At 43.1% G+C, this 221,651-nt stretch overlaps 5 protein-coding genes, 1 long non-coding RNA gene and 1 pseudogene across 10 annotated transcripts; 5 read left to right on the forward strand and 2 right to left on the reverse strand.

The window, feature by feature from the left end:
* Positions 1–583: 583 nt before the first annotated feature.
* On the forward strand, positions 584–1,307 carry LOC121584959. The gene is made up of 2 exons (XR_006003778.2): positions 584–1,065; positions 1,110–1,307. It is a non-coding gene; the product is annotated as an uncharacterized LOC121584959 (long non-coding RNA).
* A 15,785-nt stretch (positions 1,308–17,092) lies between these two features.
* iqgap2 (IQ motif containing GTPase activating protein 2) lies at positions 17,093–103,345 on the forward strand. 2 transcript variants are annotated; one of them, XM_041901239.2, is made up of 38 exons: positions 17,093–17,391; positions 29,629–29,728; positions 58,658–58,814; positions 59,356–59,433; positions 60,359–60,435; positions 64,412–64,479; positions 65,324–65,437; positions 65,702–65,880; positions 66,572–66,659; positions 67,004–67,167; positions 67,404–67,491; positions 67,633–67,796; positions 68,030–68,190; positions 81,555–81,679; positions 82,114–82,277; positions 88,547–88,637; positions 88,816–88,983; positions 89,495–89,640; positions 89,861–90,031; positions 90,175–90,258; positions 90,422–90,493; positions 90,725–90,794; positions 90,954–91,162; positions 91,484–91,624; positions 91,711–91,874; positions 92,209–92,433; positions 95,293–95,433; positions 96,349–96,433; positions 96,671–96,903; positions 97,529–97,661; positions 98,929–99,031; positions 99,265–99,406; positions 99,742–99,829; positions 100,042–100,254; positions 100,379–100,539; positions 100,804–100,947; positions 102,475–102,583; positions 102,851–103,345. In XM_041901239.2, the coding sequence occupies exons 1-38, from the start codon at positions 17,346–17,348 to the stop codon at positions 102,962–102,964; spliced, it is 4,980 nt and encodes a 1,659-aa protein (XP_041757173.2). In that variant the 5' UTR covers positions 17,093–17,345; the 3' UTR covers positions 102,965–103,345. The 2 variants fall into 2 exon arrangements, with proteins under 2 accessions (XP_041757173.2, XP_041757174.2); XM_041901240.2 differs by having other exon boundaries at positions 89,498–89,640.
* Positions 103,346–111,001: 7,656 nt separating this feature from the next.
* LOC121584962 lies at positions 111,002–112,300 on the forward strand (annotated as a pseudogene).
* Positions 112,301–112,378: 78 nt separating this feature from the next.
* LOC121584963 lies at positions 112,379–118,762 on the reverse strand. Its single transcript, XM_041901241.2, has 6 exons — positions 118,562–118,762; positions 116,593–116,735; positions 116,322–116,386; positions 115,636–115,746; positions 115,041–115,142; positions 112,379–112,976 (listed from the first exon to the last, which is right to left on the reverse strand). Exons 1-6 carry the CDS (start codon positions 118,670–118,672, stop codon positions 112,708–112,710), a joined length of 801 nt encoding a protein of 266 aa, XP_041757175.2. The 5' UTR covers positions 118,673–118,762; the 3' UTR covers positions 112,379–112,707.
* A 16,043-nt stretch (positions 118,763–134,805) lies between these two features.
* Positions 134,806–143,208, reverse strand: LOC121584964 (endoplasmic reticulum-Golgi intermediate compartment protein 2). The gene is made up of 14 exons (XM_041901243.2): positions 143,049–143,208; positions 142,562–142,713; positions 142,137–142,245; positions 141,811–141,857; positions 141,518–141,585; positions 141,277–141,317; positions 140,855–140,956; positions 140,598–140,693; positions 140,305–140,360; positions 140,033–140,131; positions 139,517–139,614; positions 139,207–139,369; positions 138,169–138,248; positions 134,806–135,314 (listed from the first exon to the last, which is right to left on the reverse strand). The coding sequence occupies exons 2-14, from the start codon at positions 142,668–142,670 to the stop codon at positions 135,237–135,239; spliced, it is 1,146 nt and encodes a 381-aa protein (XP_041757177.1). The 5' UTR covers positions 142,671–142,713; positions 143,049–143,208; the 3' UTR covers positions 134,806–135,236.
* A 2,316-nt stretch (positions 143,209–145,524) lies between these two features.
* nsd3 (nuclear receptor binding SET domain protein 3) lies at positions 145,525–194,590 on the forward strand. Of its 4 annotated transcripts, none has more exons than XM_041901244.2 (24): positions 145,525–145,814; positions 148,225–149,285; positions 149,522–149,681; positions 149,789–149,943; positions 152,176–152,787; positions 152,902–153,052; positions 153,174–153,274; positions 153,408–153,453; positions 153,592–153,722; positions 153,865–153,990; positions 155,301–155,427; positions 155,948–156,151; positions 156,287–156,466; positions 158,904–159,050; positions 161,182–161,338; positions 161,774–161,976; positions 162,121–162,233; positions 162,699–162,845; positions 162,923–163,045; positions 166,685–166,801; positions 167,504–167,645; positions 167,761–167,867; positions 193,246–193,450; positions 193,555–194,590. In XM_041901244.2, the coding sequence occupies exons 2-24, from the start codon at positions 148,269–148,271 to the stop codon at positions 193,812–193,814; spliced, it is 4,731 nt and encodes a 1,576-aa protein (XP_041757178.2). In that variant the 5' UTR covers positions 145,525–145,814; positions 148,225–148,268; the 3' UTR covers positions 193,815–194,590. The 4 variants fall into 4 exon arrangements, with proteins under 4 accessions (XP_041757178.2, XP_045081671.1, XP_045081670.1 ...); XM_045225736.1 differs by having other exon boundaries at positions 159,027–159,050; XM_045225735.1 differs by having other exon boundaries at positions 152,905–153,052.
* An 8,126-nt stretch (positions 194,591–202,716) lies between these two features.
* LOC121584966 (phospholipid phosphatase 5) lies at positions 202,717–206,437 on the forward strand. The gene is made up of 8 exons (XM_041901245.2): positions 202,717–203,071; positions 203,535–203,668; positions 203,781–203,889; positions 204,138–204,228; positions 204,348–204,411; positions 204,523–204,647; positions 204,956–205,126; positions 205,272–206,437. Exons 2-8 carry the CDS (start codon positions 203,598–203,600, stop codon positions 205,439–205,441), a joined length of 801 nt encoding a protein of 266 aa, XP_041757179.2. The 5' UTR covers positions 202,717–203,071; positions 203,535–203,597; the 3' UTR covers positions 205,442–206,437.
* Positions 206,438–221,651: the final 15,214 nt, after the last annotated feature.

Consider the following 221,651-nt stretch of genomic DNA (forward strand, 5'->3'; position numbering starts at 1 on the left):
ATGTGTTGGTGTTACTGTAAGCAGTATGATCACCAGACCTCATTCACAGGTCTACATCTCTACACGGCTCTTTAGTATTTTCTGTGGCTTACTGCCAGTGTAGCTCTCCTGTTCCTGTATGTGTTGTATCTGTGAGTATATTGTAGTGTTAGTAGCCCACTGGATCAAAACTGCTGTCTGCTTGCCCCCTCCTCATTTATAAAGAAAAAGACAGGCTTCCAATAATGGGTGGTGTTAGCTTTACATCATCTTGGATATGTTAAAGTCTGTTTGCTGATTGTTTGTTTCTTGGTATGCACTACAAATGAACAACAGCTGACTTATTATTAACAGTTATTATGTATGTATGTTATGTGTGTGTGTGGGTGTGGGTGGGTGGTTTGGTTTCACTATCATTGTGGGGACCAGAAGTCCTCACAAGGATAGTAAAACAAGGAAAATTCGGACAGGTGGGGACATTTTGCCGGTCCCCACAAGGAAAGTTGCTATTTTAGGTTTAGGGATTAGGTTTAAGGATAGGAGTTAGGTTTAGGCTTAGTTTTAGGGTTAGGGGTTTGGGGTTAAGGTTAGCGTTAGGTTAAGGGTTAGGGAACATAGGATTTTGAATGGGAATAAATTGTTTGGTCCCCACAAGGATAGTAAAACAAACGTGTGTGTGTAAATATTGTATATCAACGCTGTAGTTGGTGGACTTCTGAGTTAAATCTGTATGCTTTTTGATTGACTGATGCATCTCCAGCTTTGTTCAAGCGCTAAATCCATCTATCCATGTTGGACATCTGTGTGTCCTCGGCTTAAAGCCACATGTCCTCTGCTACTGTGTGTATGTACAAACTTGCATGTGTGTATGAAACTTCTCTTTTTTTGTGCTCAACTTTGTGTTCTTAATGTATTCTTCTACTAGAAGAAGAGAAAATATAGATTTTTGGAAGAAAGAAAAAAAGTGAATGTATCTCTCTTGTCAGTTTTTGTTTGGCCATTTTTTAAAAGTGAACAATGGTGTGGGCTCAGATTAACAAAGGTGTTGGCTCAGATTAACACAGGTGTGGGCTCAGATTAACAAAGGTGTTGGCTCAGATTAACACAGGTGTGGGCTCAGATTAACAAAGATGTGTACATTATTGTGAAGGGCATGCCAATCGTGGGATGACTGTATGTACAGAGGTCTATAAATATGAAGCTGTATAGAGAAATATTTGCCAAATGATGCCCTGTGAATATTGTTTTAATTAAAGGGGAATGGCTGGAATTGCAAATAGTGCTGCTTATGAGCGTCAAGTATATGAAATAAAGATTTATGTTCTCTAGCAAATTCAATCATGTGTTTATTAAACTCCTGAGGATATAAAGCTTGAGTGCATTGCATCTTATATAGGTCTGCTGCAGGTAATTTTGGAGACAATATTATATCAGATAGAGTGCATGCAGACTGCAGAGCATTGGGCCAAAAACCTTATTACACTTCAATAATAATAGCTTTTGTTTAGCCCTGCACTCTCACAATCAGACCTCTAAGAATTGTATGAGTTACCTTGCCTTCAAGTCAGAATATATTATCAATTGTTGTCAGGAATGAAAAATGCAGATTTTCAATTAGTATAGACTACTATAATTCCAGTCCTATAAAGTTGGAAAAGATGATGCGGCTGAACTAAAGTGAGGGCTTGTGGTATTAGTTTTAAAACAACAACACAAACAGCGACAATAAAGACATCAAAATGCTAATCCACATTTCTATATTCATTGCCTTATTGTCGTAACTATTGGGCATTATGCAAGCCAAGTAAAGTAATTACATCTACCCCGGGCTTTTCCCTTTTAATAAAAAAAACTAACATTCCAACAAAACTAACAGATAAAATGTAAAGTGACATTTTACGTGGAATTTGGAGTTCTAGCCTTCTCTCACACACACCCTGCAACGCCAGGAACCGCTGGGACAGGATTGCTCTCACCGCAACGTCTGAAGCATCCACCTCCACAATGAATGGCAGGGACGGATCAGGATGCCCGAGGACCGGGGCCGATGTAAAGCGGCGGTTCAGCGCATCAAATGCATTCCCCGCTTCCGGGGTCCAGGCGAAGGAGCGCACGCTCGTCTGGGTGAGGGCTGTCAGGGGAGCTGCCAGGGAGCTAAAATTGCGAACCCTAAAAACCGCTGTAGTTGCTTGAGGGATGAGGGCTGGGGCCAATCCAGTACCGCGCTGACCTTGGCTGGGTCCATCTGTAGGTCCCCCTGGGTGACGATGAACCCCAGGAAGGAGACTGTCTCTGTATGGAACATGCACTTCTCCGCCTTGATGTAGAGCTGGTGACGGAGAAGGCGTTGGAGGACCTGCCGAACATGCTGCTGGTGTTCACTCATGTCCTTTGAGAATATTAGGATGTTATCCAAATACACGAAGACGCTGTAGTCGAGGAGGTCCCGGAGCACGTCATTGACCAACGCCTGGAACACCGCAGGCGCGTTGGCTAGACCGAATGGCATGACTTGGTACTCGTAATGCCCACTGGGTGTGTTAAAAGCCGCCTTCCACTCGTCCCCCTCCTGAATCCTCACCAGGTTGTAGGCATTGCGTAATCCAGCTTGGTGAAGACCCGGGCTCCATGCAACGACTCGAATGCCGTCGTTATCAGGGGGAGTGGATAGCGGTTCTTAATCGCAATCGCAACAAATAATCTGCTCAGACCCCAACCAAGGAGCATCAAAAGTCGTGCTATAAATTCTCAGACAACACAAAAATTCCTTGATGCCCTTCCAGACTCCTTCTGCCTACCCAAGGACGTCAGAGGACAAAAATCAGTTAACCACTTAACTGAGGAACTCAATTTAACCTTGCGCAATACCCTAGATGCAGTTGCACCCCTAAAAACGAAAAACATTTGTCATAAGAAACTAGCTCCCTGGTATACAGAAAATACCCAAGCTTTGAAGCAAGCTTCCAGGAAATTGGAACGAAATGGCGCCACACCAAACTGGAAGTCTTCCGACTAGCTTGGAAAGACAGTACCGTGCAGTACCGAAGAGCCCTCACTGCTGCTCGATCATCCTACTTTTCCAACTTAATCGAGGAAAATAAGAACAATCCAAAATTTCTTTTTGATACTGTTGCAAAGCTAACTAAAAAGCAGCATTCCCCAAGAGAGGATGGCTTTCACTTCAGCAGTAATAAATTCATGAACTTCTTTGAGGAAAAGATCATGACCATTAGAAAGCAAATTACGGACTCCTCTTTGAATCTGCGTATTCCTCCAGGGCTTAGCTGTCCTGGATCTGCACAGCTCTGCGAGGGCCTGGGATCGGGAGAGACACTTAAGTGTTTTAGTACTATATCTCTTGACACAATGATGAAAATAATCATGGCCTCTAAACCTTCAAGCTGCATACTGGATCCTATTCCTACTAAACTGCTGAAGGAGCTGCTTCCTGTGCTTGGCCCTCCTATGTTGAACATAATAAACAGCTCTCTATCCACCGGATGTGTACCAAACTCACTAAAAGTGGCAGTGATAAAGCCTCTCTTGAAAAAGCCAAACCTTGACCCGGAAAATATAAAAAACTATCGGCCTATATCGAATCTTCCATTCCTCTCAAAAATTTTAGAAAAAGCTGTTGCGCAGCAACTCACTGCCTTTCTGAAGACAAACAAAGTATACGAAATGCTTCAGTCTGGTTTTAGACCCCATCATAGCACTGAGACTGCACTTGTGAAGGTGGTAAATGACCTTTTAATGGCGTCAGACCGAGGCTCTGCATCTGTCCTCGTGCTACTAGACCTTAGTGCTGCCTTTGACACCATCGATCACCACATTCTTTTGGAGAGACTGGAAACCCAAATTGGTCTACACGGACAAGTTCTGGCCTGGTTTAGATCTTACCTGTCGGAAAGATATCAGTTTGTCTCTGTGAATGGTCTGTCCTCCGACAAATCAACTGTACATTTCGGTGTTCCTCAAGGTTCCGTTTTAGGACCACTATTGTTTTCACTATATATTTTACCTCTTGGGGATGTTATTCGAAAACATAATGTTAACTTTCACTGCTATGCGGATGACACACAGCTGTACATTTCAATGAAACATGGTGAAGCCCCAAAATTGCCCTCGCTAGAAGCCTGTGTTTCAGACATAAGGAAGTGGATGGCTGAAAACTTTCTACTTTTAAACTCGGACAAAACAGAGATGCTTGTTCTAGGTCCCAAGAAACAAAGAGATCTTCTGTTAAATCTGACAATTCATCTTGATGGTTGTAAAGTCGTCTCAAATAAAACTGTGAAGGACCTCGAGCGTTACTCTTGACCCTGATCTCTCTTTTGACGAACATATCAAGACTGTTTCAAGGACAGCTTTTTTCCATCTACGTAACATTGCAAAAATCAGAAATTTTCTGTCCAAAAATGATGCAGAAAAATTAATCCATGCATTTGTTACTTCTAGGTTAGACTACTGCAATGCTCTACTTTCCGGCTACCCGGATAAAGCACTAAATAAACTTCAGTTAGTGCTAAATACGGCTGCTAGAATCCTGACTAGAACCAAGAAATTTGATCATATTACTCCAGTGCTAGCTTCCCTACACTGGCTTCCTGTTAAGGCAAGGGCTGATTTCAAGGTTTTACTGTTAACCTATAAAGCGTTACATGGGCTTGCTCCTACCTATCTTTCCGAGTTGGTCCTGCCGTACATACCAATACGTACGCTACGGTCACAAGACGCAGGCCTCCTAATTGTCCCTAGAATTTCTAAGCAAACAGCGGGAGGCAGGGCTTTCTCCTATAGATCTCCATTTTTATGGAACAGTCTGCCTACCCATGTGAGAGACGCAGACTCGGTCTCAACCTTTAAGTCTTTACTGAAGACTTATCTCTTCAGTAGGTCATATGATTGAGTGTAGTCTGGCCCAGGAGTGTGAAGGTGAACGGAAAGGCTCTGGAGCAACGAACAGCCCTTGCTGTCTCTGCCGGGCCGGTTCCCCTCTCTCCACTGGGGTTCTCTGCCTCTAACCCTGTTACAGGGGCTGAGTCACTGGCTTGCTGGTGCTCTTTCATGCCGTCCCTAGGAGGGGTGCGTCACTTGAGTGGGTTGAGTTACTGACGTGATCTTCCTGTCTGGGTTGGCGCCCCCCTTGGTTTGTGCTGTGGTGGAGACCTCTGTGGGCTATACTCGGCCTTGTCTCAGGATTGTAAGTTGGTGGTTGAGGATATCCCTCTAGTGGTGCGGGGCTGTGCTTTGGCAGAGTGGGTGGGGTTATATCCTTCCTGTTTGGCCCTGTCCGGGGTTTCTTCGGATGGGGCCACAGTGTCTCCGGACCGCTCCTGTCTCAGCCTCCAGTATTTATGCTGCAGTAGTTTATGTGTCGGGGGCTGGGGTTAGTTGGTTATACCTGGAGTACTTCTCCTGTCTTATCCAGTGTCCTGTGTGAATTTAAGTATGCTCTCTCTAATTCTCTCGTTCTCTCTTCTCTCTGAGAACCTGAGCCCTAGGACCATACGTCAGGACTACCGGGCATGCTGACACCTTGCTGTCCCCAGTCCGCCTGGCCTTGCTGCTATTCCAGTTTCAACTGTTCTGCCTGCGGTTACGAAACCCCTACCTGTCCCAGACCTGCTGTTTTCAACTCTTAATGATCGGCTATGAAAAGCCAACTGAGAGACCTGAGCCCTAGGACCATACGTCGGGACTACCGGCCGTGGTGACTCCTTGCTGTCCCCAGTCCGCCTGGCCTTGCTGCTATTCCAGTTTCAACTGTTCTGCCTGCGGTTATGGAACCCCTACCTGTCCCAGACCTGCTGTTTTCAACTCTTAATGATCGGCTATGAAAAGCCAACTGAGATTTATTCCTGATTATTATTTGAGCATGCTTGTCACTTATGAACATTTTTGAACATCTTGGTATGGTTCTGTTATAATCTCCACCCGGCACAGCCAGAAGAGGACTGGCCACCCCTCATAGCCTGGTTCCTCTCTAGGTTTCTTCCTAGGTTTTGGCCTTTCTAGGGAGTTTTTCCTAGCCACCGTGCTTCTACACCTGCATTACTAGCTGTTTGGGGTTTTAGGCTGGGTTTCTGTACAGCACTTCGAGATATTAGCTGATGTACGAAGGGCTATATAAAATAAAATTGATTGATTGATTGATGTCGTTGAGCGCCCGGTAATCAATGCACGGCCGCTGCCCACCGTCCTTTTTCCCCACGAAGAAGAAGCCCGCGCCCGCAGGTGAGATAGAGGGACAGATGTGACCCTCGATGAGTGCCTCGTCGATATACTCCCTCATGGCCAGCGTCTCCGGCCAGGACAAGGAAAACAATCGCCCTCGTGTGGGCATGGCGCCCGGCAGGAGATTGATAGCGCAGTCGTATGGCCTGTGAGGAGGTAGGCCCTTGGCATGCCTCTTACTAAACACCTCCCCAGATCCCAATACTCCCAGGGAATGCCTGCCAGGTCTGGGCCGGTGACGGAGTCTGTAGCTGCCGTCCTCCCGGTGGCAACCGCCGCTAGCGCGGTAGGTGGTTCGGAGTGGGGGACCTTGGGAAGAGGTGAGGACTGGTAGGTGGTCTGGGACGGTGGTTTGGGCTGATAAGTGGTCGGTGGAGACCGGAACAGGATGGGGCGGAGCCTCCCTCCAGGATGAGCAGCCCCGTGGACCAGTCTATCTGGGGTTTGTGGGTGACCAGCCAGGGGTGCCCGAGGACGAGGGGACACTCCGGAGAGTCCACAATGAAAAACTGGATATCCTCACATAGCCCCCCCCGCCACCCGGACACGAACGGGGACAGAGCGCCGGGTGATGAAGCCCGACCCCAACGGCCGGCCGTCCAGGCCCATGATCGGAACTGGCTCGGAGAGGGAGAGTAACGGAATCCTCCACCCTTGGGCCAGACCCGCATCCATCAGGTTTCCCGCGGCCCCAGAATCCACCAGTGCATGCGCCCGACGCGCAGCGCGGGCCCACTGAACCCTGAGAAAAGTCTGGGAGTCTCTGGAGTTTCCGGCTCGCTAGCACCCCTCCCAATACTAGCGAGCCCTCCCGTTTCCCGACTTCTCCGGGCATGAGTCGCAGTGGTGACCTGCCTGGCCGCAGTACAGGCAACGTCCCTGGCGCAGACGCCTCTGCCTCTCCATCCTGGACAAGTGCACCGCCCCCAGCTGCATAGTGTCCTCCTGAGGCATCTCCTCCCTGAATCGGCGGAAAGCCTCCTGGTTGATAGGGGACGTGGAGGCGTCTACCCGCACCGAGAGTTTTACGAGGCCGTCCAGTCGCTCAGGCAGCTCCCTGAAGGAGAGTTTGTCCTTCATCCCCTCCGATAGCCCCTGCGCGTCGGGAAGGAGGAGGGTTGTAGGCTGAATACCAGGGAACACTGGGTGATGAATTCCCTGCAGCTCTCTGGACGTCCGTCATACCTCTCCGGAGGTGGTAGGCGGGGTTCCCGCGATGTCGCAGGCGAATCTGGAGATGCCGCTGCCACGGCTTCCTCTCCGCCGGCTGCCGGGGCTGGTCTGGTGTCCACTCGGCTCTGTACGGCGATCGTCAGCTGGCGGAGATTCTCGATGATCTGCTGCAGGCTGCGGTTGTGTTGGTTCAGCATAGCTCCCTGTGTTGCCAATGCGCTCCGATACTGTGCTGCCTCCGCTGGGTCCATATTGGCTCAGTTTTCTGTAAGGGTTGGTGTGAGGTGTGAACCAGGTGCGGTGCAGGATATACAGTAGGCAGTAGGCAGAGATAGTAAAACAAGGATCTTTACTGGTGGTCCCAAAGCCAAAATACAAAATAACGGACTTATCGCGATAAAAGAAAGGCGGAGCAAAAAAGTATCCAAAAACCGTCTGACAGCCAAAATACGAAATACTACCTACGACTGAAACAAATAACGAAACAGGGAGAACACTTTGTCAAGTACCTGTACATAGGTCTCCGATCAGACACTGAGTAGTACTGCTGGACATAGAGAAACTAACAGAGAAAACTGAGCAAGGGAACACATGGACGTGAGGGCATAAATACACAGGTGAACAGGTAGACACAGGTGACACCAATAGGATACAGATTAGTCCAGACTGTGAGTGAGGAGGAGCCTAAGGTTGTCAGAGGATGACACCTAGTCGGTCGCTCCAGAACTGTGACCCCCTCCTGTAACACATCAGCACAGCAGAGACAAGAAAAAACTTGGACAACACAATAAATTGCTACAGGCAGGTATGCCAAGCTGCACTGCACTGGCCTGGTTACATGTCATGGCGGCAGGTGGCCTAGCGTTAAGGGTGTTGGGCCATTAACCGAACGGTCGCTAGTTTGAATCCCTGAGCAAGGTGAAAAATCTGCCGAGGTGCCCTTGAGCAAGGCACGTAACCCTTATTGCTTGTGGGTCACCATTGATAATGGCATTTCTAATTCACATATGCATATTAATACACACTTGTACATGTGTGAAACAGGACATTTATGTAATCCACCATTGCTGGGACAGTGCTTGAATGGAAAATAAAATATCTGAAGAAGTACAGTTCAGGTTGGCATGATAGTGTGTAGCCAGCATGAATTTCTCATCCCTGTCCATAAACCCATTCTATCAGGAACTGAAAAGCATGGCTGTCAGCATTAGGCTTCAGAGGTGGTCAGACTAGCACGAAGTGAGCTATAGGAACTTGAGTTATCAGAAGGGCCCTCTTTCCCCTTTATACAGTAGTGCACTACTTTTGACCAGAGCCCTATGGGCCCTTATTAGGACTAGGCGATTTGGCCAAAATATCATACCACAATATGTTGTCAAATTTTTTATGGTATGGTGACCATAGTACTTGTTTTATACTCAAACAAACTAGGACAAAACTGACAGTGAAGTAGCCCAATTTGTAGAACTTTTAATTTATTTAGCACTGTATCAACATATTGTCGATACCGGTATACCTTAAGATACAATATATCGCCCAGGCGTAGCCCTTATAGTGCACTACTTTTGACCAGAGCTTTATTGGTCATGGTCCAAAGTAGTGCACTCTAGGGGATAGGGAGCCACATGGGACTCAGAACCTCTTCCACCTGGCTGACTTCAAGCTTAGTGTGTAAAGTGAACCTCTGTGATGTCCAGAGGTGGGACCAAGTCACTATGATTCGAGTCACAAGTAAGTCTCAAGTCAAAAGATCCTAGTCTCAAGTCGAGTCCTAAGTTGACTCGAGTCAAGTCCAAGTCGTGCATTCTAAGAGCAAGTCAAGTTGAGTCCAGTAGCGACCCGTCATTCAGGGTGGGTGGGGCAGAGCCCCACCTGTTTTGAGCCCCATCTGTTTAGCTAAAACAATGTATATATACACTACCGTTCAAAAGTTTGGGGTCACTTAGACATTTACTTCTTTTTGAAAGAAAAGCAATTTTTTTGTCCATTAAAATAACATCAAATTGATCAGAAATACAGTGTAGACATTGTTAATGTTGTAAATGGCTATTGTAGCTGGAAATGGCTGATCTTTAATGGAATATTGTCACGCCCTGGCTCTGGGGACACTGTTATGTTGAGCCAGGGTGTGTAATTCTATGTTTGTATTTCTATGTTGGCCTGAGTGACTCCCAATCAGAGGCAACGAGTGTCAGCTGGTTGTCTCTGATTGGGAGCCATATTTAACTGTCTGTCTTTCACTTTGTGTTTGTGGTTTCTTGTTCTGATTTGGTTTGTGTTATACCGTAGACGTCACGTTATCGTTTTGATCGTGTGATCATTCTAAATAAATAATATGTTCACCTTCAACGCTGCGCCTTGGTCCTCCTCCTTAGACGAGCGTGACAAATATCTACATAGGCGTACAGAGGCCCATTATCAGCAACCATCAGTCCTGTGTTCCAATGGCACGTTGTGTTTGCTAATCCAAGTTTATCATTTTAAAAGGCTAATTGATCATTAGAAAACCCTTTTGCAATTATGTTAGCACAGCTGAAAACTGTTATGCTGATTAAAGAAGCAATAAAACTGGCCTTCTTGAGACTAGTTGAGTATCTGGAGCATCAGCAATTGTGGGTTCGATTACAGGCTCAAAATGGCCAGAAACAAATAACTTTCTTCTGAAAGTCGTCAGTCTATTCTTGTTCTGAGAAATGAAGGATATTCCATGCGAGAAATTGCCAAGAAACTGAAGATCTCGTACAACGCTGAGTAGTACTCCCTTCACAGAACAGCGCAAACTGGCTCTAACCAGAATATAAAGAGGAGTGGGAGGACCCGGTGCACAACTGAGCAAGAGGACAAATACATTAGAATGTCTAGTTTGAGAAACAAGCGCCTCACAGATCCTCAACAGACAGCTTCATTAAATAGTACACGCAAAAGACAAGTCTCAACGTCAACAGTGAAGAGGCGACTCCGGGATGCTGACCTTCTAGGCAGAGTTGCAAAGAAAAAGCCATATCTCAGACTGCCCATCTTAATCTTTTATTTTTATTGGCCAGTCTGAGATATGGCTTTTTCTTTGCAACTCTGCCTAGAAGGTCAGCATCCCGGAGTCGCCTCTTCACTGTTGACGTTGAGACTGGTGTTTTGCGGGTACTATTTAATGAAGCTGCCATAATTGCAAAAGGGTTTTCTAATGATCAATTAGCCATTTAAAATGATAAACTTGGATTAGCAAACACAACGTGCCATTGGAACACAGGACTGATGGTTGCTGATAATGGGCCTCTGTACGCCTATGTAGATATTCCATTAAAAATCAGCAGTTTCCAGCTACAATAGCTATTTACAACATTAACAATGTCTACACTGTATTTCTGATCAATTTGATGTTATTTTAATAGACAAAAACATTGCTTTTCTTTCGAAAACAAGGACATTTCTAAGTGACCCCAAACTTTTGAACAGTAGTGTACAGTTGAAGTCGGAAGTTTATATACATCTTAGCCAAATACATTTAAACTCAGTTTTTCACAATTCCTGACATTTAATCCTAGTAAAAATTCCCTGTTTTAGGTCAGTTAGGATTACCACTTTATTTTAAGAATGTGAAATGTCAGAATAATAGTAGAGAGAATGATTTATTTCAGCTTTTATTTCTTTCATCACATTCCCAGTGGGTCAGAAGTTTACATACACTCAATTAGTATTTGGTAGCATTGCCTTTAAATTGTTTAACTTGGGTCAAACGTTTCGGGTAGCCTTCCAAAAGCTTCCGACAATAAGTTGGGTGAATTTTGGCCCATTCCTCCTGACAGAGTCAGGTTTGTAGGCCTCCTTGCTCGAACACGCTTTTTCAGTTCTGCCCACAGATTTTCTATAGGATTGAGGTCAGGGCTTTGGGATGGCCACTCCAATACCTTGACTTTGTTGTCCTTAAGCCATTTTGCCACAACTTTGGAAGTATGCTTGGGGTCATTGTCCATTTGGAAGACCCATTTGCGGCCAAGCTTTAACTTCCTGACTGATGTCTTGAGATGTTGTGCACCAGTCCCTCCTGCTGCAAAGCACCCCCACAGCATGATGCTGCCACCCCTGTACTTTATGGTTAGGATGGTGTTCTTTGGCTTGCAAGCGTCCCCCGTTTTCCTCCAAACACAACGATGGTCATTATGGCCAAACAGTTATATTTTTGTTTCCTCAGACCAGAGGACATTTCTCCAAAAAGTATGATCTTTGTCTCCATGTGCAGTTGCAAACCGTAGTCTGGCTTTTTTATGGCAGTTTTGGAGCAGTGGCTTCTTCCTTGCTGAGCGACCTTTCAGGCTTTGTCGATATAGGACTCATTTTACTGTGGATATAGATACTTGTGTACCTGTTTCCTCCAGCATCTTCACAAGGTGCTTTGCTGTTGTTCTGGGACTGATTTGCACTTTTCGCACCAAAGTACGTTCATCTCTAGGAGACAGAACGTGTCTCCTTCCTGAGTGGTATGATGGCTGCGTGGTCCCATGGTGTTATACTTGCGTACTATTGTTTGTACAGATGAACGTGGTACCTTCAGGCATTTGGAAATCACTTCCAAGGATGAACTAGACTTGGCTGATTTCTTTTGATTTTCCCATGATGTCAAGCAAAGAGGCACTGAGTTTGAAGGTAGGCCTTGAAATACATCCACAGGTACACCTCCAATTGACTCAAATGATGTAAATTAGCCTGTCAGAAGCTTCTAAAGCCATGACATCATTTTCTGTAATTTTCCAAGCTGTTTAAAGGCACAGTCAACTTAGTGTATGTAAACTTCTGACCCACTGGAATTGTGATACAGTGAATTATAAGTGAAATAATCTGTCTGTAAACAATTGTTGGAAAAATTACTTGTCACGCACAAAGTAGATCTCCTAACCGACTTGCCAAAACTATAGTTTGTTAACAAGAAATGTGTGGAGTGGTTGAAAAACAAGTTTTAATGACTCCAACCTAAGTGTATGTAAACTTCCGACTTCAACTGTATATACACTACCGGTAAAAAGTTTTAGAACATCTACTCATTCAAGGGTTTTTCTTTATTTTTTCTATATTTTACATTGTAGAATAATAGTGAAGATATCACAACTATGAAATAGCACAAATGGAATCATGTAGTAACCAAAAAAGTGTTAAACAAATCAAAATATATTTTATATTTGAGATTCTTCAAAGTAGCCACCCTTTGCCTTGATGACAGCTTTGCACACTCTTGGCATTCTCTCAACCAGCTTCACCTGGAATGCTTTTCCAACAGTCTTGAAGGAGTTCCCACATATGCTGAGCACTTGTTGGCTGCTTTTCCTTCACTCTGCGGTCCGACTCATCCCAAACCATCTCAATTTGGTTGAGGTCGGGGGATTGCGGAGGCCAGGTCATCTGATGCAGCACTCCATCACTCTCCTTCTTGGTAAAATAGCCCTTACACAGCCTGGAGGTGTGTTAGGTCATTGTCCTGTTGAAAAACAAATGGGATGGCGTATCGCTGCAGAATGCTGTGGTAGCCATGCTGGTTAAGTGTACCTTGAATTCTAAATAAATCACAGACAGTGTCACCAGCAAAGCACCCCCACACCATAACACCTCCTCCTCCATGCTTTACGGTGGGAAATTCACATGCAGAGATCATCCGTTCACCCACACCGCGTCTCACAAAGACACGGCGGTTCGTACCAAAAATCTCAAATTTGGACTCCAGACCAAAGGACAAATTTCCACCGGTCTAATGTCCATTGCTCGTCTTTCTTGGCCCAAGCAAGTCTCTTCTTCTTACTGGTGGCCTTTAGTAGTGGTTTCTTTGCAGCAATTCGACCATGAAGGCCTGATTCACAGTCTCAGTCTCCTCTGAACAGTTGATGTTGAGATGTGTCTGTTACTTGAATTCTGTGAAGCATTTATTTGGGCTGCAATTTCTGAGGCTGGTAACTCTATTAAACGTATCCTCTGCAGCAGAGGTAACTCTGGGTCTTCCATTCCTGTGGCGGTCCTCATGAGAGCCAGTTTCATCATAGCACTTGATGGTTTTTGCAACTGCACTTGAAGAAACTTTCAAAGTTCTTGAAATGTTCCATATTGACTGACCTTCATGTCTTAAAGTAATGATGGAGTGTCATTTCTCTTTACTTATTTGAGCTGTTCTTGGCATAATATGGACTTGGTCTTTTACCAAATATTGCTGTCTTCTGTATATCCCCCGTACCTTGTCACAACACAACTGATTGGCTCAAACGCATGAAGAGGAAAGAAATTCCACAAATTAACTTTTAAGAAGGCACACCTGTTAATTGAAATGCATTCCAGGTGACTACCTCGAAGCTGGTTGAGAGAATGCCAAGAGTGTGCAAAGCTGTCATCAAGGCAAAGGGTGGCTATTTGAGGAATCTCACATATAAAATATATTGCTTGGAGTCAATGCTTGGAGTTTGTCAGAATTTGTGGGTTTGACCACAAGTTCTCAATGGGATTAAGGTCTGGGGAGTTTCCTGGCCATGGACCCAAAATGTCAATGTTTTGTTCCCCGAGCCACTTAGTTATGACTTTTGCCTTATGGCAAGGTGCTCCATCATGCTGGAAAAGGCATTGTTCGTCACCAAACTGTTCTTGGATGGTTGGGAGAAGTTGCTCTCGGAGGATGTGTTGGTACCAATCTTTATTCATGGCTGTGTTCTTAGGCAAAATTGTGAGTGAGCCCACTCCCTTGGCTGAGAAGCAACCCCACACATGAATGGTCTCAGGATGCTTTACTGTTGGCATGGCACAGGAATGATGGTAGCGCTCACCTTGTCTTCTCTGGACAAGCTTTTTTCTGGATGCCCCAAACAATCGGAAAGGGGATTCATCAGAGAAAATGACTTTACCCCAGTCCTGAGCAGTCCAATCCCTGTACCTTTTGCAGAATATCAGTCTGTCCCTGATGTTTTTCCTGGAGAGAAGTGTCTTCTTTGCTGCCCTTCTTGACACCAGGCCATCCTCCAAAAGTCTTCGCCTCACTGTGCGTGCAGATGCACTCACACCTGCCTGCTGCCATTCCTGAGCAAGCTCTGCACTGGTGGTGCCCCGATCCCGTAGCTGAATCAACTTTAGGAGACGGTCCTGGCGCTTGCTGGACTTTCTTGGGCGCCCTGAAGCCTTCTTCACAACAATTGAACCTCTCTCCTTGAAGTTCTTGATGATCCGATAAATGGTTGATTTAGGTGCAATCTTACTAGCAGCAATATCATTGCCTGTGAAGCCCTTTTTGTGCAAAGCAATGATGACGGCACGTGTTTCCTTGCAGGTAACCATGGTGAACAGAGGAAGAACAATGATTTCAAGCACCACCCTCCTTTTAAAGCTTACAGTCTGTTATTCTAACTCAATTAGCATGACAGAGTGATCTCCTGCCTTGTCCTCGTCAACACTCTCACCTGTGTTAATGAGAGAATCACTGACATGATGTCAGCTGGTCCTTTCGTGGCAGGGCTGAAATGCAGTGGAAATGTTTTGGGGGATTAAGTTCATTTTCATGGCAAATAGGGATTTTGCAATGAATTGCAATTCATCTGATCACTCTTCATAACATTCTGGAGTATATGCAAATTGCCATCATAAAAACTGAGGCAGCAGACTTTGTGAAAATTAATATTTGTGTCATTCTCAAAACTTTTGACCATGACTGTATGTTGTGTAGTAACCTGTTAGTAGCCCATGTGCCTCACCCTAATAATATGACCCTAATAATATGGTCCTTTTCCCCTCATAACTTAGCCTATTGTTCTGACTTGGTGGTGCACATGTAGCCTATAGCCTGTTTTAGAGAAATGTAATCATCAAATATTGTAAGAGCTTTCATTGTCTGCTTATATGCCCCCTTTATTTATCCTACGGTTCTGACTTGGTGTACAGGGAGAATACTGTAAGAACGCTCCATGTTCTGAATTCTGTCGCTGTACATTTCAAAAGTGCTGAACAAATAGTTATATTGACTACGTCCGTCCTAGCTTGCTCATGAATGTCTTAATCTAAATTACGGATTGCCTCTTATCCGCTCGTCGTCCCCTTATGACATAGTTTGTACATCTCAAATGTCAGTAGAAACCACATTTGTTTAAATAAGTCAGCCATATCAGCTATGTTTTTTTTAAAGGCAGTAAATGAGGCTGAATGAACTGTTTCGCTGCCAGACAAGGTTCTGCTGATAGCCAGGTGTAGCAGTGGTAAGGTGTTGGGACTCTGCTGTTGGCACAGCTTTATGTAGGCCCTAACAGTTTGTGGGCACCGTTTGTCCCGTTATAGTGCAATTAATGTATTGTTTAGTGTGATGTTGTGTACTGGCTTTGCTGGCATGCATCAACAACAAAAAATGGCGGAATTTGCCCCACCAAGATTTACATTTAAAAAATCTATACATGCAACAACTTTTTCAACTACAAATCTTTGTCTATTATTGAGCCTACCAGACAGCCCATTTCATTATTTTGTCTACCATATCATACAAAATATACAAGTAGATTTACCAAATATACACGGGTAATAGCCCAAAAGAAATAGCCTCTGTATCAGACTTAACCTGTCCTATCTGAACGGACACAGGTAGAGGGCAAGACTGTATAGCCTCCCCTTAAGAAACCAAATCGAATCTGTCTAACAGGAGCTCAAACAGGTAGGCCTACCTGCCTCAACAAGAGAAAAAAAGCACTCTCCACTGGTGGGAGTTTGGAGAGCGCAAGTAAAGAGCCGCGCCTATGGTGCGTCTTCGCCACAGTAATAATTCATTTTAAACAAATTCCAAATGCAAGCTTCATAAGTAAATGATCAATTTCAAGAAATTGTTACATACCAAAATACCAGTAGGCCTATGCTAGTAATTGTTGCCCCATTGCTGATGAGCTTGCAAAGTAAACAGTTAGTATTCTTAATCAGCAAACCATTTTTGGAGCTGCACATTTATTTATTATGGCAATCCTCTCTTCCTATAATTTGATGTTTGCGCTGCACACGATCATATATCTCACAGCAAATCAACAATCTGTTCGCTAGCTCGCCCCCGACCTGTATTGATTGACAGTTTTCTAGTCCAATCAGAGTGTCGAGTGTGCGTTTCACTAGCCAATCTGTTGCAGTTTTTTTTGCAAATTCAGTGCTGCGGCGACTGTCTCTGGCTCCGTGTAGTCATCCACAAAATGAGTGACAAAACATTACAAAACCTGGCCAGATAAATTGAAGCCATCAGTCTTCAATCAAAGTCGAATGCCGAGTCTTGAGGCTCCAAGTCCAAGTCAAGTCTCAAGTTATTTTATTTTCTATCAAGTCGAGTCTCAAATCATAACATTTGTGACTGGAGTCAGACTCGAGTCCATGTCATGTGACTCGAGTCCACAACTCTTCTGATGTCTGCAAGTCAAGCGTAATGTCATCCCAAACTATCCATGCATTTCTTCATATACCAACTACATCAACTTTAAAAAACGACCCTTTTATTCTAATGATTCCATAGACAATATAGCCACCACATCTTCACCCATTCATTTGCCATCTTGAAGCTATTTTGTCGCCCCTATTCTACCAGCAAGAGATGGACAACTGTCATGATAAATTGGCCACCAGGTGGTGCTAGAGACAGCTAAATAATTAGTGCGGTCTTATCAGTTCAGAGCGCGCCCACTGAACACTTACACCCGACCAGAGGAAAATTGAATGACAAGCACTTTCTGACATGATTCCAGCAAAGGTGAACGCAATGGGAGTTCTGTTGAGCGAGTGACAAGAGGCATGCGGTGCATTTCGGCGGAAAGGAACTTTAGAAAACGGTTTAGCCGCTGCTATTGATAGTGTCACTACTACAAATTAGCTTATTTTTTTTATTGAACTTAAAACTCAAGGCGCGGTTTATGGTTTGCTGCTAGCTAGCGTTGGTTTGACTGGGCTACATTCATACAGTTTATAACCGAAGGAACCGAGGCAGGATGAACTATGAAGAAAAAGCAAATTCACACAAGCCACGTTATGGAAGTAAGTAAAAGTGACATAATCCACCATTTTGCAAATCAATTCACTAGACATTTTTTGTTGTTGTAGCCTACATGTTTGTTAAATGAAACAAGTGGTTTTGTAAAGGCTGTTTTGGTAAGGCGAACCTCACGCGCTTATGTACCGCGGAATGTTCGATGATGAGCAGTGCACGGTAGAAAATAGATGAAATAGAATATGGTTTTAAAACAAATCGAATTAACTTTTCACTCTGAATTTGATTCTGCATTTCTGAAAGCTATCAAACTTTGATGTTATCGAACTTGGAGTTTAAATAAATGCAATCTGACTATTGTCAGACAATTTGTGTGTCCTGCCCCTCATCCCCATGTCCCTCAGACAGACACATTGCCCATCATAAACAACTAAACTTTGCCATTCAGTCCATACAGCTGTAAAATATAACCTTACAGTAATAGGACTAGTCCTAGTACACAATGAATGTAGTCGACAGTCCAAGGCCTCCGACAGAAGGCATTTCCCCAGTGGTTAAATATTAACTTTTTTCTATTACTGTTAAGAAATACACACCTGACTTCTACATGGTATTACAGCAATTTAACAAAGTCAATAAATCTCCTAAGGTTTCAAACTACAATAACATGTTTACCTGTTTGTCACTTTAGGCCTGTGTGTTATTGACAAGCTTTCAGCCTATGCTCACACAGATCTGAGAGCAATGGCAAAGTGCAATGGTGAGAGATATTCAATCAGTCAATCAAGCAATAAGGTCAATAGTCAGTGTATAGCTTAGCTGCATTGTCAGCCATAGTGGAATTGCCTCAACCTGTTTGTTGGCCTGACATTGTTGTTTTCTGGTTTAACATTAACTCTGACTCCATAGGTCCAAACAGGAAATGTATTGTTTGCAGTGTATGTGTCATTAACACAAAATGAGGAGTTTATTATTGGAAGGGCAGAGGTGGTCCTTACTCCTTAGAGGCCTTCACGGGTCCAGAAAGTTGGACCCGTTCCGAAATGGACCTGGAGCTTTCCCATCCGAACCCAATATGCATAAATTAATTTTTCAAATATAGAGACCCGTTCGGAAAGGACCCGAGGACAACTACACCCGTTCCGTATAGACCTGGTCAGACCCGATCCGAGTGAGAGAAGCAGCAGAAAAGTCAATTTAAGCTACTTTATTAACCGGAGCTGATGAAGCACGAGGTAGAGCGCTGATGCTGTAGCAGGGGCCTTGCTGTGTGTAAGCTACGGTGAGCGAGTGACACGGGGAGGAGAGAGCCCCACACCGAGGCTCTATGACTGTAGCCTATTGCCGCTTTGATGACTTATGTTTGGCCAACAACAAGCTACACGCGCCACTCTTGTGAAAAACAAAGAACAGCAGCATAAATTATACAATTTCTCTCTCTACTGCAGCAGTCGCGTTCGGATCTGTATGGGTCCTTCCGGACAAGTCAGTTAAGATTACACATACCCAAGACCCGTGACAAACAAATCAGATCAGACCCATTACATTATTTAGAATTCTGGATCCGGATCCGCTCGAGTCCCAGATCGAGTCTCGGGTATTCGGGTACAGGTGGATCCGTGAAGACCTCTACATTACCTTAGGTCCAGGGCCAGCTCTGTATTGTTTCCTTTGGGTCAGAGAGCCCAAGCGGATTATTATGTTCAGATGGTGATTGAAACAAATATACAAAAAGGAAAACTATTAACAGGCATGCCTAAACTAAAGATTCAAAATCAAAATGAAAGGCCTCATTGCCACCAAACAAACCAACAGCCTCACGGTTTGCAAGCTGACTGGCGATCCCATTAATCTTCTTCGATGAGGTTTAATGGTGGTTGGCATCCAATGAATGTTGCATTACCGCCACCTATTAGACTGAAGTGTCACTCCCTTATACTTTGCTAGAATAGTTTTTATTTATTTATCAACAAATACCCTACCATCTAACCCTACACTCACTCGTCTCGTACACCCAAATACCTCTCTGCAGCTGCCACCACAACCTCAATTTTCTGCGACTTACGTTCCATCCCTGCAGTACAGTTGATAACCATTACTATAAATGCAAAAAATCCAATCTTACTGAAGCATATATCACTTGTTGGTATATCCCTCTGTACAGGTACAGATCTACTACTCACACTACTCAGGATCCTTCCCCCTTGACCCATTTTCCTCTACTTTCTTCACCTACATTAATTTCACATTTCCACAAACTTCGAAGTGTTTCCTTTCAAATGGTATCAAGAATATGCATATCCTTGCTTCAGGTCCTGAGCTACAGGCAGTTAGATTTGGGTATGTCATTTTAGGTGGAATGGGAAAAAAGGGTCTGATCCTTAAGAGATTTTAAAAAACCATCTCTTTTTCCCACCATTTTTAACTGATTCCAGTTCCTCCCTCTCTCTTTGACCTCCTATCTCTCTTTGACCTTATCTCTTTGACCTCCTATGCCTCCTCTCTCTTTGACCTCCATTCCTCCTCCGTATTCCAAGAATACGTCTCCTTATGAAAATACTGCACTTCTCCTGACATACATCTTGTTCTCGCCCTCTAAAGGGACGGCATTTTCCTTTGACGATCCCCTTAATTGCCATCACCTGTCCTTATCATGGCTTTGCAGCACAGCACTTGGACATGATTGCTGCTGCCCCCTGGGGGAATGGAGTTTGGTAGTGAGATGTAGTGTGCTGTCTAAACTACCAAACCTATTCCATAACAATAGGCTTAGGCTACATAATCAATCTGATTAGTGATGCACACCTCTGGTCTTGGAGGGCCACACTGTAAGCAGTTTTTTTTGTCAAGGCCTTTTAATCAGAGACTGATTTAAGACCTTGTTAAGCAGGTGTATGTGTTCTCTAGCCAATCAATAAACTGTAATTGATCTATTAAGGAGCAGGGAGAAACTAACGCTAGCAGGACTGTGGCCCTCTGTGACTGGACTTACACACCCCAGAGCAAAGTGGTACTGTGTCTCTAGGTTACACCTGGAGCCCTTTCTCCATATTTGTAATACTATGGCATGGGCTCTTAACTATCAACTCAATGATTTGATAGGCAGAGCAGTTTAGTCTGTGGATTCACATGATTTGTCACTCCCTCAGGATAGAAAAACATTACCTTAACAAAGGAATGAGTCATCAAGTCTATAAATCATGTCCAGTGGTGTTTAGGGCTGGGAATTGCCAGGGACGTCACAATATGACGTTATCGTGATACTTCGGTGCCGATACGATATGTATTGCGATTCTCAATGTATTGCGATTAGATACTGTGATTTTATTGCAATTCGATGTTCCTAACATATTACTCACCATATGTCTGCTGCAGAGGGACAAGAGGGAGCCATGATAAAATGAATAAAAGTGCTGAAAACAAATTGTCTCCCTATTTAAAAAGAAGATGGAGAACAAGCTATGAAGGAAAAATACTGTTTTGGTGCAGGTACAGCCAACTAGTGCAACATTTTTTTTTCGATATTGTCAAAGCACTACGATATATCGTCAGAAATAATATCTCGATATTTAACTGTATAGATTTTTCCCCCCCCCCATCACTAGTGGTGTTTTGAAGGATGAAGGAAGCGACAAATTAAATATAGCCCAGCTCAGCCAACAGGCAGGCCTTCCATGAAGTGAGTGTGTAACGGATGTGCTGGGGATCCCACGCCTCTGGGGTGAGAGTATACCAACAATCTGGTCCTCCAATAACACAGCTGGCCCAGTGGCCTTCAGACTGACGGATCCTATGGTCATAGATCTCACCCTGGGCCTTCTGTAAACATTGCCTTGTGCGTTGAAATTTCATTACCAAAAACCCCATATCTTTAAGATATTTTCAAATTTCTCTCCCTCATGAGGATGGAGGATAATGAAAGTTCACAGAAGTAACAAGGAAAGGTGGACCTATCAAATAGTTAGTTTTTTTTACTGATATACTTAAAAAAAAAAATGAATTAAGTGATTAAAACTTGAAATTCCGTAAAACTAAATTGGTAACGGAGTTTCCGAAAATCAGTGAAGGAATTTCTGCAGTTGAATTGGCTACAATGGGAAATCATAGTAGTCACAAACCACAGTTGGATTCACAAGTTTGGACATCACAGTGGAGTACAGTTCAATAAAGAAAAGTAGAGTATAGTTCAGTACACGGTATAATAGCCAGTGTGTAGAATAATACCCATAAATGCAAAGGAGGATATTGTATATTTATTTGTGTACCTATTCAGGATATATCACCAGGAAGAGAATGACATTTTATATCCATAACTATGCATTAATGTGTAGTACAGATCAGGGACCCGAGATGAAATTATATTACCACAATTCCGTTACCGGATGTAAACCCACTTCATTTACTGTAGTTCAATAACCAAAATATATATTTTTCAAAGTCAATGTGTCATGTCATAGTTGACACCCCATTTGTTCTGCAGACATCGTTGAAGCTTAATTCGGAGCAGATATTTTAGTTTTTGGAAAACGTGGACATAAAATACTGAGGGAGATTGTACTGAAATTCGAAAATCTGACTCAGCTAGGGCTGTTGCGGTGACCATATTTCTGCCACACTGAGTCATGACTGCAGTAAAATTCCACGTGACCGTTGAGTCTCTGTAATCTTCTCTTATGCACTCTGGACATGCGTTGGTAGTACCCAACTTGCTAATGACCATCAGGTCCTAATGGCCTGGTACTCAGGGCTCTATTGTCCCTCTAACCACTCTGATATCAATGCAAATGAAATCACACCAAACACTTGTCATGAAAACAGTATGTGCTTTCAAAATTCACCTCACTGTGATTGATCATTTTGAAGAAAGAAGTTCAACAGCAGGTTGAAACTGAGTGGAAAACATGGTCGTTGTGGATGTTGTTTCAAAGCCTAACACAACAAAATGGACAGCGCTTTCTAAGGTGATGATTCATTCTAAACACCCATACACGTTAGAGCTTATGCATACGTATAGGCTTATGAGGCCAAGCCCCCCCCCCCCCAAAAAAAACTGAATTAAAATTATAATATGCCTACCGCATATTACCCATAGCAGAAAAACATAAAACAAAACAGTGCATTCGGAAAATATTCAGACCCCTTGACTTTTTCCACATTTTGTTACGTTACAGGCTTATTCTAAAATTGATTAAATAGTTAGTTTTTTCTCATCAACAGTAAAGCATCCTGAGACCATTCATGTGTGGGGTTGCTTCTCAGCCAAGGGAGTGGGCTCACTCACAATTTTGCCTAAGAACACAGCCATGAATAAAGAATGGTACCAACACATCCTCCGAGAGCAACTTCTCCTAACCATCCAAGAACAGTTTGGTGACGAACAATCAAAAAGTCATAACTAAGTGGCTTGGGGAACAAAACATCGACATTTTGGGTCCATGGCCAGGAAACTCCCCAGACCTTAATCCCAGTGGTGGTCAAAGGTTTTGAGAATGACACAAGTATTGGTCTTCACAAAGTTTGCTGCTTCAATGTTTTTATATATTTTTGTCAGATGTTTCTATGGTATACTGAAGTATAATTACAAGCATTCCATAAGTGTCAAAGGCTTTTATTGACAATTCCATTAAGTTTATGCAAAGAGTCAATATTTGCAGTGTTGACCCTTCTTTTTCAAGAACTCTGCAATCCGTCCTGGCATGCTGTCAATTAACTTCTGGGCCACATCCTGACTGATGGCAGCCCATTCTTGCATAATCAATGCTTGGAGTTTGTCAGAATTTGTGGGTTTTTGTTTGTCCACCTGCCTCTTGAGGATTGACCACAAGTTCTCAATGGGATTAAGGTCTGGGGAGTTTCCTGGCCATGGACCCAAAATGTCGATGTTTTGTTCCCCAAGCCACTTAGTTATGACTTTTTGATTGTTCGTCACCAAACTGTTCTTGGATGGTTAGGAGAAGTTGCTCTCGGAGGATGTGTTGGTACCATACTTTATTCATGGCTGTATTCTTAGGCAAAATTGTGAGTGAGCCCACTCCCTTGGCTGAGAAGCAACCCCACACATGAATGGTCTCAGGATGCTTTACTGTTGGCATGACACAGGACTGATGGTAGTGCTCACCTTGTCTTCTCCGGACAAGCTTTTTTCCAGATGCCCCAAACAATCGGAAAGGGGATTCATCAGAGAAAATGACTTTACCCCAGTCCTCAGCAGTCCAATCCCTGTACCTTTTGCAGAATATCAGTCTGTCCCTGATGTTTTTCCTGGAGAGAAGTGGCTTCCTCGCTGCCCTTCTTGACACCAGGCCATCCTCCAAAAGTATTCGCCTCACTGTGCGTGCAGATGCACTCACACCTGCCTGCTGCCATTCCTGAGCAAGCTCTGTACTGGTGGTGCCCCGATCCCGCAGCTGAATCAAGTTTAGGAGACGGTCCTGGCACTTGCTGGACTTTCTTGGGTGCCCTGAAGCCTTCTTCACAACAATTGAACCTCTCTCCTTGAAGTTCTTGATGATCCAATAAATGGTTGATTTAGGTGCAATCTTACTAGCAGCAATATCCTTGCCTGTGAAGCCCTATTTGTGCAAAGCAATGATGACGGCACGTGTTTCCTTGCAAGTAACCATGGTTAACAGAGGAAGAACAATGATTTCAAGCACCACCCTCCTTTTAAAGCTTCCAGTCTGTTATTCTAACTCAATCAGCATGACTGAGTGATCTCCAGCCTTGTCCTCGTCAACACTCTCACCTGTGTTAACGAGAGAATCACTGACATGATGTCAGCTGGTCCTTTTGTGGCAGGGCTGAAATGCAGTGGAAATATTGTTTGGGGAGTTCATTTTCATGGCAAAAGGGGACTTTGCAATTAATTGCAATTCATCTGATCACTCTTCATAACATTCTGAAGTATATGCAAATTGACATCATAATGGTGCCAGGTTTCCTCCAGACGTGACGCTTGGCATTCAGGCCAAAGAGTTCAATCTTGGTTTCATCAGACCAGAGAATCTTGTTTCTCATGGTCTGAGAGTCCTTTATGTGCCTTTTGGCAAACTCCAAGCGGGCTGTCATGTGGCTTTTACTGAGGAGTGGCTTCCGTCTGGCCACTCTACAATAAAGGCCTGATTGGTGGAGTGCTTCGGAGATGGTTGTCCTTCTGGAAGGTTCTCCCATCTCCACAGAGGAACTGTGGCGCTCTGTCAGTGACCATCAGGTTCTTGGTCACCTCCCTGACCAAGGCCCATCTCCCCCGATTGCTCAGTTTGGCCGTGCGGCCAGCTCTAGGAAGAGTATTGGTGGTTCCAAACTTTTTCCATTTAAGAATGATGCAGGCCACTGTGTTCTTGGGGACCTTCAATGCTGCAGACATGTTTTGGGACCCTTCCCCAGATCTGTGCCTGGACACAATCCTGTCTCGGAGCTCTACGGACAATTCCTTTGACCTCATGGCTTGGTTTTTGCTCTGACATGCACTGTCAACTGTGGAACCTTTTTATATAGACATTTTTTTAAATCCATTTTAGAATAAGGCTGTAACGAAACAAAATGTGGAAAAAGTCAAGGGATCTGAATACATTCCGGTTGCACTGTATACTCCATAATTTGAGTGTGGAATGTATTATTATGCATACTGGATGGACTGGTTACCTAATGCTATTCTCCAAAATATGTTTAGTTGCGAAAACATGTTACTATCGATGCTCCTGAACAGATTTCCCAAATTAAGCACTGGGTAGCTGCAGGAACAGGGTTGGAGAGTCCATGGCATACAGAGTTTGGCCGGAATATCACCTGTCGTGCAGTGAGAGCATGCTTCTCAAACAGTGGTTCATGCGTGGAGTGAAATAAGTGTTCTTATATTTATTTCTCAGTTGCTCATATTAAGCACAGCTCCGCTATTAAACTGAAGTAGCCTACCGGGCATCATTGAAAAACGGACCGGCGGGTAAGTGTGCGGCCTCCATTCGCGTTTCGAATGCATACAGATGACATTAGATCATGGGCCATTCTAAATCAAAACTAATTTGACATATTAGTAAAGACTAGATTAAATTGTGAATAGTCTGATGGGTGAAAATATGATCACTTGATGAGAGAACAGCTGTGCAGCCTGAGGCAAGGAACAGAGCGCAAGCTGTTTTTGCGACTTTCTCAAATCATCAATAGCCTATAGTCGCATCATGCAGCTCATATATATTTAGATTTCTAAGACATTCTAAGGTTTGTATCATTCACAACTAAAGTTGCCAAATAACTCTACATCTAGCATATAGGACATCTTTCAAATGGTCACTTTTACTCTCAGCATAGCCACTTCAAATGTGCACTCGCTCCGGAATGGTAAAAATGGCCATTCTATTTTTTCAGCTAAGTTCAATTATATTTTTCTTACTATAAAAGCATATAATATAAAATAATGGCACGGGATTTATAAGCATATCTTGTCAGCTAAATGAACAAGCCTATAGCTTGGAGCGTAGCCAGATAACATAGATTAGGCCAGCTCATTCTGTTCTTCTGAAATACATTTTCTTCATATCATAATGTTTCTTTAGACCTGACTAAAATAAATAATGGATTTATTGTGATGGTGTATATTAAATTGATTTATTATACTTTTTTAAATGTAGATGTTCCAAAGGCACACATCAGCAGGTTGAATGCAGCTTGTATGCTTGGAGGCCTGGAGAGGCTAAACTTGTTTATGTTAATTAACAGTCAATTACCGTGAGACCAGTAGGCTTTTGCATGACAATAACCGGCTGAAAAAATGTCATGACAGCCCTAGTCTCATCGCAATTCCGTTACCGTGGAATTCCTCTGTACTGTCCTGTGTCACAATCCTCTCTTGTCTCTCCGTTGCCCCCCACCCCACCTCACATATTTTGGTTTTTTTAGCATAATAATTTCAGGTTAAACAGACCCTTTTATTAATTGACCCCTAAACTAGAAGTTAAATTGCTTGTCCAATTAAGTTATGTTTCAAGCAGACCCTTGCATCACGATTTGCCCCTCAGTGAGACTGAAGAGGTGAGTGTTGCAGTTTTTGGGTGAGCTCATCTTTGTCACCTGCCTCAGTGAGAGTAGGTTACAAGAGCTACAGGGCTATATGTCAATGATAAGGCCCAATAAAGGTGCACAAATTAGGCCTGATATCTGCTGGGATTTGTTAACAAGATTTCTAGGCCTGACTTGCAATGCTCACCAAGGTGTGTGTAGTGTCAGCAGTATACTCCGTTATTCTGAATGAATGGGCTTTGCAGAAATGTAGCCTAGCCTACTCAGTCAGCTGAATGGGCTTGTCTCTGAGCCTGCCAGGGCCCGCTACTCCACTTTGGGTCTTGAGGGTACTTTCAGTCAGTCGCCCCAGTAACTTAGTGGTCTGCAGATTTAACCAGCTATGCCCTTTAATAATGGTCCATCTACTACATACTCACCCACTACACGCATACTACTGGCTGAGTTGCAGCATAGACATGCACTCATCAGATGTAGAATACATGTGTGTATATACTCACACTCTCCATGTACTATACTCCCTCAGTAACTGCCGCTTGGGCCAACTAGTTCAATCCTCCCCGTTATGAGGCCCGATTTCAGGGGCTGGACGGTATTTGGTATTTTATTAGGATCCCCATTAGCTGTTGCGAAAGCAGCAGCTACTCTTCCTGGGGTCCACACAAAACATGACATACAGAACATTAATAGACAAGAACAGCTCAAGGACATGACTACATACATATCGGTACATATCTAGGCGTTGTGCTGTGAGGTGTTGCTTTATCTGTTTTTAAACCAGGTTTGCTGTTAATTTGGAAGGGAGATGGGAGTTCCATGCAATCATGGCTCTATATAATACTGTACGTTTTCTGGAATTTATTCTGGATAACCAAAATGTTGGTTAATTTTCGGTTTAAAAAAAACTAATTGACCAACTTTGGTTCAGTTATTTGAATTGCATTTCGTTCTGTTTTTTACTGTGAGCTCAATGCTGCGCTGCAGTTTCTCTAGAGATAAATCCGATCATGCCCGAACTGTGCGATTGTATTAGGGAGTTGTAGTTTCCAACAGGCCAATGTTGCAGAAAATGTGTTAACTACAATGACCATAATCCTTTGCGTGGCTACTTGTCCGGTCTGTTTCCTTTACGCCTGCTACGTAAGATACAGAAGAATGCGTGATCAAGAGGGGATACACAGAGAGCAGTTGCTTTGCAAGGTATTGGTATTCAACAGTCATAAAAGTATGCCTTACTTACTTTGAAGAACTAGTAAAATAGTGATTTTGTCAGACAGCATAGGCAGCAGCTCTATAGAGATGAGGTGATGACTTGGAGTGAAATAATAAAGTCAAATAAAACAAATGTAATAAACACAACAACTGAAATATTTTATTAAAGTAATGTGAATAACTGATGGTTAATATGTGATAAGCAGTCATAGGCAATCACTACCATCATGGGACTTTCATTTTTTAAATTTTTTTTTATTAATTGTTTTATTCTGTGTTACAGCATTCAACCCACATAATGCATAGTGCATTTTGTGTTTTTAAAAAATTACCGAAATCGAAAACCGTGATAAAAAAAAAAAAAACTTCATCCGAAACCGAACCGACCTCAAAAAGCAATAATCGCTCAGCACTAGGATTTGAGGACTTTGAAAAGACCCCCAGTGGCATGTCTAGTGGGGTAAGTGTGTGTGTCAGAGCTGTGTGTAAGTTGACTGCAAACAATTTTGAATTTTCAACACATTAAAGTTTCTTATAAAAAGAAGTGATGCTTTTAGCCAAGAGATATTAGCCCTCTGATTACAGTGAAGAGCAAGACGTGTCGCTCTGTTCTGGGCCAGCTGCAGTTTTTCTAGGTCCTCTTTGCAGCACCTGACCATATGACTGGGAAATAATAAAGATGAAACTAGAGACAATGTTCCAATCAGTGTGTTCCAATCAGCCAGAAATAAAGGGATTTCATTGGATTAAGCAGTGTTTTGGAGTGTCAGGGGGAGGGGATCTCATTAGTGGGCAGGTAAAGGTCAACTCTCAGCTCAATCAATCAATCAATTTTATTTTATATAGCCCTTCGTACATCAGCTAATATCTCGAAGTGCTGTACAGAAACCCAGCCTAAAACCCCAAACAGCTAGTAATGCAGGTGTAGAAGCACGGTGGCTAGGAAAAACTCCCTAGAAAGGCCAAAACCTAGGAAGAAACCTAGAGAGGAACCAGGCTATGAGGGGTGGCCAGTCCTCTTCTGGCTGTGCCGGGTGGAGATTATAACAGAACCATACCAAGATGTTCAAAAATGTTCATAAGTGACAAGCATGGTCAAATAATAATCAGGAATAAATCTCAGTTGGCTTTTCATAGCCGATCATTAAGAGTTGAAAACAGCAGGTCTGGGACAGGTAGGGGTTCCATAACCGCAGGCAGAACAGTTGAAACTGGAATAGCAGCAAGGCCAGGCGGACTGGGGACAGCAAGGAGTCACCACGGCCGGTAGTCCCGACGTATGGTCCTAGGGCTCAGGTCTCTCAGTTGGCTTTTCATAGCCGATCATTAAGAGTTGAAAACAGCAGGTCTGGGACAGGTAGGGGTTTCGTAACCGCAGGCAGAACAGTTGAAACTGGAATAGCAGCAAGGCCAGGCGGACTGGGGACAGCAAGGTGTCAGCATGCCCGGTAGTCCTGACGTATGGTCCTAGGGCTCAGGTTCTCAGAGAGAAGAGAGAACGAGAGAATTAGAGAGAGCATACTTAAATTCACACAGGACACTGGATAAGACAGGAGAAGTACTCCAGGTATAACCAACTAACCCCAGCCCCCCGACACATAAACTACTGCAGCATAAATCACTCAGCTGAATCACTTGCTCCTCTGACTTCCTCCGACTGCCTGTTTAAGTGGCTCACAGGCTGCCTGCTAACTCCTCTGTTCACATGCAGCTCTCAGAGAGACCCAGTAGACCATGTGATTTAATGTAAGCTCTGTCTGAATACTGAGGTAGTAGTAGGAGGAGACAGTTAAGTAATGCAGACCTCTCTTTGGAATATTACAGTGTATTATAAAGTAAGGTAATACTGTCCCAAGTATTATACTACTAGGCAGGTTTTTGATTCTTTGGGTTTTTTAAGAAAGGATCATATGTTGTCGAGGATTTTTGTTTATGTCAAACCCAACAATTAATTAGTTAAAACACCAGATAATCCCCTCCATCTCCCCACTGGCCCGTGTGCATCATGCTGTAACTGTACATTGTTTGTTTAATGTTTGTTTTGTTTCTGTCTGCAGCCATTCAGGACGATGAGAGGATCTCGGCGGAGGAGATGGACGAGAGGAGACGACAGAACATCGCCTACGAGTACCTCTGTCACCTGGAGGAGGCCAAACAGTAAGAGAGGAGGAGGAGAGTCATGAGGCATGACATGAGAAGGGGCAGTAGATTGTGATATATTGAGTGCCTTTTTGGTGCGCATGTGTGCTCTCATCAGATGACAGCAGACTGTAATGCGGCTCATTGAAGTGTGTGAGAAATGTAGTGTGTGTGATAAGCAGTTGAGTATATTACTCAAAAGACAGACTAGCGCTCCTGCTGACAGCTACTGATTCTGCTGGGGATTCAGGTAAACTAATTGACATCTAAGAGAGCTTGGTTCCCATTGGACTAAAGGAAGAATGAAACTCATGCTTGAGATGCATGAGAGGACAGCTATTGTAATCACATTCACACTTTAGAGCCCACAATGTCTACATGGGGCCACCAATGTAGTATATATATTTTTTTAAAGATTAGTGTGAAGGATTCTTAATACAGTTGGTTGATGAAATACAGTAATAAAATATTTATTTATTTAAAAAATATATGTGATTGGTTGTGATAAAACAAGGTAGACTTTTCCTGAGAGCTCTGAGCATACCTGATACTGAACCACTTCCTGTCCTTTGTGTGAAGGCACCTAACAGGAAGCGTCCCCTCTCGTGTTCTGGCGTGCTGTTTTTAGGACTTCCCCACCACACCTCTGTAAGCAACCCAGAATAATCATACCCAAATTCAACCTGCTATATCTGTACCATGGTTACATCACCAATCAGTGGGTGGTTTGAACACTTCTAGCCTATATGTGTTGAGGTCTGAGTTTGCTGTGCGCTGGTATGACTGCATTGGCTCCCTGGTGAGATTTTGGATTAGAGTTTGACTGCAGATTATGGACTTTGCTTTGGTAGAGAACAGAGAATTTGTGCAGATGTAGGATCTTAATTTGATGCAATGCAGGAAATGTAAAACTTGTAGTGTATTTGAGGTTTAAAAAGGCTTCTGAAGTTTTGAAATTCCACTTTTTTCCTTACGAAAAATGTATCAGCCCCTACAAAAATGTCAATTCATTATAACCCACATAATAATTCACATTTTCTTTTGTGCAGGATTATTTTTCTGCTGTAGAAAACTGGCTCAAATTAAGATCCTACATCTGTAGTGGTATCATTTGTGACTTTATTGGTGTCATGGATCTGTGTCTGTCTGTCAAAATGTAATATGGAGTCTGGTGACAAACTACTCTGCCCTGTTAACCTGAAACAGACCGCCCTCTCACCTCCCACCTAGGCAGTAGGAGGAAGGGTTGGATAGGTTACTTTCTAAACGTAATCAGTTACAGTTGTTACTGGTTACCTTTCCAAAATTGAAATCAGTAACGTAACTTTTGGATAACCCAAACTCAGTACTTTTAGATTACTTTCCCCTTAAAGGGCAATTCCGCCACTTTTCAATCTCATATTCATTATCTCCAGCACAATACCAGTGTTTACATATGTGAAAACGGCGCGTTTCTATGATCTGTGGTTAAAAAGATATGAAAAGGTCCTAAAAAATGCTTCTCTGTGACATCACAGGGTAGGATTAAAAGTAAGAAAAACAGTGGTTTTCAAAACCTGCGATGAGTTTCTAGCCAGAGGGAGGGCATTTTCTTGCTCCCCACGTCACCGAGAATCTCATAGTGTTTGAAAATCACTATTTTTCAAATGTTTAAATGTTTTGATGATGTCATCGGGTAGAACTTTTTAACTTCTACAAAATGTAGAAATGCCCCAATTTCACATATGTAGACACTGATATTGTGCTGGGGATGTTGAAAAGTGGTGGGACTTGCCCTTTTAAGAGGCATTTGAAGAAGACACAAATGAATATTACCAATTGAACAACATCTATTGCAGGATAAATCAATATTAAGAGTTTACATAGCTGGCCATAAATGGATGTTGCATTTTACTTTATGGGTTGGTTATGTAGGCTTCTTCTAACTCATTGCTTTCTACTAAAGATACTAATACGATTAGGCTATATTTTTATATTAAAAACCAAAGTCTCAAATTTTCAGTCATTCTAGGCTTGGGCAATATCCAGGTTGCCATACTTTTATACCGACCTTGTACCATACTGGAATATTCGGTTATACCAGCACTGAACACAAGGGGAGCTATTTTCAAATCCCACTGAGCCTTTGTAATCCGAAGGTTAACAATGCTAACAGGTAAATGTAAAATCCCATAGAGAATGCTAACTAAATGCTAACGAGCTCATTGCAAACGTTTTATACAGTCTCTGACCTAAACTATTTTCAGGACAGACATCCCAGTTCATAAAGTTATACAAGTAACTTCAAAATGCTACTCACAGTTTGCTGTATGCACAAAACAAATATTAGACAGCAAGGCTCTTGATCCAGGAGGGGGTTGTCTGCTGTTACTGGCAAGCGAAGCTTGATTTTGGAAGAAGCTAACATTTACATTTTAGTCATTTAGCAGACGCTCTTATCCAGAGCGACTTACAGTTAGCTAACTAGCTACTAAATTAGCAAACCAAATGCACAACTGCAGAGCTTTTAACACATTTTAGACAGTTAACTTAATAGTTATGAGATACTGTGGGGGGAAAAAAGTATTTAGTCAGCCACCAATTGTGCAAGTTCTCTTCACTTAAAAAGATGAGAGAGGCCTGTCATTTTCATCATAGGTACACGTCAACTATGACAGACAAAATGAGGAAAAAAAATCCAGAAAATCACATTGTAGGATTTTTAATGAATTTATTTTCAAATTATGGTGGAAAATAAGTATTTGGTCAATAACAAAAGTTTCTCAATACTTTGTTATTTACCCTTTGTTGGCAATGGGTATATAACTAGAGCAGTGATGTTTTGGGGCTGTCGCTGGGCAAGACGGACTTTCAACTCCCTCCAAAGATTTTCTATGGGGTTGAGATCTGGAGACTGGCTAGGCCACTCCAGGACCTTAATGCTTCTTACGAAGCCACTCCTTCGTTGCCCGGGCGGTGTGTTTGGGATCATTGTCATGCTGAAAGACCCAGCCATGTGTCATCTTCAATGCCCTTGCTGATGGAAGGAGGTTTTCACTCAAAATCTCACGATACATGGCCCCATTCATTCTTTCCTTTACACGGATCAGTCGTCCTGGTCCCTTTGCAGAAAAACAGCCCCAAAAGCATGATGTTTCCACCCCCATGCTTCACAGTAGGTATGGTGTTCTTTGGATGCAACTCAGCATTCTTTGTCCTCCAAACACGACGAGTTGAGTTTTTACCAAAAAGTTATATTTTGGTTTCATCTGACCATATGACATTCTCCCAATCCTCTTCTGGATCATCCAAATGCACTCTAGCAAACTTCAGACGGGCCTGGACATGTACTGGCTTAAGCAGGGGGACACGTCTGGCACTGCAGGATTTGAGTCCCTGGCGGCGTAGTGTGTTACTGATGGTAGGCTTTGTTACTTTGGTCCCAGCTCTCTGCAGGTCATTCACTAGGTCCCCCCGTGTGGTTCTGGGATTTTTGCTCACCGTTCTTTTGATCTTGCGTGGAGCCCCAGATCGAGGGAGATTATCAGTGGTCTTGTATGTCTTCCATTTCCTAATAATTGCTCGAACAGTTGATTTCTTCAAACCAAGCTGCTTACCTATTGCAGATTCAGTCTTCCCAGCCTGGTGCAGGTCTACAATTTTGTTTCTGGTGTCCTTTGACAGCTCTTTGGTCTTGGCCATAGTGGAGTTTGGAGTGTGACTGTTTGAGGTTGTGGACAGGTGTCTTTTATACTGATAACAAGTTCAAACAGGTGCCATTAATACAGGTAACGAGTGGAGGACAGAGGAGCCTCTTAAAGAAGTTGTTACAGGTCTGTGAGAGCCAGAAATCTTGCTTGTTTGTAAGTGACCAAATACTTATTTTCCACCATAATTTGCAAATAAATTCATTACAAATCCTACAATGTGATTTTCTGCATTTTTTTCTCCTCAATTTGTCTGTCATAGTTGACGTGTACCTATGATGAAAATTACAGGCCTCTCTCATCTTTTTAAGTGGGAGAACTTGCACAATTGGTGGCTGACTAAATACTTTTTTTCCCCACTGTATCTAGCTGGCAAACATTTAGTTGTGAATTCCATACTGTAACTAGATCACTTGGCGCGTGCTGCACAACAGTGAGTGACTCACAAGGCTCCGGGTCTCTTGTCGTTGTGTGCTGGTAAACAAACACCATGTGACTGACTACTACCGGTAAGCTTCATAATGAAAAATGATGACAGGTGAAATGAAGAACGCTATCTTCTTTATCTTCTAACATATTGCACAAGTTGACTGCAGGTATTTACTTAAAAAGTAACAAAATATTCAATTTTTAAAAATAACTTCAAATAAATAGTTAAAACTATTGACTGTATTGAAAAACCATCCCTTGGCTATTTCCAAATACCCCAAGCCTAAGTCATTCCAATTAATTTAATACCCATTGATCTTCAAGAATATGACTTGGAAATATAGATTAGCTCAATTGTTTTACCTGAGCATAACCCATAAACTAAGGACTTATTAGCCTATAGTATACTCTGTTTATGATTGTGTTGTCATGGATGACTGATTGGGCTCATTGCTTCGAGTTGAAAAAGAGATGCTGCTCTCATGGAATGGCATGCTTTGAGCACTACTGGAAAGTGCTAATTGCATGTGAAAAATGAATGCCATATGCTGCGTTTGGTATAGGCCTATTGTTTATGTTTTTGTTGGTGACACTTTGATATCTTGATAATTTGCAGCTGTTTAAGTAAGCACCCGTGCGTCAATCTAAGTAACATAATAAAAAATTCCCCTTCAAAATCCGTCAGTTTAAGGCAGAGATATCCGTTTTTTTTTGCATGGGCTGCGTCTCAATCCACCACATCCGCCTATGTCGGCCTTCCGCATCTGCGGTGGAAGGTGGCCGAGCTACAGCGGTGTTTGTCAGACCATGAGACATCCCGAAAATCTGTCTTCTCACGAAAACGTCTGTAGCGTCTGAATGGTTTTGACCGCTCTATGGAAAGGGCAGACTCTCACAAACATGATGGTGTTCTCCGTTTTCCTCTATAACCCCCACAAGTGTCACGGGACTCGTCTGAAGGTATCCCATTACAAATGAATGGAAGTATGGAGGTAGTTTTGTGCCAACAAAAATAAGGGGTTAAATATGTGTCCCAAAAATGTCCTGCGCTTTCTTATCTTCTAGATATAGAACAGACACTATTCCTTAAGATGTATTTTTGGACTGTCTTTTTTTTAGCCATTTATGAATGTGTTACTCAATGCGTTTCTATGGGCTGTAGTAGTAAAGGCCAAATTCAATATTTTATCAAATCATTAAGTATAAAACATGTTTATTTTATTTTTAAGGGGTCCTAAATCAAATAGCTAAATGATTAATGGTATGACCATATTAAAACAACCATATGTTAGCTTAGTACCTATTGGGTTAAAATACACACATACAGTGCATTCAGAAAGTATTCAGACCCCTTCCCTTTTTCCACATTTTGTTACGTTACAGCCTTATTCTAAAATGGATTAAATACAAAATGTTCCTCATCAATCTACACACAATACCCCATAATGACAAAGCGAAAACAAGTTTTTATAAATGTTTGCAAAAAAACACCAAAAAAAACGTATTTACATAAGTATTCATAAGTATTGCGATGAGACTCGAAATTGAGCTCCGGTGCATTCTGTTTCCATTGATCATCCTTGAGATGTTTCTACAACTTGATTGGAGTCCACCTGTGGTAAATTCAATTGATTGGATGTGATTTGGAAAGGCACACACCTGTCTATATAAGGTCCCACAGTTGACAGTGCATGTCAGAGCAAAAACCAAGCTATGAGGTCAAAGGAATTGTCCGTAGAGCTCCGAGACAGGATTGTATCCAGGCACAGATCTGGGGAAGGGTACCAAAAAATGTCTGCAGCATTGAAGGTCCCCAAGAACACAGTGGCCTCCATCATTCTTAAATGGAAGAAGTTTGGAACCACCAAGACTCTTCCTAGAGCTGTCCGCCTGGCCAAACTGAGCAATCGGGGGAGAAGGGCCTTGGTCAGGGAAGTGACCAAGAGCCCGATGGTCACTTTGACCGAGTTCTAGAGTTCAACCATCTCTGCAGCACTCCACCAATCAGGCCAATATGGTAGAGTGGCCAGACGGAAGCCACTCCTCAGTAAAAGCCACATGACAGCCCGCTTGGAGTTTGCCAAAAGTCACCTAAAGGACTCAGACCATGAGAAACAAGATTCTCTGGTCTGATGAAACCAAGATTGAACTCTTTGGCCTGAATGCCAAGCGTCACGTTTTCAGCGGCAGGGACTGGGAGACTAGTCAGGATCGAGGGAAAGATGAACAGAGGAAAGTACAGTGAGATCCTTGATGAAAACCTGCTCCAGAGTGCTCAGAACCTCAGACTGGGGCGATGGTTCACCTTCCAACAGGACAACGACCCTAAGCACACAGCCAAGACAATGCAGGAGTGGCTTTGGGACAAGTCTCTGAATGTCCTTGAGTGGCCCAGTCAGAGCCCAGACTTGAACCCGATCTAACATCTCTGGAGAGACCTGAAAATAGCTGTGCAGCGACGCTCCCCATCCAACCTGACAGCGCTTGAGAGGATCTGCAAAGAAGAATGGGAGAAACTCCCCAAATACAGGTGTGCCAAGCTTGTAGCGTCATACCCAAGAGGACTCGAGGCTGTAATCGTTGCCAAAGGTGCTTCAACAAAGTAAAGGGTCTGAATACTTATGTAAATGTGATATTTCAGTTTTTTTTATTTATACATTTGCAAAAAAATCTAAAAACCTGTTTTTGCTTTGTCATTATGGGGTATTGTGTGTAGATTGATGAGAAAAAACAAACTATTTAATCAATTTTAGAATAAGGCTGTAACGTAACAAAATGTGGAAAAAGTCAAGGGGTCTGAATACTTTCCAAATGCACTGTACATTTGTGAACAGCCATCCACAACGACCACAATTCGTAAGGCACAAATAGCTAAATGAGAGAGCAGCAGTATGATTCACATCAATGCGCTATGTAGATTCTCCAGGCCTGTTGTCCTTACCGCCAAGCGTTTATTCAAGTTTGATATTCTTTGGATGCCGACAGTAGTCGCACCTTTGGAAGACATAGCTTGGACTGTAGCCTACAAAAGCCTATTCCTGCTCTTTTCCCACAATCCATCAAACACATTTGGTGTGTTAGTGGTCTCTGACTTGTGGTCGGACTCAACTTAACCCAACTTAAATGTGCGCTTTTTTTCAGTACTGGTTTGAATCATTGAGAAAACAGAAAGGTGTCAAATATTGTTTTCGAAATCTGATTACAATATTTTTGCTGGTAACGGATTACAGTTAGTTTTTTTGGGTAATCCGTTACTCCTCAACCTGGTAGCAGGACATACACCTCCTCACCCTCACCCCACCACACACACCTTACTTCCTGTGGCGTTTCGTTTGGCAGCACGGCTGATGTCCCATCTCTCTCCTTCATCGCTGGCAAAGCCTCTATTCTGGGAAGCCTGTCATCTAGGATTAGGGTTCTGCCTGCTAATCAGGCTATTAGTGGCTATTAGTGACTGAGTCAGGCAGCGGGATTAGGGCCTGTCTAACCATGCTCTGTCTAACCATGCTCTGCTCTGCCTCCATTCTGAGGTCAGGAGTCACAGGCACAGGGCAGGCATGCAGCCCTGGCCCATCAACCTCACCCATGAGAATGTCTTGATTATAACAACTAAACAATGGTGCTTTTGTCTTCTCTGTTAAATGAGGTTAATGTGGCTTACAGGTATGATAACTAAGATCATACAGTGGTAGCTCACACGTTACAATCATAACAGCCTTGCAAAAGGACTTACTAACAAAGACCAGACGTTAGACATTCATTTACAGAATGTATGCCTACCTCAGTCTGTTTAACCAAAACTGTAGTGCAGTGACAGCACTGCACTGATACCAGCCTTGTAGAGCACATAGCTGCTGATATAGGCTAGGCATAAGCCTAGACATTCTTTTACAGACTCATAGGCTGTCAGCTGAGAGACACACCCACTCTCTCTCTCTTTATTTCTCTCACACATAAACCCCACACACACACACCCCTGTGGTAAAGGGGGACTTTGTACCTGTAGTGCTGAGTAAACAATCTGTCAGTTTGCACATGATGTGGGTTTTTTGATAGGGAGTCTTTTTTTACCCTTAGTACCCTTCACTTCATCAATTACATTTTAGTTACATTTTTACAAGTGGGGCAAGAAATGGGCCTATCAACTATAGAACTTCTAAGAAAAATTGTAATCTACCATTTGTCTGATCTTTGATAATTTATTTAGTCAAAACATAATTTAGGCCTAACTTAGCTAAAGTAGCATGGAGCTGTCTAATCAGACATGCAAAAATACCCTCCGTGCCACTAGTATCACACATAAAATAACAACATGAGAGGGGAGGCTTACGGCGCATAGTACAGTAGCACATATTGTACACATACAATTGCTGTAGTAGCGCTTGGCTAAACAGTTTAGGCTAATGTGGACTGGTGTGGGATGTCTCCTTTTGTCCAAGAGAGCAGTAGGCAATATGTTATTTAGCCTGGCCACAGGTCTGACAGTAACAATGACAGGAAAGAGTGGCTGGGGAGTTGTAAACACTGCTGTTGGACCTGTGCTCCATGCAGCTGTATACAACCAACCAACCACATTGTTTCACTCCAGGAAGTGTAGCTTCAGAGGCTGGAGGGCTTTGTTACTGACTGAGCCAGGATGCTCCTCTCTTTCACTTCAACTTACCCTGTTTCTCTTTTTCTTGCTCTGTTGTCCCCAACGATTAAATCGGGGAGGGGACTGTGGATCTGTCTCCGTCTGGCCGTTCGTACGTTAGTCACGCGCGATATCTCAGACAGCGCTGGCCCGATTTCTATGAAACTTGAATTAATTTTGCGTCTTGTCATAGAGATCCGGCATTTAGAAAATTACACTTATTAGCCAGATGGTGGTGCTATAACAAGATTGAAGATGCAAACTTTGAAAGGTCACGCCCCTCACCCTGTTTGACCTAAAGTCATCAAATTCAGTACATAGGTCCCTCTCCTGACAAGGAACAAATTTGCATCAGGGATCCGTAAGGTCCGCCATGATGGATCTTCCACCATTTAGAATTTTGTGAAAAACACTTAAAACGCTACTCTTCTGGCACCGAATGACCGATCTGCACGAAACTTGATATGTTGCAGCTGTGGACAAAGGTCTCTGAATGCAATATTTTCCAGACTAATACCTAAAACAATATGGCCGCTATTGACCAATAAACATTCACGTGGGCTTGGTCTCACACACAAATGCATAGAAATCTGTCAATGATATTCGTATTGTAACAATTTACTACACATGTTGCAAACACTTTCAAGACTCAACATATGCAAGAACAATCATATCGAATACACGGTGGCACTATAACGGGCACATGTTTATATCTTTTGATCTATTTGACTCAGTGCTTAAATTTGGCACACATGCTCAGCGATATGAGTCTAGCTAACCCACGTGATATTCAGACACCACTGGCCCGATTTTGACAACTTATGTGAATGATGCGTCTTGCCATAGAGATCCATCATTTACAAAATTACACTGATTGGCCCATTGGCATCATTCATGGGAGACGACATGTTTACTGTTGCCTTGTTTATCTCTTTCTTTCCATCTCGCTCTCTTCTTATTCATTATGCATTAATACACTCTTCCTGACCTTTACATCTGTGAACTAAAACACCCACATGTGTCACTATAACCTTCCCAGCGTTGTATATGTATCTATAACCTCTTAAATTTCCCCTCTCCTCCACTACATCAGCTCTAGCCAGTGCACAGTACAGTAGGCCGGCCCGCTTTCCAACCAGCCACGCAACCAACTCTCATCAAGTGTTCACTGTCATCAGACGGACATAGTATGGTGTGCTGCTATCTCTTTCAGCCACCCACACAAAGCCCTCTGTGCCTCCAGTCATGCCTCCTCTATTCCTGATGAGGATTTGTTATTGTGGTTCTTTTGGCGAGGGCCGACCTGGTTGTGTTTTTCCTTTAGTCCCCTGGGCCAGTTCTGTAGCCACCGTACTGCAGTGTGTGGAAAGTGGCCGTGGCCTCGGCCCCGTTCCAATATGCTAGATTTACATTGGGTAGCGTTAGTGTGGAAGTGTGCCGATCTAACACAGCGCATAACTCACAGACCAGACACTGTGTGTGTGTTACCCATTCCACAACAAATGTGGTAGAAACAGGCTACAATATGCTGTAAGTGAAGAGTAAGTTATCTTGTTAGTTTATCAGTAACAGTGTAACTCTTGTTACTGATTGAAAATGACTTGCTTCATGGGATGCATGAGGCACCAGTCATTCTCCAGGGCTGTTGTCCTAATTCCCCACTTTCCCAGGCCATTATGGCTCAGCATGGACCAACTAATATCTGGGCCTGTATTCACAGTGTCTCAGAATAGCAGTGCTGATCTAGGATTATGTTCCCCCTGTCCATATAATATTATCCATTATGGTTTTAAAGGCTAATCTGATCTTCGATCAGCACTGCTACTCTGAGACGCTTTAAGAATACAGGCCCAGGTTTCACTGAATGGTACTGGACTTAACTGGTGTTGGTTACTGTACCCTCAAAGGTGTTGATGTTCCTGTTATTTTAGCCCAGGCCAAGAGGCAAGCCTATCCTTGTCACCTACATGTTCTGTTTTGCTGATCGTTTTCTCATTCTATTTAGGAAGAGTTGCTTTTTCTGTGTCCGTCACCATCCTCTCACGTTTCCTTTCATATCAGAAAGCCATTGAATTGCCATAATACAATTTGCTGTAATAATAGGTCCCCATGAACTCCATTTTGGCATTCGCCAGCAGGGTTTTGGTGAAGAATCACAGAATATTATCACTTTAGCAAATCCCCTTTAGCAAGATTGTAGGACTAACAAAGGACTTTACAATGATAGGCAGATACAATGAACCTTTCATTCTGCAATGAAACTCTACAATGCACAATGAAGTTAAATGTATAAATCAATCAACATGATAGGGTACCATTGCACGGAATGGGCTAACTCGCTATAATAACATCATCTCTCCCCAACTGTTTGTTGTGGTTGTCCATTAAGAACCACACGCTCAGATGAGTTAGTGCTGACAGAGGAGCGGGGATGGTGTGTTGCTTGTGTTCAGTGTGCTGACGCGTTTTTGGGCAGAGTGTTGTCTTTGCTGTGGTGGTTTAGCCTACACGCACACACCTTTAATTAAAGGAGGCTAAGGAGGGATGTTCTCATAAAAGGTTGGATGGAGGAGGGCAGGCCTGATGGAGTGAGCAGGATGGAGGGGGGTAGGCCTGATGGAGTGAGCAGGATGGAGGGGGGTAGGCCTGATGGAGTGAGCAGGATGGAGGGGGGTAGGCCTGATGGAGTGAGGAGGATGGAGGGGGGTAGGCCTGATGGAGTGAGCAGGATGGAGGGGGGTAGGCTGGATTAGGGATGGGCATTTGAAATTTTTTGACTGTTCGAGTACTCAAAAGAAATATGTGCACATTTATCTTTAGGCCTATGCCAACAATGCGCAACAATGCCTAATTTATGATAACCATTACAGATAACAAATCCTGATTGCTAAATTGCCCCATATATATTCAGTTAATAAAAAGCAAGTGTCATTTAAGATTAATTTATTGAAGCCGTAATATAAACTGATTATATTATATCGTGGAACACAATCTTTAAAAAGGCAGTAACTTCAGCAGTAGCGCTTGCTTGTAGAAGTCTATGGTTTTGCAATGGCATAGACAAGACACTCTTATTTCCTGAGCCCTTATCACAGTCAAGACACCCGTTTTATAGTTTAAAAAAACATGTAATATAACAGAATAAAATATAATATTTTTCCAAATGAAAAAAGTTGCCAGTGCGAAGTAATGCGTATCTCACGTCTGAAACAGTAATTCTCAAAGCGTGATCATTGGAAATGGGGCTCAATTTGGCGAGTTGAAAGACAATTTTCAATTCCACATTGAACACTGCATGGTGATGAATTACGGCCACGACATCTGTTTGGTGAGTAGGCCTATGCTTAACGATTCTGATAAATATGCTCTTTGTCTTTATCAAGCTAATGTTTTGGGGTATTTTCAGTGTGGAACCTGTCTATGTTTAGGGGGGTTATAGCCTAGGCTAACCAATTCTAAATGGCACTAGCAGTTCGCAAAGTAGCCTAAGCGGGAAACAGACTGGATGCAATTATTACAAAACTGAATTTTGAATTTGTCATAAAACTGTCATCATTTGGCAAGGAATGTAGCTTTTATCTTTTTTGTTGTGCCCCGCAAATGCACATGTACAAATGGAACACTATAATTTATTAATATTTTTATGTGGGACAAAATGTCACTTGCCTGTTCGGGCAGCCACAAAGCACATTCCACCAAATAGTTTTACAGTATTTTATATTTTTTGTTATCTCTGGTTAAAGGTTGAGTTTTGACGTTTGTTCGAGTACTCAATTACTCATGCCCATCCCTAGGGCTGATGCAGTGAGCATGATGGAGAAGGGTAGGCCTGATGGAGTGAGCAGCTGTGGACTTTGATGTGGCAGGGCTTCAGACTAACATTTTCCCCTGGTGCCACTTACTTTTTCAGTTGATGGCACCAGCCCATGATTTGGTGGCACCCCCCCCACAAATTGTTTTGCAGCGTCACACAATAGAATACATTTGAGTCATCATCTTAAAGTCATAAAGTAATTCACAATGCTTTATTAAGAAGTTTAATATACTACTGAGATAATAAGGATATATTATTATATATGTAAAGTGCTTTTCATTATACAGAATACTCTCAAAGTGCATAAAATAAAAACCAAATAAGAAAAAAATAAATGACACAACCTCACAGGGCAACTGACACAAAGAACACAGCTGACGCTACAAGGGACAAGGACACCAAGGAGCACATCTATCAACAGAAAGCCTTTCTAAAGTGTACAGTCTTTAGGCCTGTTTTAATGAAATGTTATTCATAATAAGATGTTACATCTTACATGTCCAAGCAGGAATGCATGATTCAAAATATTTTGATATGCAGCCTTATCCAGTGATTGTCATGAATTTTGGGTTGACTTCGTTTTTTGTTATATTTTACTGTCAAAATAGGGCTCCAGAATGTTCCGATTTTTTTGTTCAATTGAGAGGAATTTGTCTTCATCTTTATGTGGAATAATATTATGCACTGAGTATACAAAACATTAAGGACACCTGCTCTTTCCATGACAGACTGACCAGGTGAAAGCTATGATCCCTTATTGATGTCACTTGTTAAATCCACATCAATCAGTGTAGATGAAGGGGAGGAGACAGGTTAAAGAAGGATTTTTAAGCCTTGAGACAATTGAGACATGGATTGTGTATGTGTGCCATTCAGAGGGTGAATGGACAAGACAAAAGATTTACAGAAAGTGCCTTTGAACGGTGTATGATGGTAGGTGCCAGGCGCACCAGTTTGTATCAAGAACTGCAACGCTGCTGTTTTTTTAATGCTCAACAGTTTCCTGTTTGTATCAAGAATGGTCCACCACCCAAAGGACATCCAGCCAACTTGACACAACTGTGGGAAGCATTGGCGTCAACATGGGCCTGTGGAATGCTTTCGACACCTTAGAGTCCATGCCCTGACGAATTGAAGCTGTTCTGAGGGCAAAATGGGGGGGGGGGGGCAACTCAATATTAGGAAAGTGTTCCAAATGTTTGGTATACTCAGCCTAACTTAGTTGGTGCGAATTCACCACCTGAGGAAGTGGAAACTCAAAACACATTAGCTAGATCGCTAACTCTAAATATAACACCTACTGCTAGTAGCCATGTATTAATCTAACAGTAAATGTAATGTCCCCCCAAAAATGTTGTTTTGCGCGCTCTGTATTTCAAAGCCATATCAGATATCTTGATAGTAGAACAGTGTGCTTTGAACTCAATGAGCCTACAGAAAGCTCAGACCCTCCTCTCTTCTAATATGGTCAACTACAGTAGTTGCTTCTAAATTTTATTTATTTCCCCAATTGCATTTTGAAATGTTATACAATCACGAGGGGCACACAAGGGGGGTGAGAGCGTGTGGGAGGCTCGCTCGTTACAGCAGCCGTCCCCAGCGAAACGGGCAGGCACAGCAGAAGGGCAGACACTTTTATTACAGGAGTCATGAGGATAATGCACTTTACTGTTTAACCAATTTATGGTTTGATCCGCCCCAAAATTAGGACGTTTTGATTGAGGTGACCAGGTAAAATGTGCAGCTCGCAACAGTGCGACCAATTACAAATGTTACTCTCACAGCCAAGTCAAAGGGTCACAAGATGCAACTAAATGGTCGCAGTCTGGAGCCATGTGTGGCTTTGGTAATAATAACCTCTAATCCCCTGTGTGTTAAACATACACCCCCCATATATTACAAGGAAATTAGTTTGTGAAACAAATCTTACCTTTACATTTTACAGGGAACTTAACATTGTTCTGAACTGAAACACTTGCTACAAGGTTCAACATCTAAATTGGCGGTTTCAGTCCAGCTTTCAAGGGGTTTGTGCAATGATTTATATATAGTGCATTCGGAAAGTATTCAGACGCCTTGACTTTTTCCACATTTTGTTAAAATTGATTAAATCGTTTTTTCCCCTCATCAATCTACACACAATACCTCATAATGACGAAGCAAAAACAGGTTTTTAGACATTTTTGCAAATGTTTTACAAATAAAAAAACAAGTCTGGGCTTTGGCTGGGCCACTCAAGGACATTCAGAGACTTGTCCCGAAGGCACTCCTGCATTGTCTTGGCTGTGTGCTTAGGGTCGTTGTGCTGTTGGAAGGTGAACCTTCGCCCCCAGTCAGAGGTCCTGAGCCTCTGGAGCAGGTTTTCATCAAGGATCTCTCTGTACTTTGCTCCGTTCATGTTTCCCTCGATCCTGACTAGTCTCCCAGTCCCTGCCGCTGAAAAACATCCCCACAGCATGATGCTGCCACCACCATGCTTCACCGTAGGCATGGTGCCAGGTTTCCTCCAGACGTGATGCTTGGCATTCAGGCCAAAGAGTTCAATCTTGGTTTCATCAGACCAGAGAATCTAGTTTCTCATGGTCTGAGAGTCTTTAGGTGCCTTTTGGCAAACTCCAAGCAGGCTGTCATTTTGCCTTTTACTGAGGAGTGGCTTCCGTCTGACCACTCTACCATAAAGGCCTGATTGGTGGAGTGCTGCAGAGATGGTTGTCCTTCTGGAATGTTCTCCCATCTCTACAGAGGAACTCTGGAGCTCTGTCAGAGTGACCATCGGGTTCTTGGTGACCATGTTTTGGTACCCTTTCCCAGATCTGTGCCTTCAACACAATCCTGTCTCGGCGCTCTACGGACAATTCCTTCGACCTCATGGCTTGGTTTTTGCTCTGACATGCACTGTCAATTGTCCAATCAATTGAATTTACCACAGGGGGACTCCAAGTTGTAGAAACATCTCAAGGATGATCAATGGAAACAGGATGCACCTGAGCTCAATTTCGAGTGTCATAGCAAAGGGTCTAGCAAAGGTATAGAAATGCATTTTTTGTCTGTGTATTTTTTATTATTATTTAAAACATTTACCTCCTTTTTCTCCCCAATTTCGTGATATCCAATTGCGATCCAAGTAAGATCTTGTCTCATCGCTGCAACTCCCCAACGGGCTCAGGAGAGGTGAAGGTCGAGTCATGTGTCCGCTTCTTAACACCCGCCCGCTTATAATATAATAATAATAATAATAATAATATGCCATTTAGCAGACGCTTTTATCCAAAGCGACTTACAGTCATGTGCGCATACATTTTTACGTATGGGTGGTCCCGGGGATCGAACCCACTACCCTGACGTTACAAGCGCCATGCTCTACCAATTGAGCTACAGAGGACCACGAAACGAAAGCCAGCTGCACCAATGTATCGGAGGAAACACTGTTCAACTGACAACCGAAGTCAGCCTGCAGGCGCCCGGCCTGCCACAAGGAGTCGCTATTGTGCGGTGAGCCAAGTAAATCCCACCACGGCCAAACCCTCCCCTAACCCGGACAACGCTGGGCCAATTGTGCGATGCCCTATGGGACTCCCGGTCATGGCCGTTTGTGACAGCCTGGGATCAAACCCGGGTTTGTTTTTGCCACGTTTATTCTATTACAGACACCTTAATGCATACTTTTAAATTATATGTGAGCTAAACATAAAAAAATGACTTTTTCTCTAGCCCTTTACACTTGTACCCATATACGGGTTGAAAATGGCAGATTTGGGCACTAATAAGCGCCTAAATTGGAATGTAGTGGCTGTACAGTAACATACTATACATGATGTCAGAGCTCTGGCTCTGCGCTTCACAGTGATGTATGGGTTTTTTGACGGACAGCCGTTCTGAACTTGAGCACCTCACGCGACAAGAAGTTGCCCCCATCCCTCCCGGTAATTGGGCAACTTTTGGAGTGAGGGAAATGCTGAAAATGTATGACTCTATGTATTTTGAAAGATGAGATGTTTTGAGGATTGTAATAAATACCGCTTTGATGTCATACTAGCATAAAACTCATTTCATATACAGTGTCAACATTTATGATCACTATGTTTGATGTACAGTTACAAGATGACGTGGCGTCATACCCTGGGTTGTTCTGAACAGAATGAGCCTAGTGAGTGTTTGTTTATTGTGAAGAACATTTGCAGCAGAACACGCACCTGAATGCACTCATGACTCCTTTCAATGCACACAAAAATTACGATCTGTTTCTCTGAATTGCCTTTTGAAAGCCTAACACTGTAAGATCGTATTTTATATCTTAGCTAGTCATGTTGGCAATAGAACAAGCTTTCAAATCATGCCCACCAGACCCAGATTGCGATTTAAAATGGACCGTTTTTGGATTGCGTAAACAACAACAGTAATTGTGTGATGGCGGGGATGCAGGGGTGTGTTCGAAACGACTACAAGTGTGCTTGCTTTAGTTCCTCAACGGCACAGCTAGGAGAGCTTAAAAAAAGTACCTTATAGTTAGACTCTTCTTTGAGTCATAAAAGTGCATTGAAATTGCTTAGGAACTGTGCACACACCATTTTCCAGGAATAGTCTTATCATGTTACTGAATGTATCCAGAGTATTTTCAGATTTCATTATCAACAAATGCGGCGAAAAGTACAGTAAATGTAAAATGCATATAAAATTAACAGTGTAATGTTTGGATTCAGTCTTGTCAGGTGAACTGTTGTGTACTCCCTTTTGGTCTAATAATTTCCCCATAATCTCCAAACTGTTCCATTTCAATTGCTACCATGATTATGCATATTATTTTCATATTTATTCTGTAAGAAACATTTCAATTTAGCCCTGTCCGTATAGGCCAATTCTCAAGGGTTAAAGGGTTAAAGAATAAATATATTTTTGAAAGTTTTAATGTCTAAGTGATTTTAAAAATAAATATTGACGCCACTGAGTCAATACATGTTAGAAACACCTTTGGCAGCAATTACAGCTGTGAGTCTTCTTGGGTAAGTCTCATAAGAGCTTTGCACACCTGTATTGTGCAATATTTGCCCATTATTCTTTTCAAAATTCTTCAAACTCTGTGAAGGTGTTGGATCATGGCTAGACAGCAATTTTCAAGTCTTGCCATAGCTATTTAAGCAGATGCAAGTTAAAACTGTAACTTGGCCACTCGGGAACATTCACTCTCTTCTTGGTAAGCAACTCCAGTGTAGATTTGGCTTTGTGTTGTAGGTTATTGTCCTGCTGAAATGTGAATTCCCCTCCCAATGTCTGGTGTAAAGCAGACTGTAGCAGGTTTTCCTGTAGGATTTTGCCTGTGCTTGGCTCCATCCCATTTATTTTCATCCTGAAATACTCCCCATTCTAATGTGTTGCCTAAGGTGTTGGTTCCAAAAAGCCTTGTCTTTCCACCCCCCCTCCTTACACGGGAATGCTGGACAGTGAGTGTGGGAGCTGGAACAATAGCCTCTTCTCTCTGGTTCCACTGGGTCAGTACCAGTCTATTAATGCCACAGACAGAGAGGGTTTATCATCACCAAGCATGTCAGTCCATTTATAGACACACTGACATGTGATGTGTTATGTCAATGTATGTAAGTAGCTGGTGGTATACAGTGCTGTGAAAAAGTATTTACCCCTTTCTAATTTTGCATATTTTTTTATATTGAATGTTATCAGATCTTCAACCAAAACCTAAGATTAGTTAAAAGGAACCTGAGTGAACAAATAACACAACAATTACATGCTTATTTTATAAATAAAGTTATGCAACACCCAATGCCCCTGTGTGAAAAAATGTAATTGCCCCCTTACACTCAATAACTGGTTGTGCAACCTTTTAGCTGCATTGACTCCAACTAAATGCTTCCTGTAGTTGTTGATCAGTCTCTCAAGTCGCTGTGGAGGAATTTTGGCCCACTCTTCCATTCAGAACTGTTGTAACTCAGCGACATTTGTGGGTTTTTAAGTATGAACTGCTAGTTTCAAGTCCTGCCACAATATCTCAATTGGGATTAGGGATGGACTTTGACAAGGCCATTCCAAAACTTCAAATTTGTTGCTTTTTAGCCATTTTCATGTAGACTTGATTGTGTGTTTTGGATCATTGTCTTGCTGCGGTTCAGCTTCAGTTCACAGACAGATGGCCTGACATTCTCCTGTAGAATTCTCTGATACAGAGCAGAATTCATGGTTCCTTCTATTAAGGCAAGTCGTCCAGGTCCTGAGGCAGCAAAGCATCCCCAAACCGTCACACTACCACCACCATGCTTGACCGTTGGTATGAGGTTCTTACTGTGGCTGCAGTATTTGGTTTTCGCCAGGCATAATGGGACTCATGTTGTCCAAAAAGTTGTACTTTTGAATCATCTGTCCATAGAACATTCTTCCAAGAGTCTTGATGATCATCCAGGTGCTTTTTGGCAAACTTGATTCAACTTTTTAGATGACATTGTTCTTGGACCGTGGCATCCCCGCGGCCTCAGACCAGTGTCTCGTGTGCCATGAAAATGATATGTGTGTGTGTGTGACTGCTCGACAAAATAAATTATTGGTTGACCAACAGCTTATCGACCAAACAATCGACCAGTCAACTAAATGGGGTCAGCCCTAGTAAAAAGACAGGTGCTGCTGATAATACTGCCATCGTCGTCGAGGCAGAGGATGTGTAGGCCATGTATATGATGCTGTCTGGCTAAGAATATTATGGCAGCATCAGATACATGGGCTACATATAGTAAGACAGGGGCGCTGTTTTACTAGCTCGGATGCTTTGTCCGATGAGGTAGTTTCAGCCACTTGCAAATTGATGTAAAGTTGACGGGTGCACGGTGGACTGTTCTGATGCTGGAATTATTTTGGATGAATGTGTGAACTACTGTTTGAAGTGATTTGTTTGACAATCAGATGAAAACATCAATGCTGGTTGTGTTCATTGCACATTAAAAGGTAATACATTTTTACAGTTTAATGACATGTCTTTAAGTCTGCCCCTGACTGTAGGTACAGGGAAAGCCAATATTGACTCACGTGGCACTAGTGTAGGTGGCCATTCAGCCAGTCAGGTAATGGCTCACATGCTCTTAGATCTCATATCAACACAGGGGCAAGGTGAGGGACAGACCAAGGTTCTGTTTGTTTATATCGGCTTGTATCCATGACGACAGCTTTCATATTGAGAGAAGTTAACTTGAAGCCAAAGAACAAGCGTGCAATTCATAGGTTGCACCTCCGTCACTCGGTCATGTCATGCCATTGTTATGAATGTTCTCAAGCCACCCTCTGCCGGCAGCGCCATTGAGGTGCCCAAAAGTTGTGATAAGCCCAGTCATTCTGGATGAAGGCTCACATTTACATTTTAGTCATTTAGCAGACGCTCTTATCCAGAGCAACTTACAGTTAGTGAGTGCATACATATATTTTTTTAAATGTTTTTATTATTATTATTATTTTTATTTTTTCATACTGGCCCCCCGTGGGAAACAAACCCACAACCCTGGCGTTGCAAACGCCATGCTCTACCAACTGAGCTACATCCCTGCCGGCCATTCCCTCCCCTACCCTGGACGACGCAGGGCCAATTGTGCGCCGCCCCATGGGTCTCCCGGTCGCGGCCGGCTACGACAGAGCCTGGATACGAACCAGGATATCTAGTGGCACAGCTAGCACTGCGATGCAGTGCCTTAGACCACTGCGCCACTCGGGAGACTGTATCATCTAAATTACACTATAGTGTCCTGGAAAAACGATGTCATTGCTAAATTAGGCAAATATTTAGTAGGAAACAACTTTGCAATCATTATCCTGTTGTCAAATTCCTACTTTAGACAGATGGCAATGTTGTCATTAGCTAGCAAAGTTTGTCATAAATAGCTAGCAATGCTAACGTTAGCTTGCAAAAATCTGGTGGTCTCCCCTCAATCTTAGCTAGCTAACGTTATACTGCATCTAAAGTCAACATCAAAATGATGACAAAAGCTTTTCCTACTAATTATTTGCCCCGTTTTGAAATGTCATTGTATTTCCAAGACACTGTAATGCACTTTTGATGAAGTCTTCATCAGCGCTCATTGACAATGCATTGAGTAGAATGCTCAGTCGGTCATCAGTCCAAAACGAATGTTCAAAAAAATATTGTGACAAAACTTGCCATCCATGAATAGTTTCAAATAGTCTGGCTTTGGTCCAAACATTGTATTTTGTTATGGGAAATTCCACGGTAACGAACTTACGCTGAGACTAGGGCTGTAATGGTAATTGAATAACCGTGTAACTGATGGTTATGGATGAAGACTGTTGAAGACCGGCATGAAAATAAAACAAAATAACTGTAAAAAATGTTTAAATAGGCCTACATTCATTTTTGTAGATAAACTACATAAATTGTTTGTGTGGACTTTGTTATACAATGCACGTTTTCATTGCTTGCTAGTAAATAAATAAATCAGTCTTTTAAAAATTGTTAGATGTGTCTGACTATTCATTAATCATTCAACAGCAGTCGAAAAGGTTGTTCTGGGTCTGAGGCCTATAATGCACTAATGTTGTGTCAAATGGACAACGCGCCAATCCTCTCCAACCTGGCATGGTACAGTACCTTGCAAAAATGTTCAGACCCCTTGGATTTCTTCACATTTGATTGTATTACAAAGTGGGATTAAAATGGATTTAATTGTCTCTTTTAGTCAACAATCTACAGAAAATACTCGAATGTCAAAGTGGAATATTTGTATATATATATTTTTTTAGCTAAATAAAGAATGTATTACTAAAATATAGGGAGGGGCATTTGACGTTTTCTGACTGTCTGAGTACTCCCATTATAATTATTTTGTACTCGAATGACTTCCAGTCATTGCACTAACGCTAGTTAGCTTTGGCTCGCGAAATTACTTCTAACTTCATACCGGACACCGAGACTTAAAAATGGTATCCACAAGTTCATCTGACTCTGGCGGAGTAGATAAAGGGCCTCATTGTCAAAAGCCCAAAGTATCCCTTTAATTTGTAGATTATTATTTATGAGTAATAACCTGAATAAGAATAATTAAATGCCATGATGATAATGAATTGTGATGGCTTGTTTCAAATTGGTTTTTATTAAGAAACATATCCATGTAAACAAGTGTACAAACAGAATTGTGACCACCCCTTTTTACCATGGCCTTATAGAGTCATAATACCCATAAAACCTAGCGGTCAAACAAGGAAATAGTTTGAATCGTTTTTCCACCATTCATGTTTCCCGTAGGGGATTTTAGAAACACTTAAAATAAGGCTGTGTTTTGTGTAGGCTTACCCTGGCGTGACGTTTCAATAACTGTGTAAATCTCTCTCTCTGGGACAAGGTGACTTATATCAATATATTTGCCTGTATTTACCCCCCAAAATGAAATGCTATTTAGCTGCTAATGTGGCTAACATAAAGAACTACAAATGCCATGATGATCTAAACGAGACTGCCGAATCAAGGCAAAAGTACGAATCTGTGGATTAACTATCTAATGTTAGCTAAATGTAGTAATGAATAAATTGGCTACATTTCTTTAAATTGACAATTCTGTGAACTGTCTTGTGCAAGTTTTAAATTGACACAATACTTGTTAGCAAAGGTGCCAGCTAGAGATGACTTGCAGGGATTAGCATTTTAGAATCTGAGAGTAAATAGAGCCAAAATTTATTGATAAAAGTCACCTTGTCTCGATTTACACAATTATCAAAACATCACGCCAGGGTAAGCCTACACGAAACACAGCCCTTATTTTAAGTGTTTCTAAATTTCCCTATGGGGAAAAACAATTGGAACCATTTCCCTGTTTGACCTCTAGGGTTTATGGGTATTATGACACCTCCACTGTGTGGCTCTATAGGCCTAAGACAACAGTAATATACATTTTAAACAAATTGGACAAATATGAAAAATAAATGAAAAGGGAAAGAAAAGCCTTAAAGAAGTGTAATGCAGTAGTGAAATTACAAGTTTCTTTTGAGTCTGATAGCCTATATGTTAAGTCAATATCAAAATGTGACAATCCTCTCCAATCTGACATTTCTTCATTGGTATAATAGACTAATATTTAGAGGTAATAACTTGAATAATAATAATTAAATGCTACTAATAATAATGAAGTGTAATGCTAATAGTGAAGTTGCAGAGAAAAGCCATGTGTATCATTTGATTCTAATATATGCCAATCCTCCCTTTATGCGACCAAGTCTTCCCAAAATGCAGAAAGAATGGGGTGTCAGCTATGACATGACACCTTGAGTTTGAAAAAAAGCTATTTTGGTTATTGAACTACAGTAAGTGAAGTGGATTTATACCTGGTAACAGAATTACATCTCGGGTCCCTGATCTGTACTACACATAAATGCATAATTATGGATATTAATGTCATTCTCTTCATGGTGATAAATCCTGAATAGGTACGAAAAAGTAAAAATACACAATATCATCCTTTACATATACAGTGCATTCGGAAAGTATTCAGACCCCTTCCCCTTTTCCACATTTTGTTACGTTACAGCCTTATTCTAAAATGGATTAAATAAATGTTTTTCCTCATCAATCTACACACAATACCCCATAATGACGAAGCAAAAACATTTTTAAAATATTTATATATTCCTTATTTACGTAACTATTTAGACCCTTTGCATTGAGACTCGAAATTGAGCTCAGGTGCATCCTGTTTCCATTGATCATCCTTGATGTTTCTACAACTTGGAGTCCACCTGTGGTAAATTAAATTGATTGGACATGATTTGGCACACCGGTCTATATAAGGTCCCACAGTTGACAGTGCATGTCAGAGCAAAAACCAAGCCATGAGGTTGAAGGAATTGTCCATAGAGCTCCGAGACAGGATTGTGTCGAGGCACAGATCTGGGGAAGGGTACCAAAATATTTCTACAGCGTTGAAGGTCCCCAAGAACACAGTGCCCTGCATTATTCTTAAATGGAAAATGTTTGGCCGCCCAGCCAAACTGAGCAATCGGGGGAGAAGGGCCTTGGTCAGGAAGGTGACCAAGAACCCAATGGTCACTCTAACAGAGCTCCAGAGTTCCTCCGTGGAGATGGGAGAACCTTCCAGAAGGACAACCATCTCTGCAGCACTCCACCAATCAGGCCTATATGGTAGAGTGGTCAGACGGAAGGTACTTCACAGTAAAAGGCACATGGCAGCCTGCTTGGATTTTGTAGAGATTTTTTTTTTGAGGGGTAGATCAGATTTAATATTGCAGATAGATTGTAGCTTCAATCAATGTAATTGTCTGCATCATTTCCAATCCCCCATATATTTTTATTGTAATTATACAGTTGAAGTCGGAAGTTTACATACACCTTAGCCAAATACATTTAAACTCAGTTTTTCACAATTCCTGACATTTAATCCTAGTAAAAATTCCCTGTATTAGGTCAGTTAGGATTACTACTTTATTTTAAGAATGTGAAATGTCAGAATAATAGTAGAGATTTATTTCAGCTTTTATTTCTTTCATCACATTCCCAGTGGGTCAGAAGTTTACATACACTCAATTAGTATTTGGTAGCATTGCCTTTAAATTGTTTAACTTGGGTCAAACGTTTCGGGTAGCCTTCCACAAGCTTCTCACAATAAATTGGGTGAATTTTGGCCCATTCCTCCTGACAGAGCCGGTGTAACGGAGTCAGGTTTGTAGGCCTCCTTGCTCGTACACGCTTTTTCAGTTCTGCCCTCAAATTTTCTATAGGATTGAGGTCAGGGCTTTGTGATGGTCACTCCAATACCTTGACTTTGTTGTCCTTAAGCCATTTTGCCACAACTTTGGAAGTATGCTTGGGGTCATTGTCCATTTGGAAGACCCATTTGCGACCAAGCTTTAACTTCCTGACTGATGTCTTGAGATGTTGCTTCAATATAGCCACATCATTTTCCTTCCTCATGATGCCATCTATTTTGTGAAGTGCACCAGGCCCTCCTTCAGCAAAGCACCCCCACAGCATGATGCTGTCACCCCTGTGCTTCACGGTTGGGATGGTGTTCTTCGGCTTGCAAGCTACCACCTTTTTCCTCCAAACATAACGATGGTCATTATGGCCAAACTGTTCTATTTTTGTTTCATCAGACCAGAGGACATTTCTCCAAAAAGTATGATATTTGTCCCCATGTGCAGTTGCAAACCGTAGTCTGGCTTTTTTATGGTGGTTTTGGAGCAGTGGCTTCTTCCTTGCTGAGCGGCCTTTCAGGTTATGTCGATATAGGACTCGTTTTTGGAATATAATGACCACTGGCTTCCAGTTGAGGCTCGCATCTACTACAAGACCATGGTGCTTGCCTACGGAGCTGTGAGGGGAACGGCACCTCCTTACCTTCAGGCTCTGATCAGACCCTACACCCAAACGAGGGCAGTACGTTCATCCACCTCTGGCCTGCTAGCTCCCCTACCTCTACAGAAGCACAGTTCCCGCTCAGCCCAGTCAAAGCTATTTGCTGCTCTTGCACCCCAATGGTGGAACAAGCTCCCCCACGATGCCAGGACAGCGGAGTCACTGACCACCTTCCGGAGACACTTGAAACCCTACCTCTTTAAGGAATACCTGGAATAGTATAAAGTAATCCTTCTGATTGACCATCATCTTGAACTTCTTCCATTTTCTAATAATTGCGCCAACAGTTGTTGCCTTCTCACCAAGCTGCTTGCCTATTGTCCTGTAGCCCATCCCAGCCTTGTGCAGGTCTACAATTTTATCCCTGATGTCCTTACACAGCTCTCTGGTCTTGGCCATTGTGGAGAGGTTGGAGTCTGTTTGATTGAGTGTGTGGACAGGTGTCTTTTATACAGGTAACGAGTTCAATCAGGTGCAGTTAATACAGGTAATGAGTGGAGAACAGGAGGGCTTCTTAAAGAAAAACTAACAGGTCTGTGAGAGCCAGAATTCTTACTGGTTGGTAGGTGATCAAATACTTGTGTCATGCAATAAAATGCAAATTAATTACTTAAAGATCATACAATGTGATTTTCTGGATTTTTGTTTTAGATTCCGTCTCTCACAGTTGAAGTGTACATATGATAAAAATTACAGACCTCTACATGCTTTGTAAGTAGGAAAACCTGCAAAATTGGCGGTGTATCAAATACTTGTTCTCCCCACTGTAGATACTTTTGTACCTGTTTCCTCCAGCATCTTCGTAAGGTCCTTTGCTGTTGTTCTGGGATTGATTTGCACTTTTCGCACCAAAGTACGTTCATCTCTAGGAGACAGAACGCATCTCCTTCCTGAGCGGTATGACGGCTGCGTGGTCCCATGGTGTTTATACTTGCGTACTGTTGTTTGTACAGATGAACGTGGTACCTTCAGGCGTTTGGAAATTGCTCCCAAGGTTGAACCAGACTTGTGGAGGTCTAAAAAAAAATTCTGAAGTCTTGGCTGATTTCTTTTCATTTTCCCATGATGTCAAGCAAAGAGGCTCTGAGTTTGAAGGTATGCCTTGAAATACATCCACAGGTACACCTCCAATTGACTCAAATGATGTCAATTAGCCTGTCAGAAGCTTCTAAAGCAATAACATCATTTTCTGGAATTTCCCAAGCTGTTTAAAGGCACAGTCAACTTAGTGTATGTAAACTTCTGACCCACTGGAATTGTGATACAGTGAAATAATCTGTCTGTAAACAATTTTTGGAAAATTGACTTGTGTCATGCACAAAGTAGATGTCCTAACCGACTTGCCAAAACTATAGTTTGTTAAAAAGAAATTTGTGGAGTGGTTGAAAAACGAGTTTTAATGACTCCAACCTAAGTGTATGTAAACATCCGACTTCAACTGTGGATACACTACCAGTCAAAGTTTTGGACACACCTACTCATTCAAGGGTTTTTCTTTATTTTTACTATTTTTTACATTGTATAATAATAGTGAAGACATCAAAACTATGAAATAACACATGGAGTCATGTAGTAACCAAAAAAGTGTTAAATAAATAAAAATATATGTTTATATTTGACATTCTTCAAATAGCCACCCTTTGCCTTGATGACAGCTTTGCACACTCTTGGCATTCTCTCAACCAGCTTCACCTCGAATGCTTTTCCAACAGTCTTCAATGAGTTCCCACATATGCTGAGCACTTGTTGGCTGCTTTTCCTTCACTCTGCGGTCATCCCAAACCATCTCAATAAAAAATAAAAAAATTAACTTATGAAGCTGGTTGAGAGAATGCCAAGACTGTGCAAAGCTGTCATCAATTTAAAGAGTGGCTATTTTTATATACACTACTGGTCAAAAGTTTTAGAACACCTACTCATTCCAGGGTTTTTCTTTATTTTTACTATTTTCTACATTGTAGAATAATAGTGAAAACATCAAAGCTATGAAATAACACATATGGAATCATGTAGTAACCTAAAAAGTGTTAAACAAATCAAAATATATTTTATATTTGAGATTCTTCAAATAGCCACCCTTTGCTCCCCATCCAACCTGACAGAGCTTGAGAGGATCTGCAGAGAAGAATGGGAGAAACTCCCCAAAAACAGGTGTGCCAAACTTGTAGCGTCATACCCAAGTAGACTCGAGGCTGTAATCGCTGCCAAAGGTGCTTCAACAAAGTACTGCGTAAAGGATCTGAATACTTATGTAAATGTGATATTTCAGTTTTTTTATATACATTTGCACAAATTTCTACAAACCTGTTTTTGCTTTGTCATTCTGGGGTATTGTGTGTAGATTAATGAGGAAAAAACCCAATTTAATCTATTTTAGAATAAGGCTATAACGTAAAATGTGGATATAGTCAAGGGGTCTGAATACTTTCCGAATGCACTATACGAGTATTATTCTACACACTGGCTATTATTCTAATGAGCTTCGCCCCTAAACAAGACCAAAACTGACCCAATCATGGACGTCTATGTTTCACAAGTTTGGACTTCACAGGACAGTAGAGTACAGTACATCACAGTAGAGTACAGTACTGTACGGTAGAGTACATTATACTGTACTCTACTCTAGTGTGCTGTACTGTACTGCACTCTACTATAGGCCTACTGTACTGAACTGTACTCTACTTTTCTTTACTGTACTCTACTGTGCTGTGCTTCACTGTGCTGTAATGTGCTGTCTAAACCTGTGAAACATGGACATCTATGACTGGTTCAGATGTCAGATCATGGATGTCTATGTTTGGGCCAAATCAAGGCCTTTCCGGACCGGCCCAAAAACAACGTCTATGGACATTGAAATCAAGGCCAGTGCGGACTGACCGACCTTCAACTACTTTTCAACGTCCATGAACGTCCGGTGTCTGTCGGTGTTCAGTGAGTGCAGATGCTGGTTTACACTAAATGAAAAGAGAGGGGGCTCATGGGTAGGTGTCATTAAGAGCCGGGAGAGGTAACATTAACTGGAGAGATAGAGTAGAGCGAGGCAGAGTCAGAGAGCGAGGGAGAGTGTTTTTACACTCTTGCTTTTACCACCAGATGACAGAAAGAGAAAGAAAACAGTTATGAGCTGAACAACAGTATGCCAGTGGAAGGGAGGACAGTAGCAGGTGACCAACTGTGTTTTGTGACTACAATGATTTCCTATTGTAGCCAATTAAATCGCATTAATTCCAATTTGGAAACAGAATTATGAGTTATAATCATTTATATCAGTAAAAACACAAACTAATTGGTAGGCCTGTGTGTGGGTTTTTGGTAACGGAATTACAAGGCACAAGGCAATGATTCTTAAACTTACAGAAATAATTGATCCAAAACTAAATATAAGTGTTGATATTAGTGTGTTTTGTAAATGTCTAATTCCTTTTAAGGCTTTTTCTAGTAGATGTTTTCTAAGTCCTCTTTTCCATATGTTTGACCAGAAATCAAAGCCATTACTTGGGCCTTATTTTTAGGATGGAAAATGTATCTTTGCTTTCATTTCCCAAAAATATAGATTCTTAGCCTTCATTTGACACCCAATTTGATATGCACCTATGAACTTCACATGTTGGTGCTCATGGGTCCTTTTACATGGAAATGACCTTATCCATAAGCTCCTCAAAGCTGTGATAGTTAAATGAACCTATGCCGTTCTTAGGCCCGTGTTTCTAGAAAAATAACAGTATTATTCTGTTGTGATATCAGTGTCTCTTCCCTATTGCTCCATATGAATGACTCGAGAGATGTGGCCATTTTGTTGTGGGATCCCTCAGTTTTTGTTCCAATCGTCTCCATATAAATGACTGAACAGATGATGCCGTCATAGAATTAGTAGAACGGGCATCCCCAGGTCAATTATGCCATAATGGTTGGACTGGCAGCCATTATGAGTGCCCCCAAAGGAGCAAAGCAGGAAGTATTATTTTTATTTCCATGGTTGCCATTCTGTTCTGAGATCAGTGTTTGTGCGTATCCCCAGGTGGATGGAGGCGTGCGTAGAGGAGGAGCTGCCCCCCACCACAGAGCTAGAGGAAGGTCTGAGGAACGGAGTCTACCTTGGAAAACTGGCCAAGTTCTTCGCCCCCAAGATGGTGTCTGAGAAGAAGATCTACGACAGGGACCAGGCCCGCTACAAGGTGACCTTTGTCCTCATACCATGGGATACTCTTACACTTCAGAGATTACTAGGATACTGAATAAAACTGTCACACACACACAGGTCCACAAATCTGGGCAGCAGTGGGCGCCATCTAGTTCCTACCCTCTCCCCACACCTCCTCCCCTCTATCTAGCTCCTCTCTTGCCCCACACCTCGTCTCATCTAGTTCCTCCCCGCTCCCCCACACCTCCTACCCTCTATCTAGTTCCTCCCCTCTCCCCCATACCTACTCCCCTCTATCTAGTCCCCCCCCCCCCCACCTCCATGGAGTAAGACAGGAAGTGTCTAATCCCAGATCCATCGCAGACATTTCCACTTCCTGTCAACCATCTCCCATGGGACAGAGAGATAGCAACCCCCCCTACAGCCAGCAGCTGTGCTGACACAACACACTCACACACTCTCCCTCATCTTTTCGTGCGCGTGCGTTTCCAACCAAAAACATGCTATTTGTGATATACACAACAGACTCCGTTGCTGGTATCTAATGTTTCTCTTTTGTCTGATTTTGTCTCCAGCACACAGGACTTCACTTCAGACACACAGACAACACGGTGCAGTGGCTACGGGCCATGGAATCTGTAGGGCTGCCCAAGGTAAGACTAACACACACTGCCCAAGTCCCTCCTACCAGTGGCATACAGTATCATAACCTGGTAGTAACTGGTGATATCACAAGGTTGATTTGCCTGTTTTATGACAGAGTTTACTAAGTCAAATGACACACACACATACACATACACCTTTATGAGACTTTCACTGGGCCAGGTAAATAAAGCACGCAACTCTACTGCTTTCTTATGAGAGGCCTGAGACCCACGCTAGGAGGGTGTAGCTATGGTGGCTGTACTACTATTGCTACCACTAATAGTGTTATCAGCACCAATGTATCTTTTATGAGTAGGGACAAAAGGTGTTTCCTCTGGAGATGATATGGAGAATGCTAACACCTTATTGTCATGCCATGTGATGGTAACACTGGAACCGCTCTGGAGATACTTGTTTGATGATCAATTCCTCTGTTTTGGGGGAAGCAGAATCTTTAGGAGTAGACAGACAACTAATGAATATGAGACATTGTTTATTCATATGGTTATTATGGGCTCTTGTCATTATTGATGGATTAAAATGTTTCTCTAATCATTTTAATTCACAAGAATGATCAGGGCAGGGGAATAGGTTGCTTCACTGTTGTTCCCTTCACTGTTGTTCAGCAGTGCTGTTCCCTTTTGAGAAAACACATGCACATACACAGCAGCCAGATGTACTGAATGTATAGTGAGAAAGGAAGCACACACTGTAATACACCCAAAGGCAAGTATTACACCAACTAAAGGTGTGTGGCAGTGGCCAGGAGGAAACAGAGGAATCGTGTCAGACTGCCACAGCTTGAAAATGAAACTGACAGCCTGAAAGATGTAGTGTGCTCACTATGCCTCCTTGGCTGCTGCACTAAACAAGGTATCAGAAGACACTAATGAAAGATCCATGACTAATGCCTCCTATGGTTTCTACTTTCAGATATTCTATCCCGAAACGACAGATGTGTACGATCGCAAAAACATGCCCAAGGTAGTGTACTGCATACACGCATTAAGGTAAGACAGAGAATTCCAACACAAGGTGTTTTTTGTCTCTGACTGACCATCCCCCCCCTCTCCCCCTTTAGGCTTACTGCTTACATCATGTGTCTTACTCTTTGTATCTACCACACAATAGTCTATTTCTTGTTTCTGTTTCTTGACTGCACTTTATATTGTGGCGATCTACAGTGCATTCAGAAAGTATTCAGACCCCTTGACTTTTTCCACATTTTGTTACGTTACAGCCTTATTCTAAAATTGATTAAATAAATAAAAATTCCTCATCAATCTACACACAATACCCCATAATGACAGTGAAACAGGTTTTAGAAATATCTTATTTACAAAAATTACAAAGAGATCCTTGATGAAAACATGCTCCAGAGCGCTCAGGACCTCCGACTGGGGCGAAGGTTCACCTTCCAACAGGACAATGACCCTAAGCACCCAGCCAAGACAACGCAAGAGTTGCTTCGGGACAAGTCTCTGAATGTCCTTGAGTGGCCCAGTCAGAGCCCAGACTTGAACCCGATCTAACATCTCTGGAGAGACCTGAAAATAGCTGTGTAGCGACGCTCCCCAACCAACCTGACAGAGCTTGAGAAGATCTACAGAGAAGAATGGGAGAAACTACCCAAATACAGGTGTGCCAAGCTTGTAGTGTCATACGCAAAAGACTCGAGGCTGTAATCTGGTGCTTCAACAAAGTACTGAGTAAAGGGTCTGAATACTTATGTAAAAGTGGTATTTGTTTTTATTTTTATTTGCAAACATTTCTAAAAACGTGTTTTTGCTTTGTCATTATGGGGTATTGTGTGTAGATTAATGAGGAACATAATTAAAAAATAAAAATAATTAGAATAAGGCTGTAACGTAACAAAATTTGGAAAAAGTCAAGGGGTCTGAATACTTTCCGAATGCACTGTACGTTTTTATCTCATCTTCTGAGGTTTGAAGAGTCCTAAAAGCAGATCACATGATATCACTGTCTATAGGGGACTTCAGGATCATTTGAAAAAGATTGTGTGAACCAAGAGACGTGAAAAAGGCTGGATGAAAATTGTAAAACTTGACCTGAAACTATTCTAGGCTGTGGTGCTTTTGGTTTCAGTTTGTGGTTAAAACGTGCCATCTTCAACATTTTAGTAACAAAGGTGTGGCAATATGCAGTCATTTCACACACGTACTGTTGTTTTTGTATGTTAGCATGGATATGCGTGTGCAACGCTAGATACACCCTCGGAACTGATGAGGTGACTTCCTGTACACATTGAGTAATTTCCTGTCTACAGACAGTTTCAATATATAGGCCTAGGCTGTCTCAAGCCATTTAGTGTCTCCTTTGATAATATTGTCCAGGTCTACAAGTGATGGCAATGATGTCATTCTCACACATGATATCATTAGGCTCTAGAAGGAAAGCCTGATGTTGTTTTGGAAGCTGGGGTAGAAGGGCATGTCTCTCACTCAGCTTTTTAGTTTTTTAATTAATAGGCCTAGTGCCATCTTTATCTGAAGCCTAATTTCTTTTCATGTGCAATCCTAACTTGCAAAGAGAACAAGTGAATATTACTTGTTAGATATTACTGCACTGTCGGAGCTAGAAGCACAAGCATTTCGCTACACCCGCAATAACATCTGCTAAACACGTGTATGTGACCAATACAATTTGATTTGATTATATAAAAGAGGAACTGGAAATGGTCATCCTGATCAGAGGGATTTAACTCCACGTCCTCCAGATTTCTTCTCTATATGCATCACACACACATTATATAGCATAATGTTATATAACGTAATGTTGTTATGGCAACATAATGTTGTTATTGCAGGTTCACACCTGTTTGACACTCACTGGCCTTGGATTATTATACTAAGAGGCATAACTGTTGAAAAACTTAATTCATGGTATAAAAGTGTGTTGAAGGTCATGATTGATTCATGTCCTGATTATTGACTGTGCGATCATAAACATCACACAGGCTTGACAGAGGGCTAAGGTCCAGCAATGTACTGTAACTAACGGCTGTCTGTCCCGTGCTTTTGAACACTGAATAACTGATATCCCTGCATACTGTGGTAGACACACCCTGTTAACATCTTCAGAAAATAAACAGGCAAGCCTACACTCAGGGTGCATCCCAAATGGAAACCTTTTCCCTATTTAGTGCACTACTTTTGATCAGGGCCCATAGGGCCCTGGTCTGAAATAGTGCACTATATAGGGTGCCATTTGAGACCACCGCAGTCTCCAGTCTGCTGTCATAGTGTGGTGGTGGTAGTAGTAGAAAGTAACAGCTCTGTAGTGACATTTTGTCATTGTGTGATGTCAATGGTGTCACTATTAGTAGGTGGTTTTGTACTGACAGTTTTCTTTAACCGGGCTCTGCTTTCTGTGCCCACACTGACTGTCATGTATACAGCTATGTCATGTACACTGTCATGTGTACAGAAAAGGGTGGCTCGTATATGCATCTGAATGTGACAGAGAATTGGAGTGAATGTGTTAGCTAGTTGGCTTGTTTTTGGTCAGGGCCCATGAGGATCAGCTTCCTTCCCTGCCTGTGCGCACACACACACACACACACACACACACACACACACACACACGTGATCTTCCTTCCTGGCAGGCCGGTCTAACCCCCACTGGGAGCCAGGGAATACACTAGCTCTGAGGAGAAGTAGACACACTGGGCTAGTGGGTCTTTTGTCTTTGTTGAGAATTCAATACAGTGGAAAAATTGAAAGGCACCACAATAGAATGGAAACTGAACATAAATATTCACTCTGGATCTGATGGGATTGGTTGGGCATGCATGGGTACCCGTGTGTATGTTGGTGATGGTGTCACATTTTGTGTATGCGTGTGTGTGAAGAGAGGGGGAGTGTGTGTTTGTGTGGAGGGAAAGGAAGGAGGATGTTGTTGTTCCTTGTCTTTCCTACCTGCCTTATCGGCCAAGTCAGCAGGATGATCTAATAAAGTCTCCATCATTAGCCTCAGTCTCAATCAGCTGTTTATCTCACTGCAGGGCTGAGTTAGCCAGCCAGCCAGTCAGCCAGTCATGGTTAACAACGTATTAAGCCCTAAGGAAGAGACCTGTGTCCCTGTTTACACACACACAAACTCAGAGTTTAGAGGCTAGCATAGCACTATCATAGCCTCCTCATACACACAGTTACAGGCACTAGCCCAATATAATGAATGCCAACTTATCAGGAACCTGCTGGCAGATAAAAGATGCAGTTTCCAGCCACCTGTTTGTTTCAGGCCAACCTTAGTTAGTGGCGTTGGCAGAAAGCGGATATTTCTGGTTTTCAGGGATACAGTATTTTCAACCGAACTTCCATTTCAAATGGGAACTCCGCTCAGGTGTCTTTCTACGCCTGCTACGTTAGGTTAGTTTCAGGCTGACTGGGCTCAGGACAGTGCAGTTTGCATGTCATGATTCTGGCAGCTGCTTTCTCTGAGCACGCAATGCCTCCCTGTGGGGAGAAGGGGACATTGCAGTTTATTTGGCCGATGCTCTCCTAGTTCGGTCTGGAGCAGATGGCTGTTTCAAGTTCATTTTGGGATTCATCCTTCCTTCCTCATTTCCTTGAAGTCATCACTGATCAGATTGACATGCTTTCAACAATATGATGGATTCCTTGCTAACCCAAGGCAAGAGGAAGGATGCATTTCCAAAGTATTCAAGCTCGGCAGAAGTGTAGATGGATGCAGATGTATAGATGTTTGTAAATTATGTTTCCCCTGCCTCTGTGAGTTATTGAATATACATAGCCACATCTTAGCTTCAGCTTGCTACCCTTTCTTCCTAACCATTTAAATCTAGATCAGTTAATTCATTGAAGTTTGGAGCTTCATACCTTTCCTTCCCTAAACCCCCAGGCAGATATTCTCCAGGATACTTGAAGCATAACCTGAATAGAACTAGCTCTGCTGAATGTCCAAAATGTCATTTAAATGTAACATAACCTCCCCCCCCCTCAGCTTATACCTGTTCAAACTGGGCATTGCACCACAGATCCAGGACCTGCTGGGGAAAGTGGCCTTCACAGGTAAGACCAGGCTACACCACCTCTACTAGTCTATCATGATAGTTAGAGGGATCATAAGAGCCATAGCTGGAGTTCATCCTGTACTCTAAAGTCAACCCATGGTGTTCTTCCCTGCCTGGCACCAGCCAGGTTTGAACTGGAGGCTGGGTCCTTGAACCTGTAGGAACATGTTGCTGTATAGTGGTATTATAGTATAATGAGCATGTTGCATTTAGCTAACTGCTCCAGAATGAACACTAACATAACATACAGCGTTGTAGTGAAGGAGGAACCGCTCTAGTGATTACTACCTCCCTTTTTGAAACTAAAGGAAAACATGAGCCTCAGGGCTTTTCTGAAGACTCATTTAAATTGGCTTGGCTTGCACGTGTGGGTGGTAATGACACATAATTGGTGCTCATGTTTGGTTTTTATTGAAACAGATTGTCATCACTCACACCCAGCTGCGTGTTCAATTCAATAAGCACTGTGGAGATCAGTATGATTGTACCGTGGTTGATATGAGTGAAGTGTGAAGGACCAAACATCTCTTTACCATTCTGTTTTACAATCTCCAGTGTGTCTTGATGTTATATAGGTTGCTAGTGAATGAGCAGTCCCTCTCCTGGGCACAGGAGGCTGCTAACGGCTCATAATAATGGCCGGAATGGAGCAAATGGGATGGAATCAAACACCATGTGTTTGATGTATTTGAGACCATTGCACCTATTCCGCTCCAGCCATTACCACGAGCCTGTTCTCCCAAGTTAAGGTGCCACCAACCTCCTGTGCTCCTAGGGTATAGAGGTTTCCTGCTGTGCCAGTTTGGCTGACCTGTTGTAATGTGTTCCTGTCTGTCCCACAGAGGAGGAGATCAGTAACATGCGGAGTGAGCTGGAGAAGTACGGCATCCAGATGCCAACCTTCAGTAAGATAGGAGGCATCCTGGCCAACGAGCTCTCAGTGGACGAGGCAGCCTGTGAGTAGTACAGTACACTGTTCCATCCACTGGATTACCTCTGGAGACCACTGGTCTTCTATTCTGCTCCTGAATAGACCCATAGGGTGTGCAGGGTTTGGTTCCAGCCCAGCATTAAAATACCTGATTTGAGCTAATCCAGGCCTTGATGATTAGTTGAATATGTTGTGTTAGTGCTGGGCTTCAACAAAAGTATGATAGACAGACATAGATAGACAGACATGTTTGATGCTGAGTGGGACTTATTCTTGCCTCTGTCCCCAGTGCATGCTGCTGTGTTTGCCATCAACGAGGCGGTGGATAAGGGTGAGGCGTCAGTGACCATGGGGGCTTTGAAGAACCCCAACGCCATGCTGAGGAACACTGGGGAAGAGCTGGCCCAGGACTACCAGGTTACACTGAGCCGGGCCAAGGCCAGCAAGGAGGACCAGGCCTCAGGCAGGGTGAGGAACTCTCAGACAAGGTTGTGTCCCAAATGGCATCCTATTCCCTTTCAAGATCACTGCTTTTGAACAGAGACCTATGGGCCCTGATTCCGGGTAGAATTTTCTAAACTGACCTTGGATCAGCAACTTGATCCTGTTCTGAACAGAAACCTCTTAGACCAGGCAGAGAGGTAGTGAGAATTGGTAGTATATGAGTCTTGTATGCAGTGACTACCACCTGAAACACTTGCCATGACATTCCAGTGGCTGCAGCGTCAGCGGAACTCCCACTACAACACTCGTCTTCCCACACAAACTGGCATCTCTCCTCCCATCCTCCTCACTAACTCTGTTAATTTACAATTTTTTTCAGCAAAGTCATGAAATCTAAAGTTAATATGATGGCCAGATGATCAACAATTTTAGCATTACAGATTTAGTTTCAATATGCACAACATTTTTAAAAAACGTAAAGGGATAGTGCGATATGAACTCATGGATAACATCTTTATGTCTTTCCATGCAGTGTGAAGGAAGTAACTAGCATTAGAGCAATGACTGGAAGTCTACCGATATAGCTAGCATGCAAAAAAATGGTATCCATGAGATCATCTGACTCTGGTTAAGTAGAAAAACGGCTTGATTGCCAGAATCTCGCATTATCCTTAGTCCGTCTAACACAATGCTTTTCTCTTGTCTCCCTGCTCAGCGCTCATCTGTAGCCACAGAGGAGAGAGATGTTTATGAGGAGCTGCTGACCCAGCAGGAGATCCAGAGCTGCATTGACCTCGTTAACAGTAACAACAGTTCCTGTCTTATGACCTCAGTTCTATTCTGAACATCTCTAGGATAGGCCTTCAGAATGTCTAGAGCAGGGGTGTCAAACTCAATTCCTGTAGGGCCATGTGCTTTTTGTTATTTTTTCTCAATTTGTGTCCAATTTAAGACCTAGACAACCAGGTGAGAGGAGTTCCTAACTAATCAATGACCTTAATCAATCAAGTACAAGGGAGGAGTGAAAATCCGCAGACTCTCGGCCCTCCACCCATGGTCAAGAGGTAGTGGCCGGGGGGGGGTAATTTATTTGGGATGTGGCCAGTGTCTCCATCCAACCCCTGCTCCCTCCTGTCTGTCTCTCCAGCCCAGGTGGCGGTGCGGCAGGTGAACCAGGCCATCTCTGCCCAGGACGAGGCTGCTCTGCTGGCTGGGCTCAGGGTGCCCGCTCTGGGGATGCTGGGGGTCCAGGAGGCCAACTCCCACTGGTACCTGGAGCACTTAACCTCCTACTGCCAAGTCAAGGCTCGGGTCAGTAAGGCCAGTGGTCAAAGTAGGGGACGCATGTCTAGTAGGTTTTACAGGTGTCGGGTATAGAAGGTATCCTGTCAAAAGAAAGGAGAATACTAACACACTGTGTAGATGTGTTTTTGCCTTCAACAGTGTATGATGGCAGACTTTATTCGTTGATTAAAGTTACATTAGTGTTACAGAACCAGGATTTTTCTATTGAATTGTCACCCAAACACTTTCTCCTTGGACCTCAGGATGCTGGAGGTGCAGTGATGCTGCAGAGGGAGGAGATTCAGAGGGTGGTCAGCTCCAGTAACGACTTTGCTGAGGCAGAGAAACGAAGTAAGCACCCCTCACCTCCCATTCCAGTAATTTATATGAATTACATCAGAATAAATGTGTTTGTTGGGTATTTGTAGGTTGCTAATCCTTTGCAATCTGCATTATAAAAAGATTGATGAGTATGATGGTTTTCCTGTTCAGAACTGGAGGCCATTGCATTGATCAACGCGGCCATTCGTCATGGCGTAGCAGCAGAGACGGTGGAGGTGCTGATGAACCCAGAGGCCCAGCTTCCTATTGTCTACCAGACAGCTGCCAACCTCTACCAGACCGAACTATTCAGCCTGCAGATACAGGGGGCAAAGGTGACGCACGCAGGCATACACACACTAACACACACACATTTGAGTTCAAATTACACTTTCCTATTTTAAGCTATGATATAATGCTGTATTGTTGTGAGCGGGTGCTGATTGACACAACAAAGTAGTAATAGATTTCCCTATCTTGGTTGGCCGGTGTGCAGACAGTTGTGTGTCTGTCCAGGTGTGTATGCCGTATATGGTCACTGAGCCTTCTGTCTGATTATATTGAGTAGGCAGGACTGGGGCATGAGGAGCTGTGTGTGGCAGTAGAGATGCTGTCTGCGGTGGCCGTGCTCAACGAGGTCCTGGACACAAAGGACCCCCAGGCTGTCACTGAACAGCTGACTGACTCTCCTCTGGGCTTCAGCAACATGGATCAGGACAACCTTCACAGGTAGCTTACACCACAACCATCTCAACCTACACAGGTAGCCAACACCACAACTATCCCAACCTGCACAGGTATCCAACACCACAACCATCACAACATGCACAGGTAGCTAACACCACAACTATCACAACCTGCACAGGTATCCAACACCACAACTATCACAACCTGCACAGGTAGCTAACACCACAACCTGCACAGGTAGCCAACACCACAACTATCACAACCTGCACAGGTAGCCAACACCACAACTATCACAACCTGCACAGGTATCCAACACCACAACCATCACAACATGCACAGGTAGCTAACACCACAACTATCACAACCTGCACAGGTATCCAACACCACAACTATCACAACCTGCACAGGTAGCTAACACCACAACCTGCACAGGTAGCCAACACCACAACTAGCACAACCTGCACAGGTAGCCAACACCACAACCTGCACAGGTAGCCAACACCACAACCTGCACAGGTAGCCAACACTACAGTTGAGGAACAATGGGAAAGTAATTCTGCTTTGAAAGTTGATAAACTTGTAACCTCACTTTTGAGAAAATGGCTTTTGAATGTTTTGGTACACCTACTGGAGACCTCTTCTTTGTCTACTCCCATTCAGCATCGTTCACACCCTCTTAAGCTTTAGCCCCACCCATCTCATTTTAAGGGTTGATCCGAGCGTTCTGTCCTAACAACAGCAGTCAAGCACCCAAGCTAATTGGCTAATGTTGGCTAGCTTGCTAGTTACTTCCAGACACAAATGAGAGAACAGCTCACTCTGACCATTTGCTGTTTTTATGTTATCCAGAGTGTTGGTGACTGCAACTGTGCTGCTGGCAACAATTTACGCTTTTTTGCCAACGTTTACTGACACCGGCCATATTCAACAGGTGTTGAGGTCGGGTGAATGTGGAGGCCAGGTCATCTAATGCAGCACTCTATCACTCTCCTTGGTCAAATAGCCCTTACACAGCCTGGAGCTGTGTTTTGGGTCATTGTCCTGTTGAAAAACAAATGATAGCCCCACTTAGCGCAAACCAGATGGGATGGCGTATCAATGCAGAATGCTGTGGTAGCCATGCTGGTTAAGTGTGCCTTGAATTCTAAATAAATCACCGACAGTGTCACCAGCAAAGCACCATCATACCTCCTCCTCCATGCTTCACTGTGGGAACCACACATGCAGAGATCATCTGTTCACCTACTCTGCGTCTCACAAAGACACGGCGGTTGGAACCAAAAATCTCACATTTGGACTCATCAGACCAAAGGACAGATTTCCACCAGTCTAATGTCCATTGCTTGTGTTTCTTGGCCCAAGCAAGTCTCTTCTTCTTAGTGGTGTCCTTTAGTAATGGTTTATTTGCAGCAATTCGACCATGAAGGCCTGATTCACACAGTCTCCTCTGAACAGTTGATGTTGAGATGTGTCTGTTACTTGAACTTTGAAGCAGTTATTTGGGCTGCAATCTGAGGTGCAGTTAACTCTAATGAACTTATCCTCTGCAGCAGAGGTAACTCTGGGTCTTCCATTCCTGTGGCGGTCCTAATGAGAGCCAGTTTCATCATAGCGCTTGATGGTTTTTGCGACTGCACTTTAAGAAATGTTCCGGATTCACTGACCTTCATGTCTTAAAGTAATGATGGACTGTCATTTCTCTTTGCTTATTTGAGCTGTTCTTGCCATAATATTGACTTGGTCTTTTACCAAATAGGGCTATCTTCTGTATAACACCCCTACCTTGTCACAACACAACTGATTGGCCAAACACATTAAGAAGGAAAGAAATTCCACAAATGAACTTTTAAGAAGGCACACCTGTTAATTGAAATGCATTCCAGGCGACTACCTCATGAAGCTGGTTGAGAGAATGCCAAGAGTTTGCAAAGCTGTCATCAAGGCAAAGGGTGGCTACGTTGAAGATCTCAAATATAAAATATATTTTGATTTGTTTAACACTTGTTTGGTTACTACATGATTCCATATGTGTTATTTCATCGTTTTGATGTCTTCACTATTATTCTACAATGTAGAAAATAGTAAAAATAAAGAAAAACCTTGGAATGATTAGGTGTGTCCAAACTTTTGACTGGTACTGTAGCTAGCTAGCTAAACAATTAACCATAATCCCAACTCATGACGTTACTACCCTGCATGAATCTGCAGGTAGCTAACCAACCAGGTTCAATGTTAGCTAGGCTATAACTAGAAAGCAAATGGTTCTGAGATACGAATAATATTACTACACAGATCATAGCAACACTTATGCAGTTCTACTACGAGATACAGTTGAAGTCGGAGGTTTACATAGACCAGGAGTGTCAAACGTACGGCCCGCGGGCCGGATCAGGTCCGCAAACGGGTTTAATCCGGCCCGCGAGATGATTTAAAAAAAACAAAAACTAAAAACAATTGTAAAGTATAAAAATGCGCTGCAATTTTTCAATAAAATAAACTGCTGTTCCAATTGCGTCCACTGGATGGCGCAATAGCAATTGTGTTACATTTACATTACATTTACGTCATTTAGCAGACGCTCTTATCCAGAGCGACTTACATGAGCAATTAGGGTTAAGTGCCTTGCTCAAGGGCACATCGGCAGATTTTTCACCTAGTCGGCTCGGGGATTAGAACCAGCGACCTTTCGATTACTGGCACAACGCTCTTAACCACTAAGCTACCTGCCGCCCCGTTAAGCAAGCAAACTGTTTATACCGGGGCAGAGCAAGTAGGTCAAGCACGTGCAGCCAATGAGCTACTTTGTTTTGCCCGCGATATTTATTACGGCTTCTACTTTTAACATTATGTGCTTTGGCACCCTCATTGCCCCAATATGTCTCTGTCAAAAAAGAGAAAAGTGGACGCAGAGTGCAGAGTGTTCCAAGAAAAATGGTCATCCTATGGGAAAGCTGTATGTTTGGTGTGTTCAGAGCATGTTGCAGTGCTGAAAGAATATAACCTTCGTCGCCGACAAATATGCCGACAAATATGACAACTTTCAAGGACAGCGGAGATGAGAGAAGGTGAATGAACTGTTGGTGGGTCTGAAGAAACAGCAGTCTGTGTTTACTCACAGCCGAGACATCAGTGACGCTGCAGTGAAAGCTAGCTACCTCATTGCTAATGAAATCGCAGTGGCTTCAAAACCATTTAGTGAGGGTGAATTTGTAAAAACATGCATGATGAAGGTAGCGGCGATTGTGTGCCCTGAAAAGCAGCAGGCTTTTGCTAATATCAGCCTGACAAGAAACACAGTTGCAGACAGGATTTCCGATCTTTCAGTGGATTTGGACAGCCAGTTGAAGCAAAAAGTAAAGTCATTTATTGCGTTTTCGGTGTCAATTGATGAAAGCACGGACATTACAGATGTTGCACAACTGGCCATTTTTTCATCCGCGGAGTTGATGACACATTGACCGTCACCGAGGAGTTCGTGGAGTTGGTGCCGATGACAGATACAACGACAGCAGCTGATATTTTTACCGCACTCGTCGGCGCGCTGGACAGGGTCGGAGTGGACTGGTCCCGCGCTGTCAGCCTGGCTACAGATGGTGCGCCCTCAATGATCGGGAAAAAAGCAGGCGTTGTGACAAAGTTCAGAGAGAAAGTGCAATCTGCAAATGGAGGACGTGATTTTTTGACTTTTCACTGTATTTTGCACCAGGAGGCTTTGTGTTGCAAGTCATTAAAGATGGATAACGTCATGAAGGTGGTCATCCAAACTGTTAATTTCATCCGATCCAGAAGCCTGAATCACCGTCAGTTTGACAGCCTTCTCAGAGAGAAAGACCACATCTATGGCCTGCCATACCACACTGAGGTAAGATGGTTAAGCCGAGGTGCTGCGCTGAGGCGTTTCTTTGATTTACGAGAAGAAATTGAACAGTTCATGGAAGAAAAGGGCAAACCAGTGTTAGAATTTCATTCCGCAGAATGGATGCCGGACCTTGCATTTATGGTGGATGTTACAGAGCACCTGAATAACTTGAACAAACAGCTGCAAGGGCGCAACAAAGTTGTCACGCAGTATTATGACAGCATACGTTCTTTCAAGTTGAAGCTGTCATTGTGGGAGACGCAACTTGCCGGTGGTGATGCAGCTCACTTCCCCTGTCTGAAAAATTTGTGCGCGACCCAACATGTGGCAGACATGAAGCGGTTCAAAGATAAAATAAATGGACTGTTACGGGAGTTTGAGCAACGCTTTCAGATTTATGTTTTTATGTTGATGTGCTATTGTTTTTAATTGATTTTATTTTATTTGTATATTTAACCTATTCTTGACTCTGTGGTTCTTGCACTTGTTTGGGGAACAGGATTTCATTATTTTTATCTACATTTCTGCCTGAGAAATGACACACTGATATAGTTCTGTGATCTGTGAAACAGTTCTGTTAATCACTGAGGCATTGTGTGTTTGTGTGTTCTTTTTCTTTAGAATTTTCAAATAAACTTGACGTGTTTTATGATTAATAGTGATGTTGTGCTTGTACTATTTTGGACACGCTGTCCTCAGGCTCCAGCTTTATGTTGTATGTTGATCGTATTAAAACAAAGAAAACAATCTGAAGTTGTTGTTTTTAAGTTATATATATATACCATGATTTTTCCGGTCCGGCCCACTTGGGAATAGATTTTCCTCCATGTGGCCTCTGAGCTAAAATGAGTTTGACACCCCTGACATAGACCTTAGCCAAATACATTTAAACTCACTTTTTCACAATTCCTGACATTTAATCCTAGTAAAAATTCATTGTCTTAGGTCAGTTAGGATCACCACTTTATTTTAAGAATGTGAAATGTCAGAATAATAGTAGAGATTTATTTCAGCTTTTATTTCTTTCATCACATTCCCAGTGGGTCAGAAGTTTACATACACTCAATTAGTATTTGGTAGCATTGCCTTTAAATTGTTTAACTTGGGTCAAACGTTTCGGGTAGCCTTCCACAAACTTCCCACAAGAAGTTGGATGAATTTTGGCCCATTCCTCCTGACAGAGCTGGTGTAACTGAGTCAGGTTTGTAGGCCTCCTTGCTCGCACACGATTTTTCAGTTCTGCCCACACATTTTCTATAGGATTGAGGTCAGGGCTTTGTGAAAGCCACTCCAATACCTTGACTTTGTTGTCCTTAAGCCATTTTGCCACAACTTTGGAAGTATGCTTGGGGTCATTGTCCATTTGGAAGACCCATTTGTGACCAAGCTTTAACTTCCTGACTGATGTCTTGAGATGTTGCTTCAATATATCCACATACATTTCCTTCCTCATGATGCCATCTATTTTGTTAAGTGCACCAGGCCCTCCTGCAGCAAAGCACCCCCACAGCATGATGCTGCCACCCCCGTGCTTCACGGTTGGGATGGTGTTCTTCAGCTTGCAAGCCAGCCCCCTTTTCCTCCAAACATAACAATGGTCATTATGGCCAAACAGTTCTATTTTTGTTTCATCAGACCAGAGGACATTTCTCTAAAAAGTAGGATCTTTGTCCCCTTGTGCAGTTGCAAACCATAGTCTGGCCTTTTATTGGCGGTTTTGGAGCAGTGGCTTCTTCCTTGCTGAGTGGCCTTTCAGGTTATGTCGATATAGGACTCGTTTTACTGTGGGATATAGATACTTTTGTACCCGTTTCCTCCAGCATCTTCACATTTACATTTACATTTAAGTGATTTAGCAGATGCTCTTATCCAGAGCGACTTACAAATTGGTGCATTCAACTTAGGATAGCCAGTGGGACAAGGAAACGTATGATCTCTGTAATTGCAAACAAAGGTTTCTGTACCAAATATTAAGTTCTGCTTTTCTGATGTATCAAATACTTATGTCATGCAGTAAAATGCAAATTAATTACTTAAAAATCATACAATGTGATTTTCTGGATTTTTGTTTTAGATTACGTCTCTCACAGTTGGTGTACCTATGATAAAAAATTACAGACCTCTACATGCTTTGTAAGTAGGAAAACCTGCAAAATCGGCAGTGTATCAAATACTTGTTCTCCCCACTGTATATCCACAGTAAAACATTTACATTTACAGCATTTAGCAGACGCTCTTATCCAGAGCGACTTACAAATTGGTGCATTCAACTTATGATAGCAAGTAGGACAACCACTTTGTCATTTTTTTATTTTTTAGGGGGGTTAGAAGGATTACTGTTATACTATTCCAGGTATTCCTTAAAGAGGTAGGGTTTCAAGTGTCTCCGGAAGGTGGTCAGTGACTCCGCTGTCCTGGCGTCGTGGGGGAGCTTGTTCCACCATTGGGGTGCCATAGCAGCGAATAGCTTTGACTGGGCTGAGCGGGAACTGTGCTTCCGTAGAGGTAGGGGGGCTAGCAGGCCAGAGGTGGATGAACGTAGTGCCCTTGTTTGGGTGTAGGGTCAGATCAGAGCCTGAAGGTAAGGAGGTGCCGTTCCCCTCATAGCTCTGTAGGCAAGCACCATGGTTTTGTAGTAGATGCGAGCTTCAACTGGAAGCCAGTGGAGTGTGCGGAGGAGCGGGGTGACATGAGAGAACTTGGGAAGGTTGAACACCAGACGGGCTGCAGCATTCTGGATAAGTTGTAGGGGTTTAATGGCACAGGCAGGGAGCCCAGCCAACTGCGAGTTGCAGTAGTCCAGACGGGAGATGACAAGTGCCTGGATTCACAAGGTCCTTTGCTGCTGTTCTGGGATTGATTTGAACTTTTCGCACAAAAGTACGTTCATCTCTAGGAGACAGAACGCGTCTCCTTCCTGAGCAGTATGACGGCTGCGTGGTCCCATGGTGTTTATACTTGCATACTATTGTTTTTTTTGTACAGATGAACGTGGTACCTTCAGGCATTTGGAAATTTCTCCAAGGATGAACCAGACTTGTGGAGGTCTACAATCTTTTTTCTGAGGTCTTGGCTTATTTCTTTTCATTTTCCCATGATGTCAATCAAAGAGGCACTGAGTTTGAAGGTAGGCCTTGACATACATCCACAGGTACACCTCCAATTGACTCAAATTATGTCAATTAGCCTATCAGAAGATTCTAAAGCCATGATATCATTTTCTGGAATTTTCCAAGCTGTTTAAAGGCACAGTCAACTTAGTGTATGTAAACTTCTGACCCACTGGAACTGTGATACAGTGAAATAATCTGTCTGTAAACAATTTTTTGAAAAATTACTTGTGTCATGCACAAAGTAGATCTCCTAACCGACTTGCCAAAACTATAGTTTGTTAACAAGAAATTTGTGGAGTGGTTGAAAAACGAGTTTTAATGACTCCAACCTAAGTGTATGTAAACTTCCGACTTCAACTGTGTATATATATATATATACACACATATAAATACATATAGATAAATATAAATAAATAAATACATAAATATATACATAAATATATATACATATACATATCCTTTAAAAATATATATTTTTTACTTTAAATATATTATAAATATATTTATTACTTTCCAACCCCACCACCCCTTCCCTAATTGGAGTAAACTAGTCAACAACAATGCTTAGGCCTCTACTTCCAGCTTATACATACTATATACATTTTATGGACACAGTCAATTTTACAATAATTCTATTTTTATTGTTTTTACTCCTGAACGTCCTCTACCCTCAACCTCTCCGATCATTTTCATGATGTCCATCCGGTTTGCTTCTATATGCCTTATCTTTCTAACTGTGCTCTTTCACAAAAGCTCTCAACCTATAACCTATATACTTATTATGGACACAGTATGCTTTACATTAGTTATCTTGTTGTTGTTAGTTGTTATTAGTCCCATCCTTCAGCTCCATTCAACACCTCCCATCTATCTCTTAACACCATCCATATTGGATTTCTATTTGCCATATATTTTTCGACTGTACTGTGATGTTTCACAAAAGTTCTGAACCCTTCTATTCTCATTGTTTCTTCAGATTGTAAATTGAAAATAAACGTTTTTGCTAAAAGTATTATTATATTATTGATCGATTGACTATGACTTTTCAGATCACCCAGTAGTGCTATCTGCAGGGTTAGCTCCAGGTAAATATTGCAATCCTTCAGCCATTCCTGGACCTGTGACCAAAAACAAGCTACAAATGGACAGTACCAAAACAAATGATCTAATGATTCTGTCTCTTCACAGCAAAATCTGCAGAGCTGGGAAGATTGTATCCCCCATATTAATAACATTATATTGGTAGCAAGAATTTTGTATAATAATTTAAATTGAAAAGTTTTGAATCCGGTGTCATTTTGCGTGTCAGTTCATAAACACTATGCCATGGAATCGGTACGTCTAAAATCTCTTCCCAACTATTTTGCAATCTATATGGGACGGCTGTCAATCCTTTGGTCCTTAAATGAAACTGGTATACTTTTTTTATATTTATCACTATTTCCTTTGACCAATTATGTTCTTTAATGCAGGGCCGACAGACAAGTTCCTTACTTTTTCCCCCTTCCACTTTCCTCTTCCATTTTTGCGGTAATGCTGCAATTATTTGGTTGTAATTTTGGGTAGAGCAGACATGCGGTGTCTGATACTTGTGAGATTTGTTTATGAAAGTTTGCGGCGGAACACATGAAAAAAGCATGTACTTTCAGAAATGTTTGGCGAACTACTGGTAGCTCGCGATCGTCCTGTTGGAGACCCCTGCTCCAGAGAAAACTCTCTCCACAGCTCACCAGTTACTCATACACACAGGTAACACCTAGAAGAAGAACCGTCTGTCTGCCTGATTTCTAACCTTCCTGGCCCTGCCCCTCTCCCCACTCTAAGATGGCGTAGCAGTGCGGTCGCTTTTATTCATTGTCCCTGTGTAAATATCCCGTTTCTTGTTTTTTTGTCTATTTTGTATATATTTCTCAATTTTTACTTTTCATTCTTTAACTAAATATACTTTCCTGCAACCCGCCTCACCCAACGTGGAAAGGATTCTATTATTTCTTTATAACTTTCATCAAGAACCGTAAGCTGAAAATAGTCTAGCTCCAACTGAATGGCTACTTGTTATTAGTCACCGTTAGCGTCTTCACCACTGTCCGTGGCCTACACTATCCACCAGCCAGCTCTAGCTCTAGCCTGGACAATTCGTCGGCCAGTCTGCACAGCGTGCTATCGACCCAGCGTGCTATCGACCCAGAGCTTATTGGACTTTCTGCCGGAATCACTGGACCCTAGCGCCGGATCATCGCAACCAGCTAGCTAGCTGCAACCTGTTGTTGGCTGATTACCATTGCCCAATAGCAAGCACCAGTTAGCCTTGAGCTAGCCTCAGGCCCATCTCCCGGCTATCTACCTCTCTGTCAACCGGACGGGACCTCCTAGTGTTGACACTGAGCCCCGCCGATCCAACACGACTGGTCTGCCGACTAAATAGTCTGATGTGGTTTCAACAGGCTTCCCGTTGCGACGACCACGAAGATCCATCTGCCAGCCCCGGCCCGCTAGCACACGCAAACTACAACTGTGCTCCCTGCTAGCTGTGCTGAAGCACCAATTTGAACTGCTCTCGGACTCACATATTGCTGTTCACTGGACCTTATGATCACTCAGCTGCACAGCTGATGCCTGCTGGACTGTTCCTTTACACGGTACCCTGTCCTGTTTATTCTGTTTAGCCTTAGCCCAAACGTTATCGCTATTTCCAGTTGTTGTTTTAGCTCTCTCTAATAACACCTGTGACTGCTTTATGCCTCTCTCCCATGTCAATTATGCCTTGCCTATTGCTGTTTGGGTTAGTTCTTATTATACAATTTCACTGTAGAACCACTAGTCCCTCTCAAACTGCCTCAAATAGTTCCTTTGTTCCACCTCCCATACACGCCGAGACCGGCTCAATCGGTGGCTCCAGTGACGCTATCTCTTTCATTGTTACCCAACGCTTAGGGTTACCTGAACTGTACTCATATCCTTCCATATCCTTTTCTGTACATAATGCCCTGAATCTTTTCTACAACGCCCGGAGAACTGCCCCCTTTATTCTATGTACCCAACGCACTAGAAGACCAGTTCTTAAAGCCTTTAGTCGTATCCTTATTCTAGTCCTCCTCTGTTCCTCTGGTGATGTAGAGGCTAACCCAGGCCCTGCAGCCCCCAGTATCACTCCTACTCCCCAGGAGCTATCATTTGTTGACTTCTGTAACCGTAAAAGTCTTGGTTTTCTGCACGTAAATATCAGAAGCCTCCTTCCTAAGTTTGAGTTATTCACTGCGTTAGCACACTCCGCCAACCCTGATGTTCTAGCAGTGTCTGAATCCTGGCTTAGGAAGGCCACCAAAAATTCTGAAATGTCCATCCCCAACTATAACATTTTCCGTCTAGATAGAACTGCCAAAGGGGGTGGAGTTGCAATCTACTGTAGAGATAGCCTGCAGAGCTCTATCATACTATCCAGGTCTGTGCCCAAACAGTTTGAGCTTCTACTTCTAAAAATCCACCTTTCCAGAAATAAGTCTCTCACTGTTGCCGCTTGCTACAGACCCCCCTCAGCCCCCAGCTGTGCCCTGGACACCATATGTGAATTGATTGCCCCCCATCTATCCTCAGAGTTCATACTGCTTGGTGACCTAAATTGGGATATGCTTAACACCCCGGCCATCCTACAATCTAAACTAGATGCCCTCAATCTCACACAAATGATCAACGAACCTACCAGGTACAACCCTAAATCCGTAAACATGGGTACCCTCATAGATATCATCCTGACTAACTTACCCTCTAAATACACCTCCGCTGTCTTCAACCAGGATCTCAGCGATCACTGCCTTATTGCCTGCGTCCGTAACGGGTCCGCGGTCAACGACCACCCCTCATCACTGTCAAACGCTCCCAAAAACACTTCAGCGAGCAGGCCTTTCCCTAATTGACCTGGCCCAGGTATCCTGGATGGATATAGATCTCATTCCGTCAGTAGAGGATGCCTGGTTGTTCTTTAAAAGTAATTTCCTCTCAATCTTAAATAAACATGCCCCATTCAAAAAATACAGAACTAAGAACAGATATAGCCCCTGGTTCTCCTCAGACTTGACTGCCCTTGACCAGCACAAAAACATCCTGTGGCGTACTGCATTAGCATCAAATAGCCCCCGCGATATGCAACTTTTCAGGGAAGTTAGGAACCAATATACACAAGCAGTTAGGAAAGCAAAGGCTAACTTTTTCAAACAGAAATTTGCATCCTGTAGCACTAACTCCAAAAAGTTTTGGGACACTGTAAAGTCCATGGAAAATAAGAGCACTTCCTCCCAGCTGCCCACTGCACTGAGGCTAGGAAACACTATCACCACCGATAAATCTACAATAATCGAGAATTTCAACAAGCATTTTGCTACGGCTGGCCATGCTTTCCACCTGGCTACCACTACCCTGGCCACCAGCTCTGCACCCTCCGCTGCAACTTGCCCATGCCCCCCCCGCTTCTCCTTCACACAAATCCAGACAGCTGATGTTCTGAAAGAGCTGCAAAATCTGGACCCCTACAAATCATCTGGGCTAGACAATCTGGACCCTTTCTTTCTAAAACTAGCCGCCGAAATTGTCGCAACCCCTATTACTAGCCTGTTCAACCTCTCTTTCGTAACGTCTGAGATCCCCAGAGATTGGAAAGCTGCCGCGGTCATCCCCCTCTTCAAAGGGGGTGACACTCTAGATCCAAACGGTTACAGACCCATATCCATCCTGCCCTGCCTTTCAAAAGTTTTTGAAAGCCAAGTCAACAAACAGATCACCGACCATTTCGAATCCCACCGTACCTTCTCCGCTATGCAATCCGGTTTCCGAGCTGGTCATGGGTGCACTTCAGCCACGCTCAAGGTCCTAAACGATATTATAACCGCGATCGATAATAGACAGTACTGTGCAGCCGTTTTCATTGACCTGGCCAAGGCTTTCGACTCTGTCAACCACCGCATTCTTATTGGCAGACTAAATAGCCTTGGTTTCTCAAATGACTGCCTCGCCTGGTTCACCAACTACTTCTCAGATAGAGTTCAATGTGTCAAATCGGAGGGCCTGTTGTCTGGACCTATGGCAGTCTCTATGGGGGTGCCACAGGGTTCAATTCTTGGGCCGACTCTTTTCTCTGTGTATATCAATGACGTCGCTCTTGCTGCTGGTGACTCTCAGATCCACCTCTACGCAGACGACACCATTTTGTATACATCTGGCCCTTCATTGGACACTGTGTTAACAAACCTCCAAACGAGCTTCAATGCCATAAAACACTCCTTCAGTAGCCTCCAACTGCTCTTAAACACTAGTAAAACTAAATGCATGCTCTTCAACCGAACGCTGCTTGCACCCGCCCACCCGACTAGAATCACTACTCTCGACGGGTCTGACCTAGAGTATGTGGACAACTACAAATATCTAGGTGTCTGGTTAGACTGTAAACTCTCCTTCCAGACTCACATTAAGAATCTCCAATCCAAAGTTAAATCTAGAATCGGTTTCCTATTTCGCAACAAAGCCTCCTTCACTCATGCTGCCAAACATGCCCTCGTAAAACTGACTATCCTACCGATCCTTGACTTCGGCGATGTCATTTACAAAATAGCCTCCAACACTCTACTCAGCAAATTGGATGTAGTCTATCACAGTGCCATCCGTTTTGTCTCCAAAGCCCCATATAATACCCACCACTGTGACCTGTACGCTCTTGTTGGCTGGTCCTCACTACATATTCGTCGCCAAACCCACTGGCTCCAGGCCATCTATAAATCACTGCTAGGCAAATCCCCGCCTTATCTTAGCTCATTGGTCACCATAGCAACACCCACCCGTAGTCTGCGCTCCAGCAGGTATATCTCACTGGTCATCCCCAAAGCCAACACCTCCTTTGGCCGCAATTCCTTCCAGTTCTCTGCTGCCAATGACTGGAACAAATTGCAAAAATCTCTGAAGCTGGAGACACTTATCTCCCTCACTAACTTTAAGCATCAGTTGTCAGAGCACCTTACCGATCACTGCACCTGTACACAGCCCATCTGAAATTAGCCCGCCCAACTACCTCATCCCTATATTGTTATTTATTTTGCTCATTTGTACCCCAGTATCTCTATTTGCACATCATCTCTTGCACATCTATCATTCCAGTGTTAATACTAATTGTAATTATTTTGCACTATAGCCTATTTATTGCCTTACCTCCATAACTTGCTACATTTGCACACACTGTATATATATATGTATTTCTGTTGTATTTTTGACTTTGTTTTGTTTTACCCCATATGTAACTCTGTGTTGTTTTTATCGCACTGCTTTGCTTTATCTTGGCCAGGTCGCAGTTGTAAATGAGAACTTGTTCTCAACTGGTTTACCTGGTTAAATAAAGGTGAAATAAATAAAAATAAAAAAACTCTCTGTCCCTCTCTCCCTCTGTCTCTCAGGTATGCAGACACTCTAATCAGTCTCCGAGCCGAGAGCCTGTCCCAAGGCCTGGAGTTCCTCACCTGGAATGATGTTCAGAAGACCATCGACGCTGTCAACCTGCAGGTCCATGAAGAACACGAGCGTAAGTCAAGTCCTCTAACGGTCTCAACACTGACTACATCCCAAATGCCACCCTATTCCCTATTTAATGCACTACTTTTGATCAGGGCCCATAGGGCTCTGGTCAAAGTAGTGCACTATATAGTCAGCAGTGTCTTGAATAATCAGCAGTGTCTTGACAAAATAAATACACACATTATTAATAATAATACAATGTTTTATTGTCACATACACCGGATAGGTGCAGAGGATGTTGTTTTACAGGGTTAGCCATACAGTAGTAGTACGGCACCCCTGGAGCCAATTAGGATTAAGTGCCTTGCTCAAGGGCACATCGATGATAAAGTAGCCCTGAGGTCAGTGTCATTAGGGCTGTTTCCCTGCTGCTTGGTGCAGTTCAACTCCCCCTGACTGTCAGTGTCATTACACATGCTGTCTGTCTCAACTCCCCTCCAGGTATTATCGCTATAGCTGAGATCAATGAGGCGCTGAGCTCTGGTGAGCCTGAACAGACCCTCTCTGCTCTGCTCCTGCCCACGGCCAAACTGCAGGGGGTCAACCCAGCCACAGCCAAACACTACCATGACGTCCTGCAGAACACCAAGCTACTCCTCTGTAAGGTACTGGACTGTCAGCTATTATGAGATCCTATATGTCTTCCCTCAAGAGCAGAGAAGCCTCCATCTTTATAAATCTCATGTACAGAAAAGGCATTAGTACCCAGAGGCTGGGGATCACAGCTGTTGATCAGATCTAGGTTACAGATCCAGGCTACAGATCTAGGTTGCCATATGTCCTATATAGTGCATTACTTTTGACTAGCGCCCAGTGCTCTGGTCAAAAGTAGTGCACTATATAGGGAATAGGGTGCCATTTGGAAAGACTCTAGATCTGTAACCTAGACCTAATAAGGCATTTAGTTGAGAAGGATAGGGACAGTGACTGAAAGATGAATGAGATGTTCCGTGATTAATGGGAGCATGTTAAAACAGGTCTGTCTGGAGCCAAGAACATCATCGGTATGAACCTGCCCTCACATTTATTTATACCTCTGCTCCTTCTATGACATGTATTGTATCCACCACAATGGTGGAATCAGCTTCTCCCTGAAGCTAGGACAGCAGTCCCTGCCCATCTTCCCAAAACATCTGAAACCCTACCTCTTCAAAGAATATCTTAAATAATCCCACAGCACCCCCCCGTAATAAATAAAAAAAAAATATATATATATATATACTGTAATCCCACAGCACCTGTTGTATTCGGCGCATGTGGCAAATAACATTTGATTTGATATTTTAAAAAAATGCCTTTCGTGAACTAACACTCGCACTTGACTTTTTTTTCCCGCTTACTAGCACTGACTTTGCTGCTACTAAAATTGAGGAAAGTGTACTTACTATGACTAAGATATGTGGTTTCCCACCTAGCTATTGTAAGATGAATGCGCTTAACTGTAAGTCACTCTGGATAAGAGCGTCTGCTAAATGACTAAAATGAAAGACGTGTGCGGTCTACACCGATCGATGTGGAAAATAGAAAATACTTAGTAAAATGGGAATGAACATTATAAATGAATGTATGGTAATACATGAATATACGTCATTTGTATTGCAAGGGTTTTATATTTACAAACTGTCCTTGTGAACAAGTCAAAACAGTACATAATGATAACTTTGAAGTAAGCATGTCCTTCCTTGGCACTTCCAACACAGTCTGGTTTCTCAACATCCTCTCTGGGAGAATTGTTTTTGTCGTCGGCTGGTTTTTCAGGACATCCTTGCTGATACTGTACACAAATTAAACCATTTGAGAAACTGGCAACTTAGTAGCTCTGACAGTGTCCCACGGGGGAGAACGCATAACATAACATTTTGTTCAGATTACAAGCAGAACTGTACCCTGTTCACTTGTTTACAGCATATAGTAGTTTGCTTGTTCACTCTCTGGGTTCCCCCACTGCGCTCTGACAGTGGGAGATCTACGGGAAGGTACGGTGGGCGCACACACACACACAGTCTCTACACCAGAACAGCAGATATCTGCTGCCTCCTCCTGAGCGAGGCGAAGCGTAGTTTGGAGGCGGTTGTCATGGACATGAGAATACACAGGAAGGGGTCCAGACAGCTGTGGAAGCAGCACAGACACACTGTAGTGCTGGAGTACACATACAGCTGTCCTCTCCACTGGTTGACAGCCTCACGTAATGGGCAATATGGAGGACGCCGCTGGGAGCGAAATACACAGTGAAGATGAGGAAGACCAGTGTACTGACCCTGATGAAGGGAGTCCAGTCAAGGCCCGAGCGACCCAGATGCAGCACCACCGCCACATGGGTCCAGGCACAGACCACAAAGGGCACGCAGAACCCTAAACAGGCCAGCCTTTAGGGCACCAGCAGGGCGTGGGAGTCCTCCTCCAGGGGCAGTATGTCGTGGCAAGTGGTGAAGCCCAGACTAGGCAGCAGGAAGCTCTCTCTCACAAGGAGCTCTGGCACCACAGCCACCCCAAACAGGCCCCACACCCCCAGGCTTGCCTCTACCGCCCAGGCTGTCTTGGGCAGCCACCTGTACAGGAAGGGCCTCACCACGGCCAGGTAGAGCTTGAGGCTGACACACACGATGGTGTGGGCAGAGCAGTAGATGTTGCTTTAGAAACAGGCGGTGACGACACGGCAGGCAGCTTCGCCAAACACCCAGTTGTTTCCGTTGAGGTGGTAGTGGACGCGGAGGACCAGGGAGAGCAGGAGGAGCAGGTCAGAGAGGGCCAGGCTCAGGTAGAGGACAGCCGTGGAGAAGGACCTGGCCCGGAGCCTCAGGAAGGCCAGGATATAAGCGTTGGAAGGGACGCCCACTGCCGTGGCCAGGAGGTAGGCTGAGGGGATGAGCCGGGTGCTGAGGAGCCCTGTGGTGTAGGCTACTGCAGGGTCCTCCAGCCTCACGTCCAGCCCAGGGGCCCCAGGGGACAGGTGGACCAAGCTGGGGGGCCCAGCCTCAGCCGTACAGTTGGTCTGGACTCTCCTGCCGTTGAACGTCCTTGGGTCCAACACAGCTAAGACGGTTGTTTTTGTCTTGTTGACTTTCTCCTCTGTGGTGAAATGGGGGGAAGAACATAGATTTTAATTCCGATGTGAGGTTTTCTACTTTGAATGCAGCTATTCACCTTTGACACACAGTATTGAATATAAATGTCATTATAATAATATATATATATATAGATATTTTTAAAGTTAGTTGGCATGAAATGCTGTTTAAAACATGCATGATGTTTTACACAACTTATACAAGATGTGTGACAACCTTATACTAGCTATTGTGTAGCTGATTTACTGGCAAACATTTAGGCATAACAAGCATGTTGTTGATGGAGGGGAAACAGAACTGGTGAAGCCCTACCAATAGGCAAAGTGGATACAAAGTCCCAATTGTAATATGAAATCCCAAGGCTTAAGAATTTTGTACTCTCTAAAATCCTATGGAGAAATGTAAAAAGAAAGTGACTTACCATTGTCCTGGAGAGACAGTCCTACCATCAGACAGAAGAGAATCCCAGACAGTATATTGGTCATGTCTCTCTCCTGTCTCCTCCACATTGTTGTTATTATTATCCCTGTATTATTCCAACTCAAAGTCCTCTAGTGTTTCTATAGACTTGCTATAGGCTAGTTGTCCAATATCAGGATCAACTAGCCGAAACTAGCCATCCAGACCGCTGGTTCACATGGTCAGGCAGGCTACTGTACTGGAAGTCCTTGCTGCACTGGTGTTGGCGCTGGACCGTGAGGCTGTGTGCATAGTGTGTGTGTATGCTGTGTGTGTATACTGAGTGGCGCAGTGGTCTAAGGCACTGCATCGCAGTGCTAACTGTGCCACTAGAGATCCTGGTTCGAATCCAGGCTCTGTCGCAGCCGGCCGCGACCGGGAGACTCATGGGCGGCGCACAATTGGCCCAGCGTCGTCCAGGGTAGGGGAGGGAATGGCCGGCAGGGATGTAGCTCAGTTGATAGAGCATGGCGTTTGCAACGCCAGGGTTGCGGGTTCGATTCCCACGGGGGGCAAGTATAAAAAAAAATATGTATTCACTAACTGTAAGTCGCTCTGGATAAGAGCGTCTGCTAAATGACTAAAATGTAAATGTAATGTAAATGTGTTTCCTGTCCAGGCTTGAAACTGAATTCCTACTCTCTACGTCTGACGCTATCTACTGATTCAGCCGAGTGGGAGGAGATGGTCCTAATAGTTTACTTTTTACAGTTTGTTGTCATTCCTCAAATGTTTTTTTTTGTGCAGGTTTCTGAAGTCTTTCAGTTTTCTGTGACTGAAAATGTGGCTTGTCTAATGCAAAATTACTAATGTTAGAGTAAAAAGATTGTCAGCTTGAGTAACATCAAACATACAGTTGTAGCAGTATGATGATTTCAAAACCCAAGCTTCCTGGAACAGTTTCCATTAACCTACTTTGACCTTCAGTATTCCACTTGAGTCACACACATTTTGATTACACATAATCAGAACTAAACTCAGCAAAAAAATAAACGTACTCTCACTGTCAACTGCGTTTATTTTCAGCAAATTTAACATGTGTAAATATTTGTATGAACATAACAAGATTTAACAACTGAGACATAAACTGAACAAGTTCCACAGACATGTGACTAACAGAAATTGAATAATGTGTCCCTGAACAAAGGGGGGGGGGTCAAAATCAAAAGTAACAGTCAGTATCTGGTGTGGCCACCAGCTGCATTAAGTACTACAGTGCATCTCCTCCTCATGGACTGCACCAGATTTGCCAGTTCTTGCTGTGAGATGTTACCCCACTCTTCCACCAAGGCACCTACAAGTTCCCAGACATTTCTAGGGGGAATGGCCCTAGCCCTCACCCTCCGATCCAACAGGTCCCAGACGTGCTCAATGGGATTGAGATCCGGGCTCTTCGCTGGCCATGGCAGAACACTGACATTCCTGTCTTGCAGGAAATCACGCACAGAACGAGCAGTATGGCTGGTGGCTTTGTCATGTCAGGATGAGCCTGCAGGAAGGGACCACATGAGGGAGGAGGATGTCTTCCCTGTAACGCACAGCGTTGAGATTGCCTGCAATGACAACAAGCTCAGTCTGATGATGCTGTGACACACCGCCCCAGACCATGACGGACCCTCCACCTCCAAATCGATCCCACTCCAGAGTACAGGTCTCCGTGTAACGCTCATTCCTTTGACGATAAACGCGAATCCGACCATCATCCCTGGAGAGACAAAACCGCAACTCGTCAGTGAAGAGCACTTTTTGCCAGTCCTGTCTGGTCCAGCGACGGTGGGTTTGTGCCCATAGGCGACGTTGTTGCCGGTTGTGTCTGGTGAGGACCTGCCTTATAACAGGCCTACAAGCCCTCAGTCCAGCCTCTCTCAGCCTATTGCGGACAGTCTGAGCACTGATGGAGGGATTGTGCATTCCTGGTGTAACTCGGGCAGTTGTTGTTGCCATCCTGTACCTGTCCCGCCATCCTGTACCTGTCCCGCAGGTGTGATGTTCGGATGTACCGATCCTGTGCAGGTGTTGTTACACGTGGTCTGCCACTGCGAGGACGATCAGCTGTCCATCCTGTCTCCCTGTAGCGCTGTCTTAGGCGTCTCACAGTACGGACATTGCAATTTATTGCCCTTCCACATCAGCAGTCCTTATGCCTCCTTGCAGCATGCCTAAGGCACGTTCATGCAGATGAGCAGGGACCCTGGGCATCTTTCTTTTGGTGTTTTTCAGAGTCAGTAGAAAGGCCTCTTTTAGTGTCCTAAGTTTTCATAACTGTGACCTTAATTGCCTACCGCCTGTAAGCTGTTAGTGTCTTTAACGACCGTTCCACAGGTGCATGTTCATGAATTGTTTATGGTTCATTGAACAAGCATGGGAAACAGTGTTTAAACCCTTTACAATGAAGATCTGTGAAGTTATTTGGATTTTTACGAATTACCTTTGAAAGAAAAAGGGATGTTTCTTTTTTTGCTGAGTTTACAATTTTCAAGTTAAAAGTATGGTAACAGAAGTTCCTATTTAGCGTTGGTCTGTATGTTATGTTTGTGCTTGTACAAGTTCTTGCTTGTCTTATGCATGTCTTAAAAGTATTTAAATACTGTATGGTCAGTGGGGAATTCACTGGTCAAAAGCAGATCCACTTCCTGACAGAAACCAAGGGGGCCTGTTTTCTCTTGACTTCCTTCCTGCCTTTTGTGTCATTTGGGAGACAACCTCTCTGCTCCCAAAGGTCTCCATAATTAGTCTGTGAAGGAAAGAGTTGGTCAGGCAGGCTGAATACATGTTCAGTGTGGTTTCTCTCCTGTTTTTGGTGGTATTTGTGTTTGAGCCATGGACCCATGACCAATGGTGTGGACTGAGCTGAGGATGTTTTGGCCATTAACTAACAATCAGTGTTTTTACATTTTCCCTCAGGTCTTACCTCTGGACACAGATGAAATGGTAGAGCTTCTTGTTCATGCTGGCGCTGTCTTTGTAGCTGTTTAAGTGCTTCATACCTGGGTTTCAAAAACTTACAATCTTTACAAAAACATTATCTGTGCCTGTTTGAGCTTGCCTGTCTTAATAAATCAATAGAAAATATCCCAAAATGCGAAGTATTTGAACCCAGGCATTTTTTGTTGTTTTTGTTTTTAAATGTGCTGTCTTGGTTAGTGCTTGGAAGAAGAGCATTCAGTTAGGGCTCAATCCTGACTTGAGATCTGTGGTCGTAGCTCAAATGCTTGATTTACCAGAAAGTTCAAATTCTGTGTGTACATCTCAAGCTGCCAATGTATTTGTCTCTGTGGTCTACCACTCTGAAAAGTAGAGGTTGACTCTGTGTGTCTGTCTGTGTTTGTGTTTGTCTGTGACTCCAGAGCTCGGGGGATGAGTCTGCTGTGCTGTGGCTCGACCAGATTCAAGAAGGGATACACACAGCCAACCAAGATGAAGAGGAGGCTCTCACATGTAGGCACACCATGCTCACTCCCAACCATTCACTCAAAGCCAAGAACAAATAATGTATTAGTAGTTCTTCACATCACCATTCAAATGTCATAACTTCAACCACTGGATAAGCGCGACTGCTAAATGACCAAAATGTAAAATGTCATAACTGTTCCTGTGTGTGTTTCGTCTGTGGCAGTGGCTGGAGCAGTGGCGGACATCAACAGGGAGGTGGCGGAGGGGGACTCCCAGACCACCCTACAGGCCCTCCAGTCTCCCCTGGCAGGGCTGAGAGGGGTTCTGTCTGAGTGTGCAGACACCTACCAAACACAGCTGGCCCAGTGCCAGGACCTCAACACTACCACTGGTAACCTGGCATACAATCAGTTTATTTATGGATATTTGTTCTCTTGTCAACACACCCCCTCTCACACAAATCAATACATTACCCTCCCAACTTCTAATGTGTAACTTACATTTTAGTCATTTAGCAGACGCTCTTATCCAGAGCGACTTACAGTTAGTGCTTTCATCTTAAGATAGCTAGGTGGGACAACCACGTATTACAGTCAACTTATCACAGTCATATATCACAGTCAACTTTTGTGTAAATCATGCATTTGGCGGTTAGTGAATGATGTTCAGGTGTTTCCTCTAGCAGGCAGCAGTGAGAGTGTGATGTTCAGGTGTTGTTTCCTCTAGCAGGCAGCAGTGAGAGTGTGATGTTCAGGTGTTGTTTCCTCTAGCAGGCAGCAGTGAGAGTGTGATGTTCAGGTGTTGTTTCCTCTAGCAGGCAGCAGTGAGAGTGTGATGTTCAGGTGTTGTTTCCTCTAGCAGGCAGCAGTGAGAGTGTGATGTTCAGGTGTTGTTTCCTCTAGCAGGCAGCAGTGAGAGTGTGTGGGTGAAACACCGTATCAAGGACAGTTATGACTACTACTACAACCTGGAGAGCAGAGAGGGGACCTGGGAGGAGCCAGAGGACTTCAAACACAACAGCACACAGCTCAACAGAGAGGAGATACAGGTTCCTATCATATATATGTTGGATACATTAATATTATTATTTCTATATAAAAATATATGTATTATTCTTGGTGCATGGCACAGACAACAAAATATGTAAGACAGAAGTTGGCAGAATAACATTCTCCATCCATAGCACAAAGAACACTTCACCATTAAAATAAATGTATAATGCATTACAACAATAGATTAGTTTTAATGTGTATGTGTCTTCTGGTCAGAGTGTGGTTGGAGGTGTGACAGCGGAGTATAACAGGGAACAGTTATGGTTGGCCAACGAGGCCCTGGTAACCCAGCTACAGGCCAGGATCAGAGGTTACCTGGTGAGGAGAGCTCACGCCCAGAGACTGGACTACTTACTACAACAAGAACCACACGTGGTCCGACTACAGGTACTATACTTACTCATATGTTCTACACCAACTGGTTTATTAAGTCAAACAAGAATTTCATATCTACAGTTAAGATTCACATACTGTTTTTGTAGTTTACTCACACACATGGATGATTTTAATTTCCTCATGTTTGTGTCTAGGCCTCCTGGAAGGGCTACAAACAGAGGAAGGTATACAAAGACAGACTCAACGTGCTGCAAAGCAACGTGGGGACTGTCGTCAAGGTAACAAGTTAGACTTGGAACTGTGAGCCTTATTTGAAAAGAGAACATTAGTTTGAAACGGTGAGAAATAATGTCAATAATTAGGAGAGAAGTCACATAGTTTCACCTCAACAGAAACACACAGCTACGAGTTGCTAACATTGTTTTATTCCTCCCGGTCCAGCTTCAGTCATTTGTTAAGATGTGGAGAGCTAAAAGTAAATACTCTCAAAGACTGCAGTATTTCAAAGACCATGTGAGTAACACAACACCTACATTAAAAATGAGGGTTTATGTCATTGAGATGTAGTCATATAATGACTCCTATTATTCCTCAGTGATATTTACTGAAGATTGATTCCTTTCTGTCTTCTTTGTATGTTTTACATTTTAGTAATTTAGCAGACGCTCTTATCCAGAGCGACTTACAGTTAGTGAGTGCATACATTTTTATTTATTTTTGTTTCATACTGTTCATTATGTTCAGGAAAAAGAAATAGTGAAGATCCAGGCTTTCCTCAAGGCTAACAAAGCCAGAGACGACTACAGAACACTCAGTGAGTTTAGACAACATTTAATACGTCACACAGTTTCAAAGTTACGATTTTAAAGAGAGATGGAACTACTTGAACTTCTCTGATGCAATGCTAAACCAATGTGTGTGTGTGTCTGTCTACCTGTCTACCTGTGTCTGTCTGTCTCTCTCTGCCCTGTAGCCGGGGCCCAGGACCCTCCTCTTTCGGTGGTGCGTAAGTTCGTCCACCTACTGGAACAGAGCAGCCTGGACCTGCTGGAGGAACAGGAAGTGACACGGCTCAGGGAGGAAGTGGTCACGAAGATCCGCTCCAATCAGCAGATGGAGAAAGACCTCAACCTGATGGACATTAAGATCGGCTTACTGGTCAAGAACAGGATCACCCTACAGGTGACATTTATAGTTTTACACACCGAGGGAACACAACTGACAAACAGTGCTTTTCAACTCAACTGAGAAACGATGCTTTTAAACAACAGACCTGCTACAGTTTCCCAAACCATTTGCCTTATGTTGCTGATAACAACTGCTTCTGGAGACAGCACTTTATTGTCTACAATAGTCATAGGCCTGCTGCTCAGATACTTTGATAATGCATCCCCCTTCCTGTCTTCCTTAAAGCTATCACTGATCAAACACAACTGGATAGGTGAGAAGGGCCTTTTCCATGCTGCTGCTTCTGTTTAACATGGGTACTGTCCGTCTTCCCAGGATGTGGTGTCTCACAGTAAGAAGCTGAAGAAGAAGAGTAAAGAGGAGCTGGCTGCAGGGAACAGTCAGGGCATCAAGGGCCTGAGCAAAGGCAAAAGGAAGAAACTAGAGGCCTACCAGCATCTCTTCTACCTGCTGCAGGTGAGTTCTAAACACACACACTTAGACATGCGCACACACACATACACACAAACTCTTTTACCCCTATGTCCTCTCCTGCTCTACAGACCAACCCTTCATACTTGGCCAAGCTGATCTTCCAGATGCCACAGAACAAGTCCACTAAGTTCATGGACACAGTGATCTTCACCCTGTATAACTATGCCTCCAACCAGAGAGAGGAGTACCTGCTTCTCAAACTCTTCAAGACCGCTCTGGAGGAGGAGATCAAGTGAGTGGAACTCTCCACCTGTCCCAAATCGTACACATCCCTTATACAGTTACTATAGATGGTCTCGCCTGGGTGCCTTTGTTTCTCTATGCTAATTTTTGCTAGCTCATTTGGTCAGATAAGGCAACGATGTACAGTAGCACTGTTTAATGCAACAGTCAACCAGGCTACTAGGGAATCCACTGTCCCCCTTGTTCATAACTCAAGGACCCTCTCCAATCATATACAGTATTATATATAATTTGTTCTTAAATTGGTGTCTGATGTTTGCTGATTGAATATGAATATAAAGGAATAATAAAGTTGTATGATAAAAAGTATCTCTCCCCCTCAGGTCCAAGGTGGACCAGATCCAGGACATCGTGACCGGGAACCCCACGGTCATCAAGATGGTGGTGAGCTTCAACCGCGGAGCCCGCGGTCACAACACACTGAGGCAGCTGCTGGCGCCTGTCATCAAGGAGATCATCGAGGACAAGGGCCTGGGCATCAACACCAACCCAGTGGATGTGTACAAGGCCTGGGTCAACCAGCTGGAGACCAACACTGGAGAGGCCAGGTGGGGGGCACACACACACTAGTGCTGAGTGATTAACCAACATTTCGGTTTATTTTCGGTTTTTAAATAACTAAACTCAGCAAAAAAAGAAACGTCCTCTCACTGTCAACTGCGTTTATTTTCAGCAAGCCTAACGTGTAAATATTTGTATGAACATAACAAGATTCAACAACTGAGACATAAACTGAACAAGTTCCACAGACATGTGACTAACAGAAATGGAATAATGTGTCCCTGAACAAAGGGGGGGTCAAAATCTAAAGTAACAGTCAGTATCTGGTGTGGCCACCAGCTGCATTAAGTACTGCAGTGCATCTACTCCTCATGGACTGCACCAGATTTGCCAGTTCTTGCTGTGAGATGTTACCCCACTCTTCCACCAAGGCACCTGCAAGTTCCCGGACATTACTGGGGAGAATGGCCCTAGCCCTCACCCTCCGATCCAACAGGTCCCAGACGTGCTCAATGGGATTGAGATCCAGGCTCTTCGCTGGCCATGGCAGAACACTGACATTCCTGTCTTGCAGGAAATCACGCACAGAACGAGCATTATGGCTGGTGGCATTGTCATGCTGGAGGGTCATGTCAGGATGAGCCTGCAGGAAGGGTACCACATGAGGGAGGAGGATGTCTTCCCTGTAACGCACAGCGTTGAGATTGCCTGCAATGACAACAAGCTCAGTCCGATGATGCTGTGACACACCGCCCCAAACCATGACGGACCCTCCACCTCCAAATCGATCCTGCTCCTGAGTACAGGCCTCCGTGTAACGCTCATTCCTTCGACGATAAACGCGAATCCGACCATCACCCCTGGTGAGATAAAACCGCGACTCGTCATTGAAGAGCACTTTTTGCCAGTCCTGTCTGGTCCAGCGACGGTGGGTTTGTGCCCATAGGCGACGTTGTTGCCGGTGATGTCTGGTGAGGACCTGTCTTACAACAGGCCTACAAGCCCTCAGTCCAGCCTTTCTCAGCCTATTGCGGACAGTCTGAGCACTGATGGAGGGATTGTGCGTTCCTGGTGTAACTCGGGCAGTTGTTGCCATCCTGTACCTGTCCCGCAGGTGTGATGTTCGGATGTACCGATCCTGTGCAGCTGTTGTTACACATGGTCTGCCACTGCGAGGACAATCAACTGTCCGTCCTGTCTCCCTGTAGCGCTGTCTGAGGCGTCTCACAGTACGGACATTGCAATTTATTGCTCTGGCCACATCTGCAGTCCTCATGCCTCCTTGCAGCATGCCTAAGGCACGTTCAAGCAGATGAGCAGGGACCCTGGGCATCTTTCTTTTGGTGTTTTTCAGAGTCAGTAGAAAGGCCGCTTTAGTGTCCTAAGTTTTCATAACTGTGACCTTAATTGCCTACCATCTGTAAGCTGTTAGTGTCTTAACGCCCGTTCCACAGGTGCATGTTCATGAATTGTTTAGGGTTCATTGAACAAGCATGGGAAACAGTGTTTAAACCCTTTACAATGAAGATCTGTGAAGTAATTTGGATTTTCACGAATTACCTTTGAAAGACAGTGTCCTGAAAAAGGGACGTTTCTTTTTTTGCTGAGTTTAGTTGACTGACGTCGGTTCAATTGTTATTTTTCTGTGCGCTCAACGCGCCGTGTGCCATTTCTCTAGAGAGATTTCGCTCTGGGACATGTTGTCCAACTCATCATAGTTAAGTGCAGAAAATGTGGCAATTAACTACAATGACCAGAATCCATTGGGGGCCGGCAGATGTGTTCTTATTATACCTCAGTGCCGCAGACAGACACGGAGAGGAAGAGCGATGGACACGAGAGGGATAGAGAGCGGTTGCTTAGGTGTTTCTCTACCCGAAAATACATCTAATTGATTGATAGTTGTTGTTTGGCAGTCTTAAAAGTATGCCTTATCTACTTTGAAGAACTACTGAAATAGAGATTTCGTAAGGCAGCTAGCCAGCTAGGCTAGCCTACCAGCCTGAAGGATGACTCTTTGGGGAGCACAGAGATAGATAGATGGCTGGCTGCTACTGCCTGAGCAGAGATGAGATGATGACTAGGAATAAAATAATAAGTCATCAAATAAAAAATTTAATATACACAAGAACTGAAATATTTTACCAAAGTAATGTATAGCTCAATTGGTAGAGCATGGCGCTTGTAACGCCAGGGTAGTGGGTTCGATCCCCGGGACCACCCATACCTAAACATTTATGCCCCATACCTAAACATTTATGCGCACATGACTGTAAGTCGCTTTGGATAAAAGCGTCTGCTAAATGGCATATTATTATATTATTATTAACAAGTGATATGCAGTAATGGGCAGTCACTACCATCATTGTGGTTTTATAAATAAAATAATAAAGTCGTCGTCATACTAAAAACATATGTAATATACACAACTAAAATATTTTCATTTGGTAAAGCAATGTGAATAAATTAGGCCTAATAAGTGATAGTAATGGGAAGTCACTACCATCAATTGTTTTACAGCATTGAACCCACATAGTGCATTTATTGTTAGCCCTGGGTTCAAATACTATTTAGGGTATTTCAATAACTTTCAAAGACATTTGGAAGTAAGTATTTAGATATGTTTTATTTGAAAATACACTTACTCAAATACACTCCCATGCATTTAACCCAGGCATTTGAAAATAGTATTTGAAAATACTTCAAATAGTAGGCTATTTATAGGAAATTATTTGAAAATACTTCCAATAGTCGGGCCACGTTATTTGAAAGTACTCAAATACACAGAAAATAAGTATTTTAAATAATCAAATACAATTAAGTACTGTATTTGAACCCAGGTCTGACACACACATGCACACACACACATACACACATTGACCTCACTGTTGTCCTGCCTCTCTCAGTAAACTGCCCTACGAGGTGACCCCGGACCAGGCCATGTCACACAAGGAAGTGCGCGCCAGGCTGGAGTCCTCCAGTCAGGCGCTGCGGACGGCCACAGACAAAGTGCTCAACTCCATCGTGTCATCACTGGATAACATCCCGTAAGTCTCAGGCCTTTTTGGAATTCTTTAAAAATACACACGTCTTTCTTTCCTTCCTTTTCTCTCTTGATGCAATCACTGATCTGACATCAGTAGTTCTGTAAAAGCTATGTAGCAGAACTCCAATAGTGATAGATCAGTGATCACTCCAAGGGAGGATGGAAGGATGCATTTTGAAGGTGAAGCTGTATGGGAACAGGACTAGACAACATCCTGTCAGTCTGGGCCAGGGCAGAAACCCAAACTGTCAGTGTGCGCCCCAAATGGCACCCTATGCACTATAAAGGGGACAGGGTGCCATTTGGTCTAAGGGGCAGTGGTCTAAGGCACTGCATCGCAGTGCTAGCTGTGCCACTAGAGATCCTGGTTCGAATCCAGGCTCTGTCGTAGCCGGCCGCGACCGGGAGATCCATGGGGCGGCGCACAATTGGCCCAGCGTCGTCCAGGGTAGGGGAGGGAATGGCCGGCAGGGATGTAGCTCAGTTGGTAGAGCATGACGTTTGCAACGGCCAGTATGAAAAAATAAAAAAATAATGTATGCACTCACTAACTGTAAGTCGCTCAGGATAAAAGCGTCTGCTAAAATGACTAAAATGTAAATTTGGGAGGCAACCATGTGGTGTGTTTATGGAAGGGTAAACAAAACCATGCTTATAGAGGGTTAGAAACCATCCATGTTGCTGGTTTAGACAACTGTTGACTCCACACTCTGCAGTGCTCAATTTACTCCATAGTGGGTCAACCATGGTATTATGTTATACAACAGACCAAACTACACCCCTCATTCTGAAATGGTCATGGTCCCCTGCATTTTATGTTATTGCTTCCTATCATTTGTGCATCAATTCACTGTGTTGTGTATCTATGTAATGCCTGTCAATTTTACATCATTTCCATGTTTTGTTTTGCATGTAGCTATGGCATGAGATACATTGCAAAGGTCCTGAAGCATTCCCTTCATGAAAAGTTCCCTGATGCTACAGAGGATGAGTTGTTGAAGGTATAAGACCTGAGTGTTACATGTTACATTAGATCTTTCCTTTGCTGTTCATATACCTTCCATGCATATTGCTGATATTGTTGTGGATATTGTTATGGTTCCTCTAGTGTTCACTGACACAATCGTCCCCATGCATATCATCCAGCTCCAGTTTGCACTGGTTAATACAGGTCCTTAGATATAACAGCCCTTTGGGAATCTATACAGCCACGTTTAACGGAGTGTGTCGGCTGTCAGATTGTAGGGAACCTGCTCTACTACCGCTACATGAACCCAGCCATAGTGGCTCCGGACGGCTTCGACATCATCGACATGTCAGCCGGAGGTCAGCTCCACTCTGACCAGCGTCGAAACCTGGGCTCCGTGGCCAAGATGCTGCAGCATGCCGCCGCCAACAAGCTGTTCGAGGGAGAGAATGCCCACATGACCTCCATGAATAACTACATCTCCCAGACCTACCAGAAGTTCAGGTGATAGTAAAGAACTACAACTCCCAAGCCTATTGGCTAACGTTCACTTTCACTCCGGATAGAACTGCTCATAGAGAGAAATGTTCCATCTAATAAAGCAGAAGGGAATCAGATAAGAAAAAGAGAGGGCTGTAGCAGTAAATGCTTGGGAGGTCACAGAAAGGTCAGAACAGGGTTAAGTTGACATGTGAGCGGAGGTGAGCCAGAGGTGAGCCAGGAGAAAGAGTCTGTGTGATAGTGCAGTGTCGGCAAGGAAAATGGGGTAGTGTGTCTTCACTCAAACTCAACATTAGAGACACACACACACACACACACAGAGAGAAAGGGACACAGGGTTGCGTTCCCAGAGTTCTCTGCCCCTCCCTCCAATCAGAATTGACTCATCTTTACTTGAAATCAGTTAGAACTCCAGTCACTGAAAACCACAACTGTCAATTTTCTTGAAGAAACCCTGATTCAACAGGATATGTTTAGTCTTTAAGCCGTTATGTTGATTTCAATATTATTTGTTGTTTTGGGCTAGATATCAGAAATATCTGGTTCCTTGTAAACTGATGATATTACTATTACCCATGTGTCCAGTTATCTTCGGAAATAACCTGAATGCTTTGATCCTGTCTTGCAGGGTGTTTTTCCAGGCTGCGTGTGACGTCCCCGAGCCAGAGGAGAAGTTTAACGTGGATGAGTACTCTGATATGGTGACTCTGAGCAAGCCTGTCATCTACATCTCTATAGATGAGATCATCAACACACACTCGGTACGCCCAGGCTATGGCTGCATCCCAAATGGCACCCCATTTCCTATATAGTGCACTAACTTTGACCAGAGCTCTATGGGCCCTGGTCAAAGGTAGTGCACTATATATGGAATAAGGTGCCATTTGGGATGTGACCTAGGACTCTACTGCCCCTCTCTGGAACCAAAGGAACTCTCTCCCTCCTTTTTTCTCCTTGTCTCCTTCATCTTCCCCTCTTTCTCCCCTTCTCTTATCTCCATATCCTGGGTAAGGGAGTGGTAATGGTGACAGATCTCTCGTGTAGAACGGAGGACATCAGAGGTTCTAGACGCCTCAGATGAGAGGTCTTTATCTGTCTACCGATAAAGAGAGGGATGGAGGGCTGAGCGTGATCTAGAAAAACAGGGCTGACCTCATAAACTGTTATCTCACACTGAGCTTACATACATCTTGAGCTGGAGAGGCCTAGGGTTGGAGAAGAGCGTGTCTAGTAGATAACACAAAAGTGTTGTGTGTGTGTCCTAGCTAGTGTTAACCATGTGTGTGTCCTAGCTAGTGTTAACCATGTTGTGTGTGTGTCCTAGCTAGTGTTAACCATGTTGTGTGTGTCCTAGCTAGTGTTAACCATGTTGTGTGTCCTAGCTAGTGTTAATGATGTTGTGTGTGTCCTAGCTAGTGTTAACCGTGTTGTGTGTGTGTGTCCTAGCTAGTGTTAACCGTGTTGTGTGTGTGTGTCCTAGCTAGTGTTAACCGTGTTGTGTGTGTGTCCTAGCTAGTGTTAACCATGTTGTGTGTGTGTCCTAGCTAGTGTTAACCATGTTGTGTGTGTGTGTCCTAGCTAGTGTTAACCGTGTTGTGTGTGTGTGTGTGTCCTAGCTAGTGTTAACCATGTTGTGTGTGTGTGTCCTAGCTAGTGTTAACCATGTTGTGTGTGTGTCCTAGCTAGTGTTAACCATGTTGTGTGTGTGTCCTAGCTAGTGTTAACCATGTTGTGTGTGTGTGTGTCCTAGCTAGTGTTAACCATGTTGTGTGTGTGTGTGTCCTAGCTAGTGTTAACCATGTTGTGTGTGTGTGTGTGTGTGTCCTAGCTAGTGTTAACCATGTTGTGTGTGTCCTAGCTAGTGTTAACCATGTTGTGTGTGTGTGTGTGTGTGTGTGTGTCCTAGCTAGTGTTAACCATGTTGTGTGTGTCCTAGCTAGTGTTAACCATGTTGTGTGTGTGTCCTAGCTAGTGTTAACCATGTTGTGTGTGTGTCCTAGCTAGTGTTAACCATGTTGTGTGTCCTAGCTGGTGTTGGAGCACCTGGAGGCCATCTCCCCCGACCACAATGACCTGCTGCATGAGCTGCTGGAGGACCTGGGGGACGCGCCTGATGTGGAGGCACTGCTGGGTACCACAGACACCACCACACTATACCTCTTGCACTCCACAGTTCCTCCCAAACATTAAGAAACACCCGGCATTATAAGTTACAAGATCCATTTACAGGGCAGAATCCTAATTTGTGATACGCATGTTTTACAAAAACGTCTGTATAAATCATGTAAGGTTTCTACAAACAGTCTCAGAATGAGTCCGGAAGCTGCCTGCAGGGAGAGCTAAGCATGTTTGTCTTTTCTCAAGGTGAAGGAGCCGTGGATCCTAACAATCCCAACAAGGAGAGCACCCTGAGTCAGCTGGCTAAGACGGAGATCTCCCTCACACTCACCAACAAGTTTGAGCTGCTGGAGGGAGATGACAAGGACACGAAAGGCCTGATGATGAAGTAAGACATTGGATGAGTCCCAAATGGTCCACAATGCACTGGGGCAGAAAACAGGAAGTGTGTTTGAGTGGTGTCATGCCCTACTGCAGGGTCAGGGAATGGGACAACGGGACAGTGGCATGTCCATTGTGTGTGTGTTAACATAGCAAGATGTTTGCTCTCCCCCTGAGCCCAGTGCAAAGCAGAGGCCAGAGCTCAACACTGCCATTTTATTTTCAAACCAAATCAACAACACTTAAATGTTTGAGGAGAGCTACGCTGTTTAGTTGAAATTTCATTAAAATCCTGTTTAGTTGAAATTACATTATAATCCTCTCTCTCTCGCTCTCTCTCAGGACTAAGAAGCTGATAGTAGATGTGATCAGGATGCAGCCAGGAGACACTCTCCCAGAGACCCTGGAGACCCCAGCCTCTGCCCTCCAGGTGATGTCATCATCATGACCCCTATACCAGCCCAGCCAACCACACACCTCAAATAGCCTACTTCTCTATCAAAGTGGTTTTATTTTCATGCTTTTCCCTTTGTGCCGTGCCGGGGTGGGAAAGACTAGTCATGCTAACTTTCCTTTCTGTTTTTGTGTGTCTGCCTCTCTTCCTACCTGTGCTGTCCTGTGCTGTCCTGTGCTGTGGTGCAGGAGTGTGAGCATGCTAAGTTGGTGGCACTGCGTGCGGTGCAGGACGCCCAGACCCCAGAGGGGCTGAAGAGCAGCCAGGCGGTGCTGGAGGACAGACAGCTGCCTCTAGAGCAGAAGAAGAGGAAGATCCTCCGCAACCTCCGAACCCTGGAGCAGGCTGGCCTCGTCACCGCTAGCAACAAGTACCAGGACCTCATCAATGACATCTCCAAGGTACGAACACACACGCGCGCAAACACACACAAGCACAGAGACACATGCACACTGATGCCCTTCAGAGTTTGTGTCGTAGATAACCAATTTAACCAATCATGTCCCTTCTGTGTGTGATTGACAGGACATTCGTTACCAGAGACGCTACAGACAGAGGAGGAAGGCGGAGCTGGTGAAGCTCCAGCAGACACTGAGTGCGCTCAACTCCAAGACAGCATTCTATCAGGACCAGACCAACTACTACGATACTTACATCAAGACCTGCCTCGACAACCTCAACAGGAAGTGAGTGTTCCCTACAAAACCCATCCCTCGCCGCTAATCATAAGTCGAAGTTCATCTGAACTTCAAGTCAACAAGGATCTAGAGATAGAAAGGAGGGATTGGTTTGGAATTGGGCCATATAGGCTAGTTTTGAAATACATTGTCATTGCTGTTGTCATTGAAGTTTGATCATGGCCCCATTCAAGACATGATGTGTGAGGTATGTATGTTTGTGTGACTTCCATGGGTGTGTCTTATCTGGTGTGTGTGTGTGTGTGTCCATAGGAACGCGCGGCGGTCCATCAAGCTAGACAGGAAAGTGGAGGAGAAGGGCAGTAAGAAGTGGAAGCATCAGTCTCTGAAGTACACGGCGGCCCGACTGCACGAGAAGGGAGTGATCCTGGAGATAGAGGGGCTGCAGACCAACCAGTGAGTGGCTGGTCCTAGCTAGCTTAGCATTGTGCAGTGACATCAGCTTTCCGAAACCGGAGTAGTATTCATTTGTACACACTATTTCAAACCGTAGCAAAATGTTATGCAACGGGGAAACTTTTTACAACAAACAGCTATGGTTTTGTGATTTGAGGTAGTGTGTGGTTGACTTGGAGTATAGACGGGTGTGTTGTTTAGCAACAAAACTGATGCGTGCACATCTTCGGGGCGAAACAGAGGAGGTTGCCTTAGAATCATAGGACTATATTGTAAACTATATTTCGTATGCAAATGTTTATTGAAAACATACTGTAAATACATTTGCACAATAAGCATTTGTTGTCTCTCAAATATATTGTTACAGTTGTTAGTTAGCTAGCTAGCAAATTCTTGCCATATTATCATAGACATGACATCAGTCAAAACACCTCAAAACAAGACATGGTATCAAGAACAAGATACAACTGAAACAAGCGACCTACGATTCCCCACATGGCAGCTTCTTGTCATTGTTGCTAGCGATCTGACCGTTTAGAATCATAACAGCAGATGTCCTTCCTGAAGTGAGTTGGTACCATACTAGGTCTCGGGTATTGTGGTAGTCAAGGGAACATTCTCCAATACTTACACAAAGGCATGAGTCTTTCATAGCTTTCACCAATCAGATCAGTGATATCTGGAAATAAAGGGAGGAAGGAAGGATGCATTGGTAAAGAATTGGGATGGGGACAAGGGCAGGTGTTTGATGTGAGGAGTGAGCTGTGTCAGCTCTGTGTGAGATAGGGAGGAAGGAACAACCTCATTAAGGGACATTGTCCATACAGACGCCCACCGTGTTCTGTCTCTCTCTCTGTCTTTTTTGCTCTATTCCCCACTCTCTTCTTCACTTTCTCTCTCCCTCTCTCTCTCCATCTCTCTGAACACTTGCTCCTGTCCTTCCTGTTTTGGCCAGGCTGTTCAAGCTAGAGTGGCGCTGAGGAGAGCCAAAGTCAGCTCCTGTGGCTCATCACTGCTCTGGGAGTTCCAGGCCATGTCAAAGAGGAAACCGAGAGCTAGTATCTAGAAGACATCGCTATGTCCTCTTTAAAGCCAGTTAAACACACAACACTATGGCCCAATATCGTCAAAGCATTTCAGAAAATAAACAAGGTGGAAACTTTTTGAGAAAATTGGATATCTAAGCTTTATATTTCTGATCAAAAATCAAGTCTGTCTGACATTGTGACCTGCAGACAATAGCAGGACTAGAGTTGATCATTATTTTACATTTACATTTTACATTTTAGTCATTTAGCAGACGCTCTTATCCAGAGCGATTTACAGGAGCAATTAGGGTTAAGTGCCTTGCTCAAGGGCACATTGACAGATTTTTCACCTAGTCGGCTCGGGGATTAGAACCAGCGACCTTTCGGTTACTGGCACTACGCTCTTAACGACTAAGCTACGCCCTCCGCCCATCTGTCTGTATCCTGTCTTTTCATTTGACTCATTAATTCAATCCCATGTTTTTGTCTTTTCTCTCAGGTTAAAAAATGTCATGTTTGACATCTCTCCCAGTGAGGAAGTTGGGGACTTTGAGGTGAAGGCCAAGTTTATGGGAGTTGAGATGGAAAAGGTCCAACTCCATTTCCAGGTGATGCTTTTCCCCAAAATTATGACGACTCATGGTTTTCAAGGCTCCTCACTCAGTCATGCTGACAGACTGATAGTTCCCTGTCCCTGTCTGTTGACTGTTTGTGTCTCTGTCTGTTGTCTCTGTCCCCGTCTAGGACCTCCTCCAGCCATAGTTCCATAATTATTTAAAAATATATATATTTTATCTATGACCGTAGTACCATAGTTGACTGTCTGATGTCTCTGTCCCTGTCTGTTGACTATCTGTGTCACTGTCCCTGTCTAGGACCTGCTCCAGCTGCAGTACGAGGGAGTGGCGGTGATGAAGATGTTTGACAAGGCCAAAGTCAACGTCAACCTGCTCATCTTCCTCCTCAACAAGAAGTTCTATGGAAAATGAGGGATTATTAAACCAAAGATGGAGGGGGAAAGATGGTGGGCATACGTGTGAAAGGATTGTGTGCCTTGTGACAAAGCAACAATTGGGATAGGACGTTTGAATGGTGCGTAACGTGTTCTGTATGTCTGACTGACCATCCTCAGGCTGGTGAGCCACACACACTGATTTGATTAATCACTTTATACCAAAATGAAGGTCACATTGAAATGTTACATCTGTTGCTTAATTATTTTTTATTTTTTTATGTTCAGTTTTCCACTGGGTAATTAATTGTACATGGAATATATTTTTCAAAAGTATATTATAATGACATTTACATTTGATATGTAGAAGTTATATACAGTGCATTCAGAAAGTATTCAGACCCTTGACTTTTTCCACATTTTGTTACTTTACAGCCTTATTCTAAAATTAATTAAATTGTTTTTTCCCCCCTCATCAATCTACACACAACAGCCCGTAATGACAAAGCAAAAACAGGTTTTTAGAAATGTTTGCTAATTTATAAAAAATGTTTTAACTGAAATAAACATTTACATAAGTATTCAGACTCTTTACTCAGTACTTTGTTGAAGCACCTTTGGCAGCGATTACAGCCTTGAGTCTTCTTGGGTATGTATACACCTGTATTTGGCCACTCAAGGACATTGAGACTTGTCCTGAAGCAACTCCTGTGTTGCCTTGGCTGTGTGCTTAGGGTCGTTGACCTGTTGGAAGGTGACCCTTCGCCCTAGTCTGAGGTCCTGAGAACTCTTGAGCAGGTTTTTTTTTTAGTCATTTAGCAGACACTCTTATCCAGATCGACTTACAGGAGCAATTAGGGTTAAGTGCCTTGCTCAAGGGCACATCGTCAGATATTTCACCTAGTCGGCTCGGGGATTAGAAGCACCGACCTTTCGGTTACTGGCACAACGCTCTTAACCACTAAGCTACCTGCCGCCCCTTTTCATCAAGGATCTCTCTGTACTTTGCTCTGTTCATCTTTCCCTCGATCCTGACTAGTCTCCCAGTCCCTTCCGCTGAAAAACATCCCCACAGCACAATGCTGCCACCACCATGCTTCACCGTAGGGATGGTGCCAGGTTTCCTCCAGACGTGACACTTAGCATTCAGGCCAAAGAGTTCAATTGTTGATTTCATTAGACCAGAAAATCTTGTTTCTCATGGTCTGAGAGTCTTTAGGTGCCTTTTGGCAAACTCCAAGCGGGCTGTCATGTTTCTTTTCCTGAGGAAGTGGCTTCCGTCTGGCCACTTTACCACTAAGCCCTGATTGGTGGAGTGCTGCAGAGATGGTTGTCCTTCTGGAAGGTTCTCCCATCTCCACTGAGGAGCTCTGTCAGAGTCACCATCGGGTTCATGGTCACCTCCCTGACCAAGGCCCTTCTCCCCAGATTGCCCAGTTTGGCCGGGCGGCCAGCTCTAGGAAGAGTCTTGGTGGTTCCAAACTTCTTCCATTTAAGAATGATGGAGGCCACTGTGTTCTTCGGTACCTTCAATGCTGCAGGCATTTTTTGGTACCCTTCCCCAGATCTGTGCCTCAACACAATCCTGTCTCTGAGTTCTATGGACAATTTTGCTCTGACATGCACTGTCAACTGTGGGACCTTGTATAGACAGGTGTGTGCCTTTCCAAATCATGTCCAATCAATTGAATTTACCACAGGTGGACTCCAATCAAATTGTAGAAACATCAAGGATGATCAATGGAAACAGAATGCACCTGAGCGCAATTTCGAGTCTCATAGCAAAGGGTCTGAAAACGTATGCAAGTAAGGTATTTCTGTTTTCTAAAAACCTGTTTTCGTTTTATCATTATGGGGTACTGTGTGTAGATTGATGAGGAAAACATAACATTTTAGGCTGTAAAGTAACAAAATGTGGAAAAAGACAAGGGGTCTGAATACTTTACGAATGCACTGTAAGGAAACACCACATTGTTATTGTCAAAAAAAGAAAGTATGTTTTTTTGTTTAAAAAAAGTATGTTTGGACAATGCACTACTGCCTAATGGTCAGAATGGGAGTTTAGACCGCAACATTCCATGTCCAGCTATAGCCAGCATGGATTTAAGTAGTTAACCAGTGCCTTTTTAATCCACATACAGTACATTGGGAAGCTGTGCCTCTTTTAAAGACTATTAATTAACAGTTATTCGTCCTAGTTTCACTGCTTTTTAAACAGATTGTACTGTCAAGTATAAATTAAAATAATTTCAAATGTTTTAATGAGGTTAAATCAAAATATCTGTATATGATTTGCTTGTTTGTTATAACAACTAACACTCAGTACTATAAGAAAATTATTTAAAAAGATAATTGTTTGGTCATTATAAATAATAAAGAATGATTCGTTTTTTAACTGTCAAACCCAACATGTATTTTAATTGGTTCTAAACGCTGACCATTAAGAAGGCCGACTGGAGTTTCCCCTCACACTTTTGCCTGCATAGTCAATTTAGGAGAACAGTAAATTACAGCCATGGTTTATTGGTTGTTAGACGTTTTGCTCTCCAAACTTCAGCCTATGCCACACAATGATATGTAAAATGTCTTTAGTTGTTTTGCTTCAGTGTTTATTTTCATAGAACAGTTAAACATTGAAGTTATGATACAAAAAAATTACATGAGGAAAATATTGACCCTTATGCTGATGCATTTAAACTGTTTTACGCAGCACTTTGGGTTTTGAAATGTGACATGGAATTTGCATTATGCATTGTCTGGAAAATAACACTTCACAGATAATGTGTTTTATGCGCAAACCAAAACAGATTTTCTGTTCCGAGTTGTCAACATGAACAACGCTGTTTCATACGTTGTCGCATCGATGTACAGAATTTAGAAAAAAAAAGTTTGTATATTGTCAACATATGAACTAATCCTCGGACTCAAACTGCTACTTGCAGGCTATATCCACGGGTTTTCCAATGCCGTTTTCCCGCAGAGGGCGCATAGACAGCAGCGGCAATGAGTTATGACCAGTGGTGTAAAGTATTTGAAGTGTTTTTACTTAAAGTACTACTTAAGTAGTTTTGGGTGGTATCTGTACTTTACTATTGATATTTTTGACAACTTTTACTTCACTACATTCCTATAGAAAATGTACATTTTACTCGATACATTTTCCCTGAGACCCGAAAGTACTCAATACATTAGGAACTAGCAGGACAGGAAACTGGTCCAATTAAAGCACTCCTCAAGAGATGATCCCTGTTCACTCTACTGCCTCTGATCTGGCGGATCAACTCGCTAAACACATACTCATTTGTAAATGATGTCTGTGTTGGAGTGTGCCCCTGGCTATCCATAAATTAAAATAACAAGGAAATTGTGCTGTCATTTTGCTTAATATAAGGAATGTGAAATGATTTATATTTTTATACTACAGTATATTTTAGCAATTACATTTTATTTTGATACATACAATACCGGTCAAGTTTTAGAACACCTACTCATTCAAGGGTTTTTCTTTATTTTTACTATTTTCTATATTGTAGAATAATAGTGAAGACATCAAAACTATGAAATAACACATATGGAATCATGCAGTAACCAAAAAAAGTGTTAAACAAATATATTTTATATTTGAGATTCTTCAAATAGCCACCCTTTGCCTTGATGACAGCTTTGCACACTCTTGGCATTCTCTCAACCAGCTTCACCTGGAATGTTTTTCTAACAGTCTTGAATGAGTTTCCACATATGCTTAGCACTTGTTGGCTGCTTTTCCTTCACTCTGTGGTCCGACTCATCCCAAACCATCTCAATTTGGTTGAGGTCGGGGGATTGTGGAGGCCAGGTCATCTGATGCAGCACTCCATCACTCTCCTTCTTGGTAAAATAGAATGTGTTGGGTCATTGTCCTGTTGAAAAACAAGTGATAGTCCCGCTAAGCCCAAACCAGATGGGATGGCGTATCGCTGCAGAATGCTGTGGTAGCCATGCTGGTTAAGTGTACCTTGAATTCTAAATAAATCAGACAGTGTCATCAGCAAAGCACCCCCACACCATAACACCTCCTCCTCCATGCTTTACGGTGGGAAATACACATGCGGAGATCAGCTGTTCACCCACATCGCGTCTCACAAGGACAATGGCGGTTGGAACCAGAAATCTCCAATTTGGACTCCAGACCAAAGGACAGATTTCCACCAGTCTAATGTCCATTGCTTGTGTTTCTTGGCCCAAGCAAGTCTCTTCTTCTTATTGGTGTCCTTTAGTAGTGGTTTCTTTGCGGCAATTCAACCATGAAGGCCTGATTCACACAGTCCCCTCTGAACAGTTGATGTTGAGATGTGTCTGTTACTTGAACTCTGTGAAGCATTTATTTGGGCTGCAATTTCTGAGGCTGGTAACTAATGAACTTATCCTCTGCAGCAGAGGTAACTGTGTCTTCCATTCCTGTGGCGGTCCTCATGAGAGCCAGTTTCATCATAGTGCTTGATGGTTTTTGTGACTGCACTTGAAGAAACTTTCAAAGTTCTTGAAATGTTCTGTATTGACTGACCTTCATGTCTTAAAGTAATGATGGACTGTCGTTTCTCTTTGCTTATTTGAGCTGTTCTTGCCATAATATGGACTTGGTCTTTTACCAAATAGCATACAGCCATGCAATCTCCATAGACAAACATTGGCAGTAGAATGGCCCGTACTGAAGAGGTCAGTGACTTTCAATGTGGCACCGTCATAGAATGCCACCTTTCCAACAAGTCAGTTCATCACATTTCTGCCCTGCTAGAGCTGCCCTGGTCAACGCGAAGTGGTAGGCCACAGAAGCTCACAGAACGGGACCGCCGAGTGCTGAAGCGCGTAAAAATCTTCTTCTGTCCTCGGTTGCAACACTCACTACAGAGTTACAAACTGCATTTGGATATAGCAGCAAAGTTGGGACCAACTCCATATTAATGCCCATGATTTTGGAATGAAATGTTTGATGAGCAGGTGTTTTGAAAACATAACGTCCAAAAAAAGTGGTCTCTTGGACCAGCACAATCACCACAGGACACCATTATATACTTTGCGCATAGGGACAGGGTAAGTTGTGCTGCCTTGGGGTAAGTGGGTAATGGTGCTGGTAGGTTTAATTAATGGAATGGGGGTGTGGTATATTGTATATCTTAAATGCATGCTTACATTCAAATATAGACTGTTCAATATCACTTACCCTTCCAATTGTCTGGGACCGGGATGTTGTTTGGATGTGCAAATTCATAGGCAAGTTCTCTGCATTTGAAGCCCATGAAACTGTTCCTCTAACTTCTTGATATGTTTAGCAAGCTCAGATTCCATGTCATCAGATAAGACCTTGTGTGCCTCTCCTACTCTAAGCCTCTCTTTCACACAGTTACATGTTCGTTAGATTTTTTTGGTCAATGAAGAGTGTCAAAAAAAAAATCATCCCTTGCTTCTGCGCAAATGGACTTCTTCCCTTCTCACACTTCCTTGGCTGCTCTCTCAAGAACCTTAAGGGGGGCTAGAGACCCCTGCTTGTTTTACATTTGTATACACGGGACATGAGGATGTATTCTCAGTAACAATACAAATGAACAAAATTGGGTTCATATGCATGACACATAGCAAAAATACTATGAATATTAGGCATAAAACAGACTAAATGTGATCATCCATTGTACAGTGAGGGAAAAAAGTATTTGATCCCCTGCTGATTTTGTACGTTTTCCCACTGACAAAGAAATGATCAGTCTATAATTTTAATGGTAGGTTTATTTGAACTGTGAGAGACAGAATAACAACACAAAAATCCAGAAAAACGCATGTCAAAAATGTTATAAATTGATTTGCATTTTAATGAGGGAAATAAGTATTTGACCCCCTCTCAATCAGAAAGATGTCTGGCTCCCAGTTGTCTTTTATACAGGTAACGAGCTGAGATTAGGAGCACACTCTTAAAGGGAGTGCTCCTAATCTCAACGTGTTACCTGTATAAAATACACCTGTCCACAGAAGCAATCAATCAATCAGATTCCAAACTCTCCACCATGGCCAATACCAAAGAGCTCTCCAAGGATGTCAGGGACAAGATTGTAGACCTACACAAGGCTGGAATGGGCTACAAGACCCTCGCCAAGCAGCTTGGTGAGAAGGTGACAACAGTTGGTGCGATTATTCGCAAATGGAAGAAACACAAAATAACTGTCAATCATCCTCGGCCTGGGGCTCCATGCAAGATCTCACCTCGTGGAGTTGCAATGATCATGAGAACGGTGAGGAATCAGCCCAGAACTATACGGGAGGATCTTGTCAATGATCTCAAGGCAGCTGGGACCATAGTCACCAAGAAAACAATTGGTAACACACTACACCGCGAAGGACTGAAATCCTGCAGCGCCCGCAAGGTCCCCCTGCTCAAGAAAGCACATATACAGGCCCGTCTGAAGTTTGCCAATGAACATCTGAATGATTCAGAGGAGAACTGGGTGAAAGTGTTGTGGTCAGATGAGACCAAAATCGAGCTCTTTGGCATCAACTCAACTTACCGTGTTTGGAGGAGGAGGAATGCTGCCTATGACCCCAAGAACACCATCCCCACCGTCAAACATGGAGGTGGAAACATTATGCTTTGGGGGTGTTTTTCTGCTAAGGGGACAGGACAACTTCACCGCATCAAAGGGACGATGGACGGGGCCATGTCCCGTCAAATCTTGGGTGTGAACCTCCTTCCCTCAGCCAGGGCATTGAAAATGGGTCGTGGATGGGTATTCCAGCATGACAATGACCCAAAACACACGGCCAAGGCAACAAAGGAGTGGCTCAAGAAGAAGCACATTAAGGTCCTGGAGTGGCCTAGCCAGTCTCCAGACCTTAATCCCATAGAAAATCTGTGGAGGGAGCTGAAGGTTCGAGTTGCCAAACGTCAGCCTCAAAACCTTAATGACTTGGAGAAGATCTGCAAAGAGGAGTGGGACAAAATCTCTCCCGAGATGTGTGCAAACCTGGTGGCCAACTACATTTACATTTAAGTCATTTAGCAGACGCTCTTATCCAGAGCGACTTACAGTTAGTGCATACATTTTTATACTGGCCCCCCGTGGGAATCGAACCCACAACCCTGGTGTTGCAAGCGCCATGCTCTACCAACTGAGCTACAGGAGGCCTACTACAAGAAACGTCTGCCAACAAGGGTTTTCCCACCAAGTACTAAGTCATGTTTTGCAGAGGGGTCAAATACTTATTTCCCTCATTAAAATGCAAATCAATTTATAACAACATTTTTTATGTGTTTTTCTGGATTTTTTTGTTGTTATTCTGTCTCTCACTGTTCAAATAAACCTACCATTAAAATTATAGACTGATCATGTCTTTGTCAGTGGGCAAACGTACAAAATCAGCAGGGGATCAAATACTTTTTTCCCTCACTGTATGGTGGCCATTGGCTCAACTTACATTTTTACATTTTAGTCATTTAGCAGATGCTCTTATCCAGAGCGTCCATACATTATTTTTATTTTTAATGTTATTTTTTATTTTTTCATACCCCCCGTGGGAATCGAACCCACAACCCTGGCGTTGCAAACGCCATGCTCTACGAACTGAGCTACATCCCCTGCCAGCCATTCCCTCCCCTACCCTAGACGACGCTGTGCCAATTGTGCGCCGCCCCATGGGTCTCCCGGTCGCGGCCGGCTACAACAGAGCCTGGATTCGAACCAGGATCTCTAGTGGCACAGCTAGCACTGCGATGCAGTGGCTTAGACCACTACGCCACTCACCCCACGCCACTCACAACTGCGCCACTTACCCCATGGCAAACATTTTGACTATGTTACCCAACACAGCTTGGATGCACTTTGCTAAGTTTAGGATGCACTTTGCTAGGTTTAGGACCTCATGTTGTAGCTTATAGAACAATCTTAAAAGTATCTACTTTGGTTTAGATACAAGCATCATGAAACCTATAACACATTCATTTCACTTTGTACAAATATTTTTTTGGGGACCTAACTTTACAAACTCCATGAAATGATGACCGCTTCTTAAATATTTGGTCACATGATTCATTTTGTGTATGGTTTCCTAGAAACAAGGGGTGGCTAAACTAACGCTTTGGCTCAACTTACCCCACTCTACCCCTACACTTAATTGTCTGCTGTGGCTTGCTTGCTATATCACTACCAGCTTTAAATGTTTACAGTGAGGCGTGTGTTGCACACCATGAAGTTACGGTTTCTCATCCAGCCATTAATTAGGCACTTTGTACACATGTTTACGTAATGTAATATGTTACTCAGCTCCCATTGTCTGTCTCCTCAGACTCAACCTGAGGCCGTTTGCAGCGTTCTTCCTTTCGGTGGCTGACAACCCCATCGACTACCCAGGGCTGAACTTACAGGAGGGCAGTGGCTCAGGGATGGGCCAGGAGCCTATGAGGAAGCAAGAGCACGGCCCTCGCCACTCCACGAAGATCATCATCTCCCCGAGGAGACCCGCAGCTTCCTCCAGGAAGCCGGCGGTGATCTACATCCTGAACCTGGCCAGTGCCAACCTGCTCTTCGCCCTGCTGCTCCCATTCAGGATCTCCTACCATTTCCATGGCAACGACTGGCTCTACGCTGCCTTCATGTGTCGTCTGGTGACGGCAGCCTTATACTGCAACATGTACTGCTCCGTCCTACTCATGATGTGCATCAGCATCAACCGCTTCCCGGCCGTGGTCTACCCCATGGACTCTCTTACCTGGCATAGTCCTCAGACGGCCGTTGTGATCTGTGGGGTCATGCGGCTATTGGCAATGGGAGGAGTGACCCCCACCTCCTCTCCAGACAGACCATCCACCTCCCGGACATGGGCATCACCACCTGCCACGACATGCAGGACTAAGACAAGCTCCGTGCCTACTACCTCTACTTCGTCCCCATCTACTCCTCCATCTTCTTCTTCATCCCTCTGGTGTTCACCGCCGTGTGCTACGTCCGCATCATGCAGGCCCTGACCGTGGCCAACATGGAGAACCACTCCAGGAAGACGCGGGCGGTGGTGATGGCAGTGACGGTGCTGGTGGTGTTTGGCCTGCTTCACCCCCACCAATGTCCCTCTCCTGGTGCACTACCTCAAGCTGGCCCATGGACACAGCGGCAGCTCCTACCAGGCCTACCTGTCCGTGTGTGGGCAGCCTCAGCTGCTGCCTGGACCCCTCATCTACTACTCTGGTTCATGCCAGAGACAGGCGGCAGCCCCTATTTTGAAAGTTCTATATCTTGAAAACTTGATTGCTGACATGCAAAACATTTTGGGACCGTATCAACGGTGGACTAATGAAACACATTTTTTAGTGGAATTTTCCTTTAACTCACTTCTCAATATAGCCCAAGTAACCTAGATGTGTACAGGAAGTTTTCCATTGTACAGCCAGTGTTACATTTTATTCAGATCTTATAACTTCAAAGGAAAAAAGTTACAAGGTTGAATGTCTTTATTTAAATGTATTTGTTTGAACAGTCATATTTTGTTATATAAGATACCTTGAACTGTTATCAAATAAACAGTAAAAAGACATGAAAACAGTTCATTGGTTAAAACATTAGCATTTTTTAACATTACATGGTAATATCACAGCACATAGAACTTGTCATGTGTATGTAAGACATTATTTAAAGACGCATATACAGTATATGTAAGACATAATTTAAAGTGCATGGAAGTACGAGTGGTATTTGGTTAGTGGTTATGGGATCAAAGTTCCACTAAAGGGAGGTTTCGTTGGGCAACACAGTGAGGTTCTCTTGTTCACTTCGTCGTCTTCTCTTCCTCTGTAGTCTTCTCTTCCTCTGTAGCCTTCTCTTCCTCCGTAGTCTTCTCTTCCTCTGTAGTCTTCTCTTCCTCTGTAGTCTTCTCTTCCTCTGTAGTCTTCTCTTCCTCTGTAGTCTTCTCTTCCTCTGTAGTCTTCTCTTCCTCTGTAGCCTTCTCTTCCTCTGTAGTCTTCGCCTCCTCCGTAGCCTGCTTCTCCTCCATAATCTCCTCCTCCACCACCTTCTCCTTGTCATCAGGGCACAGCTCTGAAATACAGAGAGAAAGTGTGAGGATATTCAGTGGCGACCCATCATTCAGGGCAAAAAAAGTAAAATTGCATGTTATTTGGCCATTAATACATGTCACACATCAGTTTGCAAACAATGTAAAAAAAAAAATATATATATGTCATTGAATTAATAAAGCCGCATACAAACATGGTCTCTTTTTTGCTTTCTCATGTAAGGCAGCTCTTGTTGGCTGGTCCTCACTACATATTCGTCGCCAAACCCACTGGCTCCAGGTCATCTATAAATCACTGCTAGGCAAATCCCCGCCTTATTTTAGCTCATTGGTCACCATAGCAACACCCACTCATAGTATGCGCTCCAGCAGGTATATCTCACTGGTCATCCCCAAAGCCAACACCTCCTTTGGCCGCCATTCCTTCCAGTTCTCTGCTGCCAATGACTGGAACGAACTGCAAACATCTCTGAAGCTGGAGATTCTTATCTCCCTCACTATCTTTAAGCATCAGTTGTCAGAGCAGCTTACCAATCACTGCACCTGTACACAGCCCATCTGTAATTAGCCCACCCAACTACCTCATCCCCATATTGTTATTTATTTTGCTAATTTGCACCCCAGTATCTCTATTTGCACATCTATCATTCCAGTGTTAATACTAAAACTTACTACATTTGCACACACTATATATAGATTTTCTATTGTGTTATTGACTATACGTTTCGTTTACCCCATATGTAACTCTGTGTTGTTTTTATCGCACTGCTTTGCTTTATCTTGGCCAGGTCGCAGTTGTAAATGAGAACTTGTTCTCAACTGGCTTACCTGGTTAAATAAATAATAAATTAATTAACATTAAAATAGTGCAATTAATGTATTGTTTAGTGTTGTGTTGTGTAGTGGCTTTGCTGGCATGCATCTACATGTTTTGGGATAAAACTGAGGATATTATGGATGTACCACTTCTCAGTGTCACAGGGATGCTGGCCTGTGTTTACTTCAATGCTTCCCACAGTTGTGTCAAGTTGGCTGGATGTCCTTTGGGTGGTGGACCATTCTTGATACACACGGGAAACTGTTGAGCATGAAAAACCCAGCAGCGTTGCAGTTCTTGACACAAACCGGTATGCCTGGCCTGGCACCTAATGCCATACCTTGTTCAAAGGCACTTACATTTTTTGTCTTGCCCATTCACCCTCTGAATGGCACACATACACAATCCATGTCTCAGTTGTCTCAAGGCTTACAAATCCTTCTTTAACCTGTCTCCTCCCCTTCATCTACACTGATTTGAAGTGGATTTAACAAGTGACATCAATAAGGGATCATAGCTTTCACCTGGATTCACCTGGCCAATCTATGTCATGGAAGTGATTTATATGCTCAGTGTATATTATGCTAGTGATGTCTCCCCCTTGTGGTTTTGCATGATTCTGTCACAGTGAAGCAGTAGTCCATGGTTGGCCTGTGATAACGGCCATTGTCATTGGTCTTTGCAGTAGGCCTAATTGCAACTCAGCTCTTAAAGGCCCAATGCAGCCATCGTTATCTCAATATTAAAATAATTTCTGGGTAACAATTAAGAACCTTGCTGTAATAGTGCTGTAATAGTGTATGTAATCTGAAAACTAGCTGTTATTGGCAGAGAGGTTTGGAACTCTTTGTTATTGGTTTATATTAACAAAACTCCACCCATGCAAAACCTGCTGATAAGAAAGCCCTTTGTAAATTGTATTTTCAACCAGCAACTATCAGGAAATAACACTGTTCAAATTTCTTCACACTTTTACAGTGTTAGTTTCATCAGCTGTTGTACAATATTATACAAAACACAGAAAGAACTGAATTTTGACTGCATTGGGCCTTTAAAGATGCTGAAAACAATATGAGCCTGTATTTCTATGGAACTAGATCCTGACAATGGAATGGCCATCGTTTTCTCTGTCTGCACAAGATACATTTAAATAGGAACTTGTGACTGCTCATATGATTTAACTTCCCTCAAACACACAAGTTTCACCTTTTGTAGATTTTTCAGCATCTATAAAAGATGAGGAGGAGGAGGAGCAAAGAGAACCCCTGACCTGTTTTTCCATCGTAGGTCTGATGTTTCTCTGGGAAGTTCAGACACTCTGCCTGTTTCTTATAGGTGTCCAGGTATGTGGGATCCATTTTCCCTGTCCTTGCTGAGAGTCGAGCGAGAGAGAGAGAGAGAGAGAGAGAGAGGCTGATGAGCTGACCTACAGTATCTTGCTTGTGTAATATTTTAGGGCTGGTAACAGACAACAGATGGCTCATCTTCCATTAAGTCTTCCAAAGCAATGCATATATCTCACTGGTTCTGAAATAGTGACTGATCCCTTTGACAGAAAGATACTGTTTCAACACCTTATTGATGTAGGGTCAACTCCAGGCTTTCACAATGCTTTGTCTGTAGTATAGCATGCCTAAACTGCTACTATTTATCAACGTCAATAAGTGGGGGGTAGCCTGATCCCAGATCTGTATGTGCTTAAGCCAACTCCTCTGACTATCGTTGTCATGCCATACATTTTGCACATGACACTGAACCAAACCAGCAGTTAGGAGTTGGTTAAAGCACATCCAGATGGGTCCAGACAATTTTGGGGATGGACTTACTCAAATCAATTGATTGATTGATTGATTGATTGGACTTACTGAACAGGAGCAGGTATCTGCCAGTGATGTCTCCATTACGAGATGTGTCTGACCATAGCAGGCAGTTAGGGCAGGTCTCCAGGTACTGGCCTTTGTGTTCAGACAAATGAACTGTGGGAGCCACAAAATAAAATAGAATGCCTTATTATCCATTATGATTAGGACATTTGGTAACGCTTTTTTTTTGTCCTGCTTCAACTGTTACAGTACATGCATACTACCATGAATTCAACACACTTGGTAAGTACCTTCTACCAAATGGCAGGTTACTTTTTGGTGCTTGTTTCAGTGACTACCAAATAAATTATTAGGCAATTATAATGTTGCTACATGTTTACCATGTCATTTCCAAGTACCAGAAAAATTTCGGACTGTAAAATAAAGTAACAGTACATTTTATTTGTATCTTTACAGGCACATGATGACATACAGGGAAGACATAACATGGCATAATGACAAGGCAATACACACAATAAATAGGAAAGTGGATAAAGCCCCTCTCTTATTGAGCAGCTAATGTTTTCATCACTTAGATGTAGAGCACTAGCCAGGTTGCCAGATTGTTTCTGCTTCAGCCAACTTGCTCCTTTGTCGATGTCCTATTTTGCATAACAACGCCAGAGGAGGGTGTTGGCTAAAGCACAGACAAATATGGCAACCAGGCTAGTAGAGCACAAGTCACTTACTGTGAACTGTGGAAGTGGTGCCGGAGATGGTAGCATGTGTTTTACCCACGACGCATTTGCCATCACTGATGGATATTTAGGAAAACGTGTTAGCATATAGTATGATTAATTGCTTAGGTGCCAATTTGAAACATTGTCTTTGCTTTCAGAGAAAGGTGAAATTAAATGTCTACCATTGCACATACTTTCCTGATATTTACTAAAGCCAATTCCAAATTACTATGACATTCATTAAAGTCTGCATTCATATCCACAACATAGCCAGACTTACATGCGGTCTCCCCATCTTAGGGTGACTACTTTATGGTCAGATGTAGCCGACAGGTCTATCCAGGAGCTTTTCAGAGTCCCCAAAGCATTTTGGAAGAATAAATGATCTGCAGACCCCATCACATACACCCATTTGCCATAGAGCTGCCAGTCACAGACAAGGAAAAACACATGAGTTTCATACCATCTAATTGCAGCATCCTTAACCCAATTTGGACCATTTGAAGTTGGAAGAAACACATGGGTAGTATAGTAAAAAACAAAACAAAAAAACATAGGTGTTATGGATTAACATCCTCTGCCTTATCATGGATGTACAGTTACCTATACAACAGAACACACAGGGTTTTCTTTAATGGAAGCCTCTTTAATACAAATTTGGTTGATCGTGGAGTACCACAGGGCAGCCGGCTTGGACCATTATTATTTTCGGTGTTTACTAATGACCTTCCACTGACCTTGAATAAAGCCTGTGTGTCTATGTACGCTGATGACTCAACAGTATACACGTCGGTTGCAACAGTAAAATAAATAACTGACACCGTTAACATAGCGCTCCAGTCAGTTTTAGAATGGGTAACTAGCAATAAGCTGGTGCTAAATATCTTAAAAACTAAAAGCATACTTTTTGGGATAAATCACTCACACAACCCTAGTCCTCATCTGGATCTATTATTGAATAATGTGGCTATTGAGGAAGTTGAAGAGACTAAACTGCTGGGTGTCACCCTAGATGACAAGCTATCATGGTCAAAACATATCGACTCAACGGTTACTAAAATGGGATGAGGTCTGTCTATGATAAGGCGTTGCTCTGCTTTCTTTATCTCTCGAGTGGCGCAGCGGTCTAAGGCACTGCATCTCAGTGCTTGAGGCGTCATTACAGACCCCCTGGTTCGATTCCAGGCTGTATCACATCCGGCCGTGATTGGGAGTCCCAAAGGGTGGCGCACAATTGGCCCAGCGTCGTCCGGGTTTGGCCGGTGTAGGCCGTCATTGTAAATTAGAATTTGTTCTTAACTGACTTGCCTAGTTAAATAAAGGTTAAAAATAAAATAAAAAATGATCTCAGTCAACCAGACCCTAGTTTTGTCACACCTGGACTACTGTCCAGTTGTGTAGTCAGGTGCGGCAAAGACGGAAATAGGCAAATTGCAGTTGGTCCAAAACAGAGGAGCACGTATTGCACTTAGATGTACACGGAGGACGAATGACATGCATGTCAATCTCTCCTGGCTCAAAGTTGAGGAGAGATCGACTGCATCACTATTGGTCTTTGTGCGAGGTGTTGAAGGTACCGAACTGTTTGTTCAAGCAGTTGGCACACAGTTCAGACACTCATCGGTATCACACAAGACATGCAACCAGAGGTCTCTTCACAGTCCCCAGGTCCAGAACAGAGGCTGGGAAACACACAGTATTAATAGAGCCGTGACTACATGGAACTCTCTGCCACCCCAGGTAACTCAAGCTAGCAATAAAACCTGATTCAAAGAACAGATAAAATAGCACTTTACGGCACGACGAGAACTGTGAAGAGACACAGACATTATTATGCATTTTGTACTGTATTTTGCATTGCATTATGTATGTGATACGTGGTTGGGATATGACTGTGATATGTGGTTGTCTCGCCTGGCTATCTTAAGATGAATGCACTAACTGTGGGTCGCTCTGGATGGGAGCGTCTGCTGAATGGTTAAATTGAAATGTAAATGTAGTGCTATGTATGTTCTTTATTTTATTTGTTGCGTTTCCTGTTTTGGACCCCAGGAAGAGTAATTGGGGATCCTAATAAATACAAAAATACTGTCCAAAACAGTGAAAAATAAATGGCTGTGTCTTAGGCACCCTATTCCCCAGTCTTTGGCTCCGGCCAAAGTAGTTTTGCCGGATAGGGAGTAGGGTGTCATCTGAGAAAAATTGATTAGGTTCAAAATATAATATTTAGTATTATGATCACAACTTACCTCGGTATGGTCCTCCAGTACCAGGGGTTTGACCAGTTCTTTACAGTCCGGTGCAGATGCCGCACTTAGAGAGGCTAGAGCCAGGAGAGCTACAACCAGCTGAACAGCCATCGAGAGAGATGGAGCAGAGACACTGAGGACGATCGTACAGTACAACCAGAGCAGAACACCTCTACTGCTGGGGCATATGCCTCCCAGAGGCTTAGACAAAAACACTGTTGCATAAGGGGCAATGTGGAGGAGGAGGAGGAGGAGGAGGAAGAGGGGAGGTTTTAAACATGCTTCAATGGGTAAATGGAGGGCTAAATCAGCATTCATATCCAGACTTGTCTTATATAACTCTGAATAGATGTCCCCTCCCTGACTGAGTAGGCACCATCTATTAGCTAGGGACCAGAGCACTCTAAATAGAAGCTTCTGTTTGGGACTATTGTCCTTGAATGAATTCAAAGCCTGGATACCAGCTAAATGATAACATCCACAGTATGGTGAAAAGGGCCTCTCTCACTTGCTTTTGTTTGAAGTAACTTTTGTTACAACAAGTAGGAACAAGCTAAATAATTAATTAAATTATCAATAGCATGTACATTGTGTCTGGTTTGGAATAGGACTACAGTAAAAACAACATAGCAGGATGAAGAGGGAGGCAGCCCTTGGTTTGGTGTATGTGCACATGGATTCTGTGCATATGAGGTCTTACACTTTCTCATGAGTTACCTGGCAACCAACTGCCTTAATCCCAAAACAAAAGAGCTTCTCTTTGAAATGTTTTGTTGTGCCCTAGCTTTTGTCTCATTTGGCATAAAGATGTAACAATATGCTGACCACTAGGAACCAATAAATAAATGCAGGGTGAGGGCTACATGGAAACTTTGAATGAAATACTGAAACAGGTAGCAAGTAAACAAATATATATTTCCTCCAGTTCCAATTTATTTTCCAATTTTCCATTTCAATGAAAGAGGCCCCAGATTATGACATACAGAGCCTTCGGAAATTATTCAGACCCCTTGACTTTTTCCGCATTTTTTTACGTTTCAGACTTATTCCTGGTCCTCTGTAGCTCAGCTGGTAGAGCACGGCGCTTGTAACGCCAAGGTAGTGGGTTCGATCCCCGGGACCACCCATACACAAAAATGTATGCCGGCATGACTGTAAGTTGCTTTGGATAAAAGCGTCTGCTAAGTGGCATATTATGTTATTATTATTATGTTATTCTAAAATGGATTAAATAAAACAATTTCCTCAGCAATCTACACACAATACCCCATAATGACAAAGCAAAAACAGGTTTGTAGAAATGTTTGCAAATGTATTAAAAATAAAAAACAGATACCTTATTTACATAAGTATTCAGACCCTTTGCTTTGAGACTCAACATTTTCTGGGGAGGGGTACCAAAGAATTTCTGCAGTATTAAAGGTCCCCAAGAACACAGTGGCCTCCATCATTCTTAAATAGAAAATGTTTGGAACCACCAAGACTCTTCCTAGAGCTGGCCGCCCGGCCAAACTGAGCAATCAGGTGAGAAGGGCCTTGATCAGGGAGGTGACCAAGAACCCGATGGTCACTCTGACAGAGCTCCAGAGTTCATATATGGAGATGGGTGAACCTTCCAGAAGGACAACCATCTCTGCAGCACTCCACCAATCAGGCCTTTATGGTAGAGTGGCCAGACGGAAGCCACACGCTTAGAATTAGCCAAAAGGCACCTAAAGGACTCAAAACAAGATAAACAAGATTCTCTGGTCTGATGAAACCAAGATTGAACTCTTTGGCCTGAATGCCAAGCGTCACATCTGGAGGAAACCTGGCACCATCCCTACGGTGAAGCATGGTGGTGGCAGCATCATGCTGTGGGGATGGTTTTCAGCGGCAGGGACTGGGAGACTAGTCAGGATCGAGGGAAAGATGAACGGAGCAAAGTACAGAGAGATCCTTGATGAAAACCTGCTCCAGAGCGCTCAGGACCTCAGACAGGGACGAAGGTTCACCTTCCAACAGGACAACAACCCTAAGCACACAGCCAAGACAACGCAGGTGTGGCTTCGGGACTCTGAATGTCCTTGAGTCGCCCAGCCAGAGCCCGGACTTGAACCCGATCGAACATCTCTGGAGACACCTGAAAATAGCTGTGCAGCGACGCTCCCCATCCAACCTGACAGAGCTTGAGAGGATCTGCAGAGAAGAATGGGAGAAACTCCCCAAATACAGGTGTGCCAAGCTTGTAGTGTCCTACCCAAGTAGACTCTAGACTGTAATCGCTGCCAAAGGTGCTTCAACAAAGTACTGAGGAAAGGCTCTGAATACTTATGTAAATGTCAAATTTCCGTTTTTTATATTTAATAAACCTATTTTTGCTTTGTCATTATGGGTTATTGTGTGTAGATTGATGAGTAATAAAAACAATTTAATCCATCTTAGAATAAGGCTGTAATGTAACAAAATGTGGAAAAAGTCAAGGGATCTGAATACTTTCCGAATGCAGTATATGTGAGAATGCTGTTCATCGACTATAGCTCAGCTTTTAACACCATAGTGCTCTCCAAGCTCATCACTAAATTCAGGGCCTTGGATCTGAACTCTTCCCTGTGCAACTGGGTCCTAGATTTACTGACGAGACGACCCCAGGTGGTGAGGGAAGGCAACAACACATCTGCCATGCAAATCCTCAACACGGGAGCCCCCCAGGGGTGTGTGCTCAGCCCCCTCCTGTACTCCCTGTTCACCCATGACTGCTTGGCCACGCACGACTCCAACTCAATCATCAAGTTTGTTGGTGACACGAAAGTGGTAGGCCTGATTACCAACAACGACGAAACAGCCTACAAGAAGGCATAAGTGTCAAAGGCTTTTATTGACAATTACATTAAGTTTATGCAAAGAGTCAATATTTGCAGTGTTGACCCTTCTTTTTCAAGACCTCTGCAATCCGCCCTGGTATGCTGTCAATTAACTTCTGGTCCACATCCTGACTGATGGCAGCCCATTCTTGCATAATCAATGCTTGGAGTTTGTCAGAATTTGTGTGTTTTTGTTTGTCCACCCGCCTCTTGAGGATCGACCACAAGTTCTCAATGGGATTAAGGTCTTGGGAGTTTCCTGGCCATGGACCCAAAAATGCAATGTTTTGTTCCCTGAGCTAAGTTCCCCACTTAGTTATGACTTTTGCCTCATGGCAAGGTGCTCCATCATGCTGGAAAAGGCATTGGTCGTCACCAAACTGTTCTAGCATGGTTGGGAGAAATTGCTCTCGGAGGATGTGTTAGTACCATTCTTTATTCATGGCTGTGTTCTTAGGCAAACATTGTGAGTGAGCCCACTCCCTTGGCTGAGAAGCAACCCCACACATGAATGGTCTCAGGATGCTTTACTATTGGCATGACACAGGACTGATGGTAGCACTCACCTTGTCTTCTCCGGACAAGGTGTTTTCCAGATGCCCCGAACAATCGGAAAGGGGATTCATCAGAGAAAATGACTTTACCCCAGTCCTCAGCAGTCCAATCCCTGTACCTTTTGCAGAATATCAGTCTGTCCCTGATGTTTTTCCTGGAGAGAAGTGGCTTCTTTGCTGCCCTTCTTGACACCAGGCCATCATCCAAAAGTCTTCGCCTCACTGTGCGTGCAGATGCACTCACACCTGCCTGCTGCCATTCCTGAGCAAGCTCTGCACTGGTGGTGCCCCGATCCTGCAGCTGAATCAACTTTAGGAGACGGTCCTGGCGCTTCCTGGACTTTCTATACTCACTTGAGTAGCATCAATGCCAGCTATAGTTATTCTAGTGTATACTGAACATCTCCTTTACTTATATCTATGAGAGACAAAGATTATACAAACAGTGTCTGTTTTAATGCTTATCTGGCTGTAGGAGGGACACAAACTGTGGGAATTCAGTTTAAAGGTGAACCTGAACTGAAAACATTACACAACTTCTGTTGATAATTGGTACTGCTTTGTAAACCCTGTCCCTACTGACTGAGATCGTCCTATTCTAGCACAGTATTTCAGCTGCATATAATTTTGCACTTGATTTACATGATCCCCTTGACAATGATCATCATTCAAGCTTTATTAACCAGAGCACTTACTGAGCTGCGGTCCTCCAGGGGTTTGACCAGTTCATTACAGTCAGGTACACTCAGAGAGGCTAGAGCCAGGAGAGCTACCACCAGCTGGACAGCCATAGTGAATGATATACAGTGTGTTTATACACTATATATACAAAAGTATGTGGATACCCCTTCAAATGAGTGGATTCAGCTATTTCAGCCACACCCATTGCTGACAGGTGTATAAAATCGAGCACACCGCCATGCAATCTCCATAGACAAACATTGGCAGTAGAATGGCCTTACTGATGAGCTCAGTGACTTTCAACGTGGCACCGTGCAACAAGTCAGTTCATCAAATTTCTGCCCTGCTAGAGCTGCCCCGGTCAACTGAATGTGCCGTTATTGTGAAGGGGAAACTGTAAGTGCTTTTATTGTGAAGTGGAAACGTCTAGAAGCAACAATGGCTCAGCCGTGAAGTGGTAGGCCACACAAGCTCACAGAATGGGTTCCAACACTCACTACCAGTGAGTAAAAGTAAAGATACCGTAACAGAAAATGACTCAAGTAAAAGTGAAAGTTACCCAGTAAAATCCTACTTGAGTAAAAGTCTAAAAGTATCTGGTTTTAAATGTACTTAAATACAGTGGTAGAAAAAGTACTCAATTGTCATACTTGAGTAAAAGTACAAAGTAAAAGCTATACATCAAATTCCTTATATTAAGCAAACCAGACTGCACGATTTTCGTATTATTTGTTATTACGGACAGACAGGGGCACACTCGAACACTGTATGGAGTAAAAAGTACATTATTTTCTTTAGGAATGTAGTGGAGTAAAAGTAAAAGTTATCAACAATATAAATAGTAAAGTACAGATACCCCAAAAAACTACTTAAGTAGTACTTAAAAGTATTTTTACTTAAGTACTTTACACCGCTGCTCACTACCGAGTTCCAAACTGCCTCTGGAAGCACGTCAGCACAATAACTGTTCGTCGGGAGCTTAATGAAATGGGTTTCCATGGCCGAGCAGCCGCACACAAGCCTAAGATCACCATGCGCAATGCCAAGCGTCAGCTGAAGTGGTGTAAAGCTCGCCGACATTGGACTCTGGAGCAGTGGAAACGCGTTCTCTGGAGTGATGAATCACGCTTTACTATCCGGCAGTCCGATGGACAAATCTGGGTTTGGCGGATGCCAGGAGAACGCTACCTGCCCCAATGCATAGTGCCAACTGTAAAGTTTGATGGAGGAGGAATAATGGTCTGGGGCTGTTTTTCATGGTTTGGGCTAGGCCATTTAGTTACAGTGAAGGGAAATCTTAACGCTGAATGGAAGCAAGTCCCCGCAGCAATGTTCCAACATGTAGTGGAAAGCCTTCCCAGAAGAGTGGAGGCTGTTATAGTAGCAAAGGGGGGACCAACTTTATATTAATGGCAATGATTTTGGAATGAGATGTTCGACGAGCAAGTGTCCACATACTTTTGGTCTTGTAGTGTATATAGAGAAAAAGCAGAGACACTGTGAATGGTACTACAGCCACAGCAGACCACCTCTTCATGGGGGGGATGGTGAAGAGGGATTATGGAATAGAGGGAAGGTGGTTGTGTTGGGAAGGGTCAGCTCTGTATAGATCTAGAGCTGCTCTCTATCTTATGTAATACCCAGGGGATTCCCCCATGAAAAACAACAGGTTGTATAATGTATTCAATTTCAAATGACTATTAAAGCGCACAGCATAGTGAGACAGCTTAGATGGTTAAAAGTCTTGACTGGAGTTTGAAATGTATCTTTTTTCCTATCAACTTTGGCTTTCTTTAAAGATGAAAAGTCCCCTAAATATAACTCTTAAGGGAAAAATATTTTTGGTGGTGTCTCTCATTCACCATAAACAGTTGCCATGAAACATGAGTTACTGTTTGAAGACTTTTATTAATTGTATAATTTTTTTAAAGCAAAATGACATACAGTAACAGATATATACAGTACCAGTCAAAAGTTTGGACACACCTACTCATTCAAGGGTTTTCTTTATTTTTACTATTTTCTACATTGTAGAATAATAGTGAAGACATCAAAATTATGAAATAACACATATGGAATCATGTAGTAACCAAAAAAGTGTTAAACAAATTAAATATATTTGAAATTCTTCAAAGTAGCCACCCTTTGCCTTGATGACAGCTTTGCACACTCTTGGCATTCTCTCAACCAGCTTCACCTGGAACGCTTTTCCAACAGTCTTAAAGGAGTTCTCACATATGCTTAGCACTTGTTGGCTGCTTTTCCTTCACTCTGCCGTCCGACTCATCCCAAACCATCTCAATTGGGTTGAGGTCAGGGGATTGTGGAGGCCAGGTCATCTGATGCAGCACTCCATCACTCTCATTCTTGGTAAAATAGCCCTTACACAGCCTGGAGGTTTGTTGGGTCATTGTCCTGTTGAAAAACAAATGATAGTCCCACTAAGCCCAAACCAGATGGGATGGCGTATCGCTGCAGAATGCTGTGGTAGCCATGCTGGTTAAGTGTGCCTTGAATTCTAAATAAATCACAGACCGTGTCACCAGCAAAGCACCCCCACACCATAACACCTCCTCCTCCATGCTTTACAGTGGGAACTACATATGTGGAGATCATCCGTTCACCCACACCGCGTCTCACAAAGACACGGCGGTTGGAACCAAAAATCTCAAATTTGTACTCCAGACCAAAGGACAAATTTCCACCGGTCTAATGTCCATTGATCATGTTTCTTGGCCCAAGCAGGTCTCTTCTTCTTATTGGTGTCGTTTAGGAGTGGTTTCCTTGCAGCAATTCGACCATAAAGGCCTGATTCACACAGTCCCCTCTGAACAGTTGATGTTGAGATGTGTCTGTGACTTGAACTCTGTGAAGCATTTATTTGGGCTGCAATTTCTGAGGCTGGTAACTCTAATGAACTTATCCTCTGCAGCAGAGGTAACTCTGGGTCTTCCATTCCTGTGGCGGTCCTCATGAGAGCCAGTTTCATCATTGCGCTTGATGGTTTTTGTGACTGCACTTGAAGAAACCTTCAAAGTTCTTGAAATTTTCCGGATAGACTGAAATTCATGTCTTAAAGTAATGATGGACTGTTGTTTCTCTTTGCTTATTTGAGCTGTTCTTGCCATAATATGGACTTGGTCTTTTACCAAATACGGCTATCTTCAGTATACCCCCCCTACCTTGTCACAACGCAACTGATTGGCTCAAACGCATTAAGAAGGAAAGAAATTCCACAAATTAACTTTTAAGGCACACCTGTTAATTGAAATGCATTCCATGTGACTACCTCATGAAGCTGGTTGATAGAATGCCAAGAGTGTGCAAAGCTGTCATTAAGGCAAAGGGTGGCTATTTGAAGAATCTCAAATCTCAAATATATTTTGATTTGTTTAACACTTTTTTGGTTACTACATGATTCCAAATGTGGTTATTTCATAGTTTTGATGTCTTCACTAGTATTCTACAATGTAGAAATTTTATATATATATATATATATATATATACACACAGTACCAGTCAAAAGTTTGGAAATGGTACAGTGCATTCGGAAAGTATTCAGACCCCTTGACTTTTTCCACATTTTGTTACGTTACAGCCTTATTCTAAAATGGATTAAATCGTTTTTTACCCCTTATCAATCTACACACAATACCCCATAATGACAAAGCAAAAACTAGGTTTTAGACATTTTTGCAAATTTATTAAAAATAAACAACTGAAATATCACATTTACATAAGTATTGAAGCACCTTTGGCAGTGATTACAGCCTCGAGTCTTCTTGGGTATGACATTACAAGCTTGGCGCACCTGTATTTGGGGTGTTTCTCCCATTCTTCTCTGCAGATCCTCTCAAGCTGGTTGGATGGTGAGCGTTGTTGCACAGCTATTTTCAAATCAAATCAAATCCAGAGATGTTCCATCGGGTTCAAGTCCGGGCTCTGGCTGGGCCACTCAAGGACATTCAGAGACTTGTCCCGAAGCCACTCCTGCGTTGTCTTGGCTGTGTGCTTAGGGTCGTTGTCCTGTTGGAAGGTGAATCTTCGCCCCAGTCTGAGGTCCTCAGAGCTCTGGAGCAGGTTTTCATCAAGGATCTCTCTGTACTTTGTTCCATTCACCTTTGCCTCGATCTTGACTAGTCTCCCAGTCCCTGCCGCTGAAAAACATCCCCACAGCATGATGCTGCCACCACCATGCTTCACCGTAGGGATGGTGCCAGGTTTCCTCCAGACGTGACGCTTGGAATTCAGGCCAAGGAGTTGAATCTTGGCTTCATCAGACCAGACAATCTTGTTTCTCATGGTCTGAGAGTCTTTAGGTGCCTTTTGGCAAACTCCAAGCAGGCTGTCATGTGCTGAGGAGTGGCTTCTGTCTGGCCACTCTACCATAAAGGCCTGATTGGTGGAGTGCTGCAGAGATGGTTGTCCTTCTGGAAGGTTCTCCCATCTCCATTGAGGAACTCTGGAGCTCTGTCAGAGTGACCATCGGTTTCTTGGTCACCTCCCTGACCAAGGCCCTTCTCCCCCGATTGCTCAGTTTGGCCGGATGGCCAGCTCTAGGAAGAGTCTTGATGGTTCCAAACTTCTTCCATTTAAGAATGATGGAGGCCACTGTGTTCTTGGGGACCTTCAATGCTGCAGAAATGTTTTGGTACCCTTCCCCAGATCTGTGCCTCGACACAATCCTGTCTCGGAGCTCTACGGACAGTTCCATCAACCTCATGGCTTGTTTTTTTCTTTGACATGCACTGTCAACTGAGGGACCTTATATAGACATGTGTGTGCCTTTCCAAATCATTTCCAATCAATTGAATTTACTACGGGTGGACTCCAGCCAAGTTGTAGAAACATCTCCAGGATGATCAATGGAAACAGGATGCACCTGAGCTCAATTTCGAGTCTCATAGCAAAGGGTCTGAATACTTAAAAAAAAAATACATTTGCAAACATTTCTAAAAACCTGTAATCGCTTTGTCATTATGTGTGTAGATTGCTGAGGAATTTTATTTATTTAATCCATTTTAAAATAAGGATGTAACGTCAAGGGGTCTGAATACTTTCCGAAGGCACTGTATATCACATTTCTTTGTTTAAAAAAAATTGGTATTTCATCACCTGCCGAATAAAAACCTAAAATGGCCCTACTCCTATAAAAGTTAATCGGGCCGGATAAGCTGAAGTGGACTCGGCCCGAGTACCATTATCCGGAGCCCAGAGTAATATAATTCTGCAAGAGCTCGGCCCGGTCTCAAACGGAATAGGCCCGAGCCCAGTGTGTTGACTGGGTACAGTATGCCACGAGACCCTAACCCGCTTTGGTGCGCTCTGCCAGCTGTTGTTTGCCAAGTGTGCTAAGCTGAATCATGCCAACCCTGCTGAAAAATGAATGGACGTTTTAATAATTGTAATGGTTCTAGTGTCTTAAATGCATTGGGTACATGGCCCACGAACACTACGCACATGTTTATATAGATTGGTTTCTATTAATTGAGTAGCATTTAGATAACTGGTCAGTAGTTTAATTAGATTTCAACCAAAAAACAGATATCAACCAAAATAAGACTTATTTTTCATGACGTCAAAAGGACGTCATGAAGAAGACGTCTTAATCTGGTTGTGATCTGGTTATATGACGTCCCGACCAGATTTCATCCAGTAAAAGACGTCTTCATCACATCGTATGCCCACTGGGAATTGGCTTCCGCAAACCGGAACGGCTCATAGGGCAGGAGCCTATCTCCTGTTTCTGTAGCGTGAGGCAGCTTGATGTACAAGTACACCCCCTGGACAGGATGCTAGTCTATCACAGGGCCTTATACCCAATCGATCTCCTTAGTAGGCATAAACCACCTGAATATTGATATTCATGAGACTTTTCATGAAGCTTGGATGATTTTGAGAAATCATTGTGATAACATTTTCAATCACCCAGCACTTGGGAAACATAGATCAGGGGTGGCCAACCCTCATGGAGAGCAAGCAGGATTTTCTTCCATCCCTATTTTAAAAGAGAGTTCACCCAAATTACAAAATGTTTGTGTCCTTACCTTGAAAGCAGTCTATGGACAAGGAGACTGCAATCTATGATTTGGTTACCCACTGCCATCAACATTAAAATGTCCTGTGCAGAGCCTTGGTGTAGTGGTAACACTCCCCAGCACGTGTTGCATACAACTTTCCACCTGAGAACAGCGATCAATCCCTGCTTCCAACCTTCCCACTGTTTCTAGCACTGGCCTCTCTCCCTATCTTATTGCATTACTGTATGAATAGTGTCAAACCACATTTTAAAAAAAATCTTTAAAAAATCTTAGCATTCTTTAAAATATAATCCCCCCCAAATCACAAAGTAACAAAGTCGTCGAATTTTGAGTGTTAATTTAATGTTCAAAGCATCCTGAATACACCTGACCTGTGGTTTTAATTTTTAAAATGTCCACCCTGGTCATAAACCTAAGCCATGTCAAAACATGTAGAATTGCAGGAAATTAGCTTTAAAACAGTCCCCCGTCTAGGGGTTGTGCCAGGGGGCAATGAAATTCACATAGCAAATCTCTCTCCAAGCTTTCTTCAAAAGTTGGCAGCCCTGCAAAGTTCAAAGGTCTGGAAAGCATATCTTGTGTGTGATTCAAATCAATAAAGGTACAAAAATATGTGCAGTCAGACCAATTACTTACTTTTTAAGGCTGTGGTTAGACAGGCAGCCCAATTCCAATGTTTTTTCCACTAATTGGTCTTGTGACCAATCAGATCAGCTCTGAAAAAAGACCAATTAGTGGAAAAAATATCAGAATTTGGCAGCCTGTGTGAATGCAACCAAACAATTTAGGCTTCTAAATGAAAAATTAACCAGATAATTTCACAACACAAACCTCTGTGAAATTATGTTGTACAAAAGACAATACCTTAGCGGAGTGTTTCACAAACCTCTCCTCGAGTACCAGCCTGTTCCACTTACTTGATGTACTGTATTCCAGAACTAGCACACCTGATTCAACTAATAAAGGGCTTAATGATTACTTGAATAATTAAAACAGGTGTGCTTGTACTGAAATACATCAAATAAGTGACACTGACTGGGGGTAGGGGAGGCCTACTCAAGGAGAGGTTTGGGAAACTGCCTAAAAGTGTAAAAAATTTATCTTGCTGACACTCGCAGTGTTGCGAAGGAGAACTGCATGCATGATGAACAGGTTGAGGAAAGGTTTTATTGAACAATCAGTTCCATACTGGACAGCAATCATGATTCACACACAAACACACCTGCCCTGGCCACTTCACTAATTTCCCCCTATCAACACAGGCCCAGATATGGAATACTGCTCAAGGTCAATGCAAGTCTAAAAACAAATACAGATACCATTATTATGGAATGAAACTGTTGCTTTCGTTGTCCTGAGACTAGATGGCTGTCAAGGGGTATACCCAGGCAACGACACAGCAAGAATAAAAATTGTCTTTAAAAATGGGTAGTGTAATAACACAGCAATGCTTTCAGGATGAGTCACCTGGTCTTGTCCGAGTGGTTGGTTCCCATAAATCCAAGTTGATATTCTATAGAACAGACATTCTTTAGATAGAGCATAACAGAATGGAACAGGGTTAGGGTCAGTACACATGGAGCGGCACAAAGCTATGCTAGTGCACCCTGGTGCAACTAAATTACTGTACAGTATCTGCTTGCATGAAAAGTTCTACATAGTAGTGACCACATCTACATTTTAGCCATGTCCCATGATTAAGCCGGAGAGAAATAAAAGTACATTCTTTTTTTCAGTGAGCTGTGTGTACGGACCCTTTGATCATATTTTTATTTTAAGTAAACCATTAAACATTGTGCCTCTGACACTTCACAGTTCCATTTTAAAAAGGGTCAATCGGAGAGGAATCCAGCCAATAAACTGCAAGGAAAGGGAATTGGGATCAGTAGCTGTTCGTGGCTAAAATCACTGGGGAAGCCAAACCCCCCCCCCCCCATCCCCCCAAAAAAACACATTGCAACATACAGTACCAGTCAAAAGTTTGGACACACCTACTCATTCAAGGGTTTTCTTTATTTTTACTATTTTCTACATTGTAGAATAATAGTGAAGACATCAAAATTATGAAATAACACATATGGAATCATGTAGTAACCAAAAAAGTGTTAAACAAATAATTTATATTTGAGATTTGAGATTCTTCAAAGTAGCCACCCTTTGCCTTGATGACAGCTTTGCACACTCTTGGCATTCTCTCAACCAGCTTCATGAGGTAGTCACCTGGAATGCATTTAAATTAAAAGGTGTGCCTTGTTAAAAGTTAATTTGTGGAATTTATTTCCTTCTTAATGAGTTTGAGCCAATCAGTTGTGTTGTGACAAGGTAGGGGTGTTATACAGAAGATAGCCCTATTTGGTAAAATATCAAGTCCATATTATGGCAAGAACAGCTCAAATAAGTAAAGAGAAACGACAGTCCATCATTACTTTAAGACATGAAGGTCAGTCAATACGGAACATGTCAAGAACTTTGAAAGTTTCTTCATGTGCAGTCGCAAAAACCATCAAGCGCTATGATGAAACTGGCTCTCATGAGGACCGCCACAGGAAAGGAAGACCCAGAGTTACCTCTGCTGCAGAGGATAAGTTCATTAGAGTTAACTGCACCTCAGATTGCAGCCCAAATAAATGCTTCACAGAGTTCAAGTAACAGACACATCTCAACATCAACTGTTCAGAGGAGACTGCGTGAATTAGGCCTTCATGGTAGAATTGCTGCAAAGAAACCACTACTAAAGGACACCAATAAGAAGAGACCTGCTTGGGCCAAGAAACACGAGCAATGGACATTAGACCGGTAAAAGTTGGTAGAGCATGGTGCTTGCAACGCCAGGGTTGTGGGTTCGATTCCCACGGGGGCCAGTATGAAAAAAAAATATGTATGCACTCACTAACTGTAAAGTCGATCTGGATAAGAGCGTCTGCTAAATGACTAAAATGTAAATGTAAAATAAAATAAAAAAAAGACAATTTAATGGTCACATACACATGGTTAGCAGATGTTATTGCAAGTGTAGCGAAATGCTTGTGCTTCTAGTTCCGACAGTGCAGCAATATCTAGCAAGTAATATCTAACAATTCCACAACAAATACCTAATACACACAAATCGAAGAAAAGGAATGGAATAAGAATATATAAATATATGGATGAGCATTGTCAGATAGTATAGAATACAGTTTATACATATGAGATGGGTAATGCAAGATATGTAAACGTTATGAAAGGGGCATTATTAAAGTGACTAGTGTTCCATTTATTAAAGTGGCCAGTGATTTTCAAGTCTGTATGGAGGCAGCAGCCTCTCTGTGCTAGTGATGGCTGTTTAACAGTCTGATGGCCTTGAGATAGAAGCTGTTTTTCAGTCTCTCGGTCCCAGCCTTGATGCATCTGTACTGACCTCGCCTTCTGGATGATAGCGGGGTGAAAAGGCAGTGGCTCGGGTGGTAGTTGTCCTTGATTATCTTTTTGGCCTTCCTGTGACATCGGGTGCTGTAGGTGTCCTGGAGGGCAGGTAGTTTGTCCCCCGGTGATGCGTTGTGCGGACCGCACCACCCGCTGGAGAGCCCTGCGGTTGTGGGCGGTGCAGTTGCCGTACCAGGCGGTGATACAGCCAGACAGGATGCTCTCAATTGTGCATCTGTAAAAGTTTGTGAGGGTTTTAGGTGACAGACCAAATTTCTTCAGCCTCCTGAGGTTGAAGAGACGCTGTTGCGCCTTCTTCACCACACTGTCTGTGTGGGTGGACCATTTCAGTTTGTCAGTGATATGTATGCCGAGGAACTTTCCACCTTCTCCACTGCTGTCCCATCGATGTGGATAGGGGGGTACTCCCTCTGCTGTCCACGATCATCTCCTTCATTTTGTTGATGTTGAGTGAGAGGTTATTTTCCTGACACCACACTCCGACAGCCCTCACCTCCTCCCTGTAGGCTGTCTCATTGTTGTTGGTAATCAAGCCTACTACTGTTGTGTCGTCTGCAAACTTGATGATTGAGTTGGAGGCGTGCATGGCTACGCAGTCATGGGTGAACAGGGAGTACAGGAGGAGGCTGAGCACACACCCTTGTGGGGCCCCAGTGTTGAGGATCAGTGGAGATGTTGTTTCCTACCTTCACCACCTGGGGGCGGCCCGTCAGGAAGTCCAGCACCTGTCCTTTGGTCTGATGTGTCCAAATTTGAGATTTTTGGTTCCAACAGCTGTGTCTTTGTGAGACGCAGAGTAGGTGAACGGATGATCTCTGCATGTGTAGTTCCCACTGTGAAGCATGGAGGAGGTGGTGTGATGGTGCTTTGCTGGTGACACTGTCACTGATTTATTTAGAATTCAAGGCACACTTAACCAGCATGGCTACCTCAGCATTCTGCAGCGATACGCCATCCCATCTGGTTTGCGCTTAGTGGGACTATCATTTGTTTTGACTCAAAACACACCTCCAGGCTGTGTAAGGGCTATTTGACAAAGGAGAGTGATGGAGGGCTGCATCAGATGACCTGGCCTCCACAATCACCCGACCTCAACCCAACTGAGATGGTTCGGGATGAGTTGGACTGCAGAGTGAAGGAAAAGCAGCCAACAAGTGCTCAGCATATGTGGGAACTCCTGTTGGAAAAGCATTCCTCATGAAGCAGGTTGAGAGAATGCCAAGTGTGCAACGCTGTCATCAAGTCAAAGGGTGGCTACTTTGAAGAATCTCAAATATAAAATATATTTTGATTTGTTTAACACTTTTTTGGTTACTACATGATTCCATGTGTTATTTCATAGTTTTGATGTCTTCACTATTATTCTACAATGTAGAAAATAGTAAAAATACATTAAAGCCCTTAGGTAGGTGTGTTCAAACTTTTGACTGGTAGTGTATGTGTTGTGATAATAGCGTTGTTTGCTCTATTAACCTGTTAATGTATATGCCTTGCGACCGTGATATATAGGCCTAAAGGCAGAGACAATAAGACGACAGTGGCATAATAAATTCAACCACACCTTTGTTTTATCACAAAACCAGATGGCAACCTCTGTCCAGTGAAGTCCACAAAGTATATTGCATGTACATTAACAGACAGTTCATGACCTACAGCATGGTCAAGCAAGTTAATGTTTCTGACATTTTCGGACCACTAAACAACTATTGATTTAGAACCACAGAGAGTTACCGCAAGTCGCAAAGAAAACAAGAGCTGCCTCCACTATTCCAGCACCATTTCAACATCATCAAATCACCTCTGCTTAGTCTAATACAGTGACAACTAAAAGATAGTCCAATCAATGTAAACTAAATATGATGTGGCTGTCCATGGTTCTGATTTCTGTGTTTGTGCAAGTAGAAAAACATGTTGACACCACCCTACTTATAGAGAAACACCAATGCCATCCTCCTCTCTTTCATGTTGACGAAACGGTCTATGACTATCATTTTTATTTGTCCTAGGCTACCAGTTTGGAGAATTAAGTAAAACCACAAGTCCAAATCCCTATCTCCATCAAACCACAAGTCCAAATCCCTATCTCCATCCATGGCCAATTTAGGAAAGGGCCAATTTTAGCTAGCTAGCTAGCCACCGGAGGACAACAACACAACGAGATGCAACAATTCAAGTTTCCCTGTCAATGACGTATGCTCTCAAAGAGATTTGATAGGAGTGACGCCAAAATCGAAGCTGGCTTCCCTTTACACTTTTTTTTTTGTGCGCCAGGACCATTCAGTGTTGAGCTCGCTCAGTTTAGCTCAACGCTGATTGGCTAATTTGTATTTTAAAAAATAATCAAGGGAGGCCAAATGCTCACCGGCTGCCCTTGCCTTCAATGCTACGGGCAGCAACAATGTCATACTCCTTTGGACCAGACAGCATCAGATAGATGGCCTACACTTAGAGAGACAGAGGGGCGCTGTTTCGCTCGCTCAGATGCTTTCTTAGTGAGATACATTCAGCCTCTTGCGAATTGAAGGACAATTATGAAACACAGAGACTAAATCAATTATTTTATGTTTTTTTATCGGTAATTTTTTTGGGGAAGCCTGGCTTCCCTTGGCATCCATGAATACACGCCACTGATTGGGATCCAGTTCCCACGGGTGATTGTATTTGCCCACCCAGACATAAAAGACTGTAAAAACACCAGCAAATCAGCTGCAAGTCATTTTAATTTTGAAAATCAGTTCCAAAATATTCCCACGCATTACAGAGAGATATGTGATCGTATACAAATGTAAGCAAGGTTTTAAATTATTATTGTTAAGGTCAATTTGCAGTCTACAAATTATTTGTAATTATGTTCCGGCCTCTTGACCATCCGCTCTAGAAAATTTTAAAAAAATCGGCCTGCGGCTGAATCTAGTTCAGGGCTCTTCAACCCTGTTCCTGGAGAGCTACCTTTCTGTAGGTTTTCGCTCCAACACTAATCTAGAGCACCTGATTCTAATAATTAGTTGGTTGAAAAGCTGAACCAGTTCAGTTAAAACTGGGGTTGGAGCGAAAACCTACAGGAGGGTAGCTCTCCAGGAACAGGGTTGGAGAGCCCTGATCTAGTTGATGATCCCTGTCCTAGGGAGTCCTGTCAGTGGGTGTGGTTTTCTGTAGCTTCCAGGGGCGGGGCCGGGGCTTGGTTATTTACATGGTCGTCCAGCAGGCCCATCTGAGAATGAGAGAGGGAAAACATTAAAGTACACTGAACTAAAATATAAACGCAACATGCAACAATTTCAAAGATTTTACTGAATTACAGTTCATATAAGGAAATCTGTCATTTGAAATAAATAAATTAGGCCATAATCTATGGATTTCACATGACTGGGAATACAGATATGCATCTGTTGGTCACAGATACCTTAAAAATAAAAAGTAGGGCGGTGGATCAGAAAACCAATCAGTATCTGGTGGGACCACCCTTTGCCTCATGCAGCGCGACATCTCCTTCGCATTGAGTTGATCAGGTTGTTGATTGTGGCCTGTGGAATGTTGTTCCACTGGAACACACTGTCGTACACGTCGATCCAGAGCATCCCAAACATGCTCAATGGGTGACATGTCTGGTGAGTGAACTGGGACATTTTCAGCTTCCAGGAATTGTGTACAGATCCTTGCAACATGGGGCCATGCATTATCATGCTGAAACATGAGGCGATGCCGGCGGATGAACGGCACGACAATGGGCCTCAGGATCTTGTCACGGTATCTCTGTGCATTAAAATGGCCATCGATAAAATGCAATTGTGTTCGTTGGTCCTGAGCTGGCGTTGTTACATGTCGTCTGCGGTTGTGAGGCCGTTTGGATGTACTGCAAAATTCTCTAAAACGACGTTGGAAGTGGCTTATGGTAGAGAAATTAACATTACATTCTCTAGAAACAGCTCTGGCAGATATTTCTGCAGTCAGCATGCCTTTGCACGCTCCCTCAGAACTTGACACATTTGTGGCATTGTGTGATGTGACAAAACTGCACATTTTAGAGTGGCTTTTTATTGTTCCCAGCACAAGGTGCACCTGTGTAATGATCATGCTGTTTAAATCAGGTGGATGGATTATCTTGGCAATAGAGAAATGCTCACTAACAGGGATGTAAACAAATTTGTGCACAACATTTTTGAGAAACAAGCTTTTTGTGCGTATGGAAAATTGCTAGGATCTTTTAATTCAGCTCATGAAATATGGGACCAACACTTTACATGTTGCGTTTATATTTTGGTTCAATGTATAAAAATCAAAGAAATGGGACACTTAAGTGTGGTTTCCAGGAAACAGATTAAGCCTAGTCCTGGACTAAAAAGCACTTTCAACGAACATGCTTTAATCTATGTCCAGAAAACCACCCTTCAATTTACGTTTATTTTGATGTATTTTCAAATGAAATTAGCAGTAGAGCAGCATGCGATGAGAAAAGGAAAAACCAACGCTAACTACGGTCCAATTCAGATATTGATCAAAATGCTTATGTTAAGGGTATCCTATGCTACTTTCGTTATAAACTCAGCAAAAAAAGAAATGTCCTCTCACTGTCAACTGTGTTTATTTTCAGCAAACTTAACATGTGTAAATATTTGTATGAACATAACAAGATTCAACAACTGAGACATAAACTGAACAAGTTCCACAGACATGTGACTAACAGAAATTGAATAATGTGTCCCTGAACAAAGGGGGGGTCAAAATCAAAAGTAAAAGTCAGTATCTGGTGTGGCCACCAGCTGCATTAAGTACTGCAGTGCATCTCCTCCTCATGGACTGCACCAGATTGGCCAGTTCTTGCTGTGAGATGTTACCCCACTCTTCCACCAAGGCACCTGCAAGTTCCCAGACATTTCTGGGGGGAATGGCCCTAGCCCTCATCCTCTGATCCAACAATTCCCAGACGTGCTCAATGGGATTGAGATCCGGGCTCTTCGCTGGCCATGGCAGAACACTGACATTCCTGTCTTGCAGGAAATCACGCACAGAACGAGCAGTATGGCTGGTGGCATTGTCATGCTGGAGGGTCATGTCAGGATGAGCCTGCAGGAAGGGTACCACATGAGGGAGGAGGATGTCTTCCCTGTAACGCACAGTGTTGAGATTGCCTGCAATGACAACAAGCTCAGTCCGATGATGCTGTGACACACCGCCCCAGACCATGACGGACCCTCCACCTCCAAATCGATCCCGCTCCAGAGTACAGGCCTCGGTGTAACGCTCATTCCTTCGATAAACGCGAATCCGACCATCACCCCTGGTGAGACAAAACCGCGACTCGTCAGTGAAGAGCACTTTTTTTCTGGTCCAGCGACCGTGGGTTTGTGCCCATAGGCGACGTTGTTGCCGGTGATGTCTGATGAGGACCTGCCTTACAACAGGCCTACAAGCCCTCAGTCCAGCCTCTCTCAGCCTATTGCGGACAGTCTGAGCACTGATGGAGGGATTGTGCGTTCCTGGTGTAACTCGGGCAGTTGCTGTTGCCATCCTGTACCTGTCCACTGCGAGGACGATCAGCTGTCCGTCCTGTCTCCCTGTAGCGCTGTCTTAGGCGTCTCACAGTACGGACATTGCAATTTATTGCCCTGGCCACATCTGCAATCCTCATGCCTCCTCGCAGCATGCCTAAGGCACGTTCACGCAGATGAGCAGGGACCCTGGGCATCTTTCTTTTGGTGTTTTTCAGAGTCAGTAGAAAGGCCTCTTTAGTGTCCTAGGTTTTCATAACTGTGACCTTAATTGCCTACAGTCTGTAAGCTGTTAGTGTCTTAACAACCGTTCCACAGGTGCATGTTCATTAATTGTTTATGGTTCATTGAACAAGCATGGGAAACAGTGTTTAAACCCTTTATAATGAAGATCTGTGAAGTTATTTGGATTTTTATGAATTATCGTTGAAAGACAGGGTCCTGAAAAAAGTTTCTTTTTTTACTGAGTTTATATTTACTTTTTTTATTTTTATTGACACTTTCTGCATCTACTTTACATCTGTGGAATGAACAAGCTTGTGACAAGGGTATGAGTTTTGTGATCTGTTGACTTGCCTCCCGGGGTTTGTAGACTCCTAGTTGGAGGCGACAGCAGACAACGTCCACCAAGAAGCCCACCATTCCATGGATCATACCTGTATGGAGAGGACAGAGAGGAGTCTTAAGGCTTCCACATGATTCAGTTCGACTGGCGCCTTAGGCGAACCGAACGAGTGTGCTTGCATACTCCCTAAAAAATATATTCGCTTGAAAAACGAGAAGAAAAATGGCAATAGTACTTTTTTTCCATTTTGAGATGTCGTAGCCAGTATACACTTGCTCAAAATAGTCTGAATTAATCTAAGATAACTCAAGAAATCTCATTAATTTTGACGTTTTTGCCGAGATCTTAGTTGCGTAATTGTACATCTAAGATGTTTGGTGCAGTATTTCTCAATGAAAAAATGTGCATGAAAACAAGTCGTCTCTTGTTGAATGACAAAGATGTTATTGAAGAATCCCTACTTTTGACCAATCACCGACAAAGGGGCGTAGACTTCGGCTTGCCTCTGAAAAAAATGTTTTGTGCGACAGCCGAAAAAAACCTTACCGAAGTCCAAAACGAATAAAAACGTCACAAGATGTCGTGATAATATATGCACAAACTCTTCTGAACTGTTTCGGCTGGGAAGCATGCGGACGCCTTTAGACGTCACAAAATGATGATGAGGAAGGATGATTTTTACAACTAGTGCTCTGTGATTTCTGCCTAAAGGGCTGGGGTTAGGTGTGGGTCCTGTTAGGTTTGTAGTAAATCAGGGTCGTGTTCATTAGGCACCGAACATCAGAAAGACTGAAACAGGAAGGGACTACCTGCCCATTTTCTTTTTCCGTTGCACAACGTTTTGCTACGATGTGCCCTAATGAACATGACCCAGGTGGACATAGTTGGGGTGTTTTCCCTAGGAAGCAAATGGGACAAAACAGGGAGGGACTAACCTGAACTTGTTCAATAAGAGACACTTGTTTTGTTGCAAAACATTTTGCTAGGTTACGCACTACTGAATACACCCCTGTACTCTTGTGGCCAGCTGTGTGTGGGTGTGTGTGTACCTGTGGTGGAGAAGATGCCACCGATGATGCCACAAAGCCTGACGAGGAACCTCCACAGGGGCATGTGCTGCTCTGTGACCGTCACCATCAACGAGCTGATGTCATACTTCATAAAGATCCCAGAGACTCCATGGCTGCCCACCGCATGGTTGATCACCCGCTCCTACAAAAACACACACACCCACACAGGGTGAAAGGATGATAATGCACCCACACCTTCAGTTCATCCACACACACACACACACACACACACACACAGCATACAGCTTGTACACTCAAACAAACACACAATCACACATTCTGGACCTACCCTTTCGGTGACAGAGTACTGGTTTGTGTCTGCTGAGATCTGGTAGGTGTTCAGTTTGGTGGGCACTATGGTGATGAAGTACTGGAACATCTGATTATCTGACAAGGATCAGAGAAAAACATAGTCTGTATTTAGGAACAATAGTATTCTTTAATGTAGGATGACATTAACAAAGTTACAATTCCTATAGAATGTCACAATTTCTTCATAACTAACATGTTGAGGCAGACAAACTACTTCTCCCAAAAACCCATGACTTATCTGTGCATTTAGGAAGTCTGTCATGACATGAAGCCTGTTTGATGTGACGTGATAAAGCCCTGAGTATAAATACTATTTGAAATCTTTCCAATGCTTTAATAATTGCGTGGAGTGCCAGGTGTGTGGGGATTGCCATTTTGGGATTTTTCTATTGGTTCCATTGCAACAGGCAAGCTCAATCAAGCACAGCGTAAGTATTTGAATTATTTTGAATAGTATTTGAACCCAGGACTGACGTGGTGTCCTTTTACTTACGGTCAGTGCAGACTTTCTCTGTCCCGTCCAGAGGGTTGATGATCCCTGGGATCTCCTCTCCGAACGACAGGTGGTCGATGCGATGGGAGAAGTTGTACGCTGTAAACAACAAATCAGAACAATCATTAACTTCAGGTCTATGGATATCGTCAGGTTTAAATGTGTTTAAACTCAATTGTGAAGACAGCACATAGTTCCATCATAACTTACATCTGTGCAAAATGTTTGTATGTATCATGTATGGGAGTTAAACTCGAAACAAAGAAACTTACTATCGTGGCTGACAAGGGCCGCTAGATGGGCGTGGCCTCTAGGATGTGGGATAGCCCTGTATGTGATGTGACAAGGTCAAGCTTGCAGAGACTCCTCCCACATAGGGCATAATAACTCATGACATCACACATTCAAGAGTCAAACATCTAGGTCATGTTCATTAGGCACCCAACTGAGAAAAACAGACAAACAGGGAGGGACTACCTGGACTTGTCCAATAACAAACATTCATTGTGCTCATTAGGGCACACTGTAGCTAGAGTTAGTTGTAGAATGAGGAGAGGTGACCTACTTGCCCACAGTGATGTGGAAGTTGCCAGCCACCTTGTTGACATAAAGATGGCCGTGTATCCTGCAGGCCGCAGGCGACTGGGAGGGGCTGTCCTCTCTCGAAGGAGAATAGATGGGAAGAGGGGAGGAGAGTCACTTCAATAACATAACCGTAATCATTCAATATAGTTTATCAATCACTTCAATACCTAATTTCACACACTTCACTTAAACACACACACTGCGTCACAGCAAAGCTGTATTTTTCTTTTTACAGACCTGGGAGGCAGGGCAGTAGGGGATCCTTTCAGGACTGTCTTGAAGATCACATCCTGCAGCGAGTGCTCCTCCCTAAGTCGGTCCTGGATCATCAGCAGAGTTCTGGGGAGGAAAGGGGAGATGAGTGAGCAAGGGAAAGGTTAAACACAGGAGTCACCATGTAGGAGTGAGAAGTTATAACAGATGGTCAATTGATAGCCTTCACTCCACCATACTGTCTTTACTTTACTAGGTTTATTTGACAGGTATAATGCATAATCATTAAAATGTCTGTAAATGTGCCACATGTAGCCAATCATCTCATCTTTTGCTTCACTGTATGCAACATTACTATTTTAGTTGTGCATGTGCAGATGCATTTCTATATTGTCAGTAGACATATCGGCCACAAGTCTTAATTCAGGAGGATATCTATATCTTACCTGTGCCACAGCCTTTGCTGAGGAGAGAGGTCAAAGGTGACCTGCACGGTGACCATGGAAAAAAATATTTTAAAAGGGCATTGTCACTGGAAAGATATTATGATGAAATTTATGGAACCCTGAATTCTCACCGCACTTGCATCTTGTCATTTGTCAGGTCGTCATTGTGACTTCTTAACTGTTCTTAACTTACTGGCCTGGATAGGGTGCTATAGCAGGTACCAGACAGAGTCATACTTACTGGGTCATAATTTAGGCCATCTGAAGCTACCATGGTCTCTGCCAAGTCTAGGACATCTGCACCTACAACTACATACAGCCACCCAGACAAACAGCAAATCAATGAATAATATAATCAATAAATTAATCAATATGACATGATGGAAGACAAGGGCTGCCTACAGTCAATGACTTCATACAACACTACTGAAATGTTAATTCTACTACAGACATAAATACAGTCACATTATATCCTAGATGTCCCTGCCTAGGCCTAAATTGTGAGAGCAACCTTCAAACAGTGTACATACTTACATTGACACCTCATGGCAACGGTGATGTCTATGTTTATTCTTAATTTACTGCAAAAGAGAGAAAAGATTGTGTTAGTTAGCTCTATAGTTTACTTGGAGCTGTACGGTAAGTATTTTCCTGCTGACGTTGCCCAGCTAACAAAAATATATGCCAGACTGCTGGTTTGTGTTCATTAGGCACCAAACGGAAGCAAATGGACTGAAACTTGTAGGGACCAACTAGACTTGCCCAATAACAAACATTCATTTCCCACTGCAAAATGGTTTAGAAAATATATATGTTTGGTGCCTAATGAACATGACCATGTTCTGAGAGTTGTTTTTTACCTGGAGAAGTCTTTATCGACTTCATACTCATACTTCATCCACGTGTCTCGATACACAAAGAACTCAAGGAAAGCCAGCAGAGCCATGGCTGTGAAGGCTATCAGGGACACTGTGAAAAGACAGCAAATAATGAGTGATGTAGAAGGCCAAGTTTACAACTGGAGTAGGCTACTCATTGATTAAAATAAGTAAACAGGTACATGACTATACTAGGGTTGGCCTAGATGCTCGGTTCTAAACTTTGCCCTATATGTTAGTTTGTCCATTGCACTTATACTACGGTTGACATCATGGATGGACACGGTGTTGGGTTATTCTTAATATCATACATGAATTTAACATTTTACAATGTATCCAAGCTCTAATTTTAAGTTAAGAATAGTTTCATTGAAATTCATATTTACATTGGCTAGTTAATAACGCACCTGTTCCCCCACTGGCTGTGGTTTCCACATAGCTCTCTGGAACCTTGGGGAAAGCATCCAGCTCCTTCACCAGCGTTAGAGCCTTCTTCCGGGACACTAGTCTCCTCATCTTGTTGGGGGCAAGCGTCCACTGGATCCCTCATGCATTAAATCTTTAAGTTCAACATAGAAGTTCACTTTGTTATATTGCCTAGCAATCTCATACAAATAATTTCATATCCGAATACTTTTGACAGTGGCCGCTGGAAGGGGCTTCATAAAAACTATAATATTTTCTCGCTAGCAAACAAGAATGGCAAGTTTAAACCCTGCCATCTGTTTCTGACCACAGGTATGCACAGACTATTCTGAGCCACCACCTGGCACTTTTAACAGTATATTTGCCTACTGACGTTGCCCAGCTGACGGGAAGCTTGTAGTTAGCCAGCTAGCTATATTGGCTACCGGTAGCTATCAAACACGGCTGTGTATTTTATAATAATCATACTTCGGTCTTTACTGCCTCGGATGCCCATTCATTTTCGCCATAGAGGGAAATCCGATTTTTTATCAATCCATTGTTCTATGCTTAGTTTAGGATTGAAACATCTGGATCCTGTCTTGGTTGTTGCAAAAAACAAAACTGTCGCTGCTAACCTTTGACCCGGTGTACTACCATAGAAGTTTGAGTAGAGTGCTTTAATTTCTCCACAGCGCCCTCTGGTGATCAACAGTAAGCCGACTGACTGCGCGCAAGACATCCCAATGAGTGCCCATCGAATTCATTCCATGAAACATGTGAACATTGAAAATTACAACAATTTGCACATAACCCACTGGGCACACACTGGTTGGATCAACATTGTTTCCACGTCATTTCAATGAAATTATGTTGAACCAACGTGAAATAGATGTTGAATTTAGGTATGTGCCCAGAGGAAAGCTACTATAGTTATACAGTATACAGTATAACCGGGGGCGCAACTTTGTCCCTGCCACATTCTGAAATTGCATTTTTGCCGTTTTATCATTGGAATGTGATACAAAACGAGGCAACGGTGTGCTTTAGGACCATGTAGACGCCTCCAAGTGGTCGGGTAGGCTGTTTGTGTACTCCCGAATGGCGCAGTGGTCTAAGGCACTGCATCGCAGGTTCGAATCCAGGCTCTGTCGTAGCCGGCTGTGACCGGGAGACCCATGGGGCGGCGCACAATTGGCCCAGCGTCGTCCAGGGTAGGGGAGGGAATGGCCGGCAGGGATGTAGCTCAGTTGGTAGAGCATGGTGTTTGCAACGCCAGGGTTGTGGGTTCGATTCCCACGCGGGGCCAGTATGAAAAATAATGTATGCACTCACTAACTGTAAGTCGCTCTGGATAAGAGCGTCTGCTAAATGACTGAAATGTAAATGTTTATCTGACTGGATGGAAATATATATCCCCCCCACTTCTAAAACCAACGGTGCGCCACTGATAGCTACTAAACTATGCTCTCACATTACCAAGTTTTCGATGTTTGCCTACTGAGGTACTGTAGCTAAAGATGGTTTAGAAACTCTGCTGTAGCCTATGTTTTGTTAGGTTTAGTCATAGAGCTGTGGTCTTCTGTAGCTCAATTGGTAGAGCATGGCGCTTGTAACGCCAGGGTAGTGGGTTCGATCCCCGGGACCACCCATAAGTAAAAATGTATGCACACATGACTGTAAGTCGCTTTGGATAAAAGCGTCTGCTAAATGGCATATTATTATTATATAGGACTCTAGTGCCCAAAAGCCAGTTTTAGCGTGGGCAGCACCATTGAGGAAGTTCACCATTTTTAAGTAGTCAACTGGGTGGGACCACTGAGATATATATGAACTGGAGACAGAGTCCAAGATGACAGACTGTTGTTTTCAACGTAATCTACTCACGTTCGCATACGCTGTTTTGTGGTGGTTGCCATCTGCTTTACAGAGCCCATAATGCCTGCACACTAGCACTCAGTGCGCACTGGAGCAGCAGCGACATCTTCATCCAGAAACAGGACAGACATTGAATGAATGTAAAATGTTAATATCTTCGGCTGTGAGTGATGGAGAAAAAAAACGAACATGGTGCTTGCAACGCCAGGGTTGTGGGTTTGATTCCCACAGGGGAGCAGTACAAAAAAGTATGAAAATGTATGCACTCACTACTGTAAGTCGCTCTAGATAAGCATGTCTGCTAAATGACTAAAATGTAAATGTTCCAGGTCGTCAGGAGGGATCAACCAATGAACCATACGTAAAAATGTATGCACGCATGACTGTAAGTCGCTTTGGATAAAAGCGTCTGCTAAATGGCATATTATTATATTATATTATACTCATGAGTAAACATTCCATAACTGCAGGTGCCAGTATTTCGCCAACCTTGGCTTTATACCTATTCAAACAACACACTCCAGGGGGCAGTATGCACCCTTTCAGTTTGTTTACTAACTCATAGAAGTAGTAGAAGAAGAAAATGGACTAATTCAAAATAGAGATGGCCTCAATGGCTTGCCTTGCGCTCACAGACGCCATAATGGAACAGATACAATGTTGCGATCTCTATATACAACGCTATTGGTTTAGTAAACCACAGGGCTACCTGGGCCCTTATATTATCCATTCACGCAATAACTGATAGTGGCTACCATATCATCATCAACCGACATCAGATTGTTTCATAAAAATGAGTAATCTCTTATAATGTATGTATTTTCAGCATGAAGGCATAATTTGACATGATATGAGTTGGCCTAATTTGTTTATTTATGTCAAAGACCTAACCTAGGCTAATTTAATAAAATATTTGCTTATGTTTCACTGCATTTTATTTTTCATTGTTTCTTTATAGGCTACATGTATTTTTATTCTGCTGCTTTTCTCCGATGGAATGGAACTACACATCCCGATGTGCGCCTGGTTGTGTGACCCCGGCCAATCGAGAGCGTGTGATTTGGCGCTGACCGAGACAGACAAGGCCCAAAGCAGGGCGATTTTGTTTCAGCTAGAGGAAGAGGGAGCAAGTGAAATTGAAATACAAAAGGGGCGAGATTTATTCATAATTCCCACAGAGATTCCGCAAAATACTAGGCCCCTTTAGGTTCTACAGCCATAAGACAAGACATGGGGACCGAGCAATGGCTGTAAATTGCCCCTATTAATGAATTGCGTTAGAAACGAGGAGGCCTGCACTCTGTTTTTCTCTTTTTGTAAATTGCTCAAGGAAGCGCAGATATCTGGTGTATGTGTTTAGAATGGGACACGCTGAAGGTAATGACATTTTATTTTACTACATCTCGCGACTCTCAGTATTTCTTTCTCGTTGATAATCAGCTTGCTGTTATTATCGTAACGGTGCATTTAGCCGTGTAGATTTAGGATATTGTTATATCCTCGTTTTCTTCAAACGAATGATTGAGGTATAATCACGGTAGACAATTTTGATTTAAAGGCGCAATGGCAGCCATATTGGTAACAATATGTAGCTTCGTTTGCCATCGTGTTTCTAGTCTTCCGCATCGTATTGAAATGGCAACATAAATCAATGTGTTGACATTGCGGACGTGCCAGAATACAAGAACATCATCTCGGCTTTTGATACGTGTTTTTATATTGACAAGCAACATATTTGATTTGCCAGTGTTCATGCAAGCTAGCTAACTTAACACATAGCATTTGAACGATGCACAGCACTGCTGCTAATGATGCAGTTCAATCACTCAGTGAAACAATGTAACAATATTTCAGTCCGTCTGTGTATCGTTTTCGTCAATAAAATGACCCCAGTTGTACAGTGTCTCAATTCGTGTATGCAAAGCTGGACCGCGTGATCTTTACTGTATATTCTCATCCAGCAGCTGTAGCTGTAATATATGTTAATAAAAAACCATTATTTTCCCTTATATCACCTTGTGAATGGCAGGAAAGTCTGCTTAATCTGAATCAAATCAAGGTTCAGTCTATACCAAAAAATACATATCGATTCAAGGTTATTTTGTGCATGTAACAACGTTATGACACTTTCAATTTCACTTTCCAATTTCAATATGACACTGTTACATTTCGGAAGCCATATATTCATGCATTATCACTGTATTTCGTTCTGTCTCATCCAGGGCATGGTAAGCTTGGTCCTTAGGCAACCCTGTCAGCCCTTTACACCCAGAGCAGTTTGACTTCTGGATGAAATGCTTAGTGCTTGCCTTTACCGTAATAGTACATTGCATTGATTGGTGAATGTTTAAGATCCAACAATAGGATTTATTTAAAAGTGAAATTAAGGATTTCCCATATTTTGGCAGAGGCTAAAAAAACAAATTGTATTAGGTCCCCATGGTCTAGTTATACTGTGTGAACTGACCAGGAAAAACGGATACTGTAGGCTGTCACTGTAGTGTGCTCATAAAGGCTATCATGTTTTTCCTGATCAGGTCACAGGGTCAGAATAACTACAACAGAAGTCAATTCTTAAATAACCACAACATGGCCAACTACCTAGCAATCCATTCCTTATTAGTCCTTCAGAGCTGTTAATTGTCTGTGTTGTTTGAGTGATGAGTTGGACTCTTTGGCTGTGTTTACACAGGCAGCCTATAATTCCGATAGTTTTCCACAATTTTTTATTTTTTATTTTAGTTTTTTGTGTACTTTTACCCCTTTTTCTCCCAAATTTCGTGATATCCAATTTGTAGTTACAGTCTTGTCCTATCGCTGCAACTCCCCTATGGACTCAGGAGAGGCGAAGGTCGAGAGCCATGCGTCCTCCGAAACATGACCCTGCCAAGCCGCACTGCTTCTTGACACACTGCTCGCTTAACCCGGAAGCCATCCGCACCAATGTGTCGGAGGAAACACCATCCAACTGGCGACCGATCAGATCAGCTCCTTTGCCAATAATTGGGCAAAAGATCAGAATTGGGCTGCCTGTGTAAACACAGCCATTGGCACTCTTGAAGTTGGCTCTACACTACTGGCAGGGATCTCTCCCATTAGACAGACATTACACAGAGGTACTGTGGCCTAGCTCACTCAGTCAGTGTTTCCCAAAACGGTGGTCTCCCTGAGGGGTAGACAAGCTAGCTCCACAGGGGTTTTGAAAGAGACAATAATCTGTAATGACAGATTTTGTAGTCGTGTATGTCCTTAAGGCATTTTTATCTCATAGCTAGCGTGATGATCAACATTTTGGTCATCTGTACATGAACATTTACCAGTTGAGTATAAGGACACGAATAACAACTTTATTAAATTAACGTGAATGAGAGATGACCAGCCTTAAAAAATATGGGCAAAAGCGAAGCATTCAGCAGACATATTTTTGTATATTCAGTGCATGCTGTGCAGGGAGCTCTTAGGTCTTATTATGGGAAAGACTAGAGATTTCAAGCATGTGAAACTGGAGATCAGTTTCATTATTTAATGTAGCAAGGAGATATAGCACAAGCTCTCCTCAGAACAGTCTATGGCTTTCCTTAACAGTAGGATTAGATTAGACAGTTCTGTTATCATACTGTATGTCACTTTATTTCTCTGACTGTGATGATTGATTAAATGTTCTTACCTTATCAAAAAAGAGAGATGCACAGTTGTAGATCAGATTATGTTGTCTTACAGTCATCATCCTCTCCATTTCCCCTTAACATCATATCAACCCCTCTCCTATATCTTGGTCCTCCTCCAGGTCCAGCCAGAGAAAAGGACAGTTAAGGATGCAGGAGCACAACAATGGATTTCTCCTTCTCTTTCATGCAAGGGATCATGGGAAATACAATTCAACAACCCCCTCAGCTCATTGACTCAGCCAACATCCGGCAGGAGGGTGCATACGACACCGGCAGCGATGCGGGCGAGGACGGAGCCCCGTCCTACGACGCTGCCCTGGAGGCAGAGTTCTCCTACCCGCCCTCGGCCTCCGAGGACATGCCACCGGTCTCCAATGGTTACCCCCCTGGGCTGGGCCTGTACGAGCCCCAGGCCAAGTTCTCCATGTACCCCCAGTTCCCCAACGGCTCGGCCAATGGTTACGGGGCCATCCGGGGATATGGCGAACACTGCCTCATGCCTGGGGAGGGAACGGTCCTGAGGGCCCCTGTCCTCCAGGAGAGACCCCCCTCCCCTCTGTCTCCTCCTCCACCTTCACACCCCCACCTCCATCACCCTCACCACCACCATCCTCATCACTACCACCCTCACACTCACCCACACAGCCCTCCACCCCTGCCCTCCCAACACCACCTCAGCCCGTCACCTCACCGCATGTCCCATGTACTCCCTCCTCCTCCCCCGTTACTCCTGCCCTCCACCAGCCCTCCCCCGTCCCTGCTGGACAGCACCCCTTCCTCCCACCCTCCTCACACCCCCCCTGCTCCCTCCATCGAGGTCCTGAAGAAGACCAGCTCTCCAGAGATCAAGCTAAAGATCATAAAGACGTACCAGAACGGGAGGGAGCTGTTTGAGTCTGCGCTGTGTGGAGACCTGCTGCAGGAGTCCCAGGCCAGCGAGGCCTCCCAGAACCACCGCAGACATGAGAGGAAGAAGGAGAAGAGGAAAAAGACCGCCAGGGAGCAAGAAGAAGGAGAGGGGCAAGACCAGGAGCAGCTACAGGGGGGCACTGTAGGGCAGGCCAGGGACATGCAGCTCCAGACCCACACCCAGGCCCAGACCCAGCCACAGGAGCTGCCTGTGGGGCAGACAGAAAAGCCACAGAAGACCCCCATCAAAGCAGAGCCCAAGACACCTAAGGCATGTGTTGGTTTGCTGCTACTCTGTCGGTTGAGGTCATCCAGTGCAATTGAGTTACTATTCAGTACTAAAAGAGTAACCGTTTCAACAGTTTCAGACATCAGACAAAGTAATGAGTCAGTGTGTTATTGCTTACACCCATCTGATTCTTTAGATCTACAAAAAGTGTCTTGGGGGTAGGGCATGACTCCTGTCACTAACTGAGTGTGTGTGTTTTCTCTCCCCCTGTACTGTAGGTCCAGAAGCAGTACCCTACAGTGATAACAGGTACAGGCTGCTGTAAGGACCACGAGGTGGGGGACCTGGTGTGGGCCAAGGTGGGCACCTACCCCTGGTGGCCCTGCATGGTCTCCTGTGACCCCCAGATGAACGTCCACACACGCATCAACACCCGGGGTAAAAATTATTATACTCGTGTCATCTTCCAGATATCCAGCACCTGTAGACATAACTGTTTAAAAGCCTCTAACTGCTGTATGTCTGTGTCCTTCCGGGCCCTCTAGGTCACAGGGAGTACCATGTGCAGTTCTTTGGCAGCGTGGCGGAGCGGGCCTGGATCCATGAGAAGAGGGTGGTCATGTACCAGGGAGAACACCAGTTTGATGAGCTGCAGGCTGAGACGCTACGCAAGACCACCAACACCGCAGAGAGACACAAGGTAGAGACACAGCACTGCCTGGCCTGACAAGTATACCCACCTCACACTCTTGACACCGGTTTAAAGGGAAAAGGGCTGGCCTGTTTTCGAGGCTTGCACCATGACTTTTCTTCGAACATGAGATTTACAGTGAGGGAAAAAAGTATTTGAACCCCTGCTGATTTTGTACGTTTGCCCACTGACAAAGAAATGATCAGTCTATAATTTTAATGGTAGGTTTATTTGAACAGTGAGAGACAGAATAACAACAACAAAATCCAGAAAACGCATGTCTAAAATGTTATAAATTGATTTGCATTTTAATGAGGGAAATAAGTATTTGGACCCCCTCTCAATCAGAACGATTTCTGGCTCCCAGGTGTCTTTTATACAGGTAACGAGCTGAGATTAGGAGCACACTCTTAGTGCTCCTAATCTCAGCTTGTTACCTGTATAAAAGACACCTGTCCACAGAAGCAATCAATCAATCAGATTCCAAACTCTCCACCATGGCCAAGACCCCAAAGAGCTTTCCAAGGATGTCAGGGACAGGATTGTAGACCTACACAAGGCTGGAATGGGCTACAAGACCACCGGCAAGCAGCTTTTTGAGAAAGTGACAACAGTTGGTGCGATTATTCGCAAATGGAAGAAACACAAAATAACTGTCAATCTCCCTCGGCCTGGGGCTCCATGCAAGATCTCACCTCGTGGAGTTGCAATGATCATGAGAACGGTGAGGAATCAGCTCAGAACTACACGGGAGGATCTTGTCAATGATCTCAAGGCAGCTGGGACCATAGTCACCAAGAAAACAATTGGTAACACACTACGCCGTGAAGGACTGAAATCCTGCAGCGCCCGCAAGGTCCCCCTGCTCAAGAAAGCACATATACAGGGCCGTCTGAAGTTTGCCAGTGAACATCTGAATGATTCAGAGGAGAACTGGGTGAAAGTGTTGTGGTCAGATGAGACCAAAATTGAGCTCTTTGGCATCAACTCAACTCGCCGTGTTTGGAGGAGGAGGAATGCTGCCTATGACCCCAAGAACACCATCCCCACCGTCAAACATGGAGGTGGAAACATGCTTTGGGGGTGTTTTTCTGCTAAGGGGACAGGACAACTTCACCGCATCAAAGGGATGATGGACGGGGCCATATACCATAAAATCTTGGGTGAGAACCTCCTTCCCTCAACCAGGGCATTGAAAATGGGTCGTGGATGGGTATTCCAGCATGACAATGACCCAGAACACGCAGCCAAGGCAACAAAGGAGTGGCTCAAGAAGAAGCACATTAAGGTCCTGGAGTGGCCTAGCCAGTCTCCAGACCTTAATCCCATAGAAAATCTGTGGAGGGAGCTGAAGGTTCGAGTTGCCAAACATCAGCCTCAACCTTAATGACTTGGAGAAGATCTGCAAAGAGGAGTGGAACAAAATCCCTCCTGAGATGTGTGCAAACCTGGTGGCCAACTACAAGAAACGTCTGACCTCTGTTATTGCCAACAAGGGTTTTGCCACCAAGTACTAAGTAATGTTTTGCAGAGGGGTCAAATACTTATTTCCCTCATTAAAATGCAAATCAATTTATAACATTTTTGACATGCGTTTTTCTGGATTTCTTTGTTGTTATTCTGTCTCTCACTGTTCAAATAAACCTACCATTAAAATTATAGACTGATCATGTCTTTGTCAGTTGGCAAACGTACAAAATCAGCAGGGGATCAAATACTTTTTTCCCTCACTGTATGTAGTAGTGTACATACGTACAGGTATATGGGATTGTAGGTGAAGTAATGGGTATGTATGGGATTGAGCTGGTGTGGTGATTATGTTTTGCTGATATTGGCTATTTCGAAGAAAGGGCCTACTAAACTTAGTTGAATGCACTGACTGGATATGCTCATTTGCACCCCAGTATCTCTATTTGCACATCATCTCTTGCACATCTATCACTCCAGTGTTAATACTAAATTGCAATTATTTTGCACTATGGCCTATTTATTGCCTTACCTCCATAACTTGCTACATTTGCACACACTGTATATAAATTTTCTGTTGTATTTTTGACTTTATGTTTTGTTTACCGCATATGTAACTCTGTGTTGTTTTTTATCGCACTGCTTTGCTTTATCTTGGCCAGGTCGCAGTTGTAAATGAGAACTTGTTCTCAACTGGCTTACCTGGTTAAATAAAGGTAAAATAAAAATAAGTGTCTTCAAAATGTAATTAAAATGTGTGTGTGTTTGTGTCAGCTGATGAAGCCCTTCCCCCAGAGAGAGCGTGCTCAGTGGGAGGTGGGCGTCGGCCATGCAGAGGACGCCTTCCTGATGACTCAGCAGGAACGTATCGACAACTACACCTTCATCTACGTCGACCCCGACCCCAATGCTCCCCCACCCGCCAAGAAGACCTCAACCAGGACCGCCGGTCGTACCCAACGCTCTTCTATCGCAACAAGTAAGAAAGAAGAAGTTGCAGTGACATCACCGGACCGGGCGGAGCCATCCAGAAGACAGCCTTGTAGGCAGTGTAGTGTTCCTAATGCAGATGACCCAGCCGTCCCCCAGACCTCAGAGAAAGACCAGAGCTGTGACCCTGGCCAGCCCAGCCCCCCTGCCCGGGAGGCCCTGTCTGAGGCAGGGGGAACCCAGGAGTCCCCTGCCCCTGTAAGGGCCTGGAAGACAGCCGCTGCCAGGAAGCTGCTGCCTCTCTCTATTACCATGAAGAAACTAAATGTGGAGATCACCAAGTGTGACCAAGTGTGGCCTCTGCTGCAGAGGAAAGCCCTGCCCTCACCACGGAGAGAGAGAGAGAGGGAGGAGGGAGAAGGCCGACAGGCTGACCTGGGATACTGCTCACCAGAGGTGGGTGCTCTCTATTGGTCTAGACTCCCTAGTTGACAATGGTGATGAATGTTGTTGTTGTTGCTCTAAACTGAATTGAAACATTATTTCTAAGTGGAGTTTTTGTTTCTCCAGCAGGGCTGTGGAGTTAAACCGGAACCCAGTCCAGAGGAGGAGGAAAAGAGGGATGAGGGAGAGGAGAAAGAGGACAGGGAGGAGAGGAGAAGTGACCAGGAAGCATCACAGCACACCTCCTGTCCTGGGTCTCAGCACAGCACCCCACCAGGTACGTACATGTGTTTGGACGTTTTCTGGGTCCTCTGGTGATAACGGTTGTGAATATTCTGTTGGTGTGAATATGTTCCCCATATAGCAGAGGTGTTTAACCAGGTGTCTCCTTCCGGTAGGTTCTCAGGAGCGTAAGCAGCAGCGCAGGTCAGTGAGGAGCAGATCAGAGTCAGAGAAGGGCTGTGAGCCCGTCCCCAAAAAGAAGACTAAAAAGGAACAGGTACCAACCTGCTACTACCACTGTTCCCCTCTGTAATGTACCATACTGGTGGTTCTGTCACTCAGTTCTCTAGAGGAGGATCACAATACAACAGAGAGATCTGAAACAGATCTCTTTTTCTGTCTCCCTGCAGGGTGAGATGGCTCCTGAGACTACTCTGAGAACAGGCTCACAGAAAGGTAGACTCCAGCTCAGTCCTATGCCTCTCTCTTTCCCATCCTGCTCTAAGCATACTGGCTTTGTTTAACGTGTTGGGTCATAAAAAGGGAAGCAGTGGTGTGGAGGTGTGTGTTAACCTGTGATGTGTGTGTGTGTAGGAGCCAGTGAGATCTCGGATGCCTGTAAGCCTCTGAAGAAACGCAGCAGAGCCTCCACAGACGTAGAGATGGCCTCCTCTCAGTACAGAGACACATCCGACTCTGATTCTAGAGGCCTCAATGATCCCCAGGTAAACACACACACACACACACCAAGCTTTCAGTACTGAGACACCTCAGACCCTGACTTTAGAAGGCTAAATGACCTCAAGGTGTGTATATATATATATATATATATATATACACACACAAAGCCCACTCTCTCTTGTGTAGAGTCTGTTTGGGAAGAGTTTGGACAGTCCAGCAGCAGCAGATGCAGACGCGTCAGACAGCCAGTCAGTGGACTCCAGTCTTTCCAGACAAGGAAGCAGCACAGCCAAGAGAGACACTGTCTGCCAGGTACGCCACTGCACTCCTCTCCCATCCCCTCCTCCTTTCTCCTCTTCTGTCTTTTCACCAAATTTTCTCTCTTCCCCTCTCTCTGTGATCATTTTAGAAGAAAGCAGAAGAAATATACACTGAACACAAATATAAGCGCAACAGGCAACAATTTCAAAGATATTACTGAGTTACAGTTCATATGAGGAAATCAGTCAATTGAAATAAATAAATTTGGCCCTAATGTAATCTATGGATTTCACATGACTGGGAATACAGATATGCATCTGTTGGTCACAGATACCTTTAAAAAAAGGTAGAGGAGTGGATCAGAAAAGCAGTCAGTATCTGGTGTGACCACCATTTGCCTCATGTAGTACGACACATCGCTGTTGATTGTGGCCTGTGGAATGTTGTCCCACTCCTCTTCAATGCTCCCGAGTGGTGCAGTGGTCTAAGGCACTGCATCTCAGTGCTTGAGGCGTCACTACAGACCCCCTGGTTCGATTCCAGGCTGTATCACAACCGGCCGTGATTGGGAGTCCCATAGGGCGGCGCACAATTGGCCCAGCGTCGTCCGGGTTTGGCCGGTGTAGGCCATCATTGTAAATAAGAATTTGTTCTTAACTGACTTGCCTAGTTAAATAAAGGTAAAATATTTTTTAAATGGCTGTGCGAAGTATCTGGATATTGGCGGGAACTGGAACATGCTATTGTACACGTCGATGAAGAGCCTCCCAAACATGCTCAATGGGTGGACATGTCTGGTGAGTATGCAGGCCATGGAAGAACTGGGACCTTTTCAGCTTCCAGAAATTGTGTACAAATCCTTGCGTCATGGGGCCATGCATTATGATGCTGAAACATGAGGTGATGGCGGCGGCTGAATGGCACGACAATGGGCCTCAGGATTTTGTCACGGTATCTCTGTGCGTTCAAATTGCCATCGATAAAATGACATTTTGTTAGTTGTCCGTAGCTTATGCCTGCCCATACCATTACCCCACCGCCACCATGGGGCACTCTGTTCACAACGTTGACATCAGCAAACCGCTTGCCCACACAACCCCATCTGCCCAGTACAGTTGAAACCAGGATTAATCTGTGAAGAGCACACTTCCTTCTCCAGTGTGCCAGTGGCCATCGAAGGTGAGAATTTGCCCACTGAAGTCGGTTGCGACGCCGAACTGCAGTCAGGTCAAGACCCTGGTGAGGATGACGAGCACGCAGATGAGCTTCCCTGAGACGGTTTCTGACAGTTTCTCTGTGTAGAACTGTAAGGTGTATGTATGGAGAGGGTTGGGTGTTTCTATATCTTCCTCTGTGTGTAGATCTGTGAGGTGTATGGAGAGGGTCTGGTGTCGTGTGAGGGAGACTGCTGTCGGCTGTTCCATCTGGAGTGCCTGGGTCTCGCCTCCATACCCGAGGGCAAGTTTACATGTCTGGAATGTAGAAACGGTGAGACATGGCATGATGTCGCAACACATACACGATGCATTTACATACTAATCATTACTAGACCTACACAACCATTAGACATGTTCTCTTTAATTGCTCCTTTAATCTTTACAGTATCATTTTGGCTGAAATGGTTGAAAGGATTATTTAAGTTATTCCAGGACACATCCTTCTACTTTGTGAATGCTGATGAAGCTGTGGGTGTGAACAGAGAAGACTGCTTAAGCCCTGATTATGCAAATTACCTTACAGACAAATATTTCTGTGTGATTTCAACCCGGCAGACATGAGAGATTTCTCTGATGGAGGAATGAAGAGTAGACTGGCATTCACCTCTCTCTCTCTCTCTCTCTCTCTCTCTCTCTCTCTCTCTCTCTCTCTCTCTCTCTCTCTCTCTCTCTCTCTCTCTCTCTCTCTCTCTCTGCTCTCTCTCTCTCTCTCTCTCTCTCTCTCGCTCTCTCTCGCTCTCTCTCGCTCTCTCGCTCTCTCGCTCTCTCTCGCTCTCGCTCTCTCTCTCTAGGCTCTCACTCGTGTTTCAGCTGTAAGGCAGGGGGAGGGGAGGTGTTGCGCTGCTCAGTGGTTGGCTGCGGGCGGTATTACCATGACGACTGCGTGCGTAAACTCCCTGGCACTGTGGGGGGTGGTACAGGCGGGGGGTTCCGCTGCCCCCAGCATACCTGTGCCACCTGCTGTCTGGAGAGAGACCTGCACCAAGCCACCAAAGGTAGGGAGGAAGAACACTGGTCTAGATGGAGAGGAGCGGATGCCACTTTAGGCTTTTGACATGGCCCCTCACATACTGTAGGTGTTAGTCTCTCTTTGTCTAACACTCGTCTCTCCTTCCTCTCCCCCTCCCCAGGACGTATGATGCGTTGTCTGCGCTGCCCTGTTGCGTACCACACAGGGGACAGCTGTGTGGCAGCGGGCAGCGTGGTCCTCACCCACCACATCATGATCTGCAGCCGCCATGGCATCGCCAAGAGGAACGGCCTCCTCTCCTCACCCGTCAATGTGAACTGGTGCTTCCTCTGTGCCCGAGGTAAGCTCTATTTCCCACCTTAGACCTCCTGTAGGGACCCACCCTGACTCACTCACCCTTTCTGTGTCCCAAATGGCACTATATTCCCTATATAGTGCACTACTTTTGACCAGGGCCCCTGACCCATTGTCTCCCGAAGGGGAGCCCCGTGGCTTGACAATGTTTGACTGGAGGACAGAAGGAGAAGCAGGAGAGAGGGATGTGGCTTTGTTCTCCCCCTGAGACTTCTGGACACAGTGTTTGAGTGAATAGAGCCCTAGCTCCAACTCCTTCTGTTCCTCTCAGGTGTAAGGGTTAGCCAGCGCTCCCCCTCTCCAAATCTAATCCCCTCTAATCCAGTCTTCTCTTATCATTCAAACTGTATTTATCCCCCTAGTGGTAATTGATGTGTGTGATGCTCTCTGGGACCACAGAGGCTTAGCTGGGGAGACTACTGGTGTTGGTTGATCTTTCTCAACTCAGTGCTCCTCAGTAGTCCTCAAAACCGCAGACTCCTATCCCAGGGTAAGGCGGCTGTTAGACCTGGGCTAAGTGCAGTGTGAACGTGGCTATTCGAAGAACTGGATATCTAACATTGTCTAGTTGTGTGATGGTGGAGATTCATTCAACCTTTATGATAGTTACGATGCATTCTCCTGTTTGTAAATGTATTTGTGACATTTGACCATTACTGTTGTCTCTGTTGTACTTACCATTTGGACCTGATGTGGTAGTGCCTTCAGAAAGTATTCATAACCCTTGACTTATTCCACATTTTGTGTTACAGCCTGAATTCAAATGGATTAAATATTTTTTTTTCTCACCCACCTACACATAATACCCCATTATGACAAAGTGAAAACATAATTTTAAAAATGATTGGAAATGAAATACAGAAATATCTCATAAGTATTCACACCCCTGAGTCAATACATGTTAGAATCACCTTTGGCAGCGATTACAGCTATGAGTCTCTTTCTGGGTAAATCTGGATTATACAATATTTGTCCATTCTTTTTAAAACTCTTCAAGCTCTGTCAAGTTGGTTGTTGATCATTGCTAGCCATTTTCAAGTCTTGCCATAGATTTTCAAGCCGATTTAAGTCAAAACTAACTCGGCCACTCAGGAACATTCAATGTCGTCTTGGTAAGCAACTCCAGAGTATATTTGGCATTGTGTTTTAGGTTATTGTCCTGCTGAAAGGTGAATTTGTCTCCCAATGTCTGTTGGAAAGCAGGCTGAACCAGGTTTTCCTCAAGGATGTTGCCTGTGCTTAGCTCTATTCCATTTATTTTTATCTTAAAAAACTCCCTATTCCTTGCCAATGACAAGCATACCCATAACATGATGCAGCCACCACCACGCTTGAAAATATGAAGAGTGGTGCTCTGTGATGTGTTGTGTTGGATTTGCCCCAACGTAATGCTTTGTATTCAGAACAAGTTAATTTCTTTGCATATTTTTTTGTTGTTGCAGTTTTACTTGATTGCCTTTATTGCAATCACAGCCGTTAAACTCTGTAACTGTTTTAAAGTCACCATTGGCCTCATGGTGAAATCCCTGAGTGGTTTCCTTCCTCTCCGGCAACTGAGTTAGGAAGGACCCCTGTATCTTTGGGTGTATTGATACACCATCCAAAGTGTAATTAATAACTTCACCATGCTCAAAGGGAAATTCAATGTCTGGTTTTTTTATCTACCAATAAGTGCCCTTCTTTGCGAGGCATTGGAAAACTTCCCTGGTCTTTGTGGTTGAATCTGTGTTTGAAATTCACTGCTTGACTGAGGGACCTTATCGCTAATTATGTGTGGGGTACAGAGATCAGGTAGTCATTACAAAAATCATGTTAAACACTATTATTGCACACAGTGAGTCCATGCAACTTATTATGTGACTTGTTAAGCAAATGTTTACTCCTGAACTTATTTAGGCTTGCCATAAAAAAAGTGGTTGAATACTTATTGACTCAAGACATTTCAGCTTTTCATTTTTTAATAATTTGTTAAAATTTCTAAAAACATAATTCCACTTTGATGTTATGGGGTATTGTGTCTAAGCCAGTAATCCATTTGAAATTCAGGCTGTAATACAACAAAATGTGAAAAAGTCAACGGGGGTGAACACTTTCTGAAGCCGCTTTATATGTACTGATCTGTGCTTTTACAGTGCACTCCTCTTACAAGAAATACATCTGTTCTGGATGATTAGACTTTTCTAACTGATTTGATTACGGAGTACATTGTAAGTGTAGAAATATTTTGGTCCCCATGGGTACCAAAAGCAGTTGATTCTTATAAGCGGAGTGTTCTATTGGGACAACTCTTTAGTTTACTTTTACTCCTCTTTCTCTCTCGTTTATGTGTTCTAACAGTGTATGTGTTCTTTTTCTCCTGTGGTATCATGGGTACTGTAGTCTGATTGCGGCTCACCCAGTCTCTTCCTGTGTGTCTTGTGTAGGACTGTTAGTGCAGGACCTTACTGACACCATATTAAGTTCATATGCCTATAAGTCCCACTACCTTCTGACTGAGTCAAATCGTGCTGAGTTGAAATTACCTATGATTCCCTCTTCTTCGTCAGCTACCAAAAAGAATATTGGGAAAGGTAACAGAACTGTTTTACTCGCTCTCCCGTTTCCCACTGGTGTGTGTGTATGTGTGTTTGAATATGTCTAGACTCTCCACAGTTGATTTGATGTTCCTCCTTATTGCTTTGTTCTGCCTCTAGCTTGTGAACAATACAGTCTGCTGCCATTAACGCTACAGCAGGGCTTAAAATACATGTTCAGGGACCCTAACATGCACTGGTTCAACCAGGAACCAGTGTTAACGGCATTAAAAGTGAGCAAAGCTCATCTCTGTGAAGCTGTGGAATGTGACACTCCTCTCCAATACAAACTCATTTAGCAGACGCTCTTATCCAGAGCGACTTAGTGAGTGCATACATATATTTTTTATATTTTTCATACTGGCCCCCTGTGGGAATTGAACCCACAACCCTGGCGTTGCAAGCCCCATGCTCTACCAACTGAGTTACACAGGCCCAACTGAGCTACACAAAAGGGAATTTGTATAAGCGGACCACAGCACACTGTAACATAACACATAATTTGATTTCATCATCAGAATTGGGAAAGAGGTATGAAAAGAGTGATGACATGTCTCACAGGGTTATTTTACGCCCTGTCTGTATGAGGGGGGGCATGTTACTGCTAGAGGAACACAGCTTCTCTGCTTCAGCACTTTGAGCTTGTCGTCATCTGAAAGACTAATACTAATAGCTACTTTTTCTAACTGCTCACTTGCTTCTTTTTTGCTCTCACTGTACCGCGATCAGCCTTTACCTTGATCGGTCACTGTACCGCGATCAGCCTTTACCTTGATCGGTCACTGTACCGCGATCAGCCTTTACCTTGATCGGTCACTGTACCGCGATCAGCCTTTACCTTGATCGGATGTTTGCGGTCTTGTTTTGCTGTGTTAAGGAGGTAATTGTTACAATAAATATTGATTCTGCATTGAAATGCAGTTAATTCAAATAGGTTATTGCTCATAACAGGTATAATATTCCTCACAAGATCATCAATTTGATGAATAAATCAAAACTGGGAATGTTTGAATAAGATGCTGACAATCTTCCTTCTAGTTGGCATATAATGTGAATTGTTACTCATCAATGATGTTACCCATTTGGCATTTAAAACACTTCCACAACCACATATTTAAATGAGATTCCATAAAGACTATCTGGGGTATGTATAGTGGTGCAGAGAAGTGGAACAAGGAGTGCATGTCAGCTTTGTGCCGTTTCTCTTATATTTTGGTAATTGTTTTTTTTGTGACTTATGGTTTATTTGCTGATTTAATTATCATCGGTGCTATTGCATGTGTGGTGATTTGTACAAGGGGCCTTGTACTCTAAACCTGCCTTTCAGACATTCCACTACACCATCAGTGACTGACTGCTAAGGAAAAAGCAGAGGACAGCATCAATGTCAAGACTACTCTCTTTGATCAAAATTGTGTCCACAACAGCATAGTTTTCATATAGATAAAGCAAACTTTATTATATTGTGGGAGTTACAAATTATTCCACCATTGTGAATCCTTTGGAAAAGGGTCACTTCAGGCCCATATGATGGTCCAGTTCAAAATAAATACCTATCCTTAGACATATCCCATACATATGAAAGGAGCGTATGGGTGTAAGCAATGTCACAATGACTCCTCCAACTCTCTGGAAGACCATATTACTTACTTGGGCCAAATAATTGATATTATATTGACAAGATGGTCGAGTGACCGTATAGTCGTTTTTGTTTAGTTTTTTGTTGTTGCCGAAATGCCACGTGTCCACTTACATCAGTGCATTCCTAACGACCTAACCATTACGAAACTTCTATTTGATCAAATAAGCCTCACGTAGCAAATTAGCAATTACATTTTTTGTTGATCAAATTCGACACGCTCATTGACCTCCATACAAAAATTCCTCACTTCATGGTCTTATTTTCGTGGACTGATTTTGGGCGGAGTAAATCCTCTCGCTTCGCTTCTTCCTCTGCTTGGGCAAAGCATTACTCACAGTGTATAGGTTTGAATGACTGGCATGCCTAAGGATAAGGTTTAGAGTGTGGTGGCCCCTAGTGTCCAGGTGTGGTAGTATGTTCTCTAACCCTGTGCTGCTCTTTTCTCTATACACACACACACACACACACACACACACACCCATGCAGGAGAGAAGCTGCTGTGCTGTGCGTTGTGCCCGGCGTCGTTCCACCCAGAGTGTTTGGAGATGGCGATGCCAGAGGGGGCGTGGTCCTGCAGGGAGTGCAGATTAGGAAGGAAACCCCACTACAAACAGATCGTCTGGGTCAAACTGGGGAACTACAGGTGAGTTGATGCACACCCAAAAGATGTTGGAGAGGTGCTGACTATTGGTATAGTAAACGTACTGTATGTAAAAAATATAATAATAATCATAATGATAGTCGCACACTCCAAATATTCTCCCAATAATTGAATGGATAAACACCAATAGTGTTTACACTTTATGTTATTGAGAGCATATTTAGTGTGAAACTACAGCTGAGGAACAACACAACTCGGAATATGTGGAAACAACATTGTTGCTAGATGCAGAAACAGGATGAGAGTGGCATATTACTGTACACTACGAAGGGTTCATGTATTTCAGAAACTAGTTTTAGAATCAGATGTTTGGCTTAATTGTTAGGAAAACGACAACACTTATAGCTGTATCTTATGGACTGATAAGCGCTCTTTCTTTCCTCATGTTCCATGCTGTCCCCTGTCTGTCCCCATCAGGTGGTGGCCAGCGGAGATCTGTAACCCTCGCCTGGTGCCCCCCAACATCCAGACGCTCCGCCACGATATCGGAGACTTCCCAGTCTTCTTCTTTGGTTCCCATGACTACTACTGGATCAACCAGGGCCGTGTGTTTCCCTACGTGGAGAACGACAAGACCCCTGTCACGGGCCAAATCAACATCAACAAGACCTTCAAGAAAGGTGATGCCGCCTTTGGCTCTATTCTGTGCTCTCTGCTCTGGGCTCTGTTGGTTCTTGAGTGATATGATAGTGCCTTATCCCTGAGTGTGTGTGTGTGTGTGTGAGACAGGCAGAATGTAATTCCATCCCTTCTGTGTGTGTCAGCTCTGGAGGAGGCTGCTCGGAGGTTCCAGGAGCTCAAGTCACAGAGGGAGAGCAGGGAGGCCCTGGAGCAGGAACGCAACTCACGCAAACCACCACCATACAAGTTCATCAAGGTAATACATCCAGTCATACTGTATATAGCCCTACCCTACAAACATATACCTTCCCTACAAATCTTCTGGGACTGTGAAGAGACACACACAGGCACAGATACACGCATATACACACACGATAACATACGCACTCTACACACACACCTATACATGTATTTTGTGTTGTAGATATGTGGTAGTAAAGTAATGGCCTGAGGGCACACACTTAATCTGTTGTGAAGGGTATTATGTTTTTTTAAATGGTGTATAACTGACTTAATTGTGCTTCACCCCTGAAAGAGTAGCTGCTACCTTGGCAGCAGCTAATGGGGATCCATAATAAATACGAAGTCTTGCTTTGCCAAGCAAACTGAGAATTGGCTCTTTTAGCTGAATGAGACCTCTTTAGATCTCATCTGTGACCATGTGTGTTGGTCTGAGTCTTGGTGTGTCCTCACTGACACATTGTTGTCATGTCTCTTTCAGTCCAACAAGCCGGTGGGGAAGGTGCAGGTGCACATAGCCGACCTGTCTGAAATCCCACGATGCAACTGTAAGCCCACGGACGAACACCCCTGCAGCCTGGACTCCCAATGTCTGAACCGCATGCTGCAGTACGAGTGTCACCCACAGGTTGGTGTGTCTGTGTGTACGCATGTGTGTATGCGTGTGTGAATGGTGTTTAAATCAGCCCTGTTCTCCTGTCCTAGGTGTGTCCAGCAGGTGATAGCTGTGAGAACCAATGCTTCTCTAAACGTCTGTACTCCGAGACAGGGGTCATCAGGACAGAGGGTTGTGGCTGGGGCCTCAAGACCAACCAGGCCCTCAGGAAGGTGAGTGAGGGGCGCTGGGGTGGACGTAGTGTGGTGCCCAGGTCTATTTCTATCCTTTGCCACTCATCTTTAAGTGTTCACTGATATTAGCAACACTGTGAAGGCTCCACCTAGCCTGTCATATTGTTTGTACCTATCCAGACCTTTCATATGCGAACGGGATAAGGGTTAGAGACCAAAATGGAAGCGAGCCTGTTGTGTATAGATCAGAGATTATGGTTAATATCCGTCTGCTCAAAAGGACTGTGAGCTCTCGTTCTTCTTGGCTGATGTGAGTAAGATATTTAAGCCCAGACGGCATCCCAAGCCGTGTCCTCAGAGCATGTGCAGACCAGCTGGCTGGAGTGTTTACGGACCTATTCAATCTCTCCCTATCCCAGTCTGTTGTCCCCACTTGCTTCAAGATATCTGCCATTGTTCCTGTACCCAAGAAAGCGAAGGTAACCGAACTTAATGACTATCGCCCCGTAGCACTCACTTCTGTCTTCATGAAGTGCTTTGAGAGGCTATTTGACGAACATATCACCTCCACCTTACCTGACACACTACAATTTGCATACAACATATCCACGGATGACGCAATCGCTCTGCACACTGCTCTATCCCATCTGGACAAGAGGAATACCTATGTAAGAATGATGTTCATCGATAACAGGTCAGCCTTCAACACCATAGTGCCATCCAAGCTCATCATTAAGTTCAGGGCCCTGGATCTGAACCCCGCCCTGTGCAACTGGGTCCTGGACTTCCTGATGGACCGACCTCAGGTGGTGAAGGTAGGCAACACCTCCGATACGCTGATCCTCAACACGGTGGCCCTCCTGTACTCCCTGTTCACACATGACTGCGTGAATGCTCACGTCTCCCAACTCAATCATCAAGTTTGCAGACGACACAATAGTGGTAGGCCTGATTACCAACAACGACGAGACAGCATACAGGGAGGAGGTGAGGGCCCTGGCAGAGTGGTGGCAAGAAAATAACCTCTCCCTCAACGTCAACAAAATGAAGGAGCTAATCGTGGACTTGAGGAGACAGCAGAGAGAGCATGCCCCCATCCACGTCGACAGGGCCACAGTGAAGAGAGTTCCTCAGCGTGCACATCACTGACAACCTGAAACAGTCCATCCACACAGACAGTGTGGTGAAGAATGCGCAGCAACACCTCCTCAACCTCAGGAGGCTGAAGAAATTTGGCTTGGCCCTTAAGACCCTCACAAACTTCTACAGATGCACCATTGAGAGCATCCTGTCGGGCTGTATCACTGCCTGGTATGGCAATTGCACTGTCTGCAACCGCAGGGCTCTCCAGAGGGTGCTGTGGTCAGCCCATCGCATCACCAGGGGCACACTCCCTGCCCTCCAGGACATCTACAGCACCCGGTGTCACAGGAAGGCCAAGAAGATCATCAAGGACCTCAGCCACCCGAGCCACGGCCTGTTCACCCCACTACCATCTAGAAAGGCAGAGACGATACAGGTGGATCATTGCTGGGACCGAAAGACTGAAAAACAGCTTCTATCTCCAGGCCATCAGACTGTTAAATAAACACCACTAGCCATCCTCCGACCAGTACCCTGCCCAGAACTTAGTCACTGTTACTAACCGGCTACCACCCGGTACTCTACCCTGCACCTTAGAGACTGCTGCCCTATGTACATAGTCATTGAACACTGGTCACTTTTAATAATGTTTTAATAATGTTAATAATGTTTTACTCACTTCATGTGTGTATACTGTATTCTAGTCAAGGCTCATCCTTGGGGGGAAAAAAGTATTTGATCCACTGCTGATTTTGTATGTTTGCCCACTGACAGACATGATCAGTCTATAAGTTTAATGGTAGGTTTATTTGAACAGTGAGAGACAGAATAACAACAAAGAAATCCAGAAAAACACATGTCAAAAATGTTATAAATTGATTTGCATTTTAATGAGGGAAATAAGTATTTGACCCCTCTGCAAAACATGACTTAGTACTTGGTGGCAAAACCCTTGTTGGCAATCACAGAGGTCAGATGTTTCTTGTAGTTGGCCACCAGGTTTGCACACATCTCAGGAGGGATTTTGTTCCACTCCTCTTTGCAGATCTTCTCCAAGTCATTAAGGTTTTGAGGCTGATGTTTGGCAACTCAAACCTTCAGCTCCCTCCACAGATTTTCTATGGGATTAAGGTCTGGAGACTGGCTAGGCCACTCCAGGACCTTAATGTTCTTCTTCTTGAGCCACTCCTTTGTTGCCTTGGCCGTGTGTTTTGGGTCATTGTCATGCTGGAATACCCATCCACAACCCATTTTCAATGCCCTGGCTGAGGGAAGGAGGTTCTCACTCAAGATTTGACGGTACATGGCCCCGTCCATCGTCCCTTTGATGCGGTGAAGTTGTCCTGTCCCCTTAGCAGAAAAACACCCCCAAAGCATAATGTTTCCACCTCCATGTTTGACGGTGGGGATGGTGTTCTTGGGGTCATAGGCAGCATTCCTCCTCCTCCAAACACGGCGAGTTGAGTTGATGCCAAAGAGCATCTGACCACAACACTTTCACCCAGTTCTCCTCTGAATCATTCAGATGTTAATTGGCAAACTTCATACGGCCCTGTATATGTGCTTTCTTGAGCAGGGGGACCTTGCGGGCGCTGCAGGATTTCAGTCCTTCACGGCGTAGTGTTACCAATTGTTTTCTTGGTGACTATGGTCCCAGCTGCCTTGAGATCATTGACAAGATCCTCCCGTGTAGTTCTGGGCTGATTCCTCACCGTTCTCATGATCATTGTAACTCCACGAGGTGAGATCTTGCATGGAGCCCCAGGCCGAGGGAGATTGACAGTTATTTTGTGTTTCTTCCATTTGCGAATAATCGCACCAACTGTTGTCACCTTCTCACCAAGCTGCTTGGCGATGGTCTTGTAGCCCATTCCAGCCTTGTGTAGGTCTACAATTTTGTCCCTGACATCCTTGGAGAGCTCTTTGGTTTTGGCCATGGTGGAGAGTTTGGAATCTGATTGATTGCTTCTGTGGACAGGTGTCTTTTTATACAGGTAACAAGCTGAGATTAGGAGCACTCCCTTTAAGAGTGTGCTCCTAATCTCAGCTCGTTACCTGTGTAAAAGACACCTGGGAGCCAGAAATCTTTCTGATTGAGATGGGGTCAAATACTTATTTCCCTCATTAAAATGCAAATCAATGTATAAAATTTTTGACATGCGTTTTTCTGGATCTTTTTGTTATTCTGTCTCACTGTTCAAATAAACCTACTATTAAAATTATAGACTGATCATTTCTTTGTCAGTGGGCAAACGTACAAAATCAGCAGGGGATCAAATACTTTTTTCCCTCACTGTAACTACCGCTGTGCACAACTTTTCTATTCATATACTGTCCATAATGTCTATACACACCACCATATACACATATATTCTGGACTCTGACTTTTCTCGTTCGGATATTTCTTAATTCCTTTCTTTTTATTTTGTTGTGTATTGTTAGGTATTACTGCACTGTTGGAGCTAGAAACATAAGCATTTTGCTGCATCTGCGATAACATGTGTATGCGACCAATAAAATTGTATTATATAACACCACAGGTATGCTTTGTTGTAAGTCATGTGTATTGTGTATCTTATGTCCTCTGTTCCACAGGGAGATTTTGTGACAGAGTACGTGGGAGAGGTGATAGATTCAGAAGAGTGCCAGCAGCGAATCAAACGCGCTCATGAGAACCGTGTGACTGACTTCTACATGCTCACCCTCACCAAGGTAACAACGTACAGGCTGTGTCCCAACAGTTTGGAATGGTCTCATTTACTTGACCCCTACACCTCATGACCAGTAATACATACAGTGCATTCGGAAAGTATTCGGATTCTCTGGTCTGATGAAACCGAGAATGAACTCTTTGGCATGAATGTCAAACGACCCTAAGCACACAGCCAAGACAACTCTCTGACTTGAACCCGTTCGAACATCCAACCTGACAGAGCTTGAGAGGATCTGCAGAGCAGAATGGGAGAAACTCCCCAAATACAGGTGTGCCAAGCTTGTACCGTCATACCCAAGAAGACTTGAGGCTGTAATCGCTGCCAAAGGTGCTTCAACAAAGTACTGAATAGAGGGTCTGAACACTTATGTAAATGTGTTATTTCATTTTATTTTTTATATATTTTTTTGCTAGAATTTATAAAAACCTGTTTTTGCTTTGTCATTATGGGCTATTGTGTGTAGATTGAGGGGGGAAAACAATTTAATCCATTTTAGAATAAGGCTGTAACGTAACAATGTGGAAAAAGTCAAGGGGCCTGAATACTTTCCGAATGCATTGTAGTATGTGTATGAATCTGTTAAGCTATGTGTCTCTCTCTTTTCAGTAGTGTGCGTCGCTTGGCTGTGTGTGTGGGGGTCTAACTGTGTGCATACGTGCGTGTGTGTGTGTATGTCTAAGTGCCTGTGTGTGTTCCTCAGGACCGGGTGATTGACGCGGGTCCCAAAGGGAACACCTCTCGCTTCATTAACCACAGCTGCAGCCCCAACTGTGAGACGCAGAAATGGACTGTCAACGGAGATGTACGGATAGGGCTCTTCACCCTGTGTGACATAGATGCTGGTGAGGAGAGCGACACGCACGCGTTCTGTATTTTTGCGATTGATTTCTCTGATCGATCTCATCTCTCCTGCAGACACGGAGCTGACATTTAACTATAATCGTGTGTGTTCTGCAGGCACTGAGTTGACGTTTAACTATAACCTGGACTTGGTGGGGAATAGAAGGTCATCGTGTCACTGTGGAGCTGAGAACTGCTCTGGCTTCCTAGGGGTGCGGCCTACGGTACGGGACACGCCCACATTCTCTCTCCTTATTATGACTGCATCATGTAGGAATCAAGTAACATGTTACTGGTGTCTCACCTTAGCAGAACGCTTCTGTCCATGGTTTGTCTGCAATGTTGTATAGTCTTATAGAAGTGGGCCTAACAGGGTTTACATCTCTTCTCTCTCTGTTTTTAACAAGGTACATTTTCAGAATGTCTCTTCTCAGAAGGTCATATAAACCATATTGCTAATAATAAATGATGACAATGGATTAAGAGCTATTGCTCCTACAGCTACAGTATCCTATTTGACTGTTTAGGCTTAGATATCTGTTAAGGGGGGGGTTTACAGGGAGGGTGGTTTACAGGGAGGGTTTTCTGGGTGGGAATGACCGGTGAGTTTCCCTGTGGGTCCTGCTTTTTGTTACACATCTATGGGCTTATCAACAGTAAAGATAACAATTATATCATTAATATAACATTCCTTTCTGAAAAACAATGGCAACACTAGCTATTCTCTCTTGGAATATGAAAGGCTTAAATTGCCCTATCAAACGTTCAAGCTGTCTTAATATCCCAGCAAGAAAGCATATTGATATAGAAATGCTCCAATAAACACAGCTGCTCCATAAGGACACACACAGAATGCACAACCATTTGTACAAACTGGCTGCTTTTTCATCAGACTCAAACAAAAGGTGTAATCATAATGATACATAAGAAATTCAACCACCATCTTGGGTAAGGGCGAAGACCAAAAAGGCAGAAACACTTTCCTTAAATGTATCCATAATGGAAAGAAAATTGCCTTTATTAATGTGTATGCTACAAATTCATATGATTCTACGTTTTTTGATTCTCTGAACAGCATAGTGTTAGAATTATCTGAATTCCATCTGGTTATTGGGACAGACATGAATGCCATTTTGGACATGCAGGACAAATCTATTAAGACTAACTACAATCCACACGCAACCAAGGCTCTCCAACATACAGTATACTCTGATTACAACCTCATGTTTGCAAGCACATAATCCAAAAGCGAACGAGTACACTTTCTACTCAAACAGGCAGAAAACATTCTCCCCAATCGATTTTATATTATCTACACCTCTATTTTGTACAATTATGAACATAGAAATTCGACATATGAGCTTGACCGATCACCCCACCTACTACTGCCAATTACAAAATGTCAGAATCTCCTAAAAGAGCAACAAGATGGCGTTTCATTACTACAAAATCCTACATTCTGTGATCAATTTGAAATTGAACTAAGTTCATTCTTAATGATTAATACAAATTCAGTCGATGAACCCCGGATTCTATGTGATGCCACCAAAGGTTTTATTCAAAATAATACAACTGCATTTCCATCTATGTATTGGTAAGACAGAGAGCAGAATTTGCCATCCATGGAGTTAGACTCAACCATTACTTCCATGGTCATTGTCTCAGTCGTTTACTGGCCAACAAGCTACGCAGTAAGCTTAGCTGATACAGCAACTATTGAATCTGAAATAGGGGAATTCATATCAGAACCCAAATTAGTAAAAGATTCTCTCACTTCTATAAAGAACTGTACACCCCAGATTGTTAATCCTCAACATAGGAAGCCACCTCCCTGGGAGCCCAAATCTTTCTCAATGAACTGAAATGAGCATTGGATAGCATGAATAAAGGCAAATCACCTGGATGGGATGGTATTCCCCCCCCAAGGTGTATTTTAAAAATGTGGAATCAATTAGGTCCACTATTGCTCAATGATTAACACAGCTGTACACAAAGGTTCATTTGGGAGAGATGTGAATACAGAACTCATTTCTAATTATCTTTGATAAACAGATATTAAACAGTTTTCAAATTTGTTGTCGTCCCGTCTCGAAGACTTACTTACACAAATTGCTTACCCAAATTGGTCCACAAAAAAAATGTTTATCCTCCGTTGACTATTACATATCTTATAGCTCAGACACACTGGTAGGATTGTCAAACGTTTGCCTGCCAACTGTACTTAGCATTTCTGAACAGAGTGTCGACAGTCAATCTCTTTTGTGTTCACACAGCAAAGACCTTGGAAGTTGTCAGCCACTCAGCCTTGTTAAAATAATAAAAACCAGAAGGTGGCAGTAGCGTTGTTTGGCCTTAGTGTTGTGTGCATTGCGTCTGTGCACTTAGCTAGGTACAATCCCATAGCCTACATTGTCCTTACAAATGTATTAATTTTTTTAACTGCAGTAAAAGTGCAGTAACGGCAGTCGACTGTGGTATTTTGGACTCTAGTTGCATACTAGCTGCAGTTATACTGCACTCTGACTACAATCTTTTTTTCCGTAAGGGTGCATATTAAGTATGACTGGCTCATCCATGGATGTACGAAGAAAATGCCCTCTTCTTTTTTTTTTTTTTTGGCTCCCCCACGTGAGGGTTCGTGCTCTCCGATTGGCTCAAATTCAAGTTGTTGGTCACTGACGAGCATTGCGATTCTACAAGTAGAATCTGTAGGTTCATCGCAGTGTTGTAGACCGGTCTCGAGTCCCTTCTCGAGACCACATATTGAGTGTCTCGGTGTCGGATACATTTGTACTCTGACTTGACTCTGTCTCGGACAGTGAGGACTCGTAATTCCTTCCCGAGACCAGCGGAGTAAAAAAAAAGTCCATTCAGTCAGCGCATAAAAACTCTAAGCCAGACCAAATATTCTTGAATCATTATTACAGTATCTTAACAGTCTTCATATCTATTATAGACATGTTTGCGCTGTGGCGAACCTATAGGCCTTCAGTGTGTGACCGGTTCGTGATTCTGCAAGGACAGTAACCGTAATACTGTGGCGGTGACGAAATTTCGTCAGCCGGTGATTGTCAAACAAATAACTGTCGGTCTCATGGTAATTTACCGATTAATTAACATAAACACATTTTAGCATCTCCTGGCTTCCACACATAGCCTACAAGCCACTGATGCAGACCTTTGGAAGATCTACATTTAAAAAAGTCTAATAAAACCATGTAATATAGCCTACACCTTCACAATATATCCATTATTTATTTTAGACAGGTCTAAAGAAGCATGAAGAAAATGTAGTCTATTTCAGAAGAACAGAATAGCCTACTCTGAGTTGTCCTTATGTTAGGTCCTGATCTGGCTATGCCAAATGGCTGTGGGCTACACCAGCTCATTTGGCAGACAAGATTTGCTTAGAATTCCATGGCATTATTTTCTATTATTTTATAGTATGAAGAATCCCTGAGTGCTGCGCGCTCCGAAGCGCCTCTCACTCACATGGCTCTCCATCATGTGATCGGGTCTTTCTCACAGGCTACAGGTGAAGACAGACACATCGGGGACGCAACTGCAGTATGAAAAAATAATTTAAAAAATGTGTGCACTCACTAACTAAGTCGCTCTGGATAAGAGCGTCTGCTAAATGACTAAAATGTAAAACATTTCCTTATCCAATTCTGAGATGCATATTGAAGATATTGGAAGAACAGTCCACATTTACTTTTCGTCAGCCAACAAGATGAGTAGGCCTAACGAACAGCAAAAGCACTAGCCTATGTCAATCTACTATCCCCCATAGTACAAATGTTGACCTATTCTCTGCGATAAATAAATATTCCGAACATAGTCTGGGACAGTTGTGGGATGCGATAGATCCCAAATTAATACAACTACTAGCATCAAAAACATTTTTTACGCAATGTGGCCGAAGCAATGAGCACAAGGCAGTAGGCTATAAGTGCTAATGGGAAAATACCATTATCAAAAGTGAACGCAAATGTGATTATGCATGTAATGCTTTTTATGGTGAAAATGATCTACCCCAAACTTGAAACTCACGCGCTGCTTATGTATGCCAGTTAGGCTCTACACCCCTTGTAAAGCGGATTAATGTGCTTAATTTTAATAAGTTATTTGGCCACTTTAGTTGTGATACAAACCTTATCAAAACGTATAGGCCTATGGGCTAGGCTACATGAGGTGTGCGACTATCATTTGTAAAAGTCAACAACAAAAAAAGGCATTGTTTCTTATGCGGGCATCATTCACAAGTGATAATATATCATTCACAAGTGATGGGCTAATATTGTCACCTCTCAGACTATTCTTGATTTAATCTAGTCTTTACATATACTAAATGATGTGTGATTTTTTATATTTTTTATATTTAGAATGGACCATTATCATGCACCTGTCTCGAAACAGGGGAAGGGAAAGAAATACATGGCATCTATGCACTTAAATAGCGAATGAAGGACGCTTTTCCCGTGGTTCATTTTCATGCCAGCCAGGTAGGCTATACTCCTGTTGTAAAGATAAGCAATGTGCTTAATATTAGGAAAGTTGAGAAATAAATATAGTAGGCCTAGCCTATAGAAAGCTGATGGGATCCTCCTCTTTTTAATAGAGGCCATCACTCTGTTTTCTCATGCAATTGCATAGCCTATAGAAATGTTGCGCACCATGAGCCATGGGCTGTCATGAGTGTTTGATTAGATTTTCGATTACATTGATGTCAGTGTGATTAGAGGGACAATAGAGTGCTGAGTACCAGGCAGTTAGCAGGTTTAGTAGGCTATTAATGACCACCAGCAGCATCAGAGCTTGGAGAATCGTAGTTACCGTGACTAAATGGTCACGTGGAATTTGATTGCTTTCATGACTCGTGACCGCCTGTGTGGTGGTAATGTGGTCACCACAACAGTCCTAGGTAATACCAGCGCACTCATGTAGGAGAGTGCACTTTTTGTAAAACACAAAGGGCCAGTGGTACAGTGCCTTGCAGAAGTATTCATTCCCCTTTGCGTTTTTCCTATTTTGTTGCATTACAACCTGTAATTTAAATGGATTTTTATTTGGATTTCATGTAATGGACATACACAAAATAGTCAAAATTGGTGAAGTGAAATGAAAACAATAACTTGTTTCAAAAAATGATTGAAGATAAATAACGGAAAAGTGGTGCGTGCATATGTATTCACCCCTTTTGCTATGAAGCCCCTAAATAAGATCTGGTGCATAATTAGTTAGATTGCACACAGGTGGACTTTAAGTGTCACATGACCTGTCACATGATCTCAGTATACAGTGGTGTGAAAAAGTGTTTGCCCCCTTCCTGATTTCTTATTTGTTTGCATGTTTGTCTCACTTAAATGTTTGAGATCATCAAACAAATTTAAATATTAGTCAAAGATAACACAAGTAAACACAAAATGCAGTTTTGAAATGAAGGTTGTTATTATTAAGGGGAAAAAAATCCAAACCCACAAGGCCCTGTGTGAAAAAGTGATTGCCCCCTACAACCTAATAACTGGTTGGGCCAACCTTAGCAGCAACAACTGCAATCAAGCGTTTGCGATAACTTGCAATGAGTCTTTTACAGCGCTGTGGAGGAATTTTGGCCCACTCATCTTTGCAGAATTGTTGTAGGATTCTTTGATAGACAGCAGAATTCATGGTTCCATTTATCACAGCAAGTCTTCCAGGTCCTGAAGCAGCAAAACAGGCCCAGACCATCACACTACCACCACCATATTTTACTGTTGGTATGATGTTCTTTTTCTGAAATGCGGTGTTACTTTTATGCCAGATGTAATGGGACACACACCTTCCAAAAAGTTCAACTTTTGTCTCGTCAGTCCACAGAGTATTTTCCCAAAGGTCTTGGGGATCATCAAGATGTTTTCTGGCAAAAATGAGACAAGTGACAAATGAGACAAATGAGACTCAGCAGTGGTTTTCGTCTTGGAACTCTGCCATGCAGGCCATTTTTGCCCAGTCTCTTTCTTATGGTGGAGTCATGAACACTGACCTTAACTGAGGCAAGTGAGGCCTGCAGCTCTTTGGATGTTGTTTTGGGGTCTTTTGTGACCTCTTGGATGAGCCGTCGCTGCGCTCTTCGGGGTAATTTTGGTCTGCCGGCCACTCCTTGGAAGGTTCACCACTGTTCTGTGTGTTCGCCATTTTGTGGATAATGGCTCTCACTGTGGTTCGCTGGAGTCCCAAAGCTTTAGAAATGGCTTTATAACCTTTTCCAGACTGATGGATCTGAATTACTTTCTTTCTCATTTGTTCCTGAATTTCTTTGGATCGCTGCATGATGTCTAGCTTTTGAGGATCTTTTGGTCTACTTCACTTTGTCAGGCAGGTCCTATTTAAGTGATTCCTTGATTGAGAACAGGTGTGGCAGTAATCAAGCCTGGGTGTGGCTAGAGGAATTGAACTCAGGTGTGATAAACCACAGTTGAGTTGTGTTATAACATGGGGGGCAAACACTTTTTCACACAGGGCCATGTAGGTTTGGATTTTGTTTTCCCTTAATAATAACAACCTTCATTTCAAAACTGCATTTTGTGTTTACTTGTGTTATCTTTGACTAATATTTAAATTTGTTTGATGATCTGAAACATTTAAGTGTGACAAACATTTTTTCACACCACTGTATATACACCTGTTCTGATAGGCCCCAGAGTCTGCAACACCACTAAGCAAGGGGCACCTCCAAGCAAGCAGCACCATGAAGACCAAGGAGCTCTCCAAACAGTTCAGGGACAAAGTTGTGGAGAAGTACCGATCAGGGTTGGGTTATAAAAAAATATCAAACTTTGAACATCCCACGGAGCACCATTAAATCCATAAAAAAATTGAAAGAATATGGCACCACATCAAACCTGCCAAGAGAGGGCTGCCCACCCAAACTCACGGACCAGGCAAAGAGGACATTAATCAGAGAGGCAACAAAGAGACCAAAGATAACCCTGAAGGATCTGCAAAGCTCCACAGCGGAGATTGGAGTATCTGTCCATAGGACCACTTTAAGCCGTACACTCCACAGAGCTGGGCTTTACGGAAGAGTGGCCAGAAAAAAATAAGCAAACACGTTTGGTGTTCGCCAAAAGGCATGTGGGAGACTCCCCAAACACATGGAAGAAGGTACTCTAGTCAGATGAGACTGAAATTGAGTTTTTTGGCCATCAAGGAAAACGCTATGTCTGGCGCAAACCCAACACCTCTCATCACCCCGAGAACACCATCCCCACAGTTAAGCATGGTGGTGGCAGCATCATGCTGTGGGGTTGTTCTTCATCGGCAGGGACTGGGAAACTGGTCAGAATTGAAAGAATGATGGATGGCGCTAAATACAGGGAAATTCTTGAGGGAAACCTGTTTCAGTCTTCCAGAGATTTGAGACTGGGACGGAGTTTGACCTTCCAGCAGGACAATGACCCTAAGCATACTGCTAAAGCAACACTCAAGTGGTTTAAGGGGAAACATTTAAATGTCTTGGAATGGCCTAGTCAAAGCCCAGGCCTCAATCCAATTGAGAATCTGTGGTATAACTTAAAGATTGCTGTACACCAGCAGAACCCATCCAACTTGAAGGAGCAGGAGCAGTTTTGCCTTGAAGAATGGGCAAAAATCCCAGTGGTTAGATGTGCCAAGCTTATAGAGACATACCCCAAGAGACTTGCAGCTGTAATTGCTGCAAAAGGTGGCTCTACAAAGTATTGACTTTGGGGGGGAGTGAATAGTTATGCACGCTCAAGTTTTCAGTTTTTTTGTCTTATTTCTTGTTTGTTTCACAATAAAATATATTTCGCATCTTCAAAGTGGTAGGCATGTTGTGTAAATCAAATGATACAAACCCCCCCAAAATCCATTTTAATTCCAGGTTGTAAGGCAACAAAATAGGAAAAATGCCAAGGGGGGTGAATACTTTCGCAAGCCACTGTATAGTGGAGGCTATATGCAGGAATAAACCGTATACCCACTTTTTTCAGTGGGCATTGCGTATACTCACTTCTGATGCGTATCAAATTAGTGTAGTGGAGGTATCGACTTATCAGTTATGTAGTACAACAGAGAAATCATGCACAGAGTAGCCTATACAATCGCAAAGCACGTGAAATAGATTCACATGCGTGCCGCACACACAGCCTATTTTCAGCTGAATAGAATCTGCAGGCAGCAAGAGTGTGAAGCTCTCAACTGGTTTTGGCATGGAGCAGCTCACAGAAGAATTACATCGGTAGCCGGTAGGGTAGGAAAGACGTTTCAACGTATGATATCTACCAGCAAATGCTAACTAAGGCAACAATGGGTATGCAAACCAGGTGGTATTGAAAAAGTTTAGTCCAAAGTGTTGGTTAGTAGGCTATTTGTGGTGCGTAATTGTCATCATGCCCTGTTTGCATCAGGTGTGTAGACATGGATGGGCCTTGGTGGACTGAGGCCGACCCACTGGGGAGCCAGGCCCTGACAGGCCCACCCAATCAGATTGATGTGGTTGAAACATTGTTGTGGACTTAGAACATTATATATTTTTTCTATTAACAAAAGTGTGATTTTTGAGAGTGAAAATCTGAAAAACTCTATAAAAAAACAGGATTCTTCACACAGGGTGCCTTTCCTTCACTGGGCGGGCCGTTTAGGAACATTTGGGCAATATTTTGGTATACATCCACTTCTCCAGGCACCACTGCATAGGGCTGATGGAAAGACAGCAGTCACACACAGCATGATGTTAAAGGATAAGCAGTCCATAAACTCGGACATAATAAGCTAGTAGATCCCAATCATAAGAATACAAAAACACAACCATTAAGCCTTTCCCAAACGAAATGTACAACTTACTTCCCGTTGCAAAAAATATTTCACGTTTAGCCCACAGTCACCTGTGACCTAAAGTTTAAAGTTGAACTGACAGCGTTTTAAATACTTTGCAGATATGAAACAAACAGAAATATCAAATTCCCAGTTTATGCTACAAAACCAACTTCATAAGAGGTTTTAAAAACATGTTCTATTTGACTCAACATTCTATGACGTACACTAAGGCGTCATTGGCAGAATAGATGGATGCAGTTCAATGTATAATTAATATAATTCACCAGTACAATATTGCTATCAGGTTGTAAATCACAGCTGGCCTGGTACATTGTTTGCTGCCTCCATTTGGGATGCACTGTTTCAGATTCAATTAGTCAATATTCTGGACAAAAACATACGAATGTAACTAAGGCTGGGAATGTCAATACTATCAAACTAGCAAGGGCAATGATCACAAGTCAGTAATAATGTGGCTAATAGGTTAGCGTATCTATTTATGTAGCAAGCTAAAAATACGGATCCTAACGTTAGCTAGATAGTTAGCTAGGTGCTAGGAGGATGTCATATCATGCCATTGGAGGAGTGGGTGAGTGACTGACTTTTTCCCCTCATATCGTTTTCGGTGGCTATACACAGCTAGAGATGCAGGTGTCATTTGGTTAGTTAGCAAGAACTTGAACGACTGTTATCTAGTTAGCATATCTCTTGCGTTCGCAAATTCACTCTGGCTATCTACTCTGATTTCAGAACACTCTAATCTGAGTGTGCCAGAGCGCAGAACAACTGATAATTTACAAACACGCAACACCCGCTGAATATGACAAGGTAATGGTCAAGAAGGCTCTAGATAACATGTAAACAGCCTAACCAGCTCTGCTATGGCGAGTAAAATTGTCAGTGAGATGTTCTCTCATTTGTGTCTGGAAGTTGCTAGCTAGCCAGTTAGCTTGGGTGCTTGGTTGGGACAAGCATGCGTTGGCAGGCAAGCTGCAGAAGGACGAGGAGACTACAATTCCTCATTGTTTATCAGTGCAATTCTGACGGCCAACTAGCTGAAAAAGTTTGAGGGTTTATCAAATTTTCCTTCGTTAGATTTTAGCTCATCTTGCTCTGTCAAGCATTAGTTGTTGATCTTGTTGATGTGCATAACTGAGGGAGAGGGAGCCTACCCTTTTTATGGTTGTTTGATCAATAGGACTGTAAAGTTCCCAAATGTAAGAGGACTCCTGTGGTGTTTACATATTTGCATAAATCCATTCAGGTGTATTTTGTGGCTTTTGGCGAATGTGTTCTAATGATCTAAAGTCGCGCTGTTGCAACTGCCTGTAAACACACAGTCCAGTTCAAAGTGAATGATGGCAGGCCCGTGTGGCAAATGGCTTGTTTTCATGAAGGTCTACTGTATCTCTGATTGGCTATAGCGCACCGGTCTGTGTAGACTCCGTTCCTGGACAAGACAGATGTTTTTATTCTGTTTTATTTACTGCAGTGTCTATTAATTGTCCGAATGCACGGCCGCTTTCCCACTATATTGCTATAGAATTTTCACAAATGCCTTAGTATACGTAATTCCCAAACATTCTAAGAATTTATGAAAATGTGAAAATGACAATATCTAAGTGGTCGCTTGTCAAAGTTTTTTTTTAAAGTGTAATTCTTCCTGGGGTGTATATGAACAGATTTTAATATGATTTCATATTGCTAAAATGCTGTCAGTTCCACTTGAAATGCAGCAATGTTTCACACACAAGTTATTTTCAAAGAGATGGCTAACAACATCAAGCACGCTGCAATAAAAAACACAGTTCCACTCACCAGATGATGATCATTTGAAACTTAAGTTATTCTTGAAAAGGGAGAAGCTAACAACTGCTGCAACCGCTGAAAACTAGCCGACAACAAAAGCTAGCTAGAGCTAGACCATCGGAAACTACTGCTCGCTATTGTGCAGTGACCTGTTGGCCTTCAAGAAGGCAGAAGTTTCCATACGTTTTTGTAAAAACGGTGCCATCCATTAAATCAAAATGTGATTGGTTGATTCCACTGTCACTCCAACATTTTGCCCTAATACAGTTGAATGGCAGATGCCTTTATCTAATTTCTGATGGCCTAGCCAATGGCTGACTTAGCTAGCTAGATTTATCTCTTCAGAGACCAGCAAAGAAAAATCCTGATTGGATCATTTTTTCTCTTCAGTGTTAACCCTTTCCAACAAAACTGAAGAGATTAAATCAGAACATTATAGAAAATAATACTATAATTATCATTAATATAATTATTTTATGAATCCTTAGCCCTTCTCTGAAGGCGTAGAAGGCCCATTGCTCCCCACTGTGTTTGGGTTAGTAATCATTTGTAGAGTGCCTCTATTTTCCCTCAGCATGCATTTCTTTCACTATTTTGAATGTCTGAAGAATCCATATGTTGTTCTGAAATATGAACACAAATACTGGACATTCTTTACTCTTATGGTGGTGATTTGACAAAATTACAATCATGGTCTTGAATTGGACTCGCATTTTTCTGGTCTCAGTCTTGACTCGTCTCGGACCACTTGTCCCCCTCCCAGTCTTGGTCTTGACTCGGTCTCGGGCCCCTTGTCCCCCTCCCAGTCTCTGTCTTGACTCAGTCTCGCCCCTATACTATATGCCAATCCCTCAGCCGTAGTGGTATTGGGCAATATTTGCTCTGCTTTGTTCAGAATCACTAGAAGCAGCAGACAAGGCATTCCAATTTCTCCTTTGATATTTGTATTAACCATGTAACCCCTGGCAATTCATCAATCGATGGAAAGAACACCAATTTCTCTCAAATCTACTGATAATTTCATTATACGCTTACTATATTTTACTATATCTAGAGAATGTATCTCAATCGCTCCCAAACACATTGAATATCATAGATACATTCAGCTTAATCTCAAATTATAAAATTAATCTAACCAAATCAGCCCTACTGCCTCTTAAGACCCCAATGGAGGACTCCATCTCTTCTTATGGAATCCCAATCGTTCCCCATTTTAAATATTTGGGAGTAGATATATTTCCTTCCTTAGAGAAAACCATTGCCAGAAACTTTAACAGAACACACAAATCAATTAAATCAGACCTCCGTAGATAGACTAACATCCCAGTTGTTTTAACTGGCAGAATATCTATTGTCAAAATGAATATATTGCCACGGCTGAATTTCTGTAGTTCAATGCTTCCCATGTCTCCCCCTTCTGGCTATTGGGATAAAATAAATTATGTATATAAACCCTGGATTGGTGATGCTATGTATTGACCATTGAGAGGCGTTGAAGCCACCTGTCAGCTGTATTGGCACTCCCCAGTAGGAGCAGTCCTCCATAGGAATGAATGGAATTCTACAGTATTAAATGTATTTAAGTATTTTTCTGTTGTAGTGGGGACAGTAACATTAGTCATCTAAAAAAAGTACACTTTAAGGAAAATGTTTTTGTTCATTTATTTGTATGTTTAGCTCACATCATATAATATAAAAGTATGCATTAAGCTGTCTGTAATAGAATAAACGTGGCAAAAACAAATGTAGACATTTAATAAATGCATTTCTGTAGCTTCCAAAATATTTTTTTACAATGGTGAGGGATGCCAAGATGGAGGCCCTATCAATCATCTATTGTATATATAAATCATTGGATAAAATCCATAGTGCGGTTTCAAAATGTATATGGCAAGGGAAAGATGTAGGGGACTATCCGTACCAAACTTTCAATTGTATTTACAGGCACTAGCATTTCACCCCATCCTTAATTGGTTTATACATTATTATTCCGCCCCCTGGCTGAGTATAAAGATAAATATGGTGTCTGCTATTGCCCTGGGAGAGGTGGTCTTCCCTGATATACAGTGCATTTGGAAAGTATTTAGACCCCTTGACCTTTTCCACATTTTGTTATGTTACAGCCTTATTCTAAAATGGATTAAATAAAAATGTTTCCTCATCAATCTACACACAATACCCCATAAAGACAAAGCAAAAACAGGTTTTTAGAAATGTTTGCAAATGTATTAAAATAAAAAACTGAAATATTACATTTACATAAGTATTCAGACCATTTACTCAGTACTTTGTTGAAGCACCTTTGGCAGCGATTACAGCTTAGTCTTCTTGGGTATGACGCTACAAGCTTGGCACACCTGTATTTGGGGAGTTTCTCCCATTCTTCTCTGCAGATCCTCTCAAGCTCTGTCAGGTTGGATGGGGAGCGACGCTGCACATCTATTTTCAGGTCTCTCCAGAGATGTTCAAGTCCGGGCTCTGGCTGGGCCACTCAAGGACATTCAGAGACTTGTCCCGAAGCCACTCCTGCATTGTCTTGGCTGTGTGCTTAGGGTCGTTGTCCTGTTGGAAGGTGAACCTTCGCCCCAGCTCTGGAGCAGGTTTTCATCAAGGATCTCTCTGTACTTTGTTTCCGTTCACCTTTGCCTTGATCTTGACTAGTCTCCCAGTCCCTGCTGCTGAAAAACATCCCCACAGCATGATGCTGCCACCACCATGCTTCACCGTAGGGATGGTGCCAGGTTTCCTCCAGACGTGACGCTTGAAATTCAGGCCAAGGAGTTGAATCTTGGTTTCATCAGACCAGACAATCTTGTTTCTCATGGTCTGAGAGTCTTTAGGTGCCTTTTGGCAAATTCCAAGCAGGCTGTCATGTACTGAGGAGTGGCTTCCGTCTGGCCACTCTACCATAAAGGCCTGATTGGTGGAGTGCTGCGTGCATATGTATTCACTCCCTTTACTATGAAGCCCTTAAATAAGATTTGGTGCAACCAATTACCTTCAGAAGTCACATAATTCGTTAAATAAAGTCCACCTGTATGCAATCTACGTGTCACATGATCTGTCACATGATGTCAGTATATATACACCTGTTCTGAAAGGTCCCAGAGTCTGCAACACCACTAAGCAAGGGGCACCACCAAGCAAGCGGCACCATGAAGACCAAGGAGCTCTCCAAACAGGTCAGGGACAAAGTTGTGGAGAAGTACCGATCACGGTTGGGTAAAAAAAGAAATGTCTGAAACTTTGAACATCCCACAGAGCACCGTTAAATCCATTATTTAATAAATGGAAAGAATATGGCACCACAACAAACCTGCCAAGAGATTGCCACCCACCAAAACTCACGGACCAGGCAAGGAGGTGTGGTGGCCGAACATGCTGCAATGCTGTGTTGACAAGGAATCCGCTGACACTGTACTTGATTATAACTTGTATTACATCATAGATTACAGCATCAATTTACAGACTTCTGCAGAGTCTGGAGAGCCACGAAACCGAATCTCAAATATGATAGCTCTCCCCGTCCTTTGTTCCAACATGGTATATATCCTATGTAACACAAAATGGCGTGTTTTGAATAGACCAATCCCTGGCCTCCACTGTTTTAGGGGGCCCCTATAGTAACACTTTCCAGATGTTTCAGCACAGTAGAGTTCATTTAACCAACCATATGAAAACCTCAGCTAAAGCTATAAATTGTTCAGATACTACATATTTCCCCCCTTCGAGACTAATTAAGTCTCGAAAACAAAAAGAATAGGATTATGACAAATCTTGTGTAACTTTACCAATAAAACCAAGTTTATGGAGTGTGAACACAGTTTTATGACGTGTAAACTAATTGTTATGGAGTGTAAGAGCGAAAAACCTGTCTGGCAGCTTTCTTTCCAAATATCCATCAATCAAGACAGTAAAATTCTCTCACGGCCCCTCTGCCCCAGGCGACCACTTAAGTACTCCAGATCAATTTATAAATCTTTATCAATGCATTTTAAGCTATGATGCAATTGAATACACATGAAAGCTTCAGAAAACAAAATGCAATCAAAAACCCCTCCACATTCAGGCTGGTCGACCCATCGGACCCTCCTGTGGATTCTCTCTGTCCCTGCCTAGACCCAATATCCCTAAGCATCCACGAAAAAAACAAAAACATCTGAGGTCCCCACATGTACCCAACCACAAAACCATCATTCTTCAAACAATTAATACAGAAAGAATATGACACAAATTATGTATTACACATGCAAATATGTATTCATATCAGTGCAGACACTGGAATGTAGTCCACTACACTGCAGCTCCTCAGCAGTGTCGACTTTCAATGCAATTTGAATCCCACTCTACACATCCCCATATTCTTCTGGAAGAAAAGAAAACACCAACCAGTATCTTTTGCAAAGCAATGAAAATTAAAACATCAATACCAAAAAGAATATAAAAATGATATAAAATGAATCACATTCCATTTTCCCCCTTTGATTCATAAGAAAACACTAAATCTCACAACAACATGCAAATAAATGTGAAAATTATCACACAATCAGATATTCAAAATTTCCTAGAGTTACTTCAACCCTAGTTTTCGTAACGTTTTGGTCTGACTTTTTCCCAATTTTAGAAAAATCAATTTCACTGATTTATCCACAAAACTCTGTCCCATTAGCTGAGGATATTAGATCGGGAAATCCCCACCTGCTTATGACTTCTTTACACAAAAACTTGGCAACCCACTTCTTTTCGCTTGGATGCACAGGCCTCCGGCCATCGTGAAAATCTATCTACAACCACCAGCATATCTTTTCCCTTCAATTGGTTTTATCATATCAACAAAGTCGATAACCAACTCACGCATAGGACCTCTCGGTGTAGGAATGTAACCAGGAAGAACAGTCACAGCCCTGCGAACATTATTTTTCAGACAGATTGTGCACCTGCCTATGATATAGTCAACCTTTTTCAAGCAAATATGGTGCCCAAAAACCATACTCCTTTGTGATCTTTCTCCTAACCTCCCCCCTTGCAACATTAGCTAACCCATGTGCTTCCTGAATCATCAGACCTAATAGGTCTAGAGGCGCTACTATCAACCCCTCATCGTTTCTCCAAAGACCAGTAGCATCTTTGACAGCACCTCGGTCTAGCCATAACTGTTTGTCAATCGTAGACGCAGCTTCCTGCATCAAAATCACATCCTTAAGCGTAATTTTGTCTTCCAAGTCCACTCCATGAGTGACCAGAAAATCCTTGCCCAATTTGTCCGCTCCTGTGACGGCTTTTGCAGCTTCATCAGCAGCTTTGTTCCCTTGTGTGACTTTTGACACATCTGTTTTATAAGCTGCACACTTAGCTATCGCTATCTCTTTAGGCTTCATCATAGCATGCAACAATTTCATTATTTGCGCATTATGTTGTATCGGAGAACCATCCGTTTTCTTAAACCCTCGACCTTTCCACACTGCTCCAAATAAATGACATACACTATGTGCATATGCAGAATCAGTATATATCGTCACTCGCTTTCCTTCTGCTAACAAACACTCTTCTGTTAGCCCCACAAGTTCAGCAAGTTGTGCTGATGCAGGCTGTGGTATTACTTCAGCCTTTTCAACAACAAATCCAGTTCCTTGGGCTTTAACTACTGCATAGCCAGCACACAATTTATCTCCCACACGATAACAAGACCCATCAGTCCAATACTCCAGGTCTGCCTCACGTAATGGAAGGGCTTGCAAATCTGATCTAAGCCTCTAGTATTTCTCTGCTTCTTGAACACAATCATGTGGCTCACCATCCTCTGAAGTTGGCAAATTCTCGGCTGGATTCACCGTATCACACCTCACTAGGGTGACATCTTCCTGCTCTAAGAGCCTTTGATAGTCTCTGAGCCTAGGCATAGTCAATGTATATTTTCCATAGTTCAGAAGATTTCTGAGACTATGATGGGTAAGAATTGTTACTGGGTAACCCATCGTAACAGATGATGCTTTGTCATACATTGATTATACTCCCACCATTGCTCTGTAGCACAGTGGTAGCCCTAGTTCTACTTCTGAATAGGTAGTAGGAAATAGGTTGAGGATTCGTCCCTGTACCTGTCGGCTGACAAAGAACTGCACTTGCATATTTACCTCCAGTAGAAGTAGACACATATAGCAAGACATTCTTAGAGTAGTCTGGTAGTGTGAGTGCTGGTGCCTCTTGTAACCTCTGTTAGATCGTTTCAAATGCTACAAGGCCTTCCTGTGTCCAGGAAAGATTGCTATGGAGTTGACCACTCCCAGTATCTTTAACCATAGCTCTCAAAGGTCCCTACTTCATTCACTGCTATCAAATCATGAACCATACGATAAGTCTCATCAGGTTTCTTCAAAGGCAACAAAGGTGTGTTACTCTGAGGATTTCTTATTGTCCTCAAAACACCTGCTTTCGAAAGTCCTTCAATTTGTGGTTCGATCCCTTGGATTGCTTCATCTTTCAATGGATACTGATTCTTCCAAGGAGGTCTGGCTCCTGGTCGAAGTTCAACTTTCACCGGTTGGGCTGATTTCACAAGTCCAATATCGGCACTGTGTTGAGACCACAAACCTTCTGGAACTTGTTGCAACATCTCCTCTTTCATAGAGTCTGAATCCATCTTCACACTGCAAAAAGATTCACGTGTCATCCATACAGCTTGTGGCTGTCCTTTTGAGAAATCGCTGATTTTCACTCCTCCAAATCGCCAAATTCTCTTTCATCGGTACGAAAACAGCTTTCTCTGCTTCTGTCATCATTTCTCCTATATGCTTCTGCTCATAGTCTTCAGAAACCAACAAGGTCACGTGGCACACTCTTCTCAATCTCAAATTCTTTATCCAGATAATCGTCTGTGTTTATCTTCATAGCTGCTCCTTGTGGTCCTAAAATTATGCAACATGAGTTGAGTTGAACTTTCTTTGGTTGATGACTCAACCATTCCTCTGAGTTCGATTGGCCAGCATTCTTGAAATACTTGAGTGTACAATGAAATTGATTTTCAGGAAGCCTCGCATCTGGCATTTTTGCCACAATTAATTTCTCCCATATCTTAGCCTGCTTCAAAAAATCTGCACTGAGATTTCCAATCCAAAATACTGAAGAAGAGTCAATCTCTGTCGTCATCAACAATTGGTAAACCTTTTCTTTTGGCACTTCTACCAGACAGCCGTCTGGCGTACATTTTATTGTACAATTCAATCTACACAATGCATCTCTTCCCAACAATGCAATAGGTGTATGTTCCGATACCAGTATAGGTATGGTAGTTTTCAGATTTTTATAGCAGAGCTCAATTGGTTCCGTAAGAGGAATCAGCTGTTTCACTCCCTCAAATCCAATTGTCCAAATCAGTTGATTGGACATAGTGTGATGTGTAGCATCTTCAAGCCGAACACAGGTAAAAGCAGCTCCGCTATCCGCCATCACTTCCAATGGTTGGTTGTTTACTTTCACCTCAATTGTTGGATCTTTTTCCAGTCCTGATGCTACCAGCTGACACCCCCCTTTCGGATCTTCTGGGCACCTCTAGAATCCTTGCTCCGGGCCCCTATAAGGGTTCACCGGTCCTCCAAATGATCTTGACTGGCCCCTGTATCTTCCTCTGAAATTCCCTCTGGTGTTTCCTCCTGGCCCATTACACTCACGGGCAAAGTGACCAACCTGTCCACAATTATAACACACTTCAGAAGATTGCTGGAAGTAGGGATTAAATCTTCCTCCTCTTCCTCTTCCTAAGCCTTCTCGTCCTCTTCCTCTCCAATTCTGTGTCTGTCCAGAAACTGGCTGTGGATATGAAACAACTGGTACCGCTAGTGGTGGCTAGGACAATTGCAGTTGGAACTGGTTCGGTTGAAGCTGTAGCAGTGATTGTTGATTTGGTGAACACTGATTCTGCATAACCAAAGCCTATTTATTCTCCTTCTTCTTATTCTCCACCAGTTGTATTTGATTGAGTTTTCTGAGAGTTTCTTGGTCCTGTTCTTTCTGGTTGTGTTCCTTTTTCCTGTATAGATCCACTTGATGGGCTATATGATCTGTATAGACACCTTTTGTCATGCTTCCAAGTCCAACCACCTCTGCCAGTTTTCTCCTTACTGGTGAGGGCAGCCCCATCTGCAATTTAGCTTGCAAAATTGACTGCTCTATTTGACTCACATCTGGATCATTTCCAGTAATATTTCTCCACACTTGATGAGCTCTTGACACATAGGCTCTCGGATTTTCTTGTTGTCCTAGTGGGTCAATCAGAATATTGTCACGATGCACATTTGTTGGAAATGTATCTTTTCAGTGCTCTCCACAGCCTATTTCTACTTGCAGCTAACAACTCAGGATCATTCACCGCAGTCCCCACATATCGATTAAGTCCAGCTCTCTGAAAAATGTCTTCCATCCCTGGAATCCCAAGGAGATTAGCCAAAAGTCTCTTAATGTCTCCTATGGCAGATTGTGTTCCCACCGTAATTTCTTCCAACTTTGAAATCCAAGGATATGCTCCATCTTGAAGAGTAGGCAGCTTCTCAAGTATATCTGACATATCGGTATTCTTCAAAGGCTTATACTCCAGGTTCTGTCCTCTAATTATCACTGGCATCATCTTCTTACTTGTGCTCCCTTTTCTTGTCCGCAATGTATCCTTCCTCTGACATTTTTGGGATTCTTTTTTTCAGCAGTTTTTCCTTCTGTATCTTCAGCTTCTTGAGTTGTTCTTCCAATTCTCTTACTTCTTCATCGATCCATATCTCTTTCTATTTCTTCTGTGCTAGTCATTGGAGGATAAAATCCTCTTGAACATGAAGCACCTTTAATCTCCAAATTTTCATCGCTGTCTCCATCTTCACTTTCATCAGAGCTCGGCTCTCTTGTATCCTTCTTCTTCCAACTTCCATCACCCCTTCTTTCCGCTCTGGCCAACCTCCGTCTGATCACAGGGTCATATCCACCCATGATCTCTTCTGAATCACTGTGATCATCATCATCTTCAAATTCCATCCTCCTGAACCTCACTCTACCCTTAGTTTCCAGACATGTCATTGTCTTCTTACTTTTGGAGTTTGGATTAATCTTTATGGTCGTTTCTGCTTGTCCTCTCTCTATTATTCTTTCATCTTCATCTCTGATGCAATAATCACCCTCCTGAATGATCACTGGAAGCTGAGGATAGACATCCTTAAACTCTATTTCTTCCTCGTAAGGTGGGGGTCTTTTTGCTGAATCCATATGTGAGAAAGGTGTATTGACTTCTGCCATTAGTTTTTCTGTTACCTTCGCCTCTTTTGCCATTTTCTCTATACCTCTGTCTCTTATCTTTTGTATCTTTTATCAGTTTTTGTCAATGTCAGGCCAACGTTTATTCCATTTTCCAGATAACCTTGCAATACCATTAACTAGAGGATTACTATTTTTTACTACATCAACAGGAGTAATTACTTTCATAGTTTTGATGTCCTTTTTCCCCATTGTAACAACTCTTTTATATTCCTTTATTGTGAATTATTGTATTATTATTATTATTATTATTATTATTATTATTTTAAACTAATTAATTTGTAAACCAAAAAATACTTTAAGCTATGTAGCTTATCATTCCCTCCTATTTTTTTTTCTTCTACCAAATTATTGAATAGTGGCAATCTTACCACATCCGATAAAGAAAGGTAAAGGAAACTAGTCAACTTCAGAGCAATCAAAAAAGAAAGACCTGTAATCCAGCAACACTACAGCACCCACAAACCAATTGCTTAATAAGCACCCAATCACTTTAATTTTACAGAATAATCTCAGTGCTGGATTTCCAACACAACTCTAATCAAAACAACCCATGCACAAAAAACCCTAATGTGCAATTCTCAATTACATCAATTGATCAGTCTGTTGCCAAGTCCCTGCCAAATGGTCACAACATGAAATATTATATGCATACACAATGTATCTATTATATCCTGTAGGGGTAAGTAAGTTTGTGGATAGAACAGTACTGGCCTTAATTGGACTGGATCCTGGGCAGCACACGCTGTCGCGTGACGCACTGGTCAGCACCTCCTCTCTCTCTGTCTCCTCCTTCTCGTTTCTCACATCACAGGAGAACAAAAGAAACAGACAAGAATTTAGTATTTTATGCACTCACTGGGTTATTTAAACCATACAATACCCTTTTAGACATACCTATGTTCACATTTGCGCTAAGAAATAAACAAACAGCTTAACTCAGGAATATTATAAATAGTGCAATAATATTTTTTTATTTTATTTTTTTCATTTATAAATTCAATGGATCTCAATCAAATGGTTTCATAGTTAAGCAACAGCCACTTAACAGAATAATTTATTGTGTGTACTCAAAGTCTCCCCCTTTCTTTTTCAGCTATAAGTCTGCGTCTCCCAGCAGCTCAGTGCAGGCAGGGGAGTGGCCTATTCGCTCTATGCAACTCTAAACTCATAAAATCCCACACATGCGCAGCTCATTTGCTAGTGCGATTTCAAGGTGAGAGGAGCTCTCCCACAGTAACTTTTCTCTAAGTCAAACAGCAGACAGACCAGCTGTCCCTCCGTTCTTTCCAACACAGACAAACAGTAACACTGAACAAAACGCACAAACCAACACAAAACATAGAACACAAATCCTACTTCGAAGTTTTTTAACGTAACTATAGTCTATTTTCTCTCTCCTCTTTCTTCACCCATTCTACTCCAATCCGCAGATTTTATACTCATTTTCTTATCCATTACAAATCCTCTCTATACAATCATAACGTCCTCCCGGGGGCTCATAGTTTTTTAACAAATTTGAAAACGTTCTCTCAAATGGAGACTCATAAGGTTTTAACCGTAATTAACACACACTCTCTTTCTCTCACACACACATAATCAACAAGAATGCATCCATTCATACCGCATGCTTCCGTCGCTCCTATTTCCTTTATAGTCCTTCCTAAATTTGTGCTACCTTGAGTTGCAGATATTCAATGAGAGGCTACTTCGGACATATAGCTCGTCAACTATATACCGAGAGGTAACATACAATTGAATGTATATTCTACAATCTCACAGTTCTTTGAACTGACCTGAAAATTCACCTAGTGACTCTCCAGGATTTGTGGCCCATCTAATGATCGCCTCGTTTGAGGGCTTCCGTAGATCAGCGACATCCTAACGGAATACATTTTTCCTTAGTTCCTTGTCCTATTCCTTCATTCTATTCCTTTTCCCTTTAATTTTATTCAAGCCAATTTCCCTGGGCCCAGTGTTATCAATTCCTTTTTTCCTTAGATCTTGTATTATATTCACACTCCCCCTTGTTTGCGTTGTTTCCAACGCAAACAAATTTAGAAATTTAGAACGGAATCTTATCACACAGCAAAAAACTGCAAGGCGCACACACAAGTTCTCAACGGTGCATCCCCCAACGCACACACACAGCCACACGAACTGACCAGTGCCCAAAGTGGTGAGAAAGCTCACCCTTATCCGCCGGACTCTGGAGCGAGAGTCATCTCGGAGCCCATGATGCAACGCTGAAATAGACGCAACACGTCCCAAAATCCTCGTCGCCAATTTCTGTGGTGGCCGAACATGCTGCAATGCTGTGTTGACAAGGAATCCACTGACACTGTACTTGATTATAACTTTTATTACATCATAGATTACAGCATCAATTTACAGACTTCTGCAGAGTCTGGAGAGCCACGAAACCCAATCTCAAATATGATAGCTCTCCCCGTCCTTTGTTCCAACATGGTATATATCCAATGTAACACAAAATGGCGTGTTTTGAATAGACCAATCCCTGGCCTCCACTGTTTTAGGGGGCCCCTATAGTAACACTTTCCAGATGTTTCAGCACAGTAGAGTTCATTTAACCAACCATATGAAAACCTCAGCCAAAGCTATAAATTGTTCAGATACTACAGAGGGCATTAATCTGAGAGGCAACAAAGAGACCAAAGATAACCCTGAAGGAGCTGCAAAGCTCCACAGCGGAGATTGGATTATCTGTCCATAGGACCACTTTAACCGTACACTCCACAGAGCTGGGCTTTACGGAAGAGTGGCCAGAAAAAAGCCATTGCTTAAATAAAAAAATAAGCAAACACGTTTGGTGTTCGCCAAGGCCATGTGGGAGACTCCCCAAACATATGGAAGAAGGTACTCTGGTCAGATGAGACAAAAATTGAGCTTTTTGGCCATCAAGGAAAAATGTCTGGCGCAAACCCAACACTTCTCATCACCCCGAGAACACCATCCCCACAGTGAAGCATGGTGGTGGCAGCATGCTGTGGGGATGCTTTTCATCGGCAGAGACTGAGAAACTGGTCAGAATTGAAGGAATGATGGATGGTGCTAAATACAGGGAAATTCTTGAGGGAAACCTGTTTCAGTCTTCCAGAGATTTGAGACTGGGACGGAGTTTGACCTTCCAGCAGGACAATGACCCTAAGCATACTGCTAAAGCAACACTTGAGTGGTTTAAGGGGAAACATTTAAATGTCTTGCAATGGCCTAGTCAAAGCCCAGGCCTCAATTCAATTGAGAATCTGTGGTATGACTGAAAGATTGCTGTACACCAGCGGAACCCATCCAACTTGAAGGAGCTGGAGCAGTTTTGCCTTGAAGAATGGGCAAAAATCCCAGTGGCTAGATGTGCCAAGCTTATAGAGACATACCCCAAGAGACTTGCAGCTGTAATTGCTGCAAAAGGTGGCTCTACAAAGTATTGACTTTGGGGAGGTGAATAGTTATGCACGCTCAAGTTTTTTGTTTTGTCTTATTTCTTGTTTGTTTCACAATAAAACATATTTCACATCTTCAAAGTGGTAGGCATGTTGTGTAAATCAAATGATACAAACCCCCTAAAAATCAATTTAAATTCCAGGTTGTAAGGCAACAAAATAGGAAAATTGCCAAGGGGGGTGAATACTTTTGCAAGCCAGTGTGTGTGGATGTGTGTGTGTGTGGATGGATGGTACCAGTCAAAAGTTTGGACACACTTACTCATTCAAGGGTTTTTCTTTATTTTTAATATTTTCTACATTGTAGAATAATAGTGAAGACCTCAAAACTATGAAATAACACATATGGAATCATGTAGTAACAAATCAAAATATATTTTATATATAGTAGCCACCCTTTGCCTTGATGACAGCCTTGCACACTCTTGGCATTCTCTCAACCAGCTTCATGAGGTAGTCACGTGGAATGCATTTCAATTAACGTGTGTGCCTTAAGTTAATTTGTGGAATTTCTTTCCTCCTAAATGCGTTTGAGCCAATCAGTTGTATTGTGACAAGGTAGGGGTGGTATACAGAAGATAGCCCTATTTGGTAAAAGACCCAAGTCCATATTATGGCAAGAACAACTCAAATAAGCAAAGAGAAACGACAGTCCATCATTACTTTAAGACATGAAGGTCAGTCAATACAGAACATTTCACTTTGAAAGTTTCTTCAAGTGCAGTCGCAAAAACCATCAAGCGCTATGATGCAATTGGCGCTCATGAGGACCGCCACAGGAATGGAAGACCCAGAGTTACCTCTGCTACAGAGGATAAGTTCATTAGTTACCAGCCTCAGAAATTGCAGCCCAAATAAACGCTTCACAGAGTTCAAGTAACAGACACATCTCAACATCAACTGTTCATAGGGGACTGTGTGGCCTTCCTGGTCAAATTGCTGCAAAGAAACCACTACTAATGGACACCAATAAGAAGAAGAGACCTGCTTGGGCCAAGAAACACGAGCAATAGACATTAGACCGGTGGAAATCTGTCCTTTGGTCTGATGAGTCCAAATTTGAGATTTTTGGTTCAAACCGCAGTGTCTTTTGTGAGACACAGAGTAGGTGAACGGATGATCTCCACATGTGTAGTTCCCACCGTGAAGCCTGGAGGAGGAGGTGTTATGGTGCGGGGGTGCTTTGATGGTGACGCTGTATGTGATTTTATTTAGAATTCAAGGCACACTTAACAAGCATGGCTACCACAGCATTCTGCAGCGATACGCCATCCCATCTGGTTTGGGCTTAGTGGGACTATCATTTGTTTTTCAACAGGACAATGACCCAACACACCTCCAGGCTGTGTAAGGGCTATTTGACCAAGAAGGAGAGTGATGGAGTGCTGCATCAGATGACCTGGCCTCCAAAAACACCGACCTCAACCCAATTGAGATGGTTTGGGATGAGTTAGACCGCAGAGTGATGTAAAAGCAGCCAACAAGTGCTCAGCATATGTGGGAACTCCTTCAAGACTGTTGGAAAAGCATTCCAGGTGAAGCTGGTTGAGACAATGACAAGAGTGTGCAAAGCTGTCATTAAGGCAAAGGGTGGCTACGTTGAAGATCTCAAATATAAAATATATTTTGATTTGTTTAACACTTTTTTGGGGTTACTACATGATTCCATATGTGTTATTTTATAGTTTTGATGTCTTCACTATTATTCTACAATGTAGAAAATAGTAAAAATAAAGAAAAACCCTGGAATGAGTAGGCGTGTCCAAACTTTTGACTGGTACTGTATATAACAGCCTCAATTCGTCGGGGCATGGACTCTACAAGGTGTCGAAATAGTTCCACAGGGATACTGGCCCATGTTGACTCCAATGCTTCCCACAGTTGTCATGTTGGTGGGATGTCCTTTGGGGGGTGGATGGAGATGTGTTGGGGGAATGGGATGGGAGGCTCACTTTTTGTTTATTTTCCTTTACGTACTATTCTTTATTTTTTTGTCTGTAATACGATCATATTGATCAATACTTTGTATTTATGTACCTTTAAAAAAAAATTGGGGTAGGGCAAGCCCAAAGGTGAATACAAACGAAATATGAAATTATATGAATTTCTATATTGTACCTTTTTACCCCCCCCACCCCATTATAAATATATATATTAATAGTCACACAAGAAAAAATGATCCTCTGAGCCTATTGTTTGACGTTGTTTTTCTGTCTGTCAGAGTGCAGTGGTGATGGAGAAGGAGGAGAAGGCGAGAAACGCTAAGCTGAAGCCCAAGAAGCGTAAGCTGCGACCGGAAGGGAAACGCACACATGAGTACATCTGCTTCTGCTGCGGAGAGGGAGGGGAGCTGGTCATGTGTGACAAGAAGGACTGCCCTAAAGCTTATCACCTGCTTTGTCTCAACCTCACCAAACCCCCATACGGTGTGTGTGTGTGTGTGTGTGTGTGTGTGTGTGTGTGTGTGTGTGTGTGTGTGTGTGTGTGTGTGTGTGTGTACATTAATAACCTTCTCTTTGTGTGTGTTTAGGTCGTTGGGAGTGCCCATGGCATGACTGCAGTGTGTGTGGTGTCCCCGCCTCATCCCTCTGTGACTTCTGCCCTCGCTCCTTCTGCCGGGAACATGAGGGGGGAGCTCTCACCCCCTCTACCCTGGAGGGTCGCCCCTGCTGCTCCAACCACGATCCTCTCAGCCCCCTGGGCCCCAACGCCAACCCCCCACACACTCACAGACACCCCCCTGGTACGGCCAGCATCAAAGAGGAGCCCAGCCAGGAGGACAGAGAGTAAAGCTGTCTCAAATCGCACCCTATTCCCTAATATAGTGCACTAGAAATGGAGCATAGGGTGTGATTAGAGATATGCTATCAAGTGGAAGAGACCAGAACTTCAGCCAACAGTTACACCTGATATTCCCATGGGCTGGACAGAATGACTGACAGACCGAAGGACTGACAGGCGCAGACTTGGTGTGAGTAGTCAGTGGTTCTATATCAGAGAGCGGAGCAGAGCTCCTCTATCTAAGGATGGTGGGAGTGGAGGAGAGGGCAAGGGGAGATGGAGAGGTGTGCCAGACATCACCCCAAATAACCAGTGTTTCAGTTTCACCACTTCAGTGTGATTATGTCAACACTAACTGTGGAAACTCAGTTAGTGTTCTTGGTTACCGGCACTTTGAAGAACTCTGTGAGGGGGATGGAGAGGGGGTTTAAACCTTTTTCCACCATGCTGCTTTTCTCTTTGTTTACTTCCTGTGTGCTGGGGTTGCTAGTGGCCCATTGCCAGGGACCGCTTCAGATCCCCAGAAGGCTTTGCTGTGTGTTGGTGAGCCAGCAGAGCCAGGCCCAACACTCATCTACCACCCTCATCACTCCAGACATGATCTAGCTATCCCCATCTGTGTCTCTTTTCACAACGAGAAGAAAATAGATTTGTGCCATTTTCAGGATCACGCTATATTCCGACATTCCTTATACCTGTTTTTGATATACTTATTAATATATATATATATACACAGTGCCTTCAGAAAGTATTCATACCCCTTGAATTATTCCACATTTTGTTGTTACAGCCTGAATTCAAAACGGATTAAATATATATTTTTTCTCACCCATCTACACACAATACTCCATAATGACAAAGTGAAAACATGTTTTTAGACATTTCTGCACATTTATTGAAAAATACATATTTAATTAACATAAGTGTTCACACCCCTGAGTCAATACATGTTAGAATCACCTTTGGCAGCGATTACAGCTGTGAGTCTTTCTGGGTAAGTCTCTAAGAGCTTTGCACACCTGAATTGTGCAGTATTTGCCCATTTATTATTTTCAGAATTCTTCAAGCTCTGTCAAATTGGTTGTTGATCATTGCTAAACAACCATTGTCATGTCTTGCAATAGATTTTCAAGCAGATTTTAAGTCAAAACTGTAACTCGGCCACACAGGAACATTCACTGTCTTGGTAAGCAACTCCAGTGTAGATTTGGCCTTGTTTTTTAAGTTATTGTCCTGCTGAAAGGTGAATTCATCTCCCAGTGTCTGGTGGAAAGCAGAGTGAACCAGGTTTAATCTAGGATTTTGCCTGTGCTTAGCTCCATTTCGTTTCTTTTTTCTCCTGAAAAACTCCCCAGTCCTTAATGATTACACGCATACCCATAACATGATGCAGCCACCACTATGCTTAAAAATATGGAGAGTGGTACTCCGTAATGTGTTGGATTTGCCCCAAACATAACATAACACTTTGTATTCAGGACAAAAAGTGTATTGCTTTGCCACATTTTTTGCAGTATTACTTTAGTGCCTTTAGGATGCATGTTTTGGAATATTTTTCTTCTCTACAGGCTTCCTTCTTTTCACTCTGTCAATTAGGTTAGTATTGTGGAGTAACTATAATGTTGTTGATCCATCCTCAGTTTTCTCCTTTCACAGCCATTAAACTCTGTAAATGTTTTAAAGTCACCATTGTCCTCAAGGTGAAATCCCTGAGCGGTTTCCTTCCTATCCAGCAACTGAATCAGGAAGGATGCCTGTATCTTTGTAGTGACTGGGTGTATTGATACACCATCCAAAGAGTAATTAATAACTTCACCATGCTCAAAGGGATATTAGTGTGTGCTTTTTTTTCTTATTTTTTTTACCCATCTACCAATAGGTGCCCTTCTTTGCGAGGCATTGGAAAACCACCCTGGCCTCTGTTTGAAATTCACTGCTCGACTGAGGGACCTTACAATTATCTGTATGTGTGGGGTACAGAGATGAGGTAAACACTATAATATTGCACACAGTGAATCCATGCAACTTTTATTGTTACTTGTTAAGCAAATGTTTATTCCTGAACTTTTATTTAGGCTTATCATAAGAAAGGTTTTGAATACTTATTGACTCAAGGCATTTCAGCTTTTCATTTTAATGAATTTGTAAAAAATTCAAAAAACATAATTCCACTTTGACATTATGGGGTATTGTGTGTAGGCCAGTTACCAAAAAATCTCAAATTTAATCCATTTAAAATTCAGGATGTAACATAACAAAATGTGGAAAAAGTCAACGGGTGTGAATACTTTCTGAAGGCAGTTTGTGTGTGTGTGCGTGTACATACATACATACATACATACATACATACATACATACATACATACAGTACCAGTCAAAAGTTTGGACACCTACTCATTCAAGTGTTTTTCTTTATTTTTACTATTTTGTACATTGTAGAATAATAGTGAAGACATCAAAACTATGAAATAAAACATATGGAATCATGTAGTAACCAAAAAAGTGTTAAACAAATCAAAATATATTTTATATTTGAGATTCTTCAAATAGCCACCCTTTCCCTTGATGACAGCTTTGCACACTCTTGGATTCTCTCAACCAGCTTCACCTGGAATGCTTTTCCAACAGTCTTGAAGGAGTTCCCACATATGCTGAGCACTTGTTGGCTGCTTTTCCTTCACTCTGCCATCCGACTCATCCCAAACCGTCTCAATTGGGTTGAGGTCAGGGGATTGTGGAGGCCAGGTCATCTGATGCAGCACTCCATCACTCTCCTTGGTAAAATAGCCCTTACACAGCCTGGAGGTGTGTTGGGTCATTGTCCTGTTGAAAAACGAATGATAGTCCCACTAAGCCCAAACCAGATGGGATGGCGTATCACTGCAGAATGCTGTGGTAGCCATGCTGGTTAAGCGTGCCTTGAATTCTAAATAAATCACACAGTGTCACCAGCAAAGCACCCCCACACCATAACACCACCTCCTCCATGCTTTATGGTGGGAAATACACATGCGGAGATCATCCATTCACCCATACCGCGTCTCACAAAGACACACTGCGGTTTGAACCAAAAATCTCCAATTTGGACTCCAGACCAAAGGACAGATATCCATCGGTCTAATGTCCATTACTCATGTTTCTTGGCCCAAGCAGGTCTCTTCTTCTTATTGGTGTCCATTAGTAGTTGTTTCTTTGCAGCAATTCGACCATGAAGGCCTGATTCACACAGTCCCCTCTGAACAGTTGATGTTGAGATGTGTCTGTTACTTGAACTCTGTGAAGCGTTTATTTGGGCTGCAATTTCTGAGGCTGGTAACTCTAATGAACTTATCCTCTGCAGCAAAGGTAACTCTGGGTCTTCCATTCCTGTGGCGGTCCTCATGCGCGCCAGTTGCATCATAGCGCTTGATGGTTTTTGCGACTGCACTTGAAGAAACCTTCATGTCTTAAAGTAATGATGGACTGTCGTTTCTATTTGCTTATTTGAGTTGTTCTTGCCATAATATGGACTTGGTATTTTACCAAATAGGGCTATCTTCTGTATACCACCCCTACCTTGTCACAACACAACTGATTGGCTCAAACGCATTAAGAAGGAATGAAATTCCACAAATTAACTTTTAAGAAGGCACACCTGTTAATTGAAATGCATTCCAGGTGACTACCTCATGAAGCTGGTTGAGAGAATGCCAAGAGTGTGCAAAGCTGTCATCAAGACAAAGGGTGGCTATTTGAAGAATCTCAAATATAAAATATATTTTGATTAGTAAAAAACAAAAAAATGTTACTACATTATTACATATGTGTTATTTCAGAGTTTTGATGTCTTCACTATTATTCTTCAATGTAGAAAATAGTAAAAATAAAGAGAACCCCTTGAATGAGTAGGTGTGTCAACTTTTGACTGGTAGTGTACATACATACTGAAAAAAATTATAGACGCAACATGCAACAATTTCAAAGATTTTCGTAAGTTACAGCTCATAATCAGTCAATTGAAATAAATTCATTAGGCCCTAATCTATGGATTTCACTGGGAATACAGATATGCTTCGGTGGTTCATAGATACCTTAAAAAAATTAAGGTAGGGGTGTGGATCAGAAAACCAGTCAGTATCTGGTGTGACCTCCAAAAAATGTGCCTCATGCAACGCGACACATATCCTTCACATAGAGTTGATCAGGCTGTTGATTGTGGCCTGTTGAATGTTGTCCCACTCCTCTTCAAAGGCAGTGCGAAGTTGCTGGATATTGGCAGGAAGAACTGGGAAATGTTCAGCTTCCAGAAATTGTATACAAATCCTTGCGTCATGGGGCCATGCATTATGATGCTGAAACATGAGGTGATGGCGGCGGATGAATGGCACGACAATGGGCCTCAGGATTTTGTCACGGTATCTCTGTGCATTCAAATTGTCATCGATCAAACGCAATTGTGTTGTCCGTAACTTATGCCTGCCCATACCATTACCCCACCGCCACCATGGGGCACTCTGTTCACAACGTTGACATCAGAAAACCGCTAACCCACACAACGCCGTACACGCTGTCTGCCATCTGCCTGGTACAGTTGAAACCGGGATTCATCCGTGAAGAGCACACTTTTCCAGCATTCCAGTGACCATCGAATGTGAGCATTTGCCCACTGAAGTCGGTTACGACACCAAACTGCAGTCAGGTCAAGACCCTGGTGAGGACGACACACACGCAGATGAGCCTCTCTGAGACGGTTTCTGACAGTTTGTGCAGAAATTCTTCAGTTGTGCAAACCCACAGTTTCACCAGCTGTCTGGGTGGCTGGTCTCAGATGATCCCGCAGGTGAAGAAGCCAGATGAGGAGGTCCTGGCCTGACGTGGTTACACATGTTTGCAGTTGTGAGGCCGGTTTGACATACTGCCAAAATCTCTAAAACGCTCCCTTAAACTTGAGACATCTGTGGCATTGTGTTGTGTGACAAAACTTCACATTTTAGTGGCCTTTTATTGTCCCCATCACAAGGTGCACCTATGTAATTATCATGCTGTTTAATCAGCTTCATGATACGCAACACCTGTCATGGATGGATTATATTGGCAAAGGAGAAATGCTCACTAGCAGAGATGTAAACAAATTTGTGCAAAAAAATAGAGAAATAAGCTTTTTGTGTTTATGGAACTTTTCTGGGATCTTTTATTTCAGCTCATGAAACATGGGACCAACACTTTATGTTGCGTTTGTAGTTTTTGTTCTGTGTGTGTGTGTGTGTGTGTGTGTGTGTGTGTGTGTGTTATATATCCACACACACACTCAGTGGCCAGTTTTTTAGGTACACCACCCCGTTCACAAAAAATGGTTCACTCCTACAGACAGTGAGTCAAGTAACCATGGCCTGCTATATTAAGCAGGCAGACAGGCATTGAGACATCAGTTACTGTTTGGTTGAATGTTAAATGGGCAAAACGAGTGACCTAAGCGACTTTGAGAGTGGTATGATCGTCAGTGCCAGGCGCGCCGGTTCCAGTATCTCAGAAACGGCCGGCCTCCTGGGCTTTTCATGCACAACAGTGTCTAGGGTTTACCGGGAATGGTGCGACAAACTAAAAAACATCCAGTCAGCGGTAGTCCTGCGGTCGAAAACAGCTCGTTGATGAGAGGTCGAAGGAGAATGGCAAGAATCGTGCAAGCTAACAGGCGGCCCACAAACAGGCAAATAACGCAGTACAACAGTTGTGTGCAGAACGGCAAGTCGGAACGCACAACTCGTTGTTCCGGATGGGCTATTGCAGTAGACGACCACACTGGAAAAACATTGCCTGGTCCGACGAGTCCCGTTTACTGTTGCATCATGCTGATGGCAGAGTCAGGATTTGGCGCAAGCAGTATGAGTCCATGGCCCGATCCTGCCTGGTGTCAACGGTACAGGCTGGTGGCGTAATGGTGTGGAGAATGTTTTCCTGGCACATGTTAGGTCCCTTGATACCAATTGAGCAATGTTTCCATGTCCCGAAGAATTCAGGACCGTACTGGAGGCAAATGGGGTCCGACCCGCTACTGGATGGGTCTACCCAATTCACTAGGTTAGTGAAGTGTTATATTATACAGATATGGTCCCAGTCTGTTTGTACACAGTAATGCAGCCAGCCTAGAGGAACTCCAATCAGATAGCTGGATGTTCATTGGCCCTGTGTGCAGTAATGTAAGTGATGGTGTGTACTGTACTGTCCACCAAATGTTATGTTTTAAATTGTTCTGCTAAACCTTTTTAAAGCACTTTCACAGTTTATTGCTCCATACTTTTGGTAGGTCATAACATACATGTATATAATACAACATATGACATTGTACATGCTTGAAATGGATACCTCTTTTCTGTAGTAATGTAGGAATTTTTAACTGTTTTGTAACTTCTGCTCTAGGTCCAATGACATGATCCAAATATCTTTTTGACTGAAAACGTTCTCTCACACAAGTTACTGCTGAACACATTTTCTGTTTTTTTATCATAGTAGAACGACTAACGCCCTCATCTAAATTCAAGGTATTTAGTACATTCAGTATTTTGCCCTAGTGGGTATTTATTTTAACTTTTTGTATGACTGTGTGCATCTCCACAAATTGGTTTTGTATCAACATTAAGTTATACAGTACCTCGGTATCAGATAAGTAAACATAAAGATTATGTACAGTGTTTTTAATCTCATCATCCTATGACAGATTTTTGTAATTATATCACACCTTTTATACTAGTTGATTTATGTATCAAAAACACCTATTGGAAAACCGCACCCTCCCAAAGTATTAAGTAACAGGCTATAAAACAATAGGGAGATTTAAAATGGATGATTCTGTATGTCGTTGTCTTTACATTTCATATATTTTATATTAGTGTAAATGGTACCACTGTTTGATAACAGCTGCTCCTCATAGGCCAAGCTGTCTGTATTGTGACTCACTGTACTAATGTTAAAGCAGTTAAAAGCAATTGAACATTGTGATGTAAAGTAACCGAGCACTTAATTCAGCCTAAACTCAAATGATCATGTTGAACCTAGAACATTAGTCTGCTAATCTTGTCTGAGCCTGTGCTTTCTCTTCTCTGGAACATTACTGACTGATTATGTCACCCAAAAATACAAGGTTGTCAAACGTTTCCATACCTCTTGTTGTCTAGTGTCAAATTGTGTCCACATTCATGTCTTAACGAAATAGAATTAGATTGTGCCAATATCTTACATTAATTTGGGATTGAAGCCTGCTGATTTCTCCTAATACATTTAGCAGGGTAAACACAATTTAATGGAATATGGACTCGGTTGCTCTCAAACCTGCCAAATGATAGTATTTCTTTCGATAGGTGTAGATGGGTGTTAGATTTAGATCATGTCAGTACTTAGGCTGTGGTCCACACAGTGCATGATCATATAGGTGCATCAAGGCACTGTCAGATTTTTAACAACCTTTTAAAACTTGAATTATATTTTTTTCTTTCATTTCTTTATTTTTGTATTGTTTTGTACTACAAATCAATATGTTCACAAACCTCATGAGTATTTTACTGATAACTGATTTGACATGGTAGATATCTATGATAGATATTAGGCCTATTCATTCTGAGCCACATCTCAGGTCCTCTTGACTGTCTTGTTGTGGTTTGTAAAGGAGTCCCTAGTCTTTAAGCCTTCTCTAACCTTCAATTAGTGACCATTGTAAACTGGACCATTGTGTGCTTACTCCAACACAAAAGCAATTTGTGCAGAAGTATATAATTTTCACCTAAGACTTGATGCACCCCTTCCATTCTGAAAGGAGGGTAAATCTGAATCTGTTTTATCAGTTGGGGACATCTTTTATATCCATTTTTAAAGCTCCTTTGTTGTTATGTTGAAAACAACCACATGTGGATGCTCTTGTATGTCATTGTATTCTGTTTTATCCTCTATTGGTATCGCACACAGATTATCCAGGCCAACCCAATAGCCTTTATTTTTTGCACCTGTTTTGAAACTTACTCACTTTATGCCAGTTGGACTTGAACACAACATTCAGCCTGTACAATGACCATATAGTCGTCATTCTGTTTGCCACAGACATTATAGATTTGAATCATGTTTTTACATTATCTTCCTCACTGAAGAGGAAGTCAAACAGTAGGGTTACGAAGACTGAGTTATCAAAGTATTATCTTCCAACGACTTTGGATGGGGCTCTTTTTGAATCATACGTTTCTGTTCCACACCTTTCAGTTAATGTTTATTTTGTGCAATACTATTTGTTATTTCTGTCATTACAGGTGATTGACATGCTCTCCCAGACATTAGGAAAAACAGGGATTTCAGAGGAACTAATTTCTCCAGTCATGTAGTCAAACTGCTCTGGGGATTCCGCCGGGGTTGTATCTATCTCTTAATGTTGCTTCAATTAAAAGGTGGTTGAACACAAAGTTACCATATTGTTTTACTGTTCAGCAGTCTGTTATTGCATAATGTTAAGACTTGTACATAGATTGCATTGAACTTGCATAGGATAATGTTACTGTGGCGTGCTATTGCCTGTAAAATTCTGCTTCTAAATGTGTGTGTGACTGTGAGGATGCCACTCTTTTGTACATGACTGTATTTTTATTTTTTTCATTCTAAAGGAGGTTGAGGTGGAGCCGAGGAGTTCAGACATGCCTGAAGTTTGACTTAAATAAAGCTGTACTGTGTCTCAGTGGAAGTAATTTGTGTCTCTCTTCATTTAAAATAGAATATCACTTTCAGTTGGCAGATTAAAATCATTTATAGTAATTGCATTTCTTTTTGCTGTGCATGAGCCCAAAGGCACTCTTGGGTCATATTAATCCATTTTGTTATTCTACCATTTGCCCACTAGAGGTCGCCCCGTTAACGTGACGTGGCATCGTACTTTATGCTGCGTTAAAGACAACTGGAAACGTGTGAAGAACGAGCTCCGACTGGGAAAAATTGTTTTGAACGGTCATCCAACTTGGAATTCCAAGTTGAAAACTCGTGGATCTTTATAGAGCTCTGACTTTCCGACCTGAAGATCACTGATGTCATGATTTGACCTTGTTTTTTTCCGATATCCCAGAAGTCTTGAAAGCACCATTATTTTTCGACAAAGACCGACAATAAGCTTTCTCCTCCTCCGGGCATCTCTCTCACAGGTCTCTTAGCTATACCGGTTTAGCGGATGGGAGAAGTATGATGGTGATGGGGAGGCCCAGGTCACGGTAGCTAGCAGTGCGAGTATGAGGAGAAAGACGTAACTAAACACCGAGTTTAAGGTTGGTCCTCCTGGTTTAGACCGCTTGAAATGCGAAAATGCTCCTAAACGTTATTCCCAGATGTGTGGCTAGAGACAGATGATGTAGCTAGGCTAACGTTACTAGCAAGAATATAAAGATGTAGCCAGCTATCTATACGAGAGCAGGGCACTGTTTAAGATGAATAAATAATGAATAATTTGTTTAGGATATACTTTATCCGATTTAGTTGGCCATTTTAAAGAGCACCACGAGGAAATAGTATCCTATCAATTCATCGTGATGCTTGGTTCGATATGGAACAAGAAAGACTAGCATGCCTTCTCCAGTACCTGTTCTTGAACCAATCAATTTATTTTTTTTGGTTCACACTGCCATATGTCAACAAAGTAAGACTTAAAAATGTGTTATACGTGTGTTATGACATAACTTTTGTCGTAAATGTATTTTGAAACCATGTTATTTCGTCCCCCCTTCCTCACAGTTTTGGAGAGGATTCCAGTGGATTTACCAAGTGATCTGTCTGGAAACTAACCTGATAAACAAGATGAAGAGGGGTTTGCTGCGTGGCTTACTGCCAGAGGTGTCTATCCGACTGCTGTTTCTGGTTGTCTTCCTGTGAGTCATTAAAATTGAAACATCGCAATAACATTTACAAATGTGTTCCATATGGACTTGTCTGGTGCAACTCAAATGAACTAAAAATGTCTGTGTGTGTTATCTCCCTCAGTGTGACAGAGCAGCTTCCACCCTTTATTCGTGAGATCCAGGCAGAGGAGATGTGGCTGTATAGGTTTCACAGAGTGGAGAACGACCATGTCCCCACCTCTCTCATGTTTGTGAGTACTGGTGTGTGTCAGGGGGAGGCACTGACTGAATTCGCAGGACTCATGGAACATTGAATGTGAATATTTGTTCTGCCGGTAGTACTTTAGATTACAGCACAGGATAAACTGGAGAGTAACAATAACTTGTTACCATACTATTGCCATGTTATTACCAGGTAATCTTGTGCTTTAATGTAAAGTGCTACCATTCTGTCTTACAAATTCTATTGCTATGATACTGACCATGTCCCTCGTATCAGAGCGTGGCATGTTTCACTCCATTCCTGGTGATCCTGCTTTTCACCTTTCTGAAGAGAGCTGAGAGAGGAGACGTGAGAGAGGCCTCACTAGGTAAGGCCTGACTGTAGAACTACACATGCTGTTTGGCATCAGAGCAGCTGCACAGAGATTTGTGTGTGTGTGTGAGAGAGAGAGAGATACTGACCCAGTTGTTTGCCTCTGTTCTTCAGCGGTGACTCTGGCTCTGGTACTGAACGGAGTTTTCACCAACGCCATCAAGCTGGTCGTAGGCCGGTGAGTACTAGTCTGGAGTGCTAGTATGGAGAGATGTAAAGTTAGAGTTGCATTGCTACAAGCTCAGTGTTATGCTGACTGGATGTGATGTAATGTGTGTGTGTGCTTCAGGCCGCGGCCAGACTTCTTCTACCGCTGTTTCCCAGATGGACAGATGAACCTGGAGATGCACTGCAGCGGCGACCCGGAAGTGGTCATGGAGGGCAGGAAGAGCTTTCCCAGTGGACACTCCTCCTGTAAGGCCCAATCTGATTGGCTAGTCCTCATGCGAGAGCAGATCTGATGGGCTGTGAGACTACAGTGGGCTCATTCAGATTAAAAGCACATTAAGCTAGTTAGACTGGACCTGTGTGTGTGTGTATATGTGTGTGTTAACTTGGTGGTAACTTTGATAAACAAACAGCGTTGTGTTTATTCAGACACTGGCCTAAGCATTATCATTTCAAGGATTCTCATGTCATTATGAATAAAATAGTTTATCCTACTTTGATACATGTGCCTGCCCCATCTTTGATCCCCGCTCTCTCCTCTCGTCTTGTCCCAGTTGCATTCACCGGACTGGGCTTCACAGCGCTGTATGTGGGGGGTAAGCTGCGGTGCTTTAGTCTGGGGGGTCAGGGCAGGGCCTGGAGAATGTGTCTCTTCCTCGCTCCTCTCCTCCTAGCCTTCATGATCGCTCTCTCCAGGACCTGCGACTACAAACACCACTGGCAAGGTGAGAGGGCTAACCATTAACCATATTCACTTTGAAAAGCGTTATAAACATATAAGAAATTATTATTCTAATCCACTATTGAGAGACGTGCTAAGATCTTTGTGTCACTTCTGTATATGTGTGTGTTGTCCCCCCTGTGTTTTAGATGTGTTGGTGGGTTCTGGTCTGGGCCTGGTGTTCTCTTGGCTCTGCTACAGACAGCACTACCCCTCCCTCCAGGACCCTGACTGTCACCGGCCACTACGCCACAGAGAGACTGTTCCTGCTGTGCAGGAACGCAAGCTGGCCAACTCCAACTACATATTACCCCTATAGCTCAACTCTAGCTATATAATACCCCTATAGCTGGCCAACTCCAAGTACTTACTACCCCTGTAGCTGGCCAAATCCAACTGCATACCACCCCTATAGCTCAAATCCAACTATATACTACCCCTATAGCTCAACTACATACCACCCATATAGCTGGCCAACTACATACTACCCCTATAGCTGGCCAACTACATATTACCCCTGTAGCTGGCCAAATCCAACTGCATACTACCCCTATAGTTCAAATCCAACTACATACTACCCCTCTAGCTGGCCAACTCCAAATGCATACTACCCCTATAGCTGAACTCCATTTACATACTACCCCTGTAGTCTTTCACTTCAACTACATACTACCCCTTCGCCCCGGGTTCGTTATATCTGGCCAACTGATCTCCAACTACATACTACCCTGATAGCGCTACTCAATGAGTGGTTGAGTAACTAGTGGTAGAAATGGGACCAGGCCCAAATGTTAACCCTGAGTGGGGAGGAGAGGGACTGTAATTCTTGAGCCCACCAGGTACCAGGTGCTAAGCTGTTAGTGCTACTGAAATAATTTGTATTCCCTGGAAGTAGGAAAGCAGTTTTCCTCTCAACACACACAATGGATTAACCACAGCAGTTAATAGTTTTTTTCCTCATATTATGATTCCCTGTTTGTTTTGTCTGATTTATAGTGCACTACTTTTGACAACAGCCCTATAGGCCCAAATCAAAAGTAGTGCACTGTATACGGAATAGGGTGCCATTTGGGAGGCAGACCTGTCTGTGGAGGTGAGGGTGCACTTTTCTGTAGAGTTCAGTGTCAACACTAGGATAGCAGTGGTCTAGAATCACATTACAGTTTGTACATTTAGAGTTCATCCTTTACATCAGTGGTCACCAACTGGTTGATCGTGATCGACTGGCAGATTTCCAAGCCATTCCTAGTCGATCACCAAACATTTCTGTAAAAAAATAATAATAATAAAGCCTTGCAATCCTAGTTTTTTTTTATTCGTTTCGTGCTTTTGGCGGTAGGTGCACTTGATTCAGCAGACCTAGGGAAGTGTTCCCATTTTGAACTATTTTGTGTGTCTGAAGGTAGAACTCCACCTACCCGGCAGGCCCAGAGAGCAAATCAAGTGCACCTATTGGCCTACCGCTTGCCAATCAGATAGCTCAGATCATCATGTCTGCACAGTTTCCTCGCGCCATAGACTGTAAAAAGAAGCCTCGAACGCACAGCAAAGTTGATAATGTGAGATTTCAAAACGTTTAAAACCATGACTATAGAGACTCAACAAATAAACGAATACAGCAAAGAGCTGCTGTTTTTATGAGTAAGTTCATGTTTAAGTTGTTATTCATCACTTTGTACAAACATTTTTATAATCCATAAAATGCGCGTTCTCGCTACTTCCACTCACTACAACCAGCACTGCAGCTGCAATGAATGAGTATAGCAAAGTGTTTCGATAAGCTTGCATTGTTATTATTTGCGGCTTGTCTTTTTTAATATCAAGGAATATTTCACTTTCTCATAGGAGTAACAACATGAATTGGTGCATGAGGCAGAAATAATGCAGTGCGACTTATGTTTCGCCGTCAGTTGGAGGACTGTGTCCCCTTTTCTTAGCGGAGGGAGGGAGAGCGGAAGAATGGTGAGTCGGTGAGAGACAGTCTCACCGCTGCTCCCTGCCTCCCCTCAGACTGACCATCAGATGCAGGCCATCAGTCCAGTAAAAAAATATATATATATTATGCGCACTCAGCTGTGTCTCACAAGTAATACAACAAATGATCTATTACCAGTGTGATCATATACCAACATTTAAAAATATATAATTTCTAAATGGTGTGAGAAGAACAACATTGGCAGGGCAATTCAACAGTAGCCAATATGCAGTGATAATGTATTGGGCCTATAGCCTACTGCACAAACCTCATTGCTACAAAACTGTTTTTAATTGGTTAATGTTGCATAGGCTTACGTTTTTTAAGTCATGTTTTATTTATTTATCTGAGCGGTAGGATCTAGGCTTGCATTTTGACTCAGAAAGTGATCTTGACTCAGAAAAGGTTGGTGACCACTGCTTTACATTGTTTGTATTCCTGTGTATTTATTCCTGTTCAGTACAGATGTGTCTACAATTAAATTACTTAGTTGTACTGTGATGCTGGTAAAACTGATACCAGTATGCCAACTGCTGTATGGCTGACATAATTGAAATGTTTGGACTTTGGAGGCAGTTCTGTGATGGCAGTAACCCCAGTAAAGGCAATCAGATGGAGATGGTTTGGGATGTGAGGAAGATCCATTTTCCAGCAGAAACAGCTGACTGACTGATGTGTGCCTTTGTTAAATACTTTATTTGTTGTTTACATTCCTCTTTAAACCAATAAGCTATTCACTCTGCATGTACTGCACATATATACTTTACTGTATGCTTCCTATTTCTACTTGTTAAGTATTGTCTGTAGAAAACAACTTGGTCGAAGCGTAACTTGAACCTTCACGCAACTCTCTCATTGACATCAGTGAATGGTTTTCAGGAAACTTCGACTCACATGCATTTTTCAAGTTTTGCCATTACTGTGTATGCTTACATTGATTGTTTAACATCAATGTGATCAGATAGAATTTAACTTTACAATGTGTATAGATTTGATTCCAACTTGTTGTATTGCCTTTTTACTTCATCCAGTGTATTGTTGGTTAAATGTTTGTAGACATGGTGGCGTTTTATGGATTGTGTAAGGATACACAGGGTGTGTTTAGAATGGAATCGGGCCAACATACAGCTTCTAGAATGGAGTGGGAGAGGAATCAGTATAAGTGAATCTGATTTTATTTATGCTCATATTTATATGGTAATGTCAGTTTGCAATAAAGATAATTAATTTTAGGGCATGCAGAAGTTTACTTGAATTAAAACGTTATTTAGTTGCTAGGTTCCTTCTCCAATCTACTGATTGTACCCAATTGTTTTAATTTACATGCAACACACTAGCAATTTTGGTGAAGATAATTTAGGCACACTAATGAATGTGGTGCATACTTGCATGTTCCACTGCTGAAGATTCTCTACTTTATCAGGGGTATAGGGGTTGTTTTAATATTAGGCTATTGCTTGTGTCCTTCCAGCTTCCACTTATCTGCCTTTTCGTGTAGAGGAGACGACTACAAGCTGCTCCTGTTAACACTGTAGCCTGATTGTATTTGTTGTGATGAACTTATTGGTGACACACTTTTACTATTATGTTTCTTAATAAACCACTCAAATCCACACATCGTCTGCTGCCTATTCTTCAACCGAACCATCAATAATGAAATAGTTGTTGCAGTAGAACAAATGAATAGCTACATCATCAAAGGTCAACAGAAGCCCCGTTTATACCTGGTGCTAAATAGAGGACACCTAGTCAGTTGCACAACTGAATGCATTCAACCGAAATGTGTCTTCCGCATTTAACCCAACCCCTCTGAATCAGAGAGGTGCCGGGGGCTACCTTAATCGACGTCGTCGGCGCCCAGTTGTTGGGGGTTAACTGCCTCGCTCAAGGGCAGAATGGCAGATTTTTCAACCTTGCCGGCTCGGGGATTCGAACCAGGGACCTTTCAGTTACTGGCCCAACACGCTTAATCGCTAGGCTACCTGCGTCCTTTGTCCTGATTGTGCACACATTTGTAGATGATCAAAAGACGTGATCTGATCTTCCTTTCCTGACCACCTCCGGAGGTAGTCAGGCACTCATTGTGTCTGGATATCTAGACGCATTGTGTCTGTATATCTCACACGTGTAGATGGATCTGGACAGTGAAACCATTTAAATCATTATCCTCTATTCAATCTGTATAGCTGAAGCATTACAGAAAGCGCCAGAAAGGAAGAGGTGAAGCAAGAGGGATAACTGGGCCCAAAATCGGTCTTTTTTCATCATTTAGCATCTTATCCAAAGTGATTTACAGGAGCAATTAGGGTTAAGTGCCTTGCTCAATGGCACATCGATAGATTTTTCACCTAGTTGGCTCGGGGAGTAGAACCAGCGACCTTTCGGTTACTGGTACAACGCTCTTAACCACTAAGCTACCTGCCGCCACCCCAGCATATGATGTTTTTTGTTTCGTTTCCCTCACCAAGCGAGGAGTTTTTGTATGGAGGTCAATGAGTTAACTAAAAATGTAATGGCTTATTTGCTACGTGTGGCTTATTTGATGGAGTAGAAGTTTCATAATGCAGTGTACTGATATAAGTAGGACACGTGACATCCTAGCAACTTTGAGAAAAAACACTATATCGGAGTTGTGCATGTTGTTCAACGCGTATCTGCCCTCTCATTGGCTAGAGTCGTCCCGACTGCATTCCATTTGTGAAGACGTTTCTCTTCATCGTTACAGCGGCAACTTGAGTATCTGGTGAATATAATGGATAATCTGGGATATCGTGCTAGAAATGTTAAGGTAACGGGAAACGGCATACCTAGTCAGTTGTACAACTGAATGCATTCAACTGAAATGTGTCTTCCGCATTTTACCCAACCACCCTCTGAATCAGAGAGGCGCGGGGGGGGGGCTGCCTTAATCGACACTATGTCATCCGCGCCCGGGGAACAGTGGGTTAACTGCCTTGCTCAGGGGCAGAGCCGAAATTGCAGCGTTTATCGTGAATGCAGTCTCCGCTATAACGTGGGAACAATACCTTTACATTTCAATCATACTGTAACTCTGAATTTCGCGAAACAGATTGAACAGAGCACTAAAATGATTGGCAGGTGGCACCATTGATTTATGACATCAATGTCTTATCATTATTTGGAAAGAATATTCGTCAAATAATTTTCATACAGGGAGGGACCGGGAAATCTGGTCAGAATGTGGACACAGTGGACGAATAAGGGTCTACACAGGCAGCCCAATTTTGATTTTTTTTCACAAATTGGTCTTTTGACCAATCAGATCAGCTCTGGAAAAGATCTGATGTGATAAGACCAATTAGTGGGAAAAAGATCAGAATTGGGCTGCCTGTGTAAACGCAGCCTAACAGCCATTTAAAAACCATATGTAGAGTCATATCTGAAAATATGGGCACAATCAGAATGTGGACAAGATCAGGACACATGACCAATGTTAGCACCAGGTATAAACAAGGCCAGAGAGGTCTTTCTCTTTCACTGCCTCGTTCCATTTGAATGAAGGAAACAACTGCTACTAGTAGATGTAGCAGTTGTGGTTTCCTTAATTCAAACGGTGTTCTGATACAGACTGTTCTCACAGTGTCAGTAAGGCAGAGAGTAACAGATTGACCATCAAACTAATTCCACGACACCAAGAAAATCTAACTTCTGTTACAATAAAGGTAAGAATCTATTAACTTAGGAAACACCATGCCATTTGGGGAGGGGGAGGGGGGGTAGAGTAATTATTATCTTGTTTGAAAAACCTTTCAGGCTACTTTTTTACTTTTTCAGTTGAAAAAGGATATCCCGAGTATAACTAATAGTAATATAAAGACACTTGGAGCCAAATGGCGATATTTAGAAAAAAAAAAAAAAAGGGAAAACTGAAATGAACACATTCACATCCATAAGGAAATGTATCATTTCCTTTTCTACACTTGTTCTCTGAGTTTACTGATGGGCAAATCTCCATATTGTTATTTTTTTTTTACAGTTTAGTATTTAATCTCAAAATAACCCCAGTTGGTAGGCTGTGAAATATGTGGTAGTTTGAGGGTACATTTTTCAACCTGTAACTCCACCAACTTGGTGAAAGTTTCAGGCCATTTACAAAAACCTGGGGACAAATACATATAAACTCAGTTTTTCACAATTCCTGACATTTAATCCTAGTAAAAATTCCCGGTCTTAGGTCAGTTAGGATCACCACTTTAGTTTAAGAATGTGAAATGTCAGAATAATAGTAGAAATAATTATTTATTTAAGCTTTTATTTATTTCATCACATTCCCAGTGGGTCAGAAGTTTACATACACTCAAATAGTATTTGGTAGCATTGCCTTTAAATTGTTTAACTTGGGTCAAACATTTCGGGTAGCCTTCCACAAGCTTCCCACAATAAGTTGGGTGAATTTTGGCCCATTCTTGACAGAGCTGGTGTAACTGAGTCAGGTTTGTAGGCCTCCTTACTCGCACACACTTTTTCAGTTCTGCCCACACATTTTCTATAGGATTGAGGTCAGGGCTTTGTGATGGCCACTCCAATACCTTGACTTTGTTGTCCTTAAGCCATTTTGCCACAACTTTGGAAGTATGCTTTGGGTCATTGTTCATTTGGAAGACCCATTTGCGACCAAGCTTTAACTTCCTGACTGATGTCTTGAGATGTTGCTTCAATATATCCACGTAATTTTCCTTCCTCATGATGCCATCTATTTTGTGAAGTGCACCAGGCCCTCCTGCAGCAAAGCACCCCCACAGCATGATGCTGCCACCCCCATGCTTCACGGTTGGGATGGTGTTCTTCGGCTTGCAAGCTACCCCCTTTTTCCTCCCAACATGACAATGGTCATTATGGCCAAACAGTTCTATTTTTGTTTCATCAGACCAGAGGACATTTCTCCAAAAAGTATGATCTTTGTCCCCATGTGCAGTTGCAAAGCGTAGTCTGGCTTTTTTATGGCGGTTTTGGAGCAGTGGCTTCTTCCTTGCTGAGCGGCCTTTCAGGTTATGTCGATATAGGACTCGTTTTACTGTGGATATAGATACTTGAGTACCCGTTTCCTCCAGCATCTTCACAAGGTCCTTTGCTGTTGTTCTGGGATTGATTTGCACTTTTCGCACCAAAGTACGTTCATCTCTAGGAGACAGAACGCGTCTCCTTCCTGAGCGGTATGAAAGCTGCGTTGTCCCATGGTGTTTATACTTGCGTACTATTGTTTGTACAGATGAACGTGGTACCTTCAGGTGTTTGGAAATTGCTCCCAAGGATGAACCAGACTTGTGGAGGTCTACAATTTTTTTCTGAGGTCTTGGCTGATTTCTTTTGATTTTCCCATGATGTCAAGCAAAGAGGCACTGAGTTTGAAGGTAGGCCTTGAAATACATCCACAGGTACACCTCCAATTGACTCAAATGATGTCATTTAGCCTATCAGAAGCTTCTAAAGCCATGACATCATTTTCTGGAATTTTCCAAGCTGTTTAAAGGCACAGTCAACTTAGTGTATGTAAACTTCTGACCCACTGGAATTGTGATACAGTGAATTATAAGTGAAATAATCTGTCTGTAAACAATTGTTGGAAAAATTACTTGTGTCATGCACAAAGTAGATGTCCTAACCGACTTGCCAAAACTATAGTTTGTTAACAAGAAATGTGTGGAGTGGTTGAAAAACGAGTTTTAATGACTCCAACCTAAGTGTATGTAAACTTCTGACTTCAACTGTATATGCACTATAATGCTTTTGAATGGCACTTCCGGTTTTGGCGGGAAATACCGGGTTACCCGGGATGAAAAGTGATTTATTCTTGGGATGGAACACAACCCTACAGTACATGGATTAGCCTACCAACTGGGGTCATTTTGAAATTAAAGATTCAACTGTTTAAAATTTTTGGGAATAACAATTGATTTGAAATAGTTCTTCATTATTTACCTCTTGATCGTCTAGTGATATAACATGTCAGAAAATATGTTGACGCAGTGGAGGAGTTAGCGGAGGACATTATCAAGGTGATTCAGTGGAAACAGTATGATGAGCATGAACCTCCTATCCCAGAAGAATGGATGAAGGTGTTTACAAATGAAGAAGCAGTGAAGCACAAGGTTGCTGAGATAACTCTAGGGACAGCCCTGGGCATATCTCTGGATATGCTGAAAGTGGCCAAGCAAAAAAATATAAAAAGGTAACACAATAACTTAGGTAGGCCTAACAGTCATGATGCAGAGAGCTGCACAGTGCACCTTTAAAAGGATAGTTCAGGATTTTGGCAATGAGCCCTTTATCTACAGTGAGGGAAAAAAGTATTTGATCCCCTGCTGATTTTGTACCTTTGCCCACTGACAAAGAAATGATCAGTCTATAATTTTAATGGTAGGTTTATTTGAACAGTGAGAGACAGAATAACAACAAAAAAATCTAGAAAAACGCATGTCAAAAATGTTATAAATTGATTTGCATTTTAATGAGGGAAATAAGTATTTGACCCCATCTCAATCAGAAAGATTTCTGGCTCCCAGGTGTCTTTTATACAGGTAACGAGCTGAGATTAGGAGCACACTCTTAAAGGGAGTGCTCCTAATCTCAGTTTGTTACCTGTATAAAAGACACCTGTCCACAGAAGCAATCAATCAATCAGATTTCAAACTCTCCACCATGGCCAAGACCAAAGAGCTCTCCAAGGATGTCAGGGACAAGATTGTAGACCTACACAAGGCTGGAATGGGCTACAAGACCATTGCCAAGCAGCTTGGTGAGAAGGTGACAACAGTTGGTGCGATTATTCGCAAATGGAAGAAACACCAAAGAACTGTCAATCTCCCTCGGCCTGGGGCACCATGCAAGATCTCACCTCGTGGAGTTGCAATAATCATGAGAACGGTGAGGAATCAGCCCAGAAATACACGGGAAAATCTTGTTAACGATCTCAAGGCAGCTGGGACCATAGTCACCAAGAAAACAATTGGTAACACACTATGCCGTGAAGGACTGAAATCCTGCAGCACCCGCAAGGTCCCCCTGCTCAAGAAAGCACATATACAGGCCCATCTGAAGTTTGCCAATGAACATCTGAATGATTCAGAGGAGAACTGGGTCAAAGTGTTGTGGTCAGATGAGACCAAAATCAAGCTCTTTGGCATCAACTCAACTCGCCGTGTTTGGAGGAGGAGGAATGCTGCCTATGACCCCAAGAACACTGGGGCGGCAGGTAGCTTAGTGGTTAAGAGCATAGTGCCAGTAACCGAAAGGTCGCTGGTTCTAATCCCCGAGCCGACTAGGTGAAAAATCTGTCGATGTGCCCTTGAGCAAGGCACTTAACCCTAATTGCTCCTGTAAGTCGCTCTGGATAAGAGCGTCTGCTAAATGACTAAAATGTAACACCATCCCCACCGTCAAACATGGAGGTGGAAACATTATGCTTTGGGGGTGTTTTTCTGCTAAGAGGACAGGACAACTTCACTGCATCAAAGGGACGATGGACGGGGCCATGTACCGTCAAATCTTGGGTGAGAACCTCCTTCCCTCAGCTAGGGCATTGAAAATGGGTCGTGGATGGGTATTCCAGCATGACAATGACCCAAAACACACGGCCAAGGCAACAAAGGAGTGGCTCAAGAAGAAGCACATTAAGGTCCTGGAGTGGCCTAGCCAGTCTCCAGACCTTAATCCCATAGAAAATCTGTGGAGGGAGCTGAAGGTTCAAGTTGCCAAACGTCAGCCTCGAAACCTTAATGACTTGGAGAAAATCTGCAAAGAGGAGTGGAACAAAATCCCTCTTGAGATGTGTGCAATCCTGGTGGCCAACTACAAGAAACGTCTGACCTCTGTGATTGCCAACAAGGGTTTTCCACCAAGTACTAAGTCATGTTTTGCAGAGGGGTCAAATACTTATTTCCCTCATTAAAATGCAAATCAATTAATATTTTTTTTTGCATGCGTTTTTCTGGATTTTTTTGTTGTTGTTCTGTCTCTCACTGTTCAAATAAACCTACCATTAAAACTATAGACTGATCATGTCTTTGTCAGTGGGCAAACGTACAAAATCAGCAGAGGATCAAATACTTTTTTCCCTCACTGTATTTCCCCACTCTTGGATGCCCTTTTAATGTATCTGCGTCCAGTATGAAGGAAGTTAGAGGTCGTTTTCTGTAGACTTGTCACGCTCGTTGAGTACAGGATTGGACCAAGGTGCGGCGTGGAATGCATACATGTTTATTTACGAAGTTAACACACAACAAAAGCAACGTAACATGAAGCTCACAATGGCTACACACAAACAAGCCAAACAAGAGTCAAGATCCCACAACATAGGTAGGCAAAATGGCTACCTAAGTATGATCCCCAATCAGAGACAACGATCGACAGCTGCCTCTGATTGGGAACCACACCCGGCCAACATAGAAATAGAACAACATAGATATTCACAATACATAGATATTCACACCCTGACCAAACCAACTAGCGAACTCTATGTCAGGGCGTGACAGTACCCCCCCCCCCAAAGGTGCGGACTCCGGACGCAAAACCTAACTTAACAGGGGAGGGTCCGGGTGGGCATTTAGCCTCGGTGGCGGCTCCGGCTCCGGGTGTGACGTCCTCTCCCTTTCTGCCTCCCCGTTGCACCACTGGTCCAGTCTGTACCTCGGCGCGATGCTTCCCCTCTCAGTCCTCCCACGATGCACCAAGCCCTGTCTGGACCCTGGTGTGGGAGGCCCCGACCCTGGAAAGGGGCTGACGTCTGGGCCTGGACCGGCAATCCCCCCGCGATGCACCAAGCCCTGCCTGGACCCTGGTGTGGGAGGCCCCGACCCTGGAGAGGGGTTGATGTCTGGTTCTGGAGTGGAGCCGCTGACCGGAGCTGAACTGGACCCCGGTGGAGCGGACTGCTCTGGCTCTGAACTGGAGCAGCTGACCGAGGCTGGACTAGGCACCGGTAGAGCGGACTGCTCTGGCACAGGAGTGGAGCAGTTGACCGGAACTGGACTAGGCATCGGTGGAGCGGACTGCTCTGGCACCAGCTTTACCGGGCTGGATACACGCACCACTGGTCTGGTGCGAGGAACAGGCACAGGCCGTACCGGGCTGGCGACACGCACCACTGGTTTGGTGCAAGGAGCAGGTACGGGCCGTACCGGACTGGATACACTCACCACTGGTCTGGTGCGAGGAGCAGGCACAGGGCGTACCGGGCTGGCGACACGCACCACTGGTTTGGTGTGAGGAGCAGGTATGGGCCGTACCGGACTGGATACACGCACCACTAGTTTGGTGCGGGGAGCAGGTACGGGGTGTACCGGACTGGAGACACGCACCACTGGTTTGGTGCGGGGAGCAGGTACGGGCCGTACCGGACTATAGACACGCACCACTGGTTTGGTGCGAGGAGCAGGCACGGGCCGTACCAGGCTGGAGACACGCACCACTGGTTTGGTGCGAGGAGCAGGCACGGGCCGTGCCGGACTGGAGACATGCACCACTGGTTTGGTGCGAGGAGCAGGCAAGGCCGTACCGGTCTATGAAGGTGCACTGGCCGCACAGTGCGTAAAGCCGGCCCTTAGCCTGGTGCCTGCACGGACACACTCTCCTCAAAGCGAGTGCGGGGAGTTGGCTCTGCTAAACCTGGCTCCGCCAGCCTCTGCTCTAAGGCCCGAGCTCTCTGCTGCTGGAGGGTTAACCCCGCTCCTCCTGTTGCCTGGCCAGCTCCTCTCTCCGTGCATCCACTAATTATTTCTCCCTAAGGGCCTCCTGCAGCGCCTCCTTTTGAAGAGGGCTCTCCTGCTCTATCCTCACTATCAGCCCCCGTAATCTGGTGGCCTCCTCTCTCATACTGCTGATCCGCAGGTCTTGGAGGACCTCTACAATAGCGGGCCTCCTCCTCCACAGTCAGCCCTTTCACGGCCTCCTGCTGCTTCGTCGACCACCCCGTGTGCCCCCCCCCCCCAATTTTTTTCTTGGGGTTGCCTCTCGGGTCTCCTTCGTCGTTTCGCATTTTGGAGTCGCCATCTTTTCTCCCTCGCTCCCTCTGTTTGCTCCCAAGGAAGGCGATCCATACCATCCTGGATCTCTTCCCACGTCCATGATCCTTTTCCTTCCAGTATCTCCTCCCATGTCCAGGCTTTTTGCTTTTCCTGGCCACGCTGCTTGGTCTGTTGGTGGTGGGATCTTCTGTCACGCTCGTTGAGTACAGGATTAGACCAAGGTGCAGCGTGGAATGCATACATGTTTATTTACGAAGTTAACACACGACAAAACAACAAAAGCAACGTAACGTGAAGCTCACAATGGCTACACACAAACAAGCCAAGCAAGAGTCAAGATCCCACAACATAGATAGGCAAAATGGCTACCTAAGTATGATCCCCAATCAGAGACAACGATCGACAGCTGCCTCTGATTGGGAACCACACCCGGCCAACATAGAAATAGAACAACATAGATATTCACAATACATAGATATTCACACCCTGACCAAACCAACTAGCGAACTCTATGTCAGGGCGTGACAAGACTTCTAGTCATTGCGCTAATGCTATATAGCAATTGCGCAAACCATGGATAGCAACTTCCTTAAAACTGCACACAGAGAAATAAAAATGGTATCCAGGAGTTCATCTGACTCTGGGAAGTAGATAAATACCCAACTATCCCTTTAAGTACAACTCTTTAAATAGGCTGTGTGCAGTAGCAAGATATCTGCCTTAGTAGCTGTGTATATATTTTATTTATTATTAAATAAATAAATACATACAGTGCTTTCAGAAAGTATTCATACTACTTGACTTATTCCACATTTTGTTGTGTTACAACCTGAATTGAAAATGGATTAAATATATATTTTTTTACACCCATTATACCCCATAATGACAAAGTGAAAACATGTTTTTAGATATTTTTGCAAATGTATTGAAAATGAAATACAGAAATATCTCATTTACATATTCACATCCCTGAGTCAATACTTTGTAGAATCACCTTTGGCTGCGATTACAGCTGTGAGTCTTTCTGGGTAAGAGCTTTCCACACCTGGATTTTGCAACATTTGCCCATTACTATTTTCAAAATTCTTCAAGCTCTGTCAAATTGGTTGTTGATCATTGCTAGACAACCATTTTCAGGTCTTGCCATAGATTTTAAAGTAGATTTAAGTCAAAACTGTAACTCGGCCACTTGGGAACATTCACTGTCTTCTTGGTAAGCAGCTCCAGTGTAGATTTGGCCTTGTGATTTAGGTTATTGTCCTGCTGAAAGGTAAATTAATCTCCCAGTGTCTAGTGGAAAGCAGACTGAACCAGGTTTCCTCTAGGATTTTGCCTGTGCTTAGCTCCATTCCATTTATTTTCTGTCCTGAAAAACTCCCCAGTCCTTAACAATTGCAAGCATACCCATATCATGATGCAGCCACCACTATGCTTGAAAATATGGAGAGTGGGACTCAGTAATGTGTTGTATTGAATTTGCCCCAAACATAACACTTTCTATTCAGGACAAAATGTTAATTGGTTTGCCACATTTGTTGCTGTATTATTTTAGTGCCTTGTTGCAAACAGGATGCATGTTTTGGAGTATGTTTATTCTCTACAGGCGTCCTTCTTTTCACTCTGTCAATTAGGTAAGTATTGTGGAGTAACTACAATGATGTTTATCCATCCTCAGTTTTCTCCTATCTCGGCCATTTAACTCTGTAACTGTTTTAAAGTCACCATTGGCCTCATGGTGAAAACTCTGAGCGGTTTCCTTCCTCTCCAGCAACTGACTTAGGAAGGACGCCTGTATATTTGTAGTGACTGGGTGTATTGATACACCATCCAAAGTGTAGTTAAGCACTTCTTCATCCCCAAAGGGAATTTCAATGTCTGCTTTTACATGTTTTACCCATCTACCAATAGGTGCCCTTCTTTACGAGGCACTGGAAAACCTCCCTGGTCTTTGTGGTTAAATCTGTGTTTGAAATTCACTGCTCGACTGAGGGACCTTACAGATAATTTATGTGTGGGGTACAGAGATGAGGTAGTCATTCAGAAATCATGTTAAACACTATTATTGCACACAGAGTGAGTCCATGCAACTTATTATGTGACTTGTTAAGAACATTTTTACTCCTGAACCTATTTAGGCTTACCATAACAAACTTTTTTAAATGTATTACCTTCTATATGTGGCATAAACACAACCAGTCACAATGTTTTAATCTGATTAGGCTCCTACAAAAGTATTCTGTAGGCATGCTCACATTCATCCAAAGTATAATTCCAGCATCCTCAAAATGGTTTAACATAATTTTTTTTGTTAAGTTTTATGTGAGTAAAGTAGCCTACATGTCCGATAAAAAATGTCACCACAACATGGGAAAGCATGCAGTTTATTAGGCTACAGATTAAATAAATTGTGATGAACTTCACAGGGTGGTGAAAGTGCACAGTGATGAGGTTGATGCTCCTTTCAATAAATATTGAGGGTCTTATTCTGGTGACATGATGATCGTGCTTTGTAGCCATTTGACAAATAAAAGTAATCTCGTATTTTTTGTTTTAATTTCGATCTTGTCTCATCGTTGCAACTCCCCAACGGGCTCAGGAGGCGAAGGTCGAGTCATGCGTCCTCCGAAACATGACCCGCCAAACCGCGCTTCTTAACACCCGCTTAACCCGGAAGCCAGCCGAACCAATGGGTCAGAAGGAAACGCCGTTCAACTGACGACCGAGGACAGACTGCAGACGCCCGGCTCGCCACAAGGAGTCGCTAAAGCGTGATGAGCCAAGTAAAGCCCCCTCGGCCAAACCCTCCCCTAACCTGGACAACGCTGGGCCAATTGTCCGCCGCCCTTTGGGACTCCCGATCACGGCCAGTTTGTGATACAGCCTGAGATCGAAGCCAGGTCTGTAGTGACGCCTCTAGCACTGCAATGCAGTGCCTTAGACCGCTGCGCCACTCGGGAGGCCATTATCTCGCACTTTTGTCCATAATAATCTCATAATGTAGTCACACTGGATTTGCAAGATGTTGGCTAGAGAGCACATGCCAAAAGCAGAGCGGGCACATTCGCTGTATGCAAAACATTTTTGTGACAAAACCAACAGTAGGCCTAGAGTTGAAAATGTGATGGAAACCCATTTAAATTGTATTTTTATATCCAGTACATGGGAATTTAAACTCAGAAGTTATTTTTATGTGCACTACGTATTCACACACAGACTTTTATCTGCAACAGGTCAATTTGATGGAAACACAACTCTAATGGGAAAATGCCCCAGGGTTTCCCTTAGCTGGTTATTGCTGGTATTTGGCCGATAAAAAAATTAAAAGCCCATAAATAAGAGTGTAGTGGGCTGTCTATCATAGCCTACACCCCGAATTCGCGCTTCAGCACCATTCTCTCACGCCTTGTGCACACGTGTGCCTGCTGCTGAGAAGAGAGAGAGCGAGAGAGGAGCCTTGGCCTAGGCCACTGTTGATTGTGAAGATGGAGGCCTTTTTCATTGAAGTAAAACAAAAGAGAGGAAAAAGAGTATGCCTTTAGTGAAAAGCCTACAAGGGGAATGAATAAAAGTTGTAATATTATAGTGGACTAAGATGAGAAGAATGCAGGCTACCGTGCAACTCCTTATTCAGGTACGATGCAATTTTGGAACTTACATTTATTTATAATCATTTGTTTTATCATTATTATTATTATTATTTTAAGATAGGTTATAAGTATGGCTGTTGTATAATAAATCACATTAGCCTATTTCTTTCATTTGTTGGGTATGGTAGGCACTTGCCTTTGTTGGTAATTGCTGAAATATAGCCTGTTCAAAACTTTTGTGAAGGTTTAAACCAGAAGGTTTAAAGTGTTTTGTTTCAGTTGAGCCATTTTCTTTGGCCAAATTAAGTTCCAACTGTAGTGCTGTGTTTTCCGCAATATAATAGCCTGCTCGTATTTTCCCTATAAACAATGGCTTGACTTACTTTTGATATTACCCTAATAAAGTTTAGAAAGTTTTGTGAAGGTTTGGTATGGTGTGGCTATTATTAAGGTTTAGCTACTGCAAGCCTATGATATGAAGGCAGTATGTACCGGCGCTCCAACTGACTCCGACAGTTGAACTTGAGGTGAGGAAGAATGTCTCAGGCCTACCAGAGTTACTCCTATAATCTAACAATAATGCTTATCTTTATACAAAATATTCGGATAGAAAATTAATGAATTAGCCTCCTTCTGTACATCTACAGTATATCTGAATAGCAGACGCAGTAGACATCTGACATAAAGAAAGGCATGTCGGTGTCGTAGCATGCCGCCGGCATATCTCTATCTCTCTGGAGCTAGGCCTAAGTTCCTCTTCTTTTATATAGGCTACATATTTTGTTTAATATTATACTGAACAAAAATATAAATGCAACATGCAACAACAGAGTTACAGTTCATATAAAGATATCAGTCAATTGAAATAAATTCAATAGGCAGTAATCTATGGATTTCACGACTGGGAATACAGATATGCATCTTTTGGTCGCAGATACCTTAAAAAAGGTAGGGGCATGGATCAGAAAACCAGTCAGTGTCTGG

The sequence above is a fragment of the Coregonus clupeaformis genome, chromosome 16 (genome assembly GCF_020615455.1).
Source record: "Coregonus clupeaformis isolate EN_2021a chromosome 16, ASM2061545v1, whole genome shotgun sequence".
NCBI lineage: Eukaryota > Metazoa > Chordata > Actinopteri > Salmoniformes > Salmonidae > Coregonus > Coregonus clupeaformis.

Excerpts from the sequence above, each read along its gene's own strand:
- iqgap2 (XM_041901239.2), top strand. The coding sequence starts at position 17,346 with ATGAACTATGAAGAAAAAGCAAATTCACACAAGCCACGTTATGGAA. Across the intron at positions 17,392-29,628 it reads ACACAAGCCACGTTATGGAA|CCATTCAGGACGATGAGAGG; the intron begins GTAAGTAAAAGT and ends TTCTGTCTGCAG. Across the intron at positions 88,638-88,815 it reads TGAAGAGGAGGCTCTCACAT|TGGCTGGAGCAGTGGCGGAC; the intron begins GTAGGCACACCA and ends CGTCTGTGGCAG.
- LOC121584963 (XM_041901241.2), bottom strand. The coding sequence starts at position 118,672 with ATGGCTGTTCAGCTGGTTGTAGCTCTCCTGGCTCTAGCCTCTCTAAGT. Across the intron at positions 116,387-116,592 it reads CTAAGATGGGGAGACCGCAT|TGATGGCAAATGCGTCGTGG; the intron begins GTAAGTCTGGCT and ends AATATCCATCAG. Across the intron at positions 115,143-115,635 it reads CAGATACCTGCTCCTGTTCA|CAAGGACAGGGAAAATGGAT; the intron begins GTAAGTCCAATC and ends CTCGACTCTCAG.
- LOC121584964 (XM_041901243.2), bottom strand. The coding sequence starts at position 142,670 with ATGAGGAGACTAGTGTCCCGGAAGAAGGCTCTAACGCTGGTGAAGGAG. Across the intron at positions 140,361-140,597 it reads TTCCACATCACTGTGGGCAA|GGCTATCCCACATCCTAGAG; the intron begins GTAGGTCACCTC and ends CATCACATACAG. Across the intron at positions 135,315-138,168 it reads GAGTCTACAAACCCCGGGAG|ATGGGCCTGCTGGACGACCA; the intron begins GCAAGTCAACAG and ends TCTCATTCTCAG.
- nsd3 (XM_041901244.2), top strand. The coding sequence starts at position 148,269 with ATGGATTTCTCCTTCTCTTTCATGCAAGGGATCATGGGAAATACAATT. Across the intron at positions 153,275-153,407 it reads AGAAGACTAAAAAGGAACAG|GGTGAGATGGCTCCTGAGAC; the intron begins GTACCAACCTGC and ends GTCTCCCTGCAG. Across the intron at positions 162,234-162,698 it reads CACCATACAAGTTCATCAAG|TCCAACAAGCCGGTGGGGAA; the intron begins GTAATACATCCA and ends TGTCTCTTTCAG.
- LOC121584966 (XM_041901245.2), top strand. The coding sequence starts at position 203,598 with ATGAAGAGGGGTTTGCTGCGTGGCTTACTGCCAGAGGTGTCTATCCGA. Across the intron at positions 203,890-204,137 it reads TCCCCACCTCTCTCATGTTT|AGCGTGGCATGTTTCACTCC; the intron begins GTGAGTACTGGT and ends CCCTCGTATCAG. Across the intron at positions 205,127-205,271 it reads CTACAAACACCACTGGCAAG|ATGTGTTGGTGGGTTCTGGT; the intron begins GTGAGAGGGCTA and ends CCTGTGTTTTAG.